We start from the raw sequence: 265,042 nt of genomic DNA on the forward strand, positions 1-265,042 counted from the left end.
GTAATGAGCTGCTGTGATATAATCTTTCCTTTGGAGAAATTTCAAACAAATATGATCTTAATGTCTGGCTGAAATGAGTATCTTGGTCAGCACATCATTTATTTTGTTTCTGGGAAACAGTGAACACTATCTTAAGTATCTTAGGAATAAACAGAAGCAAATGCAGGACTAACGTGCAACAAAGAGATCTGGTCATAAAATCACGCTTTTGTGTCCACAAAGAAATGATAGGAAATGGTGGTTGCAATTGCAGTAATTTTAGATAAATGGGCTTGATTTATTTCCCTGCAAATGTCACACCTGAAATACTTGAAAAGGAAAATACAGTACAATTCTACATTTTCAAGGTCACCAGTAGATACTACCCAAGCACTAACACTCAGATAGGTAAACAAGTGCGTTAAGGGTGCAATGGTAGAAGCAAAGTAACATCTTAAATGTTTGCAGATGCAATATCACTAAACCAGAAAAACACTGCTCCATTCTTGACAGGTATGAATGTGAAAAGATTTAAATGTCTGTTCAGGATGAAATATAAGCAGAGAAGCATTTGTCACCTGTGCTCCAAATCTTAAGATGCAGTTCCAGTCATTTAATTTCCCTTACCTATAGAGGATATTTTCAAATAACAAGAAGAAAATTCAGGTATGTGTGTCCTGGTATCAGTGAACACTTTACTGGCAAGCCCTTATGCTCCACTGTCAGAGTCTTAGAACTGACCATATTTGATCACAAAGAATATCTCCAGAAGTGTCTACAACAAGTAATATCTCAATACCCCATGATCTGATAAATTTTTAATCTAGTGAGATGGAAATATCCTATGAAAATATTTGCTAAAGCAACAGTAACTGAACAAACAGTAAATTAAAGATTCATATCTAATAGAATAAAACATAAAACTCAAATAAAATACAGACATTAATAAAGGCAGAAAATCAGCAGGCTGTGAACATTGTCACTGGAAGACAATGCCACATGTGTCCAGAGATTGCTTTTAATGATGAAGATAATCTAGAAGGAATATGGAAAAACACAAGCACGTTCACTGACCTACATTTAACTTCACTGTGCACATACACATGCAAAAAACCTTGGATTACAAGAATGTTTGAGCTTTGGAATCAAATGATTAAGCAGACTAGAATCAATCACATGCTATTCTGGGTAATCATAGTGAACACCATATGACACCATTTGATAGTGTAGAAGCCCACATCCTTCTTATGCCTATATAGAGGAATGAATGTAAAGACTGATTGCTGTTGCATTTTCTGAGAAACTTGTACCATTTAGTAGATAGGAAAATAGAATTCAAATGATTTGTCTTGCTGTTTAATGATAAGTTTAGTACTAATCATTTGGCGCGCACTGATGTGTTGCATGCCAATAAAAATTTGCACTGAAGAGGGGAATCCTTCACAGACTTCCTCTCTGCTACTTCACTTTCCAGTATCTAAACATTGCTTACATATAAATGAATTTTCAGAAAATCCTGGTGAGGCAGTGTTACTGCCCTACTTTACAGATATGAAGCTAAGGCGTGAGGAGAACAAGAAGAAGCCATTAATTTTCCATGTCTGATTCGAGTTGCATATGCGTTGAATTTCTGCAGTATTTATCCTTATGCAGAAATAAGTATATATAAAATATCCAGTACACACCTTTTCAGGAACAGGGCTTGCCATATGATCCAATGCGGGAAAGATGGTCTTCACTCTCTAGATTTTTTCTAATTTATTTATGATCTTTCAGATATTCTGGAGTTAGACTTTTACATGTAATGATATACAAAATTGGAGTTCAACAGTGACAAATGGCTGTAAAGAGCTGAATGCAGCTCAGAAGTGCCCAGAGTATCCTGCGTTGCTGAGGAACGCACAGTCACATTCTGTACTATTTGGAGTTTCCTAACAGTTGTAAATCTCCTGGATAAACATATCCAAATATACTTCTGTCCTGTGTTTCCCACTGTGCTCTAGTTGGGAAAAAAATTATAAATAGACACAAGAATTGAAAGACTGCCAGAGATCTGTATTTCACTGCAATGCTTATCTGCAGAACTTCTAATGATGGTTAAGTCTCTTACATGTTTTCACTAAAGACTGGTGAGAAAGCAAGGTAACAGTAGAGTGGTGCATATTCACGTTACATGATGAGTAGAAGCTTTATATTTTATCTTATTTCCTGTCCTAATCAACCAACTAAGCAGTAGATCACCTGAAGTAAATCACAATACCTATGAACTCTTTTAAAATCAACATTAGGCGGTTTTCACCATGATTTTAAATTCTGCATGTACACCTAATGGTGATAATGATACTCATTAATAAAATGATTTTTAATTAGACTGCTGGATTATGATTATACAGATAAGCTGTGATTATGCAGAAAGATTGTCCGTTTTGACACCATGTGTCATGATACAAGAAAGATTCACTCATGGAAGGAGACAGACACTTTGGCAGGATCTATGGCGACAGAACAAGGGGAAATGGTTTCAAGCTTAAAGAGGGTAGATTTAGGTTGGATATAAGAAAAAATTATTTTACAGTGAGGGTGGTGAGGCACTGGAACAGGTTGCCCAGAGATGTGGAGGATGTCCCATCCCTGGATATTTTAAGGTGAGGCTGGATCAGGCCCTGGGCAATCTGATCTAGCTGTGGTGTCCCTGTTCATTGCACGGGAGCTGGACTTTAAAGGTCCCTTCCAACTCTAAGAATTCTGTGATTCTGTGGTACAAGAAATATATTAAAAATGGTTTCTAATGAGGTAATCATGGTCAGTTCATTGCAAAAATAGACTTTTGCATTCTCCATGTGAATATCTATCCAAGAGGAAATATTGTTGGGTTATAAATGGAGCTGCAAATTGCTGTTAAATGCAGGCAAATTGCTTGTATCTGTGTTGTCCAAGTCACTGCCACCAGCTAATAAATAGTGTTGTTTTAGGTTGTTTATTACTACACCTAAGTTATAAACTTAGTCAGTATTTAGTCATTCAATTTCTATTTTAAATAAAAAAAAATTTTTTTCATCTATTCACCATCTATGCAATGAGGGCTTTCATAGAATCCATCAAAGAGGATTTCTTCACACATACACTGTCTGTGGGACAGCTTCACCTTCCAGTCCAGTAGCTTCCACTTGAGTAGTTAATCTGCTACTCAAGCACACGGAAAATCTGGCTTGGAATGTGATAGCCAAGGGCAGCTTTGACTGCAGGGACTGCAGTGTGGATCCTGAGTATATAAGGAATGCAAGTAGCAGAGAACCTCGTATGAAGGTGCAGGGAAGCTAAATCCAGATTGTTTTTGAAGGTGTTGGGTGATATGTTGACAGACAGGAGTCACAAACTAGAGCAAAGCAGATTCTAGGTAGGTAGAAGGTTGTCAAACACCAAAGGAGATCAAAGGAGAGAAAGTCTGGAACCTCTGTCCGTGGTCCTGAGCAACCTGACTTTTCTCAGACACACTTTGGGAGTAGGATTGGAACAGGTGAACTTCAGAGGAACTTTCTAACCGAAGTCATTCTAAAATCTCCATCTAAAGGCCATGGAATTTAAGCAATTGGAGTAAAGCTCGTTAGTGGAATTGTTTGACTGATCCTCTTGGGAGGTTGTTCTTAAGGCAAAAATATTCAGGAGAGTTGGCTGATCTCCAAGGACAATCTTCAAGGACAATATGTAAGAACAATTCATCCCAGTCTGTAAGAAAATGGGCAGGTAGAGCAGAAGGCCATTTTAGCTAAGCAAGAAAAAAAAAAAATCCTAATTTTTTAACTGAGATAGGTAATGACTGGACAGATAATTAAAAAAATAGGCAAATGCTGCACACATCTTCACAAAGCAGTAAGAGGATTTGGAGAACTACCAACAAGTTAATCTAGCTTTATACTTAGGATACTTGGAGAAAAGAGACAAATAAAACAGAGTGATGACAAGACCTGTATGATAGAAACGGTTTCTGGAGATTTTCTGGGCCTGGCAGAAAAATTCAGAGTGGGGATTAGAAGGAAGATGAGAATATGGTAACAGACAGTCAAATATAAAGACAGGTGAAAGATTGCAACTAGGTTGTCTTTAAGACAATAATCTAAAGAAACTGTGAGTAAAAGGATCAAAAGAAAACATGAAGCAGAGCAGATTAATTCTTCTGAAGAAACTTTAGCTGATTGAGGAAGAGGCCTCCTGAGGAAAAGCAGTTGTCTCTTGGACCATCCTACCAGGGGTGGGCTTTATGAGCATCTCTGAAAGTGCTAATGACACAGCATCCACTCTTCAAGTTACCCAACAAGTGTATGAAAGCCTCATAATCAACTGCAGGAAAACATCTGCAAAGATGGCAATAGAATCTGTGGAAAAGCCCTTCATATTTCCCATTGAACTTGAGTCCCAGATGCAGGCAAAACAACGCTCCACAGCCTTAGTCCAAACATCAGGGCACTGTGATTGTCCCCAGGATGTCTGGCAGAACATTTTATAACATGGACTCAAGGAGCTACCAGCTATGGCTGCTGAGCTACTTTCAGCAGTTTTCTCAAGAACTAAATGCAAAAAAATCCACTGTTTTTGATTTACCCATTGTTACACCATATGCAAAGGTCAGTCATCAAGTTCATTGAGTTGTTTACTTCAAACAAAGCAGAAAACTATTTCATTATCTGACCTCATTACAATCACTCTTTGGAGCATTTGCAACAGGTACAGTAGAAAGAATATAAATAAATGGAGAGAGTTCAAAATGATTTTTGATACATTGCTGACCAAAATAAGAAGTTTCATAAGTTTCCTGAGTATTTCTTATCTAAAGTTACATTCTTCCTTTCATTTCTTCAAAGTGCTAGGAAAAGGAATAGGTTCAAAATGATAAGGTCTTAACACATAAATCACCAACACCATTAATATTTAATGCTTAAATGAAGTAAAGGTTTAAAATATTTATCACACTTCCTTTGTTCACAAATGTATCTCAAAGAAACAAGGACAAGGACAAGAAATAATCTGTCACTTGAAAGTCACTTTATCCATACTTCTATGGCTATCTGTAAAAATCTAGTCTACTTGTCAGACAATTAGTGCTAAAACCACCAGCTTCTGACTCTCCCTTGTTACAGAAGAAAAAAAGTTCTGTCTAACATATGACCTTTCTTTATCTATTGAATATTTACTCTTAACCAAGAAAGAAGATCCTGCTATTCAAACTTGGTGTTTTATCAACTGCAGTGCCAATTCCCAACTTGAGCTTATGTGGACCCTCAAGCTGTCATGTCTGCTGTTTGCTCACCTGCCTTCCTGTCATTTTGGACATATTTAAGATCTCTTTTCAAAGAAGGTTAATTTTCAAAATCTTCTTCAGCAGACATCTCCAGACACTGAAGATGATAGGCTCTTTCTGAGACCTTCCATCTGTAAGAACCTTTATCTTCCACCTGGCTATATACAAAACTTTTGGGCTAAGGCTCCTGTGCTGTCTCTGACACAGGGCTGGTACACCCTCACTGACGTGATCATCAATCCACAAAGGCTGGGAAACCATTAGAGGGCAGTGAAATCATGTTCGATTGTCCTTTTTTTTTTCTTTGCCATTTATATGCACTATCGTACTGTCTGGAGGGCAGGAAGGATGAAGAGAATACTGTGTACTCCTCCCAGTGCTGCCTTTGGCTGTGGTTGGACTCCCATTTGAATCAAAAATTGAATCCAAAATCGAAAACTCAAGGCTCTAAGAGTAGAGCTGTGGCCTATACATTGATTTTGCCAAAAGCAAGGTACCACAAATTTGTTTCTGGAATAGGTTCAGACAATCCAATAAGAAAAGTAATTCCACAGAGTTGAAAGACAGTTTTCACTTTAATTATCAAATCTCTTTCAGGCAATGTGACAATGGCAGTTCAACACCCATGATGTGAGAATGCTTGTAGACCAATACCCACCTCCTGTTTAAATCCATAGTACCAAAAAAACCCAGAAAGATAAAAAGCATAAATTGCAATCTGTAATAAAATAAAACCATCAATTAAAAAGATGAATATGTTCAAAGTATCCATTAAAAGTTTTCCATTACACTGTCAGAAATTTTTAGTATCCCAAAATTTACATCTTATAACTGTAGCTCAGATGCAAAAGTAATGATTAGTCCATGGAGAAACCCAGTCTGGGAGCCAGGTTCTTTGCTATTTGTATATTGGCGTAACTCAAGTGTGCTTGGGAAATATAATATGCAAATATTATGGTCTTAGAAAATTGACTTGGAAAAATAGAATAAATTAGCTTTCTTAAATTCTCCATCAGTGATCTTGCCTCGTTACAAATGCAGAGCTTTGAGCCAAAAAAAGGATTGATGAAGTTTATAATCTATGCAGCATACTCTGCTGCTGGACAAGTCTCCAAGAAATCTCAACTAATTAAACCTGTTTCAAGCAGGATATTGCATTTCTTCCAGAAGTCCTTTCTAACCTAAATTGTTTTATGATTCTATGATAAAATACCTAGACCTTTTTCATTTAAAGTTAATCCTACTGAATGTTAGTATAAATTCCTGATTTTAGATGAACATGTTCCTCAAAAAGGAACAGCATCAGATGCAATACTTAAACAAGCTTCTAGAAGAAATGATCGCAATGTAGGATTTAACTCTCAGTGAGGTGCCTTTTAAATAAACTATCTTCTCTTCTGTAGGTGGTGTTTACTGTGGGAAGAATATAATTTCATTTTATTTATTACACCGTGAAGTACAAGTGTGATAAATCTTGCTGGAATCCTTACCTTGCATTGCCAGTGTGCCATTTGGTATGATAAATTCCCATCTATAAAGACAAAATTTATACCCTGAAATTTGTTATGTTATTATTCCATGAGAGATTTAGTATGCAACGATCTTGTTGCTTGGTTATTACCCACCTGTTCATTTGCATTTAAGTCCAAGAAGTTTTAACCCTTCTCCACATGGATTATGTGGATTCTTTTCCACATAAAGGAGATTTTAAGTTAATGAGAAGAAAACTACATCTAGTAGAAATATATGTCACAAGTTCAGTTGGATGTAACATAATAAAGGAAATAGAAAATTGACACAGACATTGTTGTAGAGGGCTTATAACACTTCATGTTTGCTGAGAACCCATTCATTTGTACTATCATTTCAACAAATAGTGTGAGAGCTGAGCTGTAACTACCCAGACAGTGATCTCAGAGCATTATTCTGAAATCTGTGGCATGCCCAATCCTTTCCTATTTGGCAGCACATTGGGTCAACTATTCCCCAAGAGCTTGAGCTGTTTAAATAACATAATTTTTAAGGTAGGACATTCATACCATTATATTGAGATAAATTCAAAATAGAGAGATTCTTCAAATTTACTGAAACAGAAAACTGAAAGCAAAGCATTTAGAAATAAATCTCTATATACTTTTTCATAAGTTGATTTTTTGAATGAAAACCTGATCATTTTGACATTTCACAGTTCTTAAAATTGTTTAGCTGAAGCCTTTTACCTAGTAGGAACCAAATTCTCAGATTTGATTCCCTCAGACAAAACCAACAACCAAAATCTTTGCCCATAATCACTTTCCCCTAGCATGTGAGATGAGGAATTTCCAGCAACACTCATAATAGTCTTTATTATCATAGCAACAAACTATTAAAAAAAAATTGGAATATTTTATGTGTATTTCTCTAGCAATGCTCAAGGAAAGACAAAAGCAATTCTTATCCCAAATCTGAGGCACAACCCAGTATTTGGATATTGGAAGACATCTGCTCTGGCCTCATGAACTTTTACTCAAGCCTAGATATTTTCCTCAAGCAATTGCATGCAAATACTCAGCTCTGCTGCAGAGCTGGATCACCATTGTTTCTTCTTCCTTTTTAGAGCTCTCCTCCGCAGTTGCACTGGAATGAATGTCACAACCAATCTACCACATTGTTAACAAAATTAACCTAGTGCATATGCAATCAAATTAATGGATAAAACTACTTTCCACAGTTCACTTTTTTCAAACAAAGATCAGAAATAAGCTCTCAGTGGATAATTGGATCCTTATTAGTTTGAAGACCTTCTGTTCATTTAATTGACATTCAATAAAACAAGTATGGCATACTCAATGAAAAAAAGATGATAATATGTTGACATTCTTATTAACACCCAGTTACTTTGATGTAGGCTGACTGTAGAATATTAACATTAGAGCTCAAGCATCATGAATGGTTCATACTTTTCATAACAGTTCATAATTTTCTGTAGTTCCAATTTAAGAATACTTTATAATAGAATAAATTTTGTTGCTATAAGGTAAATTTCTCATGAAAATGCCCTTCCAAATGGACATATACCAAAAAATAACAAGATTTACAAGAAAGTTCATATATGAAGCTAGCTAAAGCTAGGCTAAACTTCTGAGGATGTGCACTCACTTGTATCCTTGTCACCATTTCTCTCTATTTTCTGTATTCACTGTTCTCTCTTCATTTAAAACATACTTTTAAGTCCCTCACTCCTTTCCTCCAGCTAATTTCTTACTTTTCCCACCTACATCAGCCCTGCTTTTTTCAAATTCATCAAGATAAACAGAAGTATTTCTAAGAGTGAGAATATAGTATATAAAATCATTTGATATGGAAGGAACTTTAAAGGTCATATTGCCCACCTCTCCTGCAATAAAGAGGGACATGTACAGCTAGATCAGATTGCTCAGAGCCCTCTCCAGCCTCGTCTTTATGGACAGGATGTGGACCACCTCTCTGTGCAACTTGTTCCAGTGCCTCACCAACCTTATTGTGAAAAATTAATTCCATATATCCAATCTAAATCTCCCCTATTGTAGTTTGAAACTATTTCCCCTTGTCCTATCACAACAGACTCAGTTAAAGACTCTGTTCCTTTCCTTCATATAGCTTCTCTTCAAAGGCCTGAAAGGCCACTATCAGGTCTCCTCAGAGCTTTCTCTTCTCCAGACTGAACAACCCCAGCTCTTTCAGCCCGTCCTCATAGGGGAGGTGTTTCATCTCTAGAATCATTTTTGTGGCATTCATCTCAACACTTTCCATCAGGTCTATGTCTTTCCTGTACTGAAGACTCCACATCTGGACAGAGTACTCCAGGCAAGGTCTCACCAGCACAGAATAGAGGGACAGGATCAACTCCCTCATCCTGCTGGCCATGCTTGTTTTTGATGCAGCCTAGGATATTTTGGCTTAATCTGACTCATATTTAGAATTACACATAATTAAAATCCTTTCTTTGGTAGATAAACTATTCTTTTAGCAGCTTGCATTTAAAAAGGCTATGTTTCACTGAGATTACATTTATCTTCACCTCCTTCTTTAGCCATGCAATCATGGACATCTATGAGGGCTGCTCTGAAAGTAATGTCTCCTGTTTTATTCTGTTGGCTCAAGGCAGCAGAGGTAGATGTTGGTAGTATGGTAATAGAGGTTGAAATTTCCTGCCATTATTCCATTACATTTTGTTGTAGTATGACAGGTAGCAACAAAGGGGCAGTCTGACAAAATGGCAGCATGTAGGAAAGGTGTGTCACTGAATTTCTCCATATGGAAAAAAATGCACTCATTGACATTCACTGAAATGTGATGAACATCTATGGAGAGCAAACAGTGTATGTGAGCACAGTGAAGTGGTGGGTGGTGCGTTTCAGCAGTGATGACAGTGACAGTGGGTTACCTGCACTGGTGCGTATTTTGATGAGCACAGCACGCAGGCTCTTGTTCACCACTGGTGAAAATGCATAGTTAATGTATCTGTATCTGGTTGAAAAATGCTATTATGTAGCTGTTTCAAATAGTTTTATTGTCTTCTTTGTAGCTGTTGTAATTTTCACAGAAATATATAGGAGGCATTACTTTCAGATCAAACAATGTAGAATACACATGGTGTATCACGCTGCATTATGACTTAAACCTTTAAAGCATTATTTGTTCTATGTGTAGCTGATGAATGTAGAGAGGGATGCACTCTCATTTACCTACTAGCATTAATTATCAGTGCAGTGTTACTCTTTGGGAGACATGTTTTGATACCTCTGATAAGACTGCTGAAAGACAGAGAGTCTGAAAGCCTTTGTGTTCGAAAGCTGATGTTCACAGTAAAAGTATAACAAACTTAGGAAAATATTCATACTTTCAGTTTACTGAGCAACAAAAATCATTTCTTCGTTCCTGGAAAGCTGATAGAACAACTTGTTCTGGCTGCTCTGTCCAAACAATTGGAAGAGAAGAAGGTCATCAGGAGTAGTCAACATGGATTCACTAAGGATCTATCATGCTTGACCAACCTGGTAGCCTTCTGTGATATCATGACCAGCTGGGTAGATGGGGGGAGAGCACTGGATGTTGCGTACCTAGCCTTCAGCAAGGCTTTTGAGACCATCTCTTGAAACATCCTTGGTATGAAACTTAGCGGGGAGGACTGGCTGGAACATCAGAAGGCTGTGCTAACATTTAACAAGAGCTGGACAGACTGGAGAGGTGGGCAGGGAGGAACCTTATGAGGGTTAACAAGAGCAAGTTTAGAGTTTAACCACATGCAACAGTACAGGTTTGTGGATGACCCACTGGAGAGAAATTTTGCAGAGAAGGACAGGTTGGCCATGAGACAACATTATACCCTTGTAGCCAAGAAGGCCAAGGGGATCCTGGGAAGCATTAAAAAGAGCATGCACAGCAGGCCTAGGGATGTGATCCTCCCCCTCTACTTTGCCATGGTGAGGTCACATGTAGGCTACACCAGTTTTGGGCTTCCCAGTTCAAAAAAGACAGGGATCTCCTAGAAGAAGTCCAGCTGAGAGCCACAAAGATGATAAAGGGCCTGGAGCATCTTCCACATGAGGAAAGGCTGAGTTGACTGGGTCTGTTCAGTCTGGGGAAAAGAAGATTGGGAGGGAGTCTGATTAATGTTTATACATTTCTAGAGTGAGGTGGGGAGCAATTGGATGAGGCCAAGCTCTTCTCAGTGTTGCATAGCAATAGGCCAAGAAGTACTGGCCTGAAACTTGAACATAGAAAGTTCCATAATAACATGCAGAAGAACTTCTGTACAGTAAAAGTGATGGAGCACTGAACAGGTTTCCCTGGGAGGTGGTGGAGTCTCCTTCTTTGGAGATGTTCAAGACTCTTCTGGACGCTTACTTACGTGACGTATGGTAGGGAAGCTGCTTTAGCAGAGGAGTTGGACTCTATGACCTCTTGAGGTCCCTTCCAATCCCTGTGATTCTGTGATTCACAGTTTTTATCTGATTATCAGATTTCATTCTGATAACGTGTTTAGTCTTAAAAAAGAAAGTAAATACTTTATAGAATGAATAGTGCTCATCTATCCATTTATATAGCACTCTGTATAATCATCATTAAAGAACTGCTTTAAAGGTCTTTTTTTGTAGCATAGATGACAGTATGACAATGAAGATTACTGGTATATCTAATACTCTCCTCCTATTGGATGAACAAATCACTAAAGACCAGAAAACCAGTTATATGGCTGCATAACCCTTAAAGGAGAGTAAGATGTATATCTTATAGCATCTTATAACTCCTTCCTCCATATATCAGACAGAGTGTGCTGGGGAAGGCTGCCCCTCAGCTCAGCTCATGGGTTTTTCCAAAGCATTACATTACACTGAATCCTCATGTCTTCCTAACACCTAAGATTCAGAACCCCAAAGGTGATAGTTTGCTATCACTAAGTATTCATTGGCTTTGAGTGTAGAATTCAGTCTTTACAACTTCATCATAAGAGGATACTTTCAAACTTCAGAAAAAAACCCACAAGGCTTGGGGCAAAAGAGTTGCCAGGTTGTTCAAACAACAATCAGTTTTCAAACCACAGACGTAAAAAAAACCTAAATTAAATCATATAAGCAGCTTAAAATTTGAACTGTGCATATATTAAAGAATGAACAAATTGCAAACTTTCACAGCTACTACACAGCCTGTAGTTGTTCTCAGGAAAAAAAATTAGCACAAATGCTTCTGCAATTGTGTCACAAATTGGCATCATTCATTTGACCCTCATACCTATATTTTCATCTGCCTGCTACAATCCATTTTTCCATCACAAATATGTTGCAGAAAGAATGCTTATTAACTAACTGTTCTCTACAGTCTGTGCTTTTGTAAATGTGTTTGTTTGCTATCGAGACAGGCTGCAAACATGGGACTCAATTACACAGCAACGAAAAACCTGGCACTATGCGAGAGTTGCACTTACATTGCATGGCATGGAAATGGTACTGAGACTGCGTGTGGGACATATTAATGTGTTTCCAAATACACTTTTAAATACTAATTAATAATAGCAGAAATATTCCCATTTCTTCACAGATCACAAAGGAAACCACTAGTTTTCATATGAATCCCCTTTTGCTAAATCTCAGCTTAAAACAATGATATGATAAACCTGTTGGGAATGCCCTATGATTCAGCAACAATGATTTTTTTGCTATATTTGATTTTTGAAACTTGTACCAAATAGTTTCATCCAAAATAACACCGAACTGGAAGAAGCTTTATAAGAAACTCTTCCAACTTACCCTTCTGTTAAATGCAGAATTTGTCAAAAACTGTAAAAAATAAATAATCATTTTCAAACTTTGGTTCAGATTGAGCTACCTGGTTTTGTAGGTTTTCTTTTAAAATAAGGCCAGTTTTCTGATTTAACATGTCCATCACATCACACACTAAGCATTTTCATATCTTGGTGATCATTCAAATTCTGACTGCCCAGTATGCCTTGGGGAGCACAGTCAGGTTTAAAAGCTGGTGTCAGTAACGAGCAGTCATCTGAATCATTTACATTACCATTTACACCAGAGGAGTGTGACATTTTGAAATAACTTGAATTAATAAAACTAACTTACAAATTTTGGGAGTTCTGAGGCATTGTGTGAAGGTAGAATTTAAAGTAGCAGAGTTTAAAAGCATTTTTTTTTACGTATTTCTATTTTTGCATTCTCATTACTACAAGGTAAGCCATCATTTGATAATAATGTAAAGGTGCTAAGGCATTAATTTTTCTGATAAAATGATTATGCTACCCTATTATACTGTTACATTTCCTGCTAGTTTCATAGCATATTTATAATAATTTCCATAGTGTCCAGTGTTAATAGAAATCCTGAAATTCCTAGGATAAATAACAATGTTTGCACAATTTCTGTCTCTTTCAGATGAGGGAGGTTGATGAACAATTTGAATGCAGTTCAATTCTCAAGTTTTTGTGTGAATCCGCCTCTCTGTCTAAGACACAAATACACATATGAGCTTGTAATCGGTTGATTTCTTAACCTGAGGACTGAGGCAACATCTTAGCTCTGGAGATTAGTACAGAAAAAAAGCAGTGTTACAACTTATGCATTTTAACATGTAAAGGCACCTATTTTTACATTGATTTTTTTAATTACAGTCTGATGGACTTACGTTAGAAATATACATCCCTATTCAATAGCATTCAAGGGATAATCCTTTTATGCCTCTATATAATTTATACATAATGCACATAAAATACTGTATTTCTTTTGATCAAAATCTCGTGTTAACTCTTTGTTTTGTATCAATAAATTTATCCTTTGAGCCTCGACACAGTTTAAAATTCAGTTGGACTGCCCTCATGTTACATTTATGATATTCCTCTCATCTGCTTTGATTTATATAAAAGAATCTTTATTAAAGGAAAATTTGAATCTACTGAATGAATACATAAGTCAGATTTTCAACCTGATTCCTGCATTTCGGGGACTTAAAATGTATTTTCTATGAAGTCCCGGGGTAATTAAAACAAAATTCAACACTTGTGTCTTAGAGACAGTCTTTACTTAAATTGTGAGTAAAATGAGCTTAACTGCCTCATTCCCAGCAGAACAAAATCTATCACACAGAAGAAAATCTATCACAGAATCATTAGGGAGCTTCTACTAAAAGTATGAGATAAAGGTGGGATTGTGGCAAAAGTGTGTCAAAAGAAAAAGGCTGTGACAGTTGAAAAAATACTTTGAGTATATACCAGAGAGGTTTTGTATTGCATTCCTATTACTTATCATTTGTGTGCATTTAGATTTTCTAAATGCAAAGCACAAGACTGACTTCCTCTACAAATTTTCTGCACTGATGTTTTTGTGCTTAGATGTGCTTTCTTTATGATGTGTTGGCAAAATGAAGACAAAAAGAGCCTCTGTCAGTCACTCCCTGGAAATACTTGGAAATTCATAATCTAACAAATCCAGCATCAGAGATGCACGGCTGTGCCATTTTCTCCCTCAGTCCCACAGAATGGGGGAGAGGTGAAAAAGTGAAAAAGCACACCTTTGTAGGACATCCCTATGTGCTAAAAAATGGGATCAACTTTCAGTGTGATCGTCATTTGCTTTGTTGTATTTGTGCCCAATCACATATGCTTCTGCTGGTGTTTTCAGTGCAGGCATTACCTGAAACTGTGTGTGCACGTCTGCAGGCAGACAGCCTAGTTAATGACATGTGGTCTATTTTCAGTCATCTATTTTTATCACTGTTGGCAGTCTAAATAAAAATAACATCCTTCAACTACCCAGTGTGTACATTAGTGCACATACAGTTTTATTGCATGCTGAGGGGACTTTTATATTACATCTTACTCCTATTTGGTCCCCACAAATCTTCACTGGACAGAAATGTCAGGGAAGTTGTTCTTGCGGTGCATGCTCTATCTGTGACCTGTAGAAGCAGCCAGGCTGCCCAAAGGCAGCTCCATGTGATTAAGGGGTGTATTAAGCCATGTATACTGACATTCAGGCACTTCTGGAGATCTAAGTGTTTGACTTTCCATCATCTCATTCCTTTAATACAGTCTCTGTGCATGTGTCATACAACCCAGTATTCCTGCTCTGTGGGAATGGAAAAACACATCAAGCCCAGATGCTATGAAGGAGTTTTTAATCTCTTTTTTTTACAGCAAATGCATTAAACGCCAAGATACCCAGGTGCTGAGAAGAAAATGAAGATTTCTTTCCTGAGGTTTTGCTAACATTTTTTGTGAACAGTTACAGCTGAACATGTGACATCTCAGAACACGAGATTTCATCAGTCTTGTTCAACAGAGGATTGAGAATATGAATCATATTACCAACAGAGTGGAATTTGTATTGAATGTATCAATAAGCAGTGTTTTCACATCATGACTGCTTGCCAGAAGGCTTGCATTCTCAGTGATGAACTACAATTTTTCCCAACAGTAAGTCAAAAGCTGGAGCTACTCAGCATTATACTACTTGAAGCCAGACATCCATTAACACATTTAGAGACATGGGCACACAATTTCAGCATACTGTGATTGCTACTGTGACTGTATTCTAGTCTCTCTTCAAAGTTAAGGGTATAGATAGTAACTGAACTCAAGAATAAACCAGGAATACAAGACCAGTAACAATTTGCTTTAATGTATACATGATTAAGTATATAAAAAGCAAATTAATTTTTAGTGTTTTGTGACAACATTTTTCTTTGGGTCACTTCATGGAATTCATTGGCTAGAATGTTAATTTCAGAACGAAATTAAATATATCTGTTTGTTATCTAACTAAATTAGCAACACAAGCAACATCAGAAATAAAAGTGGCATTCGTGATTGAAATCATGCTGTTTATGTTAATTCAGCTCCAGAAGTACTCTCTGTATGTTATACTCTGCCAAATTTGTAATTTACTTAGAAGTTAACGTAGGTTATATGTTGATTTTATTTAGATAATAGTGATGATGATGATAACGATGACGATGATAACAATGATAAGACAGTGATGATGAAAACAACAACAATAACATCAGACTTTTCTCATAACTTTTTCATTTCTGTTACCACATGAATTCCCTTGACAAGTTGTTACCGGGGTGTAAAGGAATATATCTTCTCACTAGTTGCATCCAATTGCACAGACATAATTTCCATAGATCTCCAGGGTCAAATGATTTTTCCAAAATTTATTTCCCAAACTGTGTTGAAGTGCTTCCTCCACAAGGTTTTACTGATTCCTGATGTTGATGCAAATTCAGATTTGCTGCTGGAATGTACAACTTCAAAAACTAATCTTAAGTTTTGGTGACTGTAGTCAAAGGAGCGAAGAAAAATAATTCCCTAATTCTGAAGAACTTTCAGGATGCCAGCCATGATATAAAAAGCATTTTATAACTACCACATCACATAGATGTGTTTGCACTGCATAACTAGGGCAACATCTGGGTGGACACTTTGGTTAGAGTTTCAGCAGCTCCAAAGTACATTATGGACAGGACAATAACATAGGTTAATTAAGTTGGTTACTATTATTTAATGTTAGAAGGCATCTGTTTTGGTCTGTCTGCTGGCAATAAAAGGAATCAGAAGGCTATGGGTATGACTTTCTTAGTTTCACTCAAAACCCATTGTTTTTTTGTTCCTGTGAAAATGCAAATGAATATAGATTTTACAGAGGGATTGTACAGATACCCAGAATTTGCTTTCTTAGTGAGATGACCCCCAAAAATTCCTCACATGGCAATAGCAGGAGACTTCTATAAGCCCAGGAATAAGACACAGCTGTTATACTTTTATTTCAGAGAGGTCAAGTGTGGACAACGTGGGGCACCTTCACAAGAGATGAGGGTGGGCAAAGTTCATTCATAGCACCGTGGATCATGAGGCTCTGCTTAGCACTTTAAGGGCAGAGAGGAGTCTGTTGGACAGGGGAGGTGGGTTTTAGGATGGCAGCATCAGTTTTGATGTGAGATCAGAAATTATATGAGGTTTTACTTTCAATTTTCTTAAAAGTTCGTCTTCAGTTCAGTTCTATACAGATTGGCCAGTACAGTAGTAAATAAATGACTCATGATCACCTTACTGCCACACAATACCCATTTGAAGTTCTTTTCATTTGCAATACTGTTTTGTCCCATATGTAAATCATCAAGTTTATAATTATGCATGCTTCCTGTCCATGGCCCAGACTATGCATGGCCAAATCCCCAACTTAGGAAGGCAACAAAAAAATGGCTTTGTCTTTTTTTTTTTTTTGCTAAGTAATCGAAACCAAACTGCATGTTACTTTAAGAACTGAACAACTGGATCACCTTCCTTTGCCTTTGTCTGAACATGATATCCTTAGCCAAGAACTGCGAACTTCTGCATGCTCTTGAGAATACTTCTGTCCCAGCCGTGTTTTTGGGAGCTAGACAATACAGCCATGTCTGCATGCCACATCTGCTTCATACAACAGACTGCCATCTCCAGCTTGGATCTGCACTTCATGCTGCCAGTCTTCCTTCACTAACACAGAGACAGGAGCACTTTATTTGATCAGATAATCAGTAAGTGTCAGTGATCAAAGTGAAATTGGCAGGGCATTGGTAAGGCACCATCTTTAAAATTTGCCAGTATCTTTTCACTGAAAGATTAAAGATAAATATTAACATCCAAACTTCTGATTTCAGTATTCACCATTACAAACACCAGAGCTGAAACTAGCTATGAAAAAAACAGAAATGATTCTGTTGAATAACAAAATTTTCAAAACATGCTGAGAAGACTGCAAAACATGTTGGATTTTCCTTTCATTCTCCTACTTTGTTGTTTCTGCGTTTGTTTTTTGCCTGTAATAAATACACACAGAACTGACAGATCACATTATCTTACATTCTTATCTACCTCTATCACACACACACAAAAAAGGTAGTTTTTAGGAAAGAATGTAATACTTTCTACCAAACTCTGCCTTTTCTAAGTGGTAACAAAACCTGGGGAAAAAAAAAAAAAAAAAGAAACATAACAAGAAAAAACAACAAATAAGCAAAGCCACATATCCAGAAATGATGCTGCACTGCCAATATCAACAACATAGCTGTTCAGTTCATGCATGAACTTGCAAACTGCATTTTCCTTCTCAGAAATTAATTACTGTGAGAAATCAGGGTCTAAGCATTGACAGGGAAGGCTTTCATCTGATCACTGGATTTTTTCATTTGTGTGTGCTTCCACAATACCTCCAGGGCAGGTTCAAGTTGCTGATTCTCCTGTATGGATTAAACACCCTGCCCAGACAACAGGGATGTCTCAGAATCATCACTCTTAATGAAACACTTTAACGCCTATTGGAAATCAAAGTGACAGTGAATTAGGAAAGATACAGTCCAACTAAAGAATCAGAATACAGGGGATAATGAGGGCACAAGATACTCAGACTATAACAATCAAGAAAACCAAAGTCCAAATTTGCAGAGGGAAGACATCTGTTATATTTTTCAATGTCTGTTTCTTTAAGAAATGTCCTGTTAAAAACACTGAGCTAGAAAAATAAAAAGTTATTAGTATTTTTTTTTACATCATTTGAAATTTTTTGACAGAAAATTGTCAGCCAAGATTGAACTCCTCACTGAGAGTGTCTGTCAGGGTTGAGTGATAGCCATGGACGAATATATATACTTTCTAAGTCCTTCAATGTGTTTTTCTGCAAACCCAGTAGTACCAGGTCATAGGTAATTCGCTGAAGCCTTTCTTCTTACACTGACCTTTAACACTGCATATTTTACCACGTAATTCACTGTAATCAAAGGAACCAGAAGGACAAAAGAAAAAATTTTAATCCCTGGATGAAGTCAGAAGGGAGAACCTAACTGAGAGCTTGTTTGAAAGAAAGTTCTGGAACATGAGCGGTTTAATACAACAAATATCTTATTGGCAGTACAGATTATATCTTGGATCTTCATACTCCAAATAAGGACACTGTTTAAGTTAATAATTGCTCTAACTTGGAATATGTTTTTGGGGAGAATTAGTAACCGTTAATCAAAGAGAGGGATGGGGGAAAAAAACATAAAAACCAAAACAAAACATTGGCAGTTGGAAGAACCATTTTACAGCCATCCCACTCCTGTCTAGCTCTGGCATATCTTCACCCAACTTTTTTCTCTTCCTTCTTGCTGGAGCCTTACCCTGGCCAGTTGGACTGGAGCACTGGATTCTTCCATCAAGAGGAACTGCAGTATTTGGTTAGTACCCTTGTATGCTCCAACTACATGGGGAATGGAAATGATAGAATATTCAGTATCAGCACACACAAACTTGTAGTGTAACTATTCAATCAGTATTTACTCAGAATTACTTTCAGTACAACCTAAAGGCTATTTGAAAAACACTCGTATCTTTTCCACTGAAATTTGAGATAGCTAGCATTTATAAAATGAATTATGAATAGCAATGACAAAACATTGATATAACATAGGCAAATGATGTGCAAGCATTGCCAAGAATCTCTGCAAATGCAGCTCTTTTTTCACCTGAAAGAGCTTTTCTAATATTCTTTCCATACTGCTCTAATTAAAATTTAGACACTGAAAGGGAAATAGCTTCCTGAATAAAAAATTGACACACTAGAAAGCAAATGGAGTTCTGAAAGAAAGAGATGCAGATTTATTTTTACCAAAAAGGTGAAATGATTGAATTTGAACCTGAATAGGTCCTAGCCCACTGTCAGTAAATCACATACCAGAACAAATGAGTCTGAATACAACCTGCACAAAAATACACAGAATACCAAATAGAAGTGTACACCCATGGCAGTCATTTCTATTTAAGGCATATATATGTGTGCATAAGTGTGGAGAGTTTCAGTCAACACAGAAGGCAGGGAAAATCACGTCCTGTATTGATGGCTATGTAATAGGAAGCCACGAACCTGGAATGTCACTGTACAGCATTTGAAACCAAAATAGCTGTTCACACTCACAAGGACACTGAGTTATTTTCCATAAGAGGACATAAAGCTGCTCGGCGTTTTATAAATGTATATAACAGGTACTACTTACAGATGGCAATTGATTTTTCTGACTTTCTGCTGCCTTCTCAAGATTTGCCAAACCATGCCCCACTCGCTTTAGAGTCACAACCAATTTAAAGTTCAGTTTAAGCACATATTTAAATCTAATTATGTCAGATTCTTTTGCAACTTTCTCTCAATTTGTTGGGCAGGTTGTAAAAAAAAGGTGCTTAGAGATCCAGAATCACAGTAGTAGTGTAAGACACAAAATATCCAGGTTGTCCTTCTGTATCTTTATCAATCTATACAGCAATTCATTTTGATAACACACAGAAACTTCTGCATATGCTACAGAACCACAGAAAAACATATTTATAGCAACAAAAGACAATTTTCCAGCTTCAGTACAAAATATTGATAAGTCTCATGAACATAGCAAATGTAGCAGAATAACAAATAACATTCAATATTTATGCACAAGTACTGTTTTCCTCAGGGTCTCTGTCTACAAGATGAATGCTTCCTGTGACCACCGACTCCTCTTGAGCTGATGTGTTCTCCAGCTGCTTATTTGTGCAATATGGAATGTGGCCACAAAAATACATGTAAATCCACGGGTTGGTGCAACTATTTAAATTGCCGAGAAGCATGATAATGGTGAATGCTGATCCTGGAAGGAAATAGTTAAAGGAGTAACAGAGTAAATAAAGTATTCACAGAACCAAAGAACCACAGAATCATACATTCATATAAGGAAGTAACATTTTCACTGCCTGATGCTTTCTGATGTACCTATTCAAATCTTAAATTTGCAGTAACACTGGGAAATCCTCATACATTCAGTGCAGGAATTGTATAAGTTATGAAGCGTACTGTATGCTTTTCAGAGTTAAATACTTCCATATAGCTCTTTGCTTGGTGTAGCTGCTTTAAATTTAACATCAACTGCAAACCTGCTATACAGGTAGAAACAAATAGAGATATAGATATTGATGTAAACACATATAGACTAATACTCAAATTCACACAGTTAGAAAGAATTCACAAAAATCAGGGGTTTTTTAATCTATGTACCTATTTTATATCTATGTATCTTTGAGTTTTCAATAGGTGAACTTAGTCATATACAGTGTCTGCCTTTTACAAAGAGGCAATAGTACAAGTCTGACAAGATTAATCCTGTTTCAGCACGGTGTTCTTTGATGTCTTTCCTACATTTGCTTTTCTTTTTTTGCTTTAAAAAGAGCTGTTTCACAACTTCTGATCGTTTCACAGTGTACCACAGATATTTCATCAAAATAATTTCAACATTAAAGTTAAAAATCAGATTTCTTATAGCACCATTGCTCCGTAGACTAACAAATGCTTTTTTCATTACTGTGAATAGTTAACTATTTATTTTCACTTCAAGAGCCCCAAATGCTGCTGCTGTAATATCCAAAAGCCTCTAAAAGTCTGAATTGAAGCCCTGCCGCATTACTTTCACTGTGCTGTTTACTAATCTTTGAATCATTCATCACTCAAAACACATACACAAAATACTTTCATAAGGTTTTCATCACATAGTATGTAAAGTTCTCTGTATGTAAATCAGCATAGTAGCTAAATGATTCACAAATCATAATGCTATCGTAACTTTTACACAATAGCAAAGTCCACATATGAAGCAATGTAGCAATAGATTAGTTTGCCATGAAGTTATTATAAAGGACAGAGAATTTCTTACCTTCAGTAATGCCACTGGGGAACCACACAGACCACAGCTGTGCAATGAAGAATGGTGACCAACAGAGAACATATGCAACAACTGTCACCACTGTCATTTTTACAGTCTTGATCATAGCCTTTGAAATACAGTTCACACTGCTGGCTCGGGATGGCAGGACTTGCTTCTGATTCGTTACTTCATATTCATTCTGTTTTTTCACATGTATATTTCTTTTGATTATTTTGCAAATTTTAACTTGGCATGTGATAAGGATGGTTGAGGGAATGAAGAATATGACTACAAAAATCCAAGTCACATACGCCTTTAGACCCCACGGTTGAATAAATTCAGCCCAACATTCAAAGATACCTGGAGATATTTCAGTCTTAGAAAAGATAAATACCTGTGGTAGGCTAAGAATCAAGGATATAGACCAGCTGGTGCAAATGGGAATATTCCACAGAGCTCTCCTCTTTTGGAAAGTGACCATAGGGTAGCAAACTGCTTGATATCTGTCCACTGTCATGACCACTATCATATAAGTAGAGGCAAACATGCCTAGCAATTGCAGATACTTGATAATTCTGCACAAGAAATCTGGCCCTATGAAAACATCTGTAATATCCCATATGAGTTGAGGCAGCACTTGAAAAAAAGCTACCACTAAGTCAGCTATGCTGAGGTGCAGCATGAATACATACATTCTAGAGAGCTTCTTTCTTCTTCTCCACAGCACCAGAATGAGAATAAAATTGCCCACAGACGCTGTCAGAAATATCACCCCCAGTACAGCAATCTCTACTTGAGCTAATTGCTCATCTCTTTCCGGTCTTCCAACGGGATCTGACTTATTTGTCAAACTCAGAAATCTGTGAGAAGGACTTTCAGTCTGATGTGTGCTATCCTGCATAGGAAATGAAAAATTCTTCATAGTGCACAGAAGCTACTCCCAGTAGCTGCTACTTGCGACTCAGGATGAAAGCTTTGAAGTGCCAGCCAGCAATAAACCAGCACGGGTTCAGGTTTCAGGATATCTTCAAACAAATCTCCTCCTGCTTGTGTGAACTAAAGCAGTGGACCTGTGTCTCAATGAAATTCTGCCTCTTGCTGGAGTGCAAAAAGGCTTTATATAGGCTCTGAGTGGAGCCTTATGTAACTCCAGAGTCATCGAGTAGGCTGCCGGCACCGGAGCCAATAGCAGCACAAGCCACACAAGTGGGCGAAAGACATAAATACAGGGAGAACTTCACAGGCTCTACATAATTAAATTACTCACTTCAGTCAAAAGCTTAACTTGTAAATAGCTGTGGCCAAAATCATGCTTAAATGATATTACTCTCGGGAGCACGTTCAAATATTTTTTATTCATTGCAGAAATGTGTGCTTCAGCTTAATCAGAAGGAATGTTTGTACGTAGACGGAAAGTTAGGCCCCTGAGCTCAGATGCATCATAACTGCAGTCCCCTGGGTTCCTGGGGCAAGATCACATCCTAAATGCAGCAGAGGCAAATAAATACATTTTTCCAAAGTGGTTTGTTTGGTTTGGTTTGGTTTGCTTGTTTATTTTTTTGAGTCACCTGATTCTGAAGGGGAAAAATAATGTTTTTACTTCCCTAAAAATAATGCTTTTCTTTCAAGAAGAACTTGCGCTTCAGATTTTTTTTTTTCCTAAGTAAAATAAAAAATGACACATGTAAAATAAATTACTTTAGTAGGACTACGAGTCTACTGAGAATTTAATAGGAAAAGAAGTGAAAATTCTGTGGAAAAATCAACTGAGTAAAGGTCATTACAATAAAATACTTTTTAAGGGTGTCTATTCAACGACAGTGCTAAAGGCTGAGAGATCGTTTTTCACTGTCTAATCCTTTTTATTTTTGTGCAGTGAGGTGTATCACAACCATGAGTGTCATTGTTCTTTCAGTGTAACTTTTGCATATTGGTAGTGGCAGATAAGAATAACAATATTGATTTAATTTCATTTGTTCTCCCTCAGTCTGTCTTCTCAATCACAAAAAGATGGATTTAATAAAAATAATTAATTTAACATTAAAGATAACACATATTTGTATGCAAACTTTTCTAAAGATAGAGTGCTCATATCCTTTTGGATAAGGTCAGAAGAGTGGTAATTTGAAGTTCTTCTGAAGAGGTAACTGATTAGGTCATAATTCTGTCCACGCTACGTGAATAGCACAGTATACATATACAGTATATTACATCTATCTTGATTTATCATTGTGATCAAGACTATATTATAAAAGCAGCTGCGGAGTCACATGAACAGATTTACATTTCCTTGGCACAGAATGTTTTCATCAACAGACAGGGGTAGGGCAAAATGCATAAATAGGATGCTGAGAGACTCCAAAGGTTTATACACACAGTGCCATTTCTTTTCTCTCTCCATCTTTTTTCCCCTTCCATCTCACTATGGGACTGACATTAACACTCAAGCAAGGCTAAGCTTATGAAAGCAGACAAAAGACAAGCAGAACAGCGTCCATAAATTTTGCCACTGACAGCAGCTATTAGTACCCTTAGACCAGATTTGTCTGAACACTACTGCAGCTGCCTGAGTCTCTCTAACAGCTTCTGTCTATGATCATGTTGCAAAGACTATGAATCATAACCACTTAATCTACTATACCTGATAATTTTTTCCTAATTGGAAGGCTGTCTGTAACAAACTCAGATTCCATTATTTTATTTATTTTCCACCCAGTCTATAATACATCCCAAGCAGTGGGATGCAGCACAGCAAGACTACAAGGGAGCAAATGATTTTACCTTCATCCTTCGCTCAGTAACTTTCAGGAGAATAACTCAGTTGACCACAGACTGAGAATGTCAGGCAATTCTTCTGGTTGCAAGCACTCTGCTGCAGCGCAGACTGGGATCTTCAATTCTACCTTCAGGTGAAGACAAAATTTCAGGTGTGTGCTCCAGAATCATTTACCCTTACAACCTCACTGTATGAATTAACAAAAAACCAGGCATGTTCTTTGTTATTCAAGCAGGCTGAATAAACACCTACATGTAGGCAGTGTTAGAACTAAGTGGATTGAAACATAAACATGCTGAATAGAAAACAAAGACCGGGGTAGGTAAAGAAGATAAATTTACACTTCATGATCTGAAAGATGATCAAGGAATTATGTCTAAAAATACTAGAATATGAAACACAAGTTATTTGTGGGATAGTATTGGAAGACTAACCAGAATATACTACCACAATAATATTTGTACAATTTTCACAATGCAACATGTATGAATAGATGTATTTTGAGAAAACATGCTTTTTTCACCTACACCTAGGACAGCAAGAACCCTGGGAACACACAGAGCCTGGGCAGCACACATGCTGTAACAGGAGTCAGACCCAGCATGTGGACATGGGCTGAAGGGCAAGCACACTGCAACGCATAACTTTTGTCATGTTTATAAAAAGGGAGGGGCCCTTCTTGTACAAATTGTCCTAGTGATGTAAGACTCCACTTCATTTTGCCTAAAATTAGTTCAATGTATGTTAATGGTTTCACAAGTTTATAGTTGCGCTCTTTCCAGTCTTTTCATCCACATGAGCTGACATTTAGGATAATGCTATACTGAAATTGATTCCACTCTGGGAATATAACTGTCTGTAAAAAGAAAAACAGAATAACAGATGAAAATGTTTAAGCAGACTTAGCTGTTCTTTTAGTGTGATTGTTCTTCTTCCTCTTGCCCAGCTTTGTATCATTCCCAATTCTATCTGTCCAAGTTAAATTCTTTCCCTAAATTATTTACTTTCAGTAGAGTGGGAATGTGCATTGTAATTAACTTCTGTTGAATTTCTCAGTGTGGGCTCTCATCTAATGTTTGCGAGGTAGCTGGTAGGGAGGGATTCAGCTCACAAATAAAGACACTTAAATTTAGGTGTTTGCTTAGAATTTCAGAATCACATGGTCGTTCAGCCTGGAGGGCTTCTTTTCCAACCTCCTGCTCAAACCAGAGTCAACACTGAATTCAGACCAGTTTACTTAGCAGTTGTTGGGTCACACCTTGAAAACCTCCAAAAACTGAGATCCCACAACACTCCTGGATAATCTGTTCAAAATACTTACTAACTGTCGTAGTTAAAAAAGCTTTCCTTCTGTGCCACCAGAACCTCCCCTGCTTCTGACCCGTGTCTCTCATGTTTCTTCCATCATCTCAGTGAAGAAGCTGGCTCCAGCCTCACACTGAGCCTCCCTACAGGTACTGGAAGGACAGCACTAGGCTTTCTGAAAGCCTTCTCTCTCCCATGCTGAACACATTGCACCAGGAGCCCTGCAGAAGACATTATATGCAAGGAGTTAGGGATCTTGACTAGGCCATCTCTACTCTGCTGGGCCTGACACTTAAATCCTTTGCTTTGTGTTATTATGCAGATGGCATTCTAGCCTGTGAGAAGATATATGATTGCTATACAAAAGAAGAGGCTCCATGACATGGGAGGAAGGAGGAACCTCTTAATAGACAGGACGCACGCAGCATGCTAGGGCAAGATCTCTCCAGTGCTCTTCAAAAGTGGTGCTCCCAGAATCTGATTAGACCTGATTCACTCAGACCTGATTTGCTATAGATTTTTTTTATCTTCTCAGAACACCTAAATGGCCCTATGCCAAGCTCCCTTAAGCTCATCAATGTATTCCCATACAGGGACTCCAAAACTGGTGGCAGTGCTCCAGACACAGCGTAAAGAGTGCTGAGTAAAGGGGAACAACAATTTCCTGACCTTTAGATTACTGAGTTATGTATCTCAATTCTCATAACATGCAAAATAAATAAATAAATAGAAATCAAGCCTTCAATTCAGTGCTTAAACATTGATTTTGAGTACTGTTTAAGTTGCCGTAGTGACATTGCCATTGATTTATTTGGAACCACAGAATCATCTGAGTTGGAAGGGACTATTAGAGGTCATCTAGTCCGACTTTCCTGCAATAAACAGGGGCATGTACAGCTAGATCAGGTTGTTCAGACACTTGTCCAACCTTACCTTGAATGCCTCCAGGAATGGGACATCCATCACCTTACTACCCTTACTGTAACTTTTTTTTCCATATATCCAGTCTAAATCTCCTGTATTAGTTTGAAACCATTTTCCCTTTTCCTATCACAACAGATCTCGCTAAAGAATCTGTTCCCTTCCTTCCTGTAGCTCCTCTTTAGATACCGAAAGGCCTCTATCAGGTCACCTCAGAGTCTTCTCCAGACTGAACAGCCCCAGCTCTTTCAGCCTGTCCTCATAGGGTAAGTGTTTCATCTCTTGGATCATTTTTGTGGTCATCCTCTGGATGCACTCCAACAAGTCCATGTCTCTCCTGTACAGAGGACTCCACATCTGGGCACATTACTCCAGGTGAGAACCCACCAGCACAGAGCAGAGGGGCAGAATCACATCCCTTGCCCTGCTGGTCACACTTCTTTTGATTCAACTCAGGATACAACTCAGGATGGCATTCTGGGCTGAGAAAGCATATTGCTGGCTCATGTTCAGCTTATCATCTACCAGTACTCACAAATACTTTTCAGCTGGTCTGTTTAATATCCTTTCATCCCCCAGCTTGTTTCAATAGTGGGGCTGCCATGATTCAGGTGCAGGACTGGGCCTTGCATTTTGGTTTGTTGAACCTCATCAGGTTTTCCTAAGCCCACTGCTTGAACCTGTCTGGGTGTCTCTGGATGGCATCCCATCTCGTGGGCATATTGACCACACCTCACAGCTTGGAGTCATCCGCAACCTTGCTGAGAGTGCACTTGACCTCACTGTTAATGTCATGGATGAAGATATTAAGGAACATCAATCCCAGTAGAGATCTCTGACAGACACCATTCATCACTGATATCTACCCAGCCACTGACAGTAACAAACAAAGACTTCTAAAAATCATCAGTTGTTTCATCTCATGATATGCACAAGATATGACTTGTTATTAAATACAACCTGTAAAGACAATACATTTCCATTCTTTTATTTTGGAATGTGTAAGTAAATTCTAAAACCTTACTATTTACGCAAAGATCAAGTTGTAAACACTACTATCTGCTTTTGACTTATGAAACCTGAGTCTGTCTCTTTACCTGTGAGATTTTGTAGATCTGAAGAGCTAGTAGATAATTGCTTCTGAATTCATCAAGTCATAAAAACCAATTAATTAAGAAAAGCAAATTTTTACATAGTTGGCTAAACCTCTAGAGGATTTTGAAGAAATCACAAATTATTTCCTTAGTGGTGATGTCATCCTATTTGTTTTAAAATCTTAATCTGTAGGACTGAAAAAGAGAAGTGTGCAGATTAAATCATCAAGAACATGGTATAAACATTGACTTCTTACTTGAAATGTTTTTGTATAAAACACTTTGTTAGTAATATGTTCTAGAGGAGACAAAAAAAACTAACACAGTGTATTGAAATTGCTGTCATGGTAGAGAATACATATCATGAGATGCATTAGGTAACATAATTACATAGGAATAGTGAAAATGTAACTCATTTTTGGCGTAATATAATTGCCAGCAGATGGATTATTTCACTTAGTGAAAGTTACACAAGTCCTCTGTCAGGATTTAGGCTGTAATATGGATGCATTTACAGTAAGGCAGATTCATATTTTTCAGTATTAAAACACAGTTTATTTCCAGATACAGCATATAAACAACTTTGTTATAAGCCATTTTTACCAAACTAAAATTATGACCACCATTTTGCTGCTGTATTGGTACAACTTCCTAACAGTTCTGGTTTCTTAAAAAAAATCCCCCCACTAATTCAGTATTTATATTAATGAACATAGTTTTTCAGACAAGGAATAAAGACTTACTCTGAAACTATATAGTAAGGAAATTATTAGAGAGGATCTATGGAAATAAAGCAGCATCAGATGCAACAATTAAACCCAAAGTGCCAACTAAAGACACAGAAAAAGCATATTGGAAATAGTATTGCAGGCAGCACATGTACAGTCATCCAATAAAGACAGCTACTAATGCTGTTGTCACAAAACAATAAGACCCAAAATGATGAATGGTGCCAATAACTCCATTCTTCAGAAGGAACTGAACTTTGATTTGGACAAGAGAACTTTTAAGTAAGAAGCAGAACTCTTGGGAAACACAAAAGACTATTAGAAAGTACGTCTGAACAATTCAAATTCTCATCCAGACCTTTAAACTACCTTAATTTTCAAATTAACTTTATAATAGACATTGGGTAAATTTCTGTCCTGCTAAACATGTAAATAATGGAAAGTGGAAATTAAACCCTTCAAAGTGGATCAAGCTCTTAGTGGTACGCACATGTGTGTTTTGTATGTATACGTGTGTGCATGCAAGTGCAGATGTATGTGTGTGCAAAAGCTGCTCTCCATAAACACAGCTTAGATGCTTTTCATCTTCTGTGAAATTATGTTCAGAGTAGTATGCTAACTGTGTATTTGAAGGGGGAGTTACTTTAGTAAGATTAAGAGCTACATAACAAATCCAGCTTAATATACTCAAAATGCTGGACTGCGATGTATCAAATTACTATAAATTGCTCTTAGGAAATATTTTGGACCAAGACTCTCATAAACTAAGTGCAGCAGGAATTAGCCCCAGGCATTAAAGCTGGAGAAAAACAATAGGTATTGGCCCCCTCTGGCTCGTAACTAGATTATTACAGGTACTCATCACAGAACAGTAAAGCCATCTACGTAAATTACTACGTGATTCTTTTTAATCCCTAAGGATGTTACGTCCAAGAGCATAACTTTTTAACCTTTTCCAGTAAACTTCAAACTTTATTATTCACCAGCGCTGATCTCATCCTTTGTGCATGTTTCTGATTTCAGAGCTGTTACTGACAGCAGGGAGTGAGAGTCCCACTTGGCCTGAGGACTAAGTTTGCTAGACTCACTTAATTGAATTATGGTGATAGAACTATTTTTCACAGACTATAGATCATTGTCTAAATGATACCTTATTCCCATTGCCACAGTAAAAAATTGTGCAACTTTAATAAACTGTGCTTAACTGCACAAAACAGAGCTTTTGCTGATATTTCTATAACTCTCATCAGGCTATTTTATATTGAGGCATAAATAGATCTTTATAATTTGGGTATGTAAGCTTCTTCCAAAACTTGTCTTTTTAATTTGCAGCATTCCAGGCAGTCCATTAAGATAGTGAATGACATACCAGTTCATCTGCCACCAGCACTGTGGAATATGGCTGACAGAAGGATACCCACAGGAGCCTCAGTGAGGCTCGGGACAGAGCTAACATAAGCAGTGAAACAATGTGTAGCTTAGGAGAAGGAGTTCTGGCTTAGAGATTAAAAGGTTTTGAAGAATAATGACAAAGTGCTCCTTCAACAGATGTGAAGCTACAAATGGAGATTTTGAACATGGGGACAAATGCTAAGAGGGAACCTGGCACAATACCTCAAGACCCGGTGCAGGGGTCAGACTTACCTCAATGCTTAAAATAAAGACAAAATAAACAGCAATGAGTCAGTTCCTCAGACAACACTGAACAAGTAATAGCAAACAATAAGGACAGAGAATTAATTCCAGAATACCTAAAAGAACTGTGTGTTTTGACCTCTTCCATTCTTGCCAAGAATTTTGTCTGACACGTACACAATTATATCCTCAGCCAGATGCTGCAATAATGAAATTCACATCTACCAGTTCTTGCATGCTGAAAGATAACAGAGCAACTATTATAGTAATCACAGAGGGCTGAAAAGGAATTGTAATATGACCTCTCGCATGAGTCTGAATTATAAACTCTAAGTAATCTACTGTATTATTCATAATTACTGTGTAATTATTTGATTAATACATTCTTATTTTTAGCAGCCAGGTTTCTAGAATGCACAAAAGCCCTGATCAAGGCCAGAGACCACTGACTATGGGCTGTGGGGGAGCAGGAAATCAAGGCTAACTATAAGGAATATTAAGTAGCAACAGAATCCAAAACCCTGATTTAGGGATCAAAGTTCCTTCGTGGTAAGCAGGAGACTGTTTGGAAGTAGTGGAGCATATAAATGAATAGAAAGCGACACAGTGGAAATTCCAGATCCAGATTCTGATTGAGTCTTAACAGCCAGCTAAGGTCTGGTACCTTCATCCACTGAAAATGTAGAGCCATTCTAAAGGAGTCTTAAAATCATTCCATTAGGGAACACACTGGGACTCATCTTTTATTCATCATTCTCATCTTATAAATGGGATAAGAAAATGGAGGTCACTGGGTAGGGAGAGGAAAAACAGGAAAAGGAAAACAGGAAGGAAAAGGAAACAGGAAAAGCAGCAGGAAAAGGAAGAAAGAAAAAAAGGAATAAGGTCATTGACAATATATAGTATAAAACTATTTTGAACAGAATATTTGACTAGGGGATGTAAGAAAACAGTTCAGTGCAATTTTCAGCCTCAGGAAGTTTAAATATATATTTCTGATTCCTAAGAAAACTTATTGCTCCTTGATGTATCTGCAATGCAAAGCATAAAATGCTTTCTTCTTCTCATGTTGAAACTTGGTGTCTACGCAGAAAAAAAGATTCATGGAACCAAGAAAAAAACATGGAAACCATAGGTGATTTTTAAAGTTCCCTTCCAACTCCAAACATTCCATGATTGTCTGAAAAAGGGACATAGTTCTACATCCTTGTGGCTAAAGCACTCCCATGGACAGGCCACGCTATGGTGTTTGGTCCTGTATGTACTTTTCATATCAAAAACTACTGCAAACTGAGAAGAATCTGAAGAACTAATATCAGAAGCTAAGGTCATCTTTGTGACTTCCTAACCATGAGACAGAAAAGTCATACCTAATTTCAAACTTACCTTCTGTATTAGTATTTTTTACTTCTGCAATTTGAAAAACCTCAATAGGAAAGATTTAATGAGAATGATTTGCATGTTTTCTGGTTATTGTTAATAAGGCTGTCTGCACTGCACAGTGTATCACTGAAGGGAGCCAGGTTGGTACAGAATCTGTGCAGCCACAGTAGCAGCACAATGAGGGAAACACCAGGTTTGATTGGGTGTGACCTGTTATATTTCTAGTGTTGTATATGCACATCGATGTTTAATAGCGACCAAGTATGTGCTGGCTACCAGTTCTATAAATGTACCACACACCGATGCATAATAAGCAATGCAAAGCACAGCAATTCAAGACTGTTTTGTTAGCTAACAGAAACTCGCACACACACAGAGAGTAAATGTTGCATCCATGGTGCAGACAGTATCCCAGAGCCTGCAACAGGCACGCTAGCACATTGCTGCAGGTCGATGGATTCACATTTGGGTGGATGATTCAGAGCAGATGTACCCTCAGGGACTCTGATCCTCCTAATAAATGAAGTGTCAAACACTTCTTTTGCAACATGCAACTGGGAAAGGAATTGGGTAATAGCCCAGAATATTACTGGCCGATAGATTATTATTATATAACTCAAGTTTAGTACTACAAGTTCTCTGAAATTGAGCTGCCTTCTTAATAAATGTCAATTCTCCATTACTTTCTGAAATTCAGTAACAAGGAGCAAAGCTGTCTAATTATTGGTCTAAGATCAAGATATCAAGTAGTTGCAATATAAGTTGTATATTGCCTGCCTTTTTAACTTACTGACCTGCTCAACCACAAGACTACTAGGCAAGGATAGCTGTCTGAATGATTTTCTTCAATTTGATTTGTTCAGGGTTTAGAGAATTTCTGTCTTTCTTTGACGAGAAAAAAATACAGAAGGAAAGCAACTGAGATAAATAAAGCAATCATAAATTAATATGAAAAAAAATTCATTTGATTATTTGCAGTATTTGCGCCAAAAAGCCACACATCCAAATGAAAGGCTGAAGGAGGTATCCAAGCTCTTAGAAGTATGTGACAATAGTCTTCATTTTATTAGTTTGAGAACAGTGTATGCTTATTCAAGTTGCAAATTAGTTTTTCAATGTCATATCTTCAAGAACAAGGAAACATTTTCCCATTTTTGTCTGCCATCTAGTGTTAGAAGGCAGAATACCTGTGTTTTGCATTTAGACAGCTTAAAAACTTCGGGAACACTATGCAGCTTCTGTCTGCTGCCCTGCATTGATGAAAATGGAAAACAGCATTTTCCCTAGGACTTGATTGAAGATGCTATATTAAAGCAATTATCTCAGATACCATTATTAGCAGAATACTGGTCCTCCAGTTCATGTTAATTTGCCCTAGAGATTTGAAATACTCATGTTTGTTCCCCGGTTAGTGTGTCTTGATTGCTCTGTTTCCAGGGCACTATTCATAATCAAATGGGTGAGTAAAAAACAAAAAAAAACCACATCTACAAATGCTCAAAAGATATACATACTTATGACATCTTCATATAATGCATATAGTAAAAGCATATGAAAATATATTTTTTCAGAAATAACAGTTTTTTTGGAAGTTGATCAGGTTTAATTAATCTAAGTTGAAGTCAGTGGTCTCTGCAACTGAAATAGTGTCATTGCCTAAAGGATTACTCGGCCTGTAGGTGTATGGAGATTGTAACTGTGGTTTGTAGGATTCCATAATACAAAAAGACACAAGGGCTTTATCTCCTAAAAATTTCTGTTTATCACAGATCACAACAAATCACCACTAGCAAGTATACCATGATTAGTGAGGTGAATATCTATAGATGAAAAACAAGCTATTACAGATATTACAGGAAGCAAACATATACACAGTAGAAAATAAGAGTATAACGCTAATAACTAAACAGAAGCAATAATTAAGGACAGTAGAAAGGCAATTAGATGTAGAAAAATCACTAATATAGCAGCAAATAGAGATTAGCATTATAGGTTCAACAAATTTATCAGTAATACTATTGCAGTGAATATACTTCCATAGGATTACCAACTCAGCAAAGCTGTGACAGCAAATATGATAGGCTGTGCTTAACAAGACTATACTTATGACAGATTAGATAGGAAGGCTGCTCTGAAAGTAGTGCCTCCTATTTTATTATCTTGGCTCACAATGTCAAAGGCAGGTATTGGTGGTACTGGAAGTAAAGGCCGAATATTGGTTCCTGCCAATATTCTATCCCATTTTGTTGCCATGCAAGAGGGGAGTCTGACAAAATGGCATTTGACATGGAAGTACATATGTCACTAAATTCCTCCCCATGGAAAAAAAAATGCACCCATTGACATTCATTGATGCTTGGTGAATAGTTACAGAGAACAGACAGTGGATGTGAGCACAGAAGGCAGTGGGTGGTGTGTTTCAGCACTGGCCACAGCAACATAAAAGAAAATTCGTGTTTTCAACAGCCACACACAGCTGTCACAGCGTGAATTGAGGAGTGTCTCCATCAGCTATCATGTGATTTGGCGGATTATAACCAAAGAATAGCAGCTTTAATACACTGGAAACAGCAGTGGCAATGCTGGAATATCACAGTTTGCGGAAGGTGGGTCTCTCAAGTTCTTGCACAGGAACAGAAAGGATGCCATATGCAAGTTTTTCATGACCTACTGGATACTCAATACAAGGCTGAAAGTGGCAGTTTCCTGGATCGCATTATTACCCATGACAAGACATGGTGCCACCACTATGACCTAGTGTCATAGTGACACCGTATGAATTCCCCATCAAAGAAAAACATCAAGATGGAGCCATCAGCTGACAAAGTGATATGTATTCCTTTGCGATAGGAAGGGAGTGATCCTTCTGGATTTCCCGGAACCTGGACAAATCAGCAGCTCTGACCACTACATCACAACGCTGACTAAGATGAAGACTCAAACTTGCCAAGTCAGGCCAGAGAAGAAGACAGCCTTTCTCTTGCAACATGACACCAGAACCCACACAAATTCGAAGACCATGGAGCACTTTGCCCATCTTGGCTGGACCATCCTACCACACCTACCATATAGTCTGAATTTGGTGCCTTCTTACTTCCATCTTTTTTGGGCTAATGACAGATGGACTGCACGGACAACATTTTCCTACTAATGATGCTGCCATAGGAGCTGTGAATCAGGGGGTTGACTCCAATGGTACAGATTTTTATGAGTGCAGCATATAGGCTTTTGTTCGTTGCTAGGAAAAATGCAAAGTGAATGGTGGTGACTATGTTGAAAAATAGTGGTTTTTAACCAAGAATTTGCTCTATTAAACAGCATGATTGTGCTCTTTTGTATCTATTGTAAGTTTCATGAAAATTAAAAGGAGGCATTCCCTGAGTCACTTATGAATGTGTATATATATACGCATAAAACCATCAGTTCCAAATGACCAAACCAGTCCAAGAAAAGGTGTCCTTCTCTTACCAACCTCAGAAGTTCTAAATAAGAAAACTGATCGCAGAAGAAATGGATTACCCGAGGAAGCAGGCACAGAAAGGGGACAAAAGTGATGGACAGTCTCGCTTCAAAGCTGGTCCACATCACAGGGTGTGGAGTGTCACAGAGTTTAGGAATCAGTTCGAAAGTTAGGAGTCAATTTGATGGTCCAGTGAAGTGTCAATATATTCAAAATAAAAAAGAGAGAAGCGTGGCACAGAGGCATAGAGAGAGGCAGAGGGAGACTAAGAAAGCCTTTGATTTTTAAAATTGTTACAGGCATAATAACCATTAAAATGAAACTACATTCAGCAAGTATGACTATCAGTCAGATGTCTTACTCTGTAAATAGGGAACAGCCCAGAGCCTATGAAGCTCTCCTTGCATGGCAGGGGGTTGCGTGCCAGGACCTTGCTCATGAGCAGAAACTCAGCTCAAGGCTATTCTTCAAGGTCAAGGGATTCCTTACTTGCAGTAGATACTTGGCAAGAGACTAATAGTTAGCTTCTTGGAACTTCACTTCTTTCAAGATTAAGAGATTACTTATCTGCTAATAACTTGCTATGTGGTACTTGCTATGAAGGACTGATTGCACACATAAGCGATTATTGCACACATAAACCATTGGCCAGAGGGTCCACTCTAAACCTCGTGACTCATCAGGAGGGTCTCCCTGACAGTTTTGTGCAACTCTGTTCTCTGTTCAGCATATAATCAAGTGACCTTGCCATCACAAATCTTGTTAAGTCATGCAAGCTTTGTTGAATCACTACTTCATAGATAACATGTACGTGTTCACAGTTGACTGAATATGAGCCAGCAGTGTGCCCAGGTGGCCAAGAAGGCCAATGGCATCCCAGCTTGTATCAGAAATAGTGTAGTCAGCAGGACAAGGAAGTACATCCCTCTGTACTTGCACTAGTGAGGCTGCACCTCAAGTATTGTGTTCAGTTTTGGGCCTCTCACTACAAGAAAGACACTGAAGCCCTGCAGTGTATCCAGAGAGGGGCAACAAAGCTGTGAAGGGTCTGGAGCACAAGTCTTATGAGGAGCAGTTGGTGGAACTGGGCTTGTTTATGAATTAGAAACTCATAAAACAATGGGCTACCTGCATAGCTAATTCTGGCACTTAGGGCAGAGGGCATGACTTTGTCACCTGCATCAGAAATAGCGTGACCAGCAGTCTGGAGAAGAGGCTCAAGGGAGACCTTATCTCTCTCTTCAACTGCTTGAAAGGAGGATGAGCAAGGTGGGGGTCAGAATCTTCTCACAGGTAACAGCAATAGGACTAGAGGGTATAACTTTAAGTTGCACTGGGGTAGGTCCAGGTTGGACAGTAGGAAAAATTTCTATCCAGAAACAGTGGTAAGGCATTGGTACAGGCTGCTTAGGGAGGTGGAGGAGTCACCGTTCTTGGAGGTGTTAAAAAAAAAAGGTAGCTGTGGCACTAAACGACATGGTTTAGTGGGTATGGTGGTGATGCGTTGATGGCTGGACTAGATTATCTAAGTGGTCTTTTCAAAGGATAATGATTCTGTGATTCTATGATTCTATGAAAGACAGGGCTAAATTGGTGAAACATTTGAGAAGATGTGGGTGCACAATTTGTGCCTGGGAATATGTGAACTTATCCCTTTTTGTCCACTGTTTTTTATTTTTTTGGTGTTTTTTTTTGTTTGTTTGTTTTGGTTTTTTTTGCTGAGTTGCGTGGTTGTTCTGCAAAGCTGATGAATCATGGGTCTCTGAACACACTTAGATCAACAGGTTCAGTCAAGCTCAGGGAGACCTGTAAGAATGTTTGTGCTTGCGATCAAACCTGAAATATGAAATCCCTTTGAAGAATCATTTCTGTAGAAGAGGTGGTATATACACATCCCAGTGGTAAAATGAATGCCTGAGCTGGCACAGAAGGGCTCATGGGAGAACTTGAGATTGTTCAGGAAAGAGCTATGTACAGATGGAAGGGATCTGTTGCAACTTTCATGGTATTATCTGGCAAAGTAAAGCAGGATGTGCACTAGCAGTATAAGGCTAAAGGGGGCAGAACCTTCTTCTTACTGAAGTTGTTGGTCTTCTTTCATCTAATCCTTTGTTGCTATAAGAATGCAATTTATCCTACTTAAAGCCAGACTGTCACTTCAGAAGGGCAACTGCTTCTTATGAAATCCACCTCCATTCACCACCAGGCAAACAAACAAGGAGTTCTAGGGTGTGCACCAGGGCAGACACAGCTGGGGAGGTTGCTTTGGCTTACACTGCTAGCAGAGAACCTGCTCCTGTACCATAGCCTAAAATCTATCAGGACTGTGATGTTCTTGTAATGTAACAGTAAGTTATGAATTGGAAACTCATAAAACAACGCGCTGCCTGCATAGCTATATCTGGCACTTAGGGCAGAGGCCATGACTTTGTCACCTGCATCAGAAAGAGTGTCACCAGCAGAACTAGGGAAGCGATGCTCCCGCCATATGGGGCACTGGTGAGACTGCACCTCACATACTGTGTTCAGTTTGCGGCCTCTCTTTACAAGAAGGGTATTGAGTTGCTTGAGCATGTGCAGAGAAAAGCAATGAAGTTGGAAAAAGGACTAGAAAACTGATGGAATTGGGGCTGTTTAGTGTGTAGATGAGGAGGCTGAAGGGCGGCCCTTATTAGCTCCCTACAACTACCTGAAATGAGGTTGCAGCGAAAAGGGTGTTTGTCTCATTTCTCAGATAGCAAGTGACAGAACGTGAGGTAATGGTCTCAAGTTGCACCAGATGAGGCATACACTGGACATCAGGAAGAATTAGGAAGAGGTTGGTCAAGCATTGGAAAAGGCTACCAAGGTAAGTGGAGAGGTCAGGTTGGGTGTTAGGAACTAAGGCTCTTCACCGCAGGGCAGCGGTCATAGCACCGAGCTGCCACAGTTCAAGGAGCGTTTGGACAGTGCAGACACAGGGCATGAATGCAGAGTGGTCCTGTGTGGAACTCAGTGATCCTTGTGGGTTCCTTCCAACTCAGGATACACCGATTCATCAAATATTTGAGAGTCGGCAGATGTCCTGTAGGTAGCTGAATCTGCTTGGTTCTGATACTAATTACAATGTGCAACAGACTTTAATATTCCTACAGCAAAGAAAACATCAGGTAAGGAAATTAATTTTGCTGTTTAATTAGTAAGAAAGATGGAAGTAGGTGACAGAACCGCACCCACAAACAAAACACTGCCTTTATTTCAGGACAGGGTGAGGAGCTCATCACCCCACGGTGACTTCACTCCTCCTGCATCCAACGCCGCACACTTAGGCAACTCCTGGAGAATTGCACTTAAGGCAGGTGGAAAGGCTGGACTCCACCCCTGATCCTCGCGGCCCCTCACTCCCAACACCTCCACAAGCCGCCTAAGGAAAGGGCGAGGAACCGGCTGAGCCGTCACCTCCTTTGCTTGCTTGCCTGCCTGCCTGCCTGCCTGCCTGCCTGCCTGCCTGCCTGCCTGCGGGCAGACTCAGCTGCTTCTCGCTGTGCCACCCCAGCCGTGCCGCTCCACACGTCGCCCTCCTAGCGCGGCTCACGCGCATGCGCAGCCACCACCACGCCAGCAGCGACCTTTCCCCCCCGGCTCCTCCCCCAAACACCGCGCCAGAATCACGTCACACCACCCGCCGTCGCCCCCTCCCCTTTCCTCCCCCACCGCTTGGGGATGTCAGTCTCAGCTGTTTCCGGCGCGCTGGGAGCGGCGCACGCGCACTCTGGCCGCTCCCCCGCTATCGGCTGTTGTTGTCACTGCCGCCCTACTCAGCTGGCGGGCGTGCGGTGAGCCGCGGCCGCCTCGTTCGTTAGGGCGGCGGGAGCCGCCGCCTGGCAGGTACCCACGGCCTGGCAGGTACCCACGGCCGCCGGGCGGAGGAGGGGGCGTTAGCGCGTGGCGGGCATTCGGGGGTGGGCGTGGGGCACGGCGGGGGTGGGCGGGCCTCGCCGCCCTCTGACGCGGCGCTCGCGAAGTCGTTTCCGCGAAGCGGTGAAGGTACAAACAAAGCGCGCCCTCCGCCCCTTCCCCCAGCGCCTCCCCGCCTATATCAGCCCCTGGCCTGTGGCTATGGTAGCGCTGGACGGGTGGCAACGGACGCGGCCTGGGGAGATCGTGAGTAGCAGCCGTTTGCTTGCGGCCGGTTCCTCCTCGGCTTCACCGCGGCTGTGGCGCTTGGCGGCAGTTGGGCCGGGAGTGGCCGTTTACCGGTGAGGTAAATTATGGGTTTGAGTCCGTGTGTCTGCGCGGATGGGTGAATGCCGTGCAAAGCTTCGAGCCACACTAGGAAAGATCGTGATTTGCTTGTGGAATAGGAATTATATAGTGTACTGGCTTGAGGGTGGGATCTCTTCATTGAACTTAGTTCAGTGTCACACAGATTTGACCAAAGCGTTGGTCCTCTTTCTGCCCTGAGAGGAATTCCTGCAAGAGGCACCAGTACTGTATCATTTTCATTTGGGACTTTGTCTCATTGCACAGAACCACCTGCTGAAAAAGATGCAAATTTCTGCCATTGGGAAGGACTAGCAGACGCTTCTCTGTGTGTCACTAACTGGTTTTGGTGCGGGTTGCATGTTGCTCAAGGTGAATGTTAACTTCTGATGAACAGCTTGGAAAGCAAATGGTGTCCTGGGCTTCATCAGAACAGAGGTAGCCAGCAGAGACAAGGAGATCAATGCCCCCCTCTATTCTGCTCTTGTAAGGCCCCATCTGGAGTGCTGTGTCCAGGTATGGAACCTCCAGTACAAGAAAGACAGAGAGCTGTTGGAGAGGGTCCAGAGGAGGGCCAGCGATGATCAGGGGACTGGAGCACCTCCCCTACAAAGATAGGCTGAGGGAGCTGGGCTTGTTCAGCATGGAGAAAAGAAGGCTGCAGGGTGACCTTATTGCAGCCTTTCAGTACCTAAAGGGAGCCTACAGAGGGGAGGGGAATCAACTCTCTGAAAGGGTAGATAACAGCAGGACAAGAGGAGATGGTTTTAAGTTGAGGGAGGGGAGATATAGGTTGGATGTCAGGGGAAAGCTCTTTACAGAGAGAGTGGTGAGGTGCTGGAACAGGCTGCCCAGAGAAGTTGTGGGTGCCCCATCCTTGGAGGTGTTCAAGTCCAGATTGGATGGGGCCCTGGGCAGCCTGGTCTAGTATTAAATGGGGAGGTTGGTGGCCCTGTATGTGACAGGGGGGTTGGAGATTTGTGATCCTTGAGGTCCCTTCCAACTGTGCCCATTCTGTGATTCTATGACCATTAGGCCTTGTAGTTGTTGGGACTTTACTGCCAAGTGTCCTGAGCACTAGGTATCACCACTGTGAGGTTATTTATCTGCTTTTACTGGAGCAGTAAATAAGTTGCATCAGCTTTAAACAACTCTGAGCTTTTAGTCTAACTTATTGATTTGATGTTTCCATTATTTTTTGTTTTTTTCCAGGTAACACCACAATTTGAGGCTTATTCACTGAAATATATTTTCCAGGATGAAATAGACAAACAACATAGGGTATAATTTATAAGTAATGACAATTCATTTGTCTCTAGATGCGTATTTGCTCTTTGTGATTAACCCAAAAAGTCTTTGGTGGAAGCAAAGAAACAAGTACCTGTGTTTGTATAGACCTAAAATCTGCTGGAGGATAAATCATGCCATTCATCTTAGAGTTTTTCACACCGGTGAGCCTCAGTATAAATGGTCCAGAAGCAGAACATTGTGGTATAGCAAACACATTTTCAGTCGTGACTTTTTGTATTACAGAGTGTCTAAACTTTTGACTTCTTCTTCCAAAGGACTTGCAAAAGTGAACAATCGCATGTCACGAATTAAGAATACTATAGAATCTGTTTCAAAGGCAGTGTCTGGCACTCACAGTGAACTGGTTTCCCGAATAGCTCGTTTAAAGTCACACTCAGGTACTCTAGGAAAGGATACTAAAAGTAATGCAGATGAAAATAACCTCAATGTGAATCTGGAAAGTGGTAAACAAGTCTCAGGTGCCAGAACTCAGGAGGATTGCAACAGAGGCCTAGCTGCCAAGCAATCCAGTAACACAAATGAAAACTTGGAGTTTGTGTTAAACAATACGAGTGGCGCTAATCAAGATATTCCAGAAGATTCAACATCTGCTAAAAACCACCTTTTTCATATAAGCTACCTTTCTACAAGTTTTGGAGAGACTTATAACTTTATTGCTGATCATATCAACTGGTACTTCAGTAATCTTTCTGTTATGGATCAAGAGAAGAAGAGGAATGCTTTGTTGAAGGGCTCTAAAAGCGAAGCGAAGCTTGATTCATCAGAGAGTACTGTAATTAGTGAAGAAACAGTCAATTCGGCAGCTTCTTTAGCTCCTGAAACTGAGACTCAGGGTGCTGAGAAGTCAAATGCCACTCTTCCAGTTTCCACTAAAAAAAGTATTGCGAACTTTCTTTCATATCCCAGTAACAGTGTACAGGCTTTTGTAGACAGTTACATTGGTGGATTGGTTCCCAAGTTAAGATCGGATACAAAAGTTGCTGCACAGGAAAAGAGTAAACAGCTAGAGCAAGAAGGGTCTGAGAAGGATGAGGAGGATGAATTCAAAGAGACTAAGATTGCAGAAGAGAGGGAAAAACATCTGTCCCTTCAGAGAGAAAAGGCAAGTCTTTAGTGTTATTTTTACATGTCTATTGTTTCTATGTATGTTTTATAGCCGTGTGTGTTCATGTGTTTGTATACTGTGTATATATAGGTCATATCTATATGCATTATGGGTAGATGTAGCTATTTATTTTTGTAGTAGTCAAAGTAATGTTATGCTTTTTCATGATCTACCTGCTGTAATTGTGAAGTTGTCCTGAAAAAACACCCCATTAGAAATACTGACACCAGTTTATTCGGTATGGTGTTACTGTGAGCATTCTTTACTTATTTTCTGGTAAACAAAGTCTGTTTATATCTAAGAAAACCTTATTTGTGCTCTGTAGCAGACCTTTAGTACAGCAAGTGCTGTCCAGCACTTCTGTGAAATCTTAAAATAACCTTTTGCAGTTAGTCTTGACAATTTGCATACGTGTCTTAGTGTAGTGCTGTGTTCTTTGTGTAACTTTTATCTGTTTTAGATCATAGCAAGAGTGAGTATCGATAACAGGACTCGAGCATTAGTTCAAGCCCTGCGAAGATCCTCAAATCGAAGAGTCTGTATCAGCAGGGTTGAAGAACTGACTTACCATCTTCTGGAATTTCCAGAGAGCAGAGGAGTTGCAATTAAGGTGCAAACAATTATGCTTAAACAAGCTATAAATATCTATTAGAGAAAGTCTTACAAAGTAAAATTTTCTTCAGTGCTTTTGTGGGCTAGGCATATTTTCTACTTGTGAAGAATGTGGTTTTTAATAGCTATTTGTTTAGCTGGTTCAGCAGATCTATCTGCACGCTATCAGTAATTTAGCTTAAGACTCTTAGGATTGTTATGTTTATTTAGAAGCATGCAGCACTGCCACGTGGATAGATAATATAGCTAATTCTAGTGGTAGGTGATGGTTGTACACTGTGTTCTGTTTTGCAATTGGCCAGAAATGAATGTACAGTACAGTTGATCTCTGTACAACAGTTGTGATGCTTCTTTACGTGTTCCCTTCAAAGAGAGGACAGAACTGGAGCATAGCCATCAATAAGTTTGTGTAATCTAGTTATGCTTGTTTTCTTTCCTGCATGCAATGAGAGGACAGAAGTTAGGTGGTAGACTATTCCAGCACTGCTGACCAAATCACAGTGCTTCAGTCCCGTGTGTTTTCCCAGCAGATTTGACAAGTGGCTGATGTGAACTGTAAAACTGGTGCAGTGAAGTTCCAGCCAGATTAATTACCCTGGCTGGGCACAGATCAAGCATGCACATGAATAGTTATGATTTATTTTATTATGAGAGAGTATGCTTGCTACTCCTACCTTGATTATAATCCTGTGTATCTTTGTGATAATAATTCCAAATGTAAAGATTAGTATGAGGAAGAATTTTAACTTTAGTTTCTTTTGATATTATTGTGCTACTTCAGATGCACTTCCTGCTTTGCAGCAGAGTGATATCTGTCCAGCCAAATCTTTGCTTTTAGCTATACTTTAATATGCTCAGTACTTTAAATTCCTATTTTGCCAATGTGACAATGGCAATAAAACTAAATTGGTAAAATGCAACAGCAACTGAAGTACTGGTAAATATATTAGAAGGATTTAAATTTCAGCTTGATTGTTGAAGTTTTGATAGCTGGCTATTTTAACGATAAGGAGAATACAACATAATATTGCAGACATTTTTTTCCTCATGTTAGATATAGAGATGGCTTTAAAGAAGTTTTCCTTCAACTATTATAAGGCTATTACTCTAAAATGCAAAACTAGTAAATTTGAGTATGAATTCTTTCAGTTAAGCATCTTGACAAATATGAAGTTATTTCCTTCTGACTGCAGGAAAAGATAATCCCATGCCTACTGCGATTGAGACAAGCAAATGATGAAAGTCTTCAGGCTGCTGTCAGGGAGACTTTGGCAATAATTGGATATACAGATCCAGTGAAAGGCTGGGGAATTCGAGTCCTTGCTATTGATGGAGGAGGAACAAGGTGAAACTTTTATATACTTGTAGGTTTCTTTTCATAGTGTATCTGGGAATAGAATTGCAGTTTCTCTTTAATATTTTTGTGCCTAAACATGGAACTTTCTGATTTACAATTCAGTTGCGTTTGACTGTTCAAGTCATAGGTACTTACTTTTGCATGTTTGTGTGTAAACTTCCATTAATACCACAAGTCCTTAGTTGCCTGTGCTCTAACTTTGTGTTAATTTGTACACCTACCAGAATTTGTAGAGAGCATCAAAATCATGTGCATTAAGTTTAAAATCTTGTTTACTGACAGCTGTGTTTTGAGGCAAGTTTGAAGAAATGTTTTTAGCAAATATTTACTAATTATTTAATCTTTATTGTTAGAGAACAAAGTATAAAGTCCATGGCATAAATAGTTTCACCAATTTTGTTTCCTGATAGTATTTATTTATGTGCACCAAAATCAGTAGCATTCAGTAAGTAGTAAGAGTGTGGTGCAAACCTGATGTCTGCACTAGATAGTAGTATTTTAAAAATATGGGGCTGCTGAGTAAATATAATGTATAGTTACTATCAGTATGTCTAAATTGTATATTTTTTTCTTAAGTACTTATAAGCTTAAACTTGTTTAGTGGGAAGTAGTCTGTAGCTTTGACTGTGAAGGTATTGTTTTGTTCCTATAAAACAGGAATATGACTTGGTTGTACACACAGTACCGTGAAATTAATATAAACTTATTAATAAAATGAATAGGAAGAAAAGAGTTTTGTTTGTATCTCCTTGTGAGGAGGTTTCTTTTTTTGTGTGTGATATGTTTTACAGGGTAAGACTTTCAAGAACTTGCTACTGATTTGGAGTTTCTTAATGGTTCCATTAAAGCACCTTATTTTTAGAAATGAGTAATTTTATCTATGCCATGAAAATGAAACAAGTCCAGAGAGTCAGCCTGATCACTGACTACTGTCTGTTCTGCATCTTAATTGATAGTGTTCAGCTGATCTTTGTGCAGGGCTGAATAGTGCTCTTCAACACCAGCCAGGACAGGGTTAGAGGTAGCACATGACAGGGGCTGTTCTCAGCACAGTGTGTTGTTGCCAAGATAGTGCTTTGCTTCAGTGCTTCTAATGCCTTATGCAGTTTTTTAGCATTGGACTGGAAAGGATTGATACCAATATGCTTTGATTCCCTGAAATATTCTTGATTCTTAATATTGTAGATATCAGTTATAATTAAGCAAAGGTAGGTTTAATTAAACCAACATAAGATAAAACTACCATTGTGTATGAATGAATGCGTTGGGTTTTTTGTGTATTTCAGGGGTTTAGTTGCACTTCAAACACTACGGAAGCTAGAAGAACTTACTGGAAAGCCAGTTCATCATCTTTTTGACTACATTTGTGGTGTAAGCACAGGTAATTGTTGTTCTACAAGTTGGAATTTTGTTATGAATATAGTAAGAACATGTGGACTTAGATGTAGATTTTGCAAAATTTGCCAGATTTCTGATTTTGATTGTAAGCTGGGGAAAGTATGGGTTTGACTTCTAAAGGCTTTTTTAGTACATTAAAAACTTAGGGTAATTCATGATATACTTAACTCAGCCTTCAGAAGAGAAGGCTGTGGTTCTGTGAGACCTTACTGCTCTTTGAACTATTACGAAAGTAGAGAGAATATGAAGCAGGTCTCTTCATGAAGGTATGCAGTGATAGGAGAAAAGTTAACAGAGAAACTGGAATATGGAAAATTATGATTAAGATAAGGAAGCACCTTTTTTCTTGCAAAGATGGTGGGACAGTGGGATGAGTTGCCTGGTCAGACTGATATATCCATGCATGACAGATCCTGACCAACATGTTCTAGTTGAATCATTATCACCAGGAGGTTGGACTGAATGACCTCTCGAGAGTCCTCCTATCCTCAGTTATTACTCTGTGACTCATTACGTTGCCTCTCCCTAGGAGGCAACTGTAAAGATAATCTTTTAGAAAGATAGATCATCATTGCTTCAGGATGTTATGGTAAACTAATCACAGTGCATTTCTGTTTTATAACATGAGAGATGCATTCAATAGTTCACTTTCTTTAGAAACCCAAGTTCTCCTTTTTTTTTTTTGTTTTTTTCCCCCGTATTCCCTCCAATACAATTCAGTTCTGAAATATATTAAACAGATCATTATGGGTAAATACACTGTCCATGTTTTCAAAGACAGAAACTGCTTTGTAGAGTCAAAATAGAGAACGGTGTTTGTCTACTAGTCAGAATTTGTTTGTAGGCATGTTATGGCTGCCTGTTTTACCTTACAAATTTTTTTTCAGAGACTACTAATAAGGTTATTTAGTAGTAGGAAGTTGTTTCTTTTGGTATATGTAGGAAAGTTCTGTTAGTGAAACTGTCATTTTCCATCATGATGTTTTATCTCTAACAGAGAGGCTTAGTATTCTTACTTGGTTCAATCCCACTACTCTGTAACTGCTAATAATGCTTATTTAATTCTTCTAAGCTTCCATTAGCAAGTTTTTGTCTGTGCTACTTAGAAGTACAATGACAATCTTGGCTAGGGGAGGTTGTGAATGTTTGTCAGTTTGTGCTAGCTGTGTACTTGGCCATTGTGATCTACATTGTTGGTATTTGTATTTATACCGGTAGAATTTGCAGGTGCTTGCAGCTGGTTCACCTGTGATTTCAAAGAATAAGAGGGATGCCCCTGATGTTACAGATCTTTTTCTTTTCTGCTGCACTACTCATCTCTCATATTATCCTTAGCTGTGTGGCCTTTGAGAGTTAGGTTTTGCTTATCACAGTCTTTGTAGATAGCTAACTTGTACTTCTCTACAGTGATCGTGGGTTGTAAATGTGGCAGCCACGCAGGAAGATCCCTATAATGATGCCCTGCAAACTTAACTCACTTGCCTGTTGCTGAGCATAATACCTGGGCCTAGAGGTACCATAAAATCTTCAAGACCATGAAATGCATCAAGGGCCACTGAACATTATTTTTTTATGAAGAACAAAGTTAATGTAAATTCTGTACTCAGTTTGTGCTGTACAAAAGTCCACAGATGAAAGTAGTACCGTTGCTCCACGAACCGAGCTACTGGGAATTCCTTGTGTTTATCACAGAGCTCTGGAGTGTGGTATGCTTTCACAAATGGACACAACACTTAAGCTTTCAAAGACCTGCACATGTGCTTGTATTTTCACTTCCTGTCCCCAAATGCATCATCAGAGATGCTTCTCAATAGTGGTGTGCTTACAGTTCAATCACATGGAGAAGTTTATAACATCGAGAATATGTGATCAGGCCAAGTGCATAATGCCCTGTTTTCCATGTATGGATCTTCTCCAAGAATTCTAGTAGGACTTCTTCCTAAATCTTCCTTGTCTCAGTTTAAAACCACTCCCCCTTGTCCTATTGCTATCCACCCTTGTAAGCAGTCTTTCCCCCTCCTGTTTATACGTTCCCACTTAGTCCCACATTCCCACTGCAGAGACATCTGAACTGTAGTGATCTCTTTGGTCACCAGTTTTGAGCGTATAGGAAATCTGCATAAGATCCTAAGGATCTTCTCCAAAAATCCTCTGAAGTTAAGAACAATACAGGGTTTGTTCTCCTATGCGTTCTCCTAGCCTTCTTGGATTTGTAGGTTAGGAGCTTCCTGAAACTAAGCTGGCATTTTTATTAATGGTTTGGGTGTGGTTTTTCCCTCATGTTTTCTTTCTAGTTTTGAAATGCTTTTTGAACACTTTCCTGATTGAAGAAATATATTTTCCAAGACAACTCATAAATATGTCAAGTTGATATAACAAAGCTGGAATTGATCTTAGAAACCTTTCTCATTTCCCAAAAGATGAATAAGCTATGTCTGTTTCACTGGTGACAGTTGTCAGATTTTGCATCATAACAGATGTCTTCAGAAACCTTGTTTTAGTGCTGTGTTGTCGTTAGACAGCAGCATTTCCAAAAGGTAACGTCAGCAGTCATCCTTTTGCAGTTCAAATGTGTTTCTCCATGTCCTAACTCCTAGGGCTGCGGATGGCATCATTTCCTTTCTCTTTGAAGCAGTCTGCTGTGCATTTAAAGGCTTTCATTTTATTTGGTCTTTCCTTAGAGTTTGATTACTTTGACACGTGGTGTTTTTTGTGGGGGGGGGAAAAAAAAATATAGATATGTATTTTTTTCAGTTGGCTTCCATTAGAACCAGATGCAGATCTTCAGCTGACATCTTACTGATGCTGAGTTGAGTAAGGAAGGAATGCTTTCATCCTTCAGCTTAGGTTCTTACCTATCTTAGGTCTTATTGGCCTGCTGTATACCCATGTTCTTCAAGATACGCTCCTTAGCCTCTCAAGTTTTATTTAGTAATTTGTTGGGTTGTTTTGTTTGTTTTGTTCTCTGAAATGTTGGCAGCCAAGGCTGAGATGGTTGCTGGAGTGTAGAAGTCTGTGATAACAGGCCAGAAAGTGGAGGAAGCATTAGACGTGTTTTAACTGAGTGATCAGGTTATCACCTTTGATTGTAGCTTTTGTCTCCTGGGAGCGTCTTGTTACCATCCAACAGATTTCAGCAAAGCCCTTTAATGGGTAACTTGACTGATAATATCTGTTGCCATCTATGTGCTAACAGACTGTGAGTTTTGATGCTGTTTCTCAGGTGGTAATGGGGAAAATGTTTTTGCATTTGTATTCTGCAACTGTGTTTTTTGAAAACTGTTTTTTCCTACAAGGGTCATTCTTGTTTTATGCACACACTAGATGGCAGTGTGTATGAATAGAATAGTTCAGTTGGAACAGACTGTAAAAGATTATCAAGTCTAACTGCCTGTCCACTTAGTAGTATAACCCATTCAGTAGGGTTAACTGAATGTTAGAGCATGAGTGCAACACAAATGCCTCTTCAACACTGGCAAGCTTAGGGCATCATTGCCTCTTTAGGAAGCTGTTCCAGTGGTAAACCACTCACACAGTAAATACATTTTTCGTAACGTCCGATGTGAACCTCCTCTTATACAGCTTTGTGCTAAACCTGTATGTCATTGGTTCCAAGGAGAAGAAACTGACATCTTCCTCTGTATTTCCCTTCCTCAGGGAACTGCAAAGAGCAGTGAGATCACTATCAGCCTCTTCTTCAGGCTAGATATACCAGGTGTTCTCTGCCTCTCCTCATAGGCCATACCTTGCCACACTTACCAGTTCTGTTAACCCTCCTCTGGAAGCTTTCAAGGACTTTGGTATTTTTTTTATACTGTGAAGTCCAGAACTGCACACACTGTGGTGAAGCTGTATCAGTGCTAAACGTAGTGGGAGAATTGTCTCGGCTGACTGGCTGGCTCTGCAGTATTTAACGCACCCCCAAAATGCAGTTTGCCTTCTTGGTTGCCAGGGTGCACTGATAGCTTATTCAGAGCCTGCTGTCACCAGCACACTCAGGTCCCTTCCTGCTGAGCTGCTCTCAAGCCACTGGTCTCCCAGGCTGTGTCTGGTGTTAGTTCATTCCAAGTGCAGCAACTGCCATTTTACTTTGTTGAACTTCGTGGCTGTTGATGATCATCCAATGCTCTGTTCTGTCTAGATCTCTGCAAGGCCTCCATCGATGATTAATTACAAACGATTGCAACCAAATATATTCCAAAACAAAAAAAGCTCCCCTGTTACAGAATTTGCTAGAAGTTTTCTTTAAAGATCAAGGAGTTTGTTAGATAGCAAGTAATGCTCCAAATATTTTTAAATGCTACAGCACAGACTACTCCTACATATTTCTCTTTCCAAATAACGCAGTGGATTTAACCTGCTTTCTGCCGTATATATTTTGGCAGGGATGATGTGTGCAAAACAAAAGAATAGCATTTGTCAATGTCTAAAATAATTTGTTTTTGAAAATAAACTCTTCCTAACTTCTAATTGTCCTTAAAACATTGTTTATTATTTTTGAACAGGAATTTGGTGTTAGAAATGTCAGTTGATCACCCTTTTCAAAAGAGACATTTTCTTAACCTATGAATATTATAGTAATTAATAATCCATCATTATAATCTCATTATGTACTATACTTAACATTTCAAAATATTTCTTTTCAGGAGCTATATTAGCTTTTATGTTGGGGTTGTTCCATATACCTCTGGATGATTGCGAAGAATTATATCACAAGTTGGGATCCGATGTTTTTAAGCAGAATGTTATTGTTGGAACAGTTAAGATGGGCTGGAGCCATGCCTTTTATGACAGTGATATCTGGGAGAAAATGCTCAAGTAAGTGTTTTGTTGATTTTTATTTTTTTATTTTTTATTTTTTTAAAGAAAAAAGTTAAATATAATTTACTATTACAAATCTAATAGCCTTCATTTTTGTTAGTGTCTCTTTGGTAAGCAAGATTTTTAAAAAAAGAAAATGATTAGTATATAGTCTCATTCTTTGAAAATAGTTGTTTTAATATTTAACAGAACACTGGAATCCTTTAGTGTAATTTTTTTTCAGGAGCAGAGTAAGCTTTTAGTGCACTGATTTCTGATTATATTTTTGAATGCTTGCCAGCTACTTGATCTGACTCATTACAGATCTGCATTAAATTTTACTAGCCACCTGCTGTGCTTTTTTTTTTTTTTTTGGTAAGGAAATATAGTAAGAACTGAAATAATAAGTTGTAATAGGGATATTAGATGTTAGCTGCTGTACTGAGGGATTTTAACCATTTCCCATTCCTATAAAATAGGAAGAAAAAATCTGTTAGAATTGCGAATTGCAATGGAAGAAATATTCACTATGTTGAAGTTAACAATGTAAAAGTATGTAAATGTTTTAAGTATATAAATGCATTAACAAGTACTTGGGAAAAAATCTTTTTTTTTTTTCCCCAAGAAGAAGAAATAATTATTATGTGTTCTGTTATTTTCATTCATCTGTATTCATATTGATAGTTGAGTTCTTGAAAATGCACAGTGTTAGCTGGCACTGCAACTGAAAGAACAGAAATGACTTAACATGAGAGCGGATGTAAAATGGCCAAAAGCTTCTTTGGATAAGTAACAAGTTTCTTACAATGGCCTGTGCTTCCCAAGTGGTAAGCATCTCACTGCTTTGCTGAAGTGAAGAAAAGCTTCCAAGCATTTCTTTTTTGTGCTTTTGCATATTTTTAGGAAAAGAATTGTTGATGAAATCAGTATTGTATTTTTCGTCTGAGAAAAATTGCCCAGAAAATTGTAAAATTAGAAAAATTAGCTCATGACAGTATTTTGTATGCCTTTAAAATTAAAAATTCTTTGCAGCTGCATATAACACAAGGGAAGTAGAGCACACTACTCATGTACAGTACACAAAAGCAAGGCAATTATATGATTCATAGATCAGATTCCATGATCAATGCATTTAATTTTTAATTATGGCTTGAACCTTGGGAGGGACCTCAAGTTTCGTCACATTCCAGACCCTGTGCCACAGGCAGGCTTGCTAGCTGCTAGATCAAGTACTAAATCAGATTGTCTGTGGCCCCATCCAGCCTGGCTTTAAAAACCTCTGGGGCAGGACATCAGCAACCTGTTCCAGCTCCTCACTACCTTCTCAGTTAAAAACTTCCCCCTGATAGCTAAAGGAAGGGTGATTTAGGCAGAGGAGGGGAATGGTTTTAAACTAGTCTGTCTCTATCTTCTTGTGGAAAATGTTGATTTCCCTCCTGTTTATAAAATTATTTTAAATATTGGAAGGCTGTAATGAAATCTCCCCACAGCCTTCTCTTTTCCCGGGTTTGAACAAGCCCACTCCTTCATAGGAGAGGTGCTGCAGCCCTTGGATCATCTTTTTGACCCTCCTCTGGACCCTCTCTGAAAACTCTGCATCCTTCCTGCGTTAGGGGCCCCAGATTTGGACACAGTACTCCAACTGGGGCTCCCTAAGGGCAGAACAGAGGGACAATCACCTCCCTGCCCCTGCTGGCCACTGCTCTTTTCATGGACCCCAGGATACAGTCTTCCAGGTTGCAAGCACACGCTACTGGCTCATGTTCAGTTTTTCATTAACTGTGACCCCTAAGTCTTTCTCAACAGAGCTACTCTCAAGGAGTTCTTGTCCCACTTCATATACATGTCTGAGATTACCTTGATCCAAGTGCAAAACCTTGCCCTATGCTTTGTTGAACCTCATTAGCTTTAGAAGTGCCCACCTATTGATTTTTATCAGGGTCCCTCTGGATGGTGTCCCTTCCTTCTGTTGTATCACCCACTCTGATCAGTTTGGTGTCATAAGTGAACTTGCTGAGGGTGCACTTAATCCTGTCATCTCAATAAAAATGTTAGAGTACATCAGTTGTCTTCCTTTTGTGCACCCATGCTCACTCTACCATAGGAGGCAAATAAGTGGATCAGGCCTGACCTTCCTTTAGTGAAACCATGCTGGCTGTCTCAGATCATCCACTCATGCCTTGTGCCTTAATGTGTCTTCCAGGAGGATCTGTTCCATGATCTTCCTGGGCACAGAGGTGAGGCTCACTGGCCTGTAGTTCCCCAGGTCCTCCTTCCTCCTTTTCTTGTAAAGAGAAGTAATGTTTCTCTTTTTCCTGGGGAAATTGCCTGACAACTATGACTTTTCAAATATAGTGGAGAGCAGCTTGGCGACTACCTCAGCTGCTCCGTTTGGACCCTGGGATGCATGTTGTTTGGCTCCATGGACTTGTAGACTTTCAGTGTCGTGACTCAGTCTTGGACTTGCTCCACCCTTACAGCAAGGAGACTGCTCCCACAGTTCCTGCCCAGAGGCTCAGGTTCAGGGAATCTTGGCTGCCAGTGAAGACTGAGGCAAAGAACTCATTGATTATCTCAGCTTTCTCTGTATCTGTTGTAGCCAGTTCCCCTTTCTCATTTAGCAGGGGAGATATACTCTCTTTGGCCTGCCTCTTTTGACCTATGTATGTGTTAAACCTCTCCTTGTTGTTTTTAACATCCCTTGCCATATTCAGTTCCATCTGTGCTTTGGCTTTCCTAATCCTCTCTGTGCAAGTCCAGACAGCATTTCTGTACTCTTCCCAGGTGACATGTCCTTGTTTCCACTGTCTGTATTGCCCTTCTTTTTCCTCAGTTTGACTAGCAGGTCCTTGTCAAGCCACACTAGCTTCCTGCCTCCACTGCCTGCTTTCTTGTTATGATGGATGGAGAGCTCCTGTACTCCCAGAAAGGCATTGTGAAAGAGTAGCCAGCTTTGTTCCCCTCCTTTTGTCTCTAAGGACTTCTTCCTATGAGAAGTCATATCAACAAATGAGTCTTTGTTAACCCAATTTTGCAGTGTTGAAGGGAGCTGCTATGCCTATACATCACTTCATTGAAACAGTATAGATTCATGCAGGCTTCCTTGCAGCCTGGTACTGAGAAAGAAACTAAAAGGTCATATAGCATCTCTTCATGGAAGCAAGAAGGTTGGAGCTTACTTTCAGTAACTGCATGACAAAACTGCTTTGTATTTTATTTTAAATTTAAATCATAGCTGTGCTGAGCGAAGTTTTGGTTTAGATGGTAGTTGGGTTTGTCAGCCTTGCTTGAAATAGTGTACAAATTTACCAAATATAGGCATGCAATACACACTTAGCATTTGATGGAATTATTTCCAGGAAGTAACGTTGCTGAAAATAATCAACTAATGTTGCATTCATTCGTGAGGCATATTATAAGTTCAATTTATGGAAATAACAGCTGGCTTTGCTTAAATTCTTATTCAGGGTGCTGATGGGTATCAATTTTGTCTTACATATGTGTTTAACTTATGATTCCTTATGTTACAATTTGAAGAGCAATTTTTAATAATTTATATTCAATACTTTGTGAAGAAAATTGTGCTTCCTGTATGTTGATTTGTATAATGCAATGCTGAATCACATTTGCATGGAGAACCTGGCATGTTGTTCTAGCTTTTCAGTTTTCTTTTGGTTGTTTACATGAACTTGGAATTCTTATGTTTGAGCACTCACTGGGCTGTATAGACTCTTATACCTTTACTGTAAGGAAACACAAGTCAAAGCTGCTAAGAGGTTATTACCTAGTATAATTATAGCAGCCTGTGTCCTGTACCTGGAAAGTTACGTTCTCATTAGTGATTAGAATACAAGATATGGAAAACATTCCACCTATAAAATGAATGCTAAATGCATACTGAATTATTGGTATGGAAAATGTTCTTCTAAATCATGCAGGATGGTGCATTTATTTTCTTGGCTTTTGTTCTCATAATGGAAAACGTTTGCTTTTGTTCCTATAAAGCTTCTTGATGAGATTGTTGGTTTTTTTATTATTATTATTATGAAATGCAGCAAAGTACTTTGTTTTGCTCTCGTGAAGTAGTTGAGTAATCATGATGAGTTTTTGGTTTTGTGATGAAGTGAGTAACTGAATCAAGAACTCACTCTTCAAACTCATTTCCATCAGCCTAGAAAGCATGAAGCATTGGTCCATTGAAATACCGCAAAAACCTGATTATTAAAGTGAAATCCAAGCATTGTTTCTTCTAAATGCAGAATACTTATAAGGGCTTATAAAAACGTACGTCTTCTGTTCATGGTAAAACTCACAGAGCATTTTCGTTTTTCTACATTTATTTGTAGAGAAAAAATGGGCTCAAATCTAATGATTGAAACTGCACGAAATTCTAAATGTCCAAAGGTAAGTACAGTGTTCTAATGTAAATACTAACTGTATGCTCAGGGGAAGAATATTTTATAAGAAAAAAAATGTGAGCACTGATAAGCTCTACAAGCATCTGTATAAGATAACCTGTGCTTCTAAAGAATAGAAGCTTAGATTTCTATAGCAATTCTTCACGTTTTTATTAATACTGTAAGTTAGAAGATGTTTTAGGTTTGTAAGCAGAGAAATGGTAAATAGTTCTATGTCCAGGTGGAAGCTGATAAGGAGTGGTGGCTCCCATGGCTCTGGTCCATCTTGGGATCAGTACTCTTTAACATCTGTATCAGTGACATAGATGATGGGGTTGAGTGCACCCTCTGCAGGTTCAGAGACGATGCCAAGTTGAGTACTGCAGTTTATGTGACGGAAAGAGGAGATGCTGTCCAAAGGGACCTTGACTAACTGGAAAGGTGGGCCCATAAAACTTATGAGGTTCAACAAAGCTAAGTGCAGAGTGTTGCATGTGAGTCGGAGCAATCTCAGATGTGTGCAGACTGGGAGAAGAGCTCATTGAGAGTAGCCTTATCCAGAAGGACCTGGGGGTTCTGGTCAATGAAAAACAGCATGAACCAGCAGTGCGCACTTGCAGCCTGGAAGGCTAACAGTATCCTGGGCTGCATTAAAAAGGAGTGGTCAGCAGGGTGAAGGAGCGATTGTCTCTCTCTGCTCTGCCTTCTTGAGGCCCCATTTGAAGTATTTTCTTCAGGTCTGGGGTAAAGAAATATGTGGCACTTGTGGCCATCCTCTGAACCCTCTCCAAGAGGATGATTAGAGGGCTGGAGCACCTCTTGTATGAAGACAGGCTGAGGGAATTGGGCTTGTTGAGTCTGGAAAATGGCCTTCCAGTATTTAAAGGGAGATTGTAAACATGAGGACAATTTTTACGTGAGGGCAATGGGAATGGTTTCAAACTAACGGAGGAAAGGTTTAGATTAGGTGTCAGGGGAAGTTTTTGACTGAGGTGAGATGCTGGGGCATGTTGCCCAGAGATGTGGAGGCCGTGTCCCTGAAGGTGTTCAAGGCCATGCTGGATGGGTCCCCGGACAGCTCAATCTAGTGCTTAATCTAGTGGTCAGCAACTCTGCCTGTTGCCTTGTGGCTCATCATGTCAAATGTGATATCTCTTACTGTGCAGTAAGAGAAAGGATTCTCTTCACTTTATCTGGATAACCAGGTTTTCCTCAGTCTTGTTTGTTGACCCTGAGATACTTCCTGTATGTGAAGGGCACCAATTAATTGGAGAGACGTTATATACAGAAACAGCATGAAAGATGAGAAAGCATGGGTATTTTATTTTTGGTGAACAACAGGGTGTGAAGAAAGAAGAGAAATATAATAGCATATATTTCAGAACAGTCTGTAATTAACAGGTGTTTTGGTGTCATAGCACTATATTCAATGCTTTACTGTTAAATGGAAGATATTCACATTTTTCTAAACATAGAAACACGTGCTTGACTGCGTTCCTCATGCATGTCTAAAACAAGGACATGAAAAGGATGGAGTGGTATGTTACTTTCTGAGAGAGAAGCTAGCCTACACTGACTTGAAAGTTATCTTTGAACTGGGATCTTTGGCCTCATTCCATGTTCTTCAGTAATAAAATGTGAATATAAATAGAATTGAAACTAGTTGTTGGTAGTAATCACTCTGTAGTGCTTGCACTCTTTACAAGGCCAGTAAAATCAAAATAAAATTCACAGTTGGGTAAACTGTTAAATTTCTGAAGAGAGATGGAGTTTTCCAAAACGTGCTCAATATCTTTTAAGTTGCACTTCACTTCAAGAAGTAAAATATGAATAGTGGGAGGGGGGGAAAAGCTCAAGCATCGATTTGATAGGTTTTTTAATTAAATTTTTCAAAGTATTCTTTTCCTTAATGCTTCTAGCAGTGCTTGGAACCAGGCCTTCCTTTGGACAAAACAGAAAATTTTTCCTCTGACAAATGACAGCATACGATCATGCATGCGTTTTCCTTCTGTTTTTTTTGTCTTTTTTTTTTTTTCCGCATAGTAGTAATACTTGTTTTCTTTTTCAAAGGTAAGCTTACTGTAAATTAGGTGACTGACTTAGCTGAAGAATGGAAATGAATCCAGTGATATCACACAGCGTCAGCTGCTAGTAATGCTGGTGCTGAGCAGTGTTTCACAGAAAAAAACCTGCTCTGTAATAAACAATACACAAAATAGAATTGAACACCCACTTGTCTGCTGTATTGTTCTAAACAGTGTCAGACAGACTGGCTGCATCATTGCTAAAAGGTCTTGCATATTCTAATGCTTATCCATAATTATAGGTACACCCACTTCATGTCATTATATCTGGAAAATATGCTGAATTTTGTAATTGTACTTCTTTTTTTTTAAATGGAAATACATTTATGTGAAAAGTCAAAGCTGTATGGGACTTAAAGATGTCTTAGTGTCCTTACAAAAAATCCTTGCAAGAAAATCTTTCAAAGATTTTTTTTCTTTTTGGAAGGGATCCTTTCTGCAGTCCTTTCATTGAAGTTGCAATGTTAAGTAATTGTTTTCCAGGAGAAATGGATTGTGTTAAATATATGTATTTCACACCATTGTTACATTGTTGGATACTGTGAGAATTGTTCTTGGTTCTCGTGCACTTCTTAAAGAAACAAAATAGAAACAATGATAGGTTAAAAAAGCCTTATCTTTAGGGAGGTTGTGTTGTTTTGTTGTTTTTTTTTTCTTTATCATCTACAATTTACATAGGCATTATTTTAAAAGTTAGTAAATACGCACTGAGCAGAGTTCCTGAGAGGCATTTAATGCATAAATTGTTTTTATAAGTTTGGGAGTTTGTCCTTATCTTTTATTACTTGATTTTTATTCCTTTCAATTCTCTAGGTAGCTGCAGTAAGCACCATTGTAAACAGAGGAACACCACTGAAAGCATTTGTTTTTAGAAACTACAATCACTTCCCTGGGGTTAAGTCTCATTATATTGGAGGCTGTCAGTATAAACTGTGGCAGGCCATTAGAGCATCGTCAGCTGCACCAGGGTACTTCCAGGAATTTGTTTTGGGCAATGATCTTCATCAGGTAAGCTGAGATCTTAGCCTTGAGTAAGTATTTTTCCAGGTATAATGCTGGAAAATCAGAATTAATCAAATACTTTTATAGCAGTAAGAAAATCTACGGCAGGTAGGAGCAAGGAAGAAAACTTTTCACGTGTATAGCCTTTATAGAACCAGAGAATGGCACTGGCTTAAAAACTGCAGGCTTCCTAATATGAACTAAAGTTTTTCTGCTGTTCCTTTCTTCTCTGCCTGGGAGGGAACTTTATATGAGTTGTAAATGGCCTTTGACTTCCTGCTTACATCTGGTATTTCATTGGGCGTTATTTCACTGGATGGATGGTATGGCTTTCCATCTAACAGTACTGCAAAGTGTGAAAATTTCAAGTTGCATGTTTCAGTGCTCCATTTATTAATGAATCATTTCTATTTGTTACATTTTACTTCTTTTTACTGATAGCTTATTAAGTTCTACACTGATTTCAAGTTGAAAAGCAAAAAGAATAAGAGATGCTATGGCAGTAAGATTAAATTCAGAAGACGGCTTCAAAAGAAATTCACTTTGAGTGTGAAGTGGTATATCCTATTAACAGTTGTATAATCAATGAATATTAAGATGCTATAATTATGAGATAAACAAGAGAGTTGAGCAAAGCAGACTATGATAACAAAAGAGAATAAATAGAAGGCTTACCCCTATCCTGGGCTCACTCACAAAACACCAGCAGAGACAATCTCTAGAAGAGCTCCTTCCCTATTGGTAGCCAGCTCTTCAATAGGTCTAGGAGGGGTGGAGCCTGGCTCCACAGGTGAATTGCCTTCACCTGTGCTCCTCTGGCTGACTCATTGCTTGCCTCAGGTGATCAATTAGAGGTTCAGCCCGTGACTCAGCAGTTCCCATACAACAGTGAATGCTGTTTTATTGTATTACAGCTTCTTTTGGTGACCGCGAGTGGTAAAGAAAAGAGGAAATTAATTTTATGTAGTATATCTTTTTTTAACCTTTGTTATTGTCCTTCAGTACTTGTTGACTGTTTGTTCTATAACTCTGAATTTGAAAGAATCCTTTTTATTGTATTTATTTAAAAGTAGCAGTGCTTATTTTGGGAAAGATATATTACAGATCTCTTGCAGAAAGGGCTGTAGGATGACTGAATCTAAGGCCTTCAGCAAAGACAGTATAGGATTGCAGTCTTTCTAAAGAAAGCATCTATTATATTTCCATCGTGTTAGTTCACATGGTGGCATTAGTCTTAACTAATGGAAAACAACGATGGTGTATTTGTGTGATGTGTACCATAATTAAGCATGAATGTACCTGGACCACATCCAGAATTTCTTATGGTATTTATTAAAATACTGTAGAATCTCATTAGCATTGTCATATGCGTTAAGTAATACCGAAGTTTAAAGACTAACAAATAATGTGCTAAGAGTCAATAAACAGAAGAAATGATAGAAAGGCAAAACAGGTGGAAGTTAATTTGAAAAACCAGCATAGGAGGAAAGTGCAGAAACTTGTCTCTAACAGTCCTGTGAAGAAACTGAAAGCAAGTCTGTGCGCATTTTCTGCCTAATTGAGCTCTCCTGCTTTATTAATGATATTAGGAGAGGGTAAAAATACTTGAGGAAACTGTAGGCCATGGCTTGTAGACTCACAGGGCAGTCTGTATGCAACATATTAGGATTTGAGGGTATCTAACATTTCATATAGATTTCTTTTTCCAGTGCTCAGTTTCTCTTTCTGTAATGTACACAGTTGCATTTGCTGAGGTTTCTGGAAAGCATAATGAGAAAGTTTATTGTAGACCTTATCCATTTCTTCTAGTGTAAGATAAGTTTTTAACATGTAATGTACTTAACTCGTTCATATTAAATGAATTCACCTAATTTTAAACATTAATTAATGGAGAGTTCTTATTGGCAATTTTGTGTGTGTTGCAAAGACATCGAATACTCATTAAATGTAATGATTGAAAATGGCGATTTCAAAAGGTAAGCTGTATTCTGAAAAAGCATTTATAAGGAGCTGGCATAGTTGCATTCAAATATATTAAAAAGTATGCAAGTTGGGGGGTAATGTTTTCATGAAGGGCAGGAAAGCCTTACTGCATCAACCAGATTGAGAGTACTTTTATTTTCTTCATACTCTGTTTCTCCTTTCTGTTTAGGGCTTTTTTGTTTTTCTTTTTTTTCTTTTGTATGTGTCTGGTTTTCCCCAAAGCATTTTAATCAGATGCCACCCAAAGTAAGCAAATAAGTTATTTTATTTTTCTGTGAAGCTAGAAAGGGAGTGGCACATCAGATATTCTTTTTGAAATCTTGAAACACTGTGGTCTTCCACCTGTCAAAGCAGAACTGGAAAGAGAGCTGGTTTAGTCTTTGGAGCTGCTCCAAGCTGCTCCTTAACTACTTGATCGGTCAGGGTTAAGTTATGCAAGGCACTCTTCTTCCTCTTCTCACCATCCTACCCCCTCTTTCCTTGAATTGAGAGCACATCAAAGTCAGTCTGTGCATCTGTATGAAGAATAGCTCTATAGTATGATTTTAAACTTCTACAAAGTACTAAACTGCCAGACTTTGGTGAAATGTATTAAAGTGGATAGTAATAACACCTATATTCACTTTAAATCCTATTTAGCAGACTAGAGAACATAAAATTATGATTAGTGTTATTAGAGATCAGGTCCAGTATTCTCAGATATATGAGCTAGGATGACATCTAGTTCATTTTCCTTACTTAGAGTTCTTTTGACAAAGCCCTTCACTGTGATAGAGTCAGCATTGCCTCACAAACTCACAGTTCTTTCTTGAAACACTCTATTTGGTGTATTTGGATTGCTGAAGAGCAAGAGATTAGGATGTGGCTTGCTTAATTCTACAAAATTCCTAAGGCTGTAGATCTTGTATTCTCTTTGCAGGGAGTACACCATAGTAAACTATGGAGAATTACATATATTTTCAGTATTTAAACAGTTTATTGTAGTAGAAATAGATGCTAGATTTTCTAGTTATTCTTCCATATCATCTGAAAAATCTATGTTCTTTCCAAGCATGGTGTGTTAATATCTTGAACTCTTTAAAATTTTGGGGGTTGTTGTTTTTTGTCTTTCTAACCTAACTGATTTTTTTTTTTCCCCAGATTATATTTTTCTTAACATGTGGGATGTGCTTTTTTTTTTTTTAATAGGCAGCAGGCTAGCATGGTTCTATATGGCAAATGCTACGTAACTATTTGCATGCAGATCTGCATATCAGATTTAATTTGCATCAGTGCACATTCAAACTACCTTGAATTACCATGTTTTGATCCTGAGGGAAGAACCTTCTTGTCTTGAGCAAACTGTGACGTGTATGTTTTTGAATGTAATGGTACCTCAGTGGAAAATGTAAGATGATCAAGGAGTTTTATTTCTAGTAAGCATCCAAGATTGAACACAATACATACGTGTAAATATTTCCAAATGCAATATGAAATTCAGTAATATTTCTGGTTAAAAAAGCTTTGTTACTAATATTTCAGCTTCAGGATTTTTTTTTTCAATAGGTTAATATAGTTCTTGTATTATTAGATTTGGTCAAGCATCATTACTGTAGAAGTTCACTGTAACTGGCCAAGAATGTTAACGTGATGGATCGTATACGATGCTATCATAGTTTACGTGGAAATACTTATTCTTTTCTATTTATCAGCCTGCACACTAACAGATTGCACTGCTTCTGAACTACAGATGCAAATGAAGCATGCCATTGTTAGGCAGTAGTACCATGGTTTTTTTTTTTTTAATTCATCAATATAATACGCATTCATTGTATGCCAGAAGATTCAGTATTGTAGTACAATGTAGGAAATATGATGGTTTTCTGTGGATTTTTGTTTTTAATGCATTTGAAACTTGTATTAATTTATCAACATAATCATTTCTAGTTTAACCTATATATAATCTACTTCTGCATTGCTGCTCATATTTCTACATGATTCAAAAAATAGAGAAGGCCAAAATGTGAAAATACTTGTAAAAAGCCTTGGAAAACTCAGAATGGTAAATACAATGAGATTTGTTTCTCAGCACTGTCATTTGGGACTCTAAAGGATTTTACATAGATGCCAGGCTTTGTATTGGTTTATCACTCAATTGTATGTTGAAATCCGAATGAAAGACACTCTGTCATTTGATTTGACTTCAAAAGTGTAAAAATACTTACTCTCACAATGGAAACATAGTGGATTTTTTTTATAGTCAGTCTGCATATTCTCTTTTTATTTTATCTAGCCTTTGTCTTTCTCAGAGTGCATGAAAGAGTTGGATGAGAGCTGTGTGCAAGGTTGAGATTAGTTCTTAAAGATGCTGTGTGTAACGCTAGCTGTATTTGCTGCAGTCATGCCTGAGCTGAACTGTGCCTGTTCACTTTGACACTCACATTTCCATCCATCCATCCATATATATTTATACATGCATGTGTATTTGTGTACACACAGTCATGCCCTTTCTCTGGGAACATTCCAGTCTCACTTCCTGTATTACCCTCTGTAAATGTTAGAGAGGATTGCAGTGTGTTAATTTATTAATAAGTTAATAAATTATTTCTGTAATTCTTCTGATAGAACTGCTAAAAGGTATTTCCAGGTGCCCAAATGCTTTGTTTTTATTTGTGCAGTTGATAACTTGATGCCAGGTTTGTTAAACTTCCATTAAAAATAAATAAGCAGTTAAAAAAAAAAAAAGAAAACAAATAGCAATATTTACATTCAGGTCAACCGTGCCATGCTATCTTGTTCCACTCTGTCAAGAAGGAAAAACAGCGCAGCTGTTGGTAGATGAGGGGAGGAGGATTAATATTCTTTGTGGTTCAAAAGAGGAAGACATTAGCATTCAAAGGGATTTAATCCCTGGAACATGCTTTTCCAGGAACCGTGCAAGTCAAGAGAGACCGAGTCATGATGTCACAGTGTACAAGCTGTATTGCCACACATCAGCTTTTTGATATTAAAATCTATTTAAGAAGCACTGAGTGTCTCTTAGGCTCTCTCCAGGCCTGCTACAACCAGGGATTTTTTTTCCCCCTACTTCTCACGGAGGGGTGTCATTTTTTTCTTTTTAATTGCTATTCTGTAGTGTAAAAAGCATTTCTTTTTTAGCTGTTCAACAGTGTCACTTCAGTAGACAGTGCAGTATGCTGAGCAAATTGCCAATTAATTAATAGAGCAATTTGAGATTTAACAATCATTATGCACACTTCACTTACTAGATTTTATGGTAAAAACTAAACTTGATTAATTAGGGCATGGGGAGGATGGGAAGGCATTTAACAAAGCCGTACATCTTTCTCAAAATAAAATATGCACTGTTTGACACAACTTTTTCTTAAGTATGTTCCCATGATTTCACTGCTTTGTTACAATTCATTTAATAAAAAACTAGTGTTGACTTACAGTAATGCTCAAATAATAATATTTTCCAGACCACCTTTGAGCAAGATCAGTTACTGAAGTGGTTGAGAAATCGGCAGCTAATTTGTTAGTTGAGCATTAATAATCCAGGAGAAACAATGCATATGGTGAGAACATGAACTAGAAATAATATATATATAATATATATATATATATATATATATATATATATATATATATATATATATACACAGTAATATAATATGTAACTGAAATTTCAAGTTTCCTCTCATTGGAGGGGAAAAAACCCCACACATTTTCTTCATATTCTTTAGACTTCTTTCCTTTTAGTCGAGGGTAAATTTGCAAGCGCCATTTCATGTCTGTAGCTTGTTATGAGAGAGGCCTTCAAAAGTGATTCGCTTAATAGATCCTACCCTAATTGGTTTTACATGGTAGCTTTTAAAATTAGATTCAAGGGTACTTCCCAGGCTCTAAGAAGACATAGAATATAGGTCACATTGGAGTTCTTTTCATTCTTAGGATATGCCACGGTGATCAGCATGCACCAGAGCTTATGCAGACTGTGCTTTAATAGGTGTATCTTGTTCTCACAATGATAGAAACAAATATTTCTTTGTTTCTCTGTCTACTTGTTGCCATACGCATTTTGTTCACTACTTGGATACATGCAGTTTGTTTTCTCCTGTGGATTCTATGGATTTGGTTAGCAGCTCATAGGGTGAATGGCCAAAGGGCAGGTTAGCAGCCTTCACGAAAATGCTGTGTTTACTGCAGCACTGTTTCTTTGCAGACAAGGCTGCTTTTAGGATTCCCAGCAGAGATTTGCTAAATGACTTGGTTCTGGAAGATTTGTTTAATGAAAGGAAATAGAAGGTGTGTTTTGTTTAGGCATTTAATTTGGAAGCACTATGATGTCCATGATTCTGAGTGATTTGTTACTGTAAATGTAATATTTCAGTGTACTTATATGAAAAAGAAAAAAAAAAATCATTCCCAAAGGAGCTGTATTAGATTGCATTATTTTTTTCTTTACTTTGTCAATCCATGTGTCCTTATTAACACCATTTACCAGCTAGTATTTGCTGTAACTAAATCTTGTAAAATTAGAACTGACTGGAATAAAAAAGAATTGAGAGCTGAGGCAATGCAGTAGTGTGTCCAGTCAGTCTAGGTTGCTCCTCTAAAGTGCTGACGTCACTGGTCATTGTTTCTTAGGAGATAATAAAGGAATATTTTGTGTCAGTTATACCTGTAATATTTATTTTAAGCTGTACATCTGTCTAATGGCGACTTGGAAGGAACCATGTTTCATCATGAAATAGCCTTGTGATGGTCCTTGTGGAGGAAAGCCTACCAGAGTGCTGTTACTTTTGATACAGTTACCTTGTTTATGATACATGGTGGTCTGTTGGATGTTGCAAGTAATTACTTCATGCTTTGTCACGTGCCATCCACTCTGATTTGCCTTCTGCATTGTAGTTTAGTTCAGGAAACTGCCCTCTTTTTGTCGTGGATGCAGGTCTTAGCACCACAGTGGTGATACTTTTCACCATGCATGGAAAACGTGCATGAAGTTGGTTGGTTAATACCAAGTGCATTCGCATTAGTTGAATGGGATACAGTGCCTAAGCCCTGTTTCCTGTGCTGAGCTTCTCTTTTAGTGCGTGGATTAATCTATAGTGCTAATTTTGCAAATTCCAAACAGGCTGATCTCTTTGATTCTTTTTGTTGCAGTTTTTCTTCTACTGAGTTATGTGTCCAACTATGTCTTTAGTAGCAGTGTACTTTTTAATATATTTTTGTCTCATGTTTGAGAATTATTTCAGCTGGCATTTCCTTAGGGGGAAAAAAAAGAGAGTACAGATCAAAACAGTTTGCCTTGGGTCAAATCCAGTCTCTGTCATCGTTGCCAGTTGCATTATAGACTGTAATTCATAAACATGTAAAGCTGTCTCTGCTGTTGCTACCCTTGTAGAAGGTTATTTTGAGAAGGATATTTCTTCATCTTTTGATGGCCAGAAGAGTTCTGATTTTGTTTATTCGTAGCTGTTCATAGTGGATATGAGTTCTGCTTGTATCTGTTCTGTTCTCTTGTTTAATTAACTCTTCTTTTACTTGTATTTACACCCCCTCTCTCATTGACAATACAAATACTAGATTGTTTATATCAAAATGCTGACTCCTTCGTGTTAATTACCTCCAGTAATTAACTTGCTTTTTCTTAAATTTTGTCCATTTTAAGATCAAATCCTGTAATTATGAACCTGTTTTGTTCAGTTTCAGTGTAATAAAATCTAACATTTACATCACAAAGAGTGGAACTATTAAATAATGGAAATAGTTTGAATAGTTTTGTTTAAAAAAATTAATAGACTAATTTCATTTGACTTCAAAGTATGAAAAGTAAAACTCCTCTTTAGCACTGCCTGTGCTTTACAAACATAACAGGGAGAGCAGAAGTTGGGATGTGTGTTTGGTGCCACTGTAGACTTAACCACAACCCAGCTTTTTGTATTTACACTGCACACTGTGATCCTTTCTTGTTGGTTGTTTTAAATTCCGTTGTTCGTTACTTAATTAATGTGATTAAATGTGGTACACAGTTTATGCCTTTAATGGAATATCCGACTATATATTTCATTGCCCAATAATTCTTTCTAGCAAATCTTCACCAATACAATGTAAGTACATTTTCTGTGTCTGACATAAAAATTAATTCAGTAATGTCTTCAGAGCAGCTGGTCGTTTTCTGTGAATTAATGACCTGCTGGGATGAGTTAATAATTTAAGATAATCACCTAGCATTATACCTCTGCCAACCATTCATTCTAAAGAAATGTCAAGAACAAACATGGCTAATGTAGAAGAAAATAATGTAAAATATATTATTAAATATTCAGCAATAGCAATTGGTAGCTCTCAGAAGCATTTAGCATGAGATTTGTATGTATATAAACAACACAGAGTGGCATTGTTAATTTTTAGAAAAATAAGTACTGTATAGGAGAACAGCTATACTGAAAATTAAACTTAGTAAACTTTCAGTCTTTATTGGATACTTCCTATAGTTTATGTAATGTGATCTTAATATAGGGTGTTCTTTTTTCAGTTGATGTAGTAGAAGTACAAATGTAGCTTTTAAAATGTGCCAATTTTTTACTAATCAAAGTCAGAAATAATGGAAATATTAATATCAAATATCAGTGTCATTTAATAATGCAAATACAAATTCATTTAATTATATTCTTTGTACAAGTACTTTTAAAGAGTTTTTCTGTTAGCCCATTCAAATGGAACCAGTTTTCTGCTCTAAACTGGAGCAGTTGTTTTCACAGTTCCAGTATCTGTTTTCCTAGTTTAAAAAAAAAAAAAAAGATAGCCTTTATGAAATGATGAGCAGAAGACATTTGAGGAATATTAAAGGAGCATCTGGATTTCATTCAGAATCTCATTCTGAAATTCTTAGAACTTTGGTGTACAGGAGGAATGCATTCGTATTCTCACTCCCATCTTCTACACGGAGAATATTCACTGCTGCTCAGATGAACATTCTGAGATGATTTTGCAGAATGATTTGGCAAAGCCTACTTTTTATTTAAGGAAACCCGGCTTAATGTTTTTGGAGTGTTTTAATTTTTCAGAGCACCAATCTCTTACCGTAGTGCAGAGTCTTCAAGTCCTCATTTGAAACAGTAAACCTTGTTCTTAATCTGCAGCTGTTAATTATTTCTATGTTGACTTTAAACACAGAATTTGAAAAGTACTTTTCAAAGTCTCTTCAGAATCTTAGCCTGTCTTGTCTTAGCCTGTGACAGCTTTGTTCTAGTACTTTTTCCAGTCCTTCCGTATTTACAATGAAAGTAAACAACAGAGCAAGTCTGTAGAAGTGAGCTAAAATGCAGAGCATGTCTGCATAAGCAGTGAGGTGAAATGGTTACTATGGAGCCTGCAAACTCAGCTTCCAAATGTCAGACTTGGCTTTCTTAAGTCATATCCTTCACCCAGTGCTAGATTATTTTCTTCACAAAGCTTAACATCACTTAAGTGAAACTTCAGGATGCTGCACGCAGCAATCAGAAGGTACAATGTGAGATTGACAAAATTAAGAAATGAAGTGATAGCTTATGGGTAAACAGTGTGTTCTGAACTTAGTTTTACATCCATAGTAATGTGTGATTTAAACTGCTTTTTTATAACATCTTCAGTTGAAGAACTGTTTTAAAATTACTGGTTTGAATAGTTGAGTGGTGATTTCATGCATGTTCACCTTGATTATTTACATAAAACAAGAATTCAAGAAGGTTCTGTGCTTCCAGGCTCCTGAGTGGTCTGGAGCACTTTTTTTATTTGAGGTCTCTGTATTTTCCTTTGGATTCTGAAGTAAACGGGAAACATTTGACAATATTTAAGCACGCCTACCTTAATACCTAGAACTGTATGAGCAAGGAATCTTCACCAAAGAGATTTCATTGGAGCACATACCTAAAAAAGTGCACTTCTGTTTTTATTTAAATATTGATCTGGTAGTCAGAGCGCAAGGGAGCCTTCTCTGCTTTGTAACTGTCGAAATACTTGGAGCAAATATTAACTACAGCTCTAGCATAGCTAACTAACTGGGCCCTAAAAGAATGGCTATGCTTCCACTGAGGAGTTCTAGAACTGAAGAAAATGACACGGCAGATGATGCACAGAACTGGATTTATTTAGCCTGAAAAAAGAGAAGGTCAAAGAGGAGGCAGAACGCAGCCTTCTGTCTACGGGGGAGAATCTCTAGCTAGGCTTTTTAAAAAGCCCAGAACAAAGTGCAGACAGTGAAAGCTGTAGAATCTCTGTTCTTGGATGTTTTCAAAATTCAGCTTGGTGAGGCCCTGGGAACCTGACCCAACTTTGAAGTTTGTCCTGCTTTGAGCAGGGGGCTGGACCAGACAACCTCCTGAGGTCTCATTCTCTTTCATTTTCCTAAAGTTCTACACTCTTTAAAGAAACAGAACATGAGTCATGTTATGATGTATGTTATTTTAGCTGTAAAACAAACTTTTAAAAGCCTTTCTTACAAAATACAGAACTACACCAGTATAGTCTGGAGTCTTTAAAAAAAAAACAAACAACAACAACAAAAAAAACCCCACAAATATGCATTTTTCACACACAGCACATACCTTGGAAATGAGCTGAAGGGCTGACTTACAGTAACTCTTTAAATGACAAAAAATTGCTGATCAGCATCCACAAAAACATGCAATTGTCTGACTATGTGCCAGGCAACCAGCCAGAGTAGACCAGTGACTCATTTGCTTTGTCCTCCCATTCTTAGATTGTCCTTGACCACATTTCACCATCTCCTCTCATTCAGTTAGTTCTCAATGTAACTGCAAACTTTTCCACTTCCCGAGCATACATAGTTACCCCTTCCCTGGGCTGCTATAGTCAGTGCACTGACAGCTCTTACACACTCCTTCATACTCCAAACTTTGCAAAACTGCATCACACTTCAGTCATCTTAATTTGCAGACAGCACACTGAGCACAAAGTGCAAGAGTAGAACATTACTGCAAGCAAGTGCTGGCGAGGGGTATGCCGCTTCCCTAGTGACATCATGCAGGTTAACAATAGGGAAGAAAACTTAAAAAATAATAATAATAATCTGATAAAAATAATGGAGGTAATCAAATTTTAAAATGGAGCTTAATACATGTATAAACAAGCTTGGTTGTGACAGCGAAGCACTGAAGTCAAGCACTCGGGCTTTGCTTTGTCTTTTGCCAAAGGCTTTCCAAGTGGCAAACATTCAGTTGTTATACTGAGCTTAACATTTTATCAAGTGATTCCCAAGTGTGCTTTATGAAATATTCCTCTTCCCAGTACAGACTTTTCTAGAACTCCTCAGTGGAAGCATAACCATTCTTTTAGGGCCCAGTTAGTTAGCTGTGCTAGAGCTGTAGTTAGTATTTTCTCCAAGTATTTTGACAGTTACAAAACAGAGAAGGCTCCCTTGTGCTCTGACTACCAGATGAATTTATTTAAAACAGAAGTGCACTTCTTTAGGCATACGTTCCAATGAAATCTCTTTGGTGAAGATTCCTTGCTCATGCAGTTCTAAGCAATATTTTTAATGTGAGAATTTCATTCTTTGAATTAATGTGTTGTAATGTTTCTGGAGCTGCAAAACATGAGTTAAATTATTGCCCTGCTTTGTTCATTAAGTCTTCTAAAGCTCAGTTTAACTAATAACATTATCTACTGATTCAGTAGTTGATCATTGAAAGCAGAAGAGCAATATCATGAAGATCTTTGTCAGAGTAAGCTGATTTGAAACACAATATTGATTGGATCATTATCAATAATAATCTGAAGGTGAAGAAAATAAATTAGTTACCCTTGTTATTGAGTATTACTTCTGACTTTCCAAGAATAGTGTATACCTATATTAATTCTAGAAATTATATAAAAGGTGTCTTAATGAATAATTACTGTCATTCCAGTAGACCTGCATTGAAAAGTGTTTAAATATGAAAAAAGCTGCAGAAAGCTGTCGGTATTTTTGTGGCACAGCTTTGGTGTGTGTACGCTGCATCAAAAGATGTGTGGCCAGCTGGGTGAGGGAGGTGATTCTACCCCTCTGCTCTGTGCTGATGAGGCATCGCCTGGAGTACTGTGTCCTGATGTGGTGTCCTCAGTACAGGAGAGACATGGACCTGTTGGAGCACGTGCAGAGGATGGCCACAAAAATGATCAACCTCTCCTCTGAGGACAGGCTGAGAGAGCTGGGGATGTTCAGCCTGAGAAGAGAAGGGTCCAGGGAGACCTGATGGAGTCCTTTCAGTATCTGAAAGGAGATTATAAGAAAGGAGGGGACAGACCGCATAGCCAGGGTCTGTGGTGTTAGGATAAGGGAAGTGGTTTCACCCTAAAATAGGGGAATTGGAGATCAGAGGTTTTTCCGACACAGGTAGTGAAGCACTAGAACAGGTTGCCCAATTATGTGGTTGATATCCTGTCCCTGAAGACTTTCAAGGTGAGGCTGGATCAAGGCCTGGGCAACATGATCTAGCTGTGCTGTCCCTGTTCACTGCAGGGGAGCTGGGCTAGATGGCCTTTAAAGGTCCCTCCCAACTCTAAGGATTCTATGATTCTGTGTTATTTATCACTGGTGTCTTATTTGTCTGTTTGATAAAAAATAGAGTGCTATTCTGTTACTAACTACACACTATATTTTGATAACGCTAAGCTTTCCCATGGTGGAAAAAAAATCATGTTTAATTAAATTATATTGGCAAGATCAGTGGAAATTATTTGGTAAGTATTTTTTAATCTCTGTTATAAAGAAATAAGTAAGCACCATGAAGATAAGTATTAAGATTTTGTATTAAGATTCATGGGGAATTGTATCAAGGACAAAGACATCCTTGTATTTTGTTTTCTGTGTAGAATTAAATTTATACGTAAGCAAGGATAATAGGCACTGAAAAGACTATTCATTTTAGCACTGTTCTGAGCAAAGTAGACAGTAGTCCAGAAGCAGCTCAAAGATCTTTTTGTAGGTTAAAATAGAAGCTTGATAAACAAAAAAAGACAAAACTCCTCATCTCAGCAATCCCATTACTACTTGTCTAGCACAGCTGTAGTTAGTAAAAGTTCCTGTAAAGTGTGCAGCAGTTCCATAATGTTTTTCATTCTAAGCTCTGTTTGAATCTCATTGGTTTCTTTGTTATTCTTGTAATGTGATGGACAGGTACAGGATATAGGTAGTTCAGGGAGCTTTTGCATAGTGCTTTTGCAAATATTCATCCGTATTCTGTTTCTTCTGTATTTTGTATGGTTTTTTGAATGGCTATAAAAAATCTTGGCCTCTGCTATGATTAATTACTGTTCTTAACTACAGAAATCTTGAAAACAAAAGTCTCTCTTATGTTCATATATTCTATTGCTTGCATTTAGTATGCTTTTCTGAAGTTGGCTGTCTTAGAAGCCTAGAAGACAGAAGTACATACTGAAGTAGCAGAGATTACCAATTAAGTGAGCGAGTTCAACGCAGGGCCACAAAGATGATGAAGGGAGCATTTCAAATGAGGGGAAACAGAAAGCAGAGGCTGCTCAGCCTAGAGAAGAGAAGACTTGTGGGGGGGAGATATCTTATCAATGTGAATAAATAAAGGTTTGGAGAGAATGTAGAAGAGGGAATACCCTTAGAAAAGACGAGAAGTAACAACACAAATCAAAAAAGAAAATTATGAGGGTGGTCAAACACTGAAAGAGATTGCCCAGAAAGGTTTTGGAGTCTCAATGTGTGGCGATACTCAGAACTGAACTGGCTGTAGCCCTTGGCAGCACGCTTCAGCTGATGCTATGCAAGGAGGGGGTTTGGACTACATGACCTCAGTCGGTCCTTCCTACTCTGAACTATTCGCTCCCACCAGCAGAACTTACCAGAGATTCAAGAGATGATCTGACGGTGTCCATAAGCTCAGGAAACTTAGCTATGTGGCAGCTGCAAAGCACAAACAGAGCACTTGCACGAAACATGAAAATTATTGCCTGTTTCACTGAGATGTTTTAATAGAAAAGTGCTATCCAGTTCAGTTTGTAATTGCAATTTGTTTTATTCACATCATATATAGTATTAACCTTTACATTTATTTTTAATTTACAGGATGGAGGCTTGCTTCTAAATAATCCTTCTGCACTGGCAGTTCATGAGTGCAAGTGCCTTTGGCCAGATGTTCCACTGCAGTGTCTGGTATCGCTGGGTACTGGCCGATACGAAAGTGCAGGGAAGACAAACGTCACATACACCAGTTTGAAAGCCAAACTCACAAACGTTATCAGCAGTGCAACTGACACAGAAGGTTAGTGTCTTAATTTGTCTTTGTTCTCTGGCTCTTTTCAGCTTTTTGATTATTCTTATAATTTCAATTCAGAGAGCAATTTGCAACATTTTGTTTTTCCCTTTCTCTCTGTCTGACCCACTGAAACTTCTGCCTGAGTCATATAACCTGTAGAAAGATCATGTTTGTTTGACTTTACTGGTGTCAAAATTAAAAGCAGACAAACAGAGAGTTTTAAGTGGTTGTTTTCTACCAGCAAGTGTTTGGAATGGGTTGTCCAGAGAGGTGGTGGATGCCCTGTCCTTCGGGGGAACATTCAAGGCCAGGCTGGACTGGACTCTGAGCAACCTGACCTAACTGTGGGTGTCCCTGTTCATTGCAGGGGAGTTGGACTAAATGACCTTTGAGGGTCCTTTCCAACTCAAACAATTCTATGATTCTGTGATTCAAATTATAGCAAGAACACACACAGTAAAGCATATCTCTTCTTAACTTATTACATGTAGTTAGTGTTTTAATACTAGTATTACAGATCTTCTGGAGATGAGAATACGAGTGTGTTTCTCAGTGTTATCTCCATGAGTCTTCATCATTGTGCCATTGCTGAGCTCTTTTAGCTTATGAGGTCTTGGCTGATGACGTAGGTAAACTGCAGGTACCTGAAAACTGAGAATTCCACTAGTAATCCAGCAGGATTTGTACAAAGGGATGTTGAGAGAGGGAGTGGTAAGAATGCAAAGAAGGAAATAAGAGATGAAAGCTGGAAGTGGTCATGGAAACAGAAGTTTAAAGGAGATATAAGAGGAGAGATCTTAAAGGAAGGAGAATTGAGGCTATGGAAGGAGAAGAAAAGAAGAAGCAAAGAGAGGAACAAATAAATCTATTACATAGCCAGTTTATTTCTGCACTGGTTATTTTTCAGAATTCAAACATTTTACAATTCATGAAAATTTCAAAACCAAAACGTGTGTTCATAATACATAATGGTTGCAGTTTAAAGAAAGCTTCAAAACTACGTAGTTTTTTTTACTGCAGACTTTGAGATGAGAGTTGAATATATAGCTCTGTTTCATAATACCTTCTCCAATAAGTATTGAGTGTAACAAATCATGAGTGGGGATATGTAAGTTACATTACTGCTGTTCAGAACGTGTTCTTATTCATCAAGGAATGAACATACATGTATCTGGATAGCTCACAAAGTCTTCTTGATTATCATGAATGCAGTTGTAGAATAAAAGGTGAAGCTTTTCAGCAAAAGCAGAGCTATGGGGTTGTTTGCAAAATGAGTTTTATTTCTTTGTATAAGGCAATAGTAGAAAATGTCCTTAGTAAAGCAGCACATATTTACACTTTGTGGGTCATGTCACTCCAAAGCACTCGTTGTTCAGACTGTAGGACTGTTTGCCTCTCATGTCAATGTTACCGTTTCCTACGTTTGTTTTCGATGCAGAAGTTCACACCATGCTGGATGCGCTGTTACCACCAGACACTTATTTCAGATTTAATCCTCTGATGAATGAAGACATACCTCTGGATGAAAGCCGGAAAGAGAAACTCAGTCAGTTGCAGACAGATGGAATTCGCTATTTAGAACGAAATGAAGAAAAGCTGAAAAAAGCTGCAAAAATACTAACACAAGAAAAATCAACTTTGCAGAAATTTCACGATTGGATAAAATTAAAGGCTGACATGTATGAAGGGTTTCCTTTTCTTTCCAGATTGTGAATATGTAATGCATGAAACTCTGTAAATGTAAATCTTATTTCAGAAAACTCATTCAGTACTGTAGAGGAACAGTGTCTGTTGTGGGTGAGCAACATCTTTGGAAGCTGTCCGTAGAGCTCTGGTGCAAGGATGGCTGTCTTGTGCACACTTACCTTGATATCAAGTTTTATGGTGTTAATTATTATTTTAGAACTTTAGGGATCTTACTGTTGTTCTTATTCAATTTGTTGAAGTCAGTAAAACTGAAAATTATGAAAACAATGCATTTTTCAATGTACCATATTTATGGTTGGAGCAAGACTCGGTCAGCCACCAGGCTCATTGAAAATAAACAAATTAATGACAAATAAAATCCTCATTCACTTTACAGTAGGCAGCATACTTGTTAGGCTCTTCTGTAGCCAGTGAATTTAATAGAAATGAAACCAAAAACAAAAAGAAACTTTGCTTGTGTTAATTGCACTTTTGAATTTGAAAGATAACATCTAAATTCTTTTTCTTTTCAATGGTTTTTGTATATAACTATTCAGTAAGATGTTTGGATGACTATAAATGGCATATTAAATTATGAAGATTAACTGATATTTTTAAGACTTGCTGCCTTTTTTTTTTTGACTTCAGATTGGTTTGTTCATTATTTGTAAATAATCCCAAGCCCTCCAACTTCATTTGAGCTGCTGTTCTTATCAGAAGGTAAAGGAAATAAAGCTTTAGAACAGTTCACTAGTTAGGCAAGTGAGAAGCTTGTTATAGAAGCTTCAGTTTTTGATGTCAAACTTCAGGTGTCAAGAAAAAATTAGCAGTTGGTACCTGAAATAATAAATTATGCATTGTCTTTCAACTTTCATACATGCACTCTCTTGAAGTTGTGTTAGAGTTGTGAAGTTTTATTTACAGCTTACTGTGATCTCACTACTCATTCCATTGCAACCTCTTGCTTATGTTAAGCGGGGTGCTGTGGTAAGCACTGCCGATACGAGATGTTAATGAAACATTTTCAACAGTGCTATTAGAAACTCTATAAGTGCAATGAAATGTGGGTCAGCTGCTGTCGTGCGTTGGGCACCAGGACAAGTCAAGCACTCTTCTCTGGGTGACCTTTTACATCTCAGTAGACAGCTACATGGAACTGCTTACTGTGTAACATGTCCAATTTCACCAAAAAGCAGCATTTGTCCATTTGCCTTTCAGGGGTTATAAGCTGCCATTGCATTGTTTTCTAAATATAATGCTTACCTTGACAGTCACCTTCTCTACTTGTCTTCTTCAATCAAATGTTAGTAGATTACTTTTTAAGAAAGGGACATGGAAGAGGACAACAGAGATCCTCAGGAGCTGCCACAGCATTTTGTGACTGTGGGAAAGTATTTGATTTGGGCTGGTTTTTATTTTTCAATGTGTGAAAAAAGTTTCACCTGTCTGTTTTGTTTTTTCTTTACTCAAATACCCGCTGTTTTCTACTGTTCCTTCAGTTCTCAGACTTGTTTGGTCGGTGAAGCCAGTAGGTGCCATTAGCACAAAACAAGCTGAAGCCTTCAATTTTTTATTTAACGCTTCCCCATGCAGACAAATTCTAGGCGCACAAGGATTAAAGAAGCGTTTATTGTTCAGCATGTGAGGAAGGAAAAAGAGGAGAAACAGAGAGAAAGAAAAGTTCTAAAGCTACACTGATTTAAAGATAAGAAGTGAAAGGAAGTGTGTGTTTTTTATTGACCAGGGTTTGGTGTTTGTTATTCTTCCTTTTTGTGTTTGTGTGGTGGTGGTTCTGGTTGCTCCTTTATTACTGTGAACAAAAATAGTTCCTTGAATAGGGCAATAAAAAGTTTTATGATCTTGATACAACTGTGCTTTATGCAACTTCCCTCTGCATTCCAGTTACTAAGAACTGACTGATAGAAAACAAGATCAAGTCTTTCCAATTTGTGCAAATTTAAGCATGTAAAAAGCAATGTTAACATTTATAGAATCATAGAAAGGCTTGGGTTGGAAGGATCCTCAGTGATCATCAACCTCCAGCCGCGTGGAGGGCCTGCATGCGGGGCCGTCAGCCTCCCCATTTAATACTAGACCAGGCTGCCCAGAGCCCCATCCAGGCTGTCCTTGAACACATCATTTTGATCAAGATGCTTTGCATGGCATCATGCTGGGTTGCTGGCATCCAGAATTATAACAGACAATGTTGGATATTCTCATGAAACAACATTCAATACTCCTCTGGAAAAAGGGCAAAGTCAAGCCTTTATCCATAAGGATTCTAAAGACAGTATTAGGAATTCATAAATTTCCTGTCAGAGATTTTTGGCATTGCCATTTATTTATGAAAGCGCCAACAGAGGACAAGGTGATAAAATCTCCATTTAATTTTTACAAGAATTAAAACTGAGGCGCTGGTGTTGGCCACTCAGGTAAGTGTATGTGCTGATCAACTCTATTAATATGAAATAACTTTGCAGGTGGAATATCATTTCTGTTTTCTATAATGCAGGATTTTTTCTTCATTTGGAAGTGCTCAGTACTCTGTTCTTTATACTAGAAGTTGATTAAAGAGCACAAACTTGGAAAAGTACTAGTTTTTTTGAATGAGAGCAGAAGATTTCATATTAGCTTCACTTAAGCATTGCATTATTTCTGCTTCTTTAAGTGTTCACTACACATCTGTTAAAAAAAAATAAAACTTGATATAGAGCCTTGGCCTTTAAGCCGTTCATAAGAATGCATTAAACATATTCTAGGTTGATGAGAGCAGTTTGTCTGACTTCTGAGATCCCATATTTAAGAAATTACAATGTATTTGCTAAGGCATCAACCTTGCCTGCATGTTAGAAGTGTCCTTGTCAAGGGGATATGCATAAATGCATTTAATCAGTGCTCAGGAGTGCAGGCAAAATGGCACCTGCAACTGTTTGCTTCCCCTTGCAAATTCCAAGTGTCAGCCCACAAGCGAGGACACGTGAAGTACATGGCCTCATCCTAAACCTCTGCAGAGCTTGATGTCCTCCTCTTGTGTGCAGTAAAGGAGGCTGGATTATGAGTTACATATTTGAGATGAAGGACAGGAGCATAAAGATATGTAATAGCAGCAACAGAACGTAAATCTCATCTGAAGAAATGGTTCACTCTTGGGACTAGACTGAAACAATCACAGCTCTTAAACTTACGAGGCCAAGGCTACATAGAAAGAGCAAGAAATGTCTGCTTAAAGCAGGTTCGTTCTGTGAAAGATTTCTTGTACAGTTTAAACCCATTGCTACTTTTTTCATACAGCACTGTCTTGTGGAGGCAGAAGGAGTTATTTCAGGTCTGGATTTGTGATTGCACTCGGCAGCTTTGGTTCCTTTTCCTTTATTTGTTCTTGGTGTAACTATATTTTCTTAGGGGTTTTTGTTTGTTTTTTAAGTACACATAAGATAGAGCTGAGCTACAGAGTAATTAATTCAGACTGTTCTAGGCCACTATGTGTATAAATTCACAGGATGTGTGTATCAAATCCTTTCAAACTACATTCTTTGATCCTTGGCACTGCAGTGCTGCGCTGTCTATCAGGCACTAATTAGGAGTTTGCACTCCTTTCTAAACCACTTTAAAAGGTGCAGGTGTGAGAGATGTATCTGGCTGTAATTAGTTTTTTGTTACTTACAGATATTAGCAGTTTCCAAGGATTCCTACTCATCCTGCTCCTACATCACAGAGTACAACAGGAAGTTTATTGAGTCATTGGATGAGGAATCCCAAATGATGCTTTGATAGATGAAAACAAAACAGGGAAAGCTGTGGAGGAATCAGAACTGGCTACATACGGAGAAGGAATTTTAAATTCAAGGGGTTAATAGGTAGCAGCAGATGGTCTAGATGTGGATCACATACCAGCAGATTTTAACCAAGCACGTGGATGGAATGAAGAACACAACAACAGGTGAATCCAGGAGGGGTCCTTAATATTTTAAACGAGTAATTTAGTGCAGCATGAATCTAAGGAGAAAATAGGTTAGAATGAAAGCAGTGCCTTTGAAGAGCACCGTTGTAAGATCAACAGTGGAAGGAAGATTACTGTAATGCAGAAAATCGAGTTAAAGGAATCCTGCTATGAAGAAGTACCCTGAGGAATGATGTGCATTTATCCGGCTGACTAACAGAAACTGAGTCAGCAAATTCACAGCTACAAAACCAGGTGTGTGTCAGTGCACCTCAGGGGATGCCATGGACAGACAGATAGGAAGCAAAGTGGAATATGAGATATCAGTGTGAATCTTGAAAATTGAGCCACGAGAATATACTGGATAACCAGGTTGCTTGGTGTGAGAGCAGAAAACAGAGTTCTTCCACCCAAGTGTCCGATCGCATTTGAATATGCCAAGTTTGCGTGCATAGAATGTGATAATGCCAAGTCTTTGTAAAATTGACATAGTATCCTTGCTCTGATTGTGAGGAGCAGGAAGAAGGCATCTAGACAAGGAAATGAAAAGGTGAAGATGTAAAATAATGTCTGTTAATGCAATGTCAGAAAGAGAAAATGCCTCTTGGACGTGTCTTAGTTTCTAATTACCTATGCAGACGGAGATACTAATTGAAAGATGAATCATTACTAAAGGAAAGAAAATAAAACTTTCACATGGTGTAATGCGAGGAATTGATTTTAGGATATTTCCTGGCGGTGGCAATTCAGTACCAACATGAAGATACTGATTCTTTGCAGAGGGCACGGGCAGCAAGAGTTGAATGTAATTACAGCTGGGACACTGCTGCTAGAGACACTCAGAGTAAAACAGATGCAAGGAAAAGCTGCCAAGGGGAATGTTAAGAGAGCATGCTTTGTTTCACATTCCAGCTTAGAAAACAAGGGCTGGAAGGAAGGTATATGCTGTTGTTCCTTCAAGAAGGAAAATGTAATAAGATAAGGGACAACACTTCCATAAAACCAAGGGCAATTAAACTGACCACTGTCAAACTGAGGAAGAAAATGAGAAGGTTCCAATCCCCAAAGCAGTGACGTTACAGAATATAGCAGAGCTACACAGAGAACTAATGGGGAGAAAGAAACTCTCTTGCTGTAAGTTTTAAAATAATTCCTGAATAGGGTTCTATAGTGCAATATTACAAGGCTGCAGGTTTCAAGGCCAGCAGAATCCTTAACCTGTGCAGTAAGAAAGAGCTCATTAAGCCCTTATATGCAACAGGCACATGGACCCCTTATTAATCACTCATTAGCCCCTTATATGCAACAGGTTTATGAACACATACGTGAGAGGGAAATGTATTATGTACAGCTATTCTGCAATCTTCAGAAGAAAAAGAAGGAATCACCTTCCTTTGGCTCCATTGAGCACCCATCTTCTGGATCCTATAGCTACACTTAAAAGATGGTGGCAACAAAGATGATGGGAGACATCAACACTTCCTTTAGTGCCTTCCAGCAGTTGTTCTGCACTACAACCATAGAATCCTTAGAGTTGCAAGGGACCTCTGAAGGCCATCTAGTCTGACTACCCTGCGATGAACAGGGATACTACAGCCAGATCATGCTGCGCAGGGCCTGATCCAGCCTTGCCTTGGAAGTCTCCAAGGACGGGACATCGACTGCATCTCTGGGCAACCTGTTCCAGTGCCTAACCGCCCTCACTGTAAAACAATTTTTCCTTATATCCCAACTAAATATCCTTTCTACAGACCCTTCCAAAGAATCTGTCCCTTTTCTTCTTGTTTCTGTACTTTAGACATTGAAAGGCTGCTATCAGATCACCTCTCAGTCTTTACTTCTCCAGACATCCCCAGCTTTCTCAGGCTGTACTCTTAGGAGAGGTGTTCCATCCCTTGGATCATTTTGTGGCCCACATCTGGATGCACTCCAACAGGTCCATGTCTCTCCTGTACTGAGAACTCCACATCTGGACACAGTACTCCAGGTGAGGCCCCACCAGCACCGAGCAGAGGGGCAGAATCACATCCCTTGCCCTGCTGGCTACGCTTCTTTCGATGTGGCCCAGGATATGGTTGGCTTTGAGGGCACACTGCTGACTCATTTCCAGCTTGCTGTCCATATACAAAGGAAAAGAAGCATGCCAAGACCCTCCTCCTCAAGTGCTGCAGATGTAGGGTGAGCAGGACCTCACCCCAGCCCCACCAGTGGTCACATCCTTGTGGTATGTCCCATTGCTGCCCTTGTTCATGGCTCAGCCTCCTCATTACCATGCCTGCAGTTGGATTCCTCCTGGTACTGTTCAATTTCTGTATGCCCCCTTGCCTGGTTTTTTTGAAGACAGTTCTATAATGTTATTTAATAAAGTTTGCAAGCCTCGTATATGAGATATCATTAGTGATTTTCAGCACAACAGTACAAAAACGAAGTAACTACTGAAACAATCCAGTACTGGAAATGCATGTTTAATTTTTAGTAGCAATGCAACTTTGCTTTTTATTTATGATTTCATTTAATTTATTGCTTTCTTGTAAGACTGTCACATATGGCTATCTCACTGCATAGTAACATAAAAGTACATGCCAGTGCTCCAATTTTTTTACTTTTCAGGAAGAGGTTGTAATACAGTATCTTCATGGGCACACAGACAAATGGAACATATTACTGAGATCATTAAAATGCAATGCCAGAGTTCAAGAAACTCATGATTTTAACAATGAAAAGCTTTCCTGGTTTTGTATGCTGAAAAAGGAACAACTTTATTGTGCTCACACCATTATTTCATTATTGACTGAGACAACATCTGCAGTAAGTGTTGTCAGGAAACGTGCTTTCACAGAATTGTAGGGGTTGGAAGGGACCTCCAGAGATCATCGAGTCCAACCCCCCTGCCAAAGCAGGTTCCCTACACCAGGTCGCACAGGTAGGCATCCAGCAGGTCTTGAACATCTCCAGAGAAGGAGACTCCACCACCTCCCTGGGCAGCCTGTTCCAGTGCTCCGTCACCTCACTGTAAAGAAGTTCTTGCGCACATTTGTGCGGAACTTCCTATGCTGCAGTTTCCGGCCGTTTCCCCTTGTCCTGTCTCCACTCACCACTGAAAAGAGTCTGGCCTCGCCATTCTGCCCCCCACACCTCAGATATTTATAGACCTGGATCAGGTCCCCTCTCAGTCTCCTTTTCTCAAGGCTGAACAGACCCAGTTCACTCAGCCTTTCTTCATAGGGGAGATGCTCCAGGCCCTTCACCATCTTCATGGCCCTCCGCTGGACTCTTTCCAAGAGATCCTTGTCTTTTTTGTACTGGGGAGCCCAGAACTGGATGCAGTACTCCAGATGAGGCCTTACCAGGGCAGAGTAGGGAGGGAGGATCACCTCCTTTGACCTGCTGGCCACGCTCTTTTTAATGCATCCCAGGATGCCATTGGCCCTCTTGGCCACAAGGGCACACTGCTGGCTCATGGCCAACCTGTCGTCCACGACAGAGCGCCTAAAATGTTGATAGCAAGAACTTTCTTAAAAACTTGACCAGTGTCCACTCTCAGTCATAATCTCAGAAAAACTGCTATTGCTCCTTGCTTCCCCATTGTCTGCTCTGTAGAAATTAGAAGCCCATCCTGTCCTTCTGTACATAACCTCACCTGAATGCATTTCCAAGCTGGTAGCCAGGCAGTCAAGGAATGCTCTTAATAACAAAACAAGAGGACAGGTATTGCAGAGGGAAAAAATCAGAAGCGTAGAGAGCTAAAAAGCCAGGTATGGAGTACTGCTGTCTTTCTACAAGGAAAAGCAAATAAGCAAAAAAGCTGCTTAAGTGTAGAGTCACAGGATGAAAACATGGCCACAACTAAACCTGACCTTAAAGGATTGCTTTGCAAAGTTTGTGAAGATATATACATGCCATAACCTCAAAGCTTGAGGACTGTGTAGCTGCTTCATTTCTTATTGTATATTAAAGCCCTCACCAAACAATGTGAACAAAGCTTTGAAAAGATCTGCTTACAAATACAGTGAGAAAGACAATAAATAACACTTTTTTAGACTGGGTTTTCACGAATTTGCACTAGATATGTCACAAATCCTTGGGAAGGGCTACAGATCAGCAAGGAAAGCTTAGATGAGATTAGCAGGAAAAACATGCTCTGAGCAGCTGCCTATTGTGTGGGCTCATCTATAAGCACACACAGACCCATATGTATACATGTGTGTTAGATAAAGAAAAAAAGCAAGATGAAATATTTCCAGTGTGATGCTGTTCCCGTGCACTTTATGTATGGCCTGCATGCTTCAAACTGTCTAAGGAAAGGAAAGCTTTTTCTCATCTATTATGCAGTATTCAGCTTGCTGCAGCCTCTCAGGTAAATGTCAGCTCTTTTCAAACCTATACGGCAGCCTCATCATAATTCAACTTCAAACAAATGTTATTAAAATACAGAATAGTTTCCAGAGCCGTATATACCCAGCATGCTAGATTAAAATCAAGGGCTGCTACTGTCTTTTGTCAGCAACTGGTGTGACTTGTTGACCCAGAAAGCAACACTGCTTCATGCAGTCACTCCGTACTCAGGCAGCAGTCAGTTAGTCAGTAGCCACTCTCTTCCTTCACGTTACAGTGTACTTCGTATCAGTAGTCCGTGCTTTCAAAAAGGAAGCTGTACAGAAAAAGATGCCTCTCTTTCCTCCTGGAGATAATGAGGAAGAAGACAGAGATCATTACAATCCAGGACACAATGCCTCTGTTTTCCTCACTCACAATAGCTACTTAGAAAGAAGCAGCTTGTGTATCCAAGCCTCAGAAAACAATACCCCATAGTCAAAATAGCCCATGGTCACAATAACCTGCAGTCAGCTAAAAGTCACTACAAGTACCAGAAAGGACACTTTCTCAGGTTCACAAAATACTTCGAAATGTCTGATTTCCAATGGAGCTTAGACTGCCAAACACTAAAGGCAATGGGAAAGACTGGAAGTACTGACCATCTCTGCAGAACATCCTCATGGTGAGTTCTCCATTGCAAAAACACTTCAGAGGTGCCGAGACTCCAGAATAAATAAACCTCCAGCTGACTGCCCATACCTTGTTCTGGTAACCTTATTCTACCAGGAACCCTCCTGACGAACACTCACCTCTGGCATCAAATAGCCAGCTGATGCATAGAGCTATTCATCTCATGGGCAGAAGAAGAGCAGAAGACTCCCATGCCAACCCTCTCCTCTGGAGAAGTATGTTCTACAGCAAGGCAAGAAAGCTCCCAAGCTGGATTCAGTGTTGGGCTGAGGGATGTTAAAGCAGGTTTTCACATGTACTATGGAGACTGTTTCCTGAGCAAACAAAAAAAGAAGGATGGGTGCTGCTCTGCTAAACCTACAAGTCCCTTATATGACTTACTGTTGTCATCACAGGATGACATGGGGATAGGTGGGCTGTTATTCCAGTCATAGTCAAGTCAACTTGTGCACGAGAGAGCACTCTCCTCACAGAAATGGAAAAACATAAGTAGTCCCAAACTGGTCCCAAAATGGGAACATAAAAGTCTTGTGCCGTGAGGAAAATAGTCCCAGAACATCAGCAGGGTCACTGTCCAGAACCCTCTAGCATTCTTTAGATATATGCATGGCTCCTTATGGGTGCTGCCAGGGGTATGCTAAGGGAAGATGATTTCTGCTTCTCTTGGCAGTCAGAATCTGAAACTGCAGAGCAGACCCAGAGCCCACATATAACAACAAACAGAACTTCTAATTAGGTGCTCTTAAAGCTTTCTGAAAAAAAAAAGAACAGCTTAGATATACTTCCTTTATCATGACAGTTCCTGGACAGATTCGCTTCCCAGTCACCCAAAAAGAAACAAGAATAAAGACTTTCTTCGGAAGGTAAGTCACCCTGTCAGACTGTATTTGTAGGAACAAGCATTGCAGATCATAAACCTTATCTCCAGAAAGGTTAACATCAGATTACAAAATAACTGAACACTGTTTTTTTTTAATCTGACGCAGATATGCTCAAGTAGCTTTGTAGAGATAGAGCACTGCAGCCTTCATCTGGCTTGAATTAAATACCAGTCCAGCCCATGCCTCAGTGTTACCCCTTTGTCTGCAGTCACACACTGTGAAGGTCACAAAATCAGATCACAGGTCCCCTGTGAGTATCCGACATCTTTGGGTTTTTATTCAAGTATGCACGTCAGAGCTGGGCATCTAATCTCCACGCATATGTCTCTATCATTACTGAAACATGACGTCGTGGTAGATGGTGGCAAGCACTCAGCTGTGCACTCTCACATCTGCTCCTAAGCTCTGAAGATGTCTAGGATCTCACAGAATTGCTCAGAAAAATCATCTTGCCTTGTCGAAAGTCTAGAACAGTTGTCGTGATTCGAGGTGTAGGTTAATTCCCAAGGGACATAACGTAGAATAGCATTTCTGTACAAGTTCCAATGGGCACTGCCTCCAGATCTTCCACTTTGCTTTCCCAGAAAATATCTTTCTTTCTTTTTTTTTCTTTCCGTGTCATTGTTCTCATTCTGAAGAATTCTGATTTTTTTTTTATCCTTTGTCCTGCAGGGCTCTATATCTGGTTTGAACCTCTGATTCCCCTGTACATCCAGTGCTGTGTATTTTAAAGTACTTCCATTAATGACCACGTGGCTAATGTTGCTGTTATAGACAATAGTTAAATGGCTTATAGAACAGTCTTTGTGCTCATCTATTTCTCCACTGCTTTCTGGACAAAAGCATACTTTCCTAAGATAGCTCTTTTTGTGTTACTTCTTGACTTTGTGCCATAGAACGAAACATGATAAAAATGTTACAGCAACAACAAAAACAAAAAGCATTAGCCTCATCTCTCCTGCTCAAAAATGTCAGTGTTACAGCATTGCTCAAACTTTGAGCTGAGCTCAGATGTTTCTCAGAACAACAGATGACAGGAGAAGTGAGAAAATCACCATTACATTGCTAAAACAAGAGAAGATCGTAGGTAGTGCCAAGGGATTGGTTTGGGGTTTGGATTGGATTGAACTTTAGAAAATAAGGGAAAAGTAGGAAAAAACCCATAAAGTTTAATGTCACATGTAATATAGATAGTAATTTTTTTGAGAGAATTCGAGGTGGCAGAAGAATGTATTTGCCTTGAAAGCATACACTGAAATAGTGAACCACAACTTGTGTACTGATTGCAGATATTTGTCTATCAGGTATGGAAATTATTTTTGAAGTGCTAGAGAAAATAGTTACTTAACATATCTAAGCAAGTGAGGAAACTCAAATCTGTTTCTTTCATCCACTGCAGTGGAAAGAGTGAACTGGTGTGTGCACACGCACAGGAAAAAAATAGTATGCACTCCATACAGTTAAAGTTTCATATGATGAGTACAGTCATTCTTCTGGCTCCATTTTTGGCACTACATTTGATTAAGAAGTCAAGGAGTCAGTCCTGTGGATCCAGACATTTCCTTTGCCTGTCCTAAAGCTGGCTGACCCACCTGGCCTCCAGTTCTGCCTTCTGCCAGACAGGTGAAAGCCTGCACCATATCACTTGTTAGCAGGTGGGGTTTACAGCACCAATGAGCAACAAAAGTGCATTCTTTACTTTTTCAGGCTTGCTTCCACTATACCTTTATTATTAAGGGAGTGAAAAATCCAGTTGATATTAGAGAGTTGGTGTAAAACAAGAAAACTGCTAATAAAACAAATATTGCACAGTTTGTGCTCTGTCACTTCAACCACCTGATTTAAGAACATTTAGCTGGTAACTATACTAATACGTTTGGCATGTTTTCAAAGTATTCATGGGAACTCCTGTACTGAAAGCAATGGACTCTGTGAGCAGTCGGCATCACAGCCAGCAGGAGGTGAACGACTGCCCTTTAAAATTAGGAAGGAGCAGGTAGTTCAGGATTGAAAGACTGACAACTTTAGGAACACACATTGGAAGAGGACTTATTTCCAGTGTGAGGAAGGCATGAACACGAGCAACCATTTGTCACTAACTAAATTTTTTCATTTATTGTAGTGAGATGCATCACACAGCTGGGAGATACCCGAACTAAACAATAATTGCTGTATATGACATTAGCTCTTCTAGTAAAGTATAAACAAAGGGTGAGACAGAGAAGACATTTCCAGTATTCTTCTCATAAATCGTGTCACATTCCTTCAGTTTGCGGAAGGAAAACAACACGCTTTTCCTGGAAAAGAGTGGAAAATGATGAAGCTCAATGGCTATGCTGCGAAAGGCAGGGGGTTAGGGGAGAAGAAGCAGAAGAGGATGAAAGAAAGGTACCTACTTTTGCTGATGTTCCCACCTGCACATACAGCAGGACTTTGCAACCTTGCTGAACATTGGTTTAATCTCTACAGCATGGGTAGAGTCACTTCCAACACAACGACAACTGTGGGCATTCTGAACATCTTAGCGTTTCATTTTGAAAACATTTTCCTTCCTTAAATGTGTCATGTGATATCTCTTGTGATGTTTGATTGCATTGTTTTTAATTCATTTCTTGTGTTCCATGTTAAATATTTTGAGTATGTTTCTTTCTGAGTACTTTGAAGTATTTTGTCTGAGACAGATTCCTTGAACTCTTCTAAATTCCCAACACATACCCAGAGGTCCATACAAGAAATCTGCACTAAAACATTCCAAGAAATCAGTTTATCTGGATGATTGTTGTGGTCCTTTTCAACCCAGGCCATTCTATGATTCTATGTCTCTATGCTCTCCAAGGAGCTCATGATTCCAGTGATCACTGCATCTTACAAGCACTATTTGGTGCTGGGAGGACTATGACAAAGCCTTTGAATTATTAACTAACTTTACTGCCAGTTAAAGCTGACAATTATAGCCTATATAGTACTGAGGTGATGCGCTCTTGCTTTTCTTCCCATCCTAGGTGCTTTGCTTGACATTTTCAGGGTTGGATTTTTTTTTCCTTTTGCATTTTGGACTAACAAACACAAATACAAAGTGAGAAAAATTACACAAAGTAATCATAGTTTTCTGGACCTCTCAAAATGCAGTTGTCCTGATGTGATGACCAATACAAGAGAATCTTACATATGTTTGGTTATTCAGAAACAATGCTGACTGTTCACTGGCATCTGTTTTCAGAAAGCTGTAAGGACCATGAACAGCAAATCATTGATGTCTCTCCTCTGGGAGTTTAGTAGAGCCAGCTAATTTATCCAGATATTTTCTCACTTTAAAAGCTCTAAGGAATCCAACCCTTTAGGGCAATGTTGTGTTTGCAATTTAAAAGCAATCTCATCCTCAGAAGATCCAAAAGACTTAGAGAACAAGGTGTATCTTAAGCAAGCAGACTAGAAAAGCCATGTGGGTTTTTTTCTAGTTCAAGACTAAAGGATAACTTCAAAAAGACTTAACTGATGTAATTTTTCACCAAACTCTACATCTTTTTCTTTTCAATCACTCATTCCAAGCCTACATGTGATCAAAACTCATATTCACATGTTGGGAAAGGGAGCAGACCTTACTCTTTCACCAACTTTACTCTTTTTCACTGTCATCTGAAAAGGCTTGAATATGTGTGTGTGTGTGTGTGTGTGCGTGTGTCTATCACTAAGGTTTTTTTCACATTATACATATGTCAGTAAAATGCATGAACATTTGGTGGATTGGAATTGAATTAGAGCAATAATAACAATAGTAGTTATTTGCCATTTTTCAGAATCTTGGAATGATTCCTAGGTCATAGAATCAGAATCATAGAATCACCAAGGTTGGAAAAGACCTAAGAGATCATCCAGTCCAACCGTTCACCTATTTCCAATAGCTCCCACATTAGGTCATTTTTATAGTGGAAGTCTCCCTTAACTTGTCAGACATTTAGCAAAAAGGATGGGGCAGATTAAATCACAAAGTTGGGTTTAACCTTAAGCTCCTGACTTTCAACACGGTCCTACTTAGCATTCAGCACTTCAGAAGTCCCTTGGAATAAGATGCCTGGTGTCTGCAGACTTTTGATCTTTGCAGAAGCAGTGTTTCAAGAATTGTAAGAGACTTTTAACAGACTCAGCCAATCCTTTCAAATGGAAAAATAAGAATACTAATCAAGCAAATCAAGTTTGGTATCTGCAGAAAGTTTAATCTGTTGTGCGAAGGGCTTCCTTCCTTTGTTTATATACCAGATAAAACATGGATCCTGGTGAAATCAATATCCAATTTCCATCAGCTTGAGTCATTTCATCATGTTGAATACAGCTGTCAAAAATGACTGTAGTTTCCATAGTATGCTACAGATCACATTAAATATTTATTTCATATAATCCCTTCTCCCTCAAGTTCCTGAAAAGTTACAAAGGTCTTTCACGACCCTTGAGATCACCTTCTGAGAATGGCCAAAAGTACTGTCCTCTGTATACTTTGGCATCTTTGTGTGTTTAAAAAGTTCATCTCCCCCTTTTACCTCTCAAAATTGCCCTCTAAAGCATTTTTAGAGCACACAAAACCAACATATTCCTGTAATCACCATTGTCCAGAGTGTTTGAGAAATATTTTTAACTCCTTTTTCAGCCTTTGCTATCTAGCTGCTACAAAAACAAGTATTCCAAATTAAAAGACTGCTGTCATCTCTCCTTTCAAAGGCATTTCACTTTCAGAGAATGCTCTGATCATTAGTCAAATTGTCAAGCTGCTGGGCAGAAAGGATCCAAATATCACTTCAATTGGAGAAGAAAAAAAAAGAAGAAGAAAGACGAAAGGATAAAACTGCATTGAAGTATCTGGTGTAGGTGTAGGGTTAAAACCTATTTCTTCATAAATAGGCAAATACATTAATTACAGAGTTTCTACGTGTTTTTGTGAGATACTTTATACTTTCTCTCAGTATTTAACTAGTCTGTACAAGGTGGAAGAGCATCAGTAGAGTGGATTAAAACCATCTCATGCTCAGATTCTCCTAGATGCTGTACTAAGGTTTCTGCCCTGAGAGATTAAAATTCATTAAGATTCACTCTACTTCACTCCTTTACATTCTCTGGACCAAGTCAATGGAAGACAGGGCAGGTGATAGCACTTGTAGCTCATTCTCTCCATCTACTCCTTGAAAATCAGGACCCACTCCTTGCATCCAACCGTCTAAGTCCTGAAGGAAGTTTCAGCCCTGTGATGGCAGTACAACATGTACAATGCTTAGTCATGAATTGTCTTCTGAGAAAATAGTTCTGAGGCCTAAAACTGAGCATTGTTTTTCAGTTCTTGACAATATTTCTGTATGATTCTCTTGCTGGCCTAGTTCTCAGCATATTTTATATTGAAACAAATCCTGTGAAGGCCAATTTTTATAGAATCATAGAGTCATAGTCACCTTAAAGATCATCTATTTTCAACCCCCCTGCTATGTGCAGGTCGCCAACCACCAGACCAGGCTGCCCAGAGCCACATCCAGCCTGGCCTTGAATGCCTCCAGGGATGGGGCATCCACAGCCTCCTTGGGCAACCTGTTCCAGTGCATCACCACCCTCTGTGTGAAAAACTTCCTCCTAATATCTAACTTAAACTTCCCGTTTTGTTTTTGTTACTGTATATCAAGCAGTGCAACTTTTAATATTAGACATTATCACTGAAGCTTTTGATACTGACTTTGTTCTCTTTTCTGCTTAGGAATACTTACATGTTATGCTACTATAATAAAGAAATACTAGCATAAAAAAAGTAAAGTATTTGTCCAGCAGTTAGTGTATTTACTTTACCATTACGGTACAAGAAGATCTGATATACCAATAGATAAATTAGATTAATTTCAAAAGATGTTTAGTTTATGATTGGGCAGGCCTCACAATCTACCAAGTAGCCTAACTTGTACTAATTTTACTATTGATTCAGGAATTTCTCATTTTGTGCTACACTGTACTCCACTCACCACCGTAAAACCTCAGACCGAGTGAAACAGTGGCATAACTCACATAAAAATCACAAATGATATTCAGCTAAGTAAATGCAGACTATTAAAATAGACATTTGCAGCTGAGCGAGACACCCGCTGGTCCTGCTACTGTCAATGGAGAGAAACAGGCATTTCTAGGATGCAACTCAGCTCATCCTAATGTAGACATCTAAAATAGGTTAGATGAATCATATGCTAGAAGTGTCTATTTCTGGTTCCCTTTATGCTCTGGTGAGAGTGACTAGCTCAGATGCAGACGTTGACATAGTAGACGTCTAAAGTTAGGTGAGATGAACAAACCAAGATGTCTTTCCGTGTCCCTAAAAAAGTACTGGTCTAGGAACAAAATACTAAATAATTCCTTTTCAGCTAAAGTGAGTATCTTTTACTTTATCAAACTTCTGAATGTTTTGTGGGTAAATTTTTCCTGAAAACAGTATGCAAATGCCCAGATAATTACTGACAGCTATCACAGACAAGTTTTTGATAGCTTTTCCTGTTTCACAATACTGTGACCACGTGTATCAATTTTGTGTATCCATTAACTGGCTGTATCATTGCACGTGACCATTGCTTCCCTAAACAAAGACTATTAAATACTCAACAGATCTTTCCAAATACGGAAGTTGGTGATAGAAAAGTAAATGAATAAAGGTTGCTGTTAATGCTTCATGAATACTAGAACACTTATTCTGGAAACTCCCATTCATGGATCTAACTGCAGCAGGCAAAGTGAGGAGAAATGCTAAAAAGAATTATGGAATTATGATTCCAGAGATGATGCAAGGCAGCAGTGAATTGCTCTAAAAGGTAATGAACCTTCAGTCACACAACTTCTGCTCACATGCTTCTGCCAACAAACCCACCTATTTATTTTTGCTTGATGCCACCATCCTAACTGCCAGTGTCGATGGCCCTGTTCCACAGCAGTAGATGCCATCACCAGCAGGAGTAGCTCCTAGCTCTGCTATCTGCTGCATAAATACTAATTTGTTTTTTAATGTAATATTAAATAATAATAATGATACATATATATATGCCACCATTTGGAAAGTTATGCTTTATGCTGTTGAATGTATGCATTTGTTTATCTTGGTAATAATAAAAAATGGAATTTCAATTCTACGGGGTATCATGTAACCCTAGCAATTGCAACATTTCAGCTTAATCATACATCAAGGTAGAACTGTCTGTTACACCCTTCACGCAATGTTTGAAAATTCTTTATTTGGTTTCTGCAGTCTAACACACACAAGGGGGTTTTCCATAGCCCAACTGATTTGTCTTTTACAAAATTCATCATACCATCCAAATACAAACCAGATCTCCATTTGTACACTTTAAAATAAACCAAATAAAACACTTTCAAGTCTTTCTCCTTGAAATGTGCTAAGTTCCTCAGTCCACCTCCTGAAGCTTTGGCTCACCGTGTTCTCCAGAAATTTGGCAAGGATGCAAAAAGACAGCTGAGAAATCATGCTTCTCTCAGCATTTTATGCCCACGTTTTCTTGAAGCCAGAACTGGATACATATTCTCCCTATGAAACAGCTTCTTGGAAGCATATTAGCCAATATCCTAACATTTCAGGCACTCTGTTTACACACTGAATGATTTCTACTTAGCCATAGTGTTTCTACATTAAATAAACTGGTAAAGGGAATTCTATGCTAAGAATAAATACAAACAAATGAAGATAAAGAACATACAAGGCTACAGAGAAAATTCAAGCACTTACTTCCCTCACTCTATAAAAAGGATTTTCTTCACATCCTTCTAATCTTCTTTACATATTCAGCTCTCAAACATTAATACTCTGGCATCAGATTGATAGGAGCCTGAATATCTCCAGTCTGAAGCAGTAGTGTCTGACTTATTATTTATCCCTTGGATATTTTTATGCATGTGCTATATCATTTATAGCATCTGCTATTCATCCGGAGTGCTGTTTTTCAATAGGTCAGCTGTTCAGATTTCACTTGACAGTGTCATAATTGGTTCTCTGCAGAGATACGGGATGAGAGCTTTTTGTTTACCCTGGGCATTGTGTTTTGCACTGTCAAGTAAGTTATCACCACGGAGTTCACCTTGAGAGCCGTTTCCTGAAGCACATAATGAAGAGTTAACCACTATGAAAGTGTTCACCTGGCAGACCACAAAAGGGTGCTCCTAAAATGGCTGGTAGCACACTCAGCAGTGGCAGATAATCATGTTTATCATGTGTTAAACACAGTCTTGGATTAATTTTGAGCAATACTGAGCACAGCCTACAGGATTCTCAAAACGATATCGTAACGCTTTCTGTCTGCTATTAAATGAGCTGCAGGATTGTGAAAGGGAAGTGCAGGTGTGCACTGCGAGCACGCCTTGACTGAGATGTGCCTTCAACAGAGCAGTCTGTGTGAAATAGGAACCAGAACAAGCTGGAATATGGGGAACAAGCTGCAAAGGAGGTGGTGGAATCACCGTCCCTGAAAGCATTCACAAAACGTGGAGACACTGAGGGACAGGGTTAGTGGGAACGGTGGTGGGTTGGACCAGATGGTCTTAGCGGTCTTTTCTTACGAAATAGCACTCAGTTGAGACTTTCCTCCAGCGGCTCTGACCCACAGCCGCTCCCTCAGCGCCCGGCATCCCGAACCCGCGCCCTGGGAGCTCAGCGCTGCTCGGACGCGGTCGTGCCGCGGCCCTGTCCGTGCGACAGCGCCAATCCGGGCCTCCGTCCTCGCACTGCCAGCCTCGTTACTGTACTGTCGTACCCGGGGTGGCCGGAGTTCCTGGCTGAAGTCCTGCAAACACCCGTGTTTAACTGCACGCATGGGAGCAGGGCTGCCGAGCTCAATGGGACTATTCTGGAGCGTAAAATAATACCCTTGTCTCCCGTTTGGGAACTTGCTGAGACCTTCTATTTAGAGGGGCACTGCCGGGCTAAAATAATGCCTCTATTTAAAACGACGGCATCGCCCGGGCCCGCACGGTGTGGGTGGGGGGGGAGGGAGGATTGCCCCGCGGCGGTCCGGGTTCCCCACCCAGACGAGGACGGGGGGACGGGCAGACACCCAGGGAGACCGCTACGGTCCGCTCCGGGGATCCTCCCGATCTCCCGATGGCCCGCAGCCAGACCGGTTTCACGACCCGCTCTCCCCAGTACTAAAGGGAGAGGGGCGCTGCCCAAGATGGAGGCCGCCGCCCCTCCGCCTCAGGTGCGACGGACCCGCGCGGCGGACGCAACGCCGACCCCACTCCCTCCTTCGTTCGCCGCGCGCGCTAGCGCAGGCGCGCTCCTTCCCCGCCCCCCGCGGGAGCGCGCGCCCCGGTACGGCGGGGCGGGGGCGGCGGGGAGGTGATAGGCGCGGGAGCGCGCCCGCCGCCGCTCTTCTCGCAGGGCTGCCGGGCGTGCGGCAGTAGGAGGCGCGCGGCCGCGGGTCTCCATCGACTGTCTCTGTGGCAGAGGGGCCGCAGTTTCCCGTGAGTACTGGGCCGTCCCCCTCACCCGGTCCCGACGGCGGGTTGCTAAGCAGGAGCTGCGCCCTGGGCCGGGCGCGGAGCGGAGCCCGGCGGCAGGTGCCCGGCTCGAAGCACCTGGCGGGGAGGCGGCGGCAGCTCGGGCCGCAGGTGCGGGAGGCGGGCGCCGTAGGTGACCGCTGCCGGCGAGGAGGGGCGCGGCGGGCCCGGCTGCGCGGCTGCAGAGCGGCCCGGCTCGGCTCGTGGCGGCGATTCCACCCTGCGCGGCCCCCGCCCGGTGCCCGGAGGTCGCCATTTCGCGCTCGGCGGCGGCCGGGAGCTGTCTGTGCTGAAGTGCCGGCAGCGGTCGCCGCGCCGCTCCGCCGGCGGCAGCCCCAGGTGAGTCCCGCTGCGCTCCCGGCAGGAACCGCCCCCGCACGGCTCTCCGTGCCGCCTCCCGCTGCTGCTGACGGGGTAAGGGGTGAAGGGAGCCCGAGGGGGGTCGGGGTGCGCGTTGTCCTGGAGTCTGGTGGCATAGAAAATGGCAACGGGAGCGTGAGCAGCAGTGCACCTGCTCCCCGGTTATAAAGTCATCATTAAGTGAGCGTTCTGCTCAACTTTCCGGCACGGTGCTGTTAGTTCTGAAGTCTGAAATGCGTTTACGTTCCGTCTCGGGAGCCTGGGTTTAGGCGCTATCTGATTAATGAGGGCGAGCTGTTTAAATATTGAAGCTCGCGGTATTCCAGCCCAGTCAGTAGGGCTGTTCCACACCAACAAATGCAGTGTGAGAGCAGTGTTGTTCCTTAAGCTGGCTGAGTGGGGAGATTAAATAATGGAGAATGGGATGTGTTGCTCTGTGGTGAGATCTGCAGACTGTGGTCCTTCTGTTTGTAAATATCCTCTTCTTCATTCTTTCTTTAAACCACCCTTCTGTTGAGCCTAGAAGCCAACTGTCTGGCTTTCTGTTCCTGTGCTGTTGTATGCTTAGAAAAGGTGGATGAAACTGAAAAGAACTTCACTGAATCTAACAGGTGCAATATTAATTGTTTCAGCTACTTCCATTATTTGGCATGATCACTGTGGTCGCTTATGGGTCGTAATTGTATGGGACTGTGTGTGCAGTAGGTCAGTGTGCAACACCAGAAGGCATCTGGACTTCATGTTGAGTTGGAAAGTGGCGTAGGTGCCAAGAGATGCATCTGCAGGTGGTTTTTTTGGCAAACAGTATCAGCTGTCAGAGAGACCATAGTGTGACATACTACCTCAAAGCACACACAAGTCAGAAAGCTGACACTCTGATTTTTGCCTAATCTGATAATTTGTGTGTGCGTGTGCTTCATGCGTTTCACAGAATCATAGGGTTTGGAAGGGACCTCTGGAGAATATCTAGTCCAACCCCTTACTAAAGCAGGTTCCCTACAGGTTACGGTAGGTTTCTTCAGTTGATGTCTGTCCTTACTTTAGAATATGAACTGCAAAGCAAGAGATCAGAGTTGCTAAAGAACCAAAGTCTGTGGAAATTATTTATTTGAATTTAGAATTGATATTCTCTTGGGTGTTTAAAAACAGTTGTTGGAACTGTATCAATACGGTTAGCGAAGCGTGTTTTGAGAATACTGAATTTAAAAGCAAACCAAGCAAACCCGAACGGGAAATGGCTTAGTGGTGAGAGAACCCAGGATCCGTTGAATGAATTTGTATTCTGGATTGTGAAAAGGAGATTTAGCTAAAGGAAAGCTGTACAGCTGTGTGTCAGCATCAGATGATGTGGCTGTGTGTACCAGCTGGTGCTAATGATGAGGCTAAAGCCCTCTTCATAACTCAGAGTAAAGCCACAATTAATCATCCTCGCATTAGTACTTTGTTCTGTAATTAGTCTCACTGGTTACAGTAAAAATATTCAAAAGTGATCATGCTTAAGGTGAGGGAGATCACCAGAATCTGATCTTTAGTTATCGTTCCTAATCTTCTCGCAGAAAGGGTAATGTTTATCACATTCACTGCAGAGCTGGTTTGCAAAAAATGATTTTAGAGCGGAAATCCAACTTCCTAAAATGATCTTCATTGTCAGGCATGAAATGAGGTAACAGATCCAGTGGTACTTACTCATATCTCCTGATAGCTCCATGTGCTTTGGTCTTTCTCTCTGGCACTCAGAAGGGCAATGGCAGAAGCGTTAATAACCGAATTGCATTTTCCTGGAGTTAATGAGGCATCTCTCTAACTGACAATCCTTATTGGTTTGAGGATTCCGATTTTGAGCCAGGAAAAGGTAATGCAAGTCTCCCTGTTCTTGCTATGGTGAAGTGCATCTCCGTAGTACCTGGATATAAAATGTACTGTGTGTATTAAGGACTGGGGATTTGTTGGTAGAGCTCAGATGGCTCAGTCAGCCTGAAACCCAAATCTGCTGTTTGCAGCTGTGGAGCTGCTGTTCTCTTTTGTTTTATTTGGTTATCCTGAATCACCTTGGGCTGTAATTATTTACCTTCCAATATATCTGAAGTGTGCAACAAACATCCAGTGAAAACCAAGTAGTGCAGTTTAAATTTGTCATTCTGTATGAAAAGAGTTTGTAAAATGGGAAGCTGTACAGAGACAGTACATGCCAGTAATGTAAGCCGAGGGAATAACGTGGGAGGCTGTCTGCTGGGCAATATGCAGTGAATCTGATTTTGCCCTCCTGAGTGGGCTGATAGTATTCAAAAAATTCTGTTATACTTTCTCTGCAGTGATAATTTGCTGCATTTTAAATTAGTGAGTATGTTTATTGCCTATTTGCTTTAGTATTAAAGGTACTGTAATTTAATGGGTTTATGAATATTGTATTGTTTGGGTTTGCTTTTTTTTTTTTAATATTAAAGAAATTTGGAAAGAGTTAATTGTTAATAATAAGGGTAGCATGATTTGCCTGATTTGCCTTGAGTTTTGCCCTATTGCTTGTATGGCAGAAAAATATAGTTGCAAGCTGCCTGCATTGCTTTCTTCCGAGCTACTGAGGGCTGGCTAGGCTTTCAGTTATTTACCTCCATAGAAAACTGGAAGGGAAAAAGTGAACAAAGGAGGTCTGTTTTGCCTGTCCCACTTGCTGGGCTGTTGTCTTTGCCCTTTTCAGTGAAGAAGGGGGTAGAGCTGGGTCAGAGTTGAAGAACACTGAAAAGGAATTCAAGTCTCATATTGAAATGTGAACGATAGCTTAGTTTGAGAGCTGAACGCGCTTGTTTGAGTTGGAGTTTTTCTATCTGTGGGAGCTGTAACTGACAGCTGGTGATGGACTGTTGTATTGACTGTGCAAGGTGCAGCTAGATGTGCGCTCGGGCCCTGATTAAGACGCTCAGTAAACAAGTACATATCTGATGAGACGATTAATACCAGAGATAGTGATGCTAGACAGTGTGCAACACTAGACACTTGATTGTGCGAGTTAAGGGCAAGCCCCTGCAGCTGGCACACATTCAGGCTTGCTTGTCTAGCCTAATTGCATTGCAAATACCTCTCTGGATTGCTCTGTAGCTTCTCCCTTCTCCTAAGTGTTGAATAAGTACAGAAACGTTCATCTGGATCTTCTATTAACTGTTATAAGAGGCTTTCAGTTTTGTTTTGTTTTGCTGTATGAATCAGGATAAATGTATCTTACTATTCACTTTGTGAATGCGCTGTTTTCCTACACTGTTTTGGTTTTGAAATGGCTCGATTCATAATGTGATTACAGCTTTCCCCTTGTTAACTTTTTAGTATGGAAGCATATCAGCTTGAATTATAAAATGTTTCTGTAAGAGCTCACAGTACCCCCATTCTACTTTAAGCCACCAAACTTTATAGAAAAAGCAGCATTTCATGCAGAGCATCTCAGACGCACAAAAATAGCCAAGGGAGGAAAAAAAGGCCAGTTCAATTTATAAGGACGTGATAACTTTAAAAAACAGACACATTAGAAAGGATCTAGCTGTCTAGATGGTCAATTAGAGCGGACAAAATTAGCACTGATGTGGTGTCTGTAAATCCTTGTGTAAGGCTGCTGAATTTGGATGAGGTCTAGTGGGAATGCAGGTGTTCTCATACTTGGTCTGCACTATTAGGTGTACGTGACCTTTTAATTTCCTCTGGTTTGAAGCATGTAATTCTTACTGTTTAACGTCTTGTTTGAGGAAAACAAAAGTTACCTTGCATAACCAGGAAATTTTGAATCTGTCTTTGGCTGCATAATAGGCTCCCCTGGTCAGTCCAAAGTGTTAACATACCACGTCCCTTTACAGACTATTACTGAAATGTGGGTCTGACAGTGCTTATTCCTTAATAAGGATATTTGTGTGTGTGTGTCTTTCTGAACTATAACTTTCACTTCCAAGTTCCTTGTATCTGTGTTCAATGTTGCATTTGTCCAACTTGACTTTGAGAGCTTATGTGAAGGAGTTGCCTTTTCAGTGTTACAAACCTGTGGAGGTCTGTATATGTGTATGTAGGCATTGTGTATGGTCAACTAGTGCAAAAAAACAGCTGTTGTGCAGGAAGTGGGGTTACAGAGGGCTTCTGCAGCTGGAGAAGAATGGCATGGATTTAACTGCATGTGTATAGGTATTGGTCAAGGGAATCCTTCCAGCTGAAAGTTGTCCCGCAGCATAGGTGAAGTAGTAGAAATGGATGAAATGTTAACAGAGAGGCTGACTGAGGTGATGAATTAGGAACAAAATCCACAAGGAGGACAACTATTTGAGTAAAAGGATGAAGAAAAAATGTTACGGAGTTTTTCATTAGGAAAAAAAAAAAAAAAAGTGGTAGGAAGGAGGGAGTTGGGGAAAAAGTATCACTGGAAGACTTAGATGAAAGGCAACAGTAGAATAGTAAGGGAACATACATGCAACTTGTACACTTATTAAAAGGGATTTTCAAGAGTATTTTAAAATGCCAGATGGTTCAGTTTCATTTTACCAGTAGTCTCGCACACTACCTGTTACCCTTGGTGGTAGGGTAGGCAGTCCTCTTCCCTGCTCTGAGAGATTGTGTCTAGCAGGACTAAAAAGTGGAGTTCCCTATCCTGCTGCTGTTCACATCTCTAGGCTAATCAAAATACAGGAGGTATGGATGCCTTCCTCGTTCTGATCTCTGTGAAATAGGAGCAAGGCAAACATGTCATTGCTATTCTTTGGGTGGGATAACGAGGTCTAGGGAGTAGGTTACTGCTGCTTTGGATAAGCTGGAGACTGTAAGTTCCTGCCCTCAGCCCACTCCACTTATGGAATAATACAGGAGTCTGTAGACAAACTAAATACAACAGGAAGCTTCAGCCTATTGAGTTCTTGCTTTTCTCTTGAAAACTGAAGGTATTTCTCTTCTTCCTTAGTGAATTGGTAACTTTGTTGTCATTGTTACATACTATCAAAATCTGATTCTTGCTAGGGTGAGATGAGATGGTAATAGGCTGTGCTAGCTATTTTACTGTTTTTTAATTTATTATGACTGTAGATATATATATATAGTTTTTACTGAAGCTCAGAAAAGGGAGCTGCATTCCTTTTCCATTCATTTCTTTCAAATTGTATGGGACTTGAGTGAGTTTACAACAAGGGAGAGAAAATAATAGAAATAGAGGCCTATTGTTATCCTTGTGTCTTGGAGCAGTAAGCTTTGTGTTCTGGGTCCAGCTGTTCTGAAGAGCTCTGTTTGCTATGGACTGTGAACCTTTTTAATTTGCCAACAATTCAATGGCTCCTGTGTAATTAGCTGTATCCTCCATTACTTTAGAGTGACAGGTTGTGAATTCATTTTTGAACAAAATGAAAATCCAGAGCAGGAAACTGTAATGCCAGAGTCTGTACCATAATGTGCCACACGGTCTTGTGGTTGTCATGTTCTGAGTGATTTGTGGCTTTCTCTAAGGTGCAGTGGGAATCATTCTAGCATTGCAGTGGTCCTGTGTGTAAGTCGTGATGACCAGGGCCTTGTCACCTGACAAGTTGGACTGGAGATGGAGTTGTCCATCTGATGAAAAGATTCCAACTTCTATTGACCACAGTATTTGTGATTGGTCTATGCTAAAGTTCAGAGACTCCAAAAGGCAAGGAATACCTGCGATGAAGGTGGAAGGGAAGGATATGTCCTTGGTTGGGGCTGTCACACGTAATTCATGGTTATCTGAACTCTTTCTAATGCAAATGCCATGTTACTCTTGCCTGAGCGTAGGTTTGGTTATGTTTGTAGGGGTTGATGAGGACAGTTAGTGCTCATGATGACCCAGTCCAAGTAATGCTACAGGGGTGTCCTTGTGTGTTTGTGAAAGAACTCTTCTTATCAAAACTGGTTGTACTTTGTTTGACATGCTTTTCTCTGTTCTCGTGTAGGTTTTGGTTACATGCTTAATACAATAAACAAAACTAATTTCAGTGGTTTGTGTTCACATGCTAAATGTGTTTTGAATCATTTGGAAGATTGTGTGGCTTTTGGCATATCTAATGCCTTTAAGAACATCAAATAATGAAGGAGAGGGATCACCATCTACTGTTTCTCTGAAGATGAATGTTTAGAGATGGGAAAACAATTTTCTCTAGATTCTTCCTGGTTGTATAATACCATGGAAATAAGGAATTTGAATGACTGTCCCTCTGTTATGTGAAATAACATATGTTAGAAAAGCAGCGTTAATAACTGAGTAAAAGACAATGAATTATCCTTGCTAATTGAATATTTTTGTCTGCATTGATCTTGCATGATAGATGTGCAAAGGTGCATCATAGAAATTTCGGTAGTAGTGTAAATCCGAAACCTTGATGTGCTCATCCTCTTTTAAACATCCAGCAAGAAGCTCGAGGTGGCTGGAAGCTAACATGTGGCAATTCTATAAAATGCATTTGTAACTTGGAGAAAAAAAAAATATCTGGGAAACAGTGAAGGTGACCAGCAGAGGGCGGGCATATTGTTTATGGAGCACAAAATAAATCCTTAGGAAGAAGGTTGTCTATGCATGTGAAAATACAAGGAAATAGAAAGTGAATGAATAACAAAGTGTAAATGCATAGAATGTCTGAAGTATTATATAAATGCTATTATGTTTTGTTGGTATAAGATGAAAGTAAATATATCTGCTTATAACTGGTCTGTGGTTGTGCATTCGTACAAAGGAAGCCAGAAAAACAGTTCATTATATCACTGGACCCAATAACTTTAATTAAAGTGCATTTTCATGTCCATCATCATTTGAAAATGACAAGTATACCCCTTTCTCAATAGTTTTTCTCTTGCAGTTAAAGATTAATTCTGTCTTCTGTTATTGCAAAGATCTCCCAACATCTGCATGTTCTTCTACTGCTTTTTGTTATTAGTTACACTTAGGTCCTTTAGAACATGTAATTTTGCTGCTTAGAAAATATAATATGGAAAATATTTAACATTATAGGCCTAAGTAGCCTTTTTCAGGAGTTTTGAACTGTAGTTTGTAATGAAAGGTGATGTTCAGTCATTTTATGTAGCTTTCCTGCTACAAATGCAGGATCCTGGTTAAAGCATGTTGTGTGTTTGCCTTTACTGTGTCTTGCGCCTTCTCAAGTTACAGTGATGGTCACCTTTCTTGGAATTATTTTCTTCTAAGCTGCTTTATTAAGAAAAGCAACAATATTCTTTATCCTGTGGTTTCAAACTCACAGGATTTATTATTCTTTAGAAGCAAATCTTAAGAGTTTTCCTTGTTCTCTGAGGTCTTGATTCTGCTTGTTTTGGGAGTGAAGCATTGTCAAGATAATCTTAAACGCTGCCCTAGATTTCTAATTTCCCTGCTGTTGCTTCCAGCAGGCACATTTCTCTTAACAGCAGGATTTCTGGAGAAGCTATTTCTATGGCTGTTTACAGATATCATTCTCAAAACTTGAACTGGATGAATTTTTCTCCCAGTTAGTTTTAAGATCTTATGTACTATGTATTACTTCACAATCTTCTCCTCCATTTGGCATTGAAATATGGAACTTGGTTTTTCATAGCATTAAGGAAGATGCCCTGGCAGAATTGGCAGCATCAAATACTCAAGAGTATCACTGGAATTCATGATTTATTAAGATTTGCATCTTCATAGCTCAGTTGGCTAATGTGTCCTAGCTGCTTTTTTTTCTTTTCCTAACTAGAAGCTGAGCAGCATCCAAAAGTAAACCCAAGTTGCTCTGAATAATTGGTCTACTTTTGCACTTGGCTTTTCAATGCATTGTTGAAGTTACGAGACTTCAGCTTCACAGGGGCTGAATTCTGCTGCTTAAATACAATGACAGGAACACTACTGCTGAGAACATGATCTATAGCTGGAAATGGTTGCCAGGATTAATCCAAACATTAGTATTAGTAGATTAGTAGTTTAATACATAATATAGATGCTTACATTTGTTTCTTTTCTCTTCTGTGAAGTTGAGAGACTGTCCTAGGAGTAAAGGATTTCTTTCTTTTCCCCCTTGGTTTGAAACAGACACAAACAATATTAGCTGTTGCTGTGAAAAACAGTTTCATATGGTAAGCTGAAGTAAATAACACCTGCCCTATTATTATTTTAGATGGGGAAGTGTCAAATTAAAAACGGCTATGCAACTTCCCAGCTTGACTGCTAACAAAAAGACATGAACTAGAATGAAGGAGACAAGGATAAGAAAGTCCTGGAACCTGAAGATGGTTTGGAAAATAGCTGAGTGAGAGGAGATAAAACAAAAGCAAATAGGTCTCTTGAACTACTTGCAAAAAGCAGTTAATAGAATGGAGCTATGATTGCTTGTTTACTAAAACAAAATATCAGGTTACTGTTTTAATGAATGAAGCTTGTAACTGTGAAGTAGTTTGCTAGTATGGACTGGCAAATAATTAAGCTAGTAAATTAAATACTACAAGAAATAATATGTTGGAAGACTGTTCTCATAAAGATTGTGATATTTCAGAGCAATTTCTAATATTACAGTGTATTTTCTACAGTGATTTTTGATTTCTCCCAAATACAAGATCATTGAATTCTTTAGTTGCATGCATATAGGTCAGATAAGGTACAAGTATTGAGCAAGTAACTTCTTATTCAGTGAAGTTAAGGCATGTGTGTTTTTTTTTGTTTTTTTTTTGTTTTTTTCAGCTTCATGGTATTAAAGTTAGGGATATCATTCCTTAGTCTGTCAAAGCAAAAAGAGCTGTGAGCAGATGCAGTTGCATTCTGCCCTTATATACACTTTAGAATGTACAAACTCGTGTATGAATTGTGTATTTTCTGACTATGGTTGGGAGTGCAGGGGGGACAGAAGGGTCTACTTTTCTTTAGTTGATGCTTGTATAAGGACTTGTTGTATAAGGACTCCACATTGACCTTGTGTGTCACCAGAAAGCATTGGGACTCTCTGAGCTCTTAATCTTCAGCTTGTGGCCTGGGTGTGTGTCTTCTGTGGCAGGACTACTTGGGCTCTTGGCAGTTTGTGTAGTAGAAGTTGGAGAGTCACCTCAAGTAAGGCTGACTGAAGTGCGTAGTTCCTGGGTGCACAGGTGCCACATCTTCAGCTCAGTAACTGTAGAGGCCCAGGAGGATATGGAGCAGCCTTACAAGAGGTTTTGAAAATTAGGAAGGTAGGGAATGTCAGCAGCAGGTTGGGCACTTGGGGCTGTAACTCGTGTTTTGGTCTCCCAAGCCAACTGTGTTCTAGCACCATGCAGATATATAGGCAGCAGTATATAATATACCAAGGTGAATTATATCAGTATCATACAATTGACTTTATGCAGTAAAGCCAAGATCTGTACAGTAAAATAAGTAAGTTGGGAAGGGGCAGAATGCTGCCTCAACATTATAATTTGAGAAGAAAGAAGTCGAAGAAAGCTGTGCTGTAAAGGGGAGGGGCTCATTTCTCTAACATCTGGACTGCTGTCATCTTTTCTCAGGTAATACTGGAAAAAGGCTGTGTAGGATAAATGCAGCTCAAGCCGAGGGAATACCTTGAGTCATGCATGTTTTGAGACTAAAGGAGATTAGGAGGAAACACTGAGTTACCTCACTTCAAGGGGTGAAATCACAAGCGTTGTCTTTCAGCATTCAAACTACAGATGATCAGCTTGAAATGAGATCCTGCTGTTTAATTATGTGAGAATACTTAAATAGGTCACAAAACCAATGTTGGTTGCTAAGAGAAAAACCACCTTTGCTATACAGTGTAAAAACTCTTAACAAGGGTCTCTCTTGTAAACTCGGTATAATATATGTTTAAGGTCTTAATAGTAGCAAAGCTGGAGTGGACTGCATCTTAACAAAAGAACCTGTTTCTCAAAAGATGCAGAATAATGTTGCTCCCTGATGTTGTGTGTTTTACTTATCCTGAATGGTAAAGGATGGAGCGAGATATCTGTTTCTGAAGGCACATCTATAAAAACTGTTGAATATTTACTTTCATTAGAAGTTTTTTCAGTTGTTATGGGGAGTAATTTATAATTTACTGTAGTGATCTAATGCACTGCTTTGAACTGAATTTCTTATTATTAAAATGTAGAATTCAGATTAGTGTAATTATGAATTTGCATTTCATAATGCATTATCTAATTATGTTCATTTAATTTTTCTCCAATTTCAATATTAATTTTGATTAAAAAGGAACTAATTTGATTGTGTTCGTCTTGAATTGAAGTATGACTTAGAAATTAAAACTTACATATTTTAAGATATATTGTTGTTCAGTATTATTACTAAAATATATAAACTGATAGTTTTTTCAACACTAAATATCACTGGAAAAATATCCCATTGCTGTTTTGAGAGAACAGAAACTCAACTTTTGTAATGAAATTAAGATTCTGAACGTTAATCCTCAACCAAAGACTTGTGCAGTATCCGGAAGGAAACACTTGCAATTCCTAAGTAGCATCCAGAAGACCATCACTGGGATTTCCTGTCTTCTTTATCCCTGTTTATACCATCTTAAGGTAGTAATTTTTACTTATTTTTACCTGTTATTCAGGCACAGGTGAGTATTTAATAGTAATTAATAGTGTGTAAATCTTACTTTGAATGCAGTTGTGTAATAGTAAGCATAGAGCTATAAAACAGAACTTCAAGGTTCCTTTTAAGAAGACTTAGAGTCTTAAATATAATTAGACAACCAGACTTTGAAGTAAATATTTTAAGCACTTTGCTGTATAATGACTCCAGAGTTTTCTTATAAAATATTCTGCTAATTTCTGTATGTTGATTGAGGCTGTGGTTGTCTAGCATGCTACTAGGCACAATCAAATGGTAATTGATGATTGCTGTTCAAAGACACAGTTAATGAGTACAAGGGAGTATGGTTTTATAGCACTTATGTTAAAAAAAAAAAAAAAACAAAAACAAAAACCAAACCAAAACAAAAAACCAACATTAAAGCTAGCTCCATTAAATATGTTAACATGTTTTTGTTCTACTGTTCTACACCAGAGTTGAAAAATACTCTGAAGGAATGTCTGCTTTTTGTATTTCACTTTCAGAAACATTTCATGTAACAAATCTAGCTTGTCAAAAGTGTTCTTTGCATTGAAGAAGCTAGATTTCAGTTTTTTAATCTTATTGGGGATGTGACATGGAAGGCTTCTATTTATACCCAGCTACTTTTAATTCTGAATAGTGCTCGTTACTGGAAAGCAAATAACTATGTTGTAAAGAAAATATCCTTCATGGATGGTTTAGCAAGATGGCACCATTGTACGGCTTGGAGAGCCAGGATGGCCAGATTATCTACACTAGCTTCATCCTATGTGTGAATGAATGATATTCTGCCTATACTCAAATTATTAATTAGATTGATAAATCAATATCTGATGGCAGAAAAATGAGTTTTGACTTTGTTATATTTTCAAGAGAGGTGGGATGGGGGAAGGCTTCTTGTACATCCAGTCAACTGTCCTGAAAATTGTCAGTGGTTTTGATGTTACACTGGCAATTTGTAATGTTAGAAGTAGCACCATGCAGTAGCTTTTTATTTAAAGCTATCAGTTGTATATATTTCTGCTTATTTTCCAACATACGTTCAGGCCTGGGTCTCCCAGCACAAGAAAGATGTGGAGCTCTTGGAACAAGCCCAGAGGAGGGCACTGAGATAATCAGAGGGCTGGAGCACCTCTCCTATGAGGAAAGATTGAGGGAACTGGGCTTGTTTAGCTTGGAGAAGAGAAGGCTCTGGGGAGACCTCGTTGCAGCCTTCCAATCCTTGAAGGGAGCTTATAAACAGGAGAGGAAACGGCTGTTTATGAGGGTGGATAGTAATGGGACAAGGGGGAATGGTTTTAAACTGAGACAGGGGAGGTTTAGGTTAGGTATTATGAGGAAGTTTTTCACACAGAGGGTGGTGACACACTGAACAGGTTGCCCAAGGAGGTTGTGGATGCCCCATCCCTGGAGGCATTCAAGGCCAGGCTGGATGTGGCTCTGGGCAGACTGGTCTCTAGTGCTTGGCAACCCTGCACATAGCAGGGGGGTTGAAACTAGATAATCATCGTGGTCGTTTTCAACCCAGGCCATTCTATGATTCTATGATATGGTTGCTGTTAATGTTAGTTTATCTGGATTTGGGAATATAACCATTTTTCTGGTTATATATTAACTGTACTATGAATATGGAAATGCTCAAATTGGCTTTCCTGTGAGCAAGTGTAAGCCAGAAAGCAATATTGTCTGATTTTTCAAGTCAGTTTATTGAATACATTTGCCTGCTCGTAGCCAACATTATAACTGATCTCTTTTTTGCTCCATATTATCTGACCCCTGGGTTGCCGTAAACTATGCTGTTTAAGGTTGGGCAAATGAAAGTGTGAATGACACTTCACAAATAATGACAATATGGCACATCAGTTTTGGTTCCCAGTGGCTCCTAGGGTGCAGCTTCTATGCAGGAGGTACTGCTATCCATCACTATCAATTCAAGACAGCCAGTATGAAGGTCATATCTCAGGATTGCTGTTGTGATCTCATAACCATGTATTTAAAAGAACAAAAATAAAAAGCCAGCTTGGGTGGTTTGAGATGCCATAGGAGTGATGAAACAGGTTAGATGGTCTAATCTGAAAACTTTTAAGTGGTAGATGTAGCCTTCACTCAGGAAATCCTGTCTGGGTAGTGTTTTAAAATAGTTGTTGGTGTTGTGATGCAGTGACCTTACTTCAAGTATTTTTGGGGGAGAAAAAAAGAAATAAAAAAACAAGTCACCACACTGTTCTCTTTTTGTTCTTTTTTTTCTTCTCCTTCCATCTGGTGTCATTACTTAAAGACATTTTTTTTCATGTAATCTTAGATGGCCGATCAGAAAAAGCCCTTACATAAACTGGAAGTAGTGCCTCGAGGATTAATCTGAACCTTGGATTGGAAAAAAAAAAATTAAAAAAAAAATTATGTATTATGGCAGAATATTTAATCTGGAAACCATTAGGGAAGCGATGCAAGTGCAGATGTAGTAGGCTTAATGTGACTTCCAATTTTGGGAAATGACTAGCATTTTCCTTGAGAAAGACAACGTAATCCTTTGTCTCCAAATAACTTTTTTAATATTATTGCATTGTCAAACAACTGTTTGTTTAAAATTGAAGTTAAAGTAAGTTGTTCGGTTCTGTTCCATAGAGTAATGCTCATGTGGAGTATCTAATCTCTCAATTCTTTACCGGATGGCAATAGAAGTCTTCAGCTGGATTAGATAAGATTCCCCAAAATGTTTGCTGTCATTTATGTGTGATCTGCTTCTGTTGGTTACGAAGACCTTACGTTCAAAATACTTCCCAGCTGTCTTGCACCAATAGAGAAGAATGCTGCCTCACCAGGAACAGTTTAGGCTGCCTTGGGATGTCTCCGGGAGTGTTGGATTCTCAACCTAGGGTTCTACTAATGCATTTAAGCACATGATTAACTCTTCTCAGTTGAGAAGATGAGCTGCCTGGGCAAACTTCAGGGGTCACTACAGTTCCCATTAGGAGAAGTTCCATAACCATTAGCCTGGGTCCTGGCCGTGAAGGCAGTTGGGAAGGCCATCAGCCACCAGTGCGCCCGGATTGATCCATGGGCTGCTCTGGGAGACATGACCCACTGCAGTGCTGAGTTAGTGTGCTGCATCTGCACACCAATGCAGGCCTGATACCTGGGACTTTAGTATAGAAGTGAAATAAAGGATCTGATGCATACATATGGGAAAAACAAAACAAAAAAAAACTTCTGAAAAATATTTACTTATTTAAAATAGTAAATAGTAATACTGTTACTAAAGAGTAGTTTTTATACTGATGTTTATTACTAACTTTTATTATTACTACTTTTATTTATTACTACTATTACTTTACAGCCGTCGCCACTTACAGCATGGAATATTTCAAACAGAGAATTAATACAGCCTGTGAAATTTGAGGTCCTTTTTCTAATGGCAGCAATGGTTTAAAAAATGTTTTTACTTTATCAGGACAGTACAACAGTAAATTTAAGTAGCAGAATATGCAGAAAGCCTCTGTGCTTTCAGTTGATGAAGTCTCTGGGAGAGAGCTGCCATAAACCTATCCTTCTGCCTTAGGCATCTGCTTTTAGCTGCTGTCGGAGATGAGACCTGGGGCTAGATGGACCTTTGTGGTTATGCAAAGTGAATGCCAGGCTTGGTAGGACACATGGCACTTGTACTTGCAAATTATAGACTTTAACAAGCTAGTGATTTGGAAAGCTACTGAACTCTGGAATACTTTTTGAGAAAAGTTAGTGTAATAATAGAGCACATCTGTAAACTAAGCACAGAGTGTGTGCACGTATGTATGCTCAGGGTGAATTCCTGTTGGGCAGTGAGCCAGCCATCCGATCACAACTTTGTTACAAGCATTTTGATTCTAAGTGAGAATAGGTACTCTCTGAAGACCAATCCAATGAAGTGTTTGTCTTAAATTAGAAGCATTAAGGACCTTGTATCTCATTTGGAATTTGATCTGGTGATCAGCAGAGAGGAAGGCAGCAGTATAATCTAGGTGGCTTCCAGTAGAGGTATGTTATTGCTTTGGGGTGATATCAGTTCATTTTGGAGCAAGTGAACCTTTTTAATTTGCCAACAATTCAATGGCTCCTGTGTAATTAGCTGTATCCTTCATTACTTTAGAGTGACAGGTTGTGAATTCATTTTTGAACAAAATGAAAATCCAGAGCAGGAAACTGTAATGCCAGAGTCTGTACCATAATGTGCCACACGGTCTTGTGGTTGTCATGTTCTGAGTGATTTGTGGCTTTCTCTAAGGTGCAGTGGGAATCATTCTATGTTTTCTATGAGTAGATGTTTCAGAGGTATTGGATGCTACGAAATGAACCACTGGTCAGAATTCAAGAGGTGTGATAGCATAAAGTTTAATATTAAACTTTCAAACTTGAAGTTACAGTTGGCTTTATTGATGGCAAACATTTGTGTTACTATACCATCCCGCACATATGTCAGTAATTCACCAAAATGCAAAATCAGACTCTGTTTTAATTTCATGGAACAAGTGATGGTTCTCTATATACTAAAAGATTAAACCTAGGTTCATATCGCTGTACTGTTATATGGATCTCTAATGATACAGAAGGTCTATTCATAAATTAAAGAAAAAGCTAAAAGCAATTTTCAGTGCTTGAGTGCCATTCCTGCTTTGGATGTTGCATTTGTGAATAGAAGACATTGATTTGGTGTCACAAGTTTTTTTTAACAGGATTACAAAATGCAAATAGCATTATGTAAGACAGATTACCTGTGGCTTTAATATAGGGTTGTTTTTAGGCCAGAGGCTATGTTTTGCTCAGTTATATGTTTGTTTATAACCAAGCACATTAGGATTAGGTTTAGCAGGATACTATTTTCAGGTTAAATTACTTCATCTTTTAGTTTAAAATTATGAACTTAAAGTCTGAATAATGATTTGTTTTCTTCAATTGTTTCCAATATGGATAGCTTCTTTGATCAGGATCATTTAAAAACAACCTGATTTTTCAATGGTAAGTTTGCTTCTCTTCATTGAACCATAACTTCTTTTCCTGCAGAGAGCCACTTTATTCCAAAACCAACATTAAGACCTTATGTATTTCCTGTACATCAGTAAATATGTGGACAAACTGTCATTGCACATCAGATCAGTGAAATGTTGACTTTTTTTTTTTTGGTACTGAACTACAAGGAAAACCATACTAGCTGTTGAATCCCAAATAATTTATAAAAGGCTTCATGCATGCAGTGCTGCAAGTTCTTGACCTTTTAGTGAATGAAATTTCAGGAAGCTTACATAGCTGGCACAGAATAGCTTCATGTGACTCTACATTGTTGTCATTGCTTTATTCTCTGAATGCCTGAAATGTGCCACTCCCTCTTGGATGGGCAGAAGAAAGTCTTTTACAAAGGTAGTGTTTCCTTTTGGAAAGCTGAAATCTTTGAAGTATTCAGAAATGGCCTCTGTTCACTACTAACCTACTAACAGATTGAGTTTAAAACAAATAAAAAACCAACCCCTCCTCAAAAGAAACAAACAAAACAAAAAACAAACAAACAAAAAAACCCCAAAACTTTCAATTTTTCCATTTCCCCATGATTTATACTCAGTTTCATTCAAATATATTCACATCTTCTAGTTTGAGCACTGAGGTTTCTTCCAAAGCTTCTCTTATGCAGGCATTTTCCCACTAAGGAAAGATTTGGTAGTGTTTTCTGAATGGCAAGATAAATTTAGTGTACATGAAGGAAAAGGAGGAAAGAATTTAAGCAGTGGTGAAAAGTTATTGTTGCACTTACACAAACAAAAAATAGTTATTAGAATTTTAGGAAGATCTTTTGAAATTCCCTCACTTTATCAGTGTTCTTGTGTTGTGACTTTTTTTATCTCTTATTACAGTGAGGCACTTTTCCCATTGGCTTAGTTTTCATTTCTGCAGAGCTCTGTTCTAGGAGTACTGGAACATGGCTTCCACATGTTGCAGGTGATAAGAAGTTTGAATGTTATGTAGATAATCAGTCTACGTTCTTAGAAGATGAATTCTTGTAGCATTTTCAATTTGCCTTCTCTGGGCAGCATTTGGATGGATCCTGATGTGTTCCAGAGGGGATGATCCTTGTTTCTGAGAGATTTGAGAAGCAGGGTGCTGACTTTGAGGACTTTTATGGTGGTGATAATTTCTGGTAAAAAATTGGCTGGAGGGACATCTTAGGAAAAGTTCCTTTTGCGTGATTACATTCAAGTTATACCTCAAAGAGATAAAAATACAATGGAGTTTGAAGGTCGATGTTCTTTAAATACCAAGGAAGCAGCTGAGAAAGCCCATGGCTTCCTGCTAAGCTCAGCTCTCTCTCTACCCCTCAGTTTTAAGTAGACAGGAATTAGTCCTGGAGACATTGTGCACTGAGTTATTAAATGACAATCTGATCAAGGACACAGCTGTGATTTGTATGACTTTCACATCTCTCTCTTTGAATATATGAGACTAGTGGGAGTGACATTCTCTTGTTGTCTTTATGGTCTCTTGTGGTCCTCAAGTGCTGAAAAGGAGAAGAGGGATAGTATTTGGGAGGGGAGAATGAAATCTCTATGAAATCTTTTGTCAGCTTGCTCCAGGCAGTAGTCCAGTCATTTCCTTTAGTTTAAAATGAAATGTGGGTATTTCCATTGAAATGGGATTGTTCACAGTGGTGGCTGAGTGTATTTCAGTAAGTCTGTTCTCAAATGAGATTTTTTTTATAGTTTTCTTCTATGCTCGCACACTAACCCCAGACGTTTTCTGTGTTCTCTTCTGATGGAATTTGAGCAAACAAAATTTTCTCAGTAGGTTATGTGACAAAAGTTATTAAAGTAAGTACATAAAGTTGTATTTTGAGGTGTCAGCTTTGAGATATCTCAAAAATACATACAATATAGACTAACCAAGCTTTGTGTCTGTTCTTGTTTGTTGTGCTATACCTATGGATCATGAGTTCTCGATGAGACCAGGCTGTTTGTTTCTTCTTAATCTGCATGGTTCAGAAATAAGGTGCTTAAGCAAGCTTTATAAAATATTAAAAAATAAATTGAAAGTGGGAGAGAATAGTAACAGCTGTATGATATGAACACTAATGTCTCCTCTGATGGTTTATCATTAGTGCACTTGTTAAACTTGATCAATAAAGCTGCTTCCTGTGGTAAATAATCCATGGAATACGGTGAAATGGGAGAAATGCATGCAATGGCAAGCTCTTCTCTGTATTATTACTCTCTTCCTGCTACATCCTCAGCTGTTCTGAATGGGAAGGATAGAAAGAGAGACTACCTCTGTGAAGAGGTCTGTGCAGACCACTGCCAAATGTTTTCTGTGCTGAGCTTACTGAATTACTAAAAGGTGAAATGATAGGTGCTGAACACATACAGAACTTAGGTAACTACCCAGGCCTTGAATAGTAGGAAATTATTGAAAATCTACATGTATTTTTACATATATAATTACATGGCAAGTTTTTTTTTTGTTGGCTTCTTTTTGTTCTGGAAGATTTATTTGCAGAATCCTTGGAATGGAGAAATCCTGTAGTTAATAAGGTGAGGAGGAATAAAACATTCGTTTGGAAAGCTGGTTTTTCATTTTCTACAGAAGTTATGTCTTGCGGTGACTTGTGTCTAGAATATTAAATTAAATTTTTTTGTAATATTTTCTTGGCGTTCTTTATTTTCAGAGTGAAGTCTGAATATTGCCCTTGTGTCTACATCCTTCCAGAAAACAGAATATTTACTGCAGTTGAAGTAAAACCTAAGTCCAACATTAGTTTTTTAAATCAGAAAACGTACTTTGTCATGTCTGGTGTTACTCTAGGCCTTACTAAAAGGATAGCTAAAACTACAATTTACGTTGATTCTGAATTCATCCATTCTGTAATTTGATGCAAGAATTCTCATGGAATTATAACCTCCTTCATAATGAACCAATTATAACTCAGTTTTCTTTTTTCTATCAATCATGTATGCATACATTTTTTTTTTTCTGTGACATTTGGAATTATGAAGTCTTTGATTACAAGATTTCCTAGTCCTTATAGCAATGATCACAATAGATGATATATACAGATATATTTAATCTCCACATGTGGCTTGACATTTCTTGGTTTTGAATGCTTTCATCCCTGTCAAATTTGGTATTTATTAATGAAATAATTTAATTTTAGGATTGATTTCCACCCTCTTCCTGCTTGCTCTGTCTCTCCTCCCCAGTTAAAAATAACTTATTAAAAATGTTTTTTAAAGACTTGATTTTTGGTTACTGATTAATCCTGAAGAATGAATAAGACTCTCTTGATCTAAAATAAAAGATCTATTGGCCTAACACAGCCTGAAGCTTCTCATGGGTGCCACATTCTCCAAAACTAAGTACGTCTGCTTGTCTTGCCTACAAATGAAATCACAGTGATGAAACCAAGAGTTGGAGATGATGTAGCCATTCGCTGTTATTGCTGGTTCTTGACCTTTCCAGTGTGTACCCTGAAATGTGTGCTAGGGAATATGTGTGAAATGTCACCAAGGTGGAACAGGAGAAAAAGAGTGGTGAGTGCTTCCTAAGGGATACTGCCAGTGACTGAAATCGTCCTGTCCTCTATCGCCTGTGGACTCACAAAGCTACATATGTTGGCTTCTGTCTCATTACTTTGTGTGACTCCTTATAGTTCTGTGTGCTGTCTCTTGGTCCCTCTGAGTGATCTGCAGAGTGCCTGTGCCACAGGCATGCCTAGTATGAAGCACAGATGCAAGGAGGAGGCTTGACTTCCTCAAGTCAGAAATTCTTTCCCTTTCTTCAGGCTGATACAGAGAGGGGATAAACATAATAGATAACTGTGAAGTGGCACCTGTTGCTTTCCACCATGTCCTTACCCCCATCAGCTCATTTGAGTGCAAGGAGGTTGAATGCCTCCTTTTCAGGAAGAACCAGTGGTAAGTCAGCTCCTGGATGGATTTAATCTTTGTTTGAAGAGGCTGAAATGGTCATGGGTTTGCTTTATGCTGTGGATATGTCAATACTCTGGCCTTGTTTCCTGAAGCTATTTAAAACCAGTGTGACCCAAACTACTGCTTACTCAGCCCATTCTAAGTACTCAGACAGTTAGCTATAGATAATATCACCTAATTCCACCATGAAACGATAGGGACTGGGTAGTGAAAAACCTCCTGACAAGAGCTGTTTTGCTTTGAATAATGCAAACGCTGCATCCTCCCAATGAGCCCAGAGCTATTCCCCTGTAGCCACGGGTCTTTGTTACTGCTTCTGACAGTCTGCATGTCCTTTCAGCAGTGTGATTACCAGAGCATTGCTGCAGTCAGGCTGAAATGTGAGGTGATCATCTAGCTGATCTCGCTTGCTCCTGCGTATGGAAAGTTTCTACAAACGAAGGTTTAGCTGTCAGGCATGCTAATGGTCAGTAATAAGGCATTATAAATACTTTTGCAGATCACTGCTTACTCCAGACCCTCTATCAGAAATATGAGGAAAAAACTATATCTCACTATAATACAAGTGCTAAATGTATTGCAGGAGAAAGAATGTTTAGCCAAAAACAAACCCAAAACTTTTTTTTTTTGGTGGCAGGCAGTGTCTTTAGTATGATCTCTTCCATAATCATTTTAAGAAAGCAGACGTTGATTTTTCACTAGTTCATTGTTACTGATAAAGTAACTGTGTATTAAACTCAGATTTTCAGACCTCTGTCTGTGCGAGGAGGTATCTATTAAGTTTATACTGTGTTACTTCTGATAAGAGAAATAATAGATTTCATATAACAGTATATGAGGGGAAACTACAAGACTGGAAGATAATTTTCAAAAATATTGATTTCTAAACTAAGTATTTTTGTTCAGTACTAATGTAGCTTACTGAATTATTTTTAAATTATGTGAATACGTAGTTTAAAAGGAGTAGTAAGATAGTTTATAAACTCAAGCATAAACTTATTAGTGCAGTCAATTTTGATAAATAAACTACTGGGTGAGTGAAGCTACGCTCATAAATATGTGAGATAAAGCCAAATATACCTAATAGAAATATAAACTGTGATTATTTTAGCCTTCTTTCTCCCAAGCCTCAATTTTAGGCAATTCTGCTTGCTGATTAATGTATGTGGAAGGGAAGATGAGAAAGAAGGCAAGGTTGGATAAAGGCTGTTGCCTCATCTGGCTCACAGCTGGTGCCATCCCTTTAGGAGAGCTTTGATTGCAATAAGCACGTGCTTTAATTGCCCTGCAAGATGAAAAGGCTGGGGCATTCTATTAGCATCTCTCACATGACAAAATCAAAATACTGCTTTGCGTGTTTCTGACTATTGCTTTAGCTTTCAAATTTTTATTTAAAAATAAGTATTGCAGCTTCTAATTCCACGAATTTTACACTGCAGTGGTCCAGCAAATTGTGCTATCACTCTGGAACATTTAGTAAAAAGACCCTATTCTGAGGCTTAATAATTCCTGTCACATTATTTTATCTTAAATATTTAAAAGTCTTTCTTGCTTTGTTTTTAAAGGACAATCCTAAGGTGATAATTTTCATGAATATCTTTCAAGTTGTTCTTTTTTTTTTTTTTCTTTCCCGACTGTAAGTGCATCTGTCAGCACACTTCAATACTTAGACATATTTTACACATAGTTAAAGGATTAACTGGAAATACCTGCTCTTTAAATGTTGTGAAATCTGCTATGTCAGATTACAGGAGATTTCAATTTAACTACATGCTAGATGAGGAAAACGCCTTCTCTTCTTTTCTATGCTCGCTATCTGTTAATTTTGCACCAGTGTCCCCTGAGGACTCCGTAGTGTTGTAGACGAGTCATCTTGTAGTTTCGATCATCTTTGATTAATCTCTTCTGATGTGACTGAAAGTTGAGGAAGTGGGTTTTGAGGGATGGAAAATACAACACAGAAAATATAGATGTATCATGGATTTATGCTGTGCAAGCATGTTATGTTTCTCTTTTTTTCCCTAATTCTCAATTTGCTTTTTTTTTTTCACTTAGTGATGAGGGCGGTGCTCATCTTTCTTAGAAATAATAATTATAAACCTAGTATATCATTCTTGAATTTTTAGAAATTAATTCTGAATCTTTGCCCGAATTACTTCTGCTATTTTATTGTTTATGGCTTTGTACTACAATTCCTTCCACTATTAATCGAGGTCAGTTCTTGTCTTTACTGTCACAGTGCTTTAGGAACACGAGCTGCCTCACAGTTTGGTCTTTCTCCAGATCATTTTTTAATAGATTGAGAAGCGTAAGCCTGAGCACAAATCCCTACAGGATTCTGGACAGGTTCCTTCCCTTGTATGGCAGTAGTACCCAGTTAGAATTTTAAAGCTACCCTTCATAGTAAAAGTAGAATCAGTAATGAAAACTCCAACCTAGTACTTGTTCATCTTCCTTATTTGATGCGTAGTCTGTACTTAGTAACTAGTGTTCAATAGCAATAAATGCTAGTGGACGTTTGCTGTGTTCTCGCTGCTGCTGTTTCAACCTTTTTTTGATTTTGTGTCTTAAAACACAGAGCAGAGTAGTTACACACCAGTAGCTCTAAGCTACTGAAACTTGGAACAGCGAATGGAGAAGAGAATGTGCAGGAAGTTACATGAACGAAATCTTCATGTAGCAGCTTATAAATCAGTATGCTTTTTTTTTTTCTTCTACTAATACTATATAGTAGGATTTTTTCAATTTTTTTTATTTTAGCGTAAAGTATTTGAAAGTCTGACAGCTGATTTCTTTCATATTTTTGGATGGTACAGCATCTCTAATTTTTAATTCATACTTTAAAGCAACCCTTTTATAACTTGAAAGGACACGTCCAGACTAGCACTTACCGTGATTAATATCAATTATTTTAACTACTGATTGCATAAATTCATATTTTGAAAGCATGTGACTTCTGTATATCAGAGAATGTGCCTATCGTTAAATAACCTTTAATACAGATGTTTGTCGCATTTCAGTGGTTAGATGTATGTTAATACTTGAAGATAAAAATAATCGTCATTCATTTTTTGGATGTTACTTGGCTTTGCACTGAAAGAGCAGAAAAATTAACATGTCTCAAACTTGTGAAATAGCAGGGCCAAGGTATCTGTGTGGAGTGATGGCGTGTCATTGCGGGTGTGTGAGCAGCTCCCAGAATCCAGAATCCTGGGTGTGGAGACGGGGCAAGCAGTGGCATGGATATGAGGAGAGCTTCCCAAAGGAGAAAGAGAGGATGGTTTCATTCAGTGTTTTCAATAAGCATGCTTGACTTTTGAATACATTTCCGACCTTTTATCAAAATGGCTGTAACTTCAGGACAGTGTGACTACATTGTCCTTCTATGCACTCATGCTGAGAAAGCAGACTGATTCAGACTTCTGTTTAAATAGTTGCATGTGTAGAGGTTCTTCTGTTTTTGCAATGTGTCACTGGTTGAACTGGCAGTAATTCTGCTATAGTGTAATCTTTTGGTTCTGTACTTTTTCTTTTTTTCTCTTATGATTCAAGTTTCCAGTAAGTTGTAAATAGTCATCTTTGTTCTTTATTTCCCCCTCCTTCCCTTAGTCTCTGTAAGTATAAGGGTTTCACTGGACAGGACAGTGAGAAAAAACGGACTGTTGGAGGAGCAGAAAATGAAACCTCAGAGCTCGCACAGGATAAGTAACTGGTAGTGACCAGATAACAAAAGATTTTTTTTAAAAGATTTGTGGGGAAGAAGTAGAGACTGAGAAGTGTTTTCAGCTGTGTTGAGAGAAGGAACTGCAGATTAGAAAGTCATGGGGGGGCTGGGGGAAAAGGGAACCGGATTGTTGTAAGGAGAGAATTTGAAATAAGAACAAGAAAGTAACCTTTGTAGTGCAAGTTCTCAACGCATTTATATGCTTTACATAGACATTTGCATAAGTGGTCATGGGATCTGAAGTCAACCTTTAGAACAAAATATGTTGTGCTTATTTCTGTATGTATTTCTGTTCATTTGAGTTGACTTTTGAATGTGCAAATTTTTTCCCTACAGGAAGTTCAGATCAAATGGCAGCTTCAGTTCCTTCATTTGTTATTATAGAGGGACATAGATCTAAACAGACAGAGAGAAAGCAGTAGCCTAATCAAAGTGGAATATGTGGAGGTTTTTTTCAGTTCTGCTGTATGTGGAGTTAAGATTAGAAAGGCTAAGGGTAGCATATATATAAGAAATTGTCAGTAGAATCTGGAACAGTAGATTTAGACATCTGAACTACATGAAAATATGCTTGAGTATTGCCCAAAGCTTGAATTAAGATGGCTTTGTCATCATCCTCTGAAAAAAGGCTTACGTGGTTTATGCAGGTTAGCAGGGAGAATTCTTATTGCTGAGAAATTGTGTTGGAGATGTAGGATAAAGCTAAGAGACGGGATATTGCTTTTGTACAGATATTGTCTGAAAATACTTCTTGTAGTTGCAGCTTTCCTTTTTTTTTCCTCCTTGTTTGCTTACGTTACGCCACATCTCAGTAAATAAGTCTGATACCCTGTTTATTCTTAACACTTTATTACCAGAATTTTATTATGAACCAGAGCAGCAAATACTTTACTGATGGTGTCAGTGCTCTGGACATGCTAAAGGTCTGAGTGCCCATGGATAACTAGAAAGGAAACAGTGGCCTTGATTACATCTCACTCCATCACCACCACCACCATCAGCCCAGTTTACTTGTGTGGTTGCGCTATGTGTGGTTCAGTTGTCCAATCAAGTAACAGGGGAAGACTTCAAAAAGCAACCAGCAGGCAAAACCATCTTAGGCCTCTGACCGGAACAGTGTTCTCTAGCAACATTAGCCACTTATAAAGTATTAATTACTCCTGCTAAGTGAAAGAATTCTATTTTCTTAAAATTTCCTGGTTTTCTGTGGCTAATTTTTACTCTAGTTAATATCAGCAAGGTGTTTCTATGAAAATGTATTACAGCTGACCTGTAAGAAAAAATGAGTTACCGTGGATGAGTTACTGTTTATTGTATGTTTTTTATATGAACATAATTTGAAATTGCCTACTATTTCCTGATTCCTTTGGCTTTTTTCACTCTACGTTGCATTTCTACCCTCAGGTTTGTGTTTATGTACTTTGAAAGGAAATGTAAAGATTCCACATTGTCTCTAGGATGATAGCTGGATTTGAGAGAAGTTTATTCCTCCTTCTCTTTCTTATCAAAGAGATAAGCAATTAAAAACACAAAAGAAAATCCTTCTGTACCCTTTTTCTGGGTTGGATTCATTAAATGTGTAACAGGCCGTTGTAGCACCGTCTCTGTGATCATAGACGTGATGATAGAAAATAGACTTGGCAGATCAAGGCAGTGTGATGAGCTGCTGAAGACGAATCTGTCCCACGTCTTTTCCCACTTTCCCTGAGGCAATTCTTCTCAGCACAGTAACCTATTTCCATCTTACTGGGCTATTTTGCAAATCTCATTAAAATATGATTAAAATGAAATGCAACAAAACTTATAAGACAAACTTGATTAGAAGATGAACTATTACATTCATATTACCCCTAGGTACTACTTGATAAGTATAATTTAAACTGTATTCGTGTTTGAAAGCAATTATCTGTTCTAACTAAAACTTCGTTTCTCAAAAGCATTTATTTTAATCTCAGGTTTTGGAAGATTTTAAATATCTTAATTTTCTTGGTAATTGATTTATGTTTATTAGAGCCAGAATTACCTTTCTTTTTTTTTTTTTTTTTTAATCTCATGCATAACGTCCATCTTCTGAACTCAGCTATGAGCTCAAATGCAGATAAAAATAATGTTTAATCTTTAGTTTAACTTCAAGGCCAATCTTATACTCTTGCAGTGATGATAAACTTTTGTGTTGATTGACTAAATGTGTTTGTAGAAAGGGATTAATTTACCATACCAGTTATCTCATAAAACACAAGTGCATAAGAGGGGTCTGGCTTTTGAATTCTGGCTAGGAGGAACTTACAAGTCTCTCCTTCCTGAACATGTAGAAATTCAATTGGGAGGAAATCACTGTTTCATTTGGTTCTGTTCCAAAACAGTCCTGTGGAATTTCTTCTTGACCACTTTCCTACACTCAATGGATTGTTTCCTGTGTCATGTCACATATTTAAGTTAGACAGGATGTATTTTAGCAGTTTACCATCTGTGAGCAGTTGTTGGGATTGCTGTTGAAGAAGGAAACTTATGAGAAGAAGACTCTTCACAAGGCCTCCCTTGTTCTTTAACCACGCAGGAATAGATTCTCTTGGCTTAACATTTGGCTCAGATGGGACTTGGTCTGGTGAGGCAGAGCTTTGTGAATTTGAGATGGGCAGTGAATCATGCAGATTCCAGTTGGAAAATATTATCCATTGTTCCTGCTGTAGATCTGATAGTTATTACCAAGAGACTGTCAAGTAAAAAAGTCCCTCTCTGTTCCTTTCCTGGTGAGTTAACCTGTCTTCTATGATTTTTTTTTACTAGATTACTAGTTTTTCATTAGAATCAGCTTTTTAGACCATACGTTCTTAGGGTATTCCCTCATCGATATCTAATTGCTGGTTTTTTCTTTCTTCTCTTTTTTTTTTTTTTCCTGCTAAGGCAGGAACCTATACCTAAAATTCAGTCCTAAAATCTTAACACCCCCAAATGTCCAGAGTTTACTATTGACTGGTAACATTTCTTGGTATTGGTATACCAACACCTTGGTATTTTTTGTTTATTTGTACGGTCATTGCAAACTGCTCTTACAGAGAACAAGTGTTGGGTGTTTTGTTTCTTTTTTCCTGTATGTTTGTGCCCAGCTAGCTGTTTTGGGACTAACATAGGGAAGCAGAGTTGTGCTTTTCTCCTCTGGTATCTGACAGGCTGGTTTGTATGGAAAGCAGTGCAGTATGAAAATTTACATTGCTGTAAATTGACCTGGGGCATACCTGGGGCTGGAAGCATCAGCACAGGCTTGAGAAGAGGCCAGCTTGTTTCTGCTGCTGCAGTTGAGATCAGCACCTGGCTCTGTGTTGATGGAGGTTTCTTGCACCTGAGTTGCTTCAGATGTAGCTGCGCTGTCTGTGTTTTGTGAGGTAATGCTATTACCTGAGGCGTGTTGGTGCTGAGCACAGCCTAAATGTTATTATAAAGAACAAAAGCTCATAAAGAACAGGGGCAGAGGAAAAAAGAAACAAGATTTTATGATGGTGTTAATACACATAACATTATTGAGGTCTCCAGTGGTTTTTGGATGCTGAATCATTTTCTACTATCCAGTTTAGATGGAGAAAGGTAGCTGAAAAATGTAGTAGAAAACATTGAGAAATAAACTTGTAACTGAAGGTTGAACATGAGAACACTTAAAATAGAGAAAAAGATATGGTATTTTAGGGTGCGTTTTTTGCTCCATAATAATTTAAAACATTCTTGTTTATTGTATGGGAAGAAGCGGAAAGCAGAACTTGGGTGTAAGGCTCAGCAGTGATTCTCATGATTTCCTTTCATGTTTCTCTCCATGCTTCTGTATAGCCTCAGCATTTGGGACTATAATTTGTGTGTTTGATAGGCATCTTAATTTCTTCAGTAAGCACCCATGAACAACTGAATTTTTTTTTTCTTCTCCTGTTTATTAGGCTGATGACTACAAAGCTATTTAGCTTTCTCTGTAATACTGAATTGTCATTGTCTTTTTTTTTTTCTTTCTTTTTTTTTTTTTTGTTTTTCAGTGCAAGGCAGGCAAATGTGAACTACCTTTGTTAAAGTAATCAATGAAGTCCAAGATGATTTATGGAAAGCAGTGGGTGACCTCTATTTGTTGGAACGTCCTTTGTCATCCTGATGCTTGCCAGGCAGCGCTGCTTTACAGCAGTGGGCTGTGAAGATCAAGTGTGCATACAGGGTGGTTCATGTAGTGCTGAAATTGAATGATGGCATGAGAAACTTTCCTGAGTCTAATACCAGGATGTAGAGATTCTTCCCCCCTGCAAATACAAACTCTTTTGTCAGAATATATCAAGTCTTTGTTACTATAGATTTCAGATAAGTGTTAAATCAGATTGAGAAAGTTCTTGAGACTCTCTGCCACTTTTCTTTCTTATAGTAAATGCATTACCTCATATAAGTTTCTTCAGGAAAGACCTTGTAAGGACTTTTGTGTATCGTCAGAGAGATGATCCATGTCATAGATACAGATTTTGGAAGATTCTTAGTGTCTTTTTAATGGCACCTGAGCACAAAGGTTGATGTCTTTAACTGGCAAGATTTCAATCGACTTGCATCACTGCTTGAGCTTAAGTATGCACTTTTAATTTCTTGCTGTGCTACGCTTAAGTCTTTGAAAAGTAATGTATTGTGAAATACTGTAATTTTATTTTATTTCTTTAATGCAGGGAAGAAAAGCATCCATGATATCTGAGTGCTGACTTTAGCATTTTTAGTGTAAAGGAGAACAGTGATAAAGCCTCAGTTTCAAATAATGATTCCCAATTCATCATAATTTGAGAGAATATACTGTATTAAAAGCTGTTTTCCTTACATCATTTTCAATTGATTTAATAGCCATTAAATTTGACTTGATCTGTTTATGCCTTGTGCTAGCATGTATTGCTTTGGAAGGCCTCATTAGCTGTCTATCTTCAATTAAATTACTTCTGCATGCAACAGGATTGTAATTTAGTTCATTATACTTTCTAGCAATCAGTGATATTTGGTCAATTGTTAGATGTTGTTTGATTAACTTAAGTCAATTTCCCCATTTTCCCCCAGATGAGCTTTCAAGGAGCTTTAAACCTCTGTTGCTTTCTAGTATCTGACTCATAAATTATTTTCTGAGCACAGAGAAAAGCAGAATTTAGTCAAGGTGTAAGGAGAGGCATACTCAGCTACCTTTTTACACTTATCTAAAGAGCTTTTTCTCAAATGAGAATGATGCAAAATACACTTCTAAAAGTTCATATTTCAGAGGAATTGAGATTACTGTTGTCAATTTGCCACATTTCTGTATTACCTTCTTTTAATGACAGAAATTTAAACAATTGCTTTGTAGTTTCTCACTAAATTTCTTAAAAGGAATGTTTAAAACAATTAGCATTAAGAATATTTAATCCTGTCTGCTTATTACATTGTTTAAATAATCAATTCATTATGAGAGTGCATTATATGGATACATTTGTACCAGCAGCAATTTACAAATCGTTCACTTACTATGAATTACTCAAGCTCTTATCATGTAGTCTTAGTCCAACTGTGTACTCTGCAGGAGACTGGCAGAGGAAACTGTCAGGAATATGTGGAAGACAGCCTCTCCCTGGAGACAGAGTGATCAGTGGGCAGCTGCATAGAGGACATAGAGGACAAAGGCAAGATGGTCAGAAGACTAAGAAAGGCTAAGACTAGTGGAGTGTCTATGGGATTGGCTGTGAAGCTTTTAAAACTTACTAATATAAACATGAGAACTTGAATCAGTGGTCAGCGTGTCTTGTTCTCCCACTCAAAACTTTTTTAATATTAGATTTTGGTTGTCTTTTTATGAAAAGTCTTCTGTATGCTCTGTAGGAAAGCTGAAATATCAGTTTCAAAGCTATAGGAACACACAGTGTTCTGTTTAGGTTTTAATATTTTCAAACAAAACAAAAAAAAAATGGCTGTTGATTGGGTTGAAATGCCTCTTTACCTATTGTGTTGTTAGAACTCGCATAGATAAGCTAAAAGTAGTAGGAAATTCTCAAACTGCAGACTTTTCCAGCTGAGTTAAAATGTTTATGCTGATTTTTCTTAAAATTTATGCAAAACCAGAAATAAAGGAAACAAGTATAGCAACATGTATTTAAAATACAAACCTCAATTTATCCAAAGCTACTATGACATTCAAATATTTTAAATACTCTCTAGGCTTAAACCATCAAATATTCAAGTGTCTTTCTTAAAGAATGAGTTTATCACAGAATTGAAGGAGTCATATACTTCAGTGTCTAATTATGATCTATTAAATTTAACATAAAATGAGTGCCTGCAACAATCTGGCTTTGCTGAAGAGTGTGTATGGCAGGGTTCTTTCTGAAAAATATCTCACCATGGGTATATGGCGGAGGCTTGCTTTTGTTAAGGTCAGCCACTTGGGAGTTCTCTATTTAGTGAATCATGTAGGTTGTGTAATGATTAGATGCCAAGTCACGATCTAGCACTTGGAGCTAATTTTACTTCCAATGTGCTGCTTTTGAATGCAGAGCTCTTCATGCTGACACTGTTATGTTCCCCTGTAGCTGAGGGAGGCTGCTCCTTGCTGCCAGGCTTCCTGCAAGGCTCTGAGAAGGACAGATGGGGCTGGGGCTCTACAGTGGCTTTGAGGCTCAGGCCCTGAGAATCCCAGCCGTTTTAGGGGCTGCTGGATATGTTTGTAGTAAAAAATCATCTGTTTCCTGATGTTCTTTTTGCATTCCTGAATTGCATGCTTCCAAAGGATGTGGGAGACTGAGACGAGTGTTAAGTATTGCTCGTTCTGACCAGCCCAGACATTGCCAAGCTATCTGAGCCAACTCTATGCTGCTCCAGCTCTGTACATAGCTCTTCCTCCTGTGGTTCTTAAAAGTGGAAGTGATGAAGTCAGAAATGCATCAAGTGACTGATTAAGCACTGCTAGGGTCTGCCTCCTCTTGTACCCTGACTCTGGGTCTCCTCTGAGCCGTATGTAGTCATCCTGTGGTGTAAATCAATTGATGTTTTTGTGAAGAGGCAAGGAAGTTTTAGTTCAAAGTATTTGATATAACGTGAAGACTGTGGTGCAACTCCATAGGATGTTCTTGGATAGGCATACTGTGTGTATGGGAGAGAGTATTTGAGAGTACAAGGGCTGCCTGAGATGGTGTTAAAGGCTGTTGAGAGAACCAGACTAAGGCAGTCTTATTAATACTGTCCAATGCAAGCAGCATTCAAGTGAAGAATAATTGTAAAAATCTAGTTGAGGTAACCTATGAAAGCTATGTAGTAAGCTAATAAACAGTCTGGGTGGTCTAGCAGCTTGGGGCTTTATTAAGTCCCTGCTTATACTGCTAGCATTACACATGTATTCAGTGTGAGATTTGACAAAGGGATCAGCACTGTAAAGCTGAGGGATGGGGAGAAAAGTGTTAGCCTGAAACGCTGGAAGCTTGTTTATGTGCACGGATTTGGAGGAGGGAAAGGAAGAGTGAAACAGATAAGAGTAAAGCCAGGAGGATGTGGGTGACCACAGAAGAAACCCCAAGGAACTGGAAAACTAAAGCTTGATTTGTGGAGAGTGTGACCCTTAGTTAAGGAGCAGCAGGGCAAGAAGAACAACTTTTTGTACATGTCCTATCCCTGGAAAGATGCTTCTGAATGGTATACTTTATATAGCTTTGAAGGCTAACTCCAAAATTTTAGGGTTGTAATTAATTCTGTATGTATAATCCACTGCAAAAGCATAAGTTGTCTCCTTTTTTTTTTTTTTTTTTGGCAAAATGACATTTGCTTTTTGAGGCTTCTTCCTTTTAGATAATTAATGCTGAGCTAACTGCAGCAAACCCGAATTTTCCAACTTGTGTCAAAGCTGTGGTTATTTAGAGTTATGCCATAAAAGGGAGTTTTTATCTCCAAATTTTGTTCTGAAATCGTAGTATGAAGGTTTTGCTGAAGGACCTAAACTTGCAAAATTAAGAATTCAGTAGAAACATTAGAAAAAATTTGCAAGCTTTAGTCTTATAATAATGTGCACTGTAACCGTTACATGGTAAGGCATGCTGAAGTTGATGTAATAAATCATGTTTACTCAAGGGGCAGGGATAAAATTGCTGCTGGAAAACTTGATTTTTAATTATTGATATGGATATAGGATAACACTTTGTTCTGCCATATGCCGTTTATGAAATATACATGGAATTGGGTGGTGGGGGAAGTGCCCTTACAAGAAGCTGGCAAGCACAGCCATAGCATTAAGTATCAAAACCTCCCGATAAATGTTTGCAAAACCTCAGTGGCATCGTAGGCCTGACTTCCCTGCTGTTTCTAGCACGAAAGCCCTGGTTTCTGTGTCCAAATACCTACCAGTGGGCTTCTGAGTATTCTGGGGTAGACTTTTTTTGCACTTTAGTAACTTAAAACTTTCATATTTGTTGAAATATGGGATGGGGTAGAAAGCCCCAGTGCTGCATGCTCTGCAGACCCACCCTGGGCCTGGTGATGGCACAGTGTCATGGCAGGGTCCTGTTAGTGCTGCCCAGCCTGTAGGAGGGCACAGCACCTGGTATTCACTGCCTCACAACAGCTCATTGGGTTTTCTGGCCTCGTAGCCAAAAATCAGCTCTTATAAAAGTCTGTTTTTGTTTGTGTTCCTCTTCTCCTCCTAGGGCAAAAACAAGCCACAGGCATTGTGGGCACAGGAATGTGGGGTTTAGTTTCTTCATCGTCTGGTGTTTGGCTTCTTGCTAGAGGAGCCAGGTGGCTTCTGTGGGTAGCTCACCTCTGCAGGTGAGAACTATTTCAATGCCCTGTAGCTTTAACAGATGCTATCAATATACATACTTGGTGCTAAAATACATGCACAAGCAAATGCAGATATTTTATTGCCATTTTACACAGACAGCGCTGCAGACTGTTTTGTTACCAGCCAGTCAGCCTGGCTCTTTTCTCAGTTTTCATACCTGGGTTCCTGAATTAGCTGCATACATCCAGATGCATTAGTTGCTTGCTTCTGATGAGTAATAAGGGAGAGGATGTACTTTGCAAAGACTTCAGTGGATGCAACAGAAGTTCTTGAAAGGGAGACTAATTTAGACTGACAGATGTTCAGCAAAAGATGCTTCGTAATACAGATACATTGCAGTGTTTGCTTTTTTTATTAAAAAAAATAAATAGAAGAGCATGTGTTATATTCTGGCCACCACTGATAATAAGCGCCTGATTTGAATGGTAGACTGGGAGCTCAGGGTCAGGGCATTGAGTACTGGAAAGGAGACCCAAACCAGAGCCAGATATGCCTAATAGGACTATGCAGAACAGAGAGAGGAGTGAGCATCTGTTACCATGACGTTGTCATTGCTTGAGTTTTTTTTGTCTTTTGAAGCTTGTGTAATTGTCATACTGGAATATATCATCTGCTGCTTCTTCATAGCCCTAAGTCATTTCATCTCTCAATATGCTGTGTAAAATAAGAGCTGCTATTTGACTATGCAGTGTTGAATGGTGCATTGAAGCTACCCATAAAAAGGCTTTGTAAAATAATCTTATATTTAAATCTATATTACTGAGAGTTTTTAATTTTCCTTTTGCAAATAAATGAATTTAATTGGCCTTGAAATAGTATCTTATTGTGAACATCTGAATTAACTATCCTTCTAATGCAGGTGGGATGGCAGAATATATATTTTTTTCCAACAACTGACTGGCACTTTTACTCTGTTTAATGTCACCTGAATTACTCCAAGTTCAGCATCTTTTATCTGTTTACATTGAGACTTTTGGGGTCTTTGTAAAAACAGCCAAGTAGTCTGAGTGGCTTTATAATGAAACTATCCCCAGTGTGAGGTTCTTTAAATATAAAACAGAAATTGTCTTAAATGATGAAAAACAACTTAAAAGCCATCAGTTTTTCTATAGCTGTGTAATCAACTATATTTTGAGTGATTTTCTTTTTTGTTGTTGTTATAAACTCGAAGATATCTTTATAGTGTTGAGCTGTCAGGAAAGCAGAACTTTTTAAATGTTTTCAGGAAACTGGAAGTTGAAAGTTTTGCACTGAGTGCTTTAAACTTGAATCTCGATCTCAAAAAAAGTTCAAATGCTCTTTAATGTTTTATTTTGAGAAAACAGACTTCTTGTCAGTGTTTAAAGTCAAAATAACATTAAATATTTAATGACACCACAGCTTTAACTTGCTGTGTGTTTTTAAAGCTCAGTACTTCAAAGTGCAGTAGTAGCTCTCTGTGTTAACCTCGATTGATATGTGTGTAAAAGTCCTTTCAAGTAACCTCTAGCCACTATTTTATTTTCTTTTTTTCCTTCCTTGAGACTGAATGCTATTTCCTGCATTGGATTTGGCTTTGTTAACAATATACACATACTCTCTTGCTTTTTTTTAGAATTTTGAGAGTGAAAGTATTGATTTAAAATTATTTTCTGCCTGTGGTGCTTGTGGCCCAAGTATTATTACTTTTCTGATAAGGAGGAACTGTGAATGCATACAAACACTGGCTGTGCTGATGGATTATTCTAGACAGTCTGTAACAACAGTGAAAAAATAATTTGATTTCCACTTGCAGAACAGTACCACTGCAACATAGGAATGAAGTGGACTTTTATTTTTAAAACTTAGTAAATATATACTTGCTTACGTACCTGTAGAAATTCTGGATTTAGAAGATTCACTAAAAGAAGATTCACTGAGTCAAAAATGACCTACCTGAATAATCAGATGTCAATACAGAATGTTTTCTATTCTTTGAGGCTGATACATAATTTGGAATAGGCTATACTGGCAGAATTCCAGTAAGACTTCTGGATTTACCATAACATAGACTTTTGCGCAGCACAGCTCCTGAACTTTTCTTTTATTGTTATGGTCCTCTGTTTTACTCACTGAAAGACACTGATTGGTGGTGCTGCCTAAAAATGGAGTAAAATAACTCGAATATGTTGCAAAAAAAAAAAAAAAGATAATTGTAAGGGGGGGGGGGGGGGAGTATGGGGTGAGGGAGCAGCTCTTTATGTGGACATTAAGTAGTTCTGTGAATTTCCCCCTTCTCTTTGCAGTATGTAATCTTACCTACAACTTAATGTCTGTTTGAAATCTGGTCTGTGAAGATGTAATGTAATAGCATTTTCTATTTGGATATATTTCTGATACAATGCATTAAGGTAAGTAAATGAAAACCCTCTGTCAGCAAAAATGGTAAAATATGCTTGTTAACAATGCCGACACCTTCCTGGTTTCTGAAGTGGATAAACCTATTTTCAAGAACATCTTATTTTTTCCTCCATTTTGATGGGATTTTCTGTTACTTTAGGAGGCAAGAAAATGGTCCCCGAGTAAAATGCAATGCTAAATCTTCACGTTTTCAAATGGTAGGTTAAAACGTGGCCCTGTGCCACAAGTCTAGCTGTGGCCAGGTCTGATGATGAGGTAACATCCCCATCAGGGTGTGACTTCAGGGAAAGATGAATCATTCGTTTATATATACAAACCAAAAGAGTTAAAATAATTTGATGTCATCAAAGGCTGACCTTCCCAGTCCAGTTAGAGAATTAGGTGAAGATCATTGGAGAGAAGGGCTAGCATAACTCATTGGAACTGGGAGTTTTACTAATGGGAAGAGGTGTTCAGTGCTGGTAAGAAAGTAAATTAGGGGAGCGTATGATCAATGGATGTTAAAGTTTAACAGACCATTCACAGATCAGTTCTATATCATGATAGTGAGTGATGTTATATATTGGATAAAGTAATGCATCAATTTTAGTCATGCCCTTAAAAGCCCCTCAAAGAGAAGAAGCAAAGTCCACTTGTAATATTATTTGATTACCATATATTTTATAAGCTCATCAATCTCTGAACCTTAAGGCTGCATTTGTTACATGCATGTGAGATCTGCCCTTTTGAAGAGAAACATTCTGCGTTTGTTACCTTCTCAAACTGCTGGAAATGCATTGATTCCCAGGTTTTAGAAGCTAGGGCTGCAGCCTCTCTTGTGCAAGTAAAACCCGTTCTATATATGGAGAACACACTGAGTTTGTATGTCAGGTAGCTATTTTACAATTCTATACACGGTATACGATTTGGTAGTCAAAAAGTGCTTAAAATGGGCTGTACTTAAATATAGAAATTATATGTAAATGATATTCCTCCTCCTCCAAATGAAAAGCTAAGTAACTTACGGATCCCCCACGATAATAATAGTACTTGTGAGCTCACATCATGCTCTCCTAGTGAAAGGAGGAGGCTGTGTTCCTGTGGAGCAACTCCCTTGCTTCAGGAGCACATCCAAGGAGCTGTGCCTGCTGGGGCATAGAGCTGCAGCAGGGCTGCCCTTCCAGCTGCTCCGGCTCTCGGCAGTCATGCTGAGCCAGATCCAAAGCAGCTTTGCTGAGTGGGAGGCAAACTGCAGATAACTGACTGGAACAGTTGGCAGCTCGAGCCTCTGAGGGGCAAGATCATTCCTTCCTTCTCAAGCTGCTGTGAAAGGGGTATGAAGTGTCTCCTGCTTGCTCCCTGGGGTCCAGCTCTAGAAAAGAAAACAAAAAATCCTCACGGTATCCCATTGCCCTCTGAGGTGGGAAGACAGTGACTCTCTTTTTGTCTTGCTGTTCTGTAAAGAACATCACTTTAATGGCGTAGCAGATGTTAAAGCACAACTTCAAAATAGTTTATTTTCATCTTCTGAGTATGTATTTAATAGAAAGAAAAATAATACTTCTGATGAATTTTGTTGCAAGTTTCCAGTTTTATTTTTGAGACTTCTTTTAACAGTTGGTTTCTTTGATACTAGCAAAACAGACTTCTGCAGAAATCATTTTCTTATGAAGACTCTTTGGCTTTCCTTGGTCTGTAAGGAATCATTTGACAAAATGTGTGAGATTGGGAAAAACCATGAAGATAACAACTTATCATGTTTTTGTTGTTGTTTTAAACTCATTTTTGTGTGTGTCCATATTTGATCCATTATTCTATAGAAATGAGGAGAGGGGAAAGATGGTATTTTCTGCCTCCATGCAGAAGCCATGCCACCAAGGAGAAAATGCTGAAGGTTTAGTCCTGCTTTATGTAAAGGAACAAATGCTGCCATGCAGTCTTTCTCCGGTTGTGGTTATAGAGAGAACTGTGCTGTGTCAGTGCCTGAGAGCCCAGTCCTTTCCTATGGTAGGCATTCTCTGTGAGAACCTATTGAGAGCAGTCCTTGGGAGACTCAGGTGGATAAACTTAGTTTCTAGGTGCCAGTCAAGATGCCATTGTGCTTTGAGCAGAGAGTTGCTGAATTTGTTCCAACTGTTTCAGGAAGGGGAGACAGCTCCAGGGCCTCAAGTCAAATTAGAGACACTACTGAGTTAGTTGCTTCTGGGTATGGTGGCAAATGTGATTGGACAGAGGAACTGAAATTTGGTCCTGTTCCAGCCAGCTCCCTCTTTGGGCATTAATATGTATATATGTTGCAGGCAGAAGTTGAAATAATGTCCTTTATACCAAGAGAAGCCTTTGGAAAGTTGAAACACCCTGAAAAGATTTTTGCAACAAAATATGATTTAGTATGTTCCTTTTCTTTCCTTTCCCTTGAGCATAGACCCACCGTCAGCACTGCTGAAACATAACACCAGCTGTGCTCAAATCCACTGTTCGGTCTCTATAAATGTTCTGCAAACATACGAATGTCAGCGGGAACCATTTCTTCCATATGGTGGCTTTGCTTCATATGTGCTTCCATATCAGACGCTTTTTAGACAGACTTTCTTTCTGCTGCCATCTACTGCATGGAAACAAAATGGAATGGAATGTTGGTGGAAAAGTTCAGCCTCTACTGTCATACACCAACATCTGCCTCTGACATTGTGGGTCAACAGAATAAAAGAGGAGGCAATACTTTTGGAGCAGCCATTGCATGTATTTTTTCCTTCCTAGAACCAAGATTCTAATTATTGTCTTTTGGCTGTAATCATCCTCCTTTTATTCTCTTTCCATTCTCTCACTCTGGCTTCATTCAATCTTTTGATAATTTAAGTTTAGTATTTCAGTGATTTCTCCCATCATTGCAGTGTGCCATCAGCTAATCGATTGTGTTGCTGATGCTATGAGAGGTTTTCTGTGTGCTGACAAATTTTCCTGTCCTGGGGCTTACAAGCTGCATGTTTGTCTATATATGTAGCGTGTCTCAGTGGTCCCTGTGTTTAAATGGCCTTAGGCATCCAGTGGTCAGGGATACTCTTGTGCACAAAGGAAGGGAAAAGCAGTTCACTCATGGAAAAAAAGAGAGAATAATGCTGGAGAAAATCTTAATGCTGTGAACCTCACTGTGTAACAGCCTCATCAAATGTAATATGAAAGGAGGAAAAGAAGGCCATTCACTTGTGTCTCTGACAATGCCAAGCTGTATGTGCTATAGCTGCTAAAATAATAAAGTGAATGAACCTTGAGTTGTTTGAAGAGGACTCTTCTCAGTCTGGAGTCACTGCTGGGAAATCTTGCTCTCCTTGACAACAGCTCTGTGTGCTAAACAGCTTAAATGCTGTACGTGTGGGAAAAGTCTCTCTTCAACAACTTCAGTGAAGTCGTAGAGTCATAGAATAGTTTTAGCCCTTTTGTCTTAGTTTAGTGCCTGCATTCCCTATGTATTTCCAGTACTACATTTTTTATATTGACTTAATTTTGACACAAAGTAATCAATTTTTGCTGTCTGTCTATGTTGAGCGTTGTGAAAACATTTTGCTGTTTTGTGTATTGAGGGATCTTGATTTCATACTAGCACTTAACACTTACAAGTCACTCTTCAGAATTCGTCTCCCATCCCAAGTATTTGGAATGCTTTTGGAGAGTTGGGTGTGCAGATAGCAGTTAATATTCATTCTGTGTTTTGACATAACTGGATAGCTTTGTTATGTCAGCATGCCTATTCTATCTTTAGGCTTAGATTGTTTGATATTAGATGATTCAAATCTACTGCTCCTTCTCTTCCTGCAATATTTCAGACATGCCTTGTTTAACTTTGGCAGTTAGGTTAACCATCTTGGGATCACATGCCCCATGCATGGTGCTGCTGAACCATTCTATCTTTCCTAGAGTTTTAGACCCCATTTCTTTTAAATGCTAGGACAAGGTTAACTACCAAGCTACTTGAAGAGCTCAGCTGAGTATTAACACTAGCTAAACTTTGGTATGACTGTAACCTTAGAAAGAATTTGTGTGTTTTTTTTTTTTTTTTTCCTTAGTATTATCATATGTCTTGAAAGGCCATTTGGAAGGGAAAAACCAAAAATGCATGAAAAGGGAAATAGATGAGAAGTCAGCATCATCTTAATGTTGCTTAATGTTTTCTGGGATCTATTTTTTCTTTTATCTTTTCAACAGTGGGTCTCAAAACAAGGAATTGTGCACTGCATATGCACATATTTTTAGTCTAAAGAGTTCAATAGGTTAAAAAGTAGCTTTGTTAACATGTAAATTGTTCAGTAAGACATTACTAATGGCTATATTAGCTTAAAGGCTTCCTGAGACTAAAATGATAATAAGATGTAAAACAAGATGCCATGGGTAATATTATGATTACTGAAAAATGTATGTAAATCAATGAGCATTTTTAGAGGCATACACGATCATTTCTGTCAAAGAAAAAATTTGCTGTTATGGCTGAAAGCTTTCTCATAATAAAAATGTATTGTGGGGTAAGAAAACCAGTTCATAGGGTTCTTTTTAAGTCTCCACCTTAAAGAGTCTGTTTTCATAGTTGCCATCCTGACAAAGACAAGTGACAGATTTTTGCTGTGGGTTTTGAGCTTACCATTAAATATAGCATCTCCATTTTGTTAGTGTTTTGAGTAGCCCACTGAGTAGCTGCTGTCTGAAGAGTACGAATCACAGTGGGAAGCTGAAAGGGAATGGGCCTCCAGAACATTTAGTGTTTAATGGGGCTACAGCTGTAGTGAAGCAGTGTGCAGAAATAATTCTGATTAGACTTGGTCAATCAGACAACAAAATCAGACCTGCCCCTTCATCATTCAGCTCTAAAAATTAAGAAAATAACTTCTGCTAAAGCCCAGTTAAAAAGAGAATGTCTGTTCAGTCAGTTATATTTTAGCTGTTTTTGATGAAGTGTGCTGTCAAAAGCGGAGGGGAGCAAACAGTTACGCTACTCAGTAAGAGAAGTTGCCTTTTTCATTTGGGGCTTCATTTTTGGGAGGAATGTCTGAAGGTATGTAAATAGTGATCTTTTACCACAGTTAAATAATACTAAATGCAAATAACATTGCAACTTGTTTGTGGCGTAGTAAGTAGTTTATTATTTACAGTTTCACACCAGCTGTTTTCATTAGAATATACAGTTGTAAATGTGCAATTAAAAAGCGATGTCTTCAAATGGCAAAGGAGCCAATTACTCTTAAACAACTTTGAATGGTCTTGCCTAATGAGCACTGTATTATCTGATGACAAACCTTCACATCAAAAGCAAATTGCCTGTAACTGTAACTTCTGTTTTTCCAAGGTTTTGCCTTCTCAGCAGAGTTCTTTATATCTCCAGAAGCATGGGACGTGCCTGAAGTGGGAACTCAATTAAAACACTCTGATTTTATTTCATTACGTTTAGGTGTTCAGGTGGTTGTAGCTGTTACAGACCTTACTGGCAACTTGCTTTGAAGTAGATTCTTTCTTCTGTAGAGATTGTGCTTTTGTGAAGGAAAGCATTGTTCTAAGCAAGTCTTGAAATCGGAGTAGGTTTCAAAGGAGCAGATGAAGTTATTGTTCGGAGCTAATGCTGGTGCTAATAAATGCTGACAGGATTCCAAGGCTGCTCCCTAGAAAAGCTGCAACTCTCTTGAAGTTAGAAACATTTTAAATTTTAACTAGACTTAGAAACTTTTTAAAAGGTTCTTTCTTTAGCAGTTGGTAACAGGCACTGTTCTATAACCAGCATTGCTCCAGGGTGGTTCCTTGGAAAGCAGAGGTGGTCCAGAGATTGGTGTGATGTGTGAAGTTGGTGGCCTCCTTCTAACACATTTTCCTGTGTTTCCTGGTATGTGTATGCTTTCTTTCTCAAGGAATTTCACCTGTTACCGTATATTGGTTGATATCTGTGGAGAGCAGTGGACTGCCTATTGGCAAGCTGTCTAGTCCAAAGGATGGACAAGAGAAATGGAATAAGGGAATTCCCAAGCTGTTATTTAGGAGGAAATTCTGCATAAGGTGTGATCTAGATCAAAATTGTTGTCAGTTTTATATAAATATAAATGGATTTATATTCATAGATAGAAGAGGCCAGTTACTCTTAAACAGAAAAAATGCTCCGATACAGTGAGAATCATTTTACTGAAAGGCTCATGCAGCTAAGCAGATTTAGCTTTGCTTTTAAATAAATACAGGGAAATGTTTAACCCCCTTTGTATGGCCACAAAGCCTGTGCTGATCACACAGAAGCATGGGAGGTCGAGGACAAAGCCATTGGCTGCTGGAAAGGGCTTTTTGTGCGTGCTTCTGCACAGTGCTGTGACTGTGGGGCTTAGCAGCAGACTCTTGTCAAGATTACAATGTGGAGGGGAGCGTGTTACAAATCCCTATCTCCCACTAACAAAACAAAAGAAAGAAGATAAAAAAAAAATTGAGGAGGAGGTCTGTATAGCTATATGCACAAGGTAATGGCTGATTTCCCTTTTCTATTCTGATTCTTCTTGATCTGTTATGTGGTTGAGGTCTGTGTACCTTGGTAGCAGTTAGCTAGATTTATTGAGTAGCAGGAGTGTGGGGAAATGGAATTTAAACTTCTGATGCAAGAACAGACCTATTCTGTGTAACTTATTTAAACCTTTAATTTTGATTAGCTGTCTAAGAATTGAAATGAATACTCTATAATTTATTTCCATTGAGGAAGGCTGCAACTTTGCAACATATTAAAGATGAGAACAAACATAAATTCTGTTTTGACTGTTGTAATATATTGAACTAGTTTGTATAAAATGAACACGTTGCTGGAAAAAATATTAATATAATCTGGGCTGGACTACTTGCTTTAGAATAGGTATTTAGTATAGATTTATCTATTAGGAATGAAAAACTGAGCAGTTATCTTTGGTGTATTTACAGGATGTGGGTTTTTTTGTTTTTGTTTTTTGTTTTTCCATTATTACTTTGTCAGAATCATCTGGGGTTGAACACTGCCAGAAATAAGGTAGATATGACAGAAAGATGAATCACTGTCCTCATCAACCACCAGGGTACTTTCTCCTCTTCAGAGAGCTCCTCATCACTCCTTAATTCTGAAAGAAGAAACGACATGAGGGTGAATGCTAGATCTCTGCAGTTCAGAATAGCATAAACCAGTGCTTAAATACATTAAATATATTTTATATATTTTTTTATATTCTAAAGCAAATGTTTTTCCAGGTCCTCAAAATGTGTTATGCTAAATATTTTCCTACAGTGTTGTCAAATAAAAGAAAGCTGAATTATATACGTGTGTGTAGGTAGTATTAGTTTTGGGGAAAAAAAACTGTGTATTGTGCCATTTTACTGTTATTTTTTTAAGGTTATGTTAAGAAGATGATTCTACCTTTTGATGAATATATGGAATACATTTTATCTAAAACCATTTGGCCAATCTGATTATAAAATAAAAATGGAATTTTTGTGTTTTGATTTCTTAAGAATTTGAACTTTTTTTTGTATATTTTTTTAATTGCAATGCATACTTTCTCATTCTAAATCGTACTTACCTAAAATCTATCAAGGTTATTAGTTTTACTGCTTTAAAAACATCTAAACTATATAAATTTTAGTTCTTTCACAAACTTTTAAATAAGTACATGGTAAGGATTTTGATTTGATTTGTAGAATTAAAGGGTATATTTTATATTTCTTCTTTCACCCAATAAGTGATAAATTAGTTTCTTCAACTTATTTCACCCAATCTGTAGACTCCTTTATATATATATATATTTATATATATATATAAATAATTATATAAATATATAATATATATAATAATATATATAATATATATAATTATATTAATATATATAAAGGAGTATATATATATATACTCCTTTATATATAAATATATACTCCTTTTTATATATATATATATATATATATATATATATATATATATATAAGATAAAACAGTTTATAATGTTTTTACACCATGTTCTTAACCTCTTAACCCTTTGATTTTTTTTTTTTTTTTTTTAATTTTTTTTTTCTTGTTTCATTCATGCTGTCTTACTTGTGACTGCTCTGCTATGGTACAAGTGCTCCTCTTTCTTTGGAAGCCAGATACTTAGTTATCCATTTTCTGTATGTGAAGTCATATGCACAAGTAGTCCTGAGCCTATTGTCATGCTTAACTTTTAAACATAATCCTTGTGGCTACAGCTGTTTTCACTGGTGGTAACAGCCAACCAGGGACAAATTCCTGTCATTCTGATAGGATAATTGGCAAGTCTCTTATAAAACAGACTGGCCATATATCACCTAATGTAATCTGAGTTTCATCTGGGTACCGTGATGTGTCTGTGGCCCTAATGTAAAGCTAATTGGTGTTGTAGTTCACAGCATCTCAAGGGAGTTGCATGGCAGTCCACCAAAGCCATGAGTTTGTAGCATAGCATTGTGGGGGCACTGGGAGTGTTTGGGGATGCACTGACTTGCAGGGACTGTCTGTAGTGGAAAGCCAAAACTTGTGAGCTCAGCTCTGCGGATGTGGCCCCTAGGATGGACTGTTCCCTTAGATGTGGGTGATCTGGTGAGACAAAGCAGCTGGGAGGAAGTGTGAGTGGCAGGACAGATGCATCCATCATCTTTGTATAGAAAGGATATGTATGATTATGGTCATACTCAAGGGTTTTGGTCAATTAGGAGTTGCACATAACAGTTCTGAATGCAGTTTCAATGCTGACTTCGGCTAACTGAGGTCCTGTTAGTATGTGACAAGCTGGTCCCTGTGGGAAATGTGGGTGTAAAGTAGGGAGGGATTTGAGTGCCTAAGTAAAGATAAAGGCGATGAAGTGATTTTTCACCTCAGTGAAATAAAGGATAGATGCCAAACTTCAAAAGTTACAAAGACAATGTATTCTTCCCAGTTCTTTATTATGTAAGAACAACTAGTTGATTAGAAAGAGTAGAATAGAAAGCAGTGTATGAGAAGAGAGCTCTTTTCTACTGGAAGGAACAGATACAAGAGAGGTCTGCTCAACAGTTAAAACTTTACTGGGTTACAGAATGATTTAAAAATAATCTGGATTTGAAAATACACAGAAGGAAATTGTTAGACAGCATTATCACATTGACAGGAAAATGATATTACCAGATCACTAATGCTTGCATTTTTCTCCTATTTCATTGTACAGGATGGTGCTGATCTGCTGTTGAGAGTAAATGATAAACTTTTTAACTGATATAGTTTATATTTTAATGTGTGCTGTATAAAATACCGAGTAGCTTCACTGCACTCAAACTTGTCTGTTTCTTCTGGTGTGTTGTTTTGTCACCAGTTCACTGAAATCAGGACTGTGTTTGTTTCAAACATAGCTTTACAGTACATTGCTTATCTGCAAATTAAGCTGAAGAGCTACAATGGAAAATCTCAGTTCAACATTTTTTGAGGCTCATTTTCAAAATGTACAGTCTTTGAACCTTGATCTCTTGAAAGTTCTACTCCATATATACTTAACAACTGAAATATAAGCAACCTTCTTCTTGACAAACACTCAAATATATCTAAAACGGGGCATTAAAGTAACAAAGATTGGAGCTGCTTGTGAAGTTCTCATGAATAAAGGAGGAAGACTGTATCTGAATTCACAATAAGCTTTATCTTGCTGTGTTCTCTTTCCTTGTGTTGAACTTCTAATTTGGGAGATTTACTGTCTCATCCTTCATCAAGTGGGTGGCATCTTTGTACATGGTAGAGGGGTTGGAACTAGTTGATCTTTGAGGTCCCTTCCAACCCAAGCCTTGTGATATTCTCCTAGAATGCATGAGATCAAAAGAACAGCTTACAAATCAACTGTAAGCCCAGATCACTGGTGAGAGCTGTGACCAAAACTTTTCCCTGAAGTAGAAGCTTGCTGATGGTGCTGCTGTGACCTTCGAGTCTTAGACGCTTGAACATTTGTATCCTGAAGAACACTGCAGCATTTGATCTTGAAGCGAGTACTCAGTATGACTTAAGTTAGATTACTGAAATTCACGAGGGCATGGTTAGGCTTTCCTACTGGCTTGGTCAGCCTTTGTGCAACAGTGGTGTTTTTCACTGGATTCTGAGAAAACCTAGATACGGAAAACATTGGATATGTCAATGGGTGATCTGGTTTGAGCTGATGGATCTAGCTATGTTATTTTGTAGAGCTAAATGAGAAAAATAATTTTGAAAGCTAGTTGTTGTCTTTTTTTGTTCCTGATGCCTCCCATTTGTCATTCAGACCAACATAGGTTTAGCTGCTAGTAAAATAACATTTCACTTAGCTCACATAAACCATACAGGATTTAGCACTGCACCTTTATGAGGACATATCTGGTGTATTTGTTATATTTTAACAGCAAATGTGATTATTGGCCTGTGTAATAATTCAGATTCTACATCATTTTTTGCAGGCAAGGCAGTAAGACAAAAGACCAGCTATACAACAGAGAGAAGGGAAAGTAAATACACAGATCATCTTGCTTAGAAGTTTTTTCTGTAAGGTAAGAACTTTTTCCTTCAGATTTTAATCTCTAAATTTAGAGGAAAAAAGCTACTGACATTGAGTTTCTATGTTGAAAGTTTCTTTTAAGAACTGTCAGAGTTGTCAAGTAGTGCACTCTGCGTTTTGCTGCTTTTCCATGTTTGTTTGGGTTACCAGGTTGTAAATAACATAAACTTTAAAATGACAGCACAGTTTTTACCTGAACTGCTCAAATCAAATATATTAACTGGAAAAACAGCTAAATTATTTCACAGCTTCACATAATTGAAGGTAGGCTTAATCATCTCTGATATTCCCTGCTGGAGAGAACAGGTGTCGTGACAAGCCATCTAGTAAACAAATCAGTCTGAGAAACAGAATTTGAGAGACTTAAAGTATTTTTGTACCAAAGAGATTTTCCTTTTAGCATAGGTCATAAATATTTATAAATATTTGGTGATAGGGATATTCTGAATTCTTCAGTCTTGCAGTTTTTTCCTAAGATTAAAATGCCAGTTTTGGGAGTTTCTGAAATAAGCTTTGATTTTTTTTTTTTTTTTTTTTTTTTTCTCCCCTTCTCAATCTCAGCCCCTTCCTGCTCTTGTAGTTGAAATGCATAAGACTTTCCGCACGAGAACAGAGTTAGCCTTACTTGAAGTTACTAGTAGCTGCTGAATAGTCATCTGTGTTTTAGTATTTGAATTTATTGAATAAAAAAAATCTGATTTTGTGTCTTGAATATGGTATTGTATACACTGGAACAGACCTTTTATCTTCAAGTGTGTAGGCGTGGATGACTGCAGTATTTTAAGCCTCATTTGTGTATTCAAGCTGACAGCATCTGACAGTGTCAGTACGTGGTTTAGAACAGAAAAGTGGGTAGATGCTGAAACTGCGTGCTGGTTTTGTTTCTAAAAGTAACATTAGTATATCCTTTCTTTCCAACAAAGATTTTCTGCTTCAGAGATCTCTTGTGAAATGGTTTATGTGTTAGTCACTCAGGAGTTAAATGTTGCTTTGCGTAAAGAGGACTGTTACTGTAGGGTTTTGAAACTAGACTGCTCTGAATAAAAGATAACCATTGAAGATTCTGAAAGGCTTTTTGGATGGTAATCAAGTTAAGGAAGTTCTAAAGTTCTTTTGGCTTTCCTGCTGGCTGCTTTCGCTCCCTAAGATCCTGGCACCCTATCCCTGTGCCCTCATTGCCTCCATAGCTCTAGTTCCTGGGTCAGGGAATGCCACCATTCAATGACCCCCCAGAGCTACTTGGATGAGTGACAACCAGCCAGCTCCAGAGTGACAAGTGTTTGAATGTCTAATTGGGTCAGTGCACAGGTCCATGCTCCTTGTGAGATGTTCTAGCTTTCCTCTGTGATGTTTTCTTGGTTCCTCTCATTTTTCCAACAGTTGTAAAGCGAAATTTTCAATACTTTATTGCAACAGAACAGACATTAGGAAAGTAAAAAGATTATTATTATTATTTTTTTTCCCCCTAGAGTCTTATGGATGAGGTAACATTATTGCTTGACTACTGACTAGAGCAGTGGCAAAAAAAATCCATTGAAGTGAGGAATATATATTGATACAGGTAGATACTGTAGTGGGCAACACAGCAATTTGACTGGTGAAACAAATACATTGTCTTAGTCTGTATTTACATAGCTGATATATTGGTTAGAGTCTTGGGCATCAGGAAGCAACTGACCCTGTGTGGCATTACAAGCAGTTGGTGTTTCAGCTACTCTCACTGGTTCTGTAGCCACAGCAGACTTGTTAAGGGTGCACTTTGCCTCGTTATCTTGGACATTAATAAAATTGTTGAACAGCACTGGCCCCAGTGTCAACCCTGGGGCTATGCCAGTGGTGACTTGCTTCCAGCTGGACCTCATGCTGATCCCAACCATTGAGGCCAGCAGTGCACCCAGCTTTCATCCTCCCTGTCCTCTTATCTAGTCTGTCCTTTATCAGTTTGCCTATAAGGATCTGATGGGAGGTAGTGTCAAAGTCTTATGAAAGCCAGGATAAACAACATCTGCTGCTCTCTCGTCATCCACTGAGCACACAGTTTGCTGGTCTGTTTGCTCAGTCTCAGTCTGAGTCATGGCAGGTCCTGCTGGCAGAGCCACTCTGTGAGGTTGGTGTTTCCCCAGTTCAACACTTATTTAAAACAATATTGGCAATTTTGATTTGACCAGCTTGCGGGATTCTAACATAATTTTTTTCAGTGGTGTATATTAAAAAGATTCAAAAAAGGACACTTGAAGTTTTTCATGCTTGGCAATGTTTAATGTGATGTGGGTAGCAGCATTATTACTGTCAACATCATTTATATAGGAACTGTTTATATCCCTACCTGCTGTCCTTATTAATAAAAAGGTCCACTGACAAATGCAAAAAATAAGGACCAAAATGGAGTATATGTATGGTTTCTAAGGTAATTGAAGTTCATATAAACTGGTTTTGCCTGATTTTTTTTTTTTTTCTCACCTTGCTATCTGAAGTTTCCTTATATGAATTTGTTAGAATAAATTGACTGCTCCTCAATATTTTTTTTATTTTTTATTTTTATTTTTTTAGCTCTCTTGTAAAGTTTTTTTTTTCTTTTTTTTTCCTGTATGCTAAAATGGGACAGCATGTGAAGAAAATACATAAACCTCGGTTGTTGATGCATAGGTTTCTTTTTATAAGAACTTCTGTTCATGATTATGGAGCTATGTACATTATTGCAAGTTTGAGTTGATTTTTGTGGCAATCATGAAAACAATCAAAGAACTTATAAATAAAACCTTAAAAACATTTTTAACATGATCTTAATGAGGATGAGAAGTTGAAGGTGTAGAGAGGATGAGAAATATTAAACCAGTCTTTGTTCTGTTTTTGCTCTGAAGAGCACTCAGAGCTCTCAGCTTCCTGCAAGAGATATAGTGAAGGGTCTTGAAAATGTATTTGAGTGCATCTCAGTGATGCATATGCACTCAGTAACATGCCACTAGGATTGTCTGTTAAACAGCAAACAGCTATCAAGACCTGGATATTTTCCATCTAACTTTAGGTGCTTGGATACATCAGATACATTAACAGCATGTTTTTTTCACTTGTACCAGCAACTCTATCTGGCAAATACACATCATCTGATCTTCAAAGATCTCCTCCTTTTTCTGGAGGCTGGTGGTCCTGCCTGTGGCAGCGGGGGTTGGAACTTGGTGATCGTTGCGATCCCTTCCAACCAAAGCCATTCTGTGTTCCTCAGTGTTTTGTTATTTAGGGATCTGAAACTAGACATAGTTTTCAAGACAAATACCTCACGATTACCAGCTGGAGCAATATCATAATTTTCTTAAGTCTGCTGACTGTGCTTTCATTACTGCTCCCTCTGACATCCATAAGCACTTGTTCTTGCCCTGTCCTTCCCTTGCTGTGATTGACACTCAGGAGTGAAACTCTGTCTTGTATTGCAGTTGGATCTTTGTGCTGTTCGTATGTATATATATGATATATAATATATATATTATATTTGATATATAATCAGCCTTGCTCAAAATAGAGTACATTACATATATATATATATATACATAATACATATATATATATAATATATAAATACAAAAAAAATATATATAATGTACTCAATTGTTTTGAGCAAGGGCTGGTTGTTCAGTTTAGTACTACTACCTTGTGTGAGAGCAAACAGTGAAACTTTAAGAGACTAGTAGAAAAGGTGTCAGCTGAAGCAAGAAATATGAAAGTAAGGATTAGGTAGTTTAACACCACGTATTAGCTTCACACTGAAAGAGCAAAACACCTTCATACAGAACATAAAAGGAGCATCTGTTATAAAAACAATCTGATGGACTACCAGTTTAGATATTGAGGATGCGATGTGTGATCATGCATATAGGTGTGTGTTTTTGTTTTGTTTTGTTTTCTCCATAGGAACAGCAGTCTCTTTTCAAAGCACATCTTATTTGCTGGGGGCATTAGTAGGAAAATGTTACTTCTGCTGTTGGTGTAAGAGGTACCCATATCTCAGTTACTGCATTTCTTTTAATTTACTGGTAGATATTGTATGGCTGAATTGATTACAGACTGGAATAACGTCTTTGTCCTGTATTCCTGAAAGAGGAATTTGTCTACAAAGAGGTTTCATAGTAGATAGAGTGCTATTTTTTTCCTAGGAGAGAAGGGTAAAAATTTGAGTTACACTTGAAATACAGTAATAAAAGTAAGGCAAACTAGCTGATAAATTTATAATCTGTCTAGGCACACCTAGAAGTCCACTGAGTTACATTAAGCCTAACAAAAAATGATCACATACAAAGGCGGGATTGTTATAACCTGCTGGTGCAGCCTAAGGTGAAAAAGAAGTATCCAGACTTAAGCTTTTTGTTACCATGCCTTGACCAAGTTTGTACTTGACAGGACCTCTTATTCATGAGGCCTAGAGTCTTGTAAAACATTCATCCACATTCTTTTCCTTTTTGTTTGCCAGACAGAAAGTAATGCTGCTTTCAGTCTTCTGTTTCAATTCCCTGTGACTTTAGGGATTGATATTGGGAATGCACAATGGCTTTAGCACTGCCCTGACTTGATAGTTTATAAAAACACTAAGGTATTGCTAGGCAACGTTACATGTATTTGTACAAAGTCCAATTTTAATAGATATTTTAAGAAACATGTTAACCTGAGACATAGGCAAAGAAATACAGTATTGAAAGAGACTGCAGTGTTATACCAAGACAAAAAAAGGGAAAAAAAGGAGAAAAAAAAAAACCTGATTTTTTTTTTTTTTTTACCTGGGTCTGTCATGTGGAAAGCTTGGCAGTGCTGAATTTGTTATAGAATAGTTTGCTACTGCATAAGGCCATGTTTATATTTACAAGGGTATGATGGAATAAAGAAGCTGAAATAAAGGATTTTATTAATTGAAATTTCAGGAAAATAGTGTGGTGCTCCACAACACAGAAGATGAGCTTACAAAATCAGTTGATAAAAGACCAATGGAATGGATTACAGAGGGATAAAAAGAGCAGAGGACAACAGTTCAATATGGAAAGGGATAAATTGTTTTCTAAGTCACTATTTTTAATCACTATCTGCAATAATAGAGTAAAAGAAGATGCAGTTTCTTGTTTTATTATAAATTTATAGAAGAGTTATTAAACATAATGGGCAGATGATATTAATGGATGATCTGAATAGATTTATGCATTAATAAAATGTAATTATAATGAGTAAAGGCAGCAAATGTTATGCATTTTAATATCTGGAGGGCTTTAGCCTTTGTTGAAAGATGATGTATTTGTGCAGAGGAATACAGATCGCCCTTAATTATCTGAATATTTTTCTAGGCTTTTGTGACAGGAGTGCATTATGTCTAAATAACTATGAATATTAAAGTGTCTAGTACAGTATAACACTGTTGGTATTAATTTTGCACTAATTATTTCAAGGAAATCATAATCTAACAGCTTTAAAGCTCCAGAATCATTTTTGCATTATTTTATTTTGTTTATCTCTAAAACAAAACGTTTGTGTTATCAGTGTTCAGAATTGGTAGTAGATGATTCCAGGTGCCTCTTACCTGGAATGTATGAATTTATTTCTAAGAAGGTAGGGTTGCAATGGGATAGCAAATCTTGATCTGTGCTTAACTTAGGAGGAATAAAGACAAGTACAGGGCTATAAATAACTTCCCCCATCTTTTGATTCCTTCCCCCAAATCTCCTTTAAGGCACAGAATGGATAGAAGACCACTGACTGCTGAAAGTAATAGTAATTGCTCCTTTGAATGAACTTTAATCGTGGCTTTGCTAGTCTTCAAATCCTGGACAATGTTTTCTTGTGCTGTCTCCTCAAAAATATATTGGTCCATTGCTAGGATCCATTGTGTTATATTGTGATCCAGTGTGTTACATTTCCTGAGCTTCAGATCATTCTTGGTGGAATAAACCTTCTAAAACATACAGAAACGTTGAGTAACCAAATATTGCTATGGAAGCTCATGCCCTGAACTTCTGCCAACATGATGTACGTACATCTCCTAGAATTGATTACCTGCCTAATTTCTGTCCTCAGAGGAGGAGTCTTGTGCATGATCTCAGGTCAGTTGTAGACAGGGCTGTTTTCTTCCGCAGTTCTTCAATCTGGGCTGTTTACGATCATGTGCCCGAGGAGGCTCAGAGAAAAAGCAGTTTTAGTGTATCTTGCTCCTTCTTGTCATCCGAAGAAACAGTCTTGGTGCGTCTGCCTGCTCCCCTACTGCCTTTTTCCCTCCAGATGACTAATCACATGTGTGTCTGCAAGCAACTCAAACCAAACTTCCATTAATTCAGCTTCAATAGCATTCTCGTAGCTGCTTTCTAAAGTAGGATTTAAAAAACAAAATGAAAACTATAATCCTAGCAACATCAGCATAATCTATGGATTGGGAGATTGGAGAGTTATGTTTGCAGCAAGACACTGTACATCAGTTATGTGAGCTGTTTAGACATTATTTCATATTCGTTTGTGCTGTGACCAGTAACTAGGAGCCTTTCCTTGGTCTCTCATTATGAGAGAAAGATGACGTTTTGTTTCCAGATTTCCAGTTCATTCTTTGCTGCTAAGGATTCCTTTCATGTACAATCTCTCAAACGTGTGCAGTATTTTCAGTGAATAGTTTTCTTTCTCTCATTTATACCCTGGCTCAGGACATCTGTGGAGCTTTTTATCTCTTGCTACCCCATTGTGTTGCATACAGTAATGCAAGAACCTGAGGGCAGATGGCAAAGAAAACCAATCAGAGGTGCTTGTCAGTGATGGATTAATTTTTAAATTACAAAATACAGTAACAACCCATCGCCATTACATTTTTCTAGTATATATGTACTAGATTTTTTTATTCATTAAAATTTAAAAAATCAAAATTTATGCTTCTTTGAATGTATTAAAACTTATGCTTTGAGAATCTTGTTTTGTGTCTCATATGAGTGGGTCTTCCGTTTCTGAATCATGCTACATTAGATATGATTTGTGGAGTGGTGTGTAGACCCGTAGATCTTATATGCGCAAGAAGTGGTAATGTGCTCAATGTATGTATATAGTTTTGGTTTCTATGCAAGCATACTCTAACAGAGATTCTCCTTAATAAACTTTATGCCTGCAAGGAAGGGATAGTTGCCAAGGGCTTATAGAGTCTCTTTGCTGTGAACAACACATTTCACTGCATGTGCATGTGTTCTGTGAGCGTGTGTCTGTGTGTATGCATGAGAGAGAGATCTTGGAATCACAAAATTTCTGTGAATATTAAATAGTTTAAAGTATCTGTGTGCCAGTGGAACGTTGGGAACACAGTCAGCGATGGATCAGTGGAATTGCCTGACCTTCATGTTCATACTGTGTCTCTCCTCTTTTCCTTCGCTGCATCCTTCATAGTCATAGCATGGGCTTCTTGCCTTTGTCGGCTTGTGAAACATGCTTTGGATCAGTGACTGCTGTATGCATGTGATAATTATTAGTGGATACCAGCCTCTCCTAGTCCTGAAGTGAGTCAGTTTCTGAGCCATCTTTGGCTCCTGTTTAGACTTGGTTATATGAATGTATAAATATTTAAGTAAATCTAATTTGTTTTACCTCATAGAATTGTTTGAGTTGGAAGAGACCCTTAAAAGTCATCTAGTCCAACTCCCCTACAATAAACAAGAACTTCTACAGTTAGATCAGGTTACTCAGAGCCCCCAGCCTGATCTGAATGTCTCCAGGGGTGGGATGTCCAAAACAGAACCATAGAACTGTTTTGGGGTTGGAAGGGAACACAAGAGATCATTGAGTCAAACTCCCCTGCTAAAGCGTGTTCCCTATAGTAGGTCACACAGGTAGACATTCACACCGATCTTGTATTTATCCATAGAAGGAGACTCTACAACGTCTCTGGGTGACCTGTTCCAGTGCCTCACCACCCTTATTGTAAAGAACTTCTTAGTTATATCCAATATAACCCCATTTTTCCTTCTTGCAGCTTGAAACCATATCCCTTGTCCTGTCAAAACAGACCATGCTAAAGAATCTGTCCTCTTCTTTCTAATAGAACTTCTTTATATACTGAAAGGATATCCTCAGGTGTCCCCAGAACCTTATCTTCTTCAGGCTGAACAGCCCCAGCTATCTCAGCCTCTCCCTGTGGGAGAGCTGTTTCACCCCGTAAACCAATTTTTGTGGCTGCCCTCTGGATGCACTCCAATAGATCCACATCTCTCCTGTACTAAAGACTCTACATCTGGATGCCCTACTCCAAGTCAGGTTTCACCAGTGCAGAGCAGAGAAATATCAGAAATATATTTTTCATTATTTTCAAAAATGATGAAGAATTTGGAGACAATTTCATTGTTTCTCTTAAATTATTCACCATATTTGTAGATCTTTTACTGTCTGCTGCTCATGTGCTGCTCTGGTTTTTTTCTGTGCTTTTCTAGCTGCTGTGTTGCTAGGACATGCTTAAGTAGCTACCAAGGTTACAAAGTACGGAGTGGGAGAAGCTTCTCACTGAAGTAAGAAAAGCAGTGAAATAATAAGTTGTATGAAGAGTCTGAAATAAAATATTTGAAGCAATATGTTTTGTTTGTTTTAAAGTATGAGTTTGCCTCCAAAAAGCTTACCTATGAGTAAAAGTGAAATAACAGTTAAGGTTAGCCCTTCATAACAGTATTTTCAAACACCGTGATAACATCTCTGTAAACATCTCTGGTGTTCATAAATCCTGTTTTTTCTGAATTGCAGTTTTAAGAGTATTCACTAAAATATTCATAAGGGAATGTGTCAAGCATGATTAAGTCTATATTCTAGTGTAAGTGCTTTTGTTGTAGAATTGTTTCCAAACTTGAAAATTTGAATAGATTATTCATACCATGTCAGGTCCTACTCCACTATATTTTTAATGTTGTCTTCATTTGAATCTTGGCAACTTGAAACATATGGTAAGCAGTTAAAGAACCTGCCAAAAATAAAAGAACTGTGTAGTAAAGGCTGAATAATGTAGATGTTTAAATTGTGTAAGTATGTTTTCAAATATGAAATATTTTGAGTTGCTGTGCTTATGTAGCTTGATCCATTAATTATCTGAGTAAACTGAATCCTGATTCTCAAGTGTTTCTCTGATGTAACTTCAGACTGGATTCAGTGAGAACTGCTAGCTGCTTGCATGCATCTGTATTTTCCTTAATGACCATAGTCCAGTCCAAAATTAATTTTATGGACAGAGGCCTGTAGAGCAGCTTTGCTGTAAAAGGTGAACAAGTCTTACAGGCTCTTTGCTCCTTTCCCATGGAATCTCTCAGGGCTGGTCTATAGCTTGAAAGCTTTGTTGACGGTTTTCTGGGCAATTAAATTCACAGGTAGTACTTCAAAGGAAAAATGGATGCTTGTCTGGAAAGAATGGATGTTTTCCAGCTGGAGAAAAAAAGAGAGAAATTTTACAAGGATCATGTAAGCCCTGTAGGTATTTTTACATAACCTACCACCAACTGTTCTATTTTCCTCCTAGTCTGAGATTGTTCAGGCAAGTTTCTCCAGTCCACTTAATGAAACGGCAGCTTTCAGGCCATAGAGTTGAAGCTTCTTCACATCTAGAAGAGAAGACTGCAGAAAGACTGAATTCTTCTGCTTGTTATTATCTATCAAGCAGCTGTAAAACTGGGATTGAGCCATACAGTGGATGGTAACATGGAGTAAAATGGCCACTGTTCTTCAAATTAGTTCTCAGAGTTAAAGAGTAGCATTAGTTGCATAGTATTTTCTATGGAAAGATTAAAGGTAGCATTTTGGTGTCCTTGGGACTTCTTTCTATTCCTTTTATTCTTTGGTAACTGGAAAACACTAAAACAATGAGATGTTTTCCAAATGTTCCTCAACCAATCAAGAGTTCTAGATGCACTACAACAAAGCTTTGGTTAGTGAAATGTTCATGAGTTCTACATATTACTATATAAAAAATCTTGGAAAGAAATGCTGGAAGATGTTAAAAGTGGAGGTGGAATTCTATGAGAACCATAGAAGAATTATTTTTCTAAGTTAATAATTGAAGTGTATTTCTTTACAGCTTCCCCAAAACAATTGCGACGGTGAAATATAGTTGTGATATTGAGAGTTCCATATATTATGCTACTATTAATTCTTTGCACACTAAGGTTTTTAATCTGAAGCTTTTTTAAAATTGATTTGCTCATTGCAAAAGTTTGCTTTGTTCAATTAGTTGAAAATTAACACAGATTTGGAAAGCTGCTGGGGCATTTTGTTTGACTCATTTTTTGGTACAGTTACAAAAAAACAGTAAATAATTCATGCTTAAACTAGAAGGAAACAGATCTGCACCTGTTCTTTTGAAAACAACTAGTAGTCCTTTAATGGACTTGTTCACTGTTCACTGTTTTTCCAAAAGTGAGTTATGAAAAGTATATTAAGAGCTTGATTCTTTATACTGCTGTTGCAATAATCATGCCAATAACCTGTGTGAAGCTGCTAGAGCACAGGTATGTGGAAATAAAAATGGGAAAGGTTTAGCCTATGTATTCTGGAAAATATATCTTAGATTTAGCCTATGTATTCTGGAAAATATATCTTAGAGTTACTGTTTCTGTAGGATGTATAAAGGTTTACCACAATCAAATGTATTATGCTGGCTGAAACAGCCATCTCCATCCTTTCCTTTTCCCAGCATTACTGTAACATTTAGATAATGTATCTTGAAACTGAAATGAGATCTATTTATTAATTTAAAGCCTTATCTTCTGAGAGGCTGGAAAGACTGATGCAGTGGGAGAAGATTTTAAGTAATTGTCTTGATGTGAAAGCTTTCCTGTAATATGTAAAAGGAGAATAGCCACAAGAAAGCTTCCTTTATTGTGCCATATCAAACTGAACAAATATATACCTGTTGATAAAACTATTTGTTTTACTTGAAAGTTCCAAGAAGAATGGTTAATTTAATTATTTTTCACAAACACTCTGTAGCAGAATCTGCTGTTTGCTGAGTAGGGCTCAACAGCCTGATCATTGGAAGCAGCTTCCACGAAGCATCAAGTATTCCATCAGAGTATTGGTCTTCTTCTGGAGGGCAGCCAAACACAAAGAGAGAGCTAGATTTTTGTAGATACCATGCTATTATTCTTTGCTGAATGTAATTTATAGATGCAGATACTTACATTTCCTTAATTGCATAATGGTTCAGCTTCAGGAAAAACAAATTTGTCGGAGTCTTGTGATTATGGCACTTTGTTAGCATAAACTTGGACAAATCAAAGAAACAGAAAATCCTGGAATACGAGTTTCTACCTATTTCTTCATTGCATTACCACACTTCTGAACACAGTATTGCCACTTCCTTCTTCTGCTCTCAACCATGCTTTTTGATAGGTATTTCTTCACTGAGGCTGTTGTGAACACTGTGCACAAACATCTGCCTATTTTGTGTTCAGTGTAATAGGGAACATAAATATCCAGTCCAAGTAGGAAATGCGTATGACCTTATGAGTTGGGAAGCCCTTCTCTTTTGTGTCTCATTTTGATGTTAGTTCTTCAAATAGGGGCTGTGGCTTGCATGTATGGTGTTTGAAATTCTCAACTTGCATATTGTTATATTTATCATTGAGTGATCCCAGCATTGGTTGGCTCTCAGCTAGTAGTAAGCTTCCAGTGAAAATGAAAAAACGTTTTCTTCCCTCAAAGAGTATAACTCATCAAATATTGCAGATGTTGAATCACAGATCATGAGAACAATTGCAGCACCCTCAGTGGAGGTCTCCTATGTGTGCCACAGACCCTGCCTTCAGGGCTACGGGGCATCTTAGGAAAGGATTTTGCATTGACAAGCGAGACAAAAGTTACAAAGAACCTAGGCATAGGACACAACTAGCCTGCAAGGTCAGTATATGGTGTATGCGCGTTTGTACCTTGATAGATGTCAGCATTTATCTCTGTCATTCACGGCTGCCTTACTTGTCTGTTCAGTCCAGCAGCCCAGTGATGTGCCTTGTGTGTGACAGCCATTTCCCAGGGCTCTGCCAGATGGGTGTGTGGCACCTTGGCTAGAAGGCAGTCTGCTGCGCCCTGCTCTTCACACAGATGTCATGAAAATGGTCTGTTTAAAGCACATTAGTATGGCTTGACCTCCATTTTGTTTCCAGGAGGCACTCGCTTTGTAGTTGACTCTGCAGCTCTGATGGTAACTTGTTTCCACCCCTTATTCAATTCAGGAAATTTGTTTGAATACAATCCTGTCAAACTGATCTCAGCAGCAGAGTTCCTGTTGACCTTACTGTGACTGGGATATTGTCCATTGCCATAGACCATCTGTGTTAAGACAACATTCTCTTCACGTTGTAGTGAGTGTTTGAAAATTGATAGAATAAGCTTTTAATTGCAAAATCTACTTTCTCAGTTGATTTTTGTAAAACTCTTTCAATCTGTATGAGTCAGTGTAGAAGGAAGACCCACAGAGACCCACACAAAGATGTTTATGTGTTTTTTCAACAATATTTCCATGTAAGAAGGGTGCCCACGAGGAAATATGAGAAGCTGTCTGTGACACACTGTATAATACTTTGCATAACAAACACACATGGCTCTTATCACTAAAAAGCAGTCCTGATGTCATTGCTTTTTCAGGTGCCATCATCCTTTTCCGTTCATTCACACTAGGAAATGACTAAAGGGGCACACTGTGCTGTGTTGGTGTAACTGTAGCTTTCTAATATGGTGACTTCTTAACTTAGCATGTAGCTGATGTCTTTTTCAGAGAGCTGAGCCCTCAGTAGAACTTAATGCCAATCAGCCTGTCTACCTTTCTCCTGGCCAATAGATGCTGACTTCCTTCCAAATTGCATATTTGATCTTTAACCTGTTTAAGTCTTGACAGTTCCTTTATTGAACTTAGCTGGAAAAGGATTAGCACTGTCCATAAGCTTACGTGTAGTATGTTAGTGATGAGATAAAAATAAACTGGGCACAAGCCTGTAGTGGTGGACCAGAAGGCAATATAAGTTCCTGAAAAGTTGGGGATAATAACTCTGTTTTTGTCACGTGGATTTGGGCACTTGGGGAACATTGTTAGCATTCATAAGCCCAGGGATGGAAAACCAAAAGTTTTGAAAACAAACTTAATAAGCAGAGGCAAGAAGAGTAACATCAGTTTTGAACAGAGCTAACCTAAAATCTCATTAATCTTATGATGGGTAATGAAATAGTTTGGGTTGTATTGACACTGTCATCAGAGGGAAAAAAAAATGCTTTCGGTATCACTTTGTTTTCAGTAGCAGGGGATTTCAGACTGTTAATTAAACACCAAGGATTACATACCCTCACTGTTAAAAGAGATGAAATATAAAGTTTGTAACATAAGTATTCTCCAAAAAGATTATGCTTTTTCTTTTGTTTTGCAATCCATGTAAGTCCTTTGTGAAAACAAAAACAAAAACAAAAAACAAAAAAAACCAAAACAAACAAGAAAAAAAAACTAAAAAAACCACTATGTTTGAAAAAGTACCTATGGAGCATCAACATTTTCAAGTTCTTATTAAATTACCAATCTCTGTAGCATTTATGGATTCCATAGCAGAAATGTTATTAGATACTTCGCACTGAAGAATACATCATCTCACATTTATTCCACGGAGATTTTTGTTTTTGGATTCATGAAGTCTTGTGAATCTTCTAAAAATTAGCAGATGTGAGCACTGTGGTGGCTCAGTAATGTCATCTGTCTGGCATCGGGGGCCCTGTTTTGCAGTAGCTTAAGTGTCTTTTAATATGTGCTGTGGTCTGGTAGTGTTGTAAAGCTTTCTGACTTCACTAAAGAGTAAACGACTGGGTATCAGCAGTTTCTAAAGCCTTTTAATACTTCAGAAAGAATAGATAATAACGGTGTACAGAACCAGAACAAAGAAACAAAGACTGGATATAAAAATGTTGATGGCCACTTAGTTTCTAAAATAATTACAGTTCATGGGCTTTTGGCTTCTAAAAGTTTGGAGTATAATTGATTTTGCTGAATTTCTGTAAAGTGTTGTTCATGAAAAACATTTCTGCAAAAACCTATCATATGTTGAGCTACAGAAAGAGAAAGCATTTTTTTAAATGTGTCCTCCACTCAGTTGTCAGTATATTCATTTATTTTTGAAATGCCACCAAAACAACTGTGCGTTAAAAAGGAAAAAATATTTTGAAAGAGGATCCATCCTTCTCATATCAAAATTTATTCTAGACTTTTTGCTGACTGTGTACAGACGATTTAAACTGAACTAATCTATTGGCAAAGTAAAAAAAGAAATTATGTACTCTGCCTGGCAAAATACAGTAAAAATAAGATTTGTGTATTGTTTAGAAATGTTTATTATATAATTTCTTTTAAAACAAGTCACAAGAGGCTGGAAAAAGGATAGACAAGCTTTCTGGGAACAGTAGAAAGTTCCTGTTATATATGTGCCTGCTGCAGCACTTAATCTAAGTCAAGCAGCAGAAGGAAAGAATCTACCTACTCTCACTACCAAAGGTGTGCATTCATCTATGTTAAAAAAGCACACCTTTGTTCATCGGAAAAGGTTGATGTCTTTTTCATTAAATTCTTTATTAAATAAAACCACATCTGAAGAATTTAATCATGAATTTCTGTGTAAAGCATCTTTTAAACTAGAACTGGTTCAGTAGAATACTTCCTGCAAAATTTCAGGTATTTGTCAACAATCTTCCATAAATGTTAGTAACACCACTGTTGTTTCATTTTTAAGAAGCTGACTACCTTTAGAGAACAAAAAAGATTATTTATTGCCATTTTGATACTGTCATCCTTCTCTACTGCTCTTTGTAATAAAGTTAAAGAGATAAGCATCCTTCCACTCAAAATGTTTTTCCATTCAAATGAAACACACAAAAACAGAGTTCCTTCAAATTTAATATAAGACTAATTTGTATGTGTGCTTGCTCACACTGATGAGAACTGAATCAGTTGAAGCTGACAACCATGCTGAAAGGGAGGAAGAAGCTTTAACATAGGCTGAAAAGTGTTACTACCTAAAACGTGCCCCTTTCTGAAACCAAGAAAGTGATCTTCTAAGTTAGGATGCTGCCTGATAAGTTTATACAGCTTTGAGGAGAGAGAGAGAGGAAAGGGAGGAAAAAAAAAAAAAAAAAAAAGCAGCTTCTGATTTATTTTTTAACAGTACGCTCTCATATATAGATACATTAAAAATATATTTTTAATTGGAATAACCTACTAAAATGCCTCTTGGACAACACTCGTGCCAAAATCAACATTTCCCGTATTATTCTGTATTGACAGTGCTTTTAGTCTTTTCCTTGACTCTACTCATTTTCCTTGGCTTTGCAGACTGTTCTTCACCAGTGCTTCAGCTGGGAATGTAGTCAACTTTGAGTGATGGGAATACTTCAGTAAGGCATTGGCTGAGCTCAGATTCATTTTACTGAGAATATGGTTATAAAGTGATATTTCAATTCATTTAATTTCAGTTTGTCATCCAAAAGAAGTTATCTTTTGTGGGTGATTTCTGTCAGATCAGAACCTAATCTTTTCTTACCTAGGTTTCTTTTATCTTGTATCGATGCATATGAGATTGGTAGAATTCTTAAATCAAATGCAAGGAGAGAGGGTAGAAGGTTGCAGTGAGGCACAGAAAAAAGAGCTCCAGATTTTTCTGTATCTTCTTGTAATTAGTTCAGAGCAAATCAAGTATGAAAATCCACTGTAATTTGAGTACCAACTTTTCCACTCAGTTGAAAGGCAATATTGGAGAGAGTTGTAGGAACCCCTTTCACAAAAAAGGAAGCATGGCCATTGAATGTATAGTCCTGATTTCTCTTCTCCTCCTCTCCAGTTTCTTTTTAATTTGTGGAGTTCAGCTAACTCTGTAATGCTCTGACATTTCCCTGCAAAGCAGAGAAGTATGACTTTAAAAAAAGTAGTTGTTTCTAGTCTATGTGAATCTCCATTTTTATACCTGCAGGTGTGTAGGATATGTGGAAGATAGAGGACTTAAATGTACCCTCAAATAAAGTACTTTGATGACTGGGAGGCTGCGGATTCAATTGTTGGCAGAAAAGAACAAAACACTTTTATATTCTGTTCTCTTAATGCTTTCATAGTAGCTGTGAGAATTATATGGCTAACTTCATTTTTTACTCAGCAGTCAAGTTCAGATTTAATCACATTTTTTTCTCAACTAAGATTTCGTTGGCTGTTTTTTTACATCAAGGCGCCTGTACTAAATGCATTATAATTGCTTCAGTTTTAAACAATATTTAAACTACTTTTCTATCCTCTTTGAATCTTTGATTCTTTCCTTCTTTCTAGGTTTCCGCATGACATTCAGTATTTCTGCTAAACCAGTGCAGTGACTTAGGTAAACTTTCTGTGATTAAACATGTGAGAAAGCACACATTTGAAGTTCAGAGCGTCTCAGTCATGTCAGCTGTTGGCTCTATGTCTGGAAATTCTGGTTTTTTGTATTAAACAATGGGTATATCATACTTTTCCCAGCATATACTTATATGAATATATCTTGTAGTATTAAAAACAGCCAAGATTTTAAGCTGATGAGGAAGAAAGGAATGTGGTTTAATTAAGCAGAAATTTTATTATCTTACATGGCAACTGCCCTGCAGCAAGCATTATATGTTGAAACACATGTAATTTGTTGTACCCAGCCTAGTGCTGGGAACCTAATACCAAGATTAGAGGAGAGTGGGAAAAGGTCTTACTTTGTCTTTACGTTTGCTACAGTTTTGTAAAGGGTGCTTCCAGACAATCTCTTTTTACAGCAACAAGCTCCCATTACAGAACCAATTACAAACTTATAAATGGCATTCCCTGTAATGCATTACAAAGCCTGTAAAACTTTTCATTAAATAATAAGGGATGCAAACAGGTGAGTTGTCCTTGTGTTCCACTCTTGATTAAAAATCCCAAGACGTGAAGGTGTACATCTTGAAGAAGGCACAAAATCTTTCCTTTTCTGATATTGGTATTTATGGGAAAAGTCTTCCTATGCTGTATTGATATGTCCTATCACTGCTTGTTTTATTCTTTTCCCATCTGGGAGAGGAATCTTGCAAGTGTTTTCTTTGTTATTGTGTCCAATGAATGCTCCACAGGCAGCCAACATGTCATAACCCCATTCATAAGCATGATCCTATTCCATCAAAAATGTAGTGCGAAACATGCATTTCGGAAACTCAAATGAAAAAAATACCAAAAGAATCCCACAAAAAAAATTTAAGTCTAAAAAAACCCTGGAACAGCCCCCCTAAAAACTACTTCAGTCCTTGAGACTTTTAATGCCTATCTATCAACATTGTTTTTATGCACTCACAGATGCAAGTTGATTTTCTACTTCAAATTTTTTTCTGATGATGAATGAATTCAGTCTAACTGTTGTCTGCACAAATTGAAGCTAACTTAATTGTGGAATATAATTATGAACTGATTTATCTTTTAGGCTAGAAAACAGTAAACTACTAAATCTTTGCAGTGAAACAGTTTGAGTCAATGTACTGCTAAAGAAGGAGAGAATAAGTGGAAGAGGAGAGCTTCAATTTTGTCTCCAGCTGTTATCAGCCAGTCTCAGCTGTCAAAATGTCCCTCTCTAAGAGGGTATTTTTATTATTGATTTAGTATTTTATTGCAAAGAAAAACCATAAGTCAAAGCCTCTGCCTGCATACGGCATAGATAGTTAAGGTCTGATTGAGTTCTTCCTCAATTGCCTTTTTTCTCATATACCTCCTTCATAGGTGGCTACTCTCTCAGCAGCATTGAAAGCATTTCTTCCTCCAGTTTTGAGGCATCCAGTTAGCTTACAACTTTCAAGAAGAAAGAAAAGACAGCAGCTGTCTGCCTTCAATAAGGGAAGATGCTTAGACCAGGGGGAGGGAGAAAAGGCATACATTCCCAACTGGTGGTCTTAAGGTCTTGCCTTGATTTCTTGCTTCTTGCTGTAATCTGATCTCATATTGGGTGCATACAACAGCAGCTCTCATAACCATCATAAAACATCATGCTCGGTAGAGTTGTCTTCCTCTGGCTCTGTCCACATGCCCTGTGAAGGGTTTCCCAGAGCACTACATAACCCTTTAATTCTTTCCCATAGATTGTACAAAAAATTACAGAAGTTGCCCCCACAAGTCCTGCTTTCAGATACATTATTCTTCTGAGATAATCTGAAATGGGAATTGAAAGTGTGGAAACCTTGGGAATCATGCCTCAAGGGAAGTTAAAGGTGAGGGGAAAAGAAATGGCTGATTTGAGAGTTTTAAGAACGGGAGATCAAAACTAAGATTTCTCCTGTTAGTGCAGTAGTTTCTACAAGTCCTTACAGACCCAATTAAAATAACATTTGATTAAAATGAATAGAACAAAGCACTGTTTTAAGTGGTGCGAAGTCTCTGGATAAATTGAAAAACCAGCAAAATTTAATTTTATATTGAAGATTAAAGAGTCCTTTCTGGTCTTAGTTATATCACGGTTTCTCTGGTGTATAAGCAGTAAGGCAATGCAATGTAAGATTAAAAATCTGTGGACAACGGCATCTCTCAAATTAGCATGGCTGAGAAAATCATTTTAGCCTTTAATGTTGATTTATAGCAATTTTGCATTCTTCACATGTTGAAATCCAGAATAGTATTATGCTAAGGCAGTTGTATCACTCGTGGGTGTTACACAAGAGGTGAATGAGCAGTTCTTTGTGTTTTCCTTTGTAGAATTAAAATTTGAAGATGTGCAAAGACCAGGGGTATGACTAACAAGCTGCCTTGATTCCTTGTTATTCTATGACTAGATTGACTGAAAAATTGGTCACAGGGTAAGAGAGTTTATAAAAGCCATAAAGCACAGCCAAGTATTTGATGTCATCAAAGCTAATTCAGAATATTAGACTTGTTTATTTTCACTTTCTAAAGGACTTGTTCTCCCATTGATAGTTTCTTGAGGCTTATCCTTCTGAAATGTTCATGTGTTTTACTTGTGTGAAAAATGCACATGAAATATCACAACTATGCAAAAACTATAACTGGCAGAATTTGCTGAATTGATTTTTTACTAATTGTGCTTGGAGAAATTACTGTGGAATGTAACCATTTTACTAAAGAGAAACCAGTTTTATCCATTAGATATGGATTATGGAGAGAAAAAAAAAAAAAGGTAGTTTGTGCTAGTAATTTGATAGTTTTATAATGAATGCTTAGTTATAAAACTGTTTTCCTGAGAATGAGAATTCTGTTGTGAGGTGAAATCGTACTGCCTTGTTTCTGTGCATGGATGTGTTGTCAGAAACAAATAACAAGCTGCTTTATTTTCACTTGGTTAAATTTACCCATTTTTGAGTGTGAAAAAAATAATGCAGTACTTAATCTGCTGTTACCTGTGTCAGTATGGACTGCAAGTCTTGCGGTGTAGTTGTAATGTTCTTATGTAGTACTATGAGCAGAATTTCAGAAAGGCTTTTTTTGGAGTGATTTGGGGATTTCATGTTTTCCTCTTGCAATGCTGCAATTTTTCTGTTACCTTGAAGAATCTTTCTTTCTTTAATTCATTATTTAATGTTAATTTTGTGGGATGATAGTAGTTGTACTTACCATGATATTCATATAAGGGAAAAACAGAGAATTTGAAAGTTTACACTGAATGGAAAAATAGCCGTTGGTGTGACAATGAAGAAGTGCACTGAACTTATTTTAAACAGAAAAAAAATTGCTGTTCTTACCATGTGTGTAGTTTGAGATCTTGATTTAAAGGATAAATTAGTTTTAACAAGCCAAAGAAAATAGTAGTAAATATGGCAATATGGGAGAAGTTTCTTTTATCTTCTCTGTGGTAATGTGGATATGCAATTCAAATGAATCTGTGAACATTGTATGCTTTTACATCAAAGTATAATGTTTACTTACATAATAGCTATGAAGTCCTGGGTAAGTTTTTTTTTTTCATTAATGATTCGCGTACACACATAAAAATGCAGGAAATGCTATTTCTGAGTTAGAATGCAAACTAGATTAACTTCTCAGTGAATAAATGAGGTTTTTTTACCCTGAAGGTTTGAATTAATGATTTGTATAGAAAAGCTCACTCAGGATGTAGCTACTGGCTTTGTCCTATTGCTGCTTTGTTAAACTACAGCTAAAACTGTGTTGTTTTAGTAGTATTAATTGCCTTTCCAGATTCTTATAATCACAAAAGTAAAAATATTCTTAACTTATAAAATATTTTTAAAATAAAGGGACATCAGCATTGGAATGTAAGTTAGCATTTCTCACTTGGAAACCTTGTAATTGATAATGGTATTTTAAAATCTCTATTAGAAATACAAGATTTATCGTGAGAATTAAGCTGCAGGGTTGTTTTGTTGTTGTATTTGTTGTTTTGATACATTAAAATAAAAAATAAATTAAAAGAAGTGTTAATTCCTTAACATTGTAATAGCAGGAAATTGTCCACATTTACATAAACGTAAAACACACTTTAAAAAGCTCTTCCTTTATGTTTGGAATTACTTCTTTTTATTTATGTCTCTGATATTGCAGATCCAAGAAAATGGCTAAGGAATGCAGAATTAAAAATATAGAAATATGAACTGCAATAAAGATTTTAGAACAAATCTTTAGAGTTTTAGTCAGGACAAGTTCTGATGAAGCCAGTGGAAGACCTGGTCGAGCAACACCAGTAGTGTGACAGATTAATCCAAAAAATAGAAATGTTACTGCATTGTATCTGATATTCTAACTTATCCTGCTAGAATAAAGTACTTTGGGTCTATCATTTGGGGTATTTAGATAAATAGATAATAATGGATGGGATAGACTTGGTAGTTGTAGGTAACAGATGACTCTTGTTGAAAGTAATAAAAAGGGAAGCGTTGATTCATCCTTTGCTTCCTATTATTTCATCTAGGGTGCTTTTCCTGCCCTGAGCTAAAAATGTTCACTTTCACATCAGGCTGGCCCATAGTCCTGACAGATGAAAACCAACATGGTGTGGACAGTAACCATCATTTGTGCAGTTCTACTTCTGAGATACAGTCAGGGCTGTGGAAGCATCACTCAGATGCAGACCTGTGGTACCTTCTCTCAGGGCACTTAAAAGTTGCTGGCATCTGCCTTACGATGATCCACTGTGGATCCACAACTTATTTGAAGCCTCTAGGTATCAGTGCTTTTAAATATTCTGTAATTACAGCAAGATTGATATTTTACCTTTTCCTTGTTTCTTCCTGTGAAATATCTGCAATGCTGTTTCAGCATTTTTTTGAGGTGTAGCCTACAATGAAATAATTTGCCACTATAAACATCCTGTAAAAGAGACTGTAGATATAACAAGTACTCATGTGCAAGTCACCGGGCTGTTGCAGGGTCTATTCTAGACCCAGTCGCCTTCCAGACTTGACTGAACTCCGCTGGAAAATGACTTTTGTGTCATGTTTTTTATGTGAATATCTCTAAATTTCTATTTACCTACACCTGGCTCTGTGTGTAATGTTTTAACATGGAACTCCAACCTCAATGCCTTTAAATGCACAATGCTTCCTTTCTTGCCTTTCCCCTCCCCCAGGAAACCATGGACACTACTGTTTATTTGCTATGTCCCTTCCCATTGACATGCTTTGGTGTCAGTTGTCCATCCCAGACTTTCCCTCCCCAGCTCCAAGCCCAGAGCAGCACCTACCCTGTGTCTTTCTGGGTCAACCTGCCATCTAATGGAGGATTATTGTTAACAATTTTAGAGGGAGGAGGATACATCTGGCTATGGTGTGTGTGCCCTCTTCAGTGAGAATGGGGTAAATCCTATCAGTGTGTAACAAGGAAGGACTGACCCACGTTCTGGTGGCTCTTTCTATTTTTCTGTGTATGTTGTGGAGAGTAGATATCAAATGCCTTTGCTTTCTCAAGTGCCAGCTGCGTAAGTTAGCTTTTACCTGGGTGATACCTGCAGTCAGCAAAGTTGTGCTGTTGTTCACAGTTCATTTTTACACAATGCTGTGTGCTTCTACCACAAACTTCTGTAGGGTCCCTAACAGCTAAAGGCATTCAGGGACCTAGAAGGTCTGCAAGGTAATGTTAAAAATAAAAACGCACAAAGGCAGTAGTAAAAATGGAAGACTGAATGCCAACCTTCCCTGCTTTACTTAGTCTTGTAGAGTCCAGGTGCTAGGTGCAGCCAGCATTTTTCTCAAAGGTGATAAAAACATTTAGCAATTTGCATGTTATAAATTACTTGAGAATGAGCGGAACTAGAGATACTCATATAGAAAAGTGCTAATATCCTGAACTCATCAGATGTTCTTGGTCTATTTGCTGTTGTCAGGGCAGTAGTCATCCCTGCAGAGGTGACCCTAAGCATGGTTACCTGAGCGTGGTGACCTGGTTGTGAAACATGGCTCAATGCTGGCAGTATCTGCAAGTTTGGAGGAGTTACTTTGCTTGTTCAGGCATCACATCTTGCTGCTGGGAAGAGCAGTAGGATGAATGACCATGAATGAGAGCAGGGACAGACCCGAGCTGTACAGCTGTAATCAATGTTACCAGCATTTTCCATGAAACAGGCAGATGCGTTTCTAAAGCTTTGAAGGGTGTGGATCTGAGCTCTTGGTAAATTTTCATTTTGTTTTATAAAGGCATGCAGAGATTTAAAGCTCACAGCTAACTCCTGTAATAGAATTAATTAAAAATAGCAAGCATGTTAACTTTGCCTGCTAAACAGATATGACACGTAGGTGCACAGTCCCAGCCCCCAAAAAACTTACCCAGGGAGCTCGCTGGAGCTTGTACAGTGTGTTCCCTTAGTGCTGTTTACCCTCCTTTGTTCGTGTACTTGTTAGGGTTTTAGATCTGACAGAATGCCGTAGTCCTCAGTTTCTGGCAGTGTCCCTGCTCTGAGTGACCTCCTCCCTAGCATAACTATTCTGACATTTCACGCTAATATTAGTGGTTTCTGCTCTACTTCCCAGAGGGAGGAGTTACCCTATCTTTGAATCAGATTCTGCTCTTTTGCACAGTAAGCTTTTCACAAGAATATCTCTGGATTGCAGGAATGCTTCTAGACAGATAGTGCTTTTGGGGTTAGCTGTAGGGATGTAAAAAGGTAATTAACCAAAGGAACACAGAATGCATTATCTTCTGAGAAGCAAGCTCTTTGAATCCCTTGCATTGGCTTAAAAGAAAAATAATTAAGAAAAAAAGAGAGAAAAAAGAACATCATCATATCTCTTGAGCAAAGAAATTAGCATTTCAGGGAGCATTTCAGCTGAGCATCCCTTTTGCATGTTTATGAGGAACGAATGGCAGGCACTGCGTTCAGCCCTTGCTCAGGATGATGGTGCATTTTCCTCCTGCCCACTCTGCAGTTTTCCTTCTGGTTCTGTTTGCACAGCATAGTATTGCTACAGCAGCAGTCTGATGATTCATGTATTTATTTCTCACAAGCATCAAACACCTCTTTTCTCTCAGTTCAAAGCTTTCAGAGAGAAAGAACCTACCTGAAAGCCTTGTCTTGTTGAAGTTCAGTCTGACTTAAGACCTCCTGGAGTGGATGTAGTGAGCAACCACATCATTTACATGTTTCTAATGATGTTAAAGCATGACCTGAAGAGCTGTTCTAATAATACAGCAATGTGGGTACCTGTTTTGAACATCCAGGTAGCTGCAAAAATGTGTTTTCTTACTCTGTTTTCCTACACTCATTCTGAGAGATTTTTAACTCACAGGGAAATGTAATAACCAAGCTGAACTCCTTACTTTCCTTAATCACTGTATCTAGCGATGCACTACAAGCCCAACTGTTATTCTAAACCCATGTGAGTTGTGTTTCCACTCCATCTCATGTAATCCCCCACTCTTCAGCTGCTTTACAAAGTTACGCTCAGTTCAGTCACTTTAACCAGTGTTTTGCAGTAGAGCAGAATGCGTATACATGGAGAAGAGGCAGTGCATATTTGCGCAGGCTGTTTGCTTGTGACACTAAAGGAATAATGAAACAAATGACATTAAAACATGATTCAAATACTCTATTCTATCTTCTGTTGTAAATAAGGAGGAAAAAAAAAAGGTGAAAAAGACTGAATGCAGTGCAGGATTTAGGTCACCAGAAGGCACCCAAGCAAAGTGGAGACATTTGAGTTTAAATTTCAATCCCAAAATGCCGTTTAGCTGCCGATTTGACTCTGAAGGCATCTAAACTTGCAAGGCTTACTAGCTTTACCTTCCTGTTTGAGAGGTATCCACAGCTTTGCTCTGCCGTGTATGTAATCGCTCCAGTCAAAGCAGCTTATACGTTAATCTGAGCAGGATCTAGAAACAAATGCTCCTCTGCTTAAATCCTCACAAGGCCCAAATCCAGGATAGGTCCACAGGGAATATGCAAGGCAACTGTAAAAGGACAGCTCAGCCCTTCTGTGGTCTTTTAAAAAACAGCTCTAAGTGGCTGCTCTGAAGACAAGATTTCAGTGTGGATTGTGGCTGATTCTACGTGGTAGACCTACTGACATTTGAACTTTACACTTTGCTCTGCATTTTTGGGCACTTCTAGGATATGGCACTTTCACTTTTGAAGCAGACATTTGAAATAAGACTGCGCTGAGAGGAATTTTTAAGGCCTACATTCTTGCCTTTTTAGCTGTATCCCAGTGCTCATAGTTTGCTACTGAGCTGCATTTAGCAGCTACGAAGTGTTACAGGATTCAGGGAAGAACATCATGAAAGACTCCCAAAAGAAAAGGGGAGAAGGATTTGGAGAAAACAAATAAATTTTAAAAATCAACAACAGCAATAAACAAGTGAACAAAAGAGGACCCAAACTGCCTGTTCCTTGTCAGTGTGGAAAAGATAAACAGTGTCTAAACTGAAAGACAGGGGCTTACTCCTGTCTCCCATTTGCTGTATGGGTGATGCTGGAGAGAATACTCCTGAAAGAATTTCTCGAACTGCCGTACACCTTCATTTATACCCCATTTGCCCTAAAAAACACTGATAAAAGACTGGTCAGGTGCGGACTGTGCAAGTCTGTGTCTGCTGGGCGGGTGACAGCCCACCTGGTGCTAGAGCAGCCCATCAATGATGTGAAATGGGTGGCTAATAGAGCCTTTTCGTGCTGCTCCAGTAGCTGTTACTGACACTAAAGGCGGTTGGGTCTCACTGTGCTGGGACTGTGTGGTTGTGTATCAGCACTGGCACTTGTGTGAAAGAGCTTCTGTCCTAACAGCAGATGTGTTGGCCATTGCCACAGGGGACATAAGTAGACCGATACTGGGTTTATTTTTATTCATAGAAGTCTTAATAACAGAACAGAATTAGCACTGTGATGCGAGCTACTTCAGAAACATGTTATTCTTTTACTGCTAAAGTGTTATGAATATCACAAGAAATTTGATGAAACAGTATATTTTGCATTAGGATAGAGAGCATTTTTAATCACTAGTAGCCACTAATGGATATTAAACAACACTTATTGGAGGTACATATTTTTTAATTAACGAATCTCAGTGTGGTGAGTCTGGCTTCGAGTTCTGGAAGAGACAGTGGGGGAAATTTCTTGTTCACAGGTTTTCATTTTTAATACGTTCCTTGAGACTGGAAGAAAGCTGGTGTTCTGCCCAGATTCAGAGTAGACGAGCAGATTGAGCAGGGTAAATATAGCCTGATATAAATCATGGTGAGCATATGGAAAAAGCTGATTGAGGATTCAGCTGATAGGGAATTAAAGGCCATGAGTAAAATTAATTCTACTCAACATAGTTTTATGGAAAGTAGGGCTTGTAAAATAGTTTATGAAAACCTGATTTTAATCTTCTATTATTTGATAAAATTACAAGTTTGATAAGATGATGCTGTTGATGAAATAGACAGTGAAAAGCATTTTAGTTTGTTGCCATGTGAAACAGATTAGTAAATACAGAAATTTAACTATATAATGAAATGGAGCAGACTTGAATGATCAGCAAACTAGTTAGAAGGTCTTAATTTGTAACTGTCACTAAAAAAGCATCAGTGACTATGAGGTTTTCTCATAGGGTTCTCATGAGGAGCAATGCAAAGGCCAGTGAGATTTAACATTCTGTCTGTTGACTCTATCAGTCGTAATTCTACACGTTGAGATTAGCAGGTGGTCTGAAGGTTGGCAGAACAGCAATAACCCTGAAGACAAGACAGTCATTAAGGCAGATTGAGATGACTGAGTGAGCCAGATTTTTGTTTCTAAAAACTGTGAGATGCAAATAATCCATCTAAGAAGGAAGCTAACAGGCCATGTGTTTCTGACCTAAAATGTCCAGATCTATGAGTCACAGCAAAAAGATCACTGGCACCAAAATGTGTTTTGTGATGCTGCCAAATGTTCTACCTCAGGTTCATGGGCACTTTCACTCCTTCAGTCATTGCCTGTTTGCAGCTTATTCATGAGAAGTGACCATATCATTTTTGAAATAAAAAACAAAAAACAAAAAGCAGGGAAAAATTACATGTCTTACGCTTGATCCTCCTTCTGAATACGTAAGAAACTGTCCCACTGAGATCCGATGTTACAGTTAATTATGAAATATTAATATACTTTATATTTTCATATTAACCTTGGCTCCTGTCTCCTACATGATAACTTCAACCTTTAGTCCATGCTATCAGCACCTCAGCATGAGGAATAGAAGATATAGCAATTGGTATTTTATTATGTACATAAGAAGTGTGTAAGCATAGGGAATCTCATTTTGTGCAAATCAGTCAAAATCTGTGTTTTCCTATAAAAGGGTAGGACAACATGTCTGAGTTTTATGAGAGTTAGATAAATCAGCTGGAGGAGAAGGCAGTCTGCTATATAAATATTTCAGGTTTTGAAATTGAAGCATTTACATTGATCTGCATTTAGAGGCCTGGCCTATTTTGGTGGATAATATTATGTCAAAACAGTGTTTAGTTCCAGTCAGCAGCTGTTGCATTCATACTAAATTGTGTCAGATTTAATTATGAATGCATTCAACAAGAGCATGCAATTGTGCTGACAAATCTAAAATCATTTTCAGTTGAATATGTCCTATCACAAATCATCTGGGCATGTTTTCTCTCTGCAGTGACAAGTCAGTGTTCAAGCTCAGCTTCGTAACTCCTGCTACCTGTTGAATTCCCATATCACATCCAAACATCGCAGCAGCAAACTCAATAGATACCTTACAGGAACAATGCAATAGCAGCAGTAGGTTATGGGGGGCATTTTCTCAAGGGTATTATTTCCACAATCATTTAATTTAATTTAATTGCACTTACCCAATACACTGCTTGTGTATTCATTTGTACTTGTTCAAGGGGAATGCAATTTAATTCTGAAATATCTCAAATTACTGCAATGCTCCCTTTGCACAATGAAAGAACAAGACCGTAAAGTGGATAATTAGATTCTCAGAGTTTCCTAAAGAGAATGAAATTTTGCTTGGGGAAGTAAAAATCTCAGTTCACTTGCAAAATAGTTCAAAGAGTGTTCTCTAAATCCTTGAGGTCAGATACCTTGTACAGAGAGAATGCCTTGTGAAAACATACAGAGTTAAGAGTTGAACTTGCATTGATGAAATGAGGAGATTCAGTAAAGATCAGGAAGGCAGTCTGTGGAAACCTCGTCCCTGTGAAGAAGAGCACACAGCTGTAGTCAGTCAAGTGAAGTCAGCGCAGGGACCATAGGAAGCCAACCAGCTTGCTCGTGTGTTACCAGTGGAATGAAAGAAACATCTCTCCCATTCCCTAGTCCAAACATTCAGCGTTTTGAAGTGCTTATTTAAAATGTGAGAGGGTTTTGTTTATTTTTCTAGGAGAGTCTGTATCCATTTGTCATGGTTCTCTGCAGTGTACTATAATCACCTATTAGGTATTTTGGAGTTGGGCTGGCCACCTTGTCTATTTTGTATATGTATGCAAGTGTTAGAACTCAGGTGTTCTCTCTTCTGATGAGTTTTGTAATTACCATGTCTACCATGATGAATACATATGTTGTTTCAATATGATGTGCAGCGGTTTAGATGGCTTTGAACATAAACGATTTGCTGTCTCACATGCTGCTCTAAGGGACTAGGTGGGCTAGTGACTTTGAAAGGGACTAGGTGGGCATTCAGAGTTCTAATCTGCTAAAACTACATCAGATTACTATTCTCTATAGTATGTGCTGTTTTTTGCTTAGGACTGATGATTTATCCTTCTTAGAAACCTCATCTGCATTTCCATTCAACAAATTTGTAGATATTCACTATTCAGAAGTTGCTGCAAATATTATGATGTAGGTGTCCTAAGAACTTCTGGATTTTGACTTCAGTAGAGTACATGGTGTAATCATCCCTGCATATTATAAGTATACTGCTGATATTTAACATGAGATCATTCCACTGTATCTGCATGTTGATATTGTCTCTTTATCTACCAGGTTTCTTGTCTATATTTACATAACTATTCCAAGCTACCTAATCTAATGAAGTTGGACTTCATTCAGCAAGTGTGATTTACTCAATAGAGCCTAAAATCATGATGAAAAAGAAGAGCATATCTGCAAGCAAAGCTTCCTTGATTTTCTTTCTGTGCCAAATGATTTCTGCATTGGATGTACCTCTTGATTGTAAGTATTAACTTTCTAAATAAGTGCAGAAAATCAGACAAAAAAGTTCTGTACGGAAGGATGAAGACAGCTCCAACATGGAACTAAACATGGAGTGTGTTTGCTCAGTTCAGTCAGGACACTGTGATGATGAATTTACATGAATTTACTGAAAATTTTCAAAAACTGTCTATATAAAACGTCTTACATTATTCACTTGAGAAAGGTTGCACAGATACACCAAAATTTAATTCATCTTTATTAAATAGGCATACCAAATAATTCATAACGATAGACAGCATTACATATATGATATACATATCATTATTTATTAAAATGATCAAAATGAAGAAGGGCAGAGAAAGCTAGTTAAATGCTATTTATCTGTGAAATTATGATCATATTGGCAATTTCAATTCGCCTGAAATGGGGTTGCAAAGATGGAGCCGGGCTATTGTCAGAGGTGCTCAGTGCCAGGATAGGAGGCAATGGGCACAGACAGGAATGCAGGAGGTTCCTTCTGAACACCAGGCAGCACTGCTGTGCTGTGCAGTGACAGAGCACTGGCACAGGCTGATCAGTGGCTGTGGAATGCCCTCCATGGAGAACTTCTGCAGCCACCTGGACTTGGGCCTGGGCACCCTGCTCTGGGTGTCGCTGCTGAGCAGGGTGGGCCAGATTGACCCAGAAAGACTTTCCAACCTCAGCCATTCTGTGATTCTGTATGAATTTGTTAAAAACCCTGGAGCTGATTTGATATCCAGTAAAATCTTCAAATACTCACATTGTGGAAGCATCTTTCTTTTTGATCCAGAAGAGTAAGTTAGTCTCTTAGATTTCCTAAGCAGTATCTGAAAAAATTTAAGTACCCAACCTGATGATAAAAGCATATGTGATGAGAAGGAGGGGATAATCAGTTAGGAAACATCTAGAAGGGAGGAAATCCTAAGATCTGAAATTCTTATGTCTTATTCTGGACTGTGTTAGTAGGGAGCCTTAGAAATAATGTTCCATGCTGAAAAGGAAGCAATAGTAGCTACTGTCTTAAAGACGTAATAATTAATTCTATGAATTTATTCATGCTCCAGGTTGTTATTTTCTTCTTATTATAAGCATGATCACATTTTCAGAATTCAGTGAACCATGTTGCACCTCACATTGACTATTCATTTGTTAAACTAATTACCAGATAAGAGAACATCAGGGTTGGCATTAAATTGATGAATTAATACATCAGTAAATTCACCTATGATTCTAATCCTCATGGCTTTCTTTACACCCGTGGTTTTGACACTTGCCTACCTTCCACAAATGCATGTTTTTCTTTAATAATCATTGACATAAAGTGCAACTGCTTTGGTGTGATTTTCCACCTCCAAACATATTTCCAAGCCTCTCGAATCAATGACCTTTATTTCTGTAACATGATCAATATATCTAAATGACAAGACTTGTAGTGCTGTGAATGCCTTTAGTGCATTAAATTGAGGTTTATAGAAAGCCTTAGCAGTGTGATGAACGAAAGACTTTGTTTTCTAGATGTAATTTTTCTCCACAAATGTTTTTGCTGTCTAGACATATTGTTTTAACATCTTGTAGTTCAGAAACTAATGTAAATTGTGCAATATTCTAATATTTTCTGTAGTGAGCAGCACTTCAAGTTAAATTAACCAGAAATGCATCAACAGACAAAAATGAATAGCTGTTTTAGATGTATTACATTAACTCTCAATTAACATGTTCCATACTGTGTAACATTTAATTCTGTGTTTAATACTGTATTTAGATCTGATAAAGTCAAAGACTTGAAATTTTGCCAAAAATTAGGTTAACGAAAAGTATGTCTATAATTACGTTATTATTTTATATATAATGGTTAGAATGGTATCTGGGAGAGCACTAAAAGGACCATGTTCTTCTTTCTGTGGGTCTTCCCCACACATCCACTGCAGAGACCCAGTGGTAAGATCATACTTGATGAGCTGATTAGGTTTCATTCATGTTAGATTCCTATTCTCTTCACTCTCTCAAAGTAGATAATGGATGACTGATACTGTAGCTGCTTGAAAGCAGTTTATTTGCTCTAAAACATTATTGATGAGGAGATACATATGCAAAATATTTGAAATAAGCAATAAAGATGTGGCAACCAAGACTATTTATTCCCCTTAGTTATTTTTCAAACTAAAAGAGATAGCATGTCTGTTGAGCAAAATTAAATGCTTTCGCCTTTGTAAGAGTAATTTTAGCCTGAAGCTTTCTCTTTGTTCTTCTGTATGGTCATATGGGTAGATTGATTTTGACTGCAGCATGAGGATAATGCACTCCATTAATTCTAATTTGCTGTCTCCTCAGTAGCAACGTTTTGTGTCCTTATAAGGCCAAAATCTCAATGTTGTGGGTGCCCTTAAAAAGTCAGCACTTCAGAAAAGTTCCTCATGAACTTTCTGATGCTGGAAATTGCCACTGGAAGTTGAGGAACAGGTTACATCATCACCATTGTTACAATACTAAAAGTTTTCTTTTTAATCGTAACCAATTTACTTGTCAGAGATGCTTGTCTTCCCTCTCAAAAATTCTGATTTTCTTTTTACTAACAAATGTTTCTCTTTAATCTCCATTTGTCCATTCATCTGCTGATTCTGATGGGGGAATAAAAGCAAAACTTCTAGAAGAATGTAAGTTCCTGTCCACAAAAACTAGACTGTGTGGTGGTGAAAATTAATACTGACCGTGTTGCAAACTGACTATGCAGTTCCAAAACGTGTGATTCTGACATTTTGCTCCTACTTTGTTTGCTGTAGCTAGATGCTTTGTGCATGCAGTGTTCAATAACTGCTACTTTATATAAATCCTTCTTGTATTTTGAACAAATGGATTGTGTGATTTTTGATTGTATGCTATCTGAACATTAAAATTATAAATATCAGCATGAGCAATGTTTTAATACTACTTTCAGGAGTAAATATAGTTGATAAAAGAATAAAGTCTTTGGAATATAGTATATGTATTTTAAATGTCTGAGTTGGAGATATTATGTCCTTAAAAAACAGAATATAAAGTTTTGCTGGTAAGCCAAATCCTCTGTGGGATGCCCTAATGCAGCTCTGGTGTCCTGGTCAATTTAATGAGTTCTAAGTTCAGTTCATAGCAGGCAGCCTTCAGGTCTTTTATGTGCATCAGGTGGAATATACCATATGTGGTTCATTGCTCGTCACGTCCCTTTTCAGAGTATTCTGGCTTTTCCCACAGAAGCAACTGATTGGTACTGACTCGTGAACTGACTTTGAGAGGGAAAAGGGCTACCTTCACTGCCTCTCTAAGTACACAAAAACTCATCATCAATTAACATCATTGCCATCATTATTTAATCACATTTCTCCTCTGCAGTGAGGAAGAAGAGCAAAACCTAGCTGTGCATGGCCTGTTCTTCCCTGCTTACCTGTTACATCTCGTTATGATGCATGCCATGATCTGAATTTTCTTTCTGGCTATTTCTTATGGCAGTGCTTTACAGACCACTATCTCTTTCTTCAGAATTCTTTCTCCATATATAATCGTAGGGAAGGCTTAAAATAAAAGTCCCAGATTTATAACTTTATCTAGCTAGAGTGAGGTATGAGGACAGAGATAGCTCTAATGATTGGAGTACTTTGACTAGAAATGACCCCAGAGCACTAGCAGAATGTATTGCTGGACAATTTGCTAAAATTTGCACAGGATGTTAGCAAGGATGTTATTAAACTGTTTCCTTTAGTTGACACCACTCTATAAACAGATTGATAATGCTGAAGAAGTCCCATTTCTCACTATCTTAATGTCACAAACAGCATTTATCTATGAAAAATGCACATAATTAATAGATTATAAACTACTTTAAATAGGTAGTCATCATCCACTTTGTCAAACAAACAGATTCCGCTTTATGTCACTAATTTTGAAATTATCCATAAATCATAAATATTAAATATTTGCTTCTCTTGGGGCAATTCATGAGATTGACTGTATCTGTATTATTTTTATCTTAGAAGTATCAGTACTAGACTTTTTCTTCATGTTTTCTCTATTTGGAAACTCTTAGGTTCTATTTTTGACATCCTTTATGCACTGTTTTATTTCTAACATTTTTTACTCCTGAAAAGTAGTTCCTCAAAGCATGCGTTGTAGATTAATTCAATATGTTGAGCACAATAAAGCTATGAAAAGGTTACAACCATAGGGAATATACAAATATATCAAATATTTTAACAAGCAAAAGCAATATAGAGATTTTTTCTCCTCCTGTGAGTTAAAAACGTTTTATGTGGATTTATATCTCACAACTGTTCATTTGGAATGTCTTGGACTTAGAATTCAAGTGTCCATTAACTTCATGAAGATCTGTTGAAATCTGATGAGTGGAAATGATATCCATAAAGCTTCTTGTCTGAGATTCTCCTCCCCTGTAAAGTGATACAGCTCAACTGGAAGTTAATGGCAACACTGGTCTATAGGAGGAGAAGGCGTCAGCCTCCAAATACAAAGGATACTTTAATCCAATGCTTTTGTTGATGATTTTGCTACTTGTAGTTCTGCTTTCTCCAAAATCTTACAAATTTGTCTTGCTGATTATTTTAAGATATTATTAAATTCCTCTCTGTTTCTTATATTCTACAATGAAGTGTCTCAACCTCCAACGATAACTCAGCAGTCTCCAAAAGATTACATTGTTGACCCTCGAGAGAATATTGTAATACAGTGTGAAGCAAAAGGAAAACCACCTCCTAGGTTAGTAGTGACTTATTTTGCTTAAATATGCATGTACCCCCACCCCTGTAATTTATACAGCTGGCAGAAAGTGGCATGTATTTGACTATTCTTATCCTTGAGATTTAAACTTTTCTGCAGTCATCAAGTAATTGTAGTGTGTTTGTTTATTTTCACCTCAGAGCTCTAACGAAAACAAAGTAATACTAGATTGTTAAAGGAGCAGGTAGGTAAATGCCTATGGAGAAGGCATGCCTTCTATAAGATGGAACCCAATCCTGATTCAGGCAGAACATCTAAGAAGAATCCACGATGAATAAATTCAGAGTGAATTCAAATTTAATGTTTTCTAAAACACTCATTTTTATGAAGTTCATCTTGAAATACATACATATTTTATCATAATTTGATTATTAAGTATCTGTTATCTAAATTATAAGGCCTTCATTAAGCAGGTGTATATCATAACCTTGAGTTCTGTGCTTAGCAAAAATAGCAATGCTATGTTCAGATCAGATTCCTGATCATATTCCATGTTAATACTCAGCATCAGTATGTGAAATTAGGAGCTTCTGCTCCTAATATATGTTGAATACCTCCACTGGAAGCAGCAGAAGCAGTGATTTATTCTGTCATTACTAGTAACTGCTTCTGATTTCTGGGTCACTAAACAGAAGTATGCATCTTAGTTCTTAGTAGTATTACACTACAATTTACTCACAAGGTTAACCTATAATTACTTCTCAGACACACACTGAGCTCATTAGATGTGCTTCATGTGAATAACCAGGATTTTTCTACATTATTCTTTCTGGTTGCTTTCAGACCATAGTCATTATACTGGGTGGCAAAATGGCAAAGAAGTGTATTTTCTGTGATAGTCTCACCCTTTGTAGTGCTCTGTTAATGGTGGAATGCCACAATGCTGCTGTTTTACAAGTGTTTTAGGTTAGCTGGCATCTCAAGACTCTGAGCATTGACCTGGAGGATGGAATGATTACTGTATGTTTTGAGACATCTGTACCGCTTCTGCAGATGCCTCTTTTGAGTATCTTTTTTGGGTTGGATCTACCAAAGAAGCTAAGAGCGCAGTCCATGAGACTGAATATATCAGTGCTATTCCAGGGCTCTCTGCTGTACAGCCTCACCTTTCCCATCAAATCTGTGACTGTCTTGTTCTCCTGCAACAGAAGAAAGGACAGGATTTAAGTGCAGACTTTTATAAGGGAGAAAAATAGGTTGTTCTTCTGCAAATTTAAAAAACATGAGATAGCCAAATAAATTAGTTCAGTAACCAACCTGATCCATTGGTCTTGAATCCAGTTCTGCAAATGCATATTGTAATTTTAACTGCTTCAAAGCTCTGAAGATCAGCTTTCTCAGCCAGTGAATTGTTTTGTTAATCCACAGTGACTTCTTATTAGTGAGAGCTGGCACAAAGATTGATGGATATGCTGCTACCTTTTGCTTGAACTGGAAAGATTCTGACTTTTATGTACCTGAACTTCAGGGGTGTGCCATCTCTCATTTGACGCTGTTACAGTTCCCACACTCCTCAGTCTGTTGGTATCTGGAGACTACAGACACTCTGCATTCTGCAGCTTTACCTGCAGAGCCCTGAGAATCAGGTTCACTTTCCATTCACTGTGCACCCAAGTCCTCCCCTAAACACTACTCACATGTAAAAAGTATGAGAACTGTCATTTGCAGTATCCAAAACTGAGTGCTCAAAACTTCACAGGCATTGTTCTAGTTCTGTGTAACCATACTTGTGACCATTAACAAATCATAATTAAAAATTAAAAACCTTAATTAAAAATTAAAGAATCAGTGTTTGCAGTAGTGTAAGTTGCATGCTGTGAATCTTTGCTTTTTACAGTTTCTTAAATGAGTTCTAATAGTCTTCATTTTTAGTGGCCACTTTTGAAGCATCTTCTGTTTTGAGTAACACCAATTTAAACCAGATTAATTATGAACTACCAGGCTGCAAAATTTCATTTAATAAATGACACTTTTGTGTTAGAATAGTGAAAAGGAACCAAACTCACTACAATCTTTAATTCACATGCTGAACTTTAAAAGGACCAAACCAATTAAGAGAAACGGTTTCCTGCTGGGCCCTGAGATGACACATTTCAGCCCAGAGCCAGTTTTTAAAGGCAGGTTTATAAAACCTTTCAACAATAGCTTTTAAAATGGAAATGCTAATGCTGCTTTAGCAGTATCAGTTCTAGCAGATGCTACTGCATCGTCTTTAGTAGAAAAGAAATCAATTCTTTTTTATATACGATTAACTTCTGCATTTTTTAATGTAATTTTAAAATAAAACTGCTGGCTTTGAAATGGTTTCTGTTAACAAGTCAAGCCAAGTCTGTTATCTCAGAATTTTGCCAGATCTTTTGTATTAAAAAAGAGCTATATTTACTTTAGTGGTTGATTTAGTTTGGGAACAATTCTTGCTTTCCTGCTAAAAAATAAATACCATTTATTACTGAAAATGACTTTTTTTTTTTTTTTTTTTTAATAATTTATCTTTGTAATCTACAAGTGGTAACCCAAGAAGCAACTTTTCTTTTTTCTTTTATTATGTAGCTTTTCCTGGACACGCAATGGAACTCATTTTGATATAGATAAAGATGCACAGGTAACAATGAAGCCAAATTCAGGAACCCTTGTTGTAAATATTATGAATGGTGTGAAGGCAGAAGCGTATGAAGGAGTGTACCAGTGTACAGCAAGGAATGAAAGAGGAGCAGCTATTTCCAACAATATTGTTATACGGCCATCTAGTAAGTTAAAATCTAATATGAATAAAACATGAATGTCTTACATTTGCTTGTTTTCTTGTGGATATTTTGCTTCATTTTCTTCTTTTGTCTTAAAGAGATAACCTTTTAACTCATCAGAGTGATAATATTAGAAAGGCGTTGTATAATTGCTAATATTCTGATTTGATGATGCCTCTCCCAAATCCCTTAGAATATTTAGTAACCAAAATGCTTTCCTGATTTTTTTTCTTAGTATAACTTCATGATCTAAGATGTTTAAAATTGAGTTGTATTTATGAAATTAAAATTGGAATAAAAAGTTTAAATCCTGAATGCTCCTATCTGGTACAGGCAACATTTGCTTTCTTTCTGATGGGTGTATTCCATAGTTTTTATAATTGCTTTAATTCAGAGCAGATAAAGCTCAAAGATTTAAAGTAATTGCAAACTGCTTCTACAGCTTTTCTCAGATCAGTTTTTCAGTTTTCAGACTTCTTAGCTTAAAATGTTCCGTTCTCACAAGTTTTATTAAAGCATCTGTAATACTATTTCAGGAGGTTTTTTTTTTCTTCTCATTTTGAGTATTACTTTTTGTTTATCACAATTAAAATTTTCTGATACTTTTGTAGATCCATTGGTGATTAGCCAAACTATTTTGAATCAGTGATTATACATTTAGTGAATTATTGCTGTAAAAATTATTTTAAATAATCTGTTTTTCCCCCATGAAAACATTTAAAAAATCAAAATTAAATATTTAGTAAATATGTTAAAACTTTACTTACTGATGCTTTTAGTTCTTGTCATTTTCTGGAATTCTATGTGCATTTCTTCCTTAAATTCTAGATTTTTTTTTCTCAATTCATAGTTTGTGTGTGTTAAAATTATTTTCTATAGGGTCCCCTTTGTGGACAAAAGAGAAACTAGAACCAAATCATGTTCGGGAAGGTGATTCTCTAGTACTGAACTGCAGACCTCCTGTTGGCTTACCACCACCTATAATATTTTGGATGGATAATGGTGAGTTTGCTTTTTATATAGACTTAGTTTATGTTTACACTGCACAATTTTTCTATGTGGGTGACTGTTGCTTACCAAGGCCACAGGTGATGGAGTTTCCCTCTAACTTAAATTACAGACTTTCTAGTTCTGTAGTGAATAAACAAGAAAACATGCAGCCTGAAAGCATGAAGCCAGAATTAGCTGGAGATCTTAACGTAAGCTGTGGATTAACACAGTGGGGAAGAATGGAAAGACAGGGGAGCTTTAGAGAAAATTTCAGAAGGTCTGTGTATTTACAAACCTACAAAAGAATAATGGAAAAAATATGGAGTCTGCAGATTGTAACAATAGAGAGAAATTATAGTTGAAATAAATGTTTTCTTGTTTTTCCTCAGCTTTCCAAAGGCTGCCTCAAAGTGAAAGAGTTTCCCAAGGTCTCAATGGAGACCTTTACTTTTCTAATGTACAACCAGAGGACACCCGTGAGGACTATATCTGCTATGCGAGATTTAATCATACACAAACTATACAGCAGAAACAACCCATTTCTGTAAAAGTCTTTTCAAGTAGGTATTGCATCACCTAATACTTACATACATGCATGGTGTTTATCCAGAATGATCAGGTGACTTGTCAAATTTTAGTAGTTTTATGCTAGAGACTTTGTTGGTTTAATTCTGACTAAGAAATTGCATTATTTTTTAAAGCTTAAAATGTAATCTCCAGTTTTCTTGGTGTATAATCTGTTTCAAAAGCTGTCTTTTTTCCTTTTGTTAAGCTTTGTCTTTTGAAGAAACATTTTCTAGGATTTGAATGATTGAAAAAATATAGTGTAAGAATAACTTTTTAAGTGGTTTTCATAGTGAAGAATATCAATCTGTTACGGCTGTAACTATCCAAATAAATTAATCAATCATTTGATTAACTCACCGTGGCCATAACATCACCTTTTGATTCCCGATACTTTGATTTATCCCTCCTGTATGCATTCTTCATGATATTCTGTTTATTTCAGTGGATTCATTGAATGACACTATAGCTGCTAATTTGAGTGACACTGATATTTATGGTGGTGAGTTATACTGGTCCTCACTGATACTCCTTGTTTCACAGTAGTATTTAGTTAACTAACTTTACCTTCGTAGCTGCTTAACCTTTTGCTTCCTTTTCAATTTCTAATGAAGGTATCTATTAGTACTGGTGATAATACATGCAAAATGGACTGCACAGTCCTTTCAACTTGTTAATGTTTTAATGTTACTGTAATATATGTCTCATAAAAAATACCAGCTCCTAAGATAAATGAGTCCTTTCACGCTGGGGCGGATTTTCCAAGTTGTCTATTTGCTTCTGAATTATGTTACTTTTTAATATTTTTTTCTCCAACTATTAGTTTGGTTTGTTCATTATCACTGGGACTATTCAATATCACATGCTGCATAATAGATAACAACAATTAAGCATCTAACAGATACACTTTATATTTAATAACTTCTTGAATGTACCATTCATTTTTAATGTATTTCATAAATGTCAAACTGAACTGAAATTGATTAAAATCTAAACACCTTAATACTATCTGTGTAAATAACATTGCAGGGAAAAGATGTGTTTGTTTGTTTGGTGTTTGAACTTTTCATTAATCTGTGTTGAATGGTGCTCTGTGTATTGCAAATTAAATCCATCTGAACAGGTATCTGTGCTTAGCAAGGCTGACTGTGGGGTAAGATTGATGCCACAGCATTTGAGCATCTGGAATTCCCCACTTAATGCTGTTTGAAATAAATGCATAACGTTTGTTCTGCTTTGTCTTTCTGTCAAGTGAGTCTATGTGTATGTTAAATTGTAACTTACTATAATCTGAACTGCATCAGGGACACAGAATATTTTAATTCTTTGCATAAAAATAAGGTTTCATTCAAGAACAAACAATAACTATGAAGCTGAGTGCAGAATGATAGTAAAGAGCACAATTAATTGGTTCACAACTCAAAAAAAAAGAGAGAATTCTTTGAATTTTCATAGTCTTGCAAAATGAGACAGTGATCTTTGGAAGTGAAGAAACTGGGTAGACTTCTAAGAGCCCATGACTACTGACTGTGCTTGTTATGCTTTGCTCCCAACTTTAAGTTGCTCAGGTACTACTTTTAAGGAATTCATGACAAATACCATATTAAAATTAAGTGCTCTCTTTATGTCAGTCTGTCAATAAATCCTGGCCCTGTCCACATTAAAAAACAAAACTAAATAACCGTAGGTTAATATAGTGATTCAGACTGGTGCTGCACTTTAGGGCAAGTTGATCCTTTATTTTAAAATAACTTTAAAAGAACGTCGACAGGGAGGCACATGAGACAACATAGTAGATTTCAGAATACTGACTATAATGTCAGAAACGGGTCTTATAGCTATCTGTTTGCTATGGTTACTTCTTGTGGACAATCAGTGTTCCATTATTACCAGAGAGGGTAATGGTTGGAATTTAGATTGAGTATATAGTAAGAGGAGAAGACAGAACTAAATTTCTAGAGATTTCTCACATTTTATAGAAAATGTTGAACAAAACATATTTGAAACTGAAGCATACCTCTTGACAACTTTGTTTATATTTCTGAATTTAGTTACTTTGCTTTATTAGTGCTTTGATGGAAGCCCAGAAACTTTTGGTAACTTTCAATCTTTTGCAGACTGCGGCCGGTCGAGCTCAGTATACATCCATACATAGTTGCTTATGTAAACTCTATGTATCAAAAGCTGCCCTCAGCAAACAAATGAGGTTTTTTTGTAGAATCATAGAATGGCTTGGGTTGGAAGGAACCCTAAAAACCATTTTCTTTCAGCCCTCCTGCCACTCGCCAGACCAGGCTGCCCAGGGCCCAATCCAACCTGGCCTTGAGCACCTCCAGGGATGGTCCATCAAAAGCCTCTCTGAACAAACTCTACCAGTGCTTCACCACACTCTGCATAAAGAATTTCTTCCTAACATCTAACATAAATCTCTCCTCTTTTAGTTTATAGCCATTCCCCGTTGTCCTATCACTGTCTGCCCATGTAAAAAGTCAGTCTTCCTCCAGTATGTAAGCTCTCTCCAACTACTGAAAGGCTGCATTGAGCCTTCTCTTCACGTGTGTGTTCAAAATTCTAGCGTTTACTAGGTTGAAATATGATTCTGGTATGTCTGTCAAAAGCCTAACTTGTTAAACTGTGTATTTATGTGACATGATATTTTTTATTTAAACGGACTATATGTATCAAAATTTATGTCCAAAATGTGAGAATAGATGTGTGCATTTGATCATTATTAAAATAAAATCTGGAAATTAATTGTTTTAACTTTTCTTGTTCCAGCCAAGCCAGTTACAGAAAGGCCACCAGTCCTTCTTACACCAACAGGCAGCACAAGTAACAAAGTGGAACTGAGAGGAAATGTTCTTTTGTTGGAATGCATTGCAGCAGGATTGTGAGTGACTTTTTATTCCATGTTTTTCTAAACAGAAGTACAGTATTGGTGGAGAATTTTCCAGAGATAATTAAAAAGTTAACACTTATAATCTTAAGGATCTAAAGAAACAGAAATATAAAATGGAAAGAGGACTTGAAGGAAGTCTTCCATTTTCTCTAAAATCAGCAGATTTTAAAGCCAGCTATGAACTTAAATGTTTTTCTCATTTTATTAAATATTTGAGATGGCCTCTGCTTTTAGGACACGAGCAAGAAAAGTCATAAGGTAACATTGGATGCTTGTCTCCATGTCTGAAGAATTTCTTTCAGGAAACAAGTCTGATTTCTTGCTAACTATACAGCCACTAGGCTCTCAAATGGCATAAATAAAAAAAAAAAAAAAGATAAGAATGTACTGATATAATCTGAAAAGGCTGCTCGCGTATGCTAATAATACTTAGGAGATCATCTAGGTGGGACTTGTCAGAACATACCTTCAGCGATTTACATCCAACTTCTCATTGTAATTGAGTTTAATTGGTACTTGTTTCTTCAGTGTAATGCATGTTTGCCTTCAGTGCTTATTGTGCAAGTGAAAATTTACCAAAGAACAATTTAGTTTCATGAACTAGTTTGGTCTTAAATCATTTCATTCTCAGGAAGAAAATGGTTCAGATACTGTAGTACTGGAAAATTTTCAGTACCAATTTATTTCAAAAACTATAAATATATTTACAGTGCACAAAAACATTCAGTGCAGATCACTCTGACGTAGCAGTGAAGTAAACCAGCAAATGATATAACACAACATCATTTAGAGGGATTCACTTGCATAAACTCCAGAGGGTGTGGGCATGTACAGTTTGGCACAGATTGATGTAGGGGTCAGTGCACTGTTTCTGTCACAGCTGTGGTCACAGAACTGTAGAATCTCCAAGGTTGGAAAAGACCTACAGGACCACCCAGTCCACCAATCCTCAACAGCTCTCACAAACCATGTCCTTCAACAAAACATCCAAAGGTTCCTTAAGCACCTCAAGGGTTGGTCTCTTCAGGTGTCCTTGCATGAGCCCCACTAGCATAACTACAACTGTGAGTGGGAATAGAATCAGATCTTGTAATCTTCATCCACCATATGGTTATGGTGGACTTTTTGGCAACCTGGCAATAAATTAATCAGAGGTCCAGACTCCAGTAAAATGGCTCTATAAAAACAGGGAAAAATTAAAATATCATGCTTTATATGGAATTGTGTCTTTGTAATGTTTATGTTGCATAACTTTATTCTTAATAATTCAGTGAGGGAAGTTTACACTGTTATCCACAAAAGGCCAGATTCAGGCCTCTTGATTCATTAATGTTTTGGAGCAGACATTCAACTCAGTAAGCAACACATTTTAATTTTTGTCTGCGTGAGTTTGAAAATCTTTTGACTTCAGTGGCTGACATGAAGCACAACCAAGATTTAGACGCAGTGCAGTGATAAGTAGCCATACTTGACTCAGAACTGACTTTTTTTTTTTTTCTTTCTCATAGGAAAGATTTGTTTCCTAACAAATTTGTGTTTATGATGTTCGTGAAGCATTAAAATATTAAAATACTGCTCAAAGGACAGTTGTAAACTTATCATTATCAAAAGTTACTCTTATGTAATCGTAATAAAAAGTGTAGGTGCAGCAAGATATGAAGTACATTTGTATCCCTTTATTAACCATCAAGGTTTTTAAGATTAATCAGCAGACAAGTGTATTCCATAATTATTAAGCCTAAAAACAGATGGTGATTGACAGTGTTAGTGAGGCTTGTTGTTTCCTAGAAACAAATGCTGGCATACTTTGCACGTTTGCTGGACATGTACCACAAATCTGAGTAAAGTCTTTTAAATAGATTGTTTATAAAATACATCTTCAAGTATAGAACTCTCATCTTCCTTGTTACCAGTCCCTTAATTTGATCTGCACTTCTGCTTCTCCAGACCCACGCCAGTAATCCGCTGGATTAAAGAGGGTGGTGAACTGCCAGCCAACAGAACATTTTTTGAAAATTTCAAGAAAACTCTCAAGATTATAGATGTTTCTGAAGCTGACTCTGGGAACTACAAATGTATAGCAAGAAACATATTAGGTTCTACTCATCATGTCATTTCAGTAACTGTAAAAGGTAATACTTAAGTAATCTTAATTCAATACTGTCAACATCAAGAATGCAAGATGGAAATATGCTTATTGGATAGTAAATTATTGCTGAAAGGATGGATGATAACAGTAAAAAATAACGGGTGAAGTGATCAATAAGCCAACTGAATTCTGCCATCAAACAGACTTTACCACCTCTAACTTCCATTTCTCTTTTTCTTATATTACTTTGTCAAGCAACATGCTAATTTGGGGCTGTATTAACACCGGTAAAATAATTCCTTAGCTATGTTCATTTTAGATCTTTTGATTAACTGTCATTAGACTGCTTCTATCCTTCGTTGTTGTCTTTTTATCTTCCTCCACATCTCTCTTCTTCGTTGCTTCGTTATTATTTTGTCTTTTCTCCTCTCCATTCATATAGCCCAAATTTTTCTTCAGTTTTTCTGGTCATCTCATGCTCCCTTTCCTCCCTCAGTGAACATTTCTGTTTTCTGTTTCCTTGATGTTTTCTGTCTGAATTATTGTCTTACTAATTCCAAAACCACAATATTTTTGTCCAAATAGAAACTGTAAGTATATTTTGAGTACTCTAAAACAAAAAATTTGCAGAAACAGCTTATGGGGCATTTAAGTAACCATTTGTAGTGCTCCCTTTGCATATTCAATAGCTACTTACATTACAGCAGCCCAACGTCCTGTTATGGTTGTATTTAGCCTTCTTTTCAAGAACAGAAGACTTGTTTGCACATATCTACCAGTCTAAAATCTGAAGTTAAATTGCAAATTGTGATAATATATCATAGATGTGGTTTGGATATTTTTTTTTGTAAAAAATAATTAATTCAAAATGATGACATAGATGCAAATCTTTTGGTAAGCTCAGTGTTCTGTTCGTTTTGATCTCTTTTGTGTGTTTTCAAGTGTATCACATAAACTTCTAACCCTACTGAAATCACCCACTGAATTCAGCAAGACCAAAGATTTTGCCACTTATAAATTTCACCCTTGACATGAAATCTTTTTGTATAATCTATCCTAACTTCAGTTCTAACAGTCTAACTACTGAGAACATGGATATATCTAAAATTAATCAAAAGACCATTCTAGCCTCTATAGATGCCGTAGTCAGATAAATCTTGCTGTCTTAATGAAAGACAATTTTTTATTAAAAATGAGTAGCCCTATAAGAAAGAAGGAATGTTTTGTTATTTATTCCAGGATTTTGAAGTAAAAAGCTAACCCCTATTTAGTGCAGTTCAATAGCTTAGTTTAGTCAAAGTATTATTTATCACATAATCCTTGAATGTCGTGTGTACAAAAAAAATTGACCATGCAAGTGCATGTCTATACCTATACGTACAGTTTGAACTATTTTATTATTTCCATTGTTGTGCCTCATGGTTTTCAGTACATAATTTTGGAAAATGATTGCATGTTTCTGTTCCTACCTCCAGCTTCCCCCTACTGGATAACAGCACCCAGGAACTTGGTCTTATCTCCTGGAGAAGATGGGACATTGATCTGCAGAGCTAATGGCAACCCAAAACCTAGCATAAGCTGGTTAACAAATGGCGTTCCCATAGCAAGTAAGATGTCTAACTACCTTGCAGGAGGATTAATAAGGAAATACAAAAAGTGTTAATTTTTATAAAAATTATAAATGAGGAACATGTGTTTGAAGATTTTTTTTGCCTGACATGTAATAACAAATTATAAGTGAGTTATAAGTGTTAAAAATACTGTGGTTGCTAAAGATGTAATAACAAAATGTGCATTGAATGTGCTTGAGACCACTGGATTTGTGAACGTACACCTGGTTATCCCATCTGGTAGCATGCTTACAGAGAGCCATAGCAACAAAGCTGTACCATTCTTTTTGGAGGAGTATTACTGAGGTATCATTTCCACCACTGGCATTCATGTTGAACAATTCCCTCATTTGCTGCCCCAGAGATACACATTTTGTGTTTAAATCAAAAAGATGATGTAAGTCATCACTCCTGTGAATATTCAGAGCACTTTTGCAGGGTTTGCAGATTAGATTATGTTGGAAGCTTCAGCACATAAAAAAACAGCAGCAAAACTGACCAGGTACATCAGCAAGTGCCTGGAAAACAACATGTCCCAATCAGATGTCAAAGAAAAGGAACCTGTAAGCCTGTGAAATGGTTGTTTCTCTGTGTATGAGTAAGAAGAGCATCCCAGAATTGATGACTAAGTCAAACACATGTTAGCTGCTACATAAAGCACAACTTTACTTGGGAAGAGCTTGCCAGAGGGTGTTGCAGTGTGTTGTCAGTTGTTTTGCACTCAGCATGGCCACCATCCTTAAATCCCACTTGGTTTGTCTAGCTTTATCCTTTCTTTCTTATAAAGCAATATAAAAACAATCCACCCTGTTTCCTTTTGAAAAGAGAGAGAGAATGTACTGTAAAATACTGGACTGTTCTGACTCATTGATTGTATGACTGTGACTTTCAGGATTTTCAGGAGGTGTTTGAGATGTGCACCAAAAGTGGGTGTCACATAGATCTCTCTACAGTGAGAATATAGGAAATAGCAAAAGGCAAACAAGAACTTACATTAGATATATTCAAAATATTTGCAATACAAGAGATCTGAAACTGAACTGCAGGGAAAAGTATGCAACTTGAAGAAAATCTAAAGGTATTTACAGAAGACACTCCATGATTCTAATTTCCACAAGTATGTCTGTAATAGCAAAGTAGTTCTCAGAAGCCAACAGAGTCTTGCATTTTCATCTTTTGTACCAAAAGGATGAAATAAGGGGAAGTATTGAAACAGTTATTTAGCCAAGAGCCTATTTCAGAGGTATTACTTAAGTGTAAGTTAAGATCTCTGGCCTGAGATGTCAAAAAAGAAGCTTCCATTGTTTAAGAAAACTATGTAAGCTCACATTAAGCACCACTTCAGAGAGCTATTACTCGTCTCACCAAACAAAGGTAAGTACTGCAGGAAAATAGGAAAATAGCAAAGTAGTCTTATGCATGCTGTGTGTACATAAATGAGCATTTCTGCTTTATGCTTGAATTTTTGTACCTATTCTGTTCTTACCTTTCTGGCTTTTAGGTAGTCTCAACATCCTTATTATTTGTATATAGTTGCCATTAATCTTGTTTTGCTTTGTTTGGTGGAGACTTTTGTCTTGCGGATAGTTTAATCCTTCAGCACTCCTGACTAATAACAGCTTTTGCTGATGATTGTGAAAAGCATCTTTGCCTTGTTCTGCTTCCTTGTCAAAGCTGTAGGAGTTGCTATTAAAATAACAAACGAGTAAATTTTCCAGAAAAGGCACAATGCATCTCACAGCATTTCAGGGTAGCAGTAAAACATTAAGAGATACAAAGTTTTTGGAAGCAGCTGCATGATAGCACCAAATTTTCCAAAAGCAAGGGCAGCATATATTGGCTCACTGGCCCTGAGGAATCAGTATGTGGAGCTTTATTGAAGGGAACCCAGGAAAAATTAAAAGACTTTAATAAAATTAACCACTCAACCTCAGTAGGAGGGAGGGAAAAAAAAAAGGAAAGGCAAAAGAATACAGCAAATAATAACTTAGTAGCTAAGCATTACGCTAAAGGTCACTTTCACTGCTGAGGAAGGCTGAAATTTCACCATCTTAAATATGTAAGTTCAAGTTCACTGGATGCTCCAGGACACTGAATCTGTCAGAGCATCAAAGAGAGAAAAGCATCATGATCACAGAAACTGCAGTTCTTAAGATTCTTGTAATTTTGTGTTATTCTGAGTTATCAAAAAGCTGATATGGAAACTACCAAGTACAGTATGCCCTTTTGTTCACTTGTTACTAAATGACAGAATTGAGCCCCTCTCCCAGCTGAATGATTAGTAAATCACTGTAAAAGGAAACTAAAGCAGCTGTTTCAGCTTCAGGGCAGTGCTGACAGAGCTACACCCATGGCAGGATTTCAAAGAAAAAGAACTACATTTGAATTTCAAAGCCCTGCTGTCATCATGTATCCCACAATGTGCCTCCTGTGGCCCAGTAATCTGTTTGCAATACTTTCATTTTCTATTGGAAAGCACAACTGGGAGATGCTTAATTCTTCCGGTTTTGTTTTTCTGTAATACATTCAGGCAGGGAGGGGGAGCGTTGAAGAAAGAGCTGTCCATCCGTGTCTCAGTGAAAGAGTGAGCCTTAAAGAACAGAAAGAGAAAGGAAAAATGGAAAAGGGAAGAAAGATGAAGACCAGATTTGTATCAAAATAAATAAAAAATTAATGTACTTTAAGCATCTATGAAAAAAGCAAAATGTTCCAGGTTATATTACTCAGCATGAAGGGATACTTTTAAAGGAAGATTTTAAGTTTATTTGAAATCTTTCAGAACATTTTTTTGGACAGTAATGCTTTAAATTTAAAGCAAGCTGTTCTGGGCATATTGGAGTGATAAAGAGCTAACCTTGTAATGTTTACTCACAGGAGTAATTTGAACCCACATGCACAGTCCCATTGTGGTCAATTAGAATTACTTTGCGAGTAGCAATTGAAAGTTCAGGCCATGATTCTGCCTTGCCTCGCGCTTCAATTAACACTCGAGTTCTGCATTATTTATACTGCTGCATAATCCGTTGTGTTTTAGTGCTCAGATATTCAACATGGCTTTACAAAAGGGAAGCCATGCGTAAAGTATCTCAACTTTTAAAAAAGTAACAACATGGATTAATTGGGAAGGGGAAGCGCTTTCATAATTGGACTGCAGAAAGACATTGCAAACACTGCACAAAAGACTAATTTATTGGTTCAGTAGTTCATAGTTCATGATGAACTATTAAATATTAAATACACTTAGATTTAAACAAAGTAGTGCACTGAAAGGCACTATTTATTTGCTTTCAAAATGTTCTTCACTTGTTCATATCACATTTCACATTGAATCTTAGTTTGAGTTAGTCTCCATTAGTAATCATACTGAAGTGAATGGAGAAACATTAGCCCTTAAATTTCCTTCATGAAAGGCCTTGATAATCCCTGGCTCGGGGATTTGTTGTCCATCATGCTCTGTGTGAGTACACACACATGCTGCTTGTGATGGCCATGGAGGGTGCAGGGAAACCTGCTGGAGTCTGATGCCCCAAGGAGATGAATCTGGCTTAGGGCTTGCAGTAGATAGTAAAACCTCTGATAAGCAGCTTTTTTTCATTCTGCACAGATAGTCAAAATACAGCTGTGGCTGTGGGGGTAATACCCTGCCATCCCTTTGGTGTTAATAGTATGATTAAAATCAAAAGCTTGCCCTGGAACAAGGATTGCAGTGATGACTGTAAAATATTTTACCGAGAATCATGTGAGATTATTAAGAAAAGGGCACTTTTTTCTTGCTCTATCTCTTCCAGACTTAAGTCTTTGAGAATTCGCTGTAGGTGATAGAGTAAAGCGAAGTTGAATTACGTAAGTTTCTTGTTCTTGCTTACTTTCAGTCTTGTATGACCCTATAGGTTTTCAAATCTTTCTGATGCTCTATACTGCTCATCCTCACTATTTTTCTACTGGCTTTTGTCCAGATTTACCCAACTCTGAAAATATAGTCCAGTATTCGTCTGGGTCAGAACCTGCAGCATACCATTGGAACTGTATGCATCTGTGCAGAAATACGTCCTGTTTCTGTGACATTCTTCTGTTGTCATAGCTAATCCATCAGAATACAGATGTACAACATTTTACAAATAGTTCTTCTGAACTGCCACCTCAGTCTCCCAACTGCAGCTATTTTTAACCACAGGAAGATCTTCCTTCTTTTGAAAATTACTTGTCAACATAAATTTTTGGAGAAAAAAGCAAATCATGAAAATTTGTAGATTATTTTTAGCAAGAGTTAGAATAAAAGTGATCACCTGATACTGTCAGAATCTGAAGGTCATCACTATGCAAGGACCATAAGATTCTAAAAAACCCAACTGTCTTTACTTTCTTAATATTTTTCAACAGTAACGGGGTCTTTAAAGATATCTCTAAAATCAGAGCTGAAAACAATGTGTTAAAAGCTAGTGGTAATCTCAGGCACTATTTACATTAACTATTATTTGGCCATAAACTTAAAGACAGAATTATAATATTAGTAGAACTACTACAAGAGATGCTCACTATAAAAATCTAATATAATTTTCTCAGCATCACTAAGAAATTGATGCAAAATGAAAATTCAGCTTTACTAAAGAGATGAAAGAGAAACCATCAGCTTAAACAACAGACTTTCTGTTCCTGCATTGGTATCAAATTCTGCAGCTCCTCTTCCTCCTGTGTAGTTTCCTGCACTGAAATGATCTTATTCATGAACTTAAAAAAATAAAAATTGCTATTTGAAACGTTTTTCAACAAGCAGATAGTCATTGTGAATACATAGCAGTAGTAATTATTTTTATTCATTACTTTGATAGAATTATAGAATGGTTTGAGTTGAAAGGGAGTTTTAAGATAGTCTAGTTCCACTCCTCCCACTAGACCAGGTTGCTCAAAGTCCCATCCAGCCTGGCCTTGAATGCTTCCAGGGAGGGGTATTCACAGCCTCATTGGGCAACCTGTTCCAGTGTCCCACCACACTTACAGTATAGAATTTCTTCCTGACATCTAGTCTAAATCCACCTCTTCCAGTTTAAAGCCATTTCCCCTCATCCTGTTGCTACATACCCTTATAAAAATCCTCCCCCAGCTTTCCTGTAGGCCCCCTTCAGATACTGGAAGGTTGCAATTAGGTCTTCTTGGAGCCTTCTCTTCTCCAGGCTGAAGAGCCCTAGCTCTCTCAGCCTGTCCTCATAGAGGAGGTGCTCCAGCCCTCTGAGCATCTTCGTGGCCTCCTCTGAATCTGCTCCAACATCCTTCTTGTGTTGGGGGCTCCAGAACTGGATGGAGTATTCCAGGTGGAGTCTCACAAGAACAGAGCAGAGGGGCGGAATCACACTCCCTCAACCTTCTGGTCACACTTCTCTTGATGCAACCCAGGATATGGCTGGCCTTCTGGGCTGCAAACACACATTGCTGGCTCATGTTGAATATCTCATCAATCAGCACTCCCAAATCCTTCTCCTTAGGGCTGCTCTCATGCCATTCTCCACCCATCCTGTATCTATGCTTGACACTGCCCCGACCCAGATGCAGGACCTTGCACTTGGCCTTGTTGAACTTCATGAGATTGGCATAGGCCCACCTCTCAAGACTGTCCAGGTCCCTCTACATAGCATTCCTTCCCTCTAGTGTGTCAACTGCATCTGTGTCATTCAGCTTGGTGTTGTCTGCAAACCTGGGTGCACTCGATCCTACTGTGCATGTCGCCCATGAAGATGCTGAATAACACTGGTCCCATCACTGATCCCTGTGGAACACCACTTGTCACTGGTCTCCACTTGGACGCTGAACTGTTGACCATCCAGCCAATTCCTTATCCAGCAAGTGGTCCATCCATCAAATCCATTTTTCTCCAATTTGGTGACAAGGATGTTGTGCAAGACAGTGTCAAATGCTTTGCACAAGTCCAGGTAGATGACATCAGTTGCTGAAGATAGCATGAAAGAAAATGCAGGCACCTAAAGATAATAAATCTTTTTGCTCTTCTCAAATTAAAATTAAATTGAAGTTCTTACTTTATTTTTCTGTGACATGTTACTGATCTGGGTAAGATTAGTTCTTATTCATGCTGAAGCTCTATTTGTTCCCATTGATACAAGGAAAATCAAGCAAGTAAGTTCATTCCCTTCTTCTCCAGATTGTTTTCAGCCAGAGGGAATCTCCACAACAGCTGAAGATGACATCAGTATTTTCACTATGGAATAGAAAGGGTTTATATGCAAACTTAGACTGTAATCTACAGTATGCCTCTGGGAAAAAGGAAAAAAAGATATATTACCTTAGATTACATCATGTTTCTTGGGCAATGACAAAAAAAATACCTAATTCTACGCACTATGGGACCTGACTTCTAAGTTAGCAGAGCTGAGAATATCTGAGGTCAGCTGGAGCTCATACTTTGTTGTATTTCAGAATGGTGTAACAGTATCGGATTCATCATTTCTGAATTTAAAATTATTAGCCTTTTTGCTAATAATAATAAATTACAGAATAGCAATTGAAGGTGTATACCTCCTTCTCAGTGAGCAATTTCTTATTGTCAATCTGTGTTTTTAATTAGATTATCTTAAAATCACAGAATCATAGAAAAGTGGGAAGGAAGTAGAGATCATCTAGTCCTACATGCCTTCTTAAAGCAGAGTATTATCTGCATCAAGTTGCTCAAGGCTGTGTCTGCTCAGACTTTGACTTTCCCTAAGGACAGAGGCTCCATAACCTCCATCAGTCTGACCACATTTTTCTGTTTTTAAGCTTTTAGAAATGATAACAACAATAACAAAATCTTCCAACAATGGAACCTATCTTCCAGTTTTCCATAAGGAAAATGGGATTTGAGCTAAGGAATTGTAAAATCAATAAACCAATTATTTCATGACCTACTAGTTTTCTTTTAAAAAAAAAAGTGTCCTTTTAGAATTTTATTAGGCTGAAATTTGTATCATTTATTTGGACTAATAACGTTATATTACAGACCGCATTATCATTTTACAGTTCTTTTGATCTTCTTTTGTTTAGCTTCCTGAGATTGCACAAATAAATAATTGATCAGGAAAATTAAATACTTTAGTAAAAAGGGGTTAAAAAAAATTGGAATTTTTTTCTTATTTTAAGTGTAAAGGTGTGTTTTAACTGCTTTTGTTCAGAAACCAAATTTCTTCTTCTCTTTTTTTTTTTTTTTTTTTTTTTTTTTTTCCCCTGAGAGCCATAGTAGTTCTTTAAACATACTGAGGAAAAATAGTTGCCTGGGCTGTCAAAATTTTGTGAAACAGAGTGAGCATGTGTTCAGAAAGACAGACAGCGTTCAGGATGCTCATAGCCAACTATGACAGAAGTATCTCACAGAGGCCTTACCTCCTCTGTAGATAAATAAACTATATTTGACTCAATGATTTTGAGACTGAATGTTGTCTGATACAGAACACATGCTCAGCTATACATTACAACAGCAGAAATTTTACAGCAAATCCTTACAGTTCATATGCCCAGCTGTACACATCCATTTTAGTTATCATGTAGTTCTTTGCAGCTTTCCCTGTCAGTTTGTCAAATACATCAAAAGCATTTTCTCCTTTTTGTGCAGCCATTCTTTATGGTGACCAGAGTACTCATGAAGGCAGACAAGCAGTGTGTGAGTGCAGCAGGATTATAGTTGAGTAATGTAGCATCTACCTTCTAGGGCCTGGCCCAGCAAGATGCAGTATAGTACATGAGCAAAGACATGTAGGTTGTGCTTGTGTTGCCTGGAAGTATTAGGTGTGTCACAAAACACACAGTAGATGCCAGTCTCAACACAGCACTCTTGATTCAGCATGCAGGTAGCTAGATAAAAGAAATGAAGCACTGACTACCCTGATACTTTTTTTCTTTTCTTTTTTTTTCTTTTCTCCTGGACCCATGACTTAAAACACTTTTCTTAGAACAGGCACCCACTTTCTTTTCTTTGAAGTGTTGAAGGGTGATATCTCTTCCCTAAATGAAGCAGTGAGAAGGGAAGATGCTGCCCTTCTTTTTATACAACTCAATGCTTACCTCATGAGGGGTCCTACCAAGCCTGTAAGTTAGAAAGTATGAGATATATCCACACTGGAGGGATACACGAAGCATGGGACAAGAAGGAGCCACGAGCCTCTGCCTTTTGGGGGATGGTTGTGTACATTTTCCACGTAATGGTGATGTGTGTGCAGATACAGAATGCTTCTCATGGGTGACTAGACTGCCTGCTGGGCTACTCACTGCTCCACTATTCTCAGCCCATTAATCCTGTAATGAACATGGCACTTATGAGTTGAGAACTGAGATACTATCTGAAACAAAAGGTACAGTCACTTACAGAAAATCCATGTCAATTTTTTTAATGATCTTCTCTATGAATCCAGAGAAATCAGGAATATTTTTATATGAAAATGTCTTCCATATACGCCCTTATTTTCTCAAACTCCAATAATTGGTGTCTATATCGATGCAAACAAACAATGGTGTTCTTATTTATTCACTTATTTTTCATATTAATATAGCAATAAAATCACCAATGTATCAACATTAGTAATGTTTTGATAGATTTTACTTAGCTATTTTAACCATTAAATTATAATTGGTGCATTTTTATTCGGTGCAGCGTTATGAGCTAATTCTGTTATACCTCTGTGACTCCAGTTGTATCATAACTGATAGTGATTATTCTTCAGTTATATCTCAAATTTTTATTTTCAATTATATTCTGGATTCTGGGATGCAAGAGCATTTTGACACACCTCTTGCTGCTATAGAATAGTTGGAGAAATGGCACTTCATAATAATTACATAAGGGAAAGAGTGCCACCTACTGAATTACTGTCACTGCTTTTGTGAAGACTTGATTTTGTGTTACTCTGAGATAGTTTGAAATGGACTATCTAAATAATTTAGATAATAATAAAAACAGATTTGAAAAGCTGAACAATTAAACTCTAGGGGCCCTAAGGTTCCAATTGTAACACAGTTTTCTTTTGATGTTCAGAAGGATTTCTTTATTTTTGTAGACAGTGTTTGTAATGTCCTGAATTTTGTTGCATCTGTATATTTCCTCCTTCTTGTGTGCAAAATCTGATCTCACCTCTGATTCTTCAGGCAAAAAGAAACACAATACAACAACAAAAGCAACAAACACAAAAACCTTTAAAAAAAGGAAGTCTACCACCCTGAATTGTGTTATATAACAGGTATAGAACTGGAAGAACTTCCTTAATCATTCTGGAATTCAGATCTTACACAGTGAACAAATGCGAAAACAGAGTAAATGGCATATTGGTCTCACATATTATATCTTCTTTTCTGTAGCATGAAACATATAATTCAGTTTAAGAGAAAGAACTATTTCTTTTCTTTACACCAACAGTTGCCCCAGAAGACCCTAGCAGAAAGGTGGATGGGGATACCATCATTTTCTCTGCTGTGCAAGAGCGGTCAAGTGCTGTTTATCAGTGCAATGCTTCTAATGAGTATGGATACTTGCTGGCAAATGCATTTGTGAATGTTCTTGGTAAGAAAACAATGCTTGTATTTTTCAGTCTTCTTGATTATTCACTTGTCTTCTATTATTACATGGATTGTTTGCCCAAGCATTTGTTGAGGTTTTTAGTATATGGAAACTGATATACTTCCTGAGCCTTGTAAAAGCCCCATATACAGATACCTTGGGGTTTCTTTTTGTAGGATATTCCTGAATTTCTCTTTCAGTACTACTTGGTAAGAAGCACAATTGTGGAATCTTGAGAAATTTGGAAGAATTTTTTTTTTATTAAATCATAAAAAAACCCAACAAACAAGTAAGGTAGGAATTAATATTCTTTAGGATAGAATGTTTCAGTGCACTTTCATGTATTTGCTGGAGTTTGGGGACTGTTAAGTATTTGTTACATTTGAAAACTGCAGTATAGACCACATTTTACTCCTGCAGTGATCCCAGATTCAGGTAATCCCTGGAAAAGACACAACTAAACTAAAGATGGTCTATAAATTACTATTGCAGGGAGAAATGATTATGCATTAGTCTTGAAGGCCTCCAAGGACGTGTTTCACATTATGAAATATTGTGGCCTCAGGATCTTCCCACTGAATTTAACAAAAATAGTAGAAGGATGGCCCCTAAAGACTCTCTTGAAGGAAATGGCTGGTCTTTTGATTGAGAGACAGTTATTTAAGTGAAAGAACTTCATTTTGGGATTTCTGTTCAAAACTGTAGGTGTTTCACCAAAAATGCCTTCTTTCTGCCCGGAGGTTTTCTTGTAATTATATGGTTCACTCTGTTCCCAGGAGTTTTTCTTCTTGAAGTATGTTCTACTTTAAATTTTCCAATTGAAACCACTGGCTTTAATGCCCTATTAATTGTAAATAGGAAACAAGTGTTTGTTTTTCAGATGAAAATTTCACTACGTTTATATTTCCTCAGGCTGCAAATAGTTGAATGTAATTGGACCCTAGACTGAGATCAGAAATACTTCTTTAGGCCCTTCTTGATGTCTTTATGTTTTGCATTTGTATCTTTGCATTTAAATCCAGATATCTTTATCTTTTCAGCTGAGCCACCAAGGATTCTAACTCCTGCTAATAAACTGTATCAAGTCATCGCAGATAGTCCTGCATTAATAGACTGTGCTTATTTTGGTTCACCTAAGCCTGAAATTGAATGGTAGGTTGTGGTTGTGTTTAAGTTATGGAAAAGAACCAGTTGCACCTATGGAAACAAACATATTAATTATACTTGGCATGGCAACGTGTTTAAGTGTAAAGTTTAAACTTAAATTTAAGCTTGTTTAAATTTCATTATGTATGCTGTCTGTATTTGCTAACATAGCATTCCAAGTTTGTATTTCCAAATAATAAAATATGATAGAATTTAATCATGGCATTGGGTAATGGTGATATCTTTCAATTAAAGGTTTAAGGGAGTGAAAGGTAGCATCTTACGTGGAAATGAGTATGTTTTTCATGATAATGGGACCTTGGAAATTCCAGTGGCTCAGAAGGATAGTACTGGCACATACACGTGTGTTGCAAGGAATAAATTAGGGAAGACACAAAATGAAGTACAATTGGAAGTTAAAGGTAAGCTATGAATCCCTGTTTCATCACAAATTACTGCAGAACTTAAGACTTTCTAAATATCTAATAGACATTTCAAATTTCAGACCCAACGATGATAATTAAACAGCCAGAATACAAAGTGATTCAGAGATCTGCCCAGGCTTCATTTGAGTGTGTAATAAAACACGATCCTACCTTATTGCCAACAGTTATATGGCTGAAAGACAATAATGAACTACCAGATGATGAAAGGTATAGACAAAATATTTCATATTTTATTTTTGTTTTCTTGTTTCTTCTGTGTGCTTCTTCTCCTGAATTTTGAAGGGCACACATCGGCCTAGTGATATTTTCCAAGCAATACTATCCCATATTTGATGACTAAAATACTTATCTGATGTGGTGAAAAAATTAAATTAGAATTCAAAATAAAATGAAATGAAATTTTATTTTAATGTATACATTGATAATGCATATCAATTATAAGCATAAAAAACTAAAGAGTAAATTAAGACATTTCTGCTGTAGATCACAGACAATTAAAAGTAGTTCATTTGGAAATAAAAATACATTAGAAAAAAAGGTAGGCAGTTACTATGGAAAGATGTTTAATGCAGAAAAAACTGATACAGTTCCTTAGCTTACACTGTTGTCTAGATATTTGCTGAAGTACACATGCTGGATTTGACAATGCTTTAAGCATATTTCTTATAGCAGTACCAGTTACTGAAAGTCATTGGCTGAATCTATTGTATTTGCAGGTTTCTAGTTGGTAAAGACAACTTGACCATTATGAATGTAACTGATAAAGATGATGGAACATATACTTGCATAGTTAATACTACTCTGGACAGTGTTTCAGCAAGTGCTGTGCTTACTGTTGTTGGTAAGAATACTCTAAAAAATTACAATAGCAGAACTGTATTTAATTTCTGTTAAGTATAAAAACAACATTCGATTTAAAATAAAAAGCTTAAAAATAGGTTTTGATTGCTAGGATAGGACAAAAGAAATTTCAGATACTTGTATATGTGTTTCATTTTTAAAAATATAATAATCTTACTCTGAAGTTTGCTTTTGAGTCATCTACTTACAAAAGGATCTAATGGCTTCAAGACACATGCAGTTTCACAATGTATAGGTTTTAATTTGTATCACACCTGAGCTAACATGGTAAATTATGAATTTCTAAGTACTTGTTATTTCAGGAATCTCTTCTACAGTTAGATTACTCCTCAGAAAGACTGAGCATGCTTGATTGTTGGACTTTTCAATGATTTTCTTATTAAATTTGTTTTCCCTGTTAACTTTTATAATTGCAGATTTTTGTAAAATGTGTTAGTTTGCCCTTTCTCCCAGTTTATAAGAAAGTTTTCAGTACATGTCCTGTATGATTCTTGACTGGGGAAGTTAAGTGGAACTGAAGTTCAACATGAGAGTTGAAATCAAGTATGCTTGTGTTTTAAAATCGTATTGTGATCTTATGCATATCCAGGAGTGACGTCTATTCTTGTACTTACAACCATCCTGTACTTGTTTATAAGTTTTCGTAAGATTACTTACTTTATTTTCTTGATCCATCTATACTCTAAAAAAGGATAAATTATTGTAGAATGCTTTTATCAGTTTTCAGTTTAAAATTCTCAATTACTCAAACTCAACTACTTACTCTAAATAAGTTAGCTTTTCTTTATCTCTAATTGTTATGATCTGTAACTACCTGCTATATTCTGTTCCTTTGGCTACTAACTGATTAAATCCTTTATATTAATGTTCTTTTCAGCTGCTCCCCCAACTCCAGCTATCATTTACGGTAAACTAATACAAAGTTCCCTTCATCTGCCAGATGTATTTCTCACTTTTCCATTACAAAGTGCAACGTCTTTTTATCCCTCTCTCTTTTTTTTGTGTTTGTGTGTGAATGTGTTTTTGTTTTCATCCCATTTTACCAACTGCTTTGGTACTGGAGTAATAGACTTTGGAACTTTACAGTGCAGGGTGCTTTATATTTTAGAGAATAAATGATTTTAACAGATACATTATTTTTAATTGAGATTACAGTGTGAGAGTATTTTCTAATGGTGAACACTGTAATGCAGATCAATTGTATAACCATTGAAAGTCTCAAAAGGTAAATCCATTCATTTACTTAAAGCTAATTTGCTATCGAAGAACATGTAGTAGAGAAATTGTAGTATGTTTTTCCTTTAATTTAATAGCAGCTTTCTTGGTCTGGTGTATTTATGTTATAGTTTGTCTCATACAATATTTTATCTCATACAAAATGGGTAGGACCTTATTGTCTCATTTATGATTGATGAAACTGCCAAGAAAGGAAAGCCTACACCCTTTAATTTGAAATCATTTTTTCTGAATTTAGAATTTTAAATGCAAAAATCCTTCTGAGTGTTGAGCACATTTATGTAGGTCCTGTCATATGCAGAGAAAATGCTAATGCATTCTTAAATGAGCCTACTCATTAGTCTTTATATTCATGTAACAATTCATATAATTAAATATGTTCTTTAGTTGAAATGGACATTTACATCTTATGCACATGCATATGAAGGTGCATGCATCTATCACATGCATTATGAAGGTGTACTTTATCCACTTGTTTGATATTTCAGTATTTCTAAGAAGTACAACAAAAATAAGTGTCTTAACAACTCAATTTCCATTTGCACTATACTTGCTTTGATTTCACAAGCAACATATCTGTAGTGCTTCTAGAAAAGCTTTTTTGATGTGAGTTCTTTATTTTCCATTTTATTAAATATTTCTATTTATAACAGATTATTACTATATAAACTAAACAGATGCTTCATGTTTATTTTTTTCTCATTACACTTTTTATATAACAGTGCAAATTCTTGTCACTGTGTAGAAGTTTCCAAATGCATCACTTCTTCCCCATTTCGTATCTGTTTTGTGACAATTGCATGCTAATAGTCATGAAACCATGCTTATACGAGTCGGTAGATCTGCACTGCTGTATTTGTGGGCTTCTTTTCATTGTAATGTAAGGATTTTTTCAAAGATGAAACAAACATGTTCTGGCATGATTATTTGTTTTGTGTTCATTTGATTTACAGCTCGGCCAAATCCACCGCTTGACTTGGAATTGACAGGTCAGCTAGAAAGAAGCATTGAACTCTCATGGGTACCAGGAGAAGAAAATAACAGTCCCATTACAAGTATGTTTGTCTGTGTATATTGTAGCAGCAGACACCAAAGAATTTAAAAAATTTTTCTTGTGCACCATGGAAGAATGGCAAATTCATCTGTTACAGTTGCCATTTATTTGCATTAAAAAAATCACTGATTGTCCGCCACTGCAGAGCCAAGGTGAAAGATTTATTTACTGCCCTGAAGTGCTGGACTTTTATTCCAAAAACCTGTGCGAGTTAATATAAAAGTTGATAGTGATGTGAGCTCCGTCTGACAAGGTTCTCTCTTATGAATATGTAGAGAACAGGCTTGTTCATTAGTTGAATGAATAAAAAGTTACTTATGTGTCCTTTGAAAGGCGAAAGCTACTGTCATCTGGCTTTAACTCTGTCGTAATTCCCATGAACTTGAAGTAGCAGCAGTACCACTACCTTTCATCACTATTGGTGGCAGACCCCTATTCTTCATGAGAATATAAACCAGATAGGTTTTTTTAATTTGTTTTTCCTAGTCTAGAGAGTTGAGGGAATACAGTGCCTCCATAAGACAGAGAAAATAAATGTATTAAATCTTTTTAGACAGGAAATTGATCTGAAATGTTCTGATTTCTCCCAGTAGAGCACAATGAAAGCACTGAAGTTTTATGCTTTCAGATTTGTTTAATGTGTATAAACCCATAATTTGCTTTTTAAAATGTAAGAAAGCATTAATATAAATATTTGAATTATATTTTTTATAATGTATTTATATATTTTTGTGTCAGTACTTTGATTTTTTTCCAGACCAGATGACAAAAGCCTTTTTTTCTTTCCTATTGAAAAGCAATCATTCTGACTCAGGAGATTTAATACCAGGTGATGGTTCATGTCAGAGATTTTCCAATGCATACATTTAAATACTGTAAATTTTATTCTTCAAATTAAGTAATGCTGGTATTATTTACAATAAATTTAAATTGATGTGTGGTCCCCTGAGATGTTGTGAAACAAAGCATTTGCGTCATAAGTAAGGCTAATGTTGTGGCTCCTGTTACCAGCTCAAAAAAACGGGGCTCAAAGATACCATTTCATTTTGAGTGATCCTTTTACAAAGGTAATATGATTCATGTACTAGAATCTGTCTTTTGGCTGATTGACAGCTGAAAAAATACATAATAATGTATAATGATTTTACTTTTGGTTCTACAAATCTGTCTATCCCTGAGGTTGTATGTTCTGCACAGATTTGACTGCAATTAATAATATTCACTCAGAAAAATCTCAAGAAATTAAGTTTCTGTACATGAATTCCTTGACTTGAGTATGCTGAAAAGAGCACTTAAAAATCTTCCTCACGTAATGGTTCTTGACTTTAAATAGTTGTTCACTGATCTGACTGAGGAAAATGGATATGGTCTTAATATTGTATAGGTACTACAACAACATCATCCTGATATAACCAGGAGCAATGTATTTGTCTGCCAAAATGATATTTTATATCAAAATTCCGATCTTGTCCCACTTTCTTGCTGTGATAGTTCAAGGATTCCTGTTACATTAAAATCCAGTACCTGGCAGATAGCTCTTACAAGAATGTGCTGCCTGGCATCTGTATTACTAAGAATACCACATAGCCAAAGAATGAGTTCTTCTCTTATATTTCCATCCAGGCAGTACTTTTGAGATCCATATTATATATGTCTCCTATGTTCTTCAACTTCAGTTTCCATGATTTTTAAAAATGTTAGCTGGATTGCTCAGTTTTGATTAGCTCGTTCAAAAATGACTACGCTGATCTGGGGAGGTGTTGCAGGTTTTGACATAAAATTGGATTCTATTTCTGTTTCCAGACTTTGTGATTGAGTATGAAGATGGACTGCATGAGCCAGGGGTATGGCATTACCAGACGGAAGTTCCTGGATCTCAGACAACTGTACAGTTGAAGTTGTCTCCATATGTCAACTACTCATTCCGTGTGATTGCTGTCAATGAAATTGGTAGAAGTCAGCCAAGTGAACCATCTGAACAGTACCTGACAAAATCTGCAAGTAAATAAGTATTCCTGCCTACCAGTGATTGATCTATGCTGTGAATGGCATTGTATTTGCTTGGAATGGAAACAGCAGTCATTCTTGCTCACATGTAAATACTTTGTTTTTAGACCCCGATGAAAATCCTTCTAATGTACAAGGAATAGGCTCAGAACCTGATAATTTGGTAATAACATGGGAGGTAAGTTTGGATTTTGGAAGTTTGTTTGTTGTTGCCTCTGTGAGTAGCATTGTTAAAGAGAATTTTTTTAAAGAAATAATATCTATCTGAGATTTCCCTGTGAGATAATATATGTATTGTATGTTTAACACATTCTTAGAAAAGAAAAAAAATAGTAGACATTTCCCATTTCTTCATTTTCAGGGAAAATCTGAATACGTTATCAAAGAAAAATGTTTTTTCAAGGTGCCATATTTTCCTAGAGTGATTTCTCTGAGATAAGCAACTAAATTGGTAATACAAGATGTTTTGCTGCCAATGTAGAAAAACTTAAGTATGTATATTGTGTTTTATCTCAAGTATACTCTTAGAATGAATTCTAATGTAAAACTTAATTCTCAGCTCTTGTCATAAGCTAAATTGGTGTGCACAATTCCTCTGAAAAAAAAAACAAAAACATTTGTGTTTCTGTCAAGCCTTTGCCATCATGGTAGGAGCTCAAGAGAGCCGTTTAAAACCAATTTCACCTGCCAGGCAAAAAACATTCTCTAGAGACACACAATTTTAGGGAGCTGGTGTAAATCTGTTTCTCCCTCTTCTACTTCTAAAAACTATATTTAAAAATGAAATATGTATAGAAACCCCCATATTTCTATACATATAGAAATATGTATAGAAAAATAGAAATATGTATAAGCTAGGTTATCTGGTAATTAGCTATTATCTTATTCAGAACTCTCAATGCAATTTTTACTGAAAATAAAATACTGAAAAGCAACTGAAACTACCTCATATAAGAAGTAATTTGGAAATTTCAGCAGTGCTTTTTTGTCCCTGAACACAATGGTAATTTTTCAGTAAAATTCTAAATCAACAACTTTGTGACTTCAGATTTTTTTTTCAGAGGTTACAGAATATTTTAAAAGCTGTTTGATTTACTCTTTTTATTTCAGTCTTTAAAAGGCTTTCAGTCTAATGGACCAGGACTCCAATACAAAGTCAGCTGGCGCCAGAAGGATGTTGACGATGAATGGACATCTGTAGTAGTTGCAAATGTGTCTAAATATATTGTGTCTGGTACACCTACTTTTGTTCCCTATGAAATAAAAGTACAGGCTTTAAATGACCTGGGATATGCACCAGAGCCATCAGAGGTTATTGGACATTCAGGAGAAGACTGTAAGTTTCCTAGTTTTACTCCGTAGTATTAATTAAAAGCAACTTGATGTGTAACCTGAGTGGGAATTGAAGTATTAAAGTATTGATAGTAATATGAAATGTTAAAAAGAGATATAGTTGATTTTTTTTTTTTTGTAAGTTAAAATGAAGTAAGTTGGAAATAATAAGCATTCATAAAACTCTGTAGTATTTATGTTGAGATTGGTTTTTTTAGCACACAGGATCAACTTTTTAACCTGCCTTCTCAAGGAAATGCTATAAGTCATTCCAAGAAAGTATTTTCACGTGGTGTTTGATCCTAACTCAGTACCTTTCCACACAGTGCCAATGGTTGCTCCAGGCAATGTGCAGGTTCATGTAATTAACAGCACATTGGCAAAGGTGCACTGGGATCCTGTTCCACTAAAATCTGTCCGAGGACATCTTCAAGGGTATAAAGTAAGTACAATCAAAAGCTTGCTATTCTCATTTATTAAAATAGATCACTTCTGCTAGGTGAGGTTGTATCCACATTAAAGTAACTTGATATGTAAGAGATTTCTTGCTTTTCAGTGAGCTCACAAGTTTTGCTGACAAGAGCAACAGTGTTGTTAAGACTTATTTAAAATTTGGCAAGGCTCCAACCTTGTAGTATGCCTCCTGTGACATTGTCCTTGAAGAAAAAGGAGATGCTTTTGCAATCAAGTTTGCATGTATTAAATAGATTAAAAACTTATAATAGTTTTACAGATCTTTTTCCAAAAGGTTATTTAGAAGATGAGGAGAAATAGTTTCTGTTGGAGTTTCTTCAAGGTATAATGCTACTGACATTTTTTTGCAGCTGTTCATCTTCTGCTAAAATATGATTAGTGACATGATTCTGATGAACTAGCCAATTGGTACTTTATTGTGGTGTCTCTTTAGAGGCCAAGGAAAAGCTCAATTTAGAGATATAGGAAATGTTGGAAGCTGTAGAGTATACCTGAAGGAAGCTTACTGTAAGGTATTGTATTGACTTTGATGATAACTGGGTAGGTTGTGTTGGAAACAAAACAGTGCAATTAGAAAAGAACGGAAGACTTCAAAGTAGGAAACTGGACCAGCTGGTGACCTTCATAAGTCAGGGAAAATCCAGTCACAAAGGTTGCTGCAGAGTTTTTGCATTGGAAGCAAATCAGAAGCAAATCAAGAATTGAAACTTGAGAAGTATGATAGATGTGCTGTGGAGCAGAGGGTAGAATGAGAGGATACATTGACCTCCTCTGCAAAACAGTAGAAAATAAATAACTACTTATTCACTCATCTCTAAGTATACTAATAAATATTTCCACCAGAACAGGTAAGTTCCGCAGCCTGAACTAGGTTACCTTATAAGACAGACTATTTTGAACTACTTCTGCTTAAATGAAAAGAGAAAATATTTTAAAGCTGACAGAAGGAAAGAATATTTGGAACAAAAGAAATGCACATCATACTTATAAATTTGAGGACTAGAATTCAAAAGCAGTGAATCTAAACATCAGTGCATTACAGGTTGCTGTATTCCTGGTATGTGGGTATGACTTATCTGGTACAAAATGCCACTGTCTGGAAAGACATAAGCTAGTCCTGTAATGAGCTAATGTAAGTATTTGTAGTTAGTGTGGTACTTTGCCCTATATAATAAATCCAGCCAAGAAGCAGGACTTACTATACTTTTACATCACTATCTGTTAGATTACAGTCTCATATCAACCTGCGTATCAAACAAGCAAACAGGTAACCAAAAGATCATCCATTATGTTAATGATAATTAAAATTCAATGATAATCAAAATTTAATGAAGTTATTACTCCTTATTAATGCAATTACCACAATGCTAATGCCCATAATCTGAATCACCAAATTTCTGTTAATGATAATTAATTAAAAAAAAAAAAAAGCCATGGACAGAAACCCTTGCCAATGTATCCAGTGTTTTCACTCTTCAAAGGCTTGTTTACAGGGAGTTGTCTTAATCCCAGTTTTTCTGTCCTCTATTTCCACTCTTCTCTTTCCATTAGCCTAAGAAGTTAGTCATGCCGTGGTACCTTTTGTTCAGTGTTAGTCCTTCTCTGTATCTGGTATGTTTGTTAGTTTTTGTTTTTTTTCTTTCTGAAGAAGAGAAGAACTGCACAGTTACACAAAGCTAAGCAGTGCTGAAACTAAAATAAGTTAGGCAACAGTCATAGATAAAACAAGTTCAAGACTACAGGACTGACAGCTGACCTGACCACTGAGTAATTTTGCTTTAATAGCTAGGATAAATGAAACAATGGTATATCCTGGAATAAGTTGCAGATGCAGCAGAAGTTTCTTAAATAATTTTTACTGATACAACTAAATCAAGCTAAAACTAGACAAGGTGTACCATGTCCTAAGACTTAAGAATAGTTAGTTACTGAAACAAAGCTTTCTCTGAAGTCATGTTGAAAACTTGTCACGTGCATTTTGCTTAGTGTCTTAGTTACTGAAATAGCTTATAAAGCATATGATTATATGTTTTTAAAATGCTTCAGAAAAAGTGGGCTGGCAACCTAACAATTCCCTTTTATGAATTCAAATGTGAAATCACAGCTTCCTTAATTAAATAGGTGATTTATATTTGGCAAAAATATTTGGCAGAAATTTACCCATTTACACTGTTACATCAATTTTAATGTTTGGTTTTGAGTACGTGAAAATTATGCAGTGAAAAATGAAAAGTCATGCACTTGCAGCTGATACTCCAAGGATTAACACAGATGTTTGTAGGTGCAAGTGTTAATGTCTTTCCAGAAACTGGGGTAGATTCTGTACGGTAAAGATAGGGCAGTCAAGGAGATTCCAGCATTTACCTGTGAGGCTCATCTGCAGATTTTTAGAAACAAATTTAGCAAAATGGACATTAGAATAAGCTATGTGCTCTGATTCTTCTGTCATATAAAAGGAGGAATAGTTCTCCTGTCCATACATGGAGATCTTTGTATGACTGTGACTTCAGAGACTTTTCATGATTTGTGTGTTTTTCCAGCCTAGAAAAATGTCAGGTTTTTTTCTTTTCACACTAAGAACAGCTATTTGACCTCCATATCACAGGGAATATACATGCATGGTTAGAGGAAAATTATCTAATCGTGTAACAAGATGGCAAGGCAAGAAAGCTGTGTAAACTTCTTCCTGCAAGTATGGATTTATATGAACTTAAGATGCCAACTTGAGAATCATCTAATATGAAGGCTGTTCCAAAGCAGAATTTGCAACAAACTGGCTTCAATTATAAGCAGGACTGGCAGATGGTAATCTTCACCCAGTCCTGTAGGCACAACTTTCTGGATGAGTTTTACCCCTGGAGCACTGTGTTGCTTCTCTGGATAGCGGGCTGAGGCCAATAGGATGAAGTTCAGCAAGAACAAGTGCTGCATCCTGCACTTTGGCCATAACAATTTCAGGCAATGCTACAGGCTTGGGGCAGAGTGGCTGGGAGACTACAGGAAATGGACCTGGGCTGCGCCTTGAGTACTGTGTTCAGTTCTGCGCCCCCCACTGCAGGAAAGACATTGAGGCTCTGGAGCATGTCCAGAGAAGGGCAGCAAAGCTGGTGAGGGGTCTGCAGCAAAAGTCTTATGAGGAGCAGCTGAAGGAATTGGGATTATTTAGTCTGGAGAGAAGGCTCAGGGGTGACCTTATTGCTCTCTACAACTGCCTGAAAGGAGGATGTGGTGAGGTGAGGGGTTGGCCTCTTCTCCTGCATAACTAGTGATAGGATGAGAGGGAATGGCTTCAAGTTGTACTAGGGGAAGTTCAGGTTGGATATTAGGAAAAATTTCATTTCCAAAAGAGTGATCAGGTGCTGGAATGGGCTGGAGGTGTTCAAGAAACATTGAGATGTTGAACTGAGGGATGTGATTTAGTGGGAGGTATTGCTGGTAGGTGGGCGGTTGGACTGGATGATCTTGAAGTCTTTTCCAACCTTGGTGGTTCTATGATTTTCACCTGAAGTTTTTTAAATTATGGTTACTCCTACATATACAATTCATGAATATGCATGGAAAAGCTTAACTTCTGCAAAACTAGAATATCTCTATACCCACTGTAAATTTTCTTTTGTCTTTAGGTTTACTACTGGAAAGTACAGAGTCTATCCAGAAGGAGTAAGCGGCATGTAGAAAAAAAGATCTTGACTTTCAGGGGAAACAAGACTTTTGGAATGTTACCGGGGCTAGAGCCCTATAGTTCTTACAAGCTGAATGTTAGAGTTGTTAATGGTAAAGGAGAAGGACCAGCAAGCCCAGACAAAATGTTTAAAACTCCTGAAGGAGGTACGAAATGAAAATAAAGATGTTGTATATTCAACAATAGAACACTGAGGATACAATTGCTGAATTTTTTTTCAATATCGTAAAATAATAATATGTCTCAATATTGTAATATTTTTAATAATTCATGAGTTAAGTTCATCTAATTTGTGTTTACCATATATTCTTCTTAAAAGTTCCTAGCTCACCCTCCTTTTTGAAGATCACTAATCCAACACTGGACTCTCTGACTCTAGAGTGGGGTTCACCTACCCATCCAAATGGTGTTTTGACATCATACATACTGAAGTTTCAGCCCAGTAAGTTTGTTTTGTATATAGCTCTACCTTTGACAATATGTCCAGCAAATAGTAAATCATTTCTTAAAAGCAATGTTAAATTTATTACGTTCAAAAAGATATAATTGCACTGTAGATGTCAAGTTTGAAAAAGCTCAATGTATTTTGACAATATATCTGGTCCTATTTGAATAATTCTTCTTGTTCAAATACAAGTTTAGCACTTTTCTGTTATTTTTGTTTCCTCAAACCATGCTTCACAGGAAAATGGAGGTGAAGGCCCACAGATAATCAACAGCCAAATCAAAAGCACTTATAAATCCTTTGTTCTGACTGCAGAGAAATACCACTAGTGGTAGATCAAAATAAATCCAATTGTATTGTTGTCTGTCTTTTCAATTTTCACAATATTCTAATTTTAAAATAATAAATATCACATGTGCCATGCATTCATATCAGAGATATACAAGATTTAAATTAAAATGTGCCTGATATCCCTTCAGCCTGTCACTTCCTTAGGATCCACATGCCCAGAAATTAGTCAGCAAGGACACTGGGAATTAGGAATTACCTGTGCATGGGACATCTTAAGGTAGATTGTTTTCTTTCACTTACCAAATTCCACTGTTCCCTGGCATTAGGTAGAAGACACTTCAGCATTTTCATTTCTAAGCATACTGAATTTATTTCTAAGCAGTCAGTTCAGAGTTTCAGAGGTCTTAGGTACTTTACTTAAGAGGATGGAACTTGAGCTTAAGAAACCTATAGGTGTTTTCCATTTCCCTCTTGAATTTTTGTCTCTTCCATAGATCCTTTTTACATAAAGGTGCCCTTCTTTTGAAACTGTGTATTATAATTCATATAACCTGAATTGAGCAATGCAGCAGGCAAACAAATACAAAAAAAAAGTTAAGCCTGTTTCAACAGTAGGCAATTTTCCTAACTAATTCTGCTTTTCTTTTCTTCTTTCTTTCTTCCCCCTTTTTTTTTTCCTCCAATAATAGTTAACAACACGCATGAATTAGGTCCCTTGGTAGAAATAAGAATACCTGCCAACGAGAGCAGCTTGATATTAAAAAATTTGAATTACAGCACACGATACAAGTTTTACTTTAATGCACAAACATCAGTTGGATCAGGAAGTCAGATAACTGAGGAAGCAGTAACAATTATGGATGAAGGTAAGATGGGTATGTATAAAGAAAACCCACCGAGTTTAAAAAGGACTAGCAATTTGGTTAAATATATAACTACTGCCTTCCATTATGGAAATAGTCCTTGGTAAAAAAATTCTCCAGGGCTCTTTTTAACTGTGTTATACACTATTGAAATACTATATACAGTTTTTAAGAAAAGATGTGCAAGTTTCCCTACTGTAGTAGAAACCTCAAATGAGGTCCTTTTGTAGTAAATTCACAAGATCTAAGCCTGATCTTCCTCCATTCACCTGTTCTGTTTCAGTTACCTGCTTGGGTCACAGAGAATAAAACTGAAATAATGTAGCTTTGTGGCTCATTGAGGAAATAAATTCTTTCTTAATGTATGCAACAGCTTCTTTAATGCCTGATTTCTTTTCCCATGGAGCTGGAACAAAAAATATAACTTCATAAGGTTGCAGAAATAAATTTGTTATCTGTGGCCCGTGTAACTGGTGACACTGTATGTTTAAATAATTATATTATTTGATCCCACCACTATTGCTTTTATGTTTGTAACTGTTCTAGATCTGGGATTTTGGCAGACATTCAGTTGAGGATGTTCTTTATTATTTATTTAAATATGAAGGCTTAAAAATTAAGAGTAATTTCAAACAAAAAGGAAATATGGGGGGAAGCCTTTTATGATTTTGCACATCTCCGTGTTAAAGTTCTACTTTGATACCATCTTTTCACGTAATTTTATGGTTAGTGAAATTGCAATTTATTTCAATTGCTTTAAATGAGTTGGTATGCAATATAATTTTTCTAGTAGTGTATTAAGGTTGTATATAAACTACATGTATTTTAAACCATGAGTCTTAACAAGCATGACCAATGAAATTTAGTAAATGCATGTATATTAATTTTTGTCCTGTAATAGTCTGTCAGTGTTCAGCATAAGTGGATTGTTTCTAATTTATTTGAATTAATATATTTTCTCTAGTCTGCATGCTTTTCTGGTTTATAAAATGAAATATGTATTTCCCTTTGGTGTTTTACCTAATTATATAGTGTTCCTATTCTTGTTTTCCTCCATTTAAGCCGGTATTCTTCGTCCTGCTGTAGGTGCAGGCAAAGGTAAAATAAAACTGCATGATTTGTTAATGTGTGGGTTTTGCAGTGCTTAAAGTGGGGAAATTGCAGGGGTCAGGACAGAAAATCTTGAGCAACACATCATTATACAGAGTATTAATCAGTGCTGGAAGAAAATATTTCTATCTAGGAAAAAAAAAATAAAGGGAATCCAGAATGCTTATTAATACCTTTCATCTGCTTATTTTGCCACAGAGTTCCAGGGGAATTCATTAGCTTTGCTTCAGCAAAGTCTAATTATTTGTGAACATATAACAGATGTATCTCACAGTCATAAATATTCAGGGTCCAGGTGCACTAGCACTGATGAATTGGAGTAGAAAAACAGCACATCTACAAAGGAGATTTTTACTTCCTGTGCCCTGTGCATTTTTTTTGTTTTAAGAAAGTAGGTGCACTCTCTTTCTCTCTGCTGATTAGTGCTATCCATCTGATCACATTTATTTCATTTACAAACAACTATGTGTAGCAGACAGATGAGTGACAATACCTTCTATATACTTCTCAATTCAAGCATCTGATTGAATATAGAGGCAGGTGACTCCCTGCTCTCCTAGGTTCACAAATCTTGTGAGTGAATGCTTGAAGTGAGTAGAAAATACCATGATCCTTATTCTTGAATTCAGTAATAGTCAGTTCTTTGTAATGTTGTTCTTCTGTCAAACAAGGTATTCTTCATCCAGTTTTTTATGAATAGGGTTTTTCTACACCTATGTGTCATCACAGGATTGTCATTAACACAAACAAATATCTGTGTTTCAGATTCTCAGACCATAAAAATCCCAAGTCAAAATCTCTGTGAAAGTTTCCATCATTTTTCACGAACTTGGAAGAGACAGCATTAATTGTTTTACATACATTTTCTTTCCACTTGTTGATTAGGTGCTTTAATAATGATATGGCCATGAAAATAGCCACTCATTCACCTCATTCAATCAGACTGGTGTAAGAAAAGTCAGACTATATTTATATGCATGCAGTTGTGCATTTATATATTGCACGAATATATGTATATGTAAGTGCTTTTTGATATCAGATGCACTTCTGGTAAGTTATGGAGTTTTAGATTTATTTTAATGACAAGTCTTTATTACCATTTTTTAGTCTGGTTGTAGCTGGGAGGCAACACAATTTGGAACAATAAACACGGCTTGTAGTCCTGGACACAGCCCCAGAAATGTAAATTAAGTTCTCATTATTTATAGCTGAGCACAAAAACTCATGCAAGGAAAAATAGATTCTCTGTGTGAAATTGCAGTCTAATTATAGCTGTTCCACCGTCTGTGGCTAGCAGAAAGCATTTTATTTGTATGATCAGCTGGAGCAGCTCACATTTCAGAGCTGTCATCTCAGATTCTCCAAAAACTTAAGCAGATGGCTTCGTTTGGTTTCATGCTGTTTATGGTTTCAAAGTTTTCACATATCCCTGTTGCATCTAGCTCTTACAATTGCAAAGAAAACTTTGGAACTGCAAACAGGACAGAGCTAAAGCCATGACATCTGTTACGATATCTGAGTTGCACCAGCTTTGAGATAAATGTTCTCAGTGGTTACTTACATTAACACGATTAACTATGTCACTATTAGGAAGGAAAAAGAGGATCATATTATCAAGATCAAGTGCCAAATTATTTGATCCCGTGAGTGGGTGGATTTGGAAAACAGAAATACTCAGCCCACACAAGAAGCAGTGAATTTTTACTCCTCCATTGAGTGCAGAAGGGCCTATTAGTAGATAGAGTTCTTACTGATGGGTTCCACACCCAAACCAAGGAGAATGTGAAATTTAGGTATTCTCAAGCGTTTTGTGATCTATCAAAAACAACATCTCAACTTTGCATTCTGAATCACAGGAGTTACCAGAAAAATGCATATAGCCTTTCTTTTTCAATCTGAACACTTTTAACTTGGAAGTTAAGAAAACAGTAGGTCCCAGATTCAGGCAGCCTAAATTGCAGAGAAAATTTTGTACTTGTCAGCTGCCCCAGATCAGTCAGAAGCATTGGACAAAACGTCCTAGAGGAATTCAAAGTGTCTAAACCCAGAAGAGGTGTACAATTTGGGATTTATCCCACTTCTCAGAGTATACGTAATGTGTGGAGGGAAATAATGCTACAGTAATTCTAGGGATTCAGCTATTTTATTGTAGGCCTGAAATATATTTGCTGGTTTTTGCAATCTTTCTAGACAGTCGTGGGCCCTTCATTGTACTGTAGTCTTTTATCATTAAAAAAAAAAGTTACCAAAGACTGCTTACCGCTACACTTTCAACATTCGTCCCATCTGACTTTCATCATAATGACTGCACCGATGTTAAGTGTTTTGAAGTATTTTCTAGATCAGTAAGTTTTGAAACAAGCCTTTCTGCCTTTTCCCTATAAGGTAAAATAACAATTTCAGAAGAAAAGATAAAAGGTCAAAGATAAGAGATTGGATAAAGGAATCTTTTTATTTTTTCTGATTCTGAAACTTCACTTTTCTTCTGAGTCTCTAGTTTGTAGTTCTTTAGGTTAGAAATCATTCTCAGCTGAGCTTGTAAATAACGTGTTTGTAGAAGACAGGATCTTCTCAGTTTTCTTTGTTCCATACAGATGCTTTTGTTTAAATCATTTTCCCTACTTGCCATCTGTTTTACCTCCCTTTTTGAGTCATTTCTCATCTGTAGGAAGTTGCTTGCAATGGCTTAAATAGCCTAAGAAGTGACTAATGACTGTCGTTCAGTGCCAGAAATGGAATTCAGTCCTACTGTTATACTGAGGCTTGAATTTCCTATTGTAAAAGTTGTAGGTTAAAAAGCAAATAAAAGTAAACCCCTTCTGCATTTGTCTTACAGCTTCTGAAAGAATCTGTCACCTTTTTTCTTCACCTTTTCTTTCGTGTGTGTGACAGGGGAACATTCTTAGAGTTTACTTTTCGCTTTGTATGTGCATTTCAAATAATTCTTTGCAACACATTGCTTGATGTTTCTCTTCCATTTGAAGAGTCCTCACATGCGAGTTTATCACAGATCAGCCATTTCTTCCAAGAAATCTAGTGAATCGTGTGAAACTTCCTACTAAAGTTTAATCACTTTGGAGAATATTTAATTCACTTTTCTGATAAACTAAGTCTTCAGAGACAGTATCTGTTCTGTTGCTAAGATCCTTTCTTATCTCTTATCACAAATTACTAAATTCCATTGAGTCTGCAGTCCAAGGTTAACTGTTATTTGGATGAACTCTGTTTTGGAAAGGCTGTAAGATTAAAAACCTTTCTCTCTCTCAAAACAAAACAAAAGAAAAAAAAAAAGAAAAAAAAACAACCAATAGTATTAATTTGAAAAGACAGGAAAACATTACTTTGAGCCTAGGCCTTTCTCGACATCGGAAATTGCTTGAATGCCATATTACACTAGAAGAATGAAGCAGTACTCAGAGATGCCAGCCAAATTTTGCATTGAATGGTGGAGTTAAAATATCTTGATTGAACAGAGGAACTGAACAGAAGTTGGTCCATATAAAAACTGTAAATTATTAACAGCCCAATTCCAACATTTTTAATGTGAGCCTTTTGTCAGTGCACAGTGCTGGTGTAGCGTGCACAACTGGTGTAGCGTCAGTGCACAACTGGTGCACAGCGTTGTGTGTAGCTGTAAATCACAGTGTTCTGCCACTGGATAGACTGGGGACAAGCTCTGCATGTTGTAACTACTTCAATGTCAGGCTATCATCGCCTCGGGATCCATCAGCCACCTTTTAACTTCTAATATGTGTATCCATGTTGTAAATATGGCATATCCATAGGCTTAACTAAAAATTTCCAGACCTGCTGGAATCATTAGAACCAGTACTGACTGCAACAGTCACAGATTCTGCACCTTTGTAAATTTCAAGCTTGCTTGCTTTCTTGCTACCTTCAGGTGGCACAAACAAGCAGAGTCTTATCTCCTTGCATTACTATAGTGTATTCACATGCACTACATACACTACATTACAGACCATATTTCCTCTACCAAAGCCTGATATTCCTTAATACTTTTGTTGTTGACTTAGTGTCCTCAATGGCTTTTTTAAAATCTTGTGCTTTCTTGTTATGGTGTTTACAGAGAATAAGTATATTCTTAATTTCTTAAATAAGTCTGTTCGCTATAATTTTGGTTGTTGAAAGAAGTGTATATTTTATACACTTTTATATACCTCATATACTTTTATAGATGTGCACTAGAGACATCAAACGTGGAAGTAATTCTTTTAATATAGACTGAAGAGTTGTATGCGTAATACTGAAGTGGAATTAAGAAAAAAATAAGCTAGTATGGAAGTAAAAGGCTTGATATTGTCAAAATTTATAATAACAAGAACAATTTTTTTCAGATTTGATGGAATTTGCCTCATAGAGATCTTTTTAAAGATTCTCAGAAACAATTGTTTTCTAGATGCACTACTCATATTACTTACTCTGTTTATAGGATTTATTTATTTTACTATGCCAAAGCAAGCCATAGGCTATCTGAATCTAATTTGGAACTACTTCTAGTCAGCTGTATAGACAAGGCCACCCTGTTTTGAGGAGAAAATAGTTTAAGTATGTGAATAAAATCTTCGCAGCAACTTCTTGAGAGTGGGCACGTTTTATTTTCTGGTACAGATGAAGACACTGGAATTCAGTCACTTTTGTCTTTCATGAGACTAAGATTTTATCCGTAGTGTTTCATGCTGTTTCTGGTGGAAAAAAAAAATCTAGCAGGATCAAAATGTTAGTGGAAAACAGAGTAAGGCATTTTCACTGAAAAGTAAATTCATGCCTTTGAGGAGCATCTCCTTTGTGTTTGCACTAAACTATTTTAATATATTTTTATTGATATTATACAAACCAAAAATACTTAAGTATGTGTCCATTTGTAATGAGTGTAATTGGAAAACAAAAAATTAAGTAATGAGCAAAAATGTGGCTAATTACAAGATGCTGAAGAGAAACAAATTTCTTTTCATAGATGTGGGCAAAGTACTGTTGTCCAATGAGAGCAATAAAACGCTGTATTTTAACATGCACAGCTTCTTGAATTTGCATTCCAGTGACCGAGTCCTTCACACCAGAGTATTTTGATATTTGCTTTCCAATATGTAGTGTTTCAGTGTGTGAAGGTGCAGTGAATCCTTAATGGCAATGAAGGTGATTTCAGAAATGTTCTGTAAAAGCGAGGGTCTCAGTGCACTCATTCTTCCATTTGTTTTCAAATACATGTGTATCACTTAGACATTCATATTTTAACAAGTAAAACTAATCTGCATGAGTGTAGAGTGTGCATGTGTTATTCGTTTGACAGGTAAGGTTTTACTGTGTTATTTAAATGTTTCTTTTTGATGTGAAGTGTTTTTACTGTTTATTTTTTTCTTTCCTACTCCCTCTGATGGTGAAGGATATTCAGAAATCCTTTTTGCAACCTCCCCAGTCATGCATACTGTCCGTCCAACTTTCTATAAGGGTATTGTGTTCCTTTTTTATCGTTATCACAGCAATAGAGAAAAAATCCTGCAGAGGGTTTGCAGTTGAGGCATTTCTGGTCCATTCTGTGACAAGTGGAGGAAAGGGAGCTGTGTGCCAAACTTCTTACCTCCATTCTTTCCTACCATTTCGTGTTGCCCCAAGAATGTTCTCGTCTTCCAGCTGTCTGCATTTTACTCCTTGATGAATAGTGTTTTCTGAGACTTTGGCAATTAGGTATTTTAAAGTGTTTGGCACTTTTTACAATACAGGGCATGCTCACCAGAGTACTTAGACTTTATTTTCTAATTTCAGTGTAGTAGCTATGTAGAATACAATGATGCATGCTATTTAGTTGCTAATTTCCAATAACGGAAGCAATGACAAATGTACTATACTTTCCTTGTATGTGATATAAATCAGCATAGTAACTTCTTAAAATCTTTTTTTTTTTTTAAGTGTATGAAGTCACAATTTCATATTCTGCTTTGTTTTTCTATTATATATTCAGTGCAACCACTTTATCCAAGGATCAGAAATGTTACAACAGCTGCTGCTGAGACCTATGCCAATATCAGTTGGGAGTATGAGGGACCAGATCATGCCAACTTTTATGTTGAATATGGTGTAGCAGGCAGTAAGAAGTCATTTCATTAAATTATCCTAAGTGTTCAGATATATTTTCAAAGATTTTTAAGTGTGGTCCAAAACTGACCCAGTATTAAAGATAGCTCTTAAATGTTTAGAAGCTTTGTTGGTTTTTTTGTTGTTGTTGTTTGTTTGTTTTTTTAACTGGATCAGGAGCTCAAATGATTTTCATTATAGATAATATAAATGTGTAGTAGTTTTTTGGTGATTAGATAGAAAATCAGCCTTTGTTCCTTTGTATTATTGTATAAATTATTGTGAACATGAACTTCTAAAAAAAGAAGATTGCTTGAAATTGGTTATGATGCAGTGATTACATGTGTAAAAGTATGAATTTGTACATTAAAATGGGATATGACTGCTCTCATAAGTTATGTCCAATTCAGGGAAAAAAAAAAAAAAAAAAGAAGAATGAAAGAGTCAATAAAAACAATCTTCTTTGTTAAATCAAACCTTAAGGCAAGGTATCTACCAACTTGCATATTTTTCTTGGCGTAAAATAGGTTTTAATCTTTGAGAACGCTGCTGACAATTGGAATACAGATAGTTGCCTAATAAAACCAAAATATTTCTATTCAAATACTCTGTCCTTCTAAAGTTATGATTTAAGATTATCTGAAAATAAGAATATAAATGCATTTTTCTGGATATTAGTCCAAGAAGTAGCTAAGACTACTGGGAAAAGAAGATGGTGGTCAGAAAGTATGGTCTATTCAGATTAGAGAGTAAGACTTCTGTGCTAAAGTAAATGTTATCCAAAGCTACAGAAGTGCAATCTAATTAAATGATTAAAATCTATTTTAATGTGTTTTATAATTGCAAGTTCAATAGGCCTTTAAAGAAAATAAATGAGAATATTTCTATAGTACAGTGGAACAAATGTTTAAAATAGTTTCATAATTAATCTACAGTGTCTTACTTAATATATTGCATGCAATATATTATTTGCAGTCATAATCTTATACAGTTTTATTATTTTTTGAGATAATTTTTGTTCAGCCAGTCCATACCTTAGTCAAGTAACTATTAATAGCATTCTGTCTAGAAACTTGCAGTAACAAATAGACAATTAAAATTCCAATATGTTGTTTTCCCAAAATTTTTGTAGGCAAAGAAGATTGGAAAAAAGAAATTGTAAATGGTTCTCGAAGCTTCTTTGTGTTAAAGGGTTTAACACCAGGAACAGCATATAAAGTCCGAGTTGGTGCTGAGGGCCTGTCTGGTTTTAGGAGTTCAGAGGATCTGTTTGAGACAGGTCCAGGTGAGGCACACCGTACCAATTCTGTGTCATAGTCAGAATTTCAATAGACCACATGCTGAAACGTTGAACTGCTTCTAGCTCAGACATGTTGTAGCCAGCATCTTTGTTTCTTCTTTTTTTTTAGAGCAATGTTGAATTGTTTTTTAAATTCCTAGATTTGCTAGCACATTTAAAATGTAAATTATGAATGCTTTAATCCTTTCAATTCACTGTGTTCTCTGTTCTTTATATTAGAGGCAAGATATTGCTCACACTCCATCTGTGTACTGTGCACAAAGATGACCTATTCAATTTATTTCTAATTAATATAACTAGACTGTTGTATTTAAATAACGTGTACATTACTAGATTTAAATATATACAGTTAAATCTAACAATCTGCATATCATCAGATTTAATACAAAAAAAAATCTGATTAACTCCAAAATGAGTGTTCAATCAGAAGTGCAGAATTTGATGTCTTATGCAATTTAAACTCCTCTTATGAGATTTTTACTTGTAAATGTTTATTTTCCAATTTTATACTGGTTTTATAATTATTTTGATTTCACAAACTATGTTTTGTGAGTCAGCAAGACTACTTAAGTTCTATATCATTATACTAAAAAGGAGTGCAGTGGTAATTTTTTCATAAGCAAATCAGTAATGTTTGTTCATTTCACTTGGAGGAGGAGCACTGTGGAAAGTTTTTTTTTTATGTTAATGCTGAATATGTTGTTGTCATCACAGCATGTTCTTGGTCAGCTATTTTTATTTATTTGTATTGCTGCTCATTCCAAGCATTTTGATCCATGCATAGTTATTTAGCTGTAGCATCACCAATTCCAGAATGTTATGATTTAAGAAAGTAGTTTAAATATGACATATGTTTGAACAGTATGTAATAATTACGAGACAACAAAGTAAATAATGAATATAACAATTTGAATGTGAACGCTTTCTAAAATCATATACTTTTTTTGCTATCTGTTCTTCCATTTCTGATCACAGTTTACTATGTTACAGGAAAGCTTTGAAAACACAGTGCTGAATAACAGTGCCAAACAAATTTGCATGGGCTAAGCAGAGAGTTTATTTGTGCCAGGGACAACAACTAGTATAAAAGGCAATAGGTAGTATTTTATGCAAATACACAAAATCCAAAGTTTGAAGCAGCAGTTAAGAAAGGATCAAGAGAAGAAAGGATCAAGTCTGTGTAACTTAAAACAAGCTGAATGAAAACCTTCCCAGAAGCATCTTCCTGAACAAAGCGTGCTGAACTGGTAGATAAGGAATTCTGTACATAACTGTGAATGAACCTTGGCTCATGTCTTCGTGTTACTAAGGAAGAAGGGGATTTGAAAGGAGTTTAAAGACATTGTTTTATGCATATACTGCACTGTTTGTGATTCTTGATCTAATGTTATACACAGCAGGAAGAAAAGATTATAAGGTGTAGTCGTATGGATGTACCAATGGCAAACCATGCTTGACCAGTCCAGTCTTCTACTATGTCAAGACAGGAGGGGAGATCAGTGAATGTTGTCCACCTGGACTTCAGCAAGGATTTTGACAGAGTTTCCCATAACATCCTTGTAGATTAGTTTAGGAAGCGTGGGATAGACGAGTAGATAGTGAGATGGATTGAGAACTGGCTGATTAACAGAGCTCGGAGGGTTGCAGTCTGCAGCACAAAGTCTAGTTAGAGGCCTTTAGCTAGTGGTGATCCCCAGGAATCAGTAGTAGGTCTAGTCTTGTTCAGCATCTTAATGACCTGAATGAAGGAATAGAGTGCGCCCTCAGCAAGGTTGCTGACAATGCAAAGCTGGGAGGAATGACTGACACACCAGAAGGCTGTGCTGTCATTCAGTGAAATCTGAACAGGATGGAGAGTTGGGCAGAGAGGAGTGTTATGAAGTCCAACAAGGGCAAGTGCAGAGTCTTAAACCTGGGAAGGAATGACTGCATGCATCAGTAGAGGTTAGGGGCTGACCTGCTGTAAAGGAGCTCTGCAGAGAAGGACCTGCATGTCCTGGTGAATAATAGGTTGACCATGAGCCAGCAGGGCATCTTTGTGACTGACAAGGCCAGTGGTATCCTGGGCTGCATTAAAAAGAGCATGGCCTGCAGGTTTGAGGGATGTGATCCTCCTCCTCTACTCTGACCTGGTGAGGCCACTTCTGGAGTACTGTGTCCAGTTCTGGGCTCCTCAATTCAAGAAAGACAGGGATCTTGTACAAAGGAGGGTGGCAAAGGTGATTAAGGAGTGTCTTCCTTGTGAGGAAAGTCTGAGACTGTTCAACTTGGAGAAGACTGAAGTATATTATCAATGCTTAGAAATATCTAATGGCAAGGTGTCAAGGAGATGGGGCCAGGCTCTTTTCAGCATGCCCAGTGGCAATAGGCACAAACTGGCACACAAGAAGTTCCCTATGAATGTAAGGAAGAACATAGGCTGCCTGGAGAGGTTGTGGAGTCTTCTTCTCTAGAGATATTCAAAAGCCACCTACTCTAGGGAACCTGCTTTAGCAGGAGATTGGACTTAGTGATCTCCAGAGGTTCTTTCTAACCTCTATAATTCTGTGTGATTTCTTAAAGAAAAAATGTATGTCACACTGTCTTTAATCTAGATCATACTTTTAAACATTGCAAACAATGAAGTAGATAACAAGAAAAATATTGGAGCGTGGAATGCTTCCTTAATTAGGAAATCAACTGCAATATTTGGCATATTGCCACATTTATTCTTTTTTTTAGCAAGTTTTCCTACAGAACACCTTCATAATGCACGTTTTGGTTTTTTTTAAGCATACCAGTAGTCTATTGCATTCACATCTGCATTATTAGCAGTTCAGCAGCAGTAAATGTCTTTCTGCCTGTGGCAGATGATTTGCTTAGAGTACACAGGAAATTCTGTGCCATTTTTAAAGTTGCACTGAGGTCCAGAAACATTTTCTCACTGGATATATAATAAGTTAAAGAGTACAGGAAGCTGCATAAGTAAGTTTTCATCTTTGCTTTTTCCCATATATCTTAAATACTGTTATGCATGAGTTGTTTTGCTTGTTGCTATTTTTTATTACATTTGAATGTTAAATGTGCTTTTGCATTTTGCTACAGTATTTATTATACAACCTTTAATGCCTTATTATAAATGCATATGTAAAATACTCCAAATAATTTTGACGTCAGTATGAAAACAAAATATATATTACTTTGATTGCAATTCAGAGGAAGATTGCCTTCATGATTTTGTTTAAGATTGTCCTTTGTATTGGTATTTATATACTTACAGTATATAAGGTATAAATGTATATATATAAATATTATATATATATATAAAAGCTATACATATATATATGTATACACACATAAGACTTTTTAACATTTTAATGTAAAAATTGTTAAAATAGTACTCAGAGGTACTTACAGTCTTCATGCAGCCTGAGGAAGACCCTCTAGGACCGTATGCTGCTGATGTTTCCAAGCTGGCTGTCTCAGCCTCTCTGAACTAAGAAATAACACTGGGACATGGGCTTGAATTCTGACCTGTAACTGTTACATTTTCTTGTTAGTGTGCTTGCCACTCTAGCACAGTCTCTTGTCAGCTCTTGTCTGCCAAGCAAGACTCCAGTATTGCTCAAAGGATGCAAGCATAGGCTTATTAGCAGTTTATACCCTCCATGTTTTGTAAGGAGAAGAGTGTGTGGTGTATGTATCACGTGGACTCGTGGTTCAATGAGCTTGGACAGTTAGTGCTCCATTGAAAATGGACTCTCTGTAATATGTTCTTATGAGCTTTCTCTTACAGACGCATCTTCTCAAAGAGAGGTGAAAATCTTTATGGGATTCTATGACTTTCACATTTCTGTGTGTAAAGCTCTTTGTGCATTATGCCCTCCACTTCACTAGAAGAAAGCTCATGGACATTACCTAATGGATACGGGTGAAATCTTGTGCCATGGGAGCTGATACACTGAACAAATAAGTCTTTGTGGAACATCCAAATTGAAAGGGACCCATAAGGATCAAGCCCAGCTCCCTGGTACAATCTGACTGTAGTGCAAAGTGTCTTCTAAGCTGAGATCTATTGGTCCTTACAAAAATTTGCTTAATTCATGAAGTCAGAAAAAAAGTAATACTGAAACAAAACACTATATGAGCTATGCATAGGAAACCTTTGCACGTGACTTTCCCCATTCATGTGGAAGGATGATCTTTGTTTATGTCTCTCAAGACAGAGATGACTCTCCACAGAGTTTCAAACTCTTGGGTTTGAGGCTTGGAGGAGAATAAATAAGGTCTCAGTGGGTGTCCATCTACTTCACCTTCATGTCTTCTGTCTATAGCTCACATTTCCAGCTTCTGTCACCCTTCCTGCTTTTTCCCAACAGCAGATCCTAAGACCAGTTGCTGGCTAGTGTATTTCCAAGTAGGAGAGTGGAAAATAAGGTTATCCAGGAAAATCCTCCTACTGTGTTAAAGACTAGTAGTAGTTCCAGCCACCAAACCACACAGATAATTTCTTTCCTCACTCTGACTGTAGTGTTTCCTTATTGTTTACATTATTTTCCAAATGGAATCAGCATTTGGATGGAGAGAAACAGTGTAAAGGAAAAGCTTCCCAATTGCCTTGTGTTAAGTTCTCACTAATGCTAAATTATGGCAATCATGATAAATTTTAGGATGCTGTACACATTTGAGGAGAGGAAGAACACATTATGCTTAATAAGGCTTTAAAGGATGCTTCATTGTTGATTTTCAGTTGTAATTGAATGTTATGGTCTTGGATGACCCGTCTGTTTCTGTTTCTGACTAATAGGTGTGCAGTAGCTAATGTGTATTGCCTTTTTATTCATTTCAGTAATGCAATCTAAGTGTTTGTGTGAATTACAATTTGCAATTTCATTTCAGTAGTTCAATTGATGTAAAATGGTTGAAAACGGTCCTGGAATTCGTGAAAAGCAAGACAGTATGTGTACATGTTTTGCAAAATAGCTGCTAAGCCTAAATGTTGAAAAAAGTTGGCAGAATTCTTATATATTCAAAAATAAGTTCTGTGCACTTTTCCTTGGAAACATTTTAAATAATGAAAATATTCACTAAATACAATATCACTGCTTTTCTTAATACTAGTTTTTGCAAGTGTTATTCCTTAATTAATAAATGATGTATACTGACTGTTATTTAATTTAATTAACATAGAATTTTAATGCAGGTAAAACATTCTCATAATGTTTTTTTTCTATTCTCCAGCAATGGCAAGTCGGCAGGTAGACATTGCTACTCAAGGATGGTTCATTGGACTTATGTGTGCTGTTGCACTTCTTATCTTGATTTTACTGATTGTTTGCTTCATAAGGAGGAATAAAGGTGGCAAATATCCAGGTACGATATGTAACAATAAAAGTAAAATTATCTCCTGGTAATCAATCCATGTATCACAGATCTCAGATTACATTTGCCCCTAGTTTATACACAATTGTATTGGGTATATGAGAAATCAGTCCTATTGTTTGGTAGGCTCATTGGGAGCAATCTGCCTACTGGTGGACAACTTCAGTCCCTAAAAAGAGTTTTCTCGCTCATCCTTAGAGGAGTGATTCTATTACCCTACATTAACACTTTAGAGAGGGTTGAGCTTTCTTTGGGATACTTGGCCATCCTGCCAGAACTGCATGCCCCAAGCTTAGCCTTTTAACTCACCAGAAAGAGCTGATTTAGAACTCTTATTAAATTATTTTTGTCTTAATTTTAGCATGTCATCTTCAGAATACCGATGGCTATTAAAAAGTACTGAATTATTTTAATATGAAATTATAGCGGCCAGATTCATTTCAAGATGTTATGAATTATCATGAGGAATGACTCATATCATCTTAATCAACAGTGTATAAACTGATGATGTACAAATTAAGTGTGGAAATAACCAGAATAAAAGATAAGAGGCAATATATTGGATTATATAGCAGTATAATCCAATTATACTGGATTATGGAAATATATATATATTATACTGGATATACTGAAATATATCCTATATAGGTAATAGGTAATAATAAGGTAATAATAATATCCATATAAAAATAATAATACAATAGTAATAATGATGGTAAAAATAATATTAAAAAAAGAAGGAAATGAAAGACAAAGAAAACCATGATGAAGATAATTATTGACCAGTATATTATTTTACTGTGACAACACTCTTAATTTATAGGAATATGTTTCATGTAAACATTTATCTTCTCAGATATTGGCAGGTTTCTGTGCTGCATGGTTGCATGGAGACAAATTACACGCAAAAATTAACACAAGACTTATGCAGTCTTACCAGTGAATGCAAACTGTAATAGAGATGTGCAAGAGATAAGATTGTGTTAAGTTTAGGTTCTGTTTTATGTGTTTTTCCTTTGATTTTGATCATGTCGTAGAAAGAAATGAAATAATGAACAGACCAAGCCTATTCTTTTCTAACATTAATATTTTTCAAATGGTGTTTAAAATTTCCTGGAGACTCTATTGCAATGCTTTTAGTGCGTTGTTAGGGCATGACATGAAAGAAGAACGAAACAAGCAGTGAATACAAGTGAATTTGATTCAGTTTCATCAGTTGATGTGGGAGAAATATCAAGAGGCAATATGGGGAATGCGGATATTCAGATTTCAATAAACAATAGCTCTGCTAATAACTCAAAATAAAATAGTTCAGTATTTTTAACAAGTATTTATTTTGTAATGAAAGAAAGGAAAAGTTTTATTCATGCAGGATGACACAGTGTTTTGTACTTGAATTAAGATAAAATTCTGTAGTTAACAGATCTTTTTCTTCAAAAGAAAACATGCAGTAGTCTAAGGCTCCAGTTCAATCAATTATTTTTATTTAAATCATATTCTAGCCAAATCTGATTGGTTTGAGAAATTAGGGTCTTAAGGTATCTAGCCTTGCTGTTTAATGATAAAAGTTATTATTTCAAATATTTTAGTGAAAGAAAAGGAGGATGCACATGCTGATCCAGAAATACAGCCTATGAAGGAAGATGATGGAACGTTTGGTGAATACAGGTGAGCAGCTGATGTGGTTTGTTCAGTTCACTCTTCGTATCACATGTACTTCATGTAATATCACACTTGCAATTTCAAGACTAACTTTATTTCAGTGTTGAGAAAGATTCTGCTTCCACTGTTTTATAGAACTGTAGGTAGCATTTCAACTATGCTATAAGAAAAGAAAATAAAAGTCCAAGATTAAATAATTGAGAGTTTAGAAAAAGCCACAATTGCAAGCTGAAATCCAGATTCAAACACAGTTGTCTCAAAGGGAGGAATCAAAGGGAGGTTTTTTATAAACCCATGTTTCAGGTACTTAAAATATCAAATAGAGTATGTTTTCAACCTTTTAGTTAGAGGACATTTGACATTATGTTTTTTAAAAATACATTTCTAATTGAAGGTTAATAAAGGCAGTCTTGTGTTCCACTACCTGGAAAACAAATGCATTTAAAATGCCACTGATGGTAACACTTAATCTAATAACGAGGCAGCAACGTTAAACATGGAGGTGAGGGAATGTCCTACAGGAAAAAACAGATCTTCCCTCCATGTATTTCAGTGCAAGAAACAGAGAAAGCAGATTCAAAGCATACAACTCTCTTATTCCTGACTCTCTTCCTTCATTCTAAAAGTAGTCTATCTGAATCTCCTGACATCATAAGAAGCATGCTTTGGCAAGTCCATTCATGGGAGTATAGATTATTAAATAAAACAGCAGCATATCATTTGGTGCTTTTGAACCACAATTTTTCAAATAATGTTCTTAATTTCTAAATATGTCTATGGTGTTATATTTTATTTATGTATTGTAATGCATTTTACAGTGTATTACTGTGTTTAAAATTATTGTGAACAACCTTTATTACATTGAAAATGCTTAACTTACACAGATTAAAAAAAAAAACAAAAAACAGTTTTTCCAAGAAAAATTCTCTTGCTTTAGCTTTCTCACATAAGGGAAATGTGCATATAGATCTGGCTGCATTCGATTTCCAGTCTGAATACCAAAGAACAGTTTCTGTTTGTTCTTACTTGTGGTTTTTAAAAAAACAACAAACAATACTACTCTGTTCTTAGGTTAATCATTTTTGTGTGCCATTTTGTTACAGCCTTAAGTGCATATGTACTAATCTAATTTAGCTGATAAAAGCAGTAGTATAAAGCAGCATTTGGAAGCAGATGTAAATAAGTACTGTATGCATTTTCCTATGCAGTCCAGTTTGCATTCTCATGTATCACTCCTCTGCTTTTCAGTACTTGGAACTTTCAGCAGCAGAAGCTGGCCCTTATACATAATTGTACAAATTCTGTGACTTGAATATATGTTTTCTCAGGTCTAGACTAAAATTATTGAAATCTACTTTCACGTGTGACCTGTAGCAGAATTTGAATTTGTTTCTATATTGAAGAGATTTAAGTCAATCTAAAGAATTGCATAGTGTTTTATTAAATGATTTTATTTATATACCACTTGTCTGGTGAAAATGGACATTTGGATGCCTAGCTTACAGACTTGTTCATATGTTTATCCTATTTACCATGCAAAAACTCCTTTCTAAAATGTATTTCTGTGTAATTAGTCTATGTTGGGCTTTCCTCTTTTTTCCTTAGAGACAGGGCAGCAGCAGCAACCAGTCAGATTACAGAAGATATCTTGGCATTCTCTCTGCAGCCCAGCATCCCTGCAGTCACTCAGTTCCCAGTTTGCCCGTCTCACACAGCACTGGTCACGATGCAGTGCTTTTATGAGGACAAAGGGTATAGGGTCTCCCTTGAACAAAAATGTGATTTTTGAAAGGTTTGGAAATCGCAGTATTTTGAACTTTTTTCATCACTTCAGGTCCATGTCTGCTTGGACAGGAAAGAAAATGGACAAGGAAAAGAAAAGAAAAGGTAGCTGTGCAAGTTCTTCTGAAGCAGACCCTGTCTTTACCAAAGCAAAGTCTGTGAGATCTGACAGATCCAGCTTCTTCAGAAGGTCAGGGGATCAATACTCCAACGTCAGATCAGAGACCTCCTTCACCAGGAGGAAGGCTAGGCAGTCTTCAGAGCTTAGAAGGGCTAGTTCTGTCTCTGCTTCCCTCTGCCAAGAGGAAAAGAGGTCAGACAAATGGATATACAAGCATGGCTCTAGATGTCATGCTTCTGAGCAACAAATAATGGGTTTGGATGAGGGTTCAAATTCTCAGGCAGAACATCCACACCCTTTCCACCAACCCCTCAGCTGCAACTCAATTCATGGCTCACTGGCAAGGCAGCATTCTTCTCTCCTGCACCGGTTCAGCCAGACCCCAGACTACTACAGCTCAGATTCAGAAGACACTCAGAGCTCCAAACACAGGAAGGTAAGACCTTCTGCTACTACTCATTTCTCTGAATCTGAAAAGAATTCATTAATGAAATCTGTAATTTTGCCTGAGCTAGCTACTGTCTTAAAGGATGCACTCACAGCAGCCAGGCAAAGTATAACTTCTGTGGCACAGACCAGGTCCCACTCAATAAAGCATCCCAGGATACCAATTACAGAAGTTCCAGTGGTTCCTCTAGAAGAAATGGGAAGCAGTTCCCAAACTTTTGAGTCTGACCAAATACGCAGTATAAAAAATCAAGCAACTTCTGGGAAGGAGAGAGTTGATGCTTACAAGGATTTGGAGGTTGATTCATCCCTTGAAGATGATGAGGTGTCATCTGAATCCCCTACAGAAGATGAAGAAGGACCAGATGCTGAACGTAAGTTTGGCATGGAAAATCAGAGTTATCTGTTCAAGCACATTAAAAGGGTGTTAATGCTGAAAACTTCCAAAGGTGAATGCCCTTCAGAAGAAATGCCTGTCTTATCTGAAGAAGGCAAGGTAGATAATGCACTTCCTATCCATTCAACAGTGGAAAATTTCATCTGTAGGATTTGGGGTAATCCTGAGGCAAAACACAAAGCTCCAGAAATCCTACATAAGCTGTATCCCCTCCCAGTGGATAAAGCTGCTTTGTGGGGGACCTTGCCTAAGGTAGACAGGCCATTGATTACTGCTGATTCTGTGCTTTCAACGTCTGCTAACATGGATGCTCTCCCTAAAGATCTTACTGATAGAAAGATTGAAGAAGAAATCAAAAGATCTTTCAGTCTGGTTGCAGCCCAGCTTGGAGTGTCTATCTACTGCACTTATGCTTCTAAAGCATTACTATTATGGCTGGAGGAAGAACAAGCCAGAGTTAAAAGAAAATGTGTCCCATCTGGTGCCATACAGAGGAAGCACAGACTGTGTAAACTTGCAGCTAACTTTATCCATGATGCAGCTGAGGATTCTCTTAGACTCACAGTTAAAAATGTTGCATGCCTCACAGTAGCCTGGAGAGCTATATGGCTGCGTCCTTGGACCTCATCGCTAGATCTCAGATGTCAGCTGCTCTCTCTGCCATACACTGGTGGCAAGCTATTTGGTGAATCCTTGGTCCAGATCCTGAAGGACTTTGCAGAACGCAAACATTCCTTACATCGGATGAAAAAAAAATGCTCTTTTGGCAGCTCGTTTTCTTATCCTCACAAGTCTCAGAGTTCCTTTCGTTCTCCTCCGAAGTGTAAAGGAGGAAAGGGAAAATACAAAGTCTCACAGTCTTTTCATGCCAGCTATGAAAGGACATCTCGTTTTCAAAGAGATACCAGACCATCAAGAGGAACTTTCTAAGAACAGCTAAAACTATCATCCTTTCTCAGGAACTGGGGAGACTGAAAAATACAGAAATTTATGCTGAATAAACTTCAATATCTCAATATTTCAATATTGGCAAGTAGGGACAATGCTTTGAAAATGTATTATTTCAAAATAAGATTTAAATTATTAAATTACTTAAATCTTAATTGCTAATTATGATTTCCCAGAGAAGTCATAGGAAGGTTTTTGGCACATTCAGCTTCTAGTATTCACGGTATTCTTGGAGTGGCTAAGACTTGTTTGAAATGTTGCAGTCTTCCATGATGTTTCTTCTGAGAGCGTATTTTCTTCCATACTGATCTCATGGAGGAAAAAATAATGTTTCTGGGATCACAGATTGACTGGATGTAGAGTGTTCCTGTGATTGGTGGCATACCCAGTTCCTCTAGAATTATTTCTCTACAATCCCAGTGGTTTTCTCATTTGGAAAAAAAATGTGAATTTTGGACAATGTTTACACCAAGGAACTGCAGGAAGTACAACAAGTGCTGTAAATGTGTTTATTTAAATTTAAAACAAAGACTACACAGAGCTCCTGTTTCGGTCAGTGTAGCTACGTAAATCAGCCCAAATTTCTGTCCTGGGTCATAAATCAAGAGATTAGGAATAAGTGGCATCTATAGACCTGTTGGTTCATGGGTGGGGAGAGTTTGCAGGCATGTATTTCTTATTTAGCTTTATGAAAACAGAGCTTTTTGCATCTCTTCTTACATGATATCCCAGAGTATTTGCCTTCAAAAGAAGATCAAACAGGATAAGGCATCTATAGTAGCTGGACTGCTATTGTGGTTACACAGGATATTTGCACATTTTGTTGAATTCCTTTGACTCCTTTCTCCATCATTTTGACACAGATTATTTTTTCTAGAAATTCCTAGCTATGCTATGGGAGACTTTCTGGAAATGGTTAATGGAGAATTCTGAGGCCAATAGATAACATTAGTCTTCCTGCTTTGTCTAGGTTGACTAGCAATGAGGATATATTTTCTACATAGAACAATATTTTTATGCTGTTTTATTGCAGCCTAGATTTGTTTCCAGGGGAACCTAGCAATGATTTGTGCCTCACAACAGTTATAAGGTTGATCCTTCCTAGCACTGCAGATGATGTCAGTAGACTGCCCCTGGAAGATTCCTGTTGTATCTGAATAGTCTGATTGGACTTGGCAGTGATCTTATTGTGTCCTCATTCACACACGTGTTCTTTTTCTGATGATTCTTATTTTAATTCTTGAGCATCTGTGTCACCTACTTTTTAAAATCAGTTCTTTGTTTTTTCCTTTGTACAGTTTTTCTCCTGAAATAGCAAGAGTGGAAAGTTTGATTAAATTTATCTCAAGCAGATTTTTCTTTACTACTTTTCACTAGGAGTAGATCAGATTCTTAAGCTAACAACGTTTTCAGCCTGCTGCCAGGAACTTAGTCTTCAGTTTTTTCAGCTTCTGCCGTGATTGAAGATTACAAACACGCTAAAGAAAATCTGCTCAGAAAAAAAACAACCAACAAGATAGATGTGCCTTTGTCTTAGGTAGATTGGAAATAGTACGAAGTTTTGAAATCTGAATTATTTGTGTAAGAGTATAGGGAAAAGTATAATCTGCATAATCCTCAGGATCTCTTATCAATTAAGGAGTGTGAGCAGATGTCCATTAGGCATTGGATCAGAGGTTGTCCTGGAATCTACAACAAAGCCACAGTGTAAAATACTTCTGTGCCTCTGTGTGCTTATACTTGAATATTTCTGGTGTGTTGACCTGAAGGCACAAAACAAGAAATTCATTGCCAACAAATTTCTTCCTCGTCATCCTCTCTCTGCATCCAATATCCCAGAATGCTTTGCCCATTTGGTTTGTTTTGTGTTGCCTTTCATCTGACAGCTGCGCTATAAGGAAAAGTAGTATATTGCTAACCATATATTGAGTTGTTTTGCATGTCTATGAATGTGACAAAGTTTAGTGGGAACTAGTTGCCTGCTGGACTGCAGAGGCATCTTCCCCATTCTGACTGGTTGCTGCATGTACCCATATCTAAGGAAGAAAAGTTGAAAAGTTGAAAGAAGAAAGGAGATTCCAAGGTACATATTTCTTTCAATAACTGATGATTTTGTGAAATGGAAGTACTTTTTAAAAAAATGTTTGTACTTTGCATTTACACATTATTTTTACCTCCATATTTCATCTCTCTTAATCATTGTCTTCAAGTTTACTGTGTTTTTCATACAACTAGGAGGGAAAATAAATATGTATTAGCAATTATCTCAGAAAAGTATTTAGAGTTTTAGAGTCTGCCTTATAATATTTATAAGACAACAAATAGAGAAGGTATCCCTAATCTTCATTTCCCAGTCTTCTGATATGAAGATAAAATTCAGTTACATTCTCATCTCTTGTTGCATTCCAGTACTTATTGTCTCGCTGCTAACTGTCAGCACTGCATACATGACACATTTCAAAATGCTTCTTAGATTTTCCATTATAATTTTAGTTAGCCCAACTTTCTGTTTCAGTTCAGAATATTACACTTAGATAAGTTTAAAAGTCAGCAAGCAAAAGCACAAACAAAAACTAAAAGAAAGTGTGAGCTATGATGGTTACATTTTGGTCTGTTTTTATGAACGGTCATTAGAAAATCTTGCAGATACTGTATCAAAATTTCTGACCTTAATGTGTTTTTGCAATATTATATAGTCTAAAGAGTAAAGTGTTATATAACTCTTTGGACATCAATATTAATAACAGGACAACTGTGTGGCTTTTGTAGTTTGCCTCTTGGCAGCACACAGAAAACCCATTCATTTCTCCAAAGTGCCAGAAGTCCCTTCTCTGTTTTGCACACCCAGGGTTGCAAAAGTGCTGTCAAAAATATTGATGTCTTCACTTTTTTTCCTCTCTCCTCTTTGGCTTCTCTGCTATCCTCCCTTTCTTTCCCTCACCCAAAACACTGTGTTCATCTAATACAAGTGTTATAATCCAGTTTGGCAAAGAATCAAGACCCCATTCAATGTGTTTCCTTTTCCTGAAAAAGGGAAAGGAAAGCACCTTAGATAGTCCCACTTCTTTTTTCAATGCCAGAGCCTGGGAGAACTTCTTTCTGGACTTTTTTGGCACAAAAGAGGAAAGAATCCCCAGGTTGAGGTTTGATTTTACACCTGCTGTAACTGTGCTCTTATACCAGCACCCATGCAGGTACACTCCTGGGTAAATCTGCAGTTTTGTTTGGTTTTAATTATACAGACAGTAGAATCTGTATCCTTGCTAATATCTAGAAAAATTACAGACAGAATGCAACCAACTGTGATTTTTTTTTTATTGTTCAGATTATAAATAAATTTTGTTTCCATAAATGCAAAAAAAAAAAAAAAAAAAAAAAAAAAGAAGCAAGGATCAACACAAAGGAAAAGTTTCTATTCACATGTTTATCAAAGTTGTAAATTAAAATTGACCGTTTTGTTGGATTAAACACAAAAATGTCTGAAATGTGGATATTTTTAGTACTGTAATGGTATATTATTTACTCACTTTATATTTCCAGCCTAGTGAATTACACTGGATTGGATCACGCTTTAGAACATTTACAGTTTTTTGACCACTTGGATGGGGTGCAAATGCATTTTTAATTTGCTTTCATTCCTAAATGTTACTGCATAAGCAGTTATGAAGCAATGTTCTTTACTAAATGCTATGACTGAGAAGTCATTAAACACTGCAGGTCATTTTTATCTGGGAGTAGGACCTGGTATCATTCAATGTGAGGGTCTGGTCTTCATTGCTTTTGTATAGCCTGTTTTAATGACTGTTGCCCTCAGAGGAGAACAATGAAGAAAATACTTTGCTATCTGACTAAAAGAGTCACACTTAGGATTTGTAATAGTCTATTCTTTATTTACCTTTTACATACAAGATCCTTCCAAAATGATCTGTCTTTGTAATCTGCTCGCGTTTGCAGTGTCACAAACATTTGCACTTTGCTGCTGCACGAGTGACATTTCGGAGCAGAATTCATTTAAGTGTTAATAACCTGTATGTTTGCAGTGAGCACACAAGATCAATGATCAGATATTTATCCTAATGCCATGTACACAGCAATAACAAAAAGCAAAGTCAAGCCAATACAGTCAAGTGTATTTGGCCTCTGTAGATTTTAATTTTAACATGAAGGTTTTAATAAGATAAATGTTCCTGCCACTTTTGTGTATGCATAGAAAAATAAAATCTCTTCTATGCTTTAAAAAAATCAAAATGTTACAAGCATATTAGAGGTGTCCTTCTTTCGGAATGTGAAAACATGGAGTTTTCCAAAGTAAAAAAAGGATGTTGAGATAAGGAATACCAGTTGGATGGAAAATTATGTACTGGGCTGCTGAAATACTTCTCGATAGAGCATTTATCAGTGAACCTATAATACGTGACCTTATATATGCTATAATGTTTTGATTTTTCTGGATATTTAGAGAGAGTCAGTAGAAAAAGAAAAGCAAATACATTATTGGACAATCTAAGGTATTTGTTTATAGGAATTACACACTTAAAATAGTTTGCTGAACATATATTCAATCTAATAATGTAAATTTTATGTATTTTCATTTCCTCAATATTCTGTACATGTTTATTTACATTTTCCTTAAGATGGAAGTCATGAAGGAAAAAAAATTGTTTGTTCTTTGGTACCTATACAAAGTTACGTTTTGTTTAAGACAAAGTGTAAGAGAGTGCTTTTTCAGTACTGCCAGTAGTGTTTTTCCGTTGGAGATGATTTGGAGCTGCTGCTGAAATCTTCCTCTTGAGACTGAAGTGCAGTGTTGAGGATTAAGAAAAGAGCCCAGCTGCATCTGTTTCACAAAATGCAGGCTTACCACAGCTACAAATTTGTTTGGGATGCTGATGGTGCTGCAGCTTTTCTACTGACTGCAGTACTCTGCTAAATGGATTTTTCATCCCTGCCTTTCTTTCCTTGCCTTTTCCTGTTGTGCTCCAAATCACCATCATCATTCCCTGAACATGTTATCAGTTATGGATTGAGATCTCATAAGTAATAAAAAACCTAAGCATGCTCTTAACTGCTCATTTCTAGCTACTGTAAGCTGAATTTGTTGATTTATCTGTATGCAGTAAACGTTTTAGCAATTTTAAAAGCAACTTATTATGATAAAATACTGATCACTATCAGGATATGGACTTTGCTTTTCTTCTTAGGCTATTTTCATTTGTTTCTTCTGCACCCTTTTAATGGAATATGTAGGTCTCTTGAAAGGTAAGATTAAAAATTGTAAGTCTGGTCTGCATTATGTAACAAATTATTTGAAATGCAGCACTGTTATTTTCTTTGTACTAGTAAAGAAAATCAGTATATTCCATTTAACCGAATTCATTCTTCATTCGTGTTGAAGGAGTCAAAGAAATTAAGAAGTTTAACAGACTAACTTCACAGCACATCAGAACCTTGTTACTTTGAAGAACAAATAATTTTTTTTGGTAACTTTACAACCCCGTTCTTAATGCTTGCAGTTGCATCTAAATTGCTTCCAAGCCAATGGCACAAGTCTTACCATTGAAAAGTCATGCACGATGAAAAAAATAAAAACAGAAAGCCACAAAAAACCCACCTTCCACTGAAGGCATTCTCTGTTTAAACCATCACTACACCATGCATTCATGTCAACTGCATCATATTGATTTGTCTCTACAATGTGTGTGGATTTACTGCAGGATTATGGGGCTGCACACATGCTTCTTATGACCTCTGCATGCATGACTGACTTTGCCTTACAAAATGGTGCATTGCTTAATTCCTTTCATTTGTTTGTTTGTGTTTCCAGCGATGCAGAGGACCATAAACCTCTAAAAAAAGGAAGTCGGACACCATCAGACAGAACTGTGAAAAAAGAAGACAGTGATGATAGTTTAGTTGACTATGGAGAAGGTGTAAATGGCCAGTTCAATGAGGATGGCTCCTTTATTGGACAATACAGCGGTAAAAAAGAGAAAGAACCTGCAGAAGGAAATGAAAGTTCGGAGGCTCCTTCTCCTGTAAATGCCATGAATTCATTTGTGTAATCAAAGAACTTGATTCCCTTGTGTTTTCTGTTTGTTTGCACTTGTACGTCCTCCTTCTCGTACGATGAACATGCAGGTAACAAAGCTCCTCACCTCAAAGTGTTTATGCTATGAGAACGTGCCGGTTTGTACAGCTGTATGGTATAGTGACACACCAACTGGGATGGTAGTATGAATCAAGATACAGAATTCAAATTTTGTTTGAAACTTGGATTTTCTTACTTTTCTAAAAAAGGAACCGACACAGAAAAAAGACAGCATTGACTTACAATTTTGTTTCCTGTTGAAAATATGGTGTAATGCATGAAAAAAGATGCTACACAATTCACAATCTCACGTTCACTATAAAAACATGGTTGGACAGTTTGTTATGCAGTCCTCAGCCGAATCCCTGGGTATGAATTCCATTTTCATTGTTAGAGTGTTATAGTAGTATTATATAGAACTTCAATGTCTTTGTGGACATTGTTGTGAAATTGGTGACTTAATGTCTAGCTATCATATGTCTTTTTGCAAGACAGTTAGGAACAGTATGTACAGTATATAATTGCTAAATGATTTTAGTATGACACTTGCATTTGCTGATGCTTAATGAGACCCTATTATCTGCTCTTTGCTCCTATTACTTTATAGCCTTTTTAATCTATCAAGTGTTACAGCAGTACAGTGTTCTATTTTTTACATCAAAACACGTTGGATTGATTTTAGGGTATAAAAGATATGCATTGCAATGCATTTTGGAATTTGTACAGTCACTGAAAGAAAAACTTTAAAATGAGAGAAAATATTCCAGAAAACACAGGGCAAAATACATTCAGTGCCTTTATACAATATGCATTCCATAATGCACTGTACTATGAAATCAGTTGGTGCAGTAAACTGTGATTAGCGGACAACTATCATTGCCATAAAGTGAAAACTGTAAAATAAAAAAGTGTTATGAAACTGTTGTGCTGAAAATTGGAATGTTTTAAATGTTTTAAATTATACAAATGAGAATATGAGTGGTTTTTTTTTTTTTTTTCCTTATTAAAGAAACACTTTCTAGACAGTTACAGCACAACAGGTTTTCATGGCCTTAGAAGATTTATTTAAAACAAGTAATCAAGCAACCAGAAGTGAATTACTTCCTTACACAGCAAGCTATAAGCTCTTCTAAAACAAAGTTAAAAACCAAGGCAGCCAACTTCACCAGCAAGAGTGCGTTTCCCTCCGTGTCCCGGCCCAACCAGTGCGGCAGCTTTGGGATTACCTACACCCTGAAGCAGTGTGGGGTTACTGCTCACAACTGCACAATTCAATCTGACAAGCGCTCCTATGGTTTAGTGGTAAAGGATTACCATTATCAGTTACAAAATTATTTTCTCGCATACAATATCAATCAAGTGTTTACCTCCAAATATAAATTTTATAACAACCTATGGTTGAAGGAATGCTCAGTTTCATTTGCCAATAAATTGGTTTTTCATAACTTGCATCAAGTTTAATTTTAAGTAAGCTTTTTATATGTAGATATTTTGTTGAATTTGTAAATACACTTAAAATGTAGGTGCTATATGCTTCTAGGTGTTACAAACAAATAAAACAAGAAAGCTTATGTTGTACTGTGTAAGAAGTACTATAGCCAATGGTGTGCATGGTATTTTAAGGCATCTACTTCAATATAATTTTTTTTTAATTTTTTTTTGCTGTGACAACAAAATAGTGAACTGTTCTGCTTTCTTACTGCAGATTCCTAATTGAACCATTCACAGCTTTTGCCAATGCATTACATCAGATCATAGCACACCTCGCAGCATCCATGTACATATTGTAGGTAGGGTACAACTGAAGTACTCACAAGTGTATCTGTCATAAGCTTCTTTCGCACCTTTGAGCTTTCTGTTGATCAGTTTTCCTAACAGGAACCGAAGCAAAAAGTGAATTATACAAACGTTGACTACAAAGCACAAAGAGAAAATTTCTTAAGATTTGCCAATGGTTTTGGTAAAAAAAAGAATATAATTTTATTTAATTGTAGATGCTGAATGATCTGTGCATGTGGGGGTAAACATACAGGCTTACTTCTGTAATAGTGCAACAGATTTTGTATTAAAAATAAATGTGGTTTTAAAATTTCACTGTTTGTTCTGTTTACACTAGCAGTAAAAATCACATCTGATTTACCATCTAATTAAGAATTTGAAATAGGAAAAAGCATGAAACAACTCCATCAGAAGCTGTTGCCATGGTGTTACAGGACTATATATACTGCCGCCAAATTATTTATGGAATATTGCGGGTCTTTACATACAACCGTTTGAAAAGAAAGGTGAATTTTATCTGATCATTTGCCATTGAAATCTGCTGCAGCTTAGATTTTACTTCCATGGATGCTTTATTTAGTCACATTTCTGTGCAGAAAAAAAAAATGAAACAGACAGTCATGTCTATACTTGTAAGTGTGCATAAGAGCAAATAAGAATGTTTGTTCCAAATTAAGAGCCTTCAAATAGGATCCTAAAGAGCATACAAAATTCAGGGCAATTTTAAACCGGATATTTAGCAGTACGTGAACTGAGAGGATTTGAAACAGCACCTCTTACAGTGTACAAAATCCATTGCAATGCTTTTTGCATATCTTACCTATTCTGTGTATGAGTGGAAACAGGCTGGGCAGGAGGGCAGTTGCTCTGCAGGGGAGCCATGGATTCCAAGAGGCACAGATGCTTCAGGAAATACATCAGAAGATTGATGTTTGCCCACAGTGCTCCAAAGAGGGATTAGATCCCTGAATCAGAAGCCGTTCTGTCCGCTTCCCGAGCCATCTTTGTAACTGGAACCCCCTGGCTATTCCCATGTCTGTCATCTGCACAGTCACCATTTTGGAACCTTCACATACCAGGCTGCCTGTTTTTCTGCTCAGGTGTCCGTTGATTTTTCCAGCAGTGTGCTAGAAAATGGACTGGGAGATATGAAGTACAGCTGTTTCTATTTCAAAATAAAAAGAGTAATTCCTGGGAAGAGGGATCTGGGCTCAGTAGACTTTGTTGAGACAGAAAATTTCACGATAGTCATTTTTGGAGACACAAAGGTTGGTATGTTCTTATGTGCATGCTTCCCAAAGCGTTCTGATACATGAAGCAGCTACATCTTCCTTTTGGTGATTTTAATTTGCTTTTGATTTTATTCTCACTGAAGTGATTGTAATAAATCCAGAGGGAATTAAAGAGGATACGCCAACAGTAATTTTTCTTGTAATCTTCTATGCTCACATGATTCCTAGGATACCTCAGTGTTTCCCTGCCCACTGGAAAAAAACATGTCAAAATATAAGCAACTGCTATAAACAGGATTTAATTAGGTCTTTCTATTATGTTTTAGACCTAAGTAAAGAGGAGGTAAAATACCTGGTCCCCAATCTGCCGTGTTGTACAAATTAATGTGCCAGGTCTTCAGAGCTGAGCCTTTGAACAAGGGAGGTTTAGGCAGTCTGACTCTGCTGTTCGAGTTCTTGGAACTGCTCGGTCTCATGCAATGAACTATGTTTACCTCCAACAATAAACTGCACTTGATCTGTATCTTCCTATTTCCTAATCCAAAGGCCTCTAAAAAGGGATGCTTTGATCTTGAACTCCCACAGCTCATCTGACAGTCAATAGCAGCCCACTCTACACAGCACTGTGCTGTGTGTTTGCACAGCTCTGGAGGGTTTTGAGTCCTCATGGGAATAAAGAGACAAATTAAGTTTTCTATGTTACAGCATTCAGAATATATTTCAATTAGGTGGTCTGTAATATATGGGCTGCACTGAGAGTCCTTGTGGGTACCAGCATGAATGGATTTTTTTGCTGATTTCCCCCATCCCCCCATAATTATCCATTGTTTATTTGACAAGACTTAGAAGAACTTATTCATCTTGGATCCTTTGGCTGAATTTAGTTGAAAACTGCCAGTAACTGGTGGAGGAAATAGTCAGACAGATGGACAAACGCACACACGTAAGGCAATTGTTTTCTTTCCTTAATTTTTGAACGAAGCTGCAAAGTTGCCTGGGTAGAAAATGCTTACTGTAAGCATAGGGCAATGCAAACTGAAGAGAATCCTTTCCCTTAGCTTGGGTATTGTTCAAACAGGTTGAGAGGAGAGGGAATCTCCCAAGCTCTTTAGATAAGGAAAATAGGAAGAATTCTACATGATGAGGTCTTCAAACCTGGGATGCCAGAATCAGTGCTTTTGAAGAGCTTTCTCAGGAAAAATATGGGGGAAAGGGGCAGTTAATTGAAACAACTTGTGGCCAAGTCAGAGAGCAGAGTGAATGGAAGTGACATGGACGTAGACTGGAATATTTTGACTTACAGTAAGGAGAGCACAGAGCCCTTTGCTCAGCTACATCTGGTGGTCCCTTGGCACAAACACTACAAAGGGAACCACTGAAAAAACTGTTTTTCTTTCTGAGGTTATTTTCTCTTCCTGGCTCTCCTTCAACGTTGAACTCTTCTTCAATTTTATTTTTTTTTTTCTGTTTATTTATATATATTTTTTGCTTTAGTAAGAAAGCAGATTCTGCTGTTGTATTGAAATTAGTGATTGTAAACTTTTGAGGAAGAAAGGGGCTTGATTTTTTTCTGAAACAAATGGATTTTTTCAATGTGACAGCCTAATTTTTAAGCTTCAGAAATAGCAATTGACCACTAGGGGGAAGTCACAGTTACTCGTTAGCAGAAGCCCATGGAAAGCAGCTATCTAACACAACGCATCTAAGTTCACATCGTGCATGAAAGCGTATATGCATATACAAATATATATGCATAGCTATAAATATGCATATATGACATACTACGTAATAAGGTACAAATTCATAATTATTTGATTTTCAAAAGAAAAAGAAAAAAAAAACCAACTACCAACCCACAACTGAATAGGAATTCTATTCAGAATATTTACTTTTTACTAAAAGAAGTAAAATCTACCCTTCCTGTGGCCTAGAAGCAAACATTTTTAAGCTGTATAAGCTGTATTCTCAGCCTTTGCTTCCTCCCCTCTTAGGGTGCTGCTGGGTTGCAGAGGGAGCAAGGGCTCTGCTCCCTTGCAGGGAGAAACCATGAGACCATAAAAATGAAGAGCTGAATGGAAGATTATGTGTTGCTGTGCTGCCACGTTCACGATAAGATGTATATAATATTAAGTGCAGGATATTACTCATTTAATTTCCTGTGGCTATGAAAACTACATCTGCTGTTGTGAGCTGGACGTCTCAAACAAAAATAGCTGGGAACAGGCCACATCCAGAATATTTCTTATACTGAGAAGTACAGTTAGCACACCCAAACTGCAGTTATGTTTGATTATCTTTGTAGGTACATGCCAACTGAACTGTTCTATTCCATTCTATTATTTGAAAGGCCTCAACAGTTCTCTAATGTTGTCTATGAATAGTTTGACAGAGTGCTGTTGGCCAGAGTAGACCCATGACAGGGATTATTTTAACATCATGTACCACTGAGAAGTAAAGGTTGGAAATATTTCCAGATGCTGTTTATTCTGCTCTTACAAACAGCCAGAGGACACCATTTGGTCTCCCAGATGCAAATTGAAGTTGGGTGATTGGAGGATGAAATCAGCACAGATTTTCTCTTCCTATTTCCCCACTACAGGATCACATAACTGCAGCACAGACAAACCCTGAGCTGCAGTCAGAACCACGATCACTGAGACGAGGCAGACTTTAACAAATGTAATAGGGCTGAGCTCATAATTTTGCAGAGCCTTCCTGGTGAAGGCTTTTATTATTTTGTACAGTGCTGTGCCCAGAAAGCATGTGTGAGGATGAGGAAGCACTAACTCTGTGTGTGCAATGCAGCAAGAATATGGGAAGAGGAACTACAGAAATTGGTTCCTCTTATTGTTTAACCTGTACTGTACCTGCAGATATGTTTGGTGCTGTGTAATATTAGTGATATTTTTCTAATCTCTTCATTTGTTATCACAATCATAAATTACAGGGTACATTTTGGGTAGAATTGCTGTTTGTACAGTAAGTTGATAGATAAGAACAGTGGGGCAGGGAAGCTTGGTCTGAAATTCAGCATCCAGCCCAGTCCCCAAGGCAAACAAAAATGGCAAATTTTGAAGGTGAAGGGAGAATCAGAATCAGCCAAAACAACTTGCTGTTTTACCAGCTCCCAGGTCAGCGTGACTGGGCACCAGAGCTTAGCAGCTATGTAAAATAATTAAGGTATTTGTGGTTTTTTTTATAAAGTCAATTTGGCTTGTAGCCAACTAGCTCAGATTTTGTGACTCACTTGAAAGGGCAGTGTGCTATTCTTAGCTGATTTGTGAAAGCAAAAGAGATACATTCCCACAACGAGGCCACACTGTATAATCTGTAGGCCAGTAGCCTACGATCCCAAGGTAGGGGTGCTTCATCATCTTTAAATCTGACAAGATTGCCCTTAATCCCCACGTCAAAGAGGAAGGGCTTAAGGTCTTGTTGCACGTGGGTGAGATAAACTCATCAGCAGCAGCTCACACTCAGCTGGGCATGCCTTGCAGGGCTGGAGGAGCTCAGTGCCGGCTGTCCCCTTCTGACAGCTGTGCATGCTGGCCCTCTTTGGGCATGCCCAAGACAATCTCTACTATTAACCCTGTCAATCAAGGCAACACGTTTCCATCCGGGCAATCACAAAGCCATTATCATTGTCTGGATTGGAAGAAATCTTGAAGATCACCTAGTTCCAGCTCCCTGCCATGGACAGGAAACACTGTCTACAAAATCATGCTGCTCAAAGCCTTATCCAGCGTGGTCTTGAACACCTGTGGGGCACTCACATCTTCTTTGGGCAGCCTGTGCCACTGCCTTACCTCCTTCATAGTAAAGAATTTCTTTCTAATATCTAATATAAATCTCTCTTTTAGCTTAAAACCATTTCCCCTTGTCCTTTCACTATTTTCCCTAATAAAACATCTCTCCCTATCTTTCCTGGAGACCTCCTTTAAGTGCTGAAATGCTGCGGTGAGGTCTCCCCTCAGCCTTCTCTTTCCAAGGCTGAACAAGCCCAGCTCCCTCAGCCTGTCTTTGTGCCCTCCTCTGGATCTGCTCCAGCAGCTCTGTATCCTTCTTGTGCTGGGGGCCCCAGAGCTGGATGCAGTGATGCAGATGGGGCCTCACAAGGGCGGAACAGAGGCAGTCACCTTCCTCACCGTGCAGCCCCAGATACAGTTGGCTTTCTCAGCTGAAAGCTCTTCTTGCCAGCTGATGTTTATTTTTCATCCACCATCATTACCATTTCCTTCTCCACAGGGGGACTGTCCATATACTTACTGCCCAGCCTGTATTCATGTTTGGGATTGATCCTACCCAAACAATTGCATGTTTTTGGCATCACAATATCAGAAGTCCCACTTGTCCAAAAATAGATGAAGAAACCAGGACTGGATCCACACTGTCAGACAGCATTATCTTTACAGGGCCTGTGCCTGCAGGAGCCATCTCAATGTGCCAGGGTCTCCCACACTAGGAGACTGGGCAATGTCCATTACACTGAGTACTGCCATGTCTGCATCACAGCAATGTGAGGCAGAGTGACCTTCATTCAGGACGTGGACAGTGTTGCATCAGGACACCTGTTGGATGGGGTGTGGGAGTGGAATAAAAAGAGAAAGCATACAATATTCAAAATACAATAGAAGCATTAAAAACACCTTAGAGGTCTTAGTCAAACAAAACTGAAAAATAATTATGTTTTTGTCTCCTGCAAAACACAGCAGTACAAGATGTTTGAGATTAGAGGGGGTGCCTAGCCAAGGTTACAAAGAAAACCTGATAAATTCTCTTGCTGCTGGAGGTGAGAGCAGAGCTTGTGACACTGGAACTGGGACAGATTTCTTCAGCCACCACTCTGCCAAAGCCATCAAAGCTGTGTTAATTTATACCAGCTGAGACTTCTGCTTGTGGCATTTTATGCAAGTCTTTGGGCAGAGGTTTGCATAATGAATTTTTGTTTTTAGCGAATAAATGTCTAATAACGTGTCAGGGTTTCTCCACTAATGACAGCAGCCTCCAGCAGTGACACAACAGCCCCAGCAAGCAATGCTAGAGACAGCACATGGCAGAAAGGCAATCTTTCTTTTCTAAGTGATGTATTTCAGGCTACAACTGAAAAACATTCTGCTACAAATACTAAAAAAAAAAACAAACTGCTTTTATGATGTAGTTCATTTTTGGTGAGATTATGGCCAACTAGTTGGTCACTATAGTGATCCGTAATAATGAAAATAAAGTAAAAGGTGCATTGGAGGGGCTCAAAGTATAAATTTTAATTCTAAACACAAATGCTTTGGGAGAATGGTTGCAACATCCTTCTTAATTGTAGATAGGATTTGCTGGTCTTGATGGCTGTAATTTGATGTTCTTTGTAAAAGATAACAAGATGAATTGCCCTGTCACTCATCTAAAGCTTTTCTGCAGGTTTGGTTCTGTTTTTTTTTTTATTTGCTGTCAGGCATTTAGTTTTTGTAATGCTTCCAGTAGGATAGGTTTCAACATGATTTACGTCCATTCATCACTGGATGATGACGTTTTCAGTAAGATGTTTGGAGAAGAACTGCTGTATACCATAGAAAAGTCTGTTGAAAATGAGATAGGACAATTAATGCAGCCTAATCCCACATCTGGCTGTAGTCTTCCCACATAAGTGAAATTGTAATTTCAAGCATGCTTTCTGTGTGAGACTTGAGCTGATACAAAAACACATAGATATTGAATCTGAAATGCTCAACTACTTCAGTAACAAATATAGACTAATATATAAAGTGTATGTGTGGCTATGTTTGAAGACAAATGAAGATGGTAAATGCAGTGGGGTTGGTTCCTGCTGAAGACAACGCAAACTGAAATCTATAGCAGCAGAAACTACAGCCTTGCTAAAAACATCTTTAACTCACATCTCAGCCTCACAGAAAGAGTCATATCTTCTCTTCCCTGTGCTCAGCACAGTGAAGTCAGTCCTCTGAGCATCTCCAGGCACTGCAGGGCTCTTTGCTCACCCAGTGCTGAGTCCTACATCTGGGAGCGCACTCAAAGGGAAAGCAGTTGTGGGGGGAGGTCATTAAATAGAGGTTAATGCTTGAAGTCCATTTTATTTCCCACCTCTTCAAAGTGCTGGGCTAGTCACTGAATGCTATGTTTTTCTACTCATTCATCTTGTTGGGTGAAATAAATATTGACAAGTTAGCTATTGGTAGGATGGATAATCAAACTAAGTACTGAAAACGAATTCCCTGAATGCTTTGTGCCAGCATCCATTAGTGACTGTTACTGACCTGGTGACACACAGATGATGATTTGCAGTGTTTCTTGGTTACTCTCTTACTTCACATGCTGCTCAGCAGTGCACTTAAACAGCACTATTTTATTCATTTTTGGCTTTTTAAAATTCTGGTAGATATTTTAGACACACAGGAATGACCAGTAACGTAGACATCAGTGAGGATTTTTAGGCAAGTTCACATTACAGTGCATCTTCACCTACAGAACACACTTCAGAAATGGATATACCATTATGTTTTATGAAAAAAAAAAAAAAAAAGCAGGTGTGGTTGTTTTGTCCTCACTGCATGAAACATTCATAGAGCTAAATCCTGGCAAAGTCCGTGAAGCACAAAACCAGAGCTTATTCTTGTAATGCAGAATGCTGGGCACAGTCATCTGCTATGAATCCCATGTGGCTGCACAGAAGTGATCTTTTCCTATCTCCATGTCTCATTGCTCCTTGCAAACAACAGGCAGCAAAATGAAAATGCTTGGCTGGACAAATACATTCATTCAAGAGGTATTGTCCAGACTGAATAATAGTCCCAGGCATTCTGCTTCAGTTCTGTGCATGTCTGTGCATCACCTTTGCAGGGAACTTTGGCAACTTCATTAAACTGTGCAAATTGATTTTTACATCTTCTGAGATTCCTAATAAGCTGCACACATGCCTAAATTTGAAGTGATATCCCGAATCAGATTTGAGGGGCTGCAGTTCTGAATAAAAACACAGATGACTTTGAAATATCAATTAATTACAGTAAATGTTACATGGCCTAGCTGCATGTGACCAGGTGTTAGTAATGTAATATTGCAATTACCACTTGCACCCCTACTTTGTCAGCAGGTGTGCTCCAACAGCTTCTGGAATGTGTTGGTATTTCTACTGAAATACACCCAGATATTTTCCATCATCACTTCTCAGAAATGTCAGACAATCACTGAAGTTTCTCCTTGGTTGCTGTCCAAGGCCCAATGTAACTTTGAAATGCACTGGTTTTTCTAATGCTGAATTTTGCAGACAACTGAAGTTGAGTTCTAATCCAAACGTGGATAGTTTCTGTCTCATTAATTCAAATGAAGCCACATCAAGAATTTGTTTACCAAGAATTTGTTTGTAACATTGTTGACTTTTCAGCAGCCTCAGTAGGTTTGTCTCCAACAGCTAATTAGAGGCCAGGCTCACCTGAATTGCTGTTAGCTCGTTACCTGACTGTTTTGAAGAGCTCTGTTAGGGCTTTCAGGGATCTCTGAAGTACCTGACTCCCAGAAGACAGTTATAGGACTGCAGCTTTTCAGCACTGTCTCAGCTTGCTCTGTGTACCAAATGGCCAAGGATCTCAGCATTTTGGGGCTTTTAACCTGGAAGGCGGAAAGAACAAGAGAGCCACTCTTGTGCTCCTTGGCCACTGGAGAGCAGAGTCTACTCAGGGAAGCTACAAAGTGTTTTTTCTTTGTCTTTGGGGTCAGCACTCCTCCACTCTTTTATTGCATTCCTGCAATTTTTTATTTGAGAGTGTGAGCATTGTTGCACTGCCTTGCTCTGTGTGTTGATCGCTAGTGATAACTGTGCCACCCCTGGAGAGAAGTGGGTTGAACAGGGGGGACAGTGCTCAGACAACACATACTTTAAACAAGATAGCCCAAAGCCACTCAACTGTATTTTCTGGCCATAATGAGAAAACACTTGGTTTAGAAAAACAACCTATGTATGTTCCTTGTTGCAAGTTGAATGGTAATATTTCCTACCAGAAAGCAAGATGGAAGATCTTGTGGAGCTTGTGTGAGCATAAGATAAAATCACTCTGTGCCTCACCTGGTAATCCAGAACAATTTTCTGCTTTTCTCTGAAATATTGGAGGCTCTCCACCTCTAAAGACCTGATACAGGAGATCTGATGGCATTAATTGATATTTTGTGGTGATGCCTCTTACTGAAGGCTCAGCTTTTGCTCTATTTATGATGATATATCATTTTTAGCTTGAGTTAAAATTTAAGATACTGTTCTGCTTATTCCTCTACTTGCTTGAGGTGCAAAAAAACACTGCTATTAAATATAGATGTGATTGGATCTATGCCCCTAGGGCGCTAGGTGTGCTCATGAAGCTTGTGCTCATGTGCTTTTCCCATGAAAGACTGGACCTGACGATTTTCTATGGTCCTTTCCAACCCAGACCAATTTGGTCTGTTCAATGATTCTGTAATGAAAGATGCTTATTCAAAGTGTTTTCAGAGAGATTAAGAACGTTTGTCCAATGGTACCAAGAATGGGTATTCCAGGTAAGCAAAATATTTTATTTTTGGAAGTATGAATTAGCCAAGGCAAGAAACAGGAAAACATGCATAGGTCAGAGGGCACGAATGTATTGTATGCATATAGGCTGTCTGGTGTATATAATGTAGACATACTAGATGGTATGGAATGTTTCTTGTGGATATTCATTCAAGCACTAATGCCTCAACAGGACTCAGCTTAAGTGCCAAAGGAAAAGGCACGGGAAGAATGAGGTCAGTGGGAAATTAGGTAACAGAAAGAAGTCAAAGATATAAGGAAAGAGTGAGCGACCTAGTAAGGACTTTTCTACCACAGATGCAATTACTTTGGAAAAAATTAATCTACAAGATCTGCACATTGGTTTTGTATGAATAATCAAGAATAAATCCATCTAGAAAAACTTACTTGCCACAAAGATGTGATGAAGAAAGAATTAACCTTGAGGGAACAAACAGCAGAAATGAATGGCTGATTGCCCAAACCTAAAAAGAGACTTCCTGCCCACTGCCACATGTACTCTTGTGTGATGCCTTAAAATGTTTTTTTTGTTGGAGTGGAAAAAAAAACAATTTCAGAGCCAAGTAATTGTCACTCTTTCATTGAATGGTAGTTAATAAGACATCCAGGGAGAATTGGGTTGATTTAAATTCTTTATTCTAAAGGATATTCGGCAATCATTTTCCAACTAAATGGATAATCAAATAAGTCACACTCTCCACTTAAAAATGTGGTCACTGTTAATGGACCTAGTATCTGAGAGTACAGCTTTGTCACTGAATTCAAGCACAGACTCAGTTAAAAGCACAGTCCCTCTGAGCCTTTGACTCACACTGCTTCTAACACCAGCTCTGTGCACCAGAGAAGCTGAGAAAGCACTGTGTGAATTTTAAGTCTTACAGGTGGCAAAAATACATACATTTATGCTCAGTTTTAAACTTAGTGATTTCCTGTGGTTATAAAATTAACCATAAGGTGATCCCAGCTGGACTTTGAAATTTATGTGGCAGTGAAGTGAATGGAAAGAAATTGGATTTTCACCACAAACGTTCTTGATTTTTTTATCTTTATTTATTTAATTTTTTTAGTGGGTTCAAATTTCCATTGTGGTGTCTTTCCAGCAACAAGAGAGAACAGAGCTGGTCTTCAGCTAGTTCCTATCTATCTGTTCCCACCAAGCTGAGTATGAATAGGCTGATTTGAAATAGCCAGATAGATAGCCAGGTTTAAACACATTGAAAAGTGATCTTAAAATAATTAAATTTAACTCCTTCTTCCTCTTAACATCTTTAATTTTCTTCCGTGAGATCAGATAGATCACAGAAGAAATTAGTAGTTGTGGTTGCTGTTATTTATGTCAAAACAGCAGAGAGGCTTGGGGAGATCCCAATGTGTTATGTGACACTAAAAATTTATGGTAGAGTCCATCCCACCTAGTCATAGTTGTTTAAAAAAGGTCTAGGTGTTGTCTTTAAGTTCATCTTTACTCTTTCACAAAAGACAATGACAAGTCATCTCTCAAGTGGCAGTCGACTGTTAAGCTTATGTCTATCACTTAAACATTTCTGCCAGGAGTAGAAAGGCCCATTGCAGGCTTGGAAAGGAAATGCAGTGCCCATGATTCCTGTGGAATCAAGAAAAGCTTTTGATTGTCATGGGAATGGCACTATTTGTCTTTGCTGTTGCCATCTGCAGACCTCTTTTTCCTCCCCAGCCCCAAGAAGTCTCAGTCCCTGTACATACAGTCTCATTCTGTGTCATGTTGTTCCTTATGGACTGCTGCCTGCCATTTGTGCTGTGAGAATTTGTAAGGAAGTTAAATGATAATACTTTTCTTAAACCTAAAAGGACTTTGAAAATTTACCTAACAAGCAAATACATACAACTAATCCCTTTTCTTTGCAATTTGCAAAGATAATCCTGTTACAAAGCTACCAGTAGCTACTGATCTGATCACACCACATGGGCCTGACTGACTCAGTGGTGGGGATTATGTACTGCAAATTAATGGTACCTGGTAAATTGGTACAAGGATGCTGGCAGTGTGTAGTGAGGTCCCATATACTATCATGCATTGCTCTCACAGCCTGGTACTCACAATATTGAGGAGCTGGTTTAACAAAATTTATTCTACACTGAACTATTTACGAATAAGCTGATGATTTAGTAGCTCAGGTTGGCAAACAAATTAAGAAGTCACACTCCTGAAAAATTAATGCAGAAAAACATGAATTTAACAACAGATTTTGGATAATTTAGATTATGAGTAGGTTTTGAAATCAATGGCACCTACAGGTTGTGAATCATTACATGACCTGGCTGTAAGTAGCAACAATTAGCGATCTGGCATCAAGAAACTTGTAAAGGGAGCAAGTTCATCAAAGCAGGAAGATAAATGGGAAACGGAAAATGACTCTTGTTTTTGGATCACATATTCTATAGAAAATCAAATGTCTGTCCTTGAAGTAAGTAAGACAGATATTTCAGATTGTTAAATCCTGGCAAGGGCAATTTGAATCAGTTGTGTCAGAAGTATAGTCATCCTACTGGAAGAACTCCAGGAAAGAGATTAGCAGTTGTTCAAGCAGGAAGTAATAAAAGCAATTCAGCCTCCTCCGGGGAAAGGTAATACCACAACACTGTGATGTTCCTGGGATAATGGAGCATTAGACTGGTGAGTAAGTTGATGTCATTGATAAAAGACAGACTGGAAACCGTGATTACTCCAGTGAAATAAGTTTCACTCTAATGGAAAGGGCATAAATCATGCCACATACCTGAAAAACAGCCTGGCAATATGCCCAGGAAGATTAAACAGCTACAAGAGCACCTGGGTATAATACAAAAATTTTAAAGTTAGATCAATACTGATATTGTGAACCTATATCAATTGTGACCTATAGGTTCCATCAGAAATCAGTGAATTACGGACAATGAACAACATTTCATTAAACTTCCAGTTGCCAACACAATTCCAGAACAGAAAGCTGAATCCTGACCCTTTGGCTCCTTTGAAGACCAGTATTGCTGTGCATTAACACCCCCAAGAGGTGAGGTCACACAGCTGTCTGCACTAGATCCATAGCTGTTGGTGGTACAATTCCATACTACCGCACTTTGTTCAGTGGATGTAGAATATGAGCAAGGAAGCGCCCCAGGCTCCTGCTAGTCATGTCAGTTTAGAAAGGAATTTCAAACAAACTCATTATATATCTTTAAATTATAATTCCTAAGAGAACACAGAACATAGAAGTAAACTGAATGAGTCAGACATGAAGATAAAAGCAAACTAGAGTAAAAATACTGATGGCTATTTGGCAAACTAATGAGAACTGGAGAAACCAAAGAGGGATGATAATGAATGGGAACTGTTCAGCTGGCATTGAACACAGCCACTCTGATTCAGATTTGGAAGATGCAAAGAGGTCTTAGAAGAGTAGAAGAAAATGTTATTCAGGGTCTAGTTTTGAGTAGATCCTACATAACCCCCAGGAGTCAAAGGCTTGGAGCTGTGATAACACAGCTGGCTGTTTAATTGAAATGTTCTCACAGCAATACAAAATAATTTCTAGGAAGATGGACCTGATGCTGAACCAGTTATCACTGTTTATGGACTGGCTGGGTCCAGACCAAATCTTATGGGCAAAGGTTTTTCTTGTGGCTTTGACTTCAGTGTGTACATTTCAGTGTAGATATCCTTTACTATGACACTTTTTCCTCTCCTTTGGAAACAAAACAAAACAATTCTGGACTCTGCAGTGGCAAAGGTTTTTTTACCCATCTAAAATAGTCCCTTTGCCATTTCATAGTCTTCACGTTACAAAACCCCCCAAAGGATTCCCATTACTGTAAGAAAGATAACTTTTCTTCCTCAGGTTACAGACAAAGAGACAGACAGAGATTTGGCAGAAGAACTAGAAATATTTGGACGAAGATAAAATAAGAAGGAAAACTCAGAATGTGACTGCCAAATTTCAGGAGCACTAGGAGGAGTACAGTGAAGTTTTGAATTGTGTCAAAGAAAGGAGATCATGGAGAGACTTTAGAGATGGTAGAGATGCTGGAACTCTGTCCAAGACAAGGCAGGGAGGTAGGCTGAGATGCAAGACTGGGCAGAGAGAGACAACAAGCAAAGGGCTGGATGTACAAGTTGTCATGCTGAAAGCTCAGACTTACTGAGTAAAGAGAGAAACCATGTAGGCACAGGAAAAATGCAAAGCTGAAGTGCAGAAGAGGAGTCCCAGAGGAAAAGGTGTTAAAAAGAGGGATCCAAAAACCCTATATGATGGGATATCAAGGAAAAAGATGTTGGCTGTGATGCTGAAAGCAGAAGACATACAGTGGGATGACACCACATCTTTTTTCTTCTGAAAATTTCAAAAAGAAAGCAGAATAAATCAAAATGCAAGCAAAGAAAAAGCTGGGCAGAGAAGCTCAGTGCAGCAGCCATAGAAGGATCATTTGATAGAACTATAAATGTAAGGATAAAATGAGGAGAGACGTGGCATGCTGGGAACTGCTCTTTTGGAACAAAGAAATTAGATATAAAAATTGCACTTATACCTTGGTATTTCTATTCCATAATTATACAAGAATGTTTCCTTATGAATTTATATAGTAAGAAGAGCACATAACCATTTAAAAATGTGATAACCAGCACATTTCAAAATTATCCACTTAATAAGAGTTTCTGCATTTTGCAAGTGTGGAAACTGCAATATAATTAAATGGGTATACAAACCAAGTTGATCTCATGGTCAGATACAACCCATTGCAGAGAAATGTAATTGAACTTGCCCTATATAATTAACAGCCAACCATCAGCTTTCTAAGCCCCTGCAGAGATGTGTTTTCATTAGCCTGAACTGGCTATTGATAGCTTCCTGTATTTCCAACATCCCCTGGAGCACAAGGCAGCCTTTCATGCGTGTATGTGGTCAGCGCTAGGTGGGCAGACGTGGGGAAAGATTGCTAGGGGCCAGCTGGGGTAATGATTTTTAACCGCTGAACTACAGAATCTGAGGTGATTGTATAAAATGAATTTTGTTTGTGAAGCCAGTTACAAATATCCTTTAACATCATGCGGAAGCAATACCTTCTACTGTAATTAAAGCAGCTCATTTATGCTAACTTCTTTTTCCTCACTGGAATGAAAAACAGCATTGAACGAATAAAGTTGTCCACTATCAGCGGTTTTCAAATATTGTAGGAGTTGTAAAGGTCTGAAAGCTCATCCCTGGTCAAGCAAGGAATGAAGCCAGTATGACCAAGTTCCCACACAAAGCTAGGACCTGGATCAGGCTTTGGGTTTAATGGCACCAGGAGCTACAGAAGATCTGTAGCTGGAGAGGTTCTCACACCTGAAGAAGCCGTACATTGTTTAAACATTTCAGGCTGCCCATATTAACGAGCTTGCAGCCACAAGTTAGAAAGTAAAAGAGGGCAATTTTCACAGGAGTGCAGAGATAGCTCCCAGTGACTCTATAATTACCATTCTGGGCATTTGTCTGATAAACATATTCTAATCCAGCGTGTTCATGTTATAAAAATATGACCAAATAAGTCTTTAGTAATGACAGTGGGTAATTCTGCTGTTGCTGTATATGATATTTTATATTTTCAGTGTGGCACAACAAAGTAAGTAAATCAAAAACTTTTAAAATATTATCATTTGCTATGAAGTACCTTGTTTCCTGAATAATCATATGAAGTACAACTTTAGGATGCAGGTTCATATGCAGTCTTGGCAATCTCAATTTACGTGTGTTTTTCTTCAAGTGTAATTATGTCAGGATGAGAAATTGTGCAAAGATAAGATGCATCTTATTTTCAGTTTGTTTGCCTGATCCGCTTTTGTTTGGTGTAAGGTGACTCCTCTGCCCAAGTGGAGAAGAAATAGCAATTGAAGCGCTGAGACTGAATAGACCATTAAAGTACATCTGAAAAGATCCAGGTACTCCTTGTGATATTTAATTCACAATCCTTACTCATCTGATTGGATTTCTGACTCTTGCTGCCTGACTCAGTACAACCACAGTTGCTACATACAGGATATTGGGTCCCTCATCTTCATTATGTCTTTTCTTCTAGACATATCTTTAATGTTGGCCTTCCATAATCACTTAAAATCTTGCATTATATCTCAATACTTTCCAGGTCTTTTTCACTGTGTTTTCACAATTCTTATCAGCCCTGACAGCCTTGTCCCAGCCTACAAGACTCAAATTACTTCCAGCCGGGGAGCCGGGGAGCACAGACAGCACAGACAAAATGTTGTCAAGTAGCTGGTGGTCAGAAAATTGTAAGGACTCATAGAAAGACTTGAGGAAAATGATGCTTGGGTTGCACGCTAATTCTGAGAACTGAAATAGTCAAAAGCCTGATATATATATATATATATGTCACTCAAACTGTTGTCAAACTGTTACAAACTCATGCTGTGTTTGTAAACATCTGCACCTAAGGAGGTGAACTTCTGCTGTCACTGCTGAAAATGGTGGTGGCAGCTTTACCTCATATCAACCACAATCCTTTCCCAGTGAGCTTCTGTGAGTAACTGTCAAATTATGAGAAATCTCTGCTAGTCTGCATTCCACCAGCAGCAGGACAGCATGGTTCAGACCAGCCATCTCCCAGTGCAGTTCTGAGCTCAGGCACTGATGACTGACCCACTTCTGCTATATAGGTGCAAGGCAAGAGGCTTTTTTTTGAAGAGAGCTGCTGTGAAGCAAGACACTTCATTTCTGGAAAAGGAGAGTAATCTAATCAGGTGACCTTGTGTTTAGTTAGCTAAGATATGGCCTATTTTAAAGAGGATGTGCTACAGATACTATATTTCTATGAGATGGATGTTACCTTAAATAAGAGATGACTTAGGTCAGCTTGGGTTTAGAACCCAAAAAGCCTGCATAACTGTTTCATCTATATTGAGCTGATAAAACCTCAAAAGCATATTTATTTCAGTTTCCTATGTGTTTACTGCATGTTAAAAGCACTTGCCAGCCCTACTGATAAGCATTATGCTAACAAGGAGTGATGTTCTACAGAACATAAGGAGTACTGAAACAGGACTGCACATCTTCCAAGTTGTCCAAAGTAGACACTGTTCCTCTTGCTCTATTCATTTAAAGGAAGATGTACCCGCAACAGGGCGCATACAGAGAGGGATAAACATACACAAAGTAATCCTTGGCTTGTTTTTCATTTGCCCACCCTTTTCCCTCCATACAGAATATAAGTGTACAAACAATCAGACATACTGTCACCTGTGGTATATCCGTTGGCTGGCTGGGTGTGAGGGTGCCATTTGTTTTGAACCCTGATGTGGACACGTGAGCCATCTCCTGCTTGGATAAGACTCCTTGGGAACCCAGTACAGTCACTTCCAGCTGTGAATCTTGGCATCCAGGCACTGTAGAGCCATGTGTCACTGTGTCCCTGGCCCTATGTGGAACAACTGTCTTCTTCTGCCTCTAAGTGGGAGCCTGTATCTCAGCCTGTTAAGATAAGGATGGGAATACCTAGCTATATATATACGTCTCAGTAGCATTTAGATGTTAGATGTCTCATTAGGATTTGGGTGTTACAGAGATGGCAAAAACCTCATTTATGTAATACAGCCTACACAATTCAGTGTGCTCCAAGGGGAGATATTTTCTGAAGACTACTGCCAAAAATACACGCTTAAAAAATTTAGTAGCTTTGGGGGATAAAAATTGAACTTGAGCAGCTTTAAGGATGATTAGCTCCCTAAATCTCTTCTGTGAATCCTATTAAATACAACTTCTACAGCCTGAAGAGCTTCTGTCCCCTCCCCTGCCGACTCCCTAGACAAAGGGAATGTATTGCACTGGGCTAAATGTTACCCCAGCAGAAGGCTTCTCTCACAAGAGAAGCTGGAAAAACACTCATTAGAATAGAATTGCATGGGATTCATTTCTGCATGCAAGCACCTTTCTTGACCTGTCTTTGAACCAATTTTATCTTTTTTTCTTTACTGACCTGATGAGCTGCTCATGAATACTTAACAGCTACTGAACTTCCTACACAACCACAGAAAAAAATGAACGAAGGAGAATGTTCAGAGATGCTCTATTTCCAGATACGTCTTTGTTGTTTTCTCTTTGTGTGAAAACAAAGACAACCACAGCCTAAAATTATTATTCTCTTTTTGGACTTAAAAATCTTGCAATACTGTACAATGGCACAGATGGACAGAGACAGGGCCTGGTGCTGAGAATATAAGTTTCCTTTAAATAAAGCTGTGAATTCAACATGACCTCATCATCCTGCCTATGTTTAGCTGAGCTATTTGGGCCCAAGTGATATTGAAGCCTGGACTGTCTTCAAGATGCCTCTGTGCACACTCATAATATTCCTGCAAGGCACCCTCAAATCAGAGATGCAGTCTCTCCCCCAAATCATGTAATCCCAGAACACATATGCCAGCATTCTGAACCTCCATGAATCCGTACCAGAGCTATCCCACAAATATTCTGTAAAAAAGAATTGATAGCTCAGAATTTAGGCCTCAGGTTTTAAGAGATGCTGGAGAGGCACCAAACCATGGTCCAAAACACTGACATATAGCCCAGGCCAGAACTAGGTGGACTTAGAGGGACAGGACAAGAGTAAAGAGAGTCACAATACTTGGAAGAGTCTTATGGAGATAAAACGTACACCATGCACGATCTCCTAAATAAAACGGCAGACATTACCAAAAACAAAACAAAACAACCTTAAACAAAAAATAAAACAAAAAAACATCTAATTTTAAAGTAGCTGTAGTTTGTTTGAATTATTATCAGTTGTATTACTAATCATTGATATTTAATGGAAGCATTTCTCACAAATAAACAGTCATGCAATGCCGCACAGACTTTCTAATTGATTAATGAATATGTGGTCACAGTTCATTTTGAACTTCGATCCCAATTGTGGCCATTTTTGTCCATCCTCAAAACAATTACACTTCCTTGTTCCCAGCACTTGCGGTGTGAATCCCAGCATCTTACGGCCTTGGACTGCCAGCCAAAGTCACATTAGTCTGCTGACTGTCTAAACTGCACACAGACCAGTACCACACAGTCCAAATGATTTAAGGAAAATAATGGGCACAGGATGTTGTTGGTGTCTGCTGGTGATGTGAATGTGTGTCCTCACAGTGGCACTGCAATCTCATCAGAGCATCTGGCTCTAAAATATACCAAAGAGTACAGGGAGTCATGGAGACTCTGTTGCGTGTTTTTGGGATATGAAAGAACAGATTTTATTAGTCTGGGAGCGTCTGGATTTGCCTAATGGTACATGCATGGATAATCCATTTCTTATGGACTTGATTGCTTGCATTATAGGACACTGAAATAATTACAGAATGCCAGATGTAACAAAAAAATGTAATCATCCTGATTTCAACCCATTTGTAATCTTGTGTTAGCTTTTTATTCAAGATACACTTAGGACTGATGTCAAACAACAAGTGGGTTTCATACAGGCCTAGTATAGAATAAGATAGAATGAGTATATATTGTGCTGCCAAATCTCATAACTAGAATATGTGATCAGATGAATACACAAAACTTAATTTAAGCTCTGCATTAAAAGATTGTCTCATTTTAAGTCTCCCTGTCCGACCTATTGTTTGTGAATATCTCATTTGATCTTTCTGCAAAGTGAAGGATAGATTATTTTAATAAGTTTGTAGTACTTCTGATTTAATCAGCATTTTAAAGAAGTACAAATGTCACTTGTATTTTCTAAGCACATTAGAGAACATCTATTCTATTTCCATGCCTAAAACTTTGTGAAGTTTTGAACCGTATTCTACATAAATTCCCTACTGGAATAGCAAGTAATGCTACTGGAGGATGGTCTCCTTTGTGAATAAAAAGAACACTGATTGTGCAAGATCCAAAGGAATTTATTACAGCTTTAAGCCCCCCCCCATGGCAGTTTTTCCATTCAAAAGACCGTTGAATTCCTCTACTGTGTCTAGTATATCACATATAAAACAGATGCAATGATTTCTATTGGAATAATAGGCATGGAGGGTGATTGCCCCACCTGATATACTGTCTAATATACAAGTCTGGAGCCCCCAGCACAAGAAACAGGTATTGGAGCAGATCCAGAAAAGGCCACAAAGATGATCACATGGCTGGAGCACCTCTCTTATGAATAAAGTTTGAAGGAGCTGGGCTTGTTTAGTTTGGAGAAGAGAAAGCTCCGAGCAGACCTCATTGTACCATTCTGGTACTTGAAGAGAGTGTATAAGAAGGATGGAGACTGACTTTTTATACAGGCAGGTAGTGATTGGACAAAGGGGAATGGCTTTAAATTAAAAGAGGGGAGATTTAGTTTAGCTACAAAGAAGAAATTCCTTGCTCAGAGGCACGGGAGCAGGCTGTCCAGAGAAGTTGTGGATACCCCATCACCAGATGTAATCAAGGGCAAGTTGGATGGGGCCCTGGGCAGCAACTCTAGTGGCAACTCTGCCCATGGCAGAGGGGTTGGAATTAGATGATCCTGCAGGACTCTTTGAACCTAAGCCATTCTATGATTCTATTATTCTATTGGAGATCTCTCAGATGTGAACATTCAGTACACTTGGAATAAAACACAGCCCGTCTTTGTTTTAAACTCACTTTTTTTCCCCAATACTGGAGGAAAATATTGTGCAGATGCTCGTTACTGTGATTTAGTAACAGTATCAGGTACACATTCCATCCTCCCTATATTCCAAATGAAAGATTGTCTGTGACAATCATATCTGAAACAAACAAGTAAAAATGTTTATTTAACAGCAAACATTGTTAGTTTCCTATTTCTAAATGGCATTTCCTAGATATTTTTTGCTTAGTTATAGTACCCAGAATACTCATGGCATCCCTGTTCAGAGAAAGTATAAATGCATTTGAGCACGATTTATCTTAAATGACAAATAAACCAGAAAATATGTTTTAAAGATACAGTCTCAATGTTAGAAAGACAAACACCAAAAATCTACTGGGTGGTAAAATCAAACTTTCCTGTTTAACCTTGATTTATTTTGCATGTATAACAATAGTCTTTGATGACATGTCCACAGATTTATTACTCTTTCCACCATGAGGGTGTCTCATCAAATATGCAGAGCAGCAACCTGGAGTTACTCTGGGGATGGGTATTACTACTTAGTATAATTATAGAGTCATAAAATTGATTTGAAGTGGACCCTAAAAGGTCATCTGGTTCAACTCCCTGACAATGAACAGCGACTCCTACAGCTAGATCAGTTGCTGGGAACCCAGTCCAGCCTGACTTTGAATGTTTCTGGGTACGGAGCATCTACCACATCCCTGAGCATGTTGCTCATTGGACAATTGTGACCATCTGATGCTGTTTCCCTTGCCCAGGCACTCCTCACCTCTCCAGCAGCTCCAAACAGTAATGGTCTCATGTTTGGCATTGCTTTTTCTGGTCCAGCACCTTGCCCAGCACACAAGTCTAGCAGGCACCAAGTCAGACTGTTTCTAGCATGATGGCATGACTTCAGGTAAGGAGAAGAGTCCTCTAAGGTTGGGCAGAAGGAGCCATTTCAAGGAAAATTCAGCTTTCCACTAAGTCTGGACCAACACGTATGGCCATGCAACTCGGTTTTACTTAGGAACAGTGAGAATGTGAAGTGTATTTGGACATGAAGATGACACATGGGACTGGAAACTCTGCAGTCAAAGCTGTACTAGTAAATGAAAAGTTGGTGGTACAGTTTTTACCTGTTGGTTTTTGGTTTTTTTTTTTCAAAAACAATTCAGCAACACAAGTTGGAAACTGGCTCAGCCAAGAACCTTTCCCAGCAGGCAGCTGCAATGAGGTTCCACTGCTGTAAGGAGCAAGAATATAGTAATGACATGGGCAGTGCCAGACCAGCTGGTCTCTGTACCAGAGATCAGGCACATTTAATTTATTGGCCTGAATAAACCCTGAGACTCTCAGTCATGGTCTCTGCTTCCTGACACATTGCACTTTTAAGTTGTACAACAGCAGCAGTGTTTATTCAGTCAGGCAGGCAGTTTGCCTGAGTTTGAGACAACATGACAGAACTAACAGTGCAAAGAATTCATTAAGGGAATTAAGAATTCATTAAAGATTTCATTATGTGTGGTTGGGCATGGAAAATGTCAAGACTTGAAAAAAGTCTTGAAAAACTTAAAAAAAAAACCAACTAGAATATTCTGGAAGAATTTGGACAAAAATTCCTAATGCCCTACCCACATTTGTGAAAAGGTTAAGCATTACTGCACAGGGAACAGCACGTGCAGAGATTGGATTTACTTTCCTTAGTTCCAATAGCAGAGCAGTAAGAGATACTCAGCTTCTGAGCAAACAGCTAGCTAATTATATCTATAAGGGACACAATGACAACGGCCTTAACAATTTCTAGCATTTTTAACTGCCTCTTGCTCAGGAAGGAAACAAAACATCCCCGTATGTCTCTGAAAGATCCTATCAGTAAGTGTGGTCTTGGGAAAGCTACAGGAATAATGGGATGGTCACTAGAGGTGTGACTTTGGCTGAGCAGCTGGGGGCTGAAAATTGGTACTTTGTTCTAAATTGCATGAAGTTACGCACTTTGTTCTGAAGTGCATAAACTGATAGAATCACAGAATCACAGAATCACAGAATTGTAGGGGTTGGAAGGGACCTCCAGAGATCATCGAGTCCAACCCCCCTGCCAAAGCAGGTTCCCTACAGTAGGTATATAGCTTTGCTATCAGTATGGAGCACAAAAAAAGATTGCTGCCAAACTGTTATTTGGCTATGATTTTGTTGTTGTTGTTGCTTTGGTTTTACCAGTGTCTTGGCTTCTTACTGTACGACATTAAAATTCTCATTTACTCTGCCATCACTGCTGGCAGTTCCCTCTTTTCTGCTTTACTGGATTCAGGTTTGTAGATGGAAGGAGCCTTTCAGGACTACAGCTGCAGCATTTTGGGTTGCTCTGGGTCTGTTGAAAACTATCACTTAACAGCATGATGGCATCACAGCTGGTATCTGAAGCCTATCATCACATGTTTAAAAGCCCTCAGCGCGGTTGAACTTTACCAGGCACTTGATTTTTGGCTTCCACATGAAAACAGTCAGTGGATGTAAGAATAGCAGCTGATCTCCCTGGCCACCTGTGGCCCTGATCTTGCTTTGGGCCAGCAGCATAAGGTGAGGGCCAGAGGCCAGCCATGGAGCAAGCTCTGTGTGGGAGTGATGGCCAGCATTGGGTCCTAGGGAGATAATGCTGCCCCACAAGGCAATGACCTGTGAGTTGCTGTGGGTAAGTAGTGAAGCAGTGCCTATGATTATTTTTTTGTGTCTCCTTCTGATTTGTACTTATCCTTTTCATCCTAATTTCCTTCATATTTCTACTGTATTTCAAATATGCCATAGGTATTTGGGTTCCTTGGCTTGAAGCACTTTTTTTTTTTTTTTTTTTTTTAAGAAGAAAATCCAGACCATGCAGAGTTAACTCCAGAGGGTGACAATCATGCAGAATTCTTGAATCTGCACATTTACTCACCTGTGTATTTAGCTTATTGTATTTGTGTTGTTTATTTTTAATGCAATTTCAATGAGTGCAGTCTGGACAACACCAGCTATTTGGAAGTCACCACAAAAAAGTAAATACGCATGTAAAATATTGATGAAGTGTTTTTCCTATGGTATTTAAAATGCTTAGCAGGAAATTAAGAGCTTTATCCAGAAAACTTCTGCATATTTCATTGACCAGATAAATGTTGGCGGGCCTCTGTTTGTGAGGGTTTTTTCAACTTATGTCTGGGTGACAGGAAGGTGACTTAGAAATGAGTGAATTTCTGAATTGCTTCTTAGCAGTTTACTTTAGGGTAACCTAACTATTTCTGATGCAATTTCAGCAGTACGCGTTCAGTGTATTTTAGTTTCAAACCAGTGGTTAATATTTAGTGAATGCAGCATATAATGGTGTAGCCAAAATGCATTTTAAAGAATATTCCAGAGTGCAAAGATGTTTAAAACCACTGTTTCCAGTAAAAAAAATATATATATCTTTTTTTCCCTTGGTAAGAATATGAAGTTTACCTTGGAAGACTCATGGATGCTGCTGTCGAAGATTCAAAATTTCATGATAAGTACGGGAATACTTTGTACTAAGAGAATGGAATTAACAAAATCTTTTTCCATCCTCACAATTCCTTCCTGTCTCACTATGAGTCCCAAGGGGCTATTTTTAAAAAACACTTATAATGAAGCTCTAGGGACTGCTGTATAACCTATTATTCAGAGGAATGCTTTTCAGCTGATGTTGTGTAAATTTTTTCACTCCATGGGCTCCATGTCTAGAGGATGGTCTTTGGCAGTATTGATCTGCTTCTGTGTTCTGGGTTTTCAAACAACCAAACAAAAATCAATCCTTTTTGCACTTATTTTCCAGCAGCCCCAGAGCTAAGAGTTTTCTTGCATTTTTCTCCTGTGATTCTTTGATTATGACAGTGTTATAGAAACCAATATTTACAATAGAAATGGAAAATCAAATGCTTCCACTAACTTGGTTCATGCACTGCAGCCATTTCCATGGGGTTTGACTGTCACAGGCAATCCTATAAGAAAAGTAAAACACAGTGGGGGAAAATGCTGAAGAGGAAGGTGGTGAAAAGCAGCTGAAAGCGGAGGTGGTAGAGCCAGGGACTGTGATCCCAGCCAGGACACCTGGCCCTCCTGAGGAGGCACTGGTAACACCGTGTGTGTGTGGTAAGATAGAAATTTTGTTTTATTTAACTCAGTCACTGAGGTCTGAGGAAAAGAAAGGGGCAAAACAGTGGATTTTCCTTTCCTTTTCCCTCAATTACAAAATCAGCTTTACTGAAAATACTGGAATAAGATAGGCTGTCATTTTTCAGGTAGAATTAAGGTGAAGTTCTACTGCCTTTTCAGGTTTTTTTGTTTGTTTGTTTGTTTTGTTTTAAATATTTGAAAATATAAAAATCTGATAATGAATGTGTATAATCCCAGGCACATCACTTTTAACAATTCATCTGGTGTGCCCAAGGTAAGAAATACTGTCCTTTTCAATATAAGGGGTTGTTCTATTCTAAAATAATCATTTGTACACTGCAGTCATGTACAAAATAGTAGTAATCAATGGATTCTTCATCCAAAAAAAAACCTGATCCTGATTTTACATATTAATTCTGTTTTTAATGTAATTTGTTTCTAAGATTTATCTGCTGTTATCAGATGCTATTAGCTCTTTCTAGAAGCTGCTGGTCAGCACTGTTGTGTATCCAGTGTTGTGATGTGGATACCGCTGTGCTTTGACATCAGCACACCAGGTAGAATTTATTTGGGGAGAGGAGGATATTTGCTGTGCAGATTTCCCCATCTGAGCTGTTCCTCAAACCTGGCTGTGCCTAATCAGTGGAGAGAAATAAGCACTTTGGTTTGTTCACCATATTACTGACATCTAAAGAAAGTCAAATGAACAGCATCTTAAAATTGCCTACTTTTCCCCATTCACCATGCATGAAGATTACAGTGAATGCTGCAGCTGAAGATATACTGAAGACATGGGTAGGTAAGTGAGATGAATCTGGCCACTGCCTTTATATTTTCATCAGCTCTCTCTGTTTCATAACTTGCAGGTTATGCTATGGTTGAACCGATATGGTCCCAGGAAGAGCAATAAATTAACCACAGCCTATTTTACAATACCTTCTTTTTGAAAGAAGTAGGTGTTTCAATCATCATTTAGTTAATGCAGAATAATACAGGAGCAATAATTTTTACAGCTTCCGAACACAATAATGTCATGATCTGGATAACCTAAAAAAATACTCAAGACTGTTTTATTGTTATTTAAGGCCTTTGCTACGGGAAAATAGTCTGGTTGGGATTTAGACATCAGTAAGACATCAGTCATAGGGCTGAAGGGACTTTGAAGAGACTACCTAGTGCAGCCAAGAGGTAGGATCATCTTTAGAAGGATTACTCATGATTTTAAAAAACTCCCAAGAAGGAGTCCCCAGACTAGGAGTAACTAAACTGTTGTTTTCTTGCAATTTACTTCTTGACTCCTCTGCTATGGGCTTTAGGAGCAGGTGAACTTTTTTTTTTTTATTTTTTATTTTTTTTTTTTTTATTTACTTGACTGCCATCATGTGATCATCTAGTTCTCTTTCCTCTAGGCTAAACAAAATCATTTGGTCCAATTTTTCCATATGGCACTGTGACTCTTCTCAGCGTGTGTGTTGTATCTGTCCAAATTTGCTGCACATCCATTTGCTTTTGTATCCAGAATTCTGCAGCTTTATTTTTTCCTTCATAAATACCAATTATGTTTGTACATCAATACAACACCATTTCTCATGCTTGGGAATCATTGTGAGTAACCCATGAATCCTTTCCTATGGGACAGTTCAGAAGTCAGTCAAATTCCATTCCTGTACTTACCTACTAGTTTCCACTTGTCAGTGTACAGTACTTTTCTCAGATAGAATTTCTGCTTTTCAATACTCCATTTTGAACTAAAACCTGTCCTTCCAAATTAACTCCCTTGTATTAAACCGTCCTGAAATTTAGTAAGCCTTGTGTCTTTTCTGCTTCTCTGTCAACAACGAAAATATTGAACTATGCCATTCCAGGACAGGCCCTTGATAAAACATCTCTTAGAGCACCTCTCCATTTTGACCCTGAGTCAGTGCCAATTACCCTAGATATGCTCTTCCAACCACATTTAGTCAGGCAATAGCATTTTTTGTCTAATCCATCTTCCCCAGTTTGCTCTAGTCTGTTATGGGAAACCTTAAAAAATGCCTAGTATTTGACATCTACTGCATTTTATCTGTTACACTGTTGTGTAAGAGATTACCCCGGACTGATACAATTTGTTCCTGACATATCTGCAGAGAAGCAGACATGTGGGTTAAGAAAAGGATTTAAGTGCCACCTGACTGTTATTCTGTTATTTCTGATGCCTAAGACCTACATTCTCAAAACTCGTAACTCCAAAAACCTGAATTCTCTGGCTTCTATGTTCTCTCTAGGAAGTGTGTATTTTGGCAAATTCGGCCCGCACCCCAAAATATAGCGCTTCTATTCCAAGATCTTAATAGTTTCTTAACCTGAGCCCTGGGGGGTGGGGGAAAGAAACAACAACAACCAAACCAAAACAAAGAAAAACACCAAAAAGCTTTAATGGGAGAGATATGAAGAAAAAGGAATTACACTGCTTGCCTAGGACTGAGACCTTCAAGTTCTGGTTGTGGTTCAGAACTGTTTCTGTATTTCCCAACAGAATGTCACTGGAAACAAACAGACAAAATCTACAGATGGTATTAGGCTGAACTTAAATTTCCCTTTCTAAACTGGCTTCTTAACAGAGGAATTATGTGCACTGCAGTGTAATGATCCAGCATGTTGTAGTTACTCACTAAAATGTTAGGGACAAAGGAGACACTAATTGTGAACTGTAATTGTCTTTTTCCCCCTTGAGTTACAGCGTCTGTTAAAGGTAATATATTCTAATTCACAGATGACATTTTTAATTCTATGATAAATGTTGTCTTTCATTGATGTCTAGAAGTAACAGGAATCAAAATATGTATAACTTACATGACACATATAAAACTGCCCTCGGTATTAAATTTAATAATTGCTTTTATTAAACAGTGCCATTTACAGTACCATTCATTCTCTAAATTCTGCTTTCATAAGCACAGTTTGTCTAATACCATGAGATATAAAAAATAATCTAGTGGAATACAGATGAAATTTTATATCTAGGTGGGATCAATGTGCATGAACCCATTGGCCCTGATGGGATGCATCCATGTGTGCTGAGGGAGCTGGCAGAGGTCATTGCTGAACTGCACTCTATCATCTTTGCCTGGTCTTGGAGAACAGGAGAGGTGCCTGAAGGTTGGAGGATAGCCAGTGTTACTCTGATCTTCAAAAAGGGGCAAGGAGGACCTGGGAAATTACAGGCCAGTCATTCTCACCTCTGTCCCTGGAAAGTTGATGGAAGAGCTTGTTCTAGATGCCATCTCCAAGCAATTGGAAGAGAAGTTCATCAGGAACGGTCAGAATGGATTCACCTAGGGAAAGCTGTGTTTGACCAAACTCACAGACTTCTATGATGGCATCACCAGCTGGGTAGACGCGGGAAAGCACTGGATGTTGTCTACCTCGACTTCAGCAAGGCTTTTGATATTGTCTCACACAACATCCTGATAACGAAGCTGAGAAGGTGTGGGGTAGATTGTAAGGTGGGTTGAGAACTGATTGACTGGTTGAGCTCAGAGAGTGGTGATCAGCAGTGTGGTTGGAGACCTGTGACTAGCGGTGTCTCCCAGCGCTCAGTGCTGGTTCCAGTCTTGTTCAGTAACTTCATTAGCGACCTTGATGAGGGGATAGTGTCCACCCTCAGCAAGAATGCTGATGATATAAAGCAGGGAGGAGTAGCTGACACATTCGGATGGCTGTGCTGCTGTTCAGCAAGATCTGGACAGATTAGAGAGCTGAGCAGCAATTAACCAGATGAGGTTTAACAAGAGCGTGTGTGCAGTCTTCCACCTGGGAAGGAATTACTGCAAGTATCAATACAGGCGGGGACATGGCCTGCTGGAGAGGAGCTCTGCAGAGAAGGACTGGGGGTCCTGGTGGACAAAAGGTTGGCCATGAGTTGGCAGTGTGCCCTAGTGGCCAAGGAAGCCAATGGGATCCTGAGGTGCATTAAAAGGAGTGTGGGCATCACGTCAAGGGAGCTGATCCTCCTCCTCTACTCTGCCTTGGTCAGACCTCAACTGGAGTACTATATCCAGTTCTGGGCTTCCTGGAGAGAATCCAGTGGAGGACTGCAAAAATGACAAAGGGCCTGGAGCATCTCCCCTGTGAGGAGACTGAGTGACCTGGGTCTGTTCTGCCTTGAGAGAAGAAGACTCAGAGGGGATCTGATCATCATTTATAAATATCCTAAGTGTGGGAGTCAAAGGGACATGGCCAACCTCTTTTCAGTGGTCTGTGGGGACAGAACAAGGGGAGACAGTCATAAACTGGAGCATAGGAAATTCTGCACCAATATGCAAAGGAACTTCTTCACGGTGAGGGTGATAGAGCACAGGAACAGGCTAACCAGAGGGGTTGTGGATTCTCCTTCTCTGGAGATATTCAAGACCCACCTGGATGCCTACATGTGCAATCTGCTGCAGAGGGCCTGCTTTGCAGGGGATTAGTCTTGATGATCTCTGGAGGTCCCTTCCAGCCCCTGCAATTCTGTGATTCGTCCAACTCTGTGGGAATCATCTCAGCTAAGCAACTAAATGCCATCATCAGAAAGAGATGGGAAGTTTCAGAGGGCAAGTCACCCTGTTCTAAAGTATTATGCTCCTGGAGTAAGGCAAGGTAAATTGCTCTCTGAAGGCTTCCTTCTCTCAGCCCAGTGAAAACAAAAGTACATGAATAGCTTACATTTTCAAATTTTAATTTGCAGATTTTTAATGAAATGAAGTTACACGCTATTTGCCGGATGGATGGCTTGTCTGATTTAGAACAACAGTTCATAAATCCTGTTAAAATGTGCTAGTAGATAAATAAAACTTGTTTATCTGTCTATATATTACTTATTTATAGATATATACGGCAACTGACTCTAAAGCCAATGTAAACTTTCAGTGCTATTTGTTCAACCTTGGCACTGGAAAGATAATACTCCATATACTGGAACAGAGATCCAGACTGCTCAAAAGTTGAGTTAGCTATATTCACTCTAGACAACTAGTGAAAGAAGTGGGTTTGAAGAACAAGAATTAGTTGATTCCTTACAACTCTTTGTTGTTATTTCTATCTCTTCATGTTTTCAATTAACTGAGTTAATTCATTAAAATAAATTCAGCAAAATTATTTGTAAGGTATCTTACAAATAGTAAAAAGGGTGGAGAAAACTTTGAAATATGAGCTCTACAAAGTATGCATTTTGTTACATCTTCCATTCTACATTTCTTTACTTTTGTGTCTTTTAAGAAGCAAAAAACATGTGGCTTGAAAAAGAATGAGTGAAAAATGTACAATCTTTTGAAGTTGAAGTTCCTGCTCTTTGAAGTTTAAAGATTAGCCTTTTTTAGATGATCGTGACTGCTGGGCAACCAATTTATGTCAGCCCCATGAGAATTCTTTAAATTAAGCTTAGCAGCACGTTGCTGAGAAGATTAAAGACTTTTTTTGGTGCTGTAAAAGAAAAGACTGTACTGGATGAAAATCAGGACATTGCAGTTCTTTTTGTTATTTTTTTCTGATAAAATCTGTTCTAAAGTAATTTGTACATGGCATTTATGTGTGTATATCTGTATTGTGGTATGCATATGTGCATGTATCTATGTCACTTATATCATCTCTATCCACACACAGTCAAAGAGAGGCAAAGCTACAGATTATGGCTATGTAGATTGGAGGCCTTGCCATTAGCACTGGTAGGTACGTAGCAAACTCCTGTGCCACTTATATTGCAGCTGCAGGACTTGAGCATGCTTTGGAGAACGTGTATTAGTCACATGAAAGCAAGCTAAGACAGTCACACAATGCATGCTCTCTTCAGGACAGAATGAAGGAAAAACTCTACTAAATGTACATAGCTTGCTCCAAAAGTAATAGCTCCTATTTATTTCCATGGAAACTACAACAAAGAGCACAATAACATAATTTGATAAATTCTCAGCTACGAAACACTGTTTTTAACATATGTACCACCTTTAGCTGATTTTCATGGATGAGCCGATTAAGACTCTCCATTTTGCAATGTGTCAGCTGTTCAAGCTGTCTGAAACACGGCTTGTCTTTCATGTCACCATTGCCATTGCTGGAATGCACCACCCCCGGCCTTGCGGTGCTCACATTCACTGGTTGGTCTCCATAAGCCATTAGCAAGCACCACTGGATGTCATGGGTGCTATTTTTTTCCTGATGAAGGAATTCAGTGACATAGCTTTGTTTCATGTGCACTTCCACATCTGATGCCATTTTGCCTCTCTGCTGTCATCTGGCAACAACATGGAATGGGATGCTGTCAGGAAGGTTAGTCTCTGCTGCCATGCCACTTTCACTTCTGGCATTGTTGACCAACATAATAAAATAGGGGCATTACTTTTGGAGCAGCCATCATATTTTATGATCTTATATACTTCGAAGAATGAGATGTGGATTCATAGAAAAAAGTATTAATCTGATGTAAAGGCTTGGGTAATGATTAAGAGAAGGGTGATATTTGCACAGCACTTATATAGCCAGCACTGTGTACGCTTAAAGGAAATGGAGATGTCTTCTGAATGAGTAGAACTATCAGCAGCTGAAGACTTTTCTATTCGTGACATGGTCATCTCTCACTGGGACTAAATTAGTAACTGTTGGCACTGATTGGTATTATCCTCCATGAGAAACAGCCAACACAGTTGTTTAACAATATGATTTTTTCTTTTTTTTTAAATCTCTATTCATTTTGGTTTTTTCCTTTGTTTTTCTATTGGAAGGCTGTAGGTAAGTGAAGGTAAGCAGCTACGGCATCTAGCGATAGGCATCAGTAGAAAATGTATGTAGGTACAGTATTCCATTAAAAGGATGGTTAGATAAGTTGTTTCTCATTAAAATTACCCAATTTTGTCATTTTGCATTCTCATAAACATTTGGGTCATGAAAGAGATTAAGTATAGGAAAGAATAACCTAAATGATTACACTACAAGCTACTGGAAGTAGAGCTGTAAGATACAGAAGCTAACTTGAACTGTAGGTTTTGCTGTATGCCATAATTTAAGGCCTATAAATAAAATGACCTTTCTGACATTCTTTATTCACTTTGGAGAGTTTGGAATTCAACAAGGGTAGTCTTCACCTCAGTGGTGGCTGACTCCAAACCTTTTACTTTCATTTGAAAAATTTTATATCATGGGAACAATTTTGCACCATTTGGGAGTAATGAAAAGGAACTTGCATGCATCAGCTTTATGGTTCAGATGTGGTCAGAGTTCAAATTACCTCCACAAATACACATCTGAAATTCAGTAAGAGGAAAAAATAGTGATTAACTGTGGAATTGTGGATGTATGGCATTGTTAGCCTTCTTATGGCCGCGTAAGCTGCAGCAAGGTATTTCAAAGAGAACACTCAAGACATTTTAATGTGTAACCTTCAGCTGCACCACAGCAGTGGAATGAAAGGTTAAATAATTGTTTCTTTTTGTGAAATTGCCAGTTGGAACGTGATTTTCATTTTTTCCTTTTAGCAGTAGTCCAAGGCAGCACTTGAGCATGGAGCAACATATGGTCATTTCTGTATGTTTACAAGAAAAGCCCTTTCTCAAATAAACAGCCATTAGCAAAACAATAGGCGCTTCTAATCTTATTAATCCTCTAAAAGATTGCTGAGATTGGGTAGCGGTGTCTAAAGCTCATGCTGGCCTGAGTCTCCATCTTATCGTAATAATGGAAAGCTGTAGTGTTTGCTTCATATTCCCCTGCCAACCCTTCCTCTCCTGGTGGATGCTGTGAGTGTTTGCTGCAGCGTATATGAAGTGAGGTCAGTGGCTGCTGTTCCTTTGTGGGTGCTGCTGGCTGCATCTCTGCCTTTTTCCTATATACCATTGGATCCTGAACGACTTCTGCCTCTTTCCAGGAAGCAAATTCAGGAATCAAATGCCAAGGGATGAAGGTACGTGTATGAGTTACAGATATAAACTTGTCTTAGGAACAGAGTAACAGGCAGCTGGTGCTTACAAATGCACAGGGTGTTGAATCCACTCCATTTCTGCTTTTTGCATGTTTTCTGTTTCTGTTTTGCTTTGCTGAGTGTCTGGTTTACTGAAGGATGCTGGAATCAAGCAAGGGGAGAGGCAGGGATGTTCTGTGCAGTGCAGAGACACCCACTGGTATATTTAAGCAAAAAAAATTACCCTGGCTCAAAATGCATGTGACAGCCATCTTAACTTCTGGCAATGAAACTGAAACCTAAATTCAC

The 265,042-nt window shown here is 37.8% G+C and overlaps 3 protein-coding genes across 48 annotated transcripts; 2 read left to right on the forward strand and 1 right to left on the reverse strand.

Annotated features, from left to right (window-relative positions):
* Window positions 1-17,809: 17,809 nt before the first annotated feature.
* Window positions 17,810-22,550, reverse strand: LOC125689570 (arg8-vasotocin receptor-like). Its single transcript, XM_048936933.1, has 2 exons — window positions 21,491-22,550; window positions 17,810-20,434 (listed from the first exon to the last, which is right to left on the reverse strand). The coding sequence occupies exons 1-2, from the start codon at window positions 22,401-22,403 to the stop codon at window positions 20,235-20,237; spliced, it is 1,113 nt and encodes a 370-aa protein (XP_048792890.1). The 5' UTR covers window positions 22,404-22,550; the 3' UTR covers window positions 17,810-20,234.
* Window positions 22,551-38,481: 15,931 nt separating this feature from the next.
* Window positions 38,482-74,894, forward strand: PNPLA8 (patatin like phospholipase domain containing 8). 5 transcript variants are annotated; one of them, XM_048936898.1, is made up of 11 exons: window positions 38,482-38,668; window positions 39,423-39,541; window positions 40,238-41,438; window positions 41,902-42,051; window positions 43,247-43,398; window positions 44,697-44,791; window positions 49,455-49,626; window positions 53,955-54,012; window positions 56,903-57,097; window positions 71,139-71,334; window positions 72,767-74,894. In XM_048936898.1, the coding sequence occupies exons 3-11, from the start codon at window positions 40,323-40,325 to the stop codon at window positions 73,039-73,041; spliced, it is 2,409 nt and encodes an 802-aa protein (XP_048792855.1). In that variant the 5' UTR covers window positions 38,482-38,668; window positions 39,423-39,541; window positions 40,238-40,322; the 3' UTR covers window positions 73,042-74,894. The 5 variants fall into 5 exon arrangements, with proteins under 5 accessions (XP_048792855.1, XP_048792865.1, XP_048792822.1 ...); XM_048936908.1 differs by having other exon boundaries at window positions 38,482-38,650; XM_048936865.1 differs by lacking the exon at window positions 39,423-39,541.
* A 17,042-nt stretch (window positions 74,895-91,936) lies between these two features.
* Window positions 91,937-232,596, forward strand: NRCAM (neuronal cell adhesion molecule). Of its 42 annotated transcripts, none has more exons than XM_048947195.1 (33): window positions 91,937-92,057; window positions 137,493-137,582; window positions 165,979-166,167; window positions 168,807-168,824; window positions 170,808-170,913; window positions 173,485-173,681; window positions 174,558-174,680; window positions 175,058-175,228; window positions 175,678-175,734; window positions 178,011-178,122; window positions 180,079-180,263; window positions 181,696-181,827; window positions 191,219-191,362; window positions 192,400-192,511; window positions 192,761-192,927; window positions 193,011-193,158; window positions 193,668-193,792; window positions 194,690-194,719; window positions 196,002-196,103; window positions 197,906-198,103; window positions 198,217-198,287; window positions 199,220-199,445; window positions 199,768-199,883; window positions 203,539-203,743; window positions 203,917-204,039; window positions 205,023-205,208; window positions 206,259-206,294; window positions 211,708-211,773; window positions 212,284-212,409; window positions 213,529-213,681; window positions 218,917-219,048; window positions 220,647-220,725; window positions 222,554-227,799. In XM_048947195.1, the coding sequence occupies exons 3-33, from the start codon at window positions 166,077-166,079 to the stop codon at window positions 224,394-224,396; spliced, it is 5,580 nt and encodes a 1,859-aa protein (XP_048803152.1). In that variant the 5' UTR covers window positions 91,937-92,057; window positions 137,493-137,582; window positions 165,979-166,076; the 3' UTR covers window positions 224,397-227,799. The 42 variants fall into 42 exon arrangements, with proteins under 42 accessions (XP_048803152.1, XP_048803123.1, XP_048803172.1 ...); XM_048947166.1 differs by lacking the exon at window positions 91,937-92,057 and adding an exon at window positions 92,153-92,322; XM_048947215.1 differs by lacking the exon at window positions 91,937-92,057 and adding an exon at window positions 92,153-92,322 and having other exon boundaries at window positions 205,023-205,199.
* The last annotated feature ends 32,446 nt before the right edge of the window (window positions 232,597-265,042 follow it).

Source organism: Lagopus muta, chromosome 1 (genome assembly GCF_023343835.1).
Source record: "Lagopus muta isolate bLagMut1 chromosome 1, bLagMut1 primary, whole genome shotgun sequence".
Lineage (NCBI taxonomy): Eukaryota > Metazoa > Chordata > Aves > Galliformes > Phasianidae > Lagopus > Lagopus muta.

Coding starts and splice junctions, on each gene's coding strand:
- LOC125689570 (XM_048936933.1), bottom strand. CDS start 22,403: ATGAAGAATTTTTCATTTCCTATGCAGGATAGCACACATCAGACTGAA. Junction 20,435..21,490: donor CCCCAGTGGCATTACTGAAG/GTAAGAAATTCT, acceptor ATTTCCTTCCAG/GATCAGCATTCACCATTATC.
- NRCAM (XM_048947195.1), top strand. CDS start 166,077: ATGATGAAAAAGAAGAGCATATCTGCAAGCAAAGCTTCCTTGATTTTC. Junction 175,229..175,677: donor TTCTGTAAAAGTCTTTTCAA/GTAGGTATTGCA, acceptor TGTTTATTTCAG/TGGATTCATTGAATGACACT. Junction 211,774..212,283: donor CCGTCCAACTTTCTATAAGG/GTATTGTGTTCC, acceptor TTATATATTCAG/TGCAACCACTTTATCCAAGG.
- PNPLA8 (XM_048936898.1), top strand. CDS start 40,323: ATGACAATTCATTTGTCTCTAGATGCGTATTTGCTCTTTGTGATTAAC. Junction 42,052..43,246: donor GCAGAGGAGTTGCAATTAAG/GTGCAAACAATT, acceptor TTCTGACTGCAG/GAAAAGATAATCCCATGCCT. Junction 57,098..71,138: donor TGGGCAATGATCTTCATCAG/GTAAGCTGAGAT, acceptor TTTAATTTACAG/GATGGAGGCTTGCTTCTAAA.